Below are 288,358 nucleotides of genomic sequence, written 5' to 3'. Positions count from 1 at the left end.
GAGGAAATCCAAGATAGGATTTGGAGCAAGTTGTGCCACAGGTACAGGAAGCACACAAGCCAGTGCAGAGCAGGAAGACAGAGGGCTCAGTGGGAAGTCACGGAACCAATGGATTTGCTGAGATGCAGAGCCTTGTGGCAGCTCATACAGCACATTGGAAGACTACATGACAGGTATGTAGAAAACTAAGTGATTTTTAAAGAGATGATAATTTAACAAAAAGTTGTATTCTATGTGGCTCATGTGAATACTATGTACATGATACAAATAATAATGTAGACCCAACAACTGTGGTATAATTATACTGAGGGCATAGGGAAGGGAGAGAAAAGTACACTTGGGCTAAGTTTATATCTGTCAGAACAGATATGTGTCTGTTCAACAAATGATAATGTCTAAAATAAGTAATTAAGAAATAACAGCACATGCATATCACTTGGGAATATACAGGTAAATGACAGAAGAAATAGCTTAACAAGTCTAACATATTTTTTTTATGTCTTCTTATGACTGACTGTATAAGACCAGGGAGCAATAGGGAGGGAAGGGCAGGGGATGCTATTTTTGTTTCTATTACTATTTGGCATGAATTAAAATGATAAATATTAAAATTAGCTTTTTTAGAAAAACAAAGAACAACAGAAGCAAATGCAAAACACAACAGCAAAAGGCCCTGTTGGACACCATTATGTTGGTAGCACTATGTGAGGCCCTGTGGGGCATTCAAAAAAAGAGTATATAACCGGCAGGCTTATAGATAATGCAGCAAGTATGAAGAGCATCGCTTGAGGTCTAATTATAATGTATATAGACTCCAGTAAAGTGTACTTTTGCTTTTAGTACTTCAATTGTTTCATAATATCTGTCAGGATTTTGAGAAGAAAATAAAGATCTGTTAGGTCTTTTTTTTTTTAAATTTCGGCATATTATGGGGGTACAGATTTTAAGGTTTCAATAAATGCCCATTCCCCCCTCCCCCCACAAGTCTGAGTCTCCAGCATGACCATCCCCCAGATGGTGCACAGCTCACTCATTATGTATGTATATACCCGCCCCCCTCCCCCTCCCACCTGCCCAGTACCCTATTACTGTAGTACCTATGTGTCCACTTAGGTGCTGCTCAGTTAATACCAGTTTGCTGGAGAATATATCTGGTGCTTGTTTTTCCATTCTTGGGATACTTCACTTAGTAGTATGGGTTCCAACTCTAACCAGGAAAGTATAAGATGTGCTATATCACCGTTGTTTCTTAGAGCTGAATAGTACTCCATGGTATACATATACCACATTTTATTAATCCATTCTTGGATTGATGGGCACTTGGGCTGTTTCCACAGCCTTGCGATTATGAATTGTGCTGCTATAAACATTCGAGTGCAGGTGTCTTTTTTGTAGAGTGTCATTGGATCTTTTGGGTAGATGCCCAGCAATGGGAATGCTGGATCAAATGGTAGATTCACTTGTATCGCTTTAAGGTATCTCCATATTGCTTTCCACAGAGGTTGAACTAGTTTGCAGTCCCACCAGCAGTGTAGGAGTGTTCCTCTCTCTCTGCATCCACGCCAGCATTTGTTGTTTGGAGACTTTTTGATAAAGGCCATTCTCACTGGAGTTAAGTGATATCTCATTGTGGTTTTGTTAGGTGTTTAACATAGCAGTTTATTAGATGCATTCCTTAATAAAACTACATCTGTCAAACCACTGAGTGCCATCTGTATCCATAAAGACATCTTTGAGAGGAGTGTGCCCTGTCTAGGCCCTGGAGGCAGAGGTTGGGTTGGGCAACTGACTGATTGGCTGTGGGACTCTGGACAAGCTCATTCCTGTGTGCTTTGGATTCATCACATCCTTTTTGGTCATTTTTTCCCAAAGCTAAATTTCTTTAGTTCAATTCATCTTTCTGATTATGTGATTGTTTTGAGTCAGTTATTGTTGTATTTTTTAAAATTTTAAGGCAATAAATGTTCATTGTCAAAATTCTGTAAAATGCATAAAAATGTGATGCAGAGAATTAGCATGCTTAGCTCTACTATGTAGTGGTAACCATTGTTCACATTTTGAGATTCATACTTCAAACTATGAGTTTTAATAAATCCTAGATAGAATACTCAGTAGCCATAAAAGCCATGTTTTTGATGGGGATTACATTGAATCTGTAAATCACTTTGGGCAGTATAGGCATTTTAACAGTATCGATTCTTCCAATCCATGAGCATGGGCTGTTTTTCCATTTGTTTGTGTCATCTTTGATTTCTATCATCAGTGTTTTGTAGTTCTCCTTGTGACCTCCTTACTTAAATTTATTCATAGGTATTATATTTTCTTTGGAGCTATTGCAAATGCTATTAACTTTGGTTTGACTCTCAGCTTGATTGTTATTAGTCTATGGAAATGCTATTGATTTGTGTACATTGGTTTTGTAATCTGACACTTTACTGAATTTATTTATCAATTCTAGGAGCCTTTTGGTGGAATCCTTAGGGTTTTCTAGGTATAAGATCATATTGTCAGCAAACAGGAATAGTTTGACCCCTGCATTCCTGATTTGGATGCCCTTTCTTTTTCTTGCCTGATTGCTTTGGCTAGGACTTCCAGTACTGTGTTGAATAGGAATGGTAACAGTGGGCACCATTGTCTTGTTTCAGTTCTTATGGGGAATGATTTCAGCTTTTCTCCATTCAGTATGAATTCACTTGGCTGTAGGTTTGTCATATATAGCTTTTATAATTGTGAGGTATGTTTCTTCTATGTCTGGTTTGTTGAGGGTTTTTATCATGAGGGGATGTTGGATTTTATCGAATGCTTTTTCTGTATCTATTGAGATAATCATATAGCAAACCAAATTCAATTATCTTTTTAATATGCTGTTGAATTTGGTTTGCTAATATTTTGTTGAGGATTTCTGCAACAATCTTTATAAGGGATAATAGTCTGTGATTTTCTTTTTTTATGTCCTTTGCTGGCTTTGGCATCAGGATGATACTGGCTTCATAGAATGAGTTAGGGAGGATTCCCTCCTTCATGAACAGTTTCAATAGGTTAGGAGCCAGTTCTTCTTTGTTGGCCTGGTATAATTTGGCTATGAATCCTTCTGGTCTCTGGATTATTTTTGTTGGGAGATTTTTTATTACTTTTTAAATCTCACTATTCATTATTGATCTTTCCAGGATTTCTATTTCTCCTGATTCAAGCTTGGGAGGTTGGGTGTTTCCAAAAATGTATCTATTTCCTCTAGGTTTTCTAGTTTGTGTGTGTAGAGGTTTTCATAGTAGTCATGGATGGTATGTTGTATTTCTGTGGTATCAGTTGTAATATTTCCCTTTTCATTTCTTACTGAGCTTATTTGAGTCCTTTCTCTTATACTTCTGATTAATCTAGCTAATGATCAATTGATTTTGTTTATCTTTTCAAAGAACCAACTTTTTGTTTCATGATCTTTGTATTGTTTTATTTTGTTTGTTTGTTTCCATTTTATTTAGTTCAGCTTTGGGCCTTGTTACTTTTTTTCTATTGCTAGCTTTGGGTTTGGTTTGTTCTAAAGATGTGATATTAGGTTGTTAATGTGTGATTTCTCCTGTCTTTCTGATGTAAGCCACATCATTTTTCACAAATCTAGAAAAAAATAATCGTAGACTTCATATGGAACCAAAAAAGAGCCCAAATAGCCAAAGTAATCCTAAGCAAAAAGAAAAAATTCATAGGCATCACATTACCTGACTTTAAATTATACTACAAGGCTATAGTAACCAAAACAGCATGGTACAAAGGTAAACATATAGACCAACGGAACAGAATACAGAGCCCAGAAATAAAACAATGTAGCTACAACCAACTGGTTTTTAACAAAGCAGACAAAAACATACAGTAGAGAAAGGATACCCTATGCAATAAATGCTTCTGGGGAAACTGGACAGCCACATGCAGAAGAATGAAACTGATCCCTATCTCTCACTGTATACAAAATCAACTCAGGATGATTGAGTTGATTTTGTATAAGACCTGAAACCATAGAATATTTCTAGATGAAAATGTAGGAAAAATCCCTCTAGACATTGGCCTAGGCATAGAATTCATGAATAAGACCTGCAAAGCAAATACAGCAACAAAAAAATAAATAAATGAGACTTAATTAAACAAACAGGTTTCTGCACAGCAAAGGAAATAATCAACAGAGTAAATAGACAACCTATAGAATGGGAGAAAATATTTGCAAATCCAAAAAAGGACTAATATCCAGGATCTACAAAGAACTCAAGCAAATCAGTATGAAAAAAACAAATAACTCCATCAAAAAGTGGGCAAAAACATGAACAATTTTTTTCTCAAAAGAAGATAAACAAATGGCCAAACATGAAAAAATTCTCAACATCACTAATTATCAGGGAAATGCAAATTAAAGCCACAATGAGATACCACCTTACCCCTATCAGAATGGCCATTATTACAAAAAACAATGGATGTTGGGGCAGATGCAATGAAAAGGGAACACTTATACACTGTTGGTGGGAATGTAAACTAATACAATCAGTGTGGAAAGCAGTATAGAAATTCCTCAGAGAACTAACAGTAGACCTAACATTCAATCCAGCTATCCCACTACTGGGTATCTACCCAGAGGAAGAGAAATCATTTTATAAAAAGGACACCTGCACCTGAATGTTTATCACAGCACAATTCACAATTGGAAAGATATGGAACCAACCTAAGTGCCTATCAGCTGATGAGTGGGTGAAGAAAATATATATACATATATAACCATGGAGTACTACTCAGCCATAAAAAGGAATAAAATAATGTCTTTTGCGGCAACTTGGATGGAGTTGGATACCATTGCCCTAACTGAAGTATCTCAGGAATGGAAAAACAAATGCCACATGTTCTCACTTATAAGTGGTAACTAAATGAGAGACCATAAATATATGGTCATAAAGTGGTATAATGGACATTGAAAACTAATAAGGGGGTGGATGGGAGGAGAGTCAGGGATAAAAATCTACATATCAGGTACAACATACACTATTCTTGTGATGGTACAATGAAAGCCCTGACTTCAGCATGATACAGTTCATCCATGTAACAAAAAACATTTGTACCCATATATTTTTGAAATTAAAAAAAATGTTTTAAACAAATATTTCAGGATATGGGAAAACACTCAAGCTTTCATTTTTAGTATTGTATACCATTTGTTGTACTATGTGTTGTGGTTGCATAGTATTCTGTCCTATGAATATGCCATACCATAGCTTGTGAATGAAATTATCGTATGATTCAGTGATTCCACTTCTAGGTATATACCCAAAAGAATTGAAAGCAGGTATTCAAACATGGTATGCCAGTGTTCATTGCAGCATTATTCACAGTAACAAAAAGATGGAAAAAAGACAAATGTTCATCAACCAATGAATAGGTGAACAAAATGTGGCATATATATACAATGAGATATTATTCCACAATAAAAAGGAATGAAATTCTGATGCATGCGCTAGCTACAATATGGAGGAAACTTGAAAACATTATGGTCAGTGAAATAAGCCTGACACAAAAGGACAAATATTGTATGATTCCATTTATATAAAGTACCTAGAATTGGAAAATTCATAGAGACATCATAATAATTAAAAAATATATATTTTTTAAAAAGTAGTAAGAAGTTAACAGGGGCTACAGAAGGGGGAAAATTGGGCAGTTGTTTAATTGGTACAGAATTTCAGTTTGGAGTGATGAAAATATTCTGGAAATGGATAGTAATGATGGTAGCACAACATTGTTAATGTAATTAATGTCAATGAATTGTACAGTTAATATTGGCTAAAATGATAAGTTACTTTTTTTTTTTGAGATGGAGTTGTTGTCCCAGCTGGAATGCAGTGGCATCACCACAGCTCACTAGCAACCTCAAACTCCTGGGCTCAAGTGATCCTCCTGTCTCAGCCTCCCAGTAGTCCTAGCTAATTTTTTTCTATTTTTAGTAGAGATGGGATCTCACTTTTGCTCAGGCTGGTCTCAGACGCCTGAGCTCAAGCGATCCTCCCGCCTCAGTCTCCCAGAGTGCTAGGATTACAGGCGTGAGCCACAGTGCCCAGCTGACAAATTTTGTTATATATATCTTACCACAATAATAAAAGGAAAACATTTTTAAAATATGCCCACAGGAAGGACATTCCTTGTCTTCAACCAAAGCCACACTCCCACTTGGTCAGGGAAAGGGTATAGGGGAAACCCTCACCCACAGGGACCCAAGTCTGGGCAGCAGAACTTCCCTATACACTGTTGCCCTGGCAAAGCCTGTCTCCTCCACAAGGTTATACTTCCAGCTTGGGAACCCATAGCTGATGCAGCCCTCAAATGGCTTGTTTGTTATGTAAGCCAAAGAGGTTATATGAACTAAAGATGGCCTTTGTATATTGGCCCCTAGAGTTTTTGTTTATTTACAATAGCCTATGGTCCATTAGTCAAACTCAGATTTTTTATACATCTGTTTAAAATGTAGCTGTTTAGAGAGTGCCTCTTTGCATACCCCACGAAACTGCATCTACCACCTACTAGCCATAGGTAAGATTTCTCCGAGGCTGTGAGGACCCCAAGCCACTGCTGCCCTTGGGAGCTCTCTGAGCCAGACTCTCTCCACTGAGCTGGTGACATCACCTACATGTGTAAGTGCCTCTCCCATTCTCTCTTCCCTAGGAGCTCCCTTGCCCTCCTCCCCTCAGTGTGGTTTCCCCCTGGCCTCCAAAGCCTCTGGACAGTCTCATGCCTAAGGGACTCCCTCCATATGCAGACTTCTTAAAGCAGGTGTTCTCAAACTACAGCCGGTGGGCAGGCCACATGCGGCCCGCCAAGGACATTTTTCCGGCCCCGCTGGGTGTTTTTGCTGCCGCTGCCTGTCCTGCTTAGCAGTCGACTCATCTGGGCTCACAGTGCGCATGTGTGGAATGTGCGCAGCACTCTCCAACAGCCCTCCAACGGTCTGAGGGACAGTGAACTGGCCCCTGTTTAAAAACTTTGAGGACCCCTGTCTTAAAGCATCAACCAAATAAAGCTTGTGCATATATTGCCACCCTGTGGTCATATTTTCCTTCTTAATCAGCCCCCAAATTCCTTGAATCTCCCACACTGTCCTGACTCAGGCCTGTGTGTAGAGAAGAGTTCTGTGGGTAGCAGTGTGCTGGTGTGGGCATGGAATTAGACAAGCTGGGCTCCAGTTTTCCCATCCCGCCATTGGATGGCTGTAAGCCTAGGCTGGACACTCAATTTCCCTGAGTTCTTATCTGTAAAACAAGAATAAAGAAAATGCCGACCACAAAAGGCTGCTGTGAGGGCTAACTGAGCTGTGTACTGGAGCTTGGCCCAGATGAGCACTCCAGAAATGGTACCTGTGATCTTCTGTGTGACTAACAGGTTAGCCAGCTGCTCCAAGATTCATCTGGACAGTTTTAAAATGATCTCTGATGCTTATCAGCTAGTTCTCTACATTAATCACTTGAAAACCATTACACATACCCCCCACACACACACACAATGTACATTATTTTGTGATCTGCCTTTTCTACATAATAAAATATTGGAGCAAAATTTCATGTCAAGATTACACATCCACATCATAATTTTTAAGGTGATATACAAAGAAATATTTAATGAATTGCTTGTTTTTAAGTAGTTTTTCGTTTTTCATTCTATAAAAAATGAGGTGCACGCTGGGCGCAGTGGCTCACGCCTGTAATCCTAGCTCTCTGGGAGGCCGAGGCGGGCGGATTGCTCGAGGTCAGGAGTTGGAAACCAGCCTGAGCAAGAGCGAGACCCCGTCTCTACTATAAATAGAAAGAAATTCATTGGCCAACTAATATATATAGAAAAAAAAATTAGCTGGGCATGGTGGCGAATGCCTGTAGTCCCAGCTACTTGGGAGGCTGAGGCAGGAGGATTGCTTGAGCCAGGAGTTTGAGGTTGCTGTGAGCTAGGCTGACGCCATGGCACTCACTCTAGCCTGGGCAACAAAGTGAGACTCTGTCTCAAAAAAAAAAAAAAAAAAAAAATGAGGTGGTAAATATGTGTGTTATTCCTTTGTCTGATTTTTTAGAATACATTTCTACAAATGGAATTGGGGGATCAAAACATTTCATATTGAAAGAGTTTGAACTTTGCTAAAGGAATTTTACTGAGAAGCCAAGGTAGCAAATTTGGGAATGTGTTCTCATTTTTTAAAAAATGATAGTAAAATGCACATAACATAAAATTTACAATTGGAACCATTTTTAAGTGTGCAGTTCAGTAGCATTAAGTACATTCATATTCTTATGCTACCATCACCACTATCCATCCAAAGAACTCTTTTCATCTTATAAAACTCAGGCTTTGTTCCTATTAAAAATAACTCTCAAATGAGTTAAAAACTTATGTCAACAAATAGATCTGCACGTGGATGTTGAGAGCTTTATTCATAATTACCAAAATTTAGAAGCAACCAAGATGCACTTCAGTAGGTAAATAGGTAAATAAACTGTGGTATTTCCCATACAATAGAGTATTATTCAGCATTATAAAGTATTGAGTTATCAAGCCATGAAAACACATAGAAGTTGGGCGTGGTGGCTCACGCCTGTAATCCTAGACTCTGGGAGGCCAAGGCGGGCGGATTGCTCGAGGTCAGGAGTTCGAAACCAGCCTGAGCAAGAGTGAGACCCTGTCTCTACTATAAATAGAAAGAAATTAATTGGCCAACTAACATATATAGAAAAAATAAGCCAGGCATGGTGGTGCATGCCTGTAGTCCCAGCTACTCGGGAGACTGAGGCAGAAGGATTGCTTGAGCCCAGAAGATTGAGGTTGCTGTGAGCTAGGCTGATACCACAGCATTCACTCTAGCCTGGACAACAAAGTGAGACTCGGTCTCAAAAAAAAAAAAAAGAAAAAGACATAGAAGTACCTTTAATGCATATTACTAAGTGAAGTGAATCTGAAAAGGCTACATACTATATGATTTCAGCTATATAACATTTTGGAAAGGGGAAACTATGCAGATAGTCAAGAAAAGCAGTGGTTGCCAAGGTTGGGGGAGGGAAAGTGGGATGAATAGTTAGAGCAGATTTTTTTTTTTTATTTCGGCATATTATGGGGGTACAGATTTTAAGGTTTCAATAAATGCCCATTTCCCCCCTCCCCCCACAAGTCTGAGTCTCCAGCATGACCATCCCCCAGATGGTGCACAGCTCACTCATTATGTATGTATATACCCGCCCCCCTCCCCCTACCCAATACCCTATTACTGTAGTACCTATGTGTTCACTTAGGTGCTACTCAGTTAATACCAGTTTGCTGGAGAATATATCTGGTGCTTGTTTTTCCATTCTTGGGATACTTCACTTAGTAGTATGGGTTCCAGCTCTAACCAGGAAAGTATAAGATGTGCTATATCACCGTCGTTTCTTAGAGCTGAATAGTACTCCATGGTATACATATACCGCATTTTATTAATCCATTCTTGGATTGATGGGCACTTGGGCTGTTTCCACAGCCTTGCGATTATGAATTGTGCTGCTATAAACATTTGAGTGCAGGTGTCTTTTCTGTAGAGTGTCATTGGATCTTTTGGGTAGATGCCCAGCAATGGGAATGCTGGATCAAATGGTAGATTCACTTGTATCGCTTTAAGGTATCTCCATATTGCTTTCCACAGAGGTTGAACTAGTTTGCAGTCCCACCAGCAGTGTAGGAGTGTTCCTCTCTCTCCGCATCCACGCCAGCATTTGTTGTTTGGAGACTTTTTGATAAAGGCCATTCTCACTGGAGTTAAGTGATACCTCATTATGGTTTTGATTTGCATTTCCCTGATGATTACAGATGTTGAGCATTTTTTCATATGTTTGTTGGCCATTCTTCTGTCTTCTTTAGAAAAGTTTCTGTTCAAGTCCTTTGCCCACTTTTTAATGGGGTTATTTGATTTTTTCTTCCTGATTTTTGTGAGTTCCAAGTAGATTCTAGTTATCAGTCCCTTATGGGATGTATAGGATGCAAAAATTTTCTCCCATTCTGTAGGTTTTCTGTTTACTTTCATGACTATTTCTTTGGCTGTGCAGAAGCTTTGTAGTTTGATCATGTCCCATTTATTTATTTTTGTTGCTGCTGTGATTGCCTTTGGGGACTTCTTCATAAACTCTTTGCCCAGGCCGATGTCTAGGAGAGTGTTTCCAACTTTTTCCTCTAGAGTTCTAATAGTTTCATACCTTAGGTTTAAATCTGTTATCCAGCGTGAGTTGGTTTTTGTGAGAGGTGAAAGGTGTGGGTCCTGTTTTAGCCTTCTACAGGTGGCTATCCAGTTTTCCCAGCACCATTTATTGAAGAGGGATTCTTTTCCCCAGCGTATGTTTTTGTCTGCTTTGTCAAAGATTAGATGGCTATATGAGGATGGTTTTATATCAGGATTCTCACATCTGTTCCACTGGTCAATATTCCTGTTTTTGTGCCAATACCATATTGATTTAATTACTACAGCTTTGTAGTATAGTTTGATATCTGGCATATTAATGCCTCCCATTTTGTTTTTGTTGCCTAGAATTGCTCTTGATATTTGGGGTCTTCTTTGGTTCCATACGAAGCGTTAAATTATTTTTTCTATATCTGTGAAGAATGCTGATGGGATTTTAATAGGTATTGCATTGAATCTGTAGATCAGTTTGGGTAGTATAGACATTTTGATGATATTGAGTCTGCCGATCCATGAGCATGGTATGGATTTCCATCTGTTTACATCCTCTGCTATTTCCTTCCTCAGTGTTTCATAGTTCTCCCTGTAGAGGTCTTTTACGTCCTTGGTTAAGTATACTCCTAGGTACTTTAATTTCTTTGTTGCTATTGTGAAGGGTATTGAGTCTTTGATTTGGTTCTCAATGAGATTGTTGTTGGCGTATACGAATGCCTCTGATTTCTGTGTATTGATTTTGTATCCTGAGACTTTACTAAATTCATTGATCAGTTCCAGGAGTTTCTTGGTTGAATCTTTGGGGTTTTATAGATACAATATCATATCATCAGCAAACAGTGAAAGTTTGATCTCTTCTGCCCCTATTTGGATACCTTTGATTCCCTTCACCATTATATAATGACCCTCTTTGTCTTTTACTACTTTTGTTGGTTTAAAAACTAAATCGTCTGAAATTAGAACTGCCACACCAGCCTTCTTTTGGCTTCTATTTGCTTGGAATATTGATCTCCACCCTTTTATTTTTAGTCTATATGCATCCTTGCAGGTTAGATGTTTTTCCTGAAGACAGCATATACTTGGCTTGTATTTTCTTATCCATTCAGCCAGCCTATGTCTCTTGAGTGGAGAGTTTAAGCCATTCACATTTATTGAAGAACTGATAGGTAAGGTAGATTACTGATCATATATGAATGCCTCTGTTGGGTTGGATGTTGTTGCTATGATTTCTGTCTTGAGCCATTGTAATATCTGGCCTTTAATATCTTTGGGTTTTGGTTGTTTTTATATTCGTGGGTTATTATTATGATGTTCCGTACGTAACGCTGTTTTAAGTACTTCTTGTAGGGCTGGTCTTGTCTTGGTAAATTCTCTGAGCCTTTGCTTGTCTGAGAATGTTTTTATTTCTCCTTCATATGTGAAGCTTAGTTTGCAGGGAATAATATTCTAGGCTGGGCATTGTTTTGTTTCAAAAGAGTGAGAATGGGGCCCCAGTTTCTCCTTGCTTGTAAAGTCTCATTAGAGAAGTCTGATGTTATTCAAATTGGCTTTCCCTTGTATGCCACTTGCTTCTTTTGTCTTACAGCTCTTAGAAGGGCCTCTTTAGTTGATACTTTGGTCAGTCTGATGACTGCATGTCGTGACGTCTTCCTGTTTGCATTGAATCTCCCAGGGGTCCTCTGAGCTTCTTGAACTTGTATATCCAGATTTTGAGCAAGGCCTGGGAAATTTTCCTCTATTATATCTTCAAATAGCTTGTCCAACCCTTGGGTGTTGTCCTCTTCCCCTTCTGGTAACCCTATGACCCTCACATTACGTTTCTTGACATAATCCCACATCTCTTGTAGGCTTTGCTCTTTTCTCTTGTTTCTCTGCTCTATCTCTGTGATGGTTTTATTTAGTTGGAGGGTGTTATCTTCAATCTCTGAGATTCTTTCTTCTGTTTGATCTACCCTGTTCTTGAGACTTTCCACTGTATTTTGTAGTTCCCTGAATATATTGTTCATTTCCAGGAGTTCGGTTAAATTTTTCTTCATTGTGTCTATTTCTTTTTCCAGGTCCTAGAGGCTTTTTGTGGTTTCTTTGTGTTGGTTATTGAGTTGTTGTTGCAGCTCAGTGAGTGTTCTTATGATCCACATACGAAATTCCTCTTCTGTCATTTTGGTTGCCTGATTTTGGTTGGTGCCCGTTTCTAGGGGGCTGGGGCTCCTCTTTGGGGGTGTGTTTTCCATTTGGTTCTTCATATTTCCTGAGTTCTTTCGCTGATTTCTTCCCATGTCGATCAGTTGTTGTTTCTTTCCTTTAGGTTTTTGTTTGGGTATTCACATGCCTTGTTTAGTTTCTGAGCTGTTAGGTGGTGTCTGTGGGTGAGATTCGACACTCCCTGTATAATGAGTCAGTGGGTGCCATGAAAAGTCTGTGCAGGATGCCATCCCTGTCAGTAGGTGGCGCTTGCTTGGAGGAACAGGCTATGCTGTTGATTTTGTGTCCTTTTATCAGCTCTTGTTCTGAGCAGAGCTGGGTTGTGCAAGCCTGCCCTCAGGCACCACCAATGTCCTTAGCAGGGATCAAAGTTCTGTTCTCTGCTTCCAGGAAAAGCTGTCAGGGCAGGGCTGGAATGGTCTCGCTCAGTCAGAAAGTCTGCTTGTGGAGGTGGGGCTGTCTGAGACCCACAGTCTGGAGCGGGCCTCGCTTCTTTCCACCCTCCCCAACTCGGCAGCTACTCCTGGGCCTCTGCCAGCAGGCCAGACCACACACCACCAGAGCTCTCCAGACTGTGATGCCGGTGGGAATGTTCCCTGTGCAGGAACGCCACCTGGGCTGGGCACACGGCCTCCCTTTCGGGGGGATGGTTGCCCTCTAGGACGCTGATCTGCCCCTGGAGGCACACACACCTCAGCAGGCTGTTCACAAATATCCCTTCTGTGCCCCGGGCAATGCCAGACCTTGGTGCAGGGGATCTCTTCTGCAGGTCCGACCTCTGGGTCCCAGAGTTCAAACTGTATTCCCACCAGGGAGAGGAGTTCCGGTCCCAATTCACCCACAGGGAGCCCAAGCTGTGTCTGTGTCTCTCAGCCTCTGAATCGGCACCGTTCTCCTGGGAACACCATGCCAGCAGCACCTGGGAGGGCTGGCAGGTAGGGAGCTCACAGTCTGAGTTCCCCTTAGTCAGCTGTAGGGTCCCAAAAGGGAAGGTCCCATTCCCTGGAGGTGCCTCTGGCTGGTGGCTATATTGTCTCTCTGGGCAGCCTCGGGTAGGGTCAGTGGAGGGGAGGAGGAGGCAATATGGCGCCTGCTGTGTGGCTCGGGAATGTGCACACGGAGGTGCCCCGAGGGAGTTGGGAGTCTGGAGCCATGTCCGCTACAGGCTCACCGCTAGCTGGCGGCGGCCGTCTCTGGGCTGGTGTCCACAGGTCTGTCCACCCGCTGGGGAGCCCACCAGCAGTCCCAAATGCAGGGGAGGGGAAAGGTGATTTATCCACCTACCCTTCCTGCTGGTCTCCAGGCTGCTCCGGTGGTCTCTGCTTCCAGTTTTCTTCCGTAGCCTCCACCCATGGAGTCTCCCGGGGTCTCAGGTAACCCTCCTTCCGGCCCTCGTCTGCTGTATGCTCACCTTCTTGCTTCTTTTTTCTAATTTCTGCTAGAATCTGTCTTTTCTGCAGAGATACTCTTTGGTGGTGTTTCTCGTCCACCTTCTTGATCCTCTCTTGATACCAGCTTCTTTGATAGGCTTGCAGATAGATGGCATATTGTGGGACTTCTCAAATTCTATAATTGTATGAACCAATTCCCTTAATCCACTCTCATATATAGGGGGCTATACAGAAAGTGTTCAGCCACTGTTAATATAATGAGAACGGTTACATGGCTGGATACTTTCCAGACAGCCCATGTGTATGTGTGTGTGTGTGTGTGTGTGTGTGTGTGTGTGTGTGTGTGTGTGTTTGTGTGTATGTATGTATCCTATTGCTTTTGTCTCTCTGTAGAACCCTGATTAATACATCTGTTATAAGGCACTTGCACTACCCATGAAATGATATAGTGTTATTTGAAAGTAGACTTGGTGTCATTGTGAGTGTAGGCAAATAATAAAAAAAATTTTAAGAGTCTAATTGATATGATAAGGGAAGAGACAAAATAAAATCATACAATATGCTCAATTAAAGCCAGAGAAGGCAGTAAGAAGAGGAAAACAAAAAGAAACAAAGGATATGGCCAACTAGTAGAAAACAAATGAATATGATAGATACTAATCCACATACATCAATTACCTATTTATACATTAGTCATCCAAATACAGGAAGTAAAAAGCAGAGGCTATTTGAGTGGATAAAAAATGAGACCCTACTTTATGTGTCTACAGTAAACCCACTTTAAATATAAAGACACAGATTAAAAGTAAAGAGATAGAAAAAGGTATACCATGCTCACACTAATCCGAAGAAAGCTGGAATGTCACACAGTCCTGACTACAGAGCAAGGAAAGTTATCAGGGTTTCAGGGGAGGGAGGTGGCATGAACAAGTCAGGCTGGGGACTTTTAGGCAGTGAAATTATTTCATATGATGCCACAGTGTCTGATATATGACCTTATGCATTTGTAAAAACTCATTTGTCAAAACTATAAAACACAAAGATTGAATCCTCATGGAAACCATGGACTTTTGTGATAATAATGTCTCAATATTGGTTCATCCCTTGTAATGGAATGTACCACCCTAATCCAGGATGTCAATCATACACGTTAACTGTGAGGGGAGGCAAAGGGCTCTATGTGAACTCTCCATATGTTCCACTCAATATTTTTTCTTTTCTTTTTTTTTTTTATTTCGGCATATTATGGGGGTACAGATTTTAAGGTTTCAATAAATGCCCTTTCCCCCTCCCCCACAAGTCCGATTCAGCATGACCATCCCCTAGATGGTGCACAGCTCACTCATTATGTATGTATATACCCGCCCCCCTCCCCCCTCCCCACCTGCCCAATACCCTATTACTATAGTACCTATGTGTCCACTTAGGTGCTACTCAGTTAATACCAGTTTGCTGGAGAATATATCTGGTGCTTGTTTTTCCATTCTTGGGATACTTCACTTAGTAGTATGGGTTCCAGCTCTAACCAGGAAAATATGAGATGTGCTATATCACCATTGTTTCTTAGAGCTGAATAGTACTCCATGGTATACATATACCACATTTTATTAATCCATTCTTGGATTGATGGGCACTTGGGCTGTTTCCACAGCCTTGCAATTATGAATTGTGCTGCTATAAACATTTGAGTGCAGGTGTCTTTTTTGTAGAGTGTCATTGGATCTTTTGGGTAGATGCCATATGCTTGAAGCTCTGACTTGTGTTGGATAAAAGCAATATACGTAACCTAAACATTTGTACCTCCCTAATATGCTGAAATAAAAAAATTAAAAAATAAATAATAACGGCCAGGCGCGGTGGCTCACGCCTGTAATCCTAGCTCTCTGGGAGGCCGAGGCGGGCGGATCGCTCGAGGTCGGGAGTTCGAAACCAGCCTGAGCAAGAGCGAGACCCCGTCTCTACTATAAATAGAAAGAAACTAATTAGCCAACTAATATATATAGAAAAAATTAGCCGGGCATGGTGGCTCTTGCCTGTAGTCCCAGCTACTTGGGAGGCTGAGACAGAAGGATCGCTTGAGCCCAGGAGTTTGAGGTTGCTGTGAGCTAGGCTGACGCCACGGCACTCACTCTAGCCTAGGCAACAAAGCAAGACTCTGTCTCAAAAAAAAAAAAAATTAAAAAAATAAAAAAATAAATAATAAAAAAATAAAGAAAACATATGAAAAAATTTTCTTTATTTTTTATTATTTATTTTTAATTTTTTTTATTTCAGCATATTAGGGAGGTAAAAATGTTTAGGTTACGTATATTGCCTTTATCCAACCCAAGTCAGGGCTTCAAGCATATCCATCCCCCAGACAGAGCTCACTGCACCCATTAGGTATGTATATACCCATCCCTTGCTTCCCCTTCTGTCTGCCCGACAGCTGTTGAATGTTACTACTATATGTTTACCTATACTAGAATGCTTTAAAAATTGGAGTGAGTCCTCTCAAACCCTGCTGTTTCTTTATCAGCTAAGTTTATGTACTATTCCAATGTCTTACTTTGTGACATGAACACCAAAATGGGTGGAGAAGGAGTTGTAAGAGATCAGAATTTTGGTATTTATTGAAGTAAAGCTGGTATAAGTTCAAATTAGAGTGTTATAACTTTAGGTTGTTAGATGTAATCCCCATGGTAACCACAAATAAAGTAGTTATAGAACATACAGCAGTCCACCCTTATCTGTGGGGGGATACATTCCAAGACCCCCAATGTGTACCTAAAACCGCAAATAGTACCAAATCCTATTTATACTATTTTTTTCTATACATAAATACCTATCATAAAGTTTAATTTATAAATCAGGCACAGTAAGATTAGCAGAATGGATAAAAATGCATGGTCCATCTATATGCTGGCTACAAAACTATCATTTTAGATTCAAAAGGCACAAATAGAAAGTTAAAAGATGGATAAATTTACTCCATGCAAATAGTAACCAAATAGATGTGGGGTGGCTATCCTATAACCAGAAATAATAGATTTTAAATAAAACAGCTTACAGAAAAGCCAAGAGGGATTTTATATATTACTAAAAGTTTCAATATAGCACATGTGGCCTCCCAGATACACAAGTGAGGCCCCTCGATCAAATCAAAACTTCACCAAACAAATCCCTTTATGAAAAGGATTTGTCCTGTAAAATTTGGATTCAGTTAAGAGGCTACACTCCAGGATCCAGAAGGCCACATATGGCCCCAAGGCTGCAGGTTCCCCACCCCTAATCATATAGTAACCAGACAGAAATGAGTAACAAAAGGGAAGACTTAACACAATAAACCAACTTGATCTTACAGACACATACACAACGTGCTACCACAAAATGATAGGATATATATTCTTCTCAAATGCACATGGGACATTTTCCAGGATAGACAATAAGATAGGTCACAAATCAGTTTCAATTGACTTAAAAAAATATAGACATTCTACAAACTATCTTCTTTTACAACAATGGGATGAAATTAGAAATCAATCATAGAAGTAAAACCAGAAAATTTATAAATTTGGGGAAATTAAATAATACCATTTTAAACAAGTCATGGATCAAAGAAGAAATCAAAAGAAAAATTAGAAAATATTAACAGATGAATCTAAATGCAATCACAATATGCCAAAATGTATGGGACACAGTGAAAGCAGCTCTAAGGGGGAAATTTATAATTATAAGTGCATACATTAGAAAACAAGGAAAGATCTGGCTGGGTGTGGTGGCTCACGCGTGTAATCCCAGCACTCTGGGAGGCCGAGGCAGGTGGATTGCTTGAGGTCAGGAGTTCAAAACCAGCCTGAGCAAGAGCGAGACCCCGTCTCTACTATAAATAGAAAGAAATTAATTGTCCAACTAATATATATAGAAAAAATTAGCTGGGCATGGTGACACATGCCTGTAGTCCGAGCCACTTGGGAGGCTGAGGCAGGAGGATTGCTTGAGCCCAGGAGTTTGAGGTTGCTGTGAGCTAGACTGACGCCATGGCACTCACTCTAGCCTGGGCAACAAAGTGATCTGTCTCAAAAAAAAAAAAAAAAAAAAAAAAAAAAAGAAAGAAAGAAAAGAAAACAAGGAAAGATCTCAAATAAACAACCTAACATTACAACTTAAGAAACTAGAAAAGCAGGAATAAACTAAACCTACAGCTAGGGGAAGAACAAATATAATAATGATTAGACCAGAGATCAGTAAGAAAGAGAATAGAAAAATGATAGATAAAAGTCATGAGAGCAAAATTTGGTTCTTTGAAAAAGTCAATAGGTAATCATTTAGCTAGATGGACTAAGAGAAAACTCAAATTCCTAAAATCAGATTTTTTTTTTTTTTGATACAGAGTCTCACTGTGTTGCCCTGGCTAGAGTGCCATGGCATCAGCCTAGCTCACAGCAACCTCAAACTCCTAGGCGCAAGCAATCCTTCTGCCTCAGCCTCCGAGTAGCTGGGACTACAGGCATGTGCCTCCATGTCCAGCTAATTTTTTCTATTTTTGGTAGAGATGAGATCTGGCTCTTGTTCAGGCTGGTCTCAAACTCCTGAGTGCTAACGATTTGCCCACCTCGGCCTCCCTGAGTGTTAGGATTACAAGCATGAGCCACTGTGCCCGGACCTAAAATCAGAAATTAAAATGGAACCTTAATACTGATTCTAGAGGAATAAATAAGATTATAAGAGAATACTATGACCAATTGATGTCAAAAAATTAAATAACCTAAATGAAATGAATAAATTTCTAGAAACACAAAATCTACTAAGACTAAGCAAAGGAAAAATAAAGATTTTGTTAGATAAGCAAAAATTGAGGGAATGTGTTGCCAATAGCACTGTCTACAGGAAATGTTATAGAAGTTCTTTAAAGAGAAGAAGATTGATTTAGGTCAGCAACTTGAGTCTACATAAAGAAAGAAAGAGAATTAGAGATGGAATAAGTAGAGGTAAAATAAAAATATTTACCTTTCTATTCTTAATTGAATACATAAGAATTTGTTCAAAATAATAATAGCAGCAATGTACTTGGTAATTATAGCTTATGCATAAGTGTAGTGAATGACAGCATGATCATGGACAGGTGAAAGAATTAGGAATACTTTGTTAATATAAAGTTTTGGCACTATCTGTGAAGAACTAGAGTGGTTTTGAAAGTGGACTTGCATTAGTTAAAGTTGTATTTTGAAAATATTTAGGGCAAACACTAAAAAAGTCTAAAGAAGTATAATTGATATTCTAAGAAAAGAAAGAAAATGGAATCATATAAAATGCTCAAACCAACAAAATGCAGAAAAAGGGTAGAAGACAGAAATAGGAACAAAAAACAAGGGCAAAAGATAAAAAAGAGTAACAAATATGGTAAATATTAATCCAGCTATATCAATAAACCCTTTAAATGTCAGTGATCTAAATACATCAATTGAAATATAAAAACTATAAAGCAGATCAAAAACAAAACACAACTATATGTTGTTTATAGGAAACTTAAATACATGTTTAAATATAAAGAAACATAAATTAAAAGTAAAGGGATGAGAGGAGGATCAAGATCGCGGAAGAGAAAAACCGCCAGAAAGAGTGTCTCTGCAGAAAAGACAGATTCTAGCAGAAATTAGAAAAAAGCAAGAAGACGAGCATACAGCAGACAAGGGCCGGAAGGAGGGGTACCTGAGACCCCGGGAGACTCCACGGGAGGAGGCTGCAGAGGAGAACTGGAAGCTGAGACCGCCGGAGCAGCCCGGACACCAGCAGGAAGGGTAGGTGGATAATTCACCTTTCCCCTCCCCTGCATTTGGGACTGCTGGTGGGCTCCCCAGCGGGTGGAGAGACCTGCGGACACCAGCCCAGAGACGGCCGCCGCCAGCTAGCGGTGAGCCTGTAGCTGACGGGGCACCAGACTCCCAAATCCCTCGGGGCACCTTCATGTGCACAGACCCGAGCCCCGTGGCAGGCACCATATTGCCTCCTTCTCCCCTTCGCCGACCCTACCCGCGGCTCCCCAGAGAGACAATATAGCCACCAGCCAGAGGCACCTCCAGGGAACGGGACCTTCCTTTATGGGACCCTACAGCTGAGTAAGGGGAACTCAGACTGTGAGCTCCCTGCCCGCCAGCCCTCCCAGGTGCTGCTGGCACGGTGTTCCCAGGAGAAGGGTGCCAACTAAGAGGCTGAGAGACACAGACACAGCTTGGGCTCCCTGTGGGTGAATTGGGACCGGAACTCCTCTCCCTGGTGGGAATACAGTTTGAACTCTGGGACCCAGAGGTCAGACCTGCAGAAGAGATCCCCTGAACCAAGGTCTAGCATTGCCCGGGGCACAGAAGGGATATTTGTGAACAGCCTGCTGAGGTGTAGGTGCCTCCAGGGGCAGATTAGCGTCCTAGAGGGCAACCCTCCCTCGAAAGGGAGGCTGTGCGCCCAGCCCAGGCAGCATTCCTGCACAGGGAACCTCCCTACCGGCATCGCAATCTGGGGAGGCCTGGGGGAGTGTGGTCTGGCCTGCTGGCAGAGGCCCAGGAGTAGCAGCGGAGTTGGGGAGGGGGGAAAGAAGCCAGGCCTGCTCCAGACTGTGGGTCTCAGACAGCCCCACCCCCACAAGCAGACTATCTGGCTGAGCAGGACCATTCCAGCCCTGCCCTGACAGCTTTTCCTGGAAGCAGAGAACAGAACTTTGACCCCTGCTAACTGCCTGAGGGCAGGCTTACCCAACCCAGCTCCGCCCAGAACAAGAGCTGATAACAGGACACAAAAACAACAGCATACCCTGTTCCTCCAAGCAAGCGCCACCTACTGAGAAGGACGGCATCCTGCACAGCCTTTTCACCGCACCCACTGACTCATTATACAGGGAGTGGTTGAATCTCACACACAGACACCACCTAACGGCTCAGAAACTAAACAAGGTGTGTGAATACCCAAACAAAAACCTAAAGGAAAGAAACAACAACTGATCAACATGGGAAGAAATCAGCGAAAGAACTCAGGAAATATGAAGAACCAAACGGAAAACACACCTCCAAAGAGGAGCACCAGCCCTATAGAAACGGACACCAACCCAAATCAGGCAACCAAAATGACAGAATAGGAATTTCATATGTGGATCATAAGAACACTCACTGAGCTGCAACAACAACTCAATAACCAACACAAAGAAACCACAAAAAGCCTCCAGGACTTAGAACAAAAGTTCACTAAAGAAATAGACACAATGAAGAAAAGTTTAACTGAACTCCTGGAAATGAAGAATCAATGCAGGGAACTACAAAATACAGTGGAAAGTCTCAAGAACAGGGTAGATCAAACAGAAGAAAGAATCTCAGAGATTGAAGATAACACCCTCCAACTAAATAAAACCATCACAGAGATAGAGCAGAGAAACAAGAGAAAAGAGCAAAGCCTACAAGAGATGTGGGATTATGTCAAGAAACGTAATGTGAGGGTCATAGGGTTACCAGAAGGGGAAGAAGACAACACCCAAGAGTTGGACAAGCTTTTGAAGATATAATAGAGGAAAATTTCCCAGGCCTTGCTCAAAACCTCGATATACAAGTTCAAGAAGCTCAGAGGACCCCTGGGAGATTCAATGCAAACAGGAAGACGTCATGACATGTAGTCATCAGACTGACCAAAATATCAACTAAAGAGGCCCTTCTAAGAGCTGTAAGATGAAAGAAGCAAGTGACATACAAGGGAAAACCAATTTGAATAACACCAGACTTTTCTAATGAGACTTTACAAGCAAGGAGAGACTGGGGCCCCATTCTCACTCTTCTGAAACAAAACAATGCTCACCCTAGAATCTTACTGCCTGCAAAACTAAGCTTCATATATGAAGGAGAAATAAAGACATTCTCAGACAAGCAAAGTCTCAGAGAATTCACCAATACAAGACCAGCCCTACAAGAAGTACTCAAAACAGTGTTATGCACAGAATACCATAATAAAAACTCATGAATATAAAAACAACCAAAACTCAAAGATTAAAGGCCAGATAATACAATGGCTCAAGACAGAAATCAAAGCAACAACATCCAACCCAACAGAATGAACAGTAATCTACCTTACCTATCAGTTCTCTCAATAAATGTGAATGGCTTAAACTCTCCACTCAAGAGACATAGGCTGGCTGAATGGATAAGAAAATACAGGCCAAGTATATGTTGTCTTCAGGAAACACATCTAACCTGCAAGGATGCATATAGATTAAAAAAAAGGGTGGAGATCAGTATTCCAGGCAAGTGGAAGCCAAAACAAGGCTGGCGTGGCAGTTCTAATTTCAGACGATTTAGTTTTTAAACCAACAAAAGTAGTGAAAGACAAAGAGGGTCATTATATAATGGTGAAGGGCACAGTTCAACAAGAAGAGATAACAATTTTAAATATATATGCACCCAACTTAGGTGCACCCAGTTTCATAAAGCAAACCTTACTGGATCTAAGCAAAAGGATTAATAGCAACTCCATAATCACTGGAGATTTCAACACCCTACTGACGGCACAAGACAGATCCTCCAAACAGAAAATTAATAAAGAGATAATGGACTTAAACAAAACCTTGTAACAACTGGGTCTGACTGACATCTACAGGACATTCTACCCAAAATTTACTGAATATACGTTCTTCTCATCAGCTCACAGGACATTCTCTAAGATTGACCATATCCTAGGACACAAAGTAAATCTCAAGAAATTTAAAAAAATAGAAATCATACCATGTACCTTCTCAGATCACAGTGGAATAAAAGTAGAAATCAACCCTAACAGAAACTCACATTTCTACACAAAAACGTGGAAATTAAACAACCTCCTACTAAATGATTTCTTCATAAATGAAGAAATCAAGATGGAAATTAAAAAATTCTATACTCCTACACTGCTGGTGGGACTGCAAATTAGTTCAACCTCTGTGGAAAGCAATACGGAGATACCTAAAAGCGATACAAGTGAATCTACCATTTGATCCAGCAATCCCATTGCTGGGCATCTACCCAAAAGATCCAATGACACTCTACAAAAAAGACACCTGCACTCAAATGTTTATAGCAGTACAATTCATAATTGCAAGGCTGTGGAAACAGCCCAAGTGCCCATCAATCCAAGAATGGATTAATAAAATGTGGTATATGTATACCATGGGGTACTATTCAGCTCTAAGAAACAATGGTGATATAACACATCTTATATTTTCCTGGTTAGGGCTGGAACCCATACTACTAAGTCAAGTATCCCAAGAATGGAAAAACAAGCACCACATATACTCACCAGCAAATTGGTATTAACTGAACAGCACCAAGTGGTCACATAGGTACTGCAGTAATAGGGTACTTGGTAGGGGGGAGGGGGGTGGGTATATACATATATAATGAGTGAGATGTGCACCATCTGGGGGATGGTCATGCTGGAGAGTCAGACTTGTGTGGGGAGTGGGGAAATGGTCATTTATTGAAACCTTAAAATCTGTACCCCCATAATATGCCGAAAAAAAATACCCATGGGAAGTTCTTATCATCTATGAAATTTAGATGGTCAAATATTAAATTCTAATAAGAAATAAACTATTCTTTTATACATTAAAAAAAAGTAAAGGGATGGAGTAGGATATGCCATGCTAACATAAATATAAAGAAGTCCCAGCCATTAATATAGCAATGCCTGATTTGCTATATTAATTTCAGACACAGCAGACCTCAGAATATGGAAAATCATCAAGGATAAAGCAGGGTGTTAGGTGATGATAAAGGGTTTAATTTTCTAGGAAGATATAAGAATCTTTAATGTGTATGTGACTCATAACAAAGCAGCAAAATACATTAGGCAAAAAGTGATAGAACTGTGAGAAGAATTATATGAATCTCCTATTATATTTGGAGACTTCAAAACCCATCTGTCAGTAGTGGAAAGGTTTAGCAGGCAGTACATCACAAAGGACATAGTTGAATTCAACAGCACCATCAGGCAACTAGATATAATTGACATCTGCAGACTACTCAGTCAACAACAACAGAATACAACACTCAAATGCAATATTCACAAGATATACCACATTCTGGGTCATAAAATGAACCTTAACAAATTTAAAAGCATAGAAATCATATACTGTATGCCCTAGGACCACAATGGAGTTAATCTATAAATCAATGACAGAAAGGTAGCTAGAAAATGCCAAACTATGGAGACTAAATAATACACTTTAAATAACATGTGGGTCAAGGAAGATCTCAAGATAAATAAAAAATATTTTAAACTAAGCAAAAATGGAAATAAAACATCAAATTTTGTGGGATTCAGAGAAAGCAGTGCTCAGGAAATTTATAGCACTGGATAAATATATTACAAAATAAGAAAGATCTAAAATCAGTAACATAGCCATCCACCTTATGAAGCTAGTAGAAGAAGCAGAAATTAAATCTAATGTAAAGAAAATAAATAATAAAAATCAGAGTAGAAAGCAATGAAATTGAATAACCCCAAATCAATAGAGAAAATTATTGAAGCCAAAAGCTAGTTGTTTGGAAAGATCAATAAAGTTGATAAGCCTCTAGCCAGGCTAAGAAAAAAAAAAGAAGAAGGACACAAATTACTAGTATCAGAAATGAATGAGGGGACATTCATTACAGATCCCATAGACATTAAAAGGTTAATAAAGAATGTTTGAACAATGTGCAGACTTGATAACCTAGATAATATGGATCAATTGGCTGAGGGACACAAGAAGCCAAATCTCATACAAAAAGAAAGAGATAATCTGAATAGGCCTACATCTATTTTAAAAATTTAAACAATAATTAATAACCTTCCAAAAGAGAGAACCAGGCCCAGATAGATTCAAGGGCAAATTCTACCAGATAATTAAGAAGAAATTATACCAATACACTACAATCTCTTCCAAAAGATAGAAGCAGAGATGGCCAGGTGTGGAACCTGGCTCATGCCTGTAATCCCTGCACTCTGGGAGGCCAAGGCAGGAGGATCACTTGAGCTCAGGAGTTCAAAACCAGCCTGAGTAAGAGTGAGACCCTATCTCTATTAAAAATAGAAAAATTAACTGGATGTGGTGGGACACACCTGTATTCCCAGCTACTTGAGGCTGAGGCAGGAAGATTACTTGAGCCTAGGAGTTTGAGGTTGCTGTGAGCTAAGCTGATGCCATAGCAGTCTAGCCTGGGCAACAAAGCGAGACTCTGCCTCAAAAAAAAGAAGAAGAAGAAGAAAAAAAAAGAAGCAGAGGAAGTACTTACTCACTCACTTTTTATGCAGGCAGCATTATCCTAGTAAAGAAAACTAACAAAGACTTTATGATAAAAGAAAACTATGGACCAATATCTCTCATGAATATACATGCATAAATCCTCAACCAAATACTAGCAAATTGAATCCAATAATGTATAAAATTAATTATACACTATAATCATGTTGGATTTATTCCTGGTATGCAAGATTGGTTCAACATTAAAAAAATCAAATAAGGTAATCCATCACATCAAGAAGCTAAAGAAGAAAAAAACACATGACATTATCCACAGATGCAAAAAAAAAAAAAATCATTTGACAAAAATCCAACATCCATTCATAATGAACAAAAAAACCCAAACTCCAACAATAGACTACCATCAAACAAGAAATAGAGTAGAACTTCCTCAACTTGACAAAGAACATCTATGAAAACCTAAGGTTAACCTTGTATTTAATTGTGAAAAACAAGAAGTTTTCTCACTAAATTCAAGAACAAGGCAAGAATATTCCACCTCACTATTACTTTTCAACTTAAAACTAAAAATCTTCACTAATGCAATGAGATGGAAAGAAAGGAAAAGGTATACATGTTGTGAAGGAAGAAATAAAACTATCTTTGCAGATGATGTGATAATATATGTAGTAAATCTGAAAGAATTGACCAAAATAACCTCTTGGAACTAATAAGTAATTATAGCAAGGTTCCAGAATACAAGGGAATCACTTTCCTATATGACAGTAATGAATAATTGAAATTTAAAACACAATACAATTTACATTAGGACCCCCAAAATAAAATACTTAGGTATAAATCTAATAAAATATGTACAAGATCTATATAAGGAAAACTGTAAAACTCCGATGAAAGAAATTAAAGAACTACATAAATGGAGATAGTCCATGTTCATGGATAGGAAGACAATCTTATTAAGTGTCAGTTATTCCCAACTTGACCCAGAGATTTACTGCAATCCCAGTCAAAATCCTAGCAAGTATTTTGTGGTTATAAACCAACTGATTCCAAAGTTTATGTGTACAGTCAAAATATCCAGAAGAGCCAAGACAATATTGAATGGGAGTACAAGATCATAGAACTGACATTACTTGACTCAAAACTTTTTACAAAGCTACAGTAATCAACACAGTGTTATATTGGTGATAGAACAGAAAAATAGATCAATAGGACATAATAGAGAGCCCAGAAATAGACCTATGCAAAGGTAGTTAGCTGATCTTTAACAAGGAGCAAAGCAGTATACTAAAGATAGTCTTTTCAACAAATGGTGCTGGAACAACTGGACATTCACCTGCAAAAAGCAAAACAAAACCCAAAACAAAAATCATAGACACAGATCTTCCACCCTTCAGAAACATTAACACAAAATGGATTATAGACTAAACATAAACTATAAAGCTCCTAGAAGATAATATATTAATAGGAGGAAATCTAGATGACCTTGGATTTGGTGATGAATTTTTACATACAATACCAAAAGCACAATCCAAGAAAGAAATAATTGTTAAGCTAGATTTCATTAGAGTTAAAAATTTCTGCTCTGTAAATGACATTATCATAAGAATGAGGGGATAAGCCTGAGACTAGGAGAAAATATTTGTAAAAGAAATATCAGGTAAAGGACTTTTATTCAAATAACTCTTAAAATTCAACAATAAGAAAATTAAAAACCTGATTTAAAAATTGGCAAAACATCTGAACAGGTGAGTGGCATCAGCACGATGACAGAATGGGAAGTTCCAGACCACCTTCCCTCACCAGAAGACAGATTCAACATCAACACATGGACTGATTCCCTTTTTGAGAAATCCAGGGACTAGCTGAGAGGCTCCTGCACCCTGAGCAAGTGTGAAACCAGCCACATTGAAACAAGCGGAAATTTCTGGTACACCCTCACTTTAATCCCTTCCCCTGGGACAGAAACACATAATCAAGAGGAAACTCCAAACTTTCAGCTTTTCCATGGCAAGAGAAGAGGGATGAACCATACCTTCAATATTCTGACTTTTCAGGGTGCTGCCCAAGAGACTTATTTCTTTCTTGCCTGAATATAAGCAGTGATAGAAAAGTGTCCCAGGTTGGGAGGTGCATAAAACAAAGGCATAGTTTGCACTCGTATGCACTCAGTGGATATACCCTTTTCCAAAGCTCAGCACAGAATGAGCTCTGGTGAAACTCTCAAATCCCAGCCTTTTCCTGGAAATGGTAAAAGTTGGAGCATCCATCCAACACTGTCTTTTCAGGGTGCTGCCTGAGGGACTAGCTTTTATTTTGCCTGTCTCAGAGTGCTGATGGGACCAGGAATACTATAGATGCATGGGAGGCAGCCAGAGTCCCTCTCTCTTGCTCAGTGTGACAATATCAAGTAAACCCACAGCCCCTAGTTTCTCCCTGGGGAGGGAAAGAAAAGACAAGCATGCACACAGTGTTCAGAATTGGGGGAAGAGAGTCCTGAGGAAATGGTTTCTGTTTCACCTGTCTCAGAGTGCAGACAGGCTTGTCATGCTCACGTGGCTGAGGGCAGTACAGCAGACAGACACCAGAAGGAGGGAAAGACTATGATCCTCCTGAAAAAAGGAAACTGTAGCTGTTAGGCAGATTGGTGAAGTTCTTCCCTTCAGTGAAGAATAAAAATATTTAGAAAATATTTTTAAAAATATACATAATATTTTCAAATTGACATTTCTGATTCAAACTTAAATGTGTGGCTCTCTTTAAAAAAAAGAACTGGAGAAGTGGATGTTTTTTCTCATATGCAGACAACAGCACAAAGTATCAAAGAAAATGAAGAAACAGAAAATATGACTTGAAGAAAGGGAAGAAAAAAAATCAAACATGATCCAAAGAAATCAATCTCCAGAAACTTCTCCTAAAGAAATGGAGGCATATGAGTTACCTTACAATGAATTCAAAATAACTGTGATGAAAATACTCAAGAAGCTCAGGAAAATGATGCATGCATAAATGAGTATTTCAACAAAGAGATAGAAAATATTAACAGCAACAAAAATTTTTAGATGGAGACTATAATAACAACAGAAATATTCACTGGAGGGGTATAAAAGTGGACTTAATAAATAGGAAGAAAGTACCAGATAATTTAAAGACAGGTCACTTGAAACTATTCAATTAGAGGGACAAAAAGAAAAAAAGAAAAGAAAGCTTATGGAACTTATGGGACACCATCAAGAAAACCAATTTATGCATTATAGGAGTTCCAAAGAGAGAAGAGATAGAGAAAAGGGGCAGAATGATTGTTTAAAGAAATAATGGTGAAAACAAATCTAGGGAAGGAAATGAACATCCAAATTCAAGAAATGTAAAAGGCTCTAAATAAGATGAACTCTAAAACTCCACACTGGGATACATTATAATCAAAGTGTCAAAAAAAGTCACAAAGAGAATTTTTTTCTCATAGACAGGGTCTCACTCCATTACTCAGGCTTGAATGCAGTGGTGTGATCATACCTCGCTGCAACCTCAAAGTCCTGAGCTCAAATGATCCTGCCTCACTTTCCTGAGTAGATGGGCCTACAGGTATACACCACTGTGCCTTGTTACTTGTTTTAAATGTTTTCTTGTAAAGGCAGAGTCTCACTCTGTTGCCAGGCTGGTCTCAAACTCCTGGGCTCAAGCAATTTTCCTGCCTCAGCATCCCAAAATGCTGGGATTATAGGCATGAGCTACCACACTGGCCCAAAGAGAGAATTTTGAAAGCATCCAGGGAAAAATTACTTGTTGCATATAAGGGAATTCCATAAGGTTGATTGTTCGGCAGAAATCTTACAGGCCAGAAAGGAGTGGGATTGTGTATTTAAAGAGCTGGAAAAGCCCTGCCAATCTAATATGCTGTACCTGGAAAAACCATCCTTCAGACATGAAAGAATGGTAAAGACATTCCCAGACAAACATAAAACAAAGCTGTGGTAATTTAATCACTACTAGACCTATCTTACAAGAAATGCTAAAGGGTGTCCTTCAAGTTGAACCAAAGGACTTTAACAGCAACATGAAAGCACATGAAAATATAAAGCTGACTGGTAAAGGTAAATATATAGGCAAAGGCAGAATACTTTCATTCTGTAATAATAGTGCATAAATCACTGTTTATGCTGGTAGAAAAGTTAAAAGACAAAAGTACCAATATAAATATAAAATTATGTTATTGTATACACATTATAAAAATATGAAATTTGTGACATCAATTCATAAAATGTGTTAGAGAAATAAACTGTTGCAGTTTAAGTTAAGCTGTTATCAACATAAAATAGATTCTTGTAACTACGTTTTATGTAAACCACATGGTAATCATAAAGAAAATACTTACAGAAGGTACAAGACAGAAAAAAAGAAAGAAATGAAAACATGCCACTATGAAGAATCAATGAAGCACAAAGGAGGATAGACAGGAGAAGAGAGACAAAAAACCTACAAGACAGATGAAAAACAATGAACAAAATGACAATAGTAAGTCCATCCCTAGCAACCATAACTTTAAATATAGTAGATTAAACTCCCCAATCAAAATACATAGAGTGATTAAATGGATAGTAAAAAGACCCAACTATACACTATTTATAAGAGACTCACTTTAGTTTTAAATACACACATAGGCTGAAAGTGAAATGATGAAGTAAAATATTTCAGGCAACTGATAAGCAAAAGGGAACAGGGGTGGCCATACTTATATCAGATAAAATAGCCTTAAATAAGAAATTGACAACAGAGACAAATCAGAATGTCATATATTAAAAGAATTAATTTACCAAGAAGATATAATAATTTAAATTTATATGCACCCAATATTAGAGCATCAAGAATGAATCATGAAGAAATAGAAAATCTGAACAGAACTATAACTGGTAAGGGGATTGAATTAATAATCAAAAACCTAACAAAGAAGAGCCCAGGTCCAGATATTTACTGGTAAATTCTAGTGAACATTTATAGAAGAATTAATGTTAATCTTTCTCAAACTCTCCCAAAAATCCACAGAGCAGGGAACATTTTCAAACTCACTGTGTGAATCTAATATTAATCCTGATACCAAAACCAAAGACTCTCCAAGAAAAGTAAACTACAAGCCAGTATCCCTAATGAACATAGATCAAAAATCTTCAACAAAATATTAGCAAACCAAATGTAACAGCACATTGAAAGGATCCTACACCATTACCAAGTGGCATTTACTCCTGAGATGCAAGGATGATACAACATATACAAATTAATCAATGTCATACACCACATTAACAAAATAAAGGATAAAAATTACATGTTTATTTGAATAGATGCAGAAATGTACTTATCAAAATTCAACACTCTTTCATAAAAAATGCAACAAATTAGGAATAGAAGAAAATTACCTCAACATAATAAAGGCTATATATTAATATAAAAAGCCCACAGCTGAAGGGAATCATGAAAGCATGGCAATGGTTCTAAAGAAAGAGCCAGAAATAAAGGGAACATGAGCTTAAAAACATGAAAAAAAAAAAAAAAAGCCCACAGCTAACATTATATTCAGTGGTGAAAAACTGAAAGGTTTTCCTCTAAGAATAGGATGCCCACTCTTGCTGCTTCTATTCAACATAGCATTGGAAGTTCTAGCCAGACCTATAATGCAATAAAAAGATATAAAAAGCGTGTAAATCAGAAAGGAAGTAGTAAAATTACTTCTGCTTACAGATGACATCATATTATACATAGAAAACGCTAAAGTTTCCACATACAGAAAAGGTTAGAACTAATGAACTAATTTGGTAAAGTTGCACAATAGAAAATCAGCATACAAAAATCACTAAAAATGAATAAACTGAAAAGGAAATTAAGAAAATCCTATTTACAATAGAAACAAAAAGAATAAAATAAGAATAAATGTAATCAAAGAAGCAAAATATTTTTACACCAAAAACTTTAATCCATTGATGAAACAAATTAATAAAGACAAAAACAAGTGAAAAGACGTCCAGTACTCATGGATTGAAAGATTTAATATTGTTAATATATCCATAGTTCTAAAGCAATCTGCATATTCAATGCAATTCCTATCAAAATCCCAATGGCTTTATTTTTTACAGAAATAGGAAAAAGATATGGAGTCACATAAGAACCCAAATAGCCAAAACAAAGAATAAAGCTGGAGTTGCCACACTTCCTGATTTTAAAACATATTATAAAGGTATAATAACTTTAAAAGTATAGTATGAGCATATAGACACACATACAGGCCAATGAAACAGGTTAGAGAGCCCAGCAGTAAACCCATGCATATATGGTCAACTGATCTTTGACAAGGGTGCCAAGAATACACAATGGGGAATGAATAGTCTCTTTAGTAAATATTTTTGGGAAAACTGGATGGCCACAAGTGTTAGAATGAAATTGGACCCTTGTACACCATACACAAAAAAGGAACTCAGAATGGATTAATAACTTAAATGTAAAATTTTAAACTGTGATACTCCTAGAAGAAATCATATGGAAAAATCTTCAGGACATTTTTAGTAAAGGACAGTTTTAGTAATAGTTTCTTGGATATGATACGAAAAGCACAAGTAAAAAAAGCAAATATTGACAAGTGGTAACATATCAAACTAAAAAGTTACATAACAGCAACAAACAAAAAACAAGAGTGAAAAAGCAACCTATGGAATCAGAAAACATATTTCCAAATTACATATCTGATGAGGGGTTAATATGTAAAGAACTCATACAACTCAATAGCAGAAAACCAAATGAATAGATTTCCAAATGGGGAAAAGACTTAAATAGGCATTTCTCTAAAAAGACATATAATACAAATGGCCAACAAGTATGTGAAAAGATGCTCAACATCAGTTATCATCTGGAAAATGTAAATCAAAACCACAATAAGATATCACTTCACACCTGTTAGGATAGCAATTATAAAAAAGTTCTAAAGTTAAAAAGGCAAGGAATTGGAGAAATTAGAACTCTTGTGCACTATCGATGAGAATGTAAAATGGAACAGCCGCAACGGAAAACAATATAGAACTTCCTCAAAAAATTAAAAATAGAATTATTCATATGATCTGGTAATCCCACTTCTGGGTATTTATCCAAAGGTATAAAAATCAGTATCTCTAAGAGATATCTGCACACTCCTGTTCAATGCAACATTATTTACATTAGCCAAGATGTGCAAGCACCCAAATGTCCAGCTACAGACGAATGGATGTGGCAGGAGCTGAGGATGGCAAAATAACATGAGGGAAGGGGCCTGGATCACTGTGTCTCCCCCAGAGCTCTGTCACTCTGTCACTCCATTCACGACTCTTGGACTGAATGGCGACACATTGGAGCCACAGAAAATCCTTGGAAGTGTAAGACCCTGCCTGTTCCAGTCAATTTCTCTCCAATTCTTATGCTTGAAATTTAGGTGGTCTTGGTTAACACTTTTGGGGAGGCCCTTCACTCCTGTGGCCCTGTGTGCCAGCACTGACCAAACACAAGGAGAGAGGGACCCCAGAGGAGGCTGGTCCCTGGGCCATGAGCTCCCCCAAGACACTTTCCATCTCCCCCAAGACACTACATAAGCAATGTCACTTTCTATTTGTGGAGCAAAGTGAGGGCCACGGTTTGCTAGCTCATGGGTGGCCTCTTTCCCCCACTCCAACAGATGCCCCCCCCTGGCTGGCTGGCACTCATTTGTGTTAGTGACGGAACAATCCGTAGGGCCTCCTGAGGTCAGTTGGGACCCACAGGCCACTGGCAAGCGGAGGCAGAGGTGCGGAGCCCTTGAAGGGCCTGCTGTCTGCACCTGAAATGTCTCCGCAGCTACTCTTGACCAGCTGTGGGCTGTTCTGATGATGATGTTCAAAAGCCTGGAGCAAGAGCAGGAGCCCTGCAGTTCTCCTGGCAGGTCCTGTGTGCACTGCTCTGGTGGCCTTTCTAGTGAGGAGAGGCGTCTCAGGAAGATGAGGGGAAGAGCCGGCCAGAAGGGGTCAGCCTGCGGGAAGGTGGACCCAAAGCCCGAGCCAAGACTGGGCCAATGCCAAAGGCCGGTGCTGGTCCCCCATCAACCACGGTGGAGGACAGTCCTCTATGGCTCCAAACCCTCTGCTTGGCAGCTCTAAATGGAACAAGTGCATATTCCTTACAGAACATGGCCGACCTGCTTAATGAAGGAGAGAAAAGCCAGCTTCCTGAACTTTCCCAGGTCCTGGACACACAACACGTCTCAGTCACTTCACAGCATGACAGAGAAGGAGGACTGTGGCCGTTTGGATGACAACAGGGACCTTCAGCAAGTCCTTACAAGACAGAAGCAAAGATTATAGGACAAGGAGAAGAAAAGAAGCCTGGAGAGCGCAAAGGTAGTAATGATCCAGGCTGAGAGTGGTCAAGTGAGACAATGGTCATCCTTGGCCCACACCCTGCTCATCCCCGTGCAGCTCCCTAGCCCAGTGAGTGACCATTTGGAGGAGGGGGACATGGAGGTAGAGGGAAACAAGGAAGCAGGACAGTCCAATCACCCACTGTCTCCACTGGAAGTCCCTCTGAACAATTTCGATGATGATGGTGACTTAACTGCATGCTTGGAAAGTCCTGAAGAGGAGACTGGAGAAGTAGCCAGACAACGGTGTGAAGAAACCAGAAGGAGGGAAGAGCTGGAAGAACAAATTGAAACCCTGCAAGCCCAGGAGGCCTCTCTGCAGGAAGACAAGCAACTGGACAGGGAGCTCCAGGAGCTCAAGCTCAGGCTGCAAACACTAGCTGCTTTGGAGCAAGAACCTGTGATGGGACCTGAGAGGAATTTGGTGGAGGAGGAAGTCCACTGCTCGGAGATGGAGAAGAGACTTGCTACTGTGTCTGTAATGGCAAACTTCGCTTGGTAGACAAAACACATCTACAAGAAGATGGCTGAGGACCTGGCCCAGGAATTGGAGACAGCCACTTCCTTTTATCAGAGGGACATCCTCTTCCATGAGTGTAGGATGCAAGACAGCTGGGTGGCCGCCGTGTCCACTCAGTGTGACGTCAAGTTGCTCAGGAGAGAAATCAACTGCAACAGGCAGAAGCTGGCTGCTGGCAAGGCCACGCTCCAGCCTTTCCCGAGTGGCCCTTCTGCTGCTGGGGCTCCACCCACAGCCCACAGGGGCCCGGAGGTGCCAGGGGGGACCATGGGCTGTAAGCTACCCCAGGAGCAAGGAGGGTGACCCCCTGTGAGGACTCAGGGTCCAGGGCGACCTTCTGGTTTGACTGTGCTTCCCCTGCAGCCGGGTCCTGAAGACAACAGCTACGGCAGAACGTCAGCCGCTGCTTCTCCCTCTGAGGGAATTTTTGATTGAGCTCTTTTTAATTAAACTGTTGTTCTTTAATTCACATTGAAATTACATCATAATTGTAAGTAATATTTTTCAAATATAGATTGTTTAATAAAATTCCTATGCATACTGCAGTTCCACATGTCTACATCCTATAGAAGTACATAGTATAAGTATTGTGTTTTGAGTTAGATAAAGGGACCACTCATGTAAACATTATTGAAGATTGAAATCAATAGGGCCATTTAAAGCAAAGTCCATTTCAGGAGGAGGAAAAAAGGCGGAGTAAAGGTAACCCCCTGGATTCCTGCTCCCAGAGAAGGACACACAAATCTTGGTCTCTTATAGGTGAGTGGATTTCCCCCCTATAAGGACAGCATCGAGAATCCACAGAGGGTCATTGTGGGACTCTCAAAAAAGGAAAAAACAAGGTGATCGGGAGATAAGATCGTGTTCTCTGGAGAGCGCAAAACAAACAATAGGGCATAGAGCGTGGGAGGGCGCTGGCCCACCAGGCCAGGGGGTGAAATAGGATCAGACCCACAAGAGAACTCTTGCTTCCCCATTGACCTCCACACCCACCCAGCCAGGGACCTGTCTAAAGTTGGTGCGAAATCGCTGCAGGAGAAGAGGGTGCGGGAGAGTGCGCTCATTGGTGGAAAGCACCGTGAACTCCCCCCAGAGCCCCGCACTAGGACGGCTCCAAGAGGGGAAGAAACCAGACTAAGCTGATACGGGAGGCAGTTAGATATCTTGCCTCTGGTAATGAGCAGGGCCAGCCCTGGTCCCCTCTCTGCAGCTCCACACACTCTCTCCCCCTCCCCTCTGCTCTCCACCCAGCATCTGCCAATCACTCTACCATCCCCATGGGAGCCGCTGATTCCCATGACAGGTTTATAGTCCAGTTACACTAGCAACCAACTCTCTGGCCATGTGCACAATTTCTCCCTGTCTCTGTGTCAGGGGCCTCGAATCAGTCTCTCCCTCCCCTGCCTAGTGTCAGCCACAAATCCAGGCAGGCTCATTAAAGTGTCGCCTGTCGAGGAGCACCTTGTTAGGAGGATTCACTGGCCGCTGGGCCTCACTGCTGCCTCCACCTGCAGAGGTGGCTGACCCTGCAAAGGCACCTTTGGCCTGAGCTCCTTTAGTCTTTACCCTGAGGACACTGGGGTGGCCAGGGAGGCCTGGGCCCTGCTGGAGCTCTGAAAGCTGGAGAAAGGAGAAAAATAGGACCAGAGGAGAGTGCCCCTGCCCAGCAGGTGTCCTAGAGTCCTCTTCTCTTCTGCACCCTCCTCTGCTGGGCTTTAGCTCAATGCCAGCCCAGCTATCCAGAGATGTGCCCCCAGCCATGCCTCAAAGTTGAGAAAAAAGCTCCTTTGAATTTCAAAAGAATATTGATATGTATAGAACTAGTGCTCCCTTCTGCAGAATACACAGCACTTCCAAGAAAATTTCACTGAATCAGTGAGAAAGACTCCCTACCCTGGGACCTCGGATGTTCATAGAGGGTAGAAATGGAGTCCATGTCTGGGTGATTTCAAGTCCTTACAACCAATCGGTAAGATTAATTTCTTATGATATACCTAGCTTCTGTTTGCCTTGGTTTCCTCATTAAATAATAATAATAATAATATATATAATTTTAGCATATTATGGGGGTGCAAGTGTCAAGGTTACTTATATTGCCCATGCCCCCCTGCCCCCTCGAGTAAGAGCTTCAAGCATGTCCATCCCCCAAATGTTGCACATCTCTCTTGTTGTGGTTGTATACACCCATCCCCTCCTCCCCCCTCCCACCCTCCCAACACCCGATAAATGTTACTCATATATGTTGACTTAGGTGTTCATCTGTTAATACCAATTTGCTGGTGAGTACATGTGGTGCCGGTTTTTCCATTCTTAAGATACTTCACTTACTAGAATGGGTTCCAGCTGTATCCAGGAATATACAAGAGGTGCTATATCACCATTGTTTCTTAAAGCTGAGTAGCATTCCATGGTATACATACACCACATTTTATTAATCCACTCATGAATTGATGAGCACTTGGGTTGTTTCCATAGCTTTGAAATTGTGAATTGTGCTGCAATAAATATTTGAGTGCAGGTGTCTTTTTCATAAAGTGACTTTTGATCTTTTGGGTAGATGCCCAGTAGTGGAATTGCTGGATCAAATGGTAGATCTACTTGTATCGCTTTGAGGTATCTCCATATTGCTTTCAACAGAGGTTGAACTAGTTTGTAGTCCCACCAGCAGTGTAGGAGTGTTCCTCTCTCTCCGCATCCATGCCAGTATTTGTTGTCTGGGGACTTTTTGATAAAGGCCATTCTCACTGGAGTTAAGTGATATCTCATTATGGTTTTGATTTGCATTTCCCTGATAATTAGAGATGTTGGACATTTTTTCATATGTTTGTTGGCCATTATTCTGTCTTCTTTTGAAAAGTTTCTGTTCATGTCCTTTGCCCATTTTTTGATAGGGTTGTTTGATTTTTTTCTTGCTGATTTTCCTGAGTTCTAAATAGATTCTAGTTATCAGCCCTTTATCAGATGTGTAGCTTGCAAAAATTTTCTCCCATTCTGTGGGTTCTCTGTTTGCTCTTGTGACAGTTTCTTTGGCTGTGCAGAAGCTTTTTAATTTGATCAGGTCCCATTTGTTTATTTTTGTTGCTGCTGTGATTGCCTTTGGGGTCTTCTTCATAAATTCTTTGCCTAGGCCAATATCTAGAAGAGTATTTCCAACATTTTCCTCTAGAATTCTAATAGTTTCACACCTAAGGTTCAAGTCTGTTACCCAGCGTGAGTTGATTTTTGTGAGAGGTGAAAGGTGTGGGTCTTGTTTCAGTCTTCTACATGTGGCTATCCAGTTTTCCCAGCACCATTTACTGAATAAGGATTCTTTTCCCCAGTGTATGTTTTTGTCTGCTTTGTCAAAGATTAGTTGGCTATATGAGGATGGTTTTATATCTAGGTTCTCTGTTCTGTTCCACTGGTCAATGTCCCTGTTCTTGTGCCAGTCCCAAGCTGTTTTAATGATGATAGCCTTGTAGTATAGTTTGAAGTCTGGTAAATTGATACTTCCTATTTTGTTTTTATTGCCTAGGATTGATTTTGCTATACGGGGTCTTCTCTGGTGCCATACGAAGCATAAAATTATTTTTTCTATATCTGTGAAAAATGATGATGGTATTTTGATAGGGATTGCGTTGACTCTGTAGGTCACTTTGGGTAGTAGGGACATTTTAACAATGTTGATTCTGCCGACCCAAGAGCATGGTATATTCTTCCATCTGTTTACGTCCTCTGCTATTTCCTTCTTCAGTGTTTCATAGTTCTCCCTATAGAGGTCTTTTACCTCCTTAGTTAAATATATTCCAAGGTACTTTATTTTATTTGCTGCTATTCTGAGGGGAATTGAGTATTTGATTTGGTTCTCACTTTTACTGTAGTTGGCGTATATGAATGCCTCTGATTTCTGTGTATTGATTTTGTATCCTGAGACTTTACCAAATTCATTTATCAGATCAAGGAGTCTCTTGGTTGAATCCTTGGGGTTTTCTAGGTATAATATCATGTCATTAGCGAAGACTGAGAGTTTGATCTCTTCTGCTCCCATTTAGATGCTCTTAATTTCTCTCTCTTGGCTGATTGCTGTAGCAAGGACTTCCAGCACTATGTTGAACAGAAGTGGAGATAGTGGGCAACCTTGTCTTGTTCCAGTTCTAAATGGGAATGCTTTCAATTTTTCCCCATTCAGTATGATATTGGCTGTGGGTTTGTCCTATATGGCTTGTATCATTTTTAGGTAAGCCTCGTCTATGTCTATTTTGTTGAGCATTCTTATCATAAAAGGGTGTTGAATTTTGTCAAATGCTTTCTCTGTGTCTATTGAGAGGATCATATGGTCTTTGTTTTTGCTTCTGTTTATATGGTGAATTACATTTATAGATTTGTGTATGTTGAACCATCCCTGCATCCCTGGGATGAAGCCCACTTGGTCGTGATGAATTATTTTCTTGACAAGCACCTGGATTCGATTGGCTAGGATTTTGTTGAGAATTTTTGCATCTATATTCATAAGGGATATTGGTCTGTAGTGTTCTTTTTTGTTGCATCCTTTCCTGGTTTTGGTATCAGGGTTATGTTAGCTTCATAAAATGTGTTGGGGAGAATTCCATCCTTCTTGATGTTGTGGAATAATTTCTGCAGGATAGGCACCAGTTCTTCTTTGTAGGTGTGGTAAAATTCGGGTGTGAAACCATCTGGTCCAGGAATTTTCTCTTTAGGAAGGTTTTTTATTGCTGTTCCAATTTCAGTACTTGATATTGGTGTGTTCAGGAATTCTATTTCTTCCTGGTTGAGCCTAGGGAGGCTGTGTGTTTCTAAAAATTGTCCATTTCCTTCACATTTTGCAGTTGTGTGCACAGAGGTTTTTGTAGTATTCATAAATTATATCTTGTATCTCTGTGGCATCAGTTGTAATTTCTCCTTTATTGTTCCTGATGGAGCTTATTAGAGATTTTTCTTTTCTCATTTTCGTTAGTCTAGCCAATGGTGTCTCAATTTTGTTTATTTTTTCAAATAACCAACTTTTTGTTTTATTAATCTTCCATATAGTTTCCCTGTTGTCAGTTTCATTTAGTTATGATTTGATCTTAATGATTTCACTTCTTCTGCTGGGTTTGGAGTTGGTCTGTCCTTTTTTTTTTCCAGCTCTTTGAGGCAATTCATTAGGTTGTCTATGTGTGATCTTTTTGAATTTTGAATATAGGCATTTATGGAAATAAACTTTTCTCTCAGGACTGCTTTAGCTGTGTCCCACAGGTTTTGGTAACTTGTGTCACCTTTGTTGTTCAGTTCAAAGAATGTTTTGATTTCCATCTTGATTTCCTCATTTATGAAGTGATCATTCAGCAGAAGGTTGTTTAGTTTCCATGACTTTGTGTAGATATGAGGACTCCTGTTAGGATTGATTTCTACATTTATTCCATTGTGGTCTGAAAAGATACATGGTATAATTTCTATTTTTTTAAATTGTTTGAGACGTGATTTGTGTCCTAGGATATGGTCAATCTTAGAGAATGAGCCATCAGCTGATGAGAAGAATGTATATTCAATGGTTTTGGGGTAGAATGTCCTGTAAATGTCAGTCAGCCCCATTTGTTCTAGGGTTCTGTTTAAGTCCATTATTTCTTTGTTGATTTTCTGTTTGGAGGATCTGTCCTGTGCTGTCAGTGGGGTGTTAAAGTCTCCAACTATTATGGTGTTGTTGTTTATCCATTTGTTTAGATCAAGTAGAGTTTGCTTTATGAATCTGGGTGCACCAAGGTTGGTGCATATATATTAGAATTGTTATGTCTTCTTGTTGAGCTGTACCCTTCACCATTATATAGTGACCTTCTTTGTCTTTTATTACTTTTGTTGATTTAAAAACTAAGTTATCTATAATCAGCACCACCACACCAGCTTTCTTTTGGCTTCCATTTGCTTGAAATATCATTCTCCACCCCTTTACCTTTAGTCTAACTGCATCCTTGCAGGTTAGATGTGTTTCCTGAAGGCAGCAGATACTTGGCTTGTGTTTTTTTTTATCCATTCGGCCAGCCTATGTCTCTTGAGTGGGGAGTTCAAGCCATTCACATTTATTGAGATAATTGATAGGTGGGGAAGATTTCTGTTCATTATGTTGGGTTGAACTTTGTTTTCTCTCTTGAGCCATTGTAGTGTCTGGGCTTTGATATTTAGTTTTGAGTAGATTTACATTCATGAGTATTTATTGTCCTGATCTCTAAGTAACACTATTTTGAGTATTTCTTGAAGGGCTGGTCTTGTCTTGGTGAATTCCCTCAGTCTTTGCTTATCTGAGACTGTCTTGATTTCTCCTTCATATACAAAAGTTAGTTTTTGCAGGGAATAAGATTCTAGGGTGAGCATTGTTCTCTTTCAGAAGAGAGGGAATGGGGCCCCAGTCTCTCCTTGCTTATAAAGTTTCAGTAGAGAAGTCTGGTGTTATTCCAATTGGCTTTCCCTTGTATGTTACTTGCTTCTTTCATCTTACAGCTCTTAGAAGGGCCTCTTTAGTTGATATTTTTCTCAGTCTGATGACTGCATGTTGTCACATCTTCTTGTTTGCATTGGATCTCCCAGGGGTCCTCTGAGCTTCTTGAACTTGTATATCCAGATTTTGAGCAAGGCCTGGGAAATTTTCCTCTATTATATCTTCAAATGGCTTGTCCAACTCTTGAGTGTTGTCATTTTCCCCTTTTGGTAGCCCTATGACCCTCACATTAGGTTTCTTCACATAATCCCACATCGCTTGTAGGCTTTGCTCTTTTCTCTTGTTTCTCTGCTCTATCTCTGTTACTGATTTATTTAATTGGAAGGTGTTATCTTCAAACTCTGAGATTCTTTCTTCTGTTTGATCTACCCTGTTCTTGAGACTTTCCATTGAATTTTGTAGTTCCCTGAATTGATTCTTCATTTCCACGAGTTTGGTTAAATTTTTCTTCATTGTACCGATTTCATCAGTGAATTTTTGTTCCAGGTCCTGGATGCTTTTTGTGGTTTCTTTGTGTTGGTTTTTGAGTTGTTCTTGCAGGTCATTGAATTTTCTTATGCTCCACATTCGGAATTCCTCTTCTGTCATTTTGGTTGCCTGATTTTGGTTGGTGTCTGTTTCTAAGGGGCTGGTGCTCCTCTTTGGGGGTGTGGTTTCCGTTTGGTTCTTCATATTTCCAGAATTCCTTTGCTTATTTCTTCCCATGTTGATCAGTTGTTGCTCTTTCCTTTAGGTTTTCATTTGGTTATTCACACTCCTTGTTTAGTTTCTGAGCTGGTAGGTGGTGTCTGTGGGTGAGGTTCGACCACTCCCTGTATGATGAGTCAGTAGGTGCCGTGAAAAAGGTGTACAGAATGTCCTCCCTGTCAGCAGGTGGCACTTTCTTGGAGGAGCAGGCTATGCTGTTGTTTTTGTGTCCTGTTGTCAGCTCTTGTTCCTCTAGAGAGGCACTCCAGTGCCTCAGGTGGTGGGTGGGGCCCTGGGACTTCCAGGTGTGTCCTTTTCTTTCTCTCAGTGAGAGCTGGTCTGGGAGTGAGTCTGGGCAGAGCTGGGTTGGGTAGGCCTGCCCTCAGGCACCACCAATGCCATTAGCAGGGGTCAAAGTTCTGTTCTCTGCTTCCAGGCAAAGCTGTCAGGGCGGGGCTGGAATGGCCCTGCTTAGTCAGAGAGTCTGCGTGTGGAGGTGGGGCTGTCTGAGACCCGCAGTCTGGAGCAGGCCTGACTTCTTTCCACCCTCCCCAACTCCATGGCTAATCCTGGGCCTCTGCCAGCAGGCCAGACCTCACACCACTGGGCCTCCCCTGGCTGTGATGCCGGCCGGGAGGTTCCCTGCACAGGAACGCCACCTGGGCTGGGCACACGGCCTCCTTTTGGGAGGAGGGTTGCCCTCTAGGACACTGATCTGCCCCTGAAGGCACACACATCTCAGTAGGCTGTTTGTGTATATCCCTTCTGTGCCCTGGGCAATGCGAGACCTCGGTGCACGGGATCTGGTCTGCAGGTCTGACCTCTGGGCCCCAGAGTTCAAACTATATCCCCATCAGGGGGAGCAGTGCCAGTCCCAATTCACCCACAGGGAGCCCAAGCTGGGTTGATGTCTCTCAACCTCAGGGTCTGCCCCGTTCTCCTGGGGTCACCGTGCCAGCAGCACCTGGGAGGGCTGGCTGGTAGGGAGCTCACAGTCTGAGTTCCCCTCAGTCAGCTGTAGGGCCCAAAAGGGAAGGTCCCGTTCCCTGGAGGTGCCTCCGGCTGGTGGCTATATTGTCTTTCTTGGCAGCCGCGGGTAGGGTCGGGGGAGGGGAGAATGAGGCAATATGGCGCCTGCCACCTGGCTCGGGTCTGTGCACAGGGAAGTGCCTGCGGGAGTTGGAAGCCTGGTGCCACGTCCGCTACAGGCTTACTGCTCACTGGCGGCGGCCGTCTCTGGGCTGGTGTCTGCAGGTCTCTCCACCCGCTGGGGAGCCCCCAGCAATCCTAGATGCAAGCGGGGGAGAGTTTATCGCTTTGCCTACCCTTCCCGCTGGTCTCCAGGCTGCTCCGGAGGTCTCTGCTTCCAGTTCTCCTCCGCAACCTCCTCCTGTGGAGTCTCCTGTGGTCTCAGGTACCCCTCCTTCCGACCCTCGTCCGATGTATGGCTGTCTTCTTGCTTCTTTCTTCTAATTTCCACTAGAATCTGTCTTTTCTGCAGAGACACTCTGTCTGGCGGTGTTTCTCGTCCGCCATCTTGATCTACCCTCTCTGGTTCAATATATATATTTTTTACCTGATCCATAAACTTGTTAGTGAAATAATAGAAGCGAACGAGTCTAATAAATTCCCTAAAACCTTCGTTCTCAGCCAGGAAATATTTAGAAAGAGAAAAAGAACTAGCTTGGTTCTCAAGAAGGTTTTAGCATCACCATTCTCACATTTGCCTTGCTGCGATCCTGCAGAAGTTGGGTCAGTTAGTGCGGAGAAAAAAAAAATACCTGGCATTAGAATTGCTGACAAAAGTAACCAGTTCACCAGCAGCCTTCAAACCACGGAGGACCTGCTGGCTGGAGTAAGTCTTCGGCAAGCTTATGATCTTCCTGTTAATTGGAAAACCGCAAAAGAACCTCACAGAGGGCCCAGTGATTAATAATTATAATCAGAGTAAAAATCCCAAGTAACAGCCATCTATTGAGTACTGTGGGCCTTCCATTTTTCTAGTTCCTTACTTGCATTGTTTCAAATTATTTTCACAACAATAGGGGAAACTGGAAATTATAACTGGAAAAAAGTGAAGTTGGGGAATTGAAGCAAATTGCCTCAGGCCACATGTATAATGAAATAACAAGGGTTTGACCCCTGGAAGTCTGATTTTGACCCTTGCTAATAACCATTTCATTTTACTATATTTTACAACAGGGACATTTTGAGAAGGAAAATGAAAACTGAAAAAAAAAAATGGAAATGTGACTCTATTTTACCGGGAAAGCCAAATTTTGAAATTAAGTTCAGCTTACATTTTGGCCTGCTATTTTTCTACCCATGATCTAAGGAGGCTTCAGACTTAACAATAGTTCCCATCAACCCCATTCATCTCTTGTCCCCAAAGCAGAGCTTTTCAGCACCTGTTATTCACTTACTGCTCTCCTCTTCCCCCCTGCTCCTCCATATTTGCTGCCGTTCCCGTGTGATCCGTAACTTCATCTATCCATCATCACAATTGGGTACACCAGAGGAGGCTGGCCCGATCCTGGCTCACATTGCCACTTCCAAGTGCTGGGGCTCAGAAATCAGTACCCACAACATGGTGCTGTGACACGCTTAACTGAAACAGCAGCCTCAAGTTCTCCCCAACTGCACCCCCATCTCTCCCAAAGCATAGGACGCAGTTGTTCTCTGAAGTTCCTTTGTCTGGGGTGAGGAACCTGTGGCCTCAAAGCCACATGTGGCCCTCCAGATCCCCAGGTGCAGCCCCTCAACCAAGTCCAAACTTCACAGAACCAATCCCTTTATTAAAAGGATTTGTTCTTTAAAGTTTGGATTTAGTCTAAAGGCCACACTCAAGGATCCAGAAGTCCACATGTGAACCCAGGGCCACAGGTTCTCACCAAGGAGAACAATTGTTTCTTTTTTTTCCCCTCCCTGTATTCACATTATCTATTGCAGAAAAGAAAAACACAATATCAACACACCTGAACAGACACTTTCACACAGTAATGTCTGTCTCTTAGGATGAAATTCCAAAGAAAACTGTGTACAAGTTCATCTCTGTTCCCTGAGCCATTCATTCTCCCTGGTAATCCTTTATTGCCCCTCAACAGAATTTCTCCCCAGAGTGGTGGCCCCTGCTCCCATAGATGTGGAAGGCAATATTGGCAGGGGGAATATGTAACAAAAGAAACGGCTTGAAAAAAATGGCAAAATTTTATGTCTTTTTAAAAACATCTCGACTCCTTTTGGAGAACTAGGACCTGCATCCCTGCGTCAGGCCAGTGGTTGAGAAGGGCAGGGGAATATCTTTTTTTTTCAATAAAAAAAATTATTGTCAACAAAGATGATTTATATGACAGCAAAATAGAGGAAAGGAGAGCAGGACTGAATGGAGCACCCAAGAAAGCCGCTTCCTTTGGCCCTCTGCAGGGATGGGCAGGAAGAGGTAATCGAGGCCTCCTGGATCAGGAGCTTGAACAAGAGGGCCACGGGAAGTGTTCCCCAAGGTAGTGGGACTCAGTTCAAACCCTGTTACAACCACCTCTCCTGCAAGGCACTGTGCCAGGGGAGAATGGTGGGTGCTGAGAGGGTGGGAGGAGGTTGCGGGGACAGAGGTCTGGGTCAGGCAGGATGGTGCGGGTGTTCTCCACAAGCTCAATACCCACCGTGGCAGCCTAAGCCGCCCCTGCCAGCCTCAGCTGCCCTCAGGCCTGGCCAGGGCAGACAGTTTCCAGTGCCCCAAGGTACCAGTGGATGCTGCCCTACTCCCATCCTGCCCTGGCACCTGGTCTTACCCTCCCCACCGGGTGGCCAGGCTAGACAGCTGTGAGTTATAAGCAAAGGGCCATGCTGCCTCCTCCTCCACATCCTCTCTCCCCCCACCCCAGGAAAGCAAGAATTTACACCGGCTCCCCGCCTTTGGCTCTTCCCCTACAGTGGAGTTGGATTCTTCAGAACTGCAGGCCATCTGGGGTGTCACTTGCTTCCACACCCTTGGTGGGACCAGTCTTGCAGGCTGATTGCTGGGGGCACAGCACATGGATAACCTGGAGCCCGGAGCCGAGCTGGCTGGGGTGGGCCTGCTTCTGCAGCCTCTGCGCTCAGGGGAGTCCTTGCTGTTTGGAGCCCTGAGCTGGGTGTGGGAGCAAGCTGCGGGAGGAAGCCAGGAGGGAAGCGGCCCTCAGGGAAGCGTCCACCTCGGCTGCTGCTGCGAAAGTCTCTGTGGGTGAGGCGGGCGACGGGGTTCTGGCTCAGGGTCCAGGTTTTGGTCACAGGTCTGCCTCTTTTCTTCCTGCCTGGCTCTTCCCCAGGGAGCTCCTTCCACCTCTGACCACGGGCCTATTCCCTGGCTCTGCAGCAGGGGCAGCAGGAAGCTAGAGGGGGCCAAGTGCCCTGGAACGGCTCCTTTTAGGGAGGGATGGGTTGTGCTTTGGGTTGTTCTCGGGGTCAAGGAGAACTGACGGTCTCCACTGGCCTTCCGGCAGGGTCTGGGTTGGAGTCTGGGTCTGGCCCCACATCCAGCCTGAGCTGGGTGAGGATGGCTCTCGGCTCTGCCGTCCTGCAGAACAGCAGCCCCTCGCTCCCGGCCTCCAGGATGTTGCTCTTCTCTGAAGGGCTCAGGTCCAGGGTGCGAGGATGCTGCTCCAAGACGTGCGAGCGAGCTGTGGCCGCCCGGACGGGTCTCGGCGCCTGCCCGCCCGCTTCCCCCGCTGTTGCCCACCAGGGGCTCCTGTCCCCAAGACACCTGCTGCGGGCTCCCCACAGCCAGCGCCGCCCGCCCCCAGCAGGCTGGGGCTAGGTGGCAGGTCTTCTCCCGTCGGGTCCCTCTGAGCCTCGGCTCCGCAGCAGAATTATGCCCCCACCACGGCCTCTTCCTTGTCCTCCTACTCCTGGCCTTTGAGCGTCACCTCGAAGTAGTCGAGCGCTGCGCCCTCCCCACTGCCAGCCCGGCCTGCGACAGGCGCGACTGGGCTTGCCCAGACCTCAGAGCGTCCGCCTTGGGATCCAGCCTTGAAGGATCCCAACTCATCACGGTCAAGTTGAGGAGGAGGAGCCTACAAGAACAGGTGAGTGACAGCACATCTCTGTCTTCAGGGTTCACCTGATCTCTTCTCCCCAGACACACGGGGCTTGAGCCTCTGAAATTAGAGTGAGGCCAGGAAGAGAGCAAATGGCACCAGATGGGGGCCTGACATGGAGGAGAGGACCCTCCATGGGTTTGTGTCTTTAGGTCACTAGACCATCCTACTGACCCCGGCTGTTTTGTCTATCCAGAAAAATACACGGCACTTCTCCCTCCTTCTGCAAAATGCCCCCCCCCCTCCCTCTAGCAGGTAACAGTCATATCTTTCTGGATTTGTTTCCTTGGCCAGCCCTTGACTTAACTAGGCCAGGCAGAGGCAAGCTTTCTCCTTTGCCTAATTTTGCTAGGAAAAGCCCCAAAGGATGGGATGAGAGTTGAAGACACTTTTAAGTTTAGAAACTGGAGAATTTCTAATGCCCTGGCACCTGTAAGAAAGTCTTGCAATTGTAAAGGGGAGTCGTAGGTTAGGGAAGTTGTTGGGAGGGAGTCCCGTGCTCGGGTGGCAGGAAGATGAGGCCATGATCACACGATGAGCCCGGATTTCCTTTAATTCCTTTCCCCAGAGTTTGTTGTTCCTTGCCTGCAAGGCCAGTGGTTTGTGCTTCCCCAGCGGCCTTAGATACACTGCAGTTCTCCTGGCACGTCCTATTCATGTGGCTGCTCCCCTTGGAATTGGGATGCCAGTAATGCCTCTGTGTAGGTTTTTGTTTCATGTTAAAATTATTACTCTGTCAGAAATACTGTTATCAGTAGTAGAATAAATGTAGGAGCTGATTACTGTCTTCCAGGACATGATATCTTTTTCTTCAGTCCCCACAGGGAATGCTCATTAGAGTGTGTCCAAATCTGTCAGGACAGAGCCCCTGACCCCAGACACGCAGGGCCACACTGGCCCTCCCCACTGGATGTGCAGACTCCCAGGCCCTAGGGATGTGCTTCTTCTGCGGCCACAGGAACTCACCCAGGGGATGCAGGGGAGGCAACATCAGGACCCCATCAAGGAGGCGGCTGTCAAGATACAGGAATCTGGAAGCAAGATGTCTCATTGCAGTGAGGACTATGGCCTCAGAGTTGCTTAAAGCAAAATCAACCTTTTATCCAGTATGGTTTGAATGTTCATGTCCTCTCCAGAATTCATAGGTTGGAACCAACCCCCAGTGTGAGAGTGTTGAGAGTTGGGGCCTTTAAGAGGAAACTGAGTCACAAGGGCAGAGCTATCACGAGTGGGTGAATGCCATTTTAAAGAGGGTTTGCTGTCTTTGCCTCTCCCCTTCAGCCACATGATGACACAGCCAGAAGGCCTTCACCAGATGTCAGCGCCTTCATCCTGGACTGCCTGGCCTCCAGAACTGTGAGAAAGTAAATTTCTGTTCATTATAAATTATCCAGTCCCAGGTTACTGTGACAGCAGCACAAAACCAACTAGGACACCATCACACCTTGAGATTGTGCCAGTGCTCTCTGCCATTGCGCTTGCTAGGTGGAAAGAAATTAGGGCAAGCACTTGATACGATTCTCCAAAGCACTGCAGACATACAGGGGCCAAAATGCTCTTGAATCTTGCACTGTGAACTCTTGATAATCTTGGTTCTGTCCCCTTCGCCCTGCCCTTGCAGGCCCCACAGGCCCCAAGGCCAGCCGCCGTCCCGGAGGCGAAGGGGCGCCTCTCCACTGCTCTTTCCAGGAGCAGGATCTGCCCTTCCCTTCCAGCCCTGCAGCCCCACCTGCTCCTGGGGGCCCTCAGGCCTCTCTGCCACTTCCTATTTAGGGACCAGGAGCCACATGTGATCCTAAAGTGGAGAGAGGTGAGAGGAGCCATCAGGGGAGCCAAGGGACACTGAGCCAGGGCTGCTGTTGCTGGGTGCCAGGTCGCCGGGTTCTCACTCCTGCTCTCAGCCAAAAGGACTTCCGCCCTAGTTCCACGGAGAACTGGAGTGCTTTTGCTTATTCCAGTGTTCATTGTAAAGTCAAGGAGGGAGAAGTTTCCTAAAGTGATGTGAAGACTTTGCTTTTATTTTTAGGAAGAGTCTTTAGTTGCCAAAAGGCTTTCTCCCTACTGGCCCCACTCACTGCTGTCTTCTGACTTGGAAGCCAACTCACCTCGTCCTGTGGCTGCAGCCAGACCGATCCTGAGCCAATCCTTGCACATGTGCAAAAAGGTTCTTCATGTGGATTTGGGCCCAGCTGGAGCCAGAGGAAGACAGGGCAACCGCAGGGCTGGCAGCTCGGAGAGCCGGCTCCTGTGCTGACGGCAGCTCTGGGGAGGCCCCAGGAGCCCACAGTCTCACAGGCGCCTCCGCACGGAAGGAGAGGGTCAGTCAGCATGGCCTGAGCCACCTGTCCTCAGCACAAGTCTGTGGGGGGTGGCTAGAGTGGGGAGAACAGGGTTGATGAGGACCACCATGCCCCTTCCCGGGACACTCATGGTTCATTCATTCATTCATTCGTTTGTTTGAATGGGTTGGAGGCCAGATGTTAGGTGAGGCCCTGGGACTATAGAGCATGCTGCCTGAAACCTGGTAGAACTCAGCTTGATTCCTTACTGCTCGACTAAGTCACTGTGTGACCTTGGCTTTATCATGAAATCACTCTGAGCCTCTTTCAGTAAACTGAAAAGTATTTAATTACACTTACCCTGTACCTAAGGTTATTGGGAGGCTTAATTGAGTTGATGGCATTCAAAAAGCAGTTATCGTAGTTCCTAGAAAAGGATAAACAAATGGTAATGACCATCAGCTCCCCTGCTTTGGGGCAGTGAGCAGCTTCCTGGGACTGTATCACACAGGAAAAAAATGAGTGATAGTAACTGAGTTCTGGGGTCCTTAGGTTTCCCAGGTTCTATTTTGGGAAGTGATCTGAAACCAGGGCTCCTACTTCTCAAGCTCCTGCCTGTACCCAAGATATTTCCCAGGCTGCATCTATAGTGGAGTTGGATTCCTTGTCATCCAGGCTGCTGCTGCTTCAAGAAGTTTTGCAAAGCTTACCACAGCAATGCCATGAGGATTCCTTCAGTAGTGGGGCCTGTCTTGTGGATAATAAAGTGGGAAACATTTTGTGTTCATATTTGGAAAAATTGGCAAGTTACCAAGTGGGAGTGCAAGTGAGGTTGTGGAAGTACATTTGCAAGCACATGCACATATACACACTTCTTTTTTTTTCTTTTTTTATTTCAGCATCTTATGGGGGTACAAATTTTAAGGTTTGAAATAATGTCCTTGCCCTCCCTCCCCCCACAAGTCTGAGCTTTAAGCGTGACCATCCCCCAGACGGTGCACATCTCACTTATTATGTATGTATATACCCGCCCCCTCCTCCTCCCTTCCATCCTCCTAATACCCAATTAACATAGTTCCTATGTGTCCACTTAGTTGCCGCTCAGTTAATACCAGTTTGCTGGTGAGTATATCTGGTGCTTGTTTTTCCATTCTTGGGATACTTCACTTAGTAGTATGGGTTCCAGCTCTATCCAGGAATATAGAAGATATGCTATATCACCATTATATCTTAGAGCTGAATAGTACTCCATGGTATACATATACCACATTTTATTAATCCACTCATGAATTGATGGGCACTTGGGTTGTTTACCTAGCATTGCAATTGTGAATTGTGCTGCTATAAACATTTGAGTGCAGGTGTCTTTTTTGCAGAGTGTCATTTGATCTTTTGGGTAGATGCCCAGTAATGGGATTGCTGGATCAAATGGTAGATCCACTTGTATCCCTTTAAGGTATCTCCATATTGCTTTCCATAGAGGCTGGACTAATTTGCAATCCCACCAGCAGTGTAGGAGTGTTCCTATCTCTCTGCATCCACACCAACACCTATTGTTTTGGGATTTTTTGATAAAGACCATTCTTACTGGAAATAATTGATATCTCACTGTAGTTTTGATTTGCATTTCCCTGATGATTAGATATATTGAACATTTTTTCATATGTTTGTTAGCCATTATTCTGTCTTCTTTAGAAAAGTTTCTGTTCATGTCCTTTACCCAATTTTTCATAGGGTTGTTTGATTTTTTCTTGCTGATTTTCGTGAGTTCCAAGTAGATTCTAGTTATCAGCCTCTTCTCAGATGTGTAGGATGCAAAAATTTTCTCCCATTCTGTAGGTTGTCTGTTTACTTTCACGACTATTTCTTTGGCTGTGCAGAAGCTTTGTAGTTTGATCATGTCCCATTTATTTATTTTTGTTGCTGCTGTGATTTTCTTTGGGGTCTTCTTCATAAATTCTTTGTCTAGGCCTATGTCTAGGAGAGTGTTTCCAACATTTTTCTCTAGAGTTCTAATAGTTTCATACCTTAGGTTTAAGTCTGTTATCCAGCATGAGTTGATTTTTGTGAGAGGTGAAAGATGTGGATCCTGCTTCAGCCTTCTACAGGTGGCTATCCAGTTTTCCCAGAACCATTTATTGAAAAGGGATTCTTTTCCCCAGAATATGTTTTTGTCTGCTTTGTCAAAGATTAGATGGTTATAGGAGGATGGTTTTATATCAGGATTCTCAGATCTGTTCCACTGGTCAATATTCCTGTTTTTGTGCCAATACCAAATTGATTTAATTACTACAGCTTTGTAGTATAGTTTGATATCTGGCATATTATTAATACCTCCCATTTTGTTTTTATTGCCTAGAATTGCTTTTGATATGCGGGTCTTCTCTGGTTCCATACGAAGCATAAAATTATTTTTTCTATATCTGTGAAGAATGATGTTGGGATTTTAATAGGTATTGCATTGAATCTGTAGATCAGTTTGGGTAGTATAGACATTTTAACAATGTTGAGTCTGCCGACCCAGGAGCATGGTATGGATTTCCATCTGTTTACATCCTATGCTATTTCCTTCCTCAGTGTTTCATAGTTCTCCCTATAGAAGTCTTTTACCTCCTTGGTTAAGTATATTCCTAGGTACTTTATTTTCTTTGTTGCTATTGTGAAGGGTATTGAGTCTTTGATTTGGTTCTCAATTTAATTGTTGTTGGTGTATATGAATGCCTATTGATTTTGTATCCTGAGACTTTACTAAATTTATTTATCAACTCCAGAAGTCTCTTGGTTGAATCCTTGGGGTTTTCTAAATATAATATCATATGGTCAGCAAACAGTGAATGTTTGATCTCTTCTGCCCTGATTTGGATACCTTTAATTCTACTTTCATGTCTGATTGCTAGTTCCAGGACTTCCGGCAAGTTGTTGAATAGAAGTGGAGGTAGTGGGCAGCCTTACTTGGTTCCAGTTCTGAGTGGGAATGCTTTCAATTTTCCCCATTCAGTGTGATGTTGGCTATGGGTCTGTCGTATGTGGCTTGTATCATTTTTAGGTTTGTCCCTTCTATGCCTATTTTATTAAGTGTTCTTATGAAAGGGTGTTGAATTTTGTCAAAAGCTTTTTCTGCATCTATTGAAACAATCATATGGTCTTTATTTTTGCTTCAGTTTATGTGGTGAATTACATTTATAGATTTACACATGTTGAACCATCCCTGCATCCCTGCGATGAAGCCCACTTGATCATGATGGATTATTTTCTTGATAAGCACCTGGATTCGGTTTGCTAGGATTTTGTTGAAAATTTTTGCTTCTATATTCATAAGGGATATTGGTCTGTAGTTTTCTTTTTTGTTGTTGCATCCTTTCCTGGTTTTGGTATCAGGGTTATGTTTGTTCCATAAAATGTGTTGGGGAGGTTCCCATTCTTCTCAATGTTGTCGAATACTTTCTGCAAGATAGGCACCAGTTCTTCTTATAAATGTGGTAAAATTTGGGTGTGAAACCATCTGGGCCAGGACTTTTCTTTTTAGGAAGAGTTTTAATTGCTGTTTCTATTTATGCTCTTGAGATTGGTCTGTTCAGGAATTCTATTTCTTCCTGGTTGAGCCTAGCGTGGCTGTGTGTTTCTAGAAATTTGTCCATTTCCTCCACATTTTCCAGTTTGTGTGCATAAAGGCTTTTGTAGTATTTGTAAATTATAGCTTGTATCTCCTTGGGATCAGTTGTGATGTCTCCTTTTTTGTTCCTGATGGAGCTTATTAGTGATTTCTCTTTTCTGCTTTTCATTAGCCTAGCCAAAGGCGTGTCAATTTTCTTTATTTATTTGAAGAACCAACTTTTTGTTTTATTAATCGGCTGTATAGCTTCCCTATTGTCAATTTCGTTTAGTTCTGTTTTGGTCTAGTTAATTTCTCTTCTTCTGCTGGGTTTGGGGTTGGTCTGTTCTTCTTTTTCCAGCTCTTTGAGTTGATTCATTAGACTGTCTATTTGTGATCTTTTTGACTTTTGGTTATAGGCATTTATGAAAATAAACCTTCCTCTCACTACTGCTTTAGTTGTGTCCCAGAGGATTTGATAACTTGTCTCTCCATTGTTGTTTTGATCAATGAATTTTTTAATTTCCATCTTTATTTCTTCATTTATGAAGTAATCATTTAGTAGAAGGTTGTTTAATTTCCACATTTTTGTGTAGAAATGTGAGTTTCTGTTAGGGTTGATTTCTACTTTTAATCCACTGTGATCTAAGAAGATACATGGTATGATTTCTATTTTTTAAAATATTTTGAGACTTACTTTGTGTCCTAGGATGTGGTCAATCTTAGAGAATGTCCCATGAGCTGATGAGAAGAACATATATTCAGTGGATTTTGGTAGAATATCCTGTAAATGTCAGTCAGACCCAATTGTTCTAGAATTTTGTTTAAGTCCATTATTTCTTTATTAATTTTATGTTTGGAGGATCTGTCCTGTGCAGTCAATGGGGTGTTGAAATCTCTGGTGATTATGGAGTTGCTGTTAATCAATTTGCTTATATCCAGTAAGGTTTGCTTCTTGAATCTCGGTGCACCTATGTTGGGTGCATATATATTTAAAATTGTTATATCTTCTTGTTGAACTGTACCCTTCACCATTATATAATGACCATCTGTGTCTTTCACTACTTTTGTTGGTTTAAAATCTAAATCATCTGAGATCAGAACTGCCACGCCAGCCTTCTTTTGGCTTCCACTTGCTTGAAATACTGATCTCCATCCCTTTACTTTTAGTCTGCATGGATCCTTGAAGGTTAGATGTGTTTCCTGAAGATAGCAGATACTTGGCTTAAATTTTTTTATCCATTCGGCCAGCCTATGTCTCTTGAGTGGGGAGTTTAAGCCATTCACATTTATTGAGAGAACTGATAGGTGAGGCAGATTACTGTTCATTCTGTTGGGTTGGATGTTGTTGCTTTGTTTTCTCTCTTGAGCTATTGTAGTATCTAGCCTTTAATCTTTAGGTTTTGGATGTTTTTATGTTCATGAGTATTTATTATGCTGTTCCGTGTGTAAGACTGTTTTTGAGTACTTCTTGTAGGCCTTGTCTTGTCTTGGTGAATTCCCTCAGACTTTGCTTATCTGACAATGTCTTGATTATTTCTCCTTCACATATAAAGCTTAGTTTTGCAGGGTAGAAGATTCTAGGGTGGGCATTATTTTTTTTTCAAAAGAGTGAGAATGGGGCCCCAGTCTCTCCTTGCTTGTAATGTTTCAGTTGAGAAATCTGGCGTTATTTGAATCGGTTTTCCTTTGTATGTAACTTGCTTCTTTCACCTTACACCTTGTAGGAGGGTCTCTTTTGGTGATATTTTGGTCAGTCTAATGAGTACGTGTCATGGTGTTTTCCTGTTTGCATTGTTTCTCCCAGGAGTCCTTTGGGCCTCTTGTATTTCTGATTATAATTTTTCTTTGTGGTTTCTTGGTTTTGGTTATCCATTTTTTTCTTGCATATCATTGAGCTTTCTTACAATCCAATTTTGGAATTCTTTTTCTGTCATGTTAGTGTTTTGGGTTTGGTCAGTCTCCATTTCTTGAGAGTTGGTGTATCTCTTTGGGGGAGTGTTTTCAATTTGATACTTCATAATTCCAGAATTCTTTTGCTGAGCCCTCCCCATCTTGATCAGCTGGTGTTTTTTCATATGGTGCTCAGGGATCCTCTCTTCTATGGTTTCTTGATTTGCCACTGTGGGGAGCTCTTCCACCACACTTGGAAGGTACCCCTGATAGGAGGGGTTACTTGTGGAGCCTATTGTGGCCACTTGTGGGGGATTTGTTCCTTGACCATGGCCCTGACTGTTGGCCACTGACTGGGGAAGGAGAGCTAGCCCCAGCGTTTTGATCAACTGGGTGACCTAAACTGCTCAGGGAAGCAAACACATTTTACTGCCTGATTTCAAACTGCACACAGGCCTAGCAGATTCTCCCTAGATCGGGGAGAGTGGCTTTTCTTGTCTCACCCTGCCTCCAGGGGTGGAGCCTACCACTTTGGGCAGGAGAGATGGGCGTTAGGGGGAGGAGTTAGCTCCCCAGTCTGCCCTGCACCGGGGCACGCCAGTGGCTGTACTCAGTCTTCTCAATAGCCAGGCCTGGTCAGCCGATTGCAGATTGTGAAGAGGTAGAATTTGTCAGGAGAGTCTCTAGGGGGTGGGGAGGTGGTCTGCCCACCCCACTGTATCACACCATGGTGGCTGGGCTTTGGACCCCCTAAATGGTGACCGCTTGCCCACTCGCAAGGTACCAGCACTGGGGGCGACTGTTTAGAAGGTGGCAGGTGCTGGGTTGGGGGTCTGGGTCATCAGGATGCCCTGTTGCATCCTCTATGCCACTTTCCCACTGACTCACGCCTGTTCAGCCATAGCCCTAGGTCTTACTGACCCACCCTGTGCAGGTTTATTCGCCTGAGACAGTTCCAGCTTAGAGTCCCCGACTTAGTGAACAGCACTGTAGGTCTGGCCCCGCTCATGACCAGAGGCAAGATATCTAACTGCCTCCCCTATCTGCTCAGTCTGGTTTTTCCCCTCTTGGTGCCGTCCTAGCTTGGGGCTCCGGGGAGTTCACGGTGCTTTCCACCAATGAGCGCACTCTCCAGCACCCTCTTCTCCTGCAGCGATTTCGCACCAACTTCAGACAGGTCCCTGGCTGGGTGGGTGTGGAGGTCAATGGGGAAGCAAGGAGTTCTCCTGTGGGTCTGATCCCACTTCACCCCCTGGCCCGGCAGGCCGGCCCGCTCCCACGCTCTATGCCCTATTGTTTGTTTTGCGCTCTCCAGAAAAAGTGATCTTATCTCCCGATCACCTTGTTTTTGCCTTTTTTGTGAGTCCTGTGCTGAACCTCTGTGGATTCTGGATGCTGTCCTTATGGGGGGGGGGGAATCCACTCGTGTGTAGGAGACCAAGATCTGTGTCTCTTTCTCTGGCAGCAGAAATCTGGGGGGTTACCTTTACTCTGCCATTTTTCCTTCCCCCACACTTATTTTTATACCTCTTTTTTCTTAAGGGATTTTCAGTGCTGATTGGTTGCTGCTTAAGAAAACTTGACATCTCTGGCCCTGTAGACAGAGGACATTCTTTACTATTTATCAAGGTCTTGGTTTGCTGTAAAAAGAATAACAAGGGGGCATAAGGGTGGGCCCCAGTAATGAGGAAGCAATTGGGTGACAGATGGTGATTATCAAGAGAAATCCATTGTGGTGGGGAGGGCAGGCAGTCCATCGAAGCACGTCCTTAGCTACCATGGCCTTCGTGGTGGGCCCAGGCCTCTGTGAGCGTGAAACACACCCTGGGTGTCATATGGACCCTTCAGCCTGCTGCCCCTGGGCCCTTCATACACACACACACACACACACACACACACACACACACACACACGATGGCTCAGTCAGTGTAACTGTGTAGACCAAAGAGTTTAAACAAGGTCCAAGAATTATAACAAAAAGCTAGCGAAGGTCCCTGTGAATTTTTGGAATGCATCTCTCAGGCATATCAGAAATATACAGATGTGGATCAAGAGGCCCCTGAATATTTGTGCATGGTTAATATGACTTTTATAGGACAGAGTACTCCAGATATAAAGAGGATAACTGCAACGTGTGGAAGGGTAATTGGCGTGAATCCCTCACAGCTTCTTGATAATGCCTTTAAAGCATATGATGCTAGAGAAGAGCAGAAACTGAAACCTATGTGTGTTTTACTAGCTGCCCTGGGTCCTTTTAGGATAGTCAAAAGTAAAGGGCAGAAAAGTTCACCCTAGGTTGAAATACAATCAGTGTTTTTTTGTTGTTGTTGTTTGTTTGTTTTTTAAAGAGGAAGGGCGTTGGAAAGAACACTGCCCAAAATTACAAAGGGCTCCAAGTCAAAAGAGACCCCAAGGAGAGCAAATGGTTTCTTGCGTCCAGGACTCAGATGAAGAATGAAGCGTCCTGGGGCTCCTTGCCTCTCCAGCGACTCTGATCCAGAGATCCCAGGCACAATTAACAGTGGGGACGTGATTGGCAGACTTTTAATTGATTCAGGAGCTACCTTTCTGTTCTAAACTCTAACTTCCCTTAGCCAAGATGTGCTGGAAAACACCAAGTGGCGGGCTATGCCTGTGCAGAGGGAGGGCACGGAGGCCCCAGGGGCTTGGAATGGGAGGCCAGGTGGCGTCGGAGAGTTTCGGCAGCGGTGTTCGGGCCTGGGCCATGGCTGTGGGTGGGGCTGGGGCCAACACTACAGAGCTCCACTGTAGTCACCAGACCTTTCTCCAACCGACTACCACTTCATTTAGACTTTGGACCACTTTTTACAAGAAAAAATATTCAGTTCTCAGCAAGCTGTGGAAAACGCCCTTCACTATTTCAGTGCCACTTGCTCTGCAGGCTTCTCCCTGCTGGTGTAAGCAAGTTACCGTTAAGATGACAAACTGTGTCGATAGTTGAGACATGTGCTTTGATTAAGTATACTGCTTCTTGTTTGAGATACAATAAACTAAACTTTTGATTCAATTCAGACATTTCATATTTAATGACCTAATAGTAATAGTTCTATTGATATGTTTTAAATTTCTTTCTGAGTCAGTTTTGGTATTTTGTGTGTTTTTATGACTTTGTCCATTTTATCTAAGTTTCCTAGTTTATTGGCATATAGGAGTTCACAGATTCTCTTATAACACTGTATTCTTTGTATTTCCTCATGTCCCCACTTTCATTTCTCATTCCAGTTATTTGCATTTTCTGTCATTTTTTCTTAGTCAGTCTAGCTGAAAGTCTGTCAATTTTGTTGATATTTCTCAAGAACCAACTTTAATTTTTTTGATTCTCTCTATTGTTTTCTATTCCCTATTTTGTTTTTCTCTAATCTAACCTTTGCTGTTTGTTTCCTTCTCTTAGTTTTGGTTTTACTTTGTTCTTATTTTCCTAGATCCTTAAGGTTAAAGTTAATTATTCATTTGAGATAATTCTTCTTAAAGAAGATAGAGGTTTATAGTCATAAATTTTCCTCTGAGATCTGCTTTCACTGAATCTACAATTTTTTGTATGTTGTAGTTTTGCTTTAATTTATTGCTAAATATTTTCTAATATTTTTGTGATTTTTTTGACCCACTGCTTAAGAGTGCATTACTTAATTTTCATGTATTTGTGAAATTTTCAGTTTTTCTTGTTATTGATTATTTATTTGTTTGTTTGTTTATTTATTATTATTTGTAGAGGCAGAGTCTCACTGTGTTTCCCAGGCTGGTCTTGAACTCCTGGCCTCAACAATCCTCCCTCCTCAGCCTCCCAAAGTATTGGGATTACAGGCATGAGCTACCATGCCCAGCCATTGTTTATTTTTAGCTTAATTCCATTGTTGTAAAAGATAGTTGGAATGATTTTAATATTTTAAAATCCACTGAGACTTGTTTGGAGCCTAATATATAGTGTACTCTGAACTATGTCCCATGTGCCCTTGAGAAAAATGAGTATTCTAGTATTGTAGATTAGAATGATCTGTATCTATTTCTCTCTCTCAATCTCTCTCTCTCTCTCTCCTCTAGCTAGATAGATTTGTTACATCCAGCTGGTTTATGGTGTTTTTAGCCCTCAGTTTTCTTACTGAATTTTATATTACACTGATCCAGTCAAAATATTGATTAGTGGTTAGGGGGAAAGGCTTGGAGTGAGTTAATGAAACCACAGGGAATCTTGCTTTTGCTTACAAAAAGAAATGTAACTGTCATGCATACAGACGGCCTAATGGAGCTTGTTTCCTTTACTGCTTCTTGCAATGAAGGGGATGTTCTGAAAAGGAAAGTAGCAAGACAAAGATGGATAAGGAAACAAGACAGATTTGAAAGCTTTGCATCGGCCTTCATGTTTCCCCATCCACAAATCTCGCACGTGCAAATCTCTCCTCACCCCTGCCTGGGATTCCTGTGATGTGCAAATGCAGATAACAAAAGTTATCTAGAGACTGCAGAGTGCTGTCCAGGAAGGAGTTATTGTGGTTACCATCATTAACGTGCTATGGATTACTTGTGATTAGGCAGATGAACAAACTTAGGTTGGGAAAAAAATAATAAAAGCAAGGAGATTTGGACCCAAAGTGATCTTAAGCCCAGATGTCCTAACATTGAGAACATTCTATAGGCAGTGGAAAGATTCATTATGTTTCCCACTCAGGCTGGTAATAAAACGATTATATTGTGTTATATTCATTTGGAAATGGTGCACAAATGAAGTGATTATATTATTATGTTACTCAAATGACTTCAGGTGATTATAGGGTTAAAGGTGCATTGAGAAGATTTACTTCAGTCATTTTAAAAGTTATTTTGTGAGCTTGTCAAAGAAATATATAGTAAAATTAAAACCACCCAGAAACCTCGAATGTAGGAATAAATTTGTTTAAACTTTCTTTGTTTGTTAATAGTCTCCTATTGTTTATCTAAGACAAAATAATTCTTTCTGCATGGGACACTTGTCAATGTCTGGAAACATTTTTGGTTGTCACAACAAGGGAGTCAGGGACGTTCGCTTTTGGTGGGTGGAGCCCAGGGATGCAGCTCAACATTCTACAACACACAGTATCGCCCCACAGCTAAGGATTTCCCAGCCTCAAATGTTGACAGCACCAAGTTTGAGAGCCATGTCTAGGCATAGGTATTTTCTTGGCGAGTTTCTGTTTCCATCCATAATGACTGGGTGGAGCTGTTTTGATGAATAGCTCTATTTTATTCTAACCAAAAGTGTTTCTTGAGTGGAACAGCTTACTGTTGTGGAGAAAAATCTAACCTGCCATTCTGCTTCTGTAAATTCCGCTCGCTCAACCCTACTCCCTCCCCTTGCTGGCGCTGCTCGCTCAACCCTACTCCCTCCCCCGCCGGTGCCACTCTGTAACTCCCCAGCCTTTAGTCCTTGGAAACTACTGACCAAGATTAGAAATTAGACATGAGCTCATCTGGTACATGTTTGTGCAAGGTCGAAGCCCATGAAACTTTCCCCCCACCCTGTGACCCCTAGCCACCTGCGTGTGGTTTCTGTCTATAAAAATCCTAAGGAAAAAAGGTCGGGGCGGCAGCTTCCTTAGCTCGCTTGCCCCTGCGCGCGCTGGTAAATGAATCCTCATGCTATTGCATCAAGTCTCTGGACTCTGAGTCTTTTCGAGCGGTCGTCTCTCCCCCACACGGGCTGTACATTTCTGCGGCCCAACATTTTGGGGGCTCGTCCGGGATCGGAGAGGTGACCCCTCTTAAAAGACCGGCGGCACCAGGCTTGGAGGTAGGCAGACTCCGGAGTCATCCTTTATGTTTGTCTCTGTGTTGTATGTGATGTGTCAGTTTTGAAGTTTGAATTTGGAACGACAGGGTACTAACTCCGTGAGGAGGAAGTTCCTCTGGACCAAGATAGGGTTCTTGGCGGCCAGAAAAACTGTCGCCCTGGAGGACGCTCCAGGGATTAGGGGTGACCAGGTGGCCTTGGTCGACTCCATTTGTTTGCCTGCAAGTTGTTGCAGGATTGGGCAAAGATAACCCTAGGGTAAGGTATCGTTGTTTGTTTGTGTTTGTGTAAAAAAGAAGCAAGTGGCTTCGGTGTTTGTCTGCGGTTTGTGTTGTCGCTCTTTCCTTCTTTGTTCTCCTTTTTACTTATCCAGGAATTATGGGCCAAGGGAAGAGTACTCCTCTCTCCCTCACCCTGACACATTGGAAGAAAGTACGAGACCGGGCCCACGACCTGTCCGTCATCATCCGGAAGGGCCCCTGGCAGACGTTTTGTGCCTCTGAGTGGCCCTCCTTCGGTGTGGGGTGGCCCTCAGATGGAACTTTTAACCTCTCTGTTATTTTTGCAGTGAAGAAAAGAATCTTCGCGCCACACCCCTAAGGACACCCGAATCAGGGCCCCTACATCGTTGTGTGGCAAGATCTCGCCCAGAAACACCCCCCCCTCGGGGCAAGACTGCGGGTTTCCCCTCTGGCCCTAGTGGCCCAGACGACTTCGGATCCAGCCCGGCAGTCTCGGCCATTGACTGACCCGCAGGCTGATTCCCTCCTCCTTGATTCTCCCCCACTTTACCCCCCTCTTCCACAGGTCGCCCCTTCACGATCAGGGCGCGCCCAACCCTCGGCCCCCTTGGCTGGGGGACCAGCTCAAGGCACCAGGAGCAGGAGGGGTTTTCCTCCGTCCCCAGATTCCACTGTGGCTTGTCCCCTTCGTCCTGTGCCGATTCCCAACCATAGTTCCGGGGAGGGTGACGACGCAGCCCCCCTTCAGCCCCTCTCCAGATCCTTTTCACCACAGAGGAACGGGAACGAATCATCTTGGAAGCACGAAAGAATGTTCCCGGACCTGATGGACGCCCTACTCAGCTCCCTCCCGTCATCCCGGCGCGGGCGCCGCCCTCCTCCCCGCTCCCCGGCTGCCCCCAGGGTCCCCGCGGCCCGCCACGTAGCGCGTCCCGAGCCCGGGTGCGGGGCCCGGTTGGCGCGGTTAGCCCGTCTCGGCCGTCTCCCCCCCGCCGCCCCCGGGGTCGCGGTGCGGTCGAGGGGCGGTTCTCTCGCCGCCGCCGGCCCCGGGTCCGCGCCTCGCCGGTCCGTGCTCCCTCCCTTGATGGATGCCGCTTTTCCTATGACTCGGCCTGGCTGGGACTTCAATACGGCAGAAGGTAGGGAGCGACTGACCGTCTATCGCCAGGCTCTAGTGGCAGGCCTCAGAGGGGCGGCACGACGCCCCACCAATTTGGCTAAGGTAAGAGAAGTCCTTCAAGGACCAACTGAGCCCCCGTCCGTCTTCCTTGAAAGACTGAGGGAGGCATTCAGACGGTATACCCCCTTCGATCCAACCTCTGAAGGACAAAGGGCCTCGGTAGCCATGGCCTTCATAGGCCAGTCGGCCCTAGACATTAAAAGGAAGCTTCAGAGGTTGGAGGGGTTGCAGGATTTTACTCTACTAGAGTTAGTTAAAGAAGCAGAGAAAGTATATCATAAAAGGGAAACAGAAGAGGAGAAGGAGCAGAGGAGGGAAAGAGAGAGAGAAGGAAGGAAAGATAAGAGGGAAAAGAGACAGGAAAAAAGATTAACACGTATCTTGGCCGCAGCTGTAGGTGATAATAGGCCAGCGCCAGTGTATAAGAATAAAAAGCCGGGGAACTCGAGTACTAGGCCACCGTTGAGGCCAACTCAATGTGCTTTTTGCAAAGAAGATGGACATTGGAAAAAAGACTGCCCTAAGCTGCGGAATAAAGATAAGGTCCTGGCCCTTCAGGAGGACAGTAAATGAGATAGTCGGGACTCGGCCCCCCTCACCGAGCCCAAGAAAAAGGGGGTCACAGGTGGCTCACAGAGGCCCGCAAAAACACGGTCACTCAGATTCCGAGGCCCCGCTTCCCCCGTCAAGTACGAGAATGAGAAGAAGGGGGTTGCTCAGGGAGTATTGACTCAGACCCTGGGGCCTTGAAAAAGACCGGTAGCTTACCTGTCCAAGAAATTAGACCCAGTGGCTAGGGGATGGCCGCCTTGTTTAAGGGCCATAGCAGCCACTGCCCTGCTTGTAAAAGATGCAGACAAACTTACTCTGGGGCAAAAGCTAACAGTTATAGCCCCCCATGCGCTGGAAAGCATTATCCGGCAACCCCCCGACCGGTGGATGTCCAATGCCCGGATGACCCACTATCAAAGCTTGTTGCTGGACAGCGAACGGGTTTCTTTTGGAGCCCCGGTGGCTCTCAACCTGGCCACACTGTTGCCGGAGGAGCATCCGGAAAACAGAGAAGTCCTTCATTCCTGTCATGACATTCTGGCAGAAGAGACAGGGCCACGTAAGGGCCTCCGGGATGAGCCGCTACCCAACCCACACTGCACCTGGTTTACCGATGGGAGCAGCTGCATCCATGAAGGTAAAAGGGTCGCAGGGGCGGCGGTGGTCAGCAAAGATCAGGTCATATGGGCTGGTAGCCTACCTGAGGGAACCTCTGCCCAAAAGGCGGAGTTAGTTGCCCTGACACGAGCCCTTGAGCTGGCAGAAGGAAAAAGGGTCAACATTTACACAGACAGCCGTTATGCTTTTGCAACAGCCCACATCCATGGAGCCATATACCGCCAGAGAGGCTTGCTCACCTCCTCGGGAAAAGAAATAAAAAACAAGCAGGAGAGTTTACTGTCTCCTTGAGGCTATTCACGCCCCCCAGGAGGTGGCCATTATTCATTGCCCTGGGCACCAGAAGGGAACTTCCGAGGTGGCCCAGGGGAATAAAAAAGCTGACTTTGAAGCAAAACAAGCAGCTCTAAGGTCAAGAACTCTGATTTTTGCCGCCAGTCTCCCGGTGGCCTCACTGACATTCCCCCACTACTCCTCAGAAGAGGAGGAGAGCCTAACAAAAAAACCTGCCAAGTTCTCTAAAGATCAGCAAGGGATCTGGAAGACTCGTGAGGGAAAAATTGTCCTGCCCAAAGAAGCCGCTCAGGCATACTTAAAGCAATTGCATCGTCTTACTCATTTAGGAGCAAAGCATCTACGCTCCAATTGCCAGTCTACAAGATACCACATCCGGGGACTCAGTCGCTTAACTGAGGAAGTAGTTCACCAATGCCAAGCTTGTCAACTAGTAAACTCTCACCCCTCTCAGGCTAGCCCCCGGCGGCGCCTAAGGGGAGAGCGTCCTGGGGACAATTGGGAGATAGATTTCACAGAAGTAAAACCAACCCGGTATGAATACAAATATCTTCTAGTTTTTATAGACACCTTTTCAGGATGGGTAGAGGCTTTCCCCACAAAGAAGGAGACAGCAACAGGTGGCCAAACGAGTCCTGGAAGACATCTTCCCCAGGTTCAGAATCCCTAAGGTAATTGGATCTGATAACGGCCCAGCCTTCATTGCACAGGTAAGTCAGGGAATGGCCAAGATACTAGGGGCGGATTGAAAATTGCATTATGCCTACAGGCCCCAAAGCTCAGGTCAGGTAGAAAGAATGAATAGAACACTAAAAGAGGTCATGACTAAATCATCCTTAGAGACTGGCGTGGCAGACTGGACAGTCCTCCTCCCCTTCGCCCTCTTCCGCGTTCGCAATACGCCTGGCCCTCTAGGAATAACACCGTTTAAAGTTTTGTTTGGGGCCCCACCACCTCCTCTCATGTCTAATCCATGGTCCATGCCACCTGACACTGATGCTAATGTTCCCCATTCCCTACTCGCCAGGTTAAAAATCCTTGAAATTGTTCACAGGGAGAAACAGGACAGCTATTAAATTCTTTGACCTTGTTTTTAGCTATGGTAACCCTGCTATCGACGCCTACCCAGGCAGCCACCTATTGGACTTATATACCAGACCCCCCTCTACTCCACCCGGTGGGTTGGGGAGAGCATGTTGTTCCTGTCTATGTCAGTGATCCCAGGGCTCTGGGAGCACCCGCTAATGATCACATCCAGCATGCTAAGGTATCTGCTCATAATTACACAGGACTCATCCGTGATGTTCCTATCTGTTTCCACCGTAAGGGTTATTTTCCAGGCTGTGTTCTTGTATCTACTTATGTATATTACAATATAAAAGGTGTTAAATGGACTGTGTTTATGTCAAGTTTAGACAGGCGATTTTCTGGCTCTGCACCCTCTGATTTGCCACCACCGCCTGGAATACTTCCCTGTGAAAAGGAGCCGGTTGCTTCTATTCTGCACGTGCCCTAGAGACGTTGCCGTGAACCGACTGCGACTAAGATTCCTATTCTTGGGACGACTCAGAGCATATATGATTGGACCCCAGCAAAAACTGACAATGGGTATTTGGGAGACAAGGGTTTTGTTGAGGGGCTATGGACAACTACTTCAAAGGTATACCAGACTAGTATCTGAAAACTTGTTGCAGGAACGGGTCAATTCTCTGCAGAGAGTGTGGTAGACTCTACACCAAAAATACGCCTAAGGACTATTTCTGCCTGTGTCCCTGAACCTTTTGTGCTCATGATAGGCAAAGTGAATATTCGCACTGTCACTCATGGTTTTAAAATATCATGCCTTAATTGTCAACTAACTAATTGTATACAATCCCTTGCCTATTCTCATAGAATGGTTGTGTTATACCGCCCTGCTTTTGTGGTGGTCCCAGCTAATGTCTCTGGTCCATGGTATGATGATAAAGGATTGCAAATGTGGAAGGAGGTGAACTCTATTTTGCTAAGGCCTAAAAGATTTATTGGGCTACTCATAACTGGCATTGTAGCTCTTGTTACTGTAATAGCATCCGCTGCTGCGGCTGCAGTGGCGTTGACACAGGAGATACAAACTGCCCATTATGTCAATAATCTCTCTAAAAATGTCACTCAGGCATTGGGAACCCAAGAGCATATTGATAAAAAGATTAAAGACAGACTGGACGCTTTGTATGATGTGGTCCAGATTCTGGGAGAGGAAGTACAAGGGCTTCGGCTACGCAGCCAGCTCCGCTGCCATGACAATTATCAGTGGGTTTGTGTAACTCCCAAACCTTATAATGAGAGTAACTATAATTGGGCTAAGGTCAAAAATCACCTGGCAGGAATCTGGCACTCCGCAAATGCATCTTTAGATTTGCTCCAACTTCATCAAGAAATAACAGGCATGTTGGAGACTCCTCCCCTTGATACTAGCATTGCTACAAAAGCCCGAGATTTTCTCAATCAACTCTTAGGGCATGTTCCATCTTTTGGAAATTTTAAATCTTATTCTTTATGATTATTGGGGCTTTTGTTCTTCTCTTGCTAATTTTGTGTGTTACGCCTCTGCTACTGCGACTGATTGTTAAGAATATTTTGGCTGTTAAAGTTGCCATACACTCCACTAACTTGCAAATGAAAGCTTACCAGCGACCCTCCAATTAATTATAAAGGAAAGGGAGAGATGTTGGGAGCTGTCCCGAACACGGGAGAGTTAAAGTGTGGTTGCTGCCCGGAACACTGGGGTCCTAGAGACACAGCACCTGGCACCTTAACTCATAGCTCTGGCATTCTTGGCCTTTCTTCTAGCTCACAGAGGGTGCTGGAGATAACAGTAGCAGTTATAGAAGGTCACTAAAATAAGCTGACTAGTGACATTCATCCAAGAACAGGTCAGCACTGTCCGGTTAATGGTTTTACAACAGCAGTATCAGCCACTCGCTATAGATGATAACCTATAGTTTTAAGATTAAAACTCTCAAAAAGAAAAAGGGGGGAATGTGGAGAAAAATCTAACCTGCCATTCTGCTTCTGTAAATTCCGCTCGCTCAACCCTACTCCCTCCCCTCGCTGGCGCTGCTCGCTCAACCCTACTCCCTCCCCCGCCGGTGCCACTCTGTAACTCCCCAGCCTTTAGTCCTTGGAAACTACTGACCAAGATTAGAAATTAGACATGAGCTCATCTGGTACATGTTTGTGCAAGGTCGAAGCCCATGAAACTTTCCCCCCACCCTGTGACCCCTAGCCACCTGCGTGTGGTTTCTGTCTATAAAAATCCTAAGGAAAAAAGGGCTGGTGCGGCAGCTTCCTTAGCTCACTTGCCCCTGCGCGCGCTGGTAAATGAATCCTCATGCTATTGCATCAAGTCTCTGGACTCTGAGTTTTTTTTGAGCGGTCGTCTCTCCCCCACACGGGCTGTACATTTCTGCGGCCCAACACTGTCATCTTTCTCTTTTTCCTGCAGGCTACAATGCCATTAATGACCAATGTTCAACAAGGTGTTGTTGAGGACTGAACTCTTATTTTTTCTTTGCCGAAAATAATTCCTTTCTAAGAGGGCATGGTGAGTCACATTTACAAATGATAAAATCTCAATAAATATGTTTTTATGATGCAGTTTACTTCCTGACCTGATTCCGGTATAGCATCATAGGAAGGATAGAAGACTCTTATCTTAACTCAGGCATTTGTTTCTGCTGATTCCTGGTCTTTGGACAAATCCTAACTCAGGCAATTATCAACTAAAGAATCCCTAAATCCACCTGTGACTTGTAAGGCCCCACTTTGAGATGTCCCACCTTTTCAGGCCAAACCAATGTACACCTTCCATGTATTGATTTGATTTTACCGGTAATCCTTTTCTCCCTAAAATGTATAAAACCAAACCGTAACACAGCCACAGCAAGTCCACTTGCTCAAGGCTTCTTGGGCATGGCTCCAGGTCATGATCCTCAGATTTGGCTCAGAATAAACCTCCTTAAATTATTTTACAGAGTTTGCGTTCTTTTCTGTTGGCATTGTATTTCTCAGGTTTCAAATGCTGGGCTCATGAATCAAGCTGGTTCCTAATGTTGGATAAGCCTACACATTCTGACAGAGCATCTCGAAGGGAGGCACCATCCAAAGTTTATTTTGGGGAGCCTGAAACCCCATTGCCATGCCTTGCTTGAGAGGCGGGAATTTACAGTTATATCATGTGGATAATGATTGAATATATGCTTTTAGGATAACTGGCTTATTGCACTCTTTGAGGATCTGATCTATTTTGCCAAGTTGTCCCTTTGAAAAATTACCCACACTAAACAAACTGCCTTATGTCTAATCTTAATGACCCTCAAAGGCAGTAAATATTACCTAGCTAAATTATATTAGTTTAAAATTATAGGCAAATGGGAACATGATTAGAACTTCCAACCAGCATGTTGCAGTGTAAATGTTTTATTATTGTTTGATATAACTGATGCTCTTATTGTTCACTGTATGATGAATTTTTACTGCTAATTATCCATGTATAAGAAGCCATGGATATTTGGGGGATAATATGTTGATGGGTTATGCCCATAATTCATAAACACAATGTTTTGCTATTCTGTGAATGGTGGCAGAGTTGGTGATGAGTACTAATGCACACATGGTATTTGGGAAGCTCGATCTTTTCTGTGTTTGGACTATGGTCTGACTTCAGCCAAAATCGCCCTGAGAGTAATATGAACTTGAGACCTTAGGATGCACACCTCTGAGTTGTGATTCTGAAGGCAGAGAATTCATTTGTACGCTGCACTGTGCATGGAAGTGGTGTTTCTCCTCACAAAGATTTTGTCATATTTAAGGTGAAATATTTTTAGAGTGTTTAAACTGAACTTAAAGCATAAACACCCTTAACATTTAAGTTAAACTTTTATTATAAACTACTGAAATAGTGTAAGAGATGCTGACAGATATGATGGATTTTGTGTCTCCAAGGGTTCAGAGATGTCTAAATCACAGTGACCTGATCTTCTTAAGTTTTGCCTCTGTAAATCATCGCCAGCGCTGTGAACAGCAGAAGAGCACCTAGAGGGGAATCTCATGCCCTGCTTGGAGTCTAGTGAATGTTTATCAGGGGTAGACATTAGATGACCAAAATAAATTTTAAAAAATGGAAATAACAAATGTAGAAATTTAGGAGGTTGGGTTGTCATTCTGGAGATTTCACTGTGCTGGGGTATTTGCTCCCTGGTGGCTGGTGAGGTCTTGTCTGTCAGGATTGCCTTAAATTTGTGTTATCCTGAGTGGAGCTGGAGCCTATTCTACTAAGCGAAGTATTACAAGAATGGAAAACAAGCACCACGTGTACTCACCAGGAAATCGGTACTAACTGATCAACACTTATGTGTACATATGGAAGTAACATTCATTGGTTGTAGGTTGGGTGGGAGCGGGGAGGAGGGGATGGGTAAAATCACACCTAACGAGTGCGGTGAGCACTGTTTGGGGGATGAGCACACTCGTAGCTCTGACTCGGGTGGGGCAAAGGCAATATACATAACCTAAACATTTGTACCCCTGTAATATTCTGAAATTAAAAAAAAATTGGTAATGGAGCATTCAAGTCCCCAAGAACAACCTTCTTGCCCCAGTCAGAGCAGGCAAGAACCAACACAATGACAAAGACACGACACATCAGAGATTCCACTGTCCCATGGAGGAGCTGCGCAGACACGAACAGTTGAGTGTACCCCGGTCCACTGAGACGGGCTTCTCGAACTCTGCACACTGACATTTCTGTCTGGGCTGTGCTCTGGAGGGGCATCATGCTGTGCACTGTAGGATATTGAGGGACTTTCCTGGACTCCGAACACCAGGTGCCAAGAGATCCCCTTCCTCCAGTGGTGGGGCCCCAAATCTCTCCACACCTTGCCACGTGCAGGGAATATTTGAGCTAGAATCAAGACAAGCTGCTAGTAGAAGCTAGAGGAGCTGCTATTGAACGTGAGAGGTGTAGAGTCCTGTTAGAGCGTAGAGCAACAAAAATAAATCAGTAATACTGACGCAGTCTATTTCACAATTCTGATTGTTTTTATCATGATTTCTTCATTGTTACTATTCACATCCATTTTTATTTCTTTAAATATTGCATTAAATGTAAATTTAACTTGCATACAGAGTTTGTGTCCCCTTAAATTTTAAGCCTGAAGTCACTTCCTTCCCTGCCTGCCCCTTCATTTCTGCCCTCCTTGGCCCCTTGCTTGGGGAGAGCAGTGATGCCACAGAAAGTGCACCCAAGATGACTTGTGCAGTTCCTCTTCTTTTACCTGCGCTACTGTTTCCTCCTTTTGCTGCCCCGTACCATGGCTCTGCACACTCTCATTTCATTTCTAGGTTGGATTCTGCATCTGTGCAACCACAAAGTTGATTTGCTTTTCAGAAAAACAAATTTTGTTTTCCACAAGCACAAGAAGGCAAGGAGGAATTGTGTCAAGTTGAGAGAGGGAAGTGACAGCTCTTTTGGTTTGTTTTTGTTTATTTGTATGTTTATTTAAAAAAATAAACTTTTACCTTTTGATTTTTAATAGTGGCAAAAAATTACCATCTCAACCATTTTTCCCTCCTTTTATTTCATCATATTATGGGGGTACAAATATTGTTAGGGTTACATATGTTGCTCCTGCCACCCCTCCCCCCTGCCGTGCCAGAGCTTCAATCGTGTCCACCCCCCAGAGGTGCACCCCACACCCATCATGCACCCACACACCCTTCCCCTCCTGCCTGCCCTCCACCTCATAAAAGTTTTTTGACATTTTTGTTACATTGTATATCTTTGCCTCTCCCTAAGAAGGGTTAGAGTTATTCCCTCCCCTCCACAATGCTGGCATCCCCTCCGTTTCTAAGCGCACAGCTCAGTGGCATGCAGTGGCATGCATGCACCAGCATCTCCAGATTCGATTTTACCTTCCCAGACTGAAAGTCTTTCCCCACTAAAGAACATCTCATTCCCCCTTTCCCCAGCCGTTGCCAAGCTCCATCCTTCTGTCTCTATGGACTTGACGACTCCAGGGACCTCATATTAGTGGAATCATACTTGTCCTTCTGTGACTAGCTTATTCCACTCAGCATAATGTCCTTAGGTTCATCAAGGTTGCGGCTCGTGTCAGAACTGACTTCCTTTTTAAGGCTGAATGATAGTCCTCTTGTGTGGATGAAAGGCGTTCTGTTTATGCGTTCAGCGCAAGGGGAGCTTGGGTTGCTGTCACCTTGGAGACTGTGGTGAAAGCTGCCATGAACACTGGGCATGCAATACCTCTTCCAGACCTGCTTTCAGTTCCTCTGGGTAAACACCCAGAAGTGGGGTTACTAGATCGTGTGCTGACTTCGTTTTTAATTTTTTAAGGAATGCCCATACTGTTTTCTGTAGTGACTGCTCCATTGATGTCATCTGCAAACGCTGTGCCAGGTCGAGAGTTCTCCGCTTGCTGCCGGGCTAAGGCTCTGCACACCCCACTTCCTCGCTGGGTTGGATTCTGCAGCTGCAACTGCAAAGTTTCTTTGCTTTTCAGAAAAAAGAAACTTTGTTTTCCACAAGCAAAGGAAAGCAAAAAGGAATGATATGGCAAACATTGTGTCAGGTTCAAAGAAGAAAGTGACAGATTTTTCGGTTTGTATATTTATGTGTTTATTTAACTGAGAGTAGACATGGATTCCAATTTTTCCACAGAAGTGGCAGTTTAAAAATTTTTTCTATTGACATGTAATGATTGTACATATTCCTGGAGTACACAGTGATATTTTGGTACAAATAATGTATAGTAATTAGATTACGGTATTTAGCATATGCATCATTTCTAACTTCGTTTCTTTGCGTTGGGAGTGTTCAATATCCTCCTTCTAGCCATTTGAAACTATGGAATACATTACTGTTAACTGCAGTCATCTTGCGGTGCTGTGGAACACTAGAAAATATTCCTGGTCTCCAGCTGTAATTTTATATCCTTTAACAAATCACTCCCTCTTCCTCCCTTCCTCCCACACTTCCCAGCCCTTAGTTTCCTGTTCTACTTTTTACTTCCATGAGATCAAGAGTTTTTTTAGCTTCCACACAGGAGTGAGAGGATACAGTGTGCGGGCACCGCCGGGAGAGGGCGCCCGCGCCTCCACTGCCCCACGCGAGGGGCACCACGCGGAGGGCCTGCGGGCAGCGGGCAGGCCCCCTCACTCCCCAGCGCCAGCAGCCCCAGGGCACCAACCTCCACGAACCGCCCTCCCAAGCGCCCTACTTTAATTTTTAAAAAGTATGGTTCTATAACATGCCCTTCACACTTCATTAATTATCATCAAAAATAAAAAACAAATAATCAGAATATTAGAAATAAACAATTGTGTTTTTTTAATCACTATTGGTGTTTTTCTTCCAATATTTGCATTTGAGAAAGACAAAGCATACCAAAAAAAGTAAAAACTAACCAGGAGCTTAACCAGAATACCAATTGCTTACATGTCAGATTGCTTATCCGCAGCCCTTTTCCGTTCCCAGCTCTGCACACGGCGTGTGGTGGCACACAGGCATAGAGAACACACTGTCAGGTTTGATTCCTAGGGGTGTCTCTTCCCAGCTGCATGACTTCGGGATGTTCCTTCTCTCTGCACACTTGTCCTGTCTCCCCTGACAACAGGAGCACCCTCATGAAGATTTGAACAAGTTGAAGTTGAGGAAGGCAATACTACATGCATTCCCATCTGTGCCTAGAATATAAGATGCTCCAAATGAAAGTCAGATTTTATTGCTATAGCTGAGGTCACGGGATATGGACTGGACGAGTGAGCAGACTTCTGCTGGAGTGTACACTCCACCATCCAGTGGACATGCCTGATGCTATCTGCAACCGAACTGATCTTTCCAACTTAAGAAAGAACCTAAATCATAACAGATGTCAACTTAAAATTCACATATACTTAAACAAATATAAATTCAAATTGTATACTTATATATATTTATGTACATCTATACCTTATACATATATACATGTATATATGTATCACTTATATACATATATGCATGTATATATCACTTGTATACACATATATATGCAGAATACATAGATGTATGCATATGTATACATGTGCATGAATATATTTATGTATTCTATATGTAATCATATATATATGTACTATGTGTATGAATTATATATACAGCCATTTGTTAACATCTGGGATGCATTCTGAGAAATGGGTAGTTATCACTGTGAGTACTTACACATGTCGTAGACAAATTGATACCACTTAATTCTGTTCTCTGTGAGTGACAGAAAATGTCCCCGGTGACAGCTTTATCCCTGAATATGTATCGTTGGTGTATTTCAGATTGACTAAATTTTTTTTGTGGCATTAAGTTTTTTTCTTGGCTGTCTAGATAAATGACCATGATGTTTTTATTATGAATCCTATTCAGACTCTAAGACTTGAATTATTACACATCAGATGGAGAGGATAGTTGAGTCAGCTAGTTAGCATTTCATTGATGGTTTTGTGATTTTCTAGTAATCCATCATTATGTGGGTTTTAAATGTTTCTCGGGGGAACGCCAGCTTTCATTGTATAGGAGAGAAGGAATATCTTCATTCTGCTATGTGAAGATTCCACTTGTTTGCAAAAGATTTTCAGTTTTTCTTGGGAAACATAAATCATTTAATTTATATTGTATTTAACATGTATAGATTGATTTTAATTGTTCTGAAATTGGGAGGCATCATAATGTAAGTTCAGTTTTATTTCTTGTGTGCCCCAGAGTAATCCACATAAACTTTTGAAGTAACAATTTTTGCCATCTATACACATGATAATATAATATACCTGTTTTTAATCTAAACAAGAATTATTTTTGTAGGTAAAATCTGCTTTAAGCTGCTTTCAGCTCCCCTGAATAGTCTGGAGGTTTGTTGTTTTTTTTTTTTTGTGACAGAGTCTCAGTTTGTTGCACAGGCTAGAGTGAGTGCCATGGCGTCAGCCTAGCTCACAGCAACCTCAAACTCCTGGGCTCAAGCAATCCTCCTGCCTCAGCCTCCCAAGTAGCTGGGACTACAGGCATGTGCCACCATGCCTGGCTAATTTTATATATATATATATATATATATATATATATTAGTTGGCCAATTAATTTCTTTCTATTTATAGTAGAGACGGGGGTCTCACTCTTGCTCAGGCTGATTTCGAACTCCTGACCTCAAGCAGTCCGCCCACCTCGGCCTCCCAGAGTGCTAGGATTACAGGCATGAGCCACCGCACCTGGCCAGTAGTCTGGAGTTTGCACTTAAAATTTTAATGAAAGTATTTTCATACCTGCCAAACATTGAGATTTTAAGCTTTCAGTAAGGTGAGACACGTTTGCTCATTTCTTTGGATACCTCGAAGGCTGACTGCAACTTGATTTGTTTTGTCTTTCAAAGTGGCACAGCGTGTTCTACAGACTGCTTTCGAGGTGTGAGCACTTTCTGTGACAGCATCCGCTCCTGTGAACCACTCGGGCTAACACTTCACATTTCCATAAGACGACAACACTGCCTATTCCTCTGGAAGACGTCAACTTTCTTGCTCTCTGGACCCTTAGGCCTGTTGTGTACCTGGAATGATCATTTGACTCCTGTCCCGTCCAGAGAGACACTAATTGTCAGCTAAAGAACATATCTCCCGCATCAGGGCCAAATGGAGTCTCTCCGCCCCTGTCTGGCACGCTCAAGCAGCCCGAGCAGCAAAGACTTCAGCCCTGTGGACTGGCCCACGGGCTGGGAGCCCCAGCGCACATAGAGAATGCTATGCCTCCACTTCACACTTTCTCTTCTACAGAATCCCATTCTCTGTGCATCTCTTGTGCCCTGGGTGTTCAGCCAGAGTCCAAGACAGGTGCAAGGGAGGAAATTCAGAGGCTCCAATGACTTTATGAAAATACAAGGGATATCGTGTGTGTAATGAGCTTTTGAGCATTCTAAAGCAGTTTTTGTGATTCATCCTCTGATTCTCTTGAAATCCATGACCAGAATTAGAAGCAAGACTATTGATAACTTTTAGAATTTGCATGAGCAATTTTGATGTATTGCATCTTAAGGCCTTTTGTAAGAGATGGGCATTTTTGTCTCATTTGGGACAACATGAATGAACCTGCAGGACATTATGTTAAATGAAATAAGCCACATACAGAAGGACAAATACTGCATGATCTTACTCATATGTGGAATATCAAACAAAAATAGAACTCATAATTCTAGAGGAAAATGTTGGAAACACTCTCCTAGACATCGGCCTAGGCAAAGAGTTTATGAAGAAGTCCCCAAAGGCAATCACAGCAGCAACAAAAATAAATAAATGGGACATGATCAAACTAAAAAGCTTCTACACAGCCAAAGAAACAGTCATGAAAGTAAACAGACAACCTACAGAATGGGAGAAAATTTTTGCATCCTACACATCCAATAAGGGGCTGATAACTAGAATATACTTAGAACTCATGAAAATCAGCAAAAAAAAAAATCAAATAACCCTATTAAAAAGTGGGCAGAGGACTTGAACAGAAACTTTTCTAAAGAAGACAGAAGAATGGCCAACAAACATATGAAAAAATGCTCAACATCTCTAATCATCAGGGAAATGCAAATCAAAACCACAATGAGATATCACTTAACTCCAGTGAGAATGGCCTTTATCAAAAAGTCTCCAAACAACAAATGCTGGCGTGGATGCGGAGAGAGAGGAACACTCCTACACTGCTGGTGGGACTGCAAACTAGTTCAACCTCTGTGGAAAGCAATATGGAGATACCTTAAAGCGATACAAGTGAATCTACCATTTGATCCAGCAATCCCATTGCTGGGCATCTACCCAAAAGATCCAATGACACTCTACAAAAAAGACACCTGCACTCGAATGTTTATAGCAGCACAATTCATAATCGCAAGGCTGTGGAAACAGCCCAAGTGCCCATCAATCTAAGAATGGATTAATAAAATGTGGTATATGTATACCATGGAGTACTATTCAGCTCTAAGAAACAACGGTGATATAGCACATCTTATACTTTCCTGGTTAGAGCTGGAACCCATACTACTAAGTGAATTATCCCAAGAATGGAAAAACAAGCACCACATACACTCATCAGCAAATTGGTATTAACTGAGCAGCACCTAAGTGGACACATAGGTACTACAGTAATAGGGTATTGGGCAGGGGGGAAGGGGGAGGGGGGCGGGTATATACATACATAATGAGTGAGCTGTGCACCATCTGGGGGATGGTCATGCTGGAGACTCAGACTTGTGGGGAGAGGGGGGAATGGGCATTTATTGAAACCTTAAAATCTGTACCCCCATAATATGCCAAAATAAAAATAAATGGAAAAAAAATAGAACTCATAGAAGCAAAGAGTAGAATCATGGTTACCAGGGTGTGGGGTCAGTCGAGTGGGTGGTGGATGGGGAGATGTTGCTCAAAGGATACAAAGTTTCAGTTAGACAAGAAGGATACATTCTGGTGATCCATCATACAGCATGGTGACTATAGATAAAATAATACAGGATGATATACTTTAAAACTGCTAGTAGAGTATATTTTAATTTTTCTCATTACTAAAAAGGTAAGTATGTGAGGTTGTGGATATGTTATTTGTGATTTTTCGTTTTAGAAAACTTCAAGATATAACATACCCAATGCTTTAAGTCTATTTCATATCATGAACATTCTCAACATAACTTGTACGGGCCACATTCTAAGAACATGTTTATTGGCTCATTATGGGAAGTAAATAATTAACACACTATTTGTTTTTTGCCTTTGTGTCTGGCCCCCAGCAGACCACATGGTATTGGGATGTTGTGTTAGCACTTAAATACTCACAGACTAAAGGCATCACCTGCACCCTACAGAGAGATTTGAAGAAGGGAAAGGTATTTCAGTAGGTATACATATTTTAAAATATATTTAGAGAAGTCTTAATCAAGCAGGTGCTTCACATACCAGGCAGAATGATATGCACCCAGAGATGTCCACACTGTAAACCCCAGAGCCTGTACTTGTCCATTACACGATGCAAGGAACTTTGCAGATGTAACTGACATCATGGACCTTACAAGAAGGAAATTACCCTAATTAACCAGGCAGATCCAATCTAATCACAGGCATCCTTGAAGGCAGAGAATGTTCTCTGTCTGGAGAAAGAGAGATGAGGAGGCAGAAGGAGAAATAAGAGAGATTACAAGGATGAGAAGATCCACCATCCCCTGTTCTCAGATGGAGTAGACACCTGCAAGGCCCAGAGAGAGGACTCTAGGAGCTCAGGGTTGCACCTCCAACCCCCAAGACAACCAGCAAGGAAAAAGAGGACTTCAGTCGCACAATGGCAAGCAACAGGATTCTGCCAACAACCCGAATGAGCTTGGAAACTGACTCTTCCTCTGTCCTCCTGATAAACACAGGTGATAACTTGATTTTAGTCCAGTGAGACCCTGCACAAAGCAGCCACCTGATGCCACTGGACTTGTGACCTACTCAAACTGTGGGATAATAAATGGGTGTTTTTAGAAGCTCTTACTTTGTGGTAATTTGTTACAGAAGCCACAGGAAATTAATCTACTTTCATATGTAAGTCTATAAACTTCCTCTAAATTTACTTATGAATTCAATACCATCTCAACTGAAAATACCAACCTAAAATTTTATGGACATAGACAAGATGATTCTAAAGTTTACATTGAAATACAGGCAGGCAAGAAAGTTCAGAACATTAGTATAAAAATAAACAATGCTCATGGCAGATTAGATCTATTAGATATTAAAACATTGTGTTGCATCCATGATTAAAACTATGGTATTGGTTCTGGGGAAGACCAATAGAACAAAACAGAAATCCATAAATCAGACCTAAGACTATATAGCAAGATAATATTTGTGACTTTAGTATCACACATCAGCAGAGGCAAACAGACATTTTACTAGACTGTATTGGGACAACCGTATAGGCATTTGAGAATTATAAGAAAAGTTAAAATAGAATGCATAACAAAGCTATACTATGATAAGTAAAAATGCTGCAAAGATATACATGTGAAAATATACAACCAGTCAACATGAGGAAAGAATCCTCCGTTTGCTCAAATTTCTAAAGCCATAAATTCACCGTATATAAGTATGATGAATTTACTGCATGTAAGTATAAGAATTTTACGTCATAAATACTTCTGTAAGTAGAGTTTAAAGATAAATGGCAAACCAGGAAAAGATATTTGCAGTAAGACAAAAGTATCTCTTAATACAACCAAAATAAAAAGAATCTAAAACCTATTTCAAAATCATGTAAGAAAAATGAGATGGGCCTCAAAAGAAGATGTGGAAAAGTCCCTAAATATATAAAAATGTGCTCCATTACACTTCAAATGATATAATTGCAAATAGACATCATACATAGACACCAATTCTCACCAACCGGATTGGAAAAATGCAAAATTTTGACCATAAGGTCTATTGGGCAGGCTGTGGAAAAAATAGGCTCCATGTGTTGTAGGAGGAAATTCAAAACTGCACCACAGATATAGGAGAGAAATCTGGCAAAATACATATCCAATTACCCTTTGATCCTGCAATTCCATGTCTGGAAATGCAATCCAAACACAAATAGGTAGAAATAGTGTATCTCTTTGGTACAACATTACTCATTGCAGCATGATTTGTAATCTCAAAGATTGGAAACGCCCCTAATGTCCCTCAGTAGGAGACTGGCTCAAAAAACTATGGTACATCGATAGATGAAAGACTGCAGAGACAAAATAGGAATCAGGACATTGGTATGAGTCAACTACAGGGTACAGTATTGAGTGAAAACAAACAAAAAACCAAAAATGAAACCAACAAAACTAGCAAAACCAAAATCAAACCACCAGAAAGATGCACAACTGAATAACTGTAAATTTATGCTGTTGTAGACAAAAGACAACTATAGTTATAACCCATATACATACATGCATATGCATATTTGCTTATAATAGAAAAATTATCAGAATGGTAAATTAAATCAGTGAATGGCCTCAGAAGCACTGGTTTGGACACTTGACCTGTACCATTTTGCAGAAGTTGCAACAGCCATCAGAGAGATTCAGTGTCAGCATCTTTCATGAATTTGAAATAATAATACTTCAAATTGTATGGTATAGGTGTGTGGATGTAGATCAAGCATTGCTGTATGAACAGCACAGCTTTTGTGACTGTTAATTATTATTTAGGGAGCATATTGGATTGTCAACACACATATTTGTATAATGAATAAATCCACTGAAGAGCAACATAATCCCATCTGACCCTATAGGTTCCTTGGGAAACAACTTTGAGAAAGTCCTGCCAATTGGAAAGGGAGAAGGCACAGCTCCCCTCCACCCTCCAAAAACTGTCTTCATGTCTGACACCAATTGAAACTTGAAGGGGTCTTTAAGATTACACTCAGATTTGAAAATTTGCTGGAAGGGCCCATAGAACTCCTGGAAAACTATTATACTCAAGATTACGCTTTATTACAAAGAAAATACATAGATTTTTTCAAAAAGCAAGAGAAGTGGGCCATGGGACAGAATCCAGGAGGGGTTCAAACATGGATCTTCCATTTTTCTCTCCTCTTTGGAGTCCTGGGTGGTGTTACATTCCCCTGGAGATCGTGTGAGATAGTCTGCGTAGTGTATTGCTGACCAGGGAAGCACACGTGGGCCTCAGTGTCCACAGTCTTTATTGGGGTTCAATCACATATTTCCCATGCAGCTGAGATTTAGTCTCCACATTCTCCTGGAGGTCAGGATAATCTCTTTGGTCTTTGGTTCCTCTTGAGGTTGGAACTGGTAGGATATGGTCGATGGCTTTATCATAAATCAAATTATTAGTCTGTTGGGTAGCCAAAGACTAGAGGCAAACAAAGACCCTCACATTAGGCAAGATATTTCAGTGTCCAGGATATCACCTCTCAGGAGCTTAGGGCAAAGGCAAGACCTCTCTTTAGGAAAGATAAATTCTTCATTACAAGCACATGTAGGTACTCCATCAAAGATTCTAATTCTGGAATCTCGAAAGATGGCGGACCAATAACACCGCCAGACAGAGTGTCTCTGCAGAAAAGACAGATTCTAGCAGAAATTAGAGGAAAGAAGCAAGAAGACGAGCATACAGCGGACAAGGGCCGGAGAAGGGGTACCTGAGACTCTGGGAGACTCCAAGGGAGGAGGCTGCGGAGGAGAACTGGAGGCTGAGACCACCGGAGCAGCCCGGAGACCAGTGGCAAGGACACCACCTAACACCTCAGAAACTAAACAAGGTGTGTGAATACCCAAACAATAACCTAAGGAAAGAAACAACAACTGATCGACATGGGAAGAAATCAGCGAAAGAACTCAGGAAATATGAAGAACCAAACGGAAAACACACCCCCAAAGAGGAGCACCAGCCCCCTAGAAACGGACACCGACCAAAATCAGGCAACCAATATGACAGAAGAGGAATTTCGTATGTGGATCATAAGAACACTCACCTAGCTGCAACAACAACTCAATAACCAACACAAAGAAACCACAAAAAGTCTCTAGGATATGGGAAAAGAAATAGACACATTGAAGAAAAGTGTAACCGAACTCCTGGAAATGGAGAATCAATTCAAGGAACTACAAAATACAGTGAAAAGTCTCAAGAACAGGGTAGATTAAACAGAAGAAAGAATCTCAGAGCTTGAAGATAACACCTTCCAATTAAATAAATCAGTCACAGAAATAGAGCAGAGAAACAAGAGAAAAGAGCAAAGCCAGGCCGGGCGCTGTGGCTCACGCCTGTAATCCTAGCTCTTGGGAGGCCGAGGCGGGCGGATTGCTCAAGGTCAGGAGTTCAAAACCAGCCTGAGCAAGAGCGAGACCCCGTCTCTACTATAAATAGAAAGAAATTAATTGGCCAACTGATATATATATATAAAAAATTAGCCGGGCATGGTGGCGCATGCCTGTAGTTCCAGCTACCCGGGAGGCTGAGGCAGAAGGATCACTCGAGCCCAGGAGTTTGAGGTTGCTGTGAGCTAGGCTGACGCCACGGCACTCACTCTAGCCTGGGCAACAAAGTGAGACTCTGTCTCAAAAAAAAAAAAAAAAAAAAAAAAAAAGAGCAAAGCCTACAAGAGCTGTAGGATTATGTGAAGACCCCTAATGTGAGGGTCATAGAGTTACAAGAAGGGGAAGAAGACAACACTCAAGGGTTGGACAAGCTGTTTGAAGATATAATAGAGGAAAATTTCCCAGGCCTTGCTCAAAATCTTGATATACAAGTTCAAGAAGCTCAGAGGACCCCTGGGAGATTCAATGCAAACAGGAAGACGTCACGACATGCAGTCATCAGACTGACCAAAGTATCAACTAAAGAGGCCCTTCTAAGAGCTGTAAGACAAAAGAAGCAAGTGACATACAAGGGAAAGCCAATTCGAATAACATCAGACTTCTCTAATGAGACTTTACAAGCAAGGAGAGACTGGGGCCCCATTCTCACTCTTTTGAAACAAAACAATGCCCAGCCTAGAATATTATTCTCTGCAAAACTAAGCTTCGTATATGAAGGAGAAATAAAAACATTCTCAGACAAGCAAAGGCTCAGAGAATTCACCAAGACAAGACCAGCCCTACAAGAAGTCCTTAAAACAGCGTTATGCACGGAACATCATAATAATAACCCACGAATATAAAAACAACCAAAACCCAAAGATATTAAAGGCCAGATATTACAATGGCTCAAGACAGAAATCATAGCAACAACATCCAACCCAACAGAAAGATCAGTAATCTACCTTACCTATCAGTTCTCTCAATAAATGTGAATGGCTTAAACTCTCCACTCAAGAGACATAGGCTGGCTGAATGGATAAGAAAATACAGGCCAAGTATATGCTGTCTTCAGGAAACACATCTAACCTGCAAGGATGCATATAGACTAAAAATAAAAGGGTGGAGATCAATATTCCAAGCAAATAGAAGCCAAAAGAAGGCTGGTGTGGCAGTTCTAATTTCAGACGATTTAGTTTATAAACCAACAAAAGTAGTGAAAGACAAAGAGGGTCATTATATGATGGTGAAGGGCACAGTCCAACAAGAAGAGATAACAATTTTAAATATATATGCACCCAACTTAGGTGCACCCAGATTCATAAAGCAAACCTTACTGGAGCTAAGCAAATGGATTAATAGCAACTCCATAATCGCCGGAGATTTCAACACCCCACTGACGGCACGAGACAGATCCTCCAAACAGAAAATTAATAAAGAAATAATGGACTAAAACAAAACTCTAGAACAATTGGGTCTGACAGACATCTACAGAACATTCTACCCAAAATCCACTGAATATACGTTCTTCTCATCAGCTCACGGGACATTCTCTAAGATTGACCATATCCTAGGACACAAAGAAAATCTCAAAAAATTTAAAAAAATAGAAATCATACCATGTACCTTCTCAGATCACAGTGGAATAAAAGTAGAAATCAACCCTAACAGAAACACACATTTCTACACAAAAACGTGGAAATTAAACAACCTCCTACTAAATGATTACTTCGTAAATGAAGAATTCAAGACGGAAATAAAAAAGTTCTATGAAGAAAACGACAATGGAGAGACAAGTTATCAACTCCTCTGGGACACAGCTAAAGCAGTTCTGAGAGGAAAGTTTATCTCCATAAATGCCTATAACCAAAAGACAAGAAGATCACAAATAGACAATCTAATGAAACGACTCAAAGAGCTGGAAAAAGAAGAACAGACCAACCCCAAACCCAGCAGAAGAAGTGAAATCAACAAGATCAAATCAGAACTAAACGAAATTGAAAACAGGAAAGCTATTCAGGAGATTAATAAAACAAAAAGTTGGTTCTTTGAAAAAATAAACAAAATTGACACACCATTGGCTAAGCTAACGAAAAGCAGAAAAGAGAAATCTCTAATAAGCTCCATCAGGAATAAAAAAGGAGATATCACAACTGATCCCAAAGAGATACAAGATACAATTTATGAATACTACAAAAATCTTTATGCACACAAACTGGAAAATGTGGAGGAAATGGACAAATTTCTAGAAACACACAGCCTCCCTAGGCTCAACCAGGAAGAAATAGATTCCCTGAACAGACCAATCTCAACAGCTGAAATAGAAACAGCAATTAAAAATCTCCCTAAAAAGAAAAGTCCCGGTCCAGATGGCTTCACACCTGAATTTTACCATACTTACAAAGAAGAACTAGTACCTATCTTGCAGAAACTATTCCACAACATTGAGAAGAACAGAAACCTCCCCGACACCTTTTATGAAGCGAATATTACTCTGATACCAAAACCAGGAAAGGATGCAACAAAAAAAGAAAACTACAGACCAATATCCCTAATGAATATAGATGCAAAAATTTTCAACAAAATCTTAGCTAACCGAATCCAGACACTTATCAAAAAAATAATCTACCACGACCAAGTGGGCTTCAACCCAGGGATGCAGGGATGGTTCAACATACGTAAATCTATAAATGCAATCCACCACATAAACAGAAGCAAAAACAAAGACCACATGATTCTTTCAATAGATGCAGAAAAAGCTTTTGACAAAATTCAACACCCTTTCATGATACAAACACTTAAGAAAATAGGCATAGAAGGGACATACCTAAAAATGATACAAGCCATATATGACAGACCCATAGCCAACATCATACTGAATGGGGAAAAACTGAAAGCATTCCCACTTAGAACTGGAACCAGACAAGGCTGCCCACTATCTCCACTTCTGTTCAACATAGTGCTGGAAGTCTTGGCTACAGCAATCAGACAGGAAAATGGAATCAAAGGTATCCAAATAGGGGCAGAAGAGATCAAACTTTCACTGTTTGCTGATGATATGATATTGTATCTAGAAAACCCCAAGGATTCAACCAAGAAACTCCTTGATCTGATAAATGAATTTAGTAAAGTCTCAGGATACAAAATCAATACACAGAAATCAGAGGCATTCATATACGCCAACAACAATCTAATTGAGAACCAAATCAAAGACTCAATTCCCTTCACAATAGCAACAAAGAAATTAAAGTACCTAGGAATTTACTTAACCAAGGACGTAAAAGACCTCTACAGGGAGAACTATGAAACACTGAGGAAGGAAATAGCAGAGGATGTAAACAGATGGAAATCCATACCATGCTCATGGATCGGCAGACTCAATATCATCAAAATGTCTATACTACCCAAACTGATCTACAGATTCAATGCAATACCTATTAAAATCCCATCAGCATTCTTCACAGATATAGAAAAAATAATTTAACGCTTCGTATGGAACCAAAGAAGACCCCGAATATCAAGAGCAATTCTAGGCAACAAAAACAAAATGGGAGGCATTAATATGCCAGATATCAAACTATACTACAAAGCTGTAGTAATTAAATCAATATGGTATTGGCACAAAAACAGGAATATTGACCAGTGGAACAGATGTGAGAATCCTGATATAAAACCATCCTCATATAGCCATCTAATCTTGACAAAGCAGACAAAAACATACGCTGGGGAAAAGAATCCCTCTTCAATAAATGGTGCTGGGAAAACTGGATAGCCACCTGTAGAAGGCTAAAACAGGACCCACACCTTTCACCTCTCACAAAAAGCAACTCACGCTGGATAACAGACTTAAACCTAAGATATGAAACTATTAGAACTCTAGAGGAAAAAGTTGGAAACACTCTCCTAGACATCGGCCTGGGCAAAGAGTTTATGAAGAAGTCCCCAAAGGCAATCACAGCAGCAACAAAAATAAATAAATGGGACATGATCAAACTACAAAGCTTCTGCACAGCCAAAGAAATAGTCATGAAAGTAAACAGACAACCTACAGAATGGGAGAAAATTTTTGCATCCTATGCATCCCATAAGGGACTGATAACTAGAATATACTTAGAACTCACGAAAATCAGGAAGAAAAAATCAAATAACCCCATTAAAAAGTGGGCAAAGGACTTGAACAGAAATTTTTCTAAAGAAGACAGAAGAATGGCCAACAAACATATGAAGAAATGCTCAACATCTCTAATCATCAGGGAAATGCAAATCAAAACCACAATGAGATATCACTTAACCCCAGTGAGAATGGCCTTTATCAAAAAGTCTCCAAACAATAAATGCTGGCGTGGTTGCGGAGAGAGAGGAACACTCCTACACTGTTGGTGGGACTGCAAACTAGTTCAACCTCTGTGGAAAGCAATATGGAGATACCTTAAAGCGATACAAGTGAATCTACCATTTGATCCAGCAATCCCATTGCTGGGCATCTACCCAAATGATCCAGTGACACTCTACAAAAAAGACACCTGCACTCGAATGTTTATAGCAGCACAATTCATAATTGCAAGGCTGTGGAAACAGCCCAAGTGCCCATCAATCCAAGAATGGATTAATAAAATGTGGTATATGTATACCATGGAGTACTATTCAGCTCTAAGAAACAATGGTGATATAGCACATCTTATATTTTCCTGGTTAGAGCTGGAACCCATACTACTAAGTGAAGTATCCCAAGAATGGAAAAACAAGCACCACATATATTCTCCAGCAAACTGGTATTAACTGAGCAGCACCTAAGTGGACACATAGGTGCTACAGTAATAGGGTATTGGGCAGGTAGGAGGGGAGAGGGGGGCGGGTATATACATACATAATGAATGAGATGTGCACCATCTGGGGGATGGTCATGATGGGGACTCAGACTTTTGGGAGGAGGGGGGGAAATGGGCATTTATTGAAACCTTAAAATCTGTACCCCCATAATATGCCAAAAAAAAAAAAAAAGAATCTCCAAATAGAATGGGGATTTAAAGTATTACTACATAAAAAAAAAAAAAAGATTGTAATTCTGAAGAAGATTTTGAGATGTAGTTGGAGGGTTGTCTCTTAAAAAAAAATAAAAGAATTAAAACCATGATGGAACCCAACTTTTCAATATATAGATCTTAGCTAAATGACAGTAACACTTTTTAAAATTTTTGAATATTTAATTGAGAAATAAAAATGTATATATTCAAGGTATACAATGTATATGGATATAGATGATTTCATATATGTACATATTATGTGATGATTTCCATAATCAAATTAATTATCACATCAATCACCACTCACTCCAAGTTACCCAGTGTGTGTGTGTGTGTGTGTGTTGAAACAAAGAATCTGCCTATTTATCAAATTTTAAGTAATCAATACAGTATTGGTAACTATAATAATCATGCTTTATGTTAGATTCCCAGAACTTGTTCATCTTATAACTAAAAGTTGGTACCCTTTGACAACATCTCCAGATACTTGCACACTCATGTTCATTGCAGTGTTATGCTAATAGCCAAGATATGGAAACAACCTAAGTGTCCATCAAAAGACAATGGATAAATAAAATGTGGTACATACACAATGGAACACCATACAGTCTTAAAAAATTAGGAAATCCTGTCATTTGCAATGACATGAAAGAACCTGGAGAACATTGTGTTTAATAAAAATAAGCCAGGTACAGAAAGACCTGTACTGTATCATCTCACTTATATGTGGAATCTAAAAGAGTTGAATTCATAGAAGCAGAGAGTATTACGTTTTGCAAATGGCAAGCTGACTCTTGTTTTCTTAAGTTATTCTTAGTAGCACATTGGTTAACCTCCTTTAAATCTAAGTGCTTTGAATAACAAAGAAAGTTGTGCCATTTCTATATTATAATAAGATTGGTGTGGTGTTTGCATGAAAACCAAAATTGCATGTCATTATGAAGGATGCAACTCTTCCCTCAAAACTCATTTAAAGTCTGATTTTGCATCCACTTTCATGAATCTTCAATTATCATCAGAAAATAAATTTCCAGTCATAAAATAAAATGAGGTGGTTACCTCTTCCTGCACCCAGAATCACTCTGATGCACTTGGATTACTGGGCACATCAGTGTATAGTTCCAGAAATTTGAAGAATATCCTGTGAAGCAGGACATGCATCTAAGTTTGGATGCATTTTTTTTTCTCCTAATGAAGACATGCATGGCTGAGACTTGTAACCAAATGAAAGCAAAATTCCCAGGTGATTTGGAGCTGGCTCTTCTGTATGCAGAAATCATCTCACTCATGAATCCATCCTCTCTTTGCTGTCTGACCTTCACCATCATGCCTTGTCTTTTTCTTGGCATGATTATGTATTTTGTAGATGCAATTTTCTCTCAAATTGCACTTCAAGCAAGATCACGGATTTCTTAATTCTAAAACTTTTGACACCTCACTTGATTTTGTTGCCAGGGACCTCACTTGCCATTTCTAGAAACCTGCACTCTCATAGCGGAGAATTAACATGAGTGAGGGTTTCTGAGTCATAGGCGCCTTTTGAGAGCCTGGGTTCGATGGCAGCTTTGGTGGTGCTTTATGGTAAATGCTGAAGCTTGAGGCAGGCACACAGTGGATGAGGGAGGTTAGGAATGTGGGCCAAGCATTTTCAGAGACAAAATCAGTGACTGTGTTTTGTCTTGGATGAGTTCATTCAGTTTTGTGATGTGCTTCCTCTTTAGAGATATAGGCTTTTTTGTGTGGCACACTTAAGGGATGCTGTTATCTTTGTATGAAACTTAGAATTGGGCTAGCAACTTCCATTTTGATTCTGGACTCTGTTTTTCCACCCATGACCAGAGCTGGAGAATGAGGGAATAATGCGTGGTGACACATAAGGTGAAAAAGTAGGGGTGCATTTAATCTGGCATGAGCAGAAATGAGGAACAAGTGAGCTAACTATTTTGGACAGTGGAGGGAGCTGAGATTTAGGACACCAAGTTCCAATCTAAAGACTTGTTTGAGCCGGGCGCGGTGGCTCACGCCTGTAATCCTAGCTCTCTGGGAGGCTGAGGCGGGCGGATTGCTCGAGGTCAGGAGTTCGAAACCAGCCTGAGCAAGAGTGAGACCCCGTCTCTACTATAAATAGAAAGAAATTAATTGGCCAACTAATATATATACAAAAAATTAGCCGGGCATGGTGGCGAATGCCTGTAGTCCCAGCTACTTGGGAGGCTGAGGCAGCAGGATTGCTTGAGCCAGGAGTTTGAGGTTGCTGTGAGCTAGGCTGACGCCACGGCACTCACTCTAGCCTGGGCAACAAAGCGAGACTCTGTCTCAAAAAAAAAAAAAAAAAAAAAAAAAAAAAAAAAAAGCTTCTGCACAGCCAAAGAAACTGTTACAAGAGCAAACAGACAACCTACAGAATGGGATAAAATTTTCACAAGCTACACATCCAATAAAGGGCTGATTTAATCTTGTTGATTTCACTTCTTCTGCTGGGTTTGGGGTTGGTCTGTTCTTGTTTCCATGGTAACTTCAAGGTGTGTTGTGACACCATTCTTGGGTAATGAAATGAGTCTGTTCCTAGTCTCTGTGGGCTTCTTGATGTGGCTTTTCTTCTCCTGAATTTGGTCTCCAGCCTGATTTTGTTGTTTTTTTAAATGATTTCCAGTTAAATGAGGGAGCAAATTAGAGGAATTCAGGGAAAGAGGAATAAAGACACAACTTTGTGTGTTTGTTGAGGGAACTGATGGCTTTTGGCAGAGTTTAACAAGTGTAGTGGGTGCCCTCCAAATTGTGTGCCCTCCAAAAAAGTGATATGTTCACATCCTAACCTTCAGCTCCTGTGAATTTGACCTTATTTGAAACGAGGCTTTGAATATGTTATCAAGTTAAAATGAGGTCTTTCTGGGTTGGAGTGAGCCTCAATGCCATGAAGGTGTCCTTATAAGAAGAGGGAAAGTTGGACACAGACACAGACTGTGTGATGACTGAGGCAGAGACTGGAGGGATGTTTCCCTGCCAGCCAAGGAATGCCTGCAAACCCCAGCGGTTGGGAAAGAGGCATGGTGCAGTCTCCCCTCATAGCTTCCAGAAGGAACTAACCTTGCCAACACCTTGATTTCAGACTTCTGGTCTTCAGAACTCTGATGGAATCAATTTCTGTTGTTTTAAAACATTCAGTGTGTGGTACTTTGTTATGGAAAGCTTAAGAAAATAAAACAAAGAAGGAGCATAAAAAATTAATTTTTAAACCACCTACCTCTCAGATACCAGAGGATAAGGGAAAGTTCCTGCTATAATCAGCCTCAGGGGATATGACATCGGTACCACGTGGTGCCAGAGGAGCCTTGACAGAGCGGCGGGGAGAATGCTCAGGCTCTGAAGAATAGGGGTGTGTACTACAGGCCAGCAGAGAAAGGGCAGTGCTGGCCAGCTGGTGTGTCAGAAGCAACTCTGCTTGTTGGACATGGTGATAGTGAAATTGAGTACCAAGGCAGAAGATGCTCAGGGAGACCTGAGGGCTTGAGCAGATTCCCATTAGCATAATTGATGGAGCTAGAGGCAGAGGAATGCCAAGGTTTTAGCAGAGGGGAGAAAACACACGTCCACTTTTATATCCTTAAATGTTGTGCATGAAACACTACCCATCTCCATAAACAGTGAACACAGAAAGTGAGAAGGCTATTCCAAGATCTTTGTTAAGCTCAACATTCCGAGACCACCAGTTACATTTAAAAAACTGCAATTTCTACCTATATCTTCTTTATTCAGTTACCACTTCCAAACTCCATTGTTCTCATGCCTGCCTCTCCTTTTCTATACAGTGCCATTTGTTAAGATTCCAGGCTTTGGTCTGGTCACACGAAACGCGATTTGAATCCCTGGTTTCATACTTACCAGCTTTTTGGAGTTCCTGAAGTTACACATCTTTTTATTTTTTAATTTTTTCTATTTCAGCATATTAAGAGGGTACAAATGTATAGGTTACGTATATTGCCCTTGCCCCACCCGAGTCAGAGATACAAGCATGACCATCCCCCAGATAGTGCACACGAAACCCATTAGGTGTGTATATACCCACCCCTTCTTGCCCCTCCCGTCTGCCTGACACCTGATGAATGTTATTACTATATATGTACTTAAGTGTTGATCAGTTAATACCACTTTGATGGTGAGTCCATGTGGTGCTTGTTTTTCCATTCTTGGTATACTTCACTTAGTAGAATGGGTTCCAAATCTAACCAGGATAATACAAGAGGTGCTATATCACCATCGTTTTTTGTGGCTGAGTAGAACTCCATGATATACATATACCACATTTTATTAATCCACTCATGTGTTGATGGACACTTGGGTTGTTTCTACATCTTTGCAATTGTGAATTGTGCTGCTATAAACATTCAAGTAGAGGTGTCTTTTTTATAGAATGTCTTGTTCTTTTGGGTAGATGCCCAGTAATGGTGTTGCTAGATCAAATGGTAGATCTACTTGTATTGCTTTAAGGTATCTCCAAATTGATTCCCACACAGGTGGCACTAGTTTGCAGTGCCACCAGCAGTGTATGAGTGTTACTATATCTCTGCATCTACACCAACATTTATTGTTTGGGGACTTTTTGATAAAGGCCATTCTCACTGGAGATAAGTGATATCTCAATGTAGTTTTGATTTGCATTTCCCTGATGATTAGAGATGTTGAGCATGTTTGTTGCCCATTATTCTGTTGTCTTTTGAAAAGTTTCTCTTCATGTCCTTTGCTCACTTTTTTTTTCATGTTTTTTTTTTATTTTGGCATATTATGGGGGTACAGATTTTAAGGTTTCAATAAATGCCCATTTCCCCCCTCCCCCCACAAGTCTGATTCTCCAGCATGACCATCTCACAGATGGTGCACATCTCACTCATTATATATGTATATACCCGCCCCCCTCCCCTCTGCCCAATACCCTATTACTGTAGTACCTATGTGACCACTTAGGTGCTGTTCAGTTAATACCAATTTGCTGGTGAGTATATGTGGTGCTTGTTTTTCCATTCTTGGGAAACTTCACTTAATAGTATGGGTTCAAGCTCTAACCAGGAAAATATGAGATGTGCTATATCACCATTGTTTCTTAGAGCTGAATAGTACTCCATGGTATACATATACCACATTTTATTAATCCATTCTTGGATTGATGGGCACTTGGGCTGTTTCTACAGCCTTGCAATTATGAATTGTGCTGCTATAAACATTCGAGTGCAGGTGTCTTTTTTGTAGAGTGTCATTAGATCTATTGGGTAGATGCCCAGCAATGGGATTGCTGGATCAAATGGTAGATTCACTTGTATTGCTTTAAGGTATCTCCATATTGCTTTCCACAGAGGTTGAACTAGTTTGCAGTCCCACCAGCAGTGTAGGAGTATAGAATTTTCTTATTTCCATCTTGATTTCTTCATTTATGAAGTAATCATTTAGTAGGAGGTTGTTTAATTTCCACGTTTTTGTGTAGAAATGTGAGTTTCTGTTAGGGTTGATTTCTACTTTTATTCCACCGAGATCTGAGAAGGTACATGGTATGATTTCTATATTTTTAAATTTCTTGAGATTTACTTTGTGTAAATCTCTAGGATATGGTCAATCTTAGAGAATGTCCCGTGAGCTGATGAGAAGAATGTATATTCAGTGGATTTTGGGTAGAATGTCCTGTAGATGTCAGTCAGACCCAGTTGTTCCAGGGTTTTGTTTAAGTCCATTATTTCTTTATGAATTTTCTGTTTGGAGGATCTGTCTTGTGCCGTCAGTAGGGTGTTGAAATCTCCGGTGATTATGGAGTTGCTATTAATCCTTTTGCTTAGATCCAGTAAGGTTTGCTTTATGAAACTGGGTGCACCTAAGTTGGGTGCATATATATTTAAAATTGTTACCTCTTCTTGTTTAAGTGTGCCCTTCACCATTATATAATGACCCTCTTTGTCGTTCACTACTTTTGTTGGTTTAAAAACTAAATCGTCTGAAATTAGAACTGCCACGCCAGCCTTCTTTTGGCTTCCACTTGCCTGGAATACTGATCTCCACCCTTTTACTTTTAGTCTATATGCTTCCTTGCAGGTTAGATGTGTTTCCTGAAGACAGCATATACTTGGCCTGTATTTTCTTATCCATTCAGCCAGCCTATGTCTCTTGAGTGGAGAGTTTAAGCCATTCACATTTATTGAGAGAACTGATAGGTAAGGTAGATTACTGTTCATTCTGTTGGGTTGGATGTTGTTGCTTTGATTTCTCTCTTGAGCCATTGTATTATCTGGCCTTTAATCTTTGGGTTTTGGTTGGTTTTATATTCGTGAGTTTTTATTATGGTGTTCCGTGCGTAACACTGTTTTGAGTACTTCTTGTAGGGCTGGTCTTGTCTTGGTGAATTCTGTGAGACTTTGCTTGTCTGAGAATGTCTTTATTTCTCCTTCATATATGAAGCTTAGCTTTGCAGGGAAGAAGATTCTAGGGTAGGCATTGTTTTGTTTCAGAAGAGTGAGAATGGGGCCCCAGTCTCTCCTTGCTTGTAAAGTCTCATTAGAAAAGTCTGGTGTTATTCGAATTGGCTTTCCCTTGTATGTCACTTGCTTCTTTTGTCTTACAGCTCTTAGAAGGGCCTCTTTAGTTGATACTTTGGTCAGTCTGATGACTGCATGTCGTGACGTCTTCCTGTTTGCATTGAATCTCCCAGGGGTCCTCTGAGCTTCTTGAACTTGTATATCGAGATTTTGAGCAAGGCCTGGGAAATTTTCCTCTATTATATCTTCAAATAGCTTGTCCAACCCTTGGGTGTTGTCCTCTTCCCCTTCTGGTAACCCTATGACCCTCACATTAGGTTTCTTCACATAATCCCACAGCTCTTGTAGGCTTTGCTCTTTTCTCTTGTTTCTCTGCTCTATCTCTGTGATGGTTTTATTTAGTTGGAGGGTGTTATCTTCAAGCTCTGAGATTCTTTCTTCTGTTTGATCTACCCTGTTCTTGAGGCTTTCCACTGTATTTTCTAGTTCCTTGAATTGATTCTTCATTTCCAGGAGTTCGGTTAAACTTTTCTTCATTGTGTCCATTTCTTTTTCCAGATCCTGGAGGCTTTTTGTGGTTTCTTTGTGTTGGTTATTGAGTTGTTGTTGCATCTCGGTGAGTGTTCGTATGATCCACATACGAAATTCCTCTTCTGTCATTTTGGTTGCCTGATTTGGGTTGGTGTCCATTTCTAGGGGGCTGGTGCTCCTCTTTGGGGGTGTGTTTTCCGTTTGGTTCTTCATATTTCCTGAGTTCCTTTGCTGATTTCTTCCCATGTCAATCAGTTGTTGTTTCTTTCCTTTAGGTTTTTGTTTGGATATTCACATGCCTTGTTTAGTTTCTGAGCCGTTAGGTGGTGTCTGTGGGTGAGATTCGACCACTCCCTGTATAATGAGTCAGTGGGTGCCGTGATAAGGCTGTGTAGGATGCTGTCCGTGTCAGTAGGTGGCGCTTGCTTGGAGGAACAGGCTATGCTGTTGTTTTTGTGTCCCATTATCAGCTCTTGTTCTGGGCGGAGCTGGGTTGGGTAAGCCTGCCCTCAGGCACCACCAATGCTGTTAGCAGGGGTCAAAGTTCTGTTCTCTGCTTCCAGGAAAAGCTGTCAGGGCAGGGCTGGAATGGTCCTATTCAGCCAGAAAGTCTGGGTGTGGGGGTGGGGCTGTCTGAGACCCGCAGTCTGGAGTGGGCCTCACTTCTTTCCACCCTCCCCAACTCCGCTGCTACTCCTGGGCCTCTGCCAGCAGGCCAGACCACATGTCACCAGGCCTCCCCGGATTGTGATGCCTGCGGGGAGGTTCCCTGCGCAGAAACGCCGCCTGGGCTGGGCGCACAGCCTCCCTTTGGTGGGAAGGTTGCCCTCTAGGACGCTTATCTGCCCCTGGAGGCACACACACCTCTGCAGGCTGTTCACAAATATCCCTTCTGTGCCCCAGGCAATGCTAGACCTCGGTGCATGGGATCTGGTCTGCAGGTCCGACCTCTGGGTTCCAGAGTTCAAACTGTATCCCCACCAGGGAGAGGAGTTCTGGTCCCAATTCACCCACAGGGAGCCCAAGCTGTGTCTGTGTCTCTCAGCCTCTGAGTCAGCACTGTTCTCCTGGGAACACCGTGCCAGCAGCACCTGGGAGGGCTGGCAGGTAGGGAGCTCACAGTCTGAGATCCCCTTAGTCAGCTGTAGGGTCCCAAACGGGAAGGTCCCATTCCCTGGAGGTGCCTCTGGCTGGTGGCTGTATTGTCTCTCTGGGAAGCCGCAGGTAGGGTTGGCGGAGGGGAGAAGGAGGCAATATGGCGCCTGTCGCACGGCTCAGGTCTGTGCACACGGAGATGCACAGGGATTTGGGAGTCTGGTGCCGTGTCCGCTATAGGCTCACCGCTAGCTGGTGGCGGCTGTCTCTGGGCTGGTGTCCGCAGGTCTCTCCACCCACTGGGGAGCCCACCAGCAGTCCCAAATGCAGGGGAGGGGAAAGGTGATTTATCCACCTACCCTTCCCGCTGGTCTCTGGGCTGCTCCGGCGGTCTCAGCTTCCAGTTCTGCTCCGAAGCCTCCTCCAGTGGAGTCTCCCGGAGTCTCAGGTACCCCTCCTTCCGGCCCTCGTCTGCTGTATGTTTGCCTTCTTGCTTCTTTTTTCTAATTTCTGCTAAAATGTGTCTTTTCTGCAGAGACACTCTTTCTGGCGGTGTTTTTTGTCCGCCATCTTGATCCCCCCCTTTGGTCACTTTTTGATAGTGTTGTTTGATATTTTTTTTTCTTGCTGATTTTCCTGAGTTCTAAATAGATTCTAGTTATCAGCCCTTTATCGAATGTGTAGCATGAGAATATTTTCTCCCATTCTGTAGGTTGTCTGTTTGCTCTTGTGATAGTTACTTTGGCTGTGCAGAAGGTTTTTAATTTTATCAGGTCCCATTTATTTATTTTTGTTGTTGCTGTGATTGCCTTTGAGGTCTTCTTCATAAATTCTTTGCCTAGGCCAATGCCTAGAAGAGTATTTCCAATGTTTTCCTCTAAAATTCTTATAGTTTCACACTTTAGGTTTAAGTCTGTTATCCATCGTGAATTGATTTTTGTGAGAGGTAAAAGTTGTGGATCCTATTTCAGTCTTGTACGTGTGACTATTCAGTTTTCCTAGTACCGTTTATTGAATAAGGATTTTTTACCCCAGTGTATGTTTTTGTCTGCTTTGTCAAAGATTAGATGGCTATATGAGGCTGGTTTTATATCTGGCTTCTCAGTTCTCTTCCAGAGGTCTATGTCTCTGTTCTTGTGCCAGTACCATACTATTTTATTTACTATAGCTTTGCAGTGTAGTTTGAAGTCAAGTAAATGCCTCCCATTTTATTCTTTTTGCCTAGGATTGGTTTTCCTATACAGGGTCTTCTCTGGTTCCATACAAAGCATAAAATTATTTTTTCTATGTATGTGAAAAATGATGTTGGTATTTTAAAAGGGATTGCATTGAATCTGTAGATCACTTTGGGTAGTATAGACATTTTAGTAATGTTGATTCTGCTGACCCATGAGCATGGTATAGTTTTCCACCTATTTACGTCCTCTGCTATTTCCTTCCTCAGTGTTTCATGGTTCTCCCTATAGAGGTCTTTTACTTGCTTAGTTAAATGTATTGCTAGGTACTTTATTTTTTTGTTGTTGCTATTGTGAAGGTAATTAAATCTTTTATTTTGTTCTCAGTTTGACTATTATTGGTGTATATGAATGCCTCTGATTTGTGTATTGATTTTGTATCCTGTGACTTTACTTAATTAAATTATCAATTCCACAAGTCTGTTGGTTGAATTCTTGGGGTTTTCTAAATATAATATGATATCAACAGCAAAGAGTGAGAGTTTGATCTCTTCTGCCCCCATTTGGATGCCCTAAATTCCCCTCTCTTGCCTAATTGCTCTGGCAAGGATTTCCAACACTATGTTGAATAGAAGTGGAGATAGTGGGCAAACTTGTCTGGTTCCAGTTCAAAGTGGGAAGGGTTTCATTTTTTCCCCATTCAGTATAATGCTGACTATGAGTTTCTCATATATGGCTTATATCATTTTTAGGTAAGCCCTATCTGTGCCTATATTGTTAAGCCATCTTATCATAAAAGGGTGTTGAATTTTGTCAAATGCTTTTTCTGCATCTATTGAGAGGATCATATGGTCTCTGTTTTTGCTTCCATTTATGTGGGGAATTACATTTATAGATTTGTGTATGTTGAACCATCCCTGAATCTCTGGGATGAAGCCCACTTTGTCATGATGGATTATTTTTTTGATAAGCACCTGAATTTGGTTTGCTAGGATTTTGCTGAGAACTTTTGCATCTATATTCATAAGGGATATTGATCTGTAGTTTTCTTTTTTTGTTGCGTCCTTTCTTGGTTTTGGTATCAGGGTTCTGTTGGCTTCATAAAATGTGTTGGGGAGGATTCCATCCTTCTCTATCTTGTGGAATAACTTCTGTAGGATAGGCACCAGTTCTTTGTAGGTCTGGTAAAATTCATGTTTGAAACCGTCTGGTCTGGCACTTTTCTTTTTAAGAAAGTTTTTTTTTATTGCTGTTTCAATTTCAGTACTTGACATTGGTCTATTAAGGAATTCTATTTCTTCCTGGTTGAGCCTAGGGAGGCTATGTGTTTCTAAAAATTTGTCCATTTTCTCCACATTTTCCAGTTTAAGTGTATCAGGGTTTTTGTAGTATTCATAGATGATATCTTGTATCTCTGTCGCATCAGTCGTAAATTTCTCCTTTTTCAGTCCTGATGGAGCTTATCTGAGTTCTCTCTTTTCTGCTTTTCATTAGTCTAGCCAAAAGCATGTTGGTTTTGTTTATTTTTCAAAGAAGCAACTTTTTTGTTTCATTAATCTTCTGTATAATGTTTTTATTTTCAATTTCATTATGTTCTGATTTGATCTTATTAATTTTACTTCTTCTGCTGGGTTTGGGATAGGTCTGTTCATCTTTTTCCCACTCTTTGAGATGATTCATTAGGTTGTCTATTTGTGATCTTTCTGTCTTTTGGATATAGGCATTTATGGAAATAAACTTTCCTCTCAAGACTGTTTTAGCTGTGTCCCACAGATTTTGATAACTTGTGTCTCCTTTGTCATTTAGTTCATAGAATCTTCTGATTTCTCTCTTGATTTCCTCATTCATGAAATAATCGTTCAGCAGAAGGTTGTTTAATTTCCATGATTTTGTGTAGAGATGAGAGTTTTTGTTGGGGTTGATTTCTATTTTTATTCCATTATGATCTGAGAAGATGCATGGTATAATTTCTATTTTTAAAAATTTTTTGACACATGCTTTGTGACCTAGGATATGATCAATCTTAGAGAATGCCCTATGAGCTGATGAGAAGAATGTATATTCAGTGGTTTTTCAGTAGAATGTTCTGTAAATGTCTGTCAGGACTATTTGTTCTAGAGTTCTGTTTAAGTTCATTATTTCTTTGTTAATATTCTATTTGCAGGATCTGTCCTGTGCTGTCAGAGGGGTGTTTAAGTCTCCATCTATTATGGTGTTGCTGCTTATCATTTTGTTTAGATCAAGTAGAGTTTGCTTTATGAATCTGGGTGCACCTAAGTTGGGTGCATACATATTTAGAATTGTCATGTCTTCTTGTTGAACTATACTCTTTACTGTTATGTAGTGATCTTCTTTGTCTTTCATTACTTTTGTTGATTTAAAGACTAAGTTATCTGACATCAAAACCACCACACCAGCCTTCTTATGGCTTCTATTTGCTTGAAATCTTGTTTCCCACCCCTACACCTTGAGTCTGAATGCATTCTTGTAAGTTAGATGTTTTTCCTGAAGACAGAAGATACTTAGCTTGTATTTTTTTATCCATTCGGCCAGCCTATGTCTCTTTAGTGGACAATTCAAGCTATTCACATTTATTGAAAGAACTGATAGGTGGGGCAAATTTGTGTTCATCTTTTTGGGCTGAACTTTGTTGCTCTGTTTTCTCTTTTGAGCCATTGTGGTATCTGTCCTTTGATCTTTTTATTTTGAGTGATTTTACCTTCATGAGTGTTTATTTTGCTGATCCATGTATAACACTATTTTGAGTACTTCTTGGAGGGTTGGTCTTGTCTTGGTGAATTCCCTCAGTTTTTGTTTATCTGAGAATGTCTTTATTTCTCCTGTGTATACAAAACTTAATTTTTTAGGGTACAAAATTGTAGGCTGGGCATTATTCTGTTTCAGAAGAGTGAGAATGGGGCCACAGTCTCTTCTTGCTTATACAGTTTCAGTTGAGAAGTCTGGCGTTATTCGGGTGGGCTCTCCTTTGTATGTTACTTGTTTCTTTTGCCTTACAGCTCATAGAAGGGCCTCTTTAGTGGATATTTTGGTTAGTCTTGTGACTGAATGTCATGATGTCTTCTTGTTTGCAATGAATCTCCCAGGAGTCATTTGAGCTTCTTGTACCAGGATATCTAGATTTTTAACAAGGCCTGGGAAATTTTCTTCTGTGATATCTTCAAGGAACTTATCCAATCCTTGTGTATTTTCTTCTTCACCCTCAAGGATGTTCATAACTCTCACATTAGGCTTCTTCACATAATCCCACATTTCATGTAAATTTTGCTCTTTTCTCTTATTTCTCTGCTCTATCTCAGTGACTGACTTATTTAATTGTAAGGTTTCATATTCAATTTCTGAGATTCTTTCTTCTGTTTGATCTATCCTATTCTTGAGACTTTCCACTGTGTTGTGTAGTTCCTTGAATAAATTCTTCATTTCTAGGAGTTCGGTTTGATTTTTCTTTAATATTTCAATTTCTTTAGTGAATTTTTCTTCCAGGTCCTGGATTTTTTGTGGTTTCTTTGTGTTGGTTATCCATTTTTTTTCATGCATATCATTGAGTTATCTTACAGTCTATGTTTGAAATTCTTCTTCTATCATTTTAGTGTTATGAATTTGGTTAATGTCTGTTGCTAGAGAGATGGTGTTCCTCTTTGAGGGTGTACTTTCCATTTGATTCTTCATTCTTCCAGAGTTCTTTCGCTGAATCCTTCCCATCTGGATCAACGTTGCTTCCCACCTTTCAGTTTATGTTTGGAAAGTAAGACACCCTGTTTAGGCTCTGTTCCAGTAGATGCTGTTTAGGAGCAAGGCAAATCACAGCTGCTGCCTAACAACCTGGATGTGTGCGCTTCTATGGTTGCTTGATCTGCCACTATGGGGAGCCACTAATATGTTGTTTAGGGTTCTTCTACCACACTTGGAAGAAGTGTTCCAGATGGGAGGGGTTACTTGGGGAGCCTATTGTGGCCTCTTGACAGGATTTTTGTTCCCTGACCATGGACCCCACTGTTGGCAGCCCACTGGATGTGGAAATCCAGCCCCAGAGTAATGATCCTACTGGATGACCTAAACCAGTCTGATGAGCAAAGTCACTGGGCTGTCAACTATCAATCTGAACCAAGGCCCTGTGGATTCATACTTATGCTCATTGCAGAAGGAAAGTAGCTTTTCTTGCCTCTCCCTACCTATAGGGATAGAGCCTACCAATGTGAAAGTTACTGGCTAGGGGGAGAGAGTGGTGCTCTAGTCTGCCCAACACCTCAGCGTAAGTCCCATAAGTGTTGGCGTCCCACAAGTAGGGAAGCATTCAAAATTCACCCATCAAAATGGGCCTGGCTAGTTGTCCATAGGTCATCTAAGGGTGGATTTTGTTGCCAGAGTCCTGGGGCTGGGGGAAGGGAGCTGCCTGACCCCACAGTGCACTGCAGTACATGGGTTGTGGACCCCAAAAATGGCAACCACCTGCCCACAGAGCGCTATTCAGGAGTTGGCAAGTGCCGGACCAGGGAGCTGAGTCATCAGGTTGCCCCATTGTCTCGTTTATGTTGCACTCCTGCAGTCTCACACCTGTCTAGCAGGGACTCTCACTCTTTCTGACCCAACCTGAGAGAGCCTATTTGCCCACAGTGGTTTCCAGGTTAGAGTCTCCTACTTATTGTTCAACTCTGTTGCTCTGGTCCTGCTGATTGCCAGAGGCAAGTTACTTGTCTCCTAAATCCCTCCAGCAATAGCTCTGACCAGTCCAATCCTGCCTAGTGCAGTTCTGGCACAGAGCTCTGGGGGGTTCAAGATGTTTTCCGCTATCATTTTCTCCACAGAGCCCAATGTCTCCTGTTGCAAGTTTGCACTGACTTCAGGCAGGTCCCTGTCTGAGTGGGTGTGGTGGTCAGTGGGGAAGCAGGACGTTCTCCTGTAGGTCTGATCCCACTGCACTTCCTGGCCAGGGGGGGTGCAGCCATCCCACACTCTATTCTCTATTGTTTGTCTCACACTCTCCAGATTTCGTGATCCTATCTCCTGTTTTCCATTTTTTTTTCTGTTTTGTGTGTCCCACACTGATTCTCTGTCAATTCACAGTGCTGTTCTTGTCGGGAACGATTCACTCATGTGTAGCAGACCAAGATCTACACCTCTTTCTCTGGGAGCAGGAATCCAGGAGGTCACTTTTACTCTGCCATTTTTATACTGTCTCACTGTGGTTTTGATTTGCATTTCCCTGATGATTAGAGATATTGAGCATTTTTTCATATGTTTCTTAGCCATTCATCTATCTTCTTTTGAAAAGGTTCTATTCATGTCCTTTGCCCACTTTTTGATAAGGTTGTTTGATTTTTTTCTTGCTGATTTTCCTGAGTTCTATATAGATTCTAGTTATCAGCTCTTTATCAGAAGTGTAGCAGCCAAATATTTTCTCCCATTCTGTAGGTTGTTTTCTCTCGTGATAGTTTTCCTTGGCTGTGCAGAAGCTTTTTAATTTGATCAGGTCCCATTTATTTATTTTTGTTGTTGTTGTGATTTGCCTTTGAGGGCTTCGTCATAAATTCTTTGCCTAGGCCAATGCCCATAAGAGTTTTTCCAACATTTTCTTCTAGAGTTCTTATAGTTTCACACCTTAGGTTTAAGTGTGTTATCCACCGTGAGTTGGTTTTTGTGAGAGGTAAAAGGTATAGATTCTATTTCAGTCTTGTACATGTGACTATCCAATTTTCCCAGCACCATTTATTGAATAAGCAAACCCCCAGTGTATGTTTTTGTCTGCTTTGTGAAAGATTAGATGGCTACATGAGGACAGTGTTATATCTGGGTTTTCAGTCTGTTCCATTGATCTATGTCTCTGTTCTTGTGCCAGTGATATACTGTTTTACTTGCTATAGCCTTGTAGTATAGTTTAAAATCTGGTAAATTGATGCCTCCCAATTGGTTCTTTTTGCTTAAGATTGCTTTTGCTATACGTGGTCTTCTCTGTTTCCATATGAAGCATAGAATTATTTTTTCTATATCTGTGAAAAATGATGTTGGTATTTTAATAAGGATTGCATTGAATCTGTAGATTGCTTTGGGTAGTATAGACATTTTAACAGTGTTGATTCTCCTGAACCATGGACGTGGTATGGTTTTCCACCTGTTTACATCCTCTGCTATTTCCTTCCTCAGCGCTTCATAGTTCTCCCTGTAGAGGTCTTTTACCCCCTTAGTTAATATATTCCTAGGTATTTTATTTATTTATTTTTTGTTGCTATTGTGAAGGGTATTGAGTCTTTGATTTGATTCTCAGTTTGACTGTTGTTGGCCTATAGGAATGCTACTGATTTCTGTACATTGATCTTGTAACCTGAGACTTTGCTGAATTTGTTTGTCAATTCCAGTAGGCTCATGGCAGAATCTTTGGGGTTTTCTAGATATACAATCATATCATCAGCAGAGGGCCATAATCTGATCTCTTCTGCCTCGCATTTGGGTGCCCTTGATTTCCTTCTCTTGTCTAATTGCTCTGGCTAGCCCAAATGGATAAAAATACAGATGCTAAGTATCTTCTATCTTCAGGAAACACATCTAACTCACAAGCCCACAAGGAAGCATTCAGACTCGAGGTCAAGGGATGGAAAACAATTTATCAAACTGAAATCAAAAGAAAACTGGCATGGCAGTTCTGATTTCAGATAACTTAGTCTTCAAATCTCCAAAATTAATGAAAGACAAAGAGGGTCACTATATAGTGGTGAAGGGTACAATTAAACAAGAAGACATAACAGTTCTAAATATTTATGCACCTAACTCAGGTGCATGCAGATTCATAAAGCAGGTCCTGCTTGATCTAAGCAAAATGATAAACAGCAACACTGTAATAGCTGGAGACTTTAACACTCCTCTGATAGCACAGGACAGATCCTCCAAACAGAAAATAAACAAACAAACAATGGAGTTAAACAGAACTCTAGAACAAATGGGCCTGACTGACATTTACAGAACGTTCTACCTCAAAACCACTAAATATTTTTTCTCATCAACTCTTAGGACATTCTCTAAGATTGACCATATCCTAGCCCACAAAGCATGTCTCAACAAATTTATAAAAATAGAAATCTACCATGTATCTTCTCTGACCACAGTGGAATAAAATTAAAAATCAACTCCAATAGAAACTCTCATTTCTACAGAAAGTCATGGAAACTAAACAACCTTCTGCTAAATGATTATTGCATTAAGGAGGAAACCAAGATGGAAATAAAATGATTTTTTGACCTAAATGATAAAGGAGACACAAGTTATGAAAATCTGTGGGACACAGCAGAAGCAGTCCTGAGAGGAAAATTTATATCCATAAATGCCTACATCCAAAAGACAGAAAGATCACAAATAAAAAATCTAATGAATCATATCAAAGAACTGGAAAAGAATGAGCGAACTGCCCCCAAACCCAGCAGAAGAAAAGAAATAACAAAATCAGAGCAGAACTCAATGAAATTGATAATAAAAAACCTATAAAGAAGAATAATAAAACAAAAAGTTTTTTTCTTTGAAAAAGTAAACAAAATTAACATGCCTCTTGCTAGATTAAGAATAAGCAGAAAAGAAAGGACTCTAATAAGCTCTGTCAGGAATGAAAAAGGAGAAATTACAACTGATGCAATGGGAATACGAAATATTATCTATCAATACTATAAAAACTTCTATGCACATAAACTGGAAAATGTGGAGGAAATTGACCAATTCTGAGAAACACATAGCCTCCCTAGGCTGAATCAGGAAGATATAGAATTCCCAAAATGACCAATATTAAGTTCCAAAATTGAAGCAGCAATAAAAAAACGTTCCTAAAAAGAAAAGTCCCAGATCAGATGGTTTCACACCTGAATTTTACCAGACCTACAATGAATAACTGGTGCCTATCCTACAGAAGTTATTCCACAACATCAAAAAGAAAGGAATCCTCCCACCCACACTTTATGAAGCCCACATAACCCTGATACCAAAACCAAGAAAAGATGCAACAAAAAAGAAAACTACAGACCAATATCCCTTATGAATATAGATGCAAAAATTCTCAACAAAATCCTAGCAAACTGAATTCAGGTGCTTATCAAAAAAATAGTCAATCAAGACCAAGTGGGCTTCATCCCAGTGATGCAGGGATGGTTCAACATATGCAAATCTATATATGTAATTCACTACATAAATACAAGCAAAACCAGAGACCATATGATCCTCTCAACAGATGCAGAACAAGCATTTGACTAAATTCAACACCCTTTTATGATAAGAATGCTTCATTAAATGCCATAGATGAGACTTACCTAAAAATGATACAAGCCATATATGACAAACCCACAGCTAACATCATACTGAATGGGAAAGAATTGAAAATATTCCCACTTAGAACTGGAACCAAAGTTGCCCTCTATCACTGCTTCTATGCAACATATGGCTGGTATCAACTCTTAAAACCTCTTTGCCTATCCGTAGATCCTCTAGATTTTCTCATAATGTTATTTTCTAAAAGTTTTATATTTTACATTTAGATTCACAGTTCATTTTGAGTTAACTTTTGTATAAGGTATGACCCTGAGTCAGGGCTCATGTTTTTGCCTATAGATGTTCAATTGTCCCAGCACCATTTGCTGAAACGACTATATTTGCTCCTTTGAAGCTTTTGTTATTTTCTCAAAAATCAGTTGGTCTTCCCCATGTAGTTCTATTTCTGAGTTCTCAATTCTGTTTCACTAATTTTGTGTCTGTCACTTCTCTAGTACCACACGATTATGGTTTATGTATCTATATGATAAGTCTTGAAATTGTGTAGAATGATTTATCCCACTTTATTATTCTTATTCAAAATTGTTTCACGTATTCCAGTTCCTTTGCATTTTCATATAAATTTTAGAATGATGTTTTTCTATGTGTACAAAAAATCTTGTTGGGATTTTGATAGGAATTAGGTTAAACCAATATGTCAATTTGAGGAGAACTGGTTTCATTACTATGTTGAATCTTCCAATCAATGAAGATGGTATGTCTTTCCATTTACATAGGTCTTTGATTTTTTCATCAGTGTTGTGTAGTTTTCAGTATATAAGTCCTATATAGTCACTATGGTCTGAATGTTGGTGTTGCCCCAAATTAATATGTTGCAACCTAATTCCCAATGTGGCAGTATTAAGAGGTAGGGACTTTCAGGAAGTGCTTATTATGAGGGCTCTGGCCTCATGAATGGGATTAGTACCCTTATAAAAGTGGTTGAAGGGAGCTTGCCTGCCTCTTCCACCATGTGAAGATGTAGCAAGACGGTGCATCTTTGAAGCAGAGAGCAAGTCCTCACCAGACACTGAATCGGCTGGCATCTTGATCTTGGAATTCCCAGCCCCCAGAACTGTGAGCAATAAATTTCGGTTGTTTATGCATTTAAGGTATTTTGTTACAGTAGCCTGAATGGAGTGTGACACATCTTGTTAGAATTACAAGGAAGTATTTAATTATTTTTAAGCAGTTATAAATGGTATTGTACTTTAAATTTCTGTATCTACATGTTCATTGCTAGTGTATAGATATAGAATCGACTTTTATATATTTATGTTATATCCTGTAAGGGAGATTTAGGTTTGTTGTGATTTGGTTTTTTGTAGATCCTTGGGATCTTTTACATAAATAGTAATATCTGCAAATATAAACAGTTTTGTTCCTTCCTCTCAGATCCATATGCCTTTTAATTATTTTTCCTTCTTTATTGTAATGATTAAAACTTGGCATTGTGTTGAATAAGGGTAGTGAGCACAGACACTCTTTCCTTGTTCTGATCTTAGGTGAAAAGCATTAAGTCTTCACTATTAAGTATAATGTTAGCTGTAGATTGTTTTTAGATGCTGTTTGTCAAGTTAAGGAAATGCCTCTCAATTCCTGTCAGGTTTTTATCATGAATGAGTATTCAATTTTGTCAAATGTGTATTCTGTAGCAATTGATATGGTCATGTGATTTTTTTTTCTCTTTAGTTAATGTGGATTACATTGATTGATGATTTTGGTTTTTGGGTTTTTGTTTGTTTGTTTGTTTGTTTTTGAGACAGGGTCTCACTCTGTCACCCAGACTAGAGGCAGTGTCATGATCACAGCTCACTGCAATCTCCAACTACTGGACTCAAATGATGCTCGTGGCTCGGCCTTCAAAGTAGCTATGACTACATGCACACATCACTATGCCGGGATAATTTTTAAATGTTTTGTAGGGATGTTGCTATGTTGCCCAGGTTGTTCTCAAACTCTTGGCCTCAAGTGATCCTCCCATGGTGGCCTCCCAAATCTCTGGGATTACAGGCATAAGCCACCATGCATGGTAATTGATAATTTTGAATTATTGAACTAGGCTTACATTCCTGGAATAAAGCCCTCTTGGTCATTGTGTGTAATTCTGCAATTGCTATATTTTCTTATAGATTTTGTTATAGATTTCATGAAGAAAATTGGTCTGTAGTTTTCACTCCTTGTACTGTCTTTGGTTTTAAGTAATATTAGCTTATTTTTTTCTGGAAGAAAATATATAGAATTGGTCTTAATTATTTAAATATTTGGTGAAATTTTCCAGTGAAACCATTTGAGATATACCACAGAGGTGAGTCATTTAAATTCTTCAACTGAACTCTTAAAAGCCAAATCATTTATGAGTTAGTTTGATAGTTATAGATTATTGAATATGATTTTTCTTGCTGAAAAGTTAATGATTGTAAATGCTAGTGCTATACTGTGAAGAAATTGCCTTCAGAAGTATTAAGCTGATTTTTTTGTTCATATTTGGTTTTTCTTTTACCCCCATTACCACAGGTGAGATGTGGGCAGTGTGTCTGTTTCTTAGTCAACTTGATTTTCATCTTGTTGCTTCTGATCTACTAGAGCCTCAGGCAAGCCAGCACAGTTTATTTTGGAACATTCTGATTTTGGTACTTGAAATGTAGTGATACCAGTTTTGATTACTCACAAGCCTTAGTTTTGCAAATTTCCTGGTTCTTTCATAACTACAATAGACTAAATCCTATCCTTTAATTCTCTAACCTTCACTTACTGCAACATGCTGGCTGTCACAGAAGAATTTCTTTTGATCTGCAAGTCAGCAGAGGAAAGCTTTTGAAATGATAGAGGGACATGAACTTACCTTCTCAGTGGCAGTAATTCTGCCATTGACTTTGCCATATGCCTTGGCTTCATGTCTTTTATGAATTTATTAGACTCTGTATTCTTGGGAGGAAAGGTACTGGACAAATATTTTAAAATTGTGCACAGGCAAAAAAAAAAAACAAAGATGGGGAACTACAGGTCTGTAAAGCAAACTCTATATTCATTGGGACTCATTTGAGTTCTTAGTATTAAGTATTAGCATTAATTTTAAAAGGAGTTTTATGATCTTTTAGCCATATAATTAAATTATGATGCTTCAAGAAAATGATTTTTGGGTAGGTAGGGTTTATGGAAGTTACATGTACTTTTTACCTGCCTCTCTGTTACACTTTGAAAATACAAATGCCAGGTTGCAATGTTTGTTTGTCTGTCTGTTTTTAAAAGACAGACTCTTCCTCTGTCACTCAGGCTGGAAAGCAGTGTTATGATCATAGCTCACTGTCTCCTTGAACTCCTGGACTCAAGCGATCCTCCCACCTCAGCCTCCTGAGTAGGTGGGATGATAGACGCATGCCACAATGCCCTATATACATTTGTGTTTGGTTCAAAGCAATAGTGACTATTGTAACCATCTTGATGTACTTCAGATACTCTTAACTCTCCAACTTTCTCTAATGAAGTTCCTGTTTCTACATTAGCTTTCCTTTATTTTTATTGCTTGTAGTGGACATTTAAAAGTTTTAAAAAGATAAAAAGAAAATCCAGAAAGATGCAGAAGAAAAGACTTATGAAGAGACAGGTCAACAAAATAGATTCCTTGAACTATTTGGACAGTTCCCCCGAAAGAAGGTGAGCTGAGCAGTCCATACCTGGTGCTAAGCTCCAGCCCTTCAAGGAAATGCAAATCAAAACCACAATGAGATATGTCCTAACTCTAGTGAGAATGGGTTTTATCCCAAAGTCCCAAAACAAAAGATACAGGCAAGGATGCGGAGAGAAAGTTACACTCATACACTGTTGGAGGACTGCAAACTAGTACAACCTCTATGGAAGGTAGTATGGAGAAGCCTTAAAGAACTAAAAGTAGATTTACCATTTGATCCAGCAATCCCACTACTAGGTATTTACCCAAAGGAAAAAAAAAAGATATTTTATAAAAAAGACACTTGCACTCAAATGTTGATAGCAGCACAATTCATATCACAAAGATGTGGACTCACCCCAAATGCCTATAAATACATAAGTAGATTCATAAAATGTGGTATACGTATACCATGGAGCACTACTCAACTATTAAAAAAATAGATCTTTTGTAATAACCTGGATGGAACTGGAAGCCATTCTTCTTCATGAAGTATTGCAGGAATGGAAAACCAAACACCACATATACTAAATACTAAATCAGAGCTAATCGAGCAACACTTATGTACACATGTGGAAGTAAAGCTCAACGGAAATCAAATAGATGGGAGGGTGAGGAGTACAATGCACACTAACTGGGTGAAGGGTACACTTGTAACGTTGACTCAAATCAATCTGTACAAAAGCAAATTATTTAACCAAAATGTATGTACCCCTGTAAAATTCTGAAATAAAAAGAAAGTTGCATAAAAATGGGGAAGAAGAAGGAATGAAGTCTTCCTTTAGAGTAATGATTAGTGACCTTCTTATGATCACAGACCTGTCAGAGCCCTGGACAGCACTGGAAAACACGCGTAATTCCTAGGGCGTAATGTACCCTTGAGCACATCCGTGGCCTCCCTGGGGCTCCTCTGCCTTAGACTCTCAGTTCACCTGGCTCTGAGCAGGTAATCGAGCTCCTGCTCTTCCTTGTTTTGTTTTGCTTTTTTTTTTTTTTTTTTCTCCATACTTAGAACCTGACAGAAGGGGGTAAGTCAAATATGGAACTGAATAATCAATATTATTTTTCAAAATCAACTGCAGGTATTTTTATTAGCACTAATTTGAAAAAAGAACACATTCTTTTAAACTTTCCAAGTGAATTTTAAATTTCCTTTAAAAGTAATATTTGAGTGCAAACTGGCTTGTTATAGAATAGCTTTTAAGGAGGTGTCTCAGTGAGTGCTAGCTCTGACTTGGTCAGCCACAGTTCTTACTAAAGTGCTAGTTAGACTTATGCTTTTTAACAGTATATATTTAGTAGTTATCAAGGTTTTTTTTTCATGATACTTTTTTTTAATTTCGGCATATTATGGGGGTACAGATTTTAAGGTTTCAATAAATGCCCATTTCCCCCACTCCCCCCAAAAGTCTGAGTCTCCATCATGACCATCCCCCAGATGGTGCACATCTCACTCATTATGTATGTATATACCCACCCCCCTCCCCCCTCCCGCCTGCCCAATACCCTATTACTGTAGTACCTATGTGTCCACTTAGGTGCTGCTCAGTTAATACCAGTTTGCTGGAGAATATATGTGGTGCTTGTTTTTCCATTCTTGGGATACTTCACTTAGTAGTATGGGTTCCAGCTCTAACCAGGAAAATATGAGATGTGCTATATCACCGTTGTTTCTTAGAGCTGAATAGTACTCCATGGTATACATATACCACATTTTATTAATCCATTCTTGGATTGATGGGCACTTGGGCTGTTTCCACAGCCTTGCGATTATAAATTGTGCTGCTATAAACATTCAAGTGCAGGTGTCTTTTTTGTAGAGTGTCATTGGATCATTTGGGTAGATGCCCAGCAATGGGATTGCTGGATCAAATGGTAGATTCACTTGTATCGCTTTAAGGTATCTCCATATTGCTTTCCACAGAGGTTGAACTAGTTTGCAGTCCCACCAGCAGTGTAGGAGTGTTCCTCTCTCTCCGCAACCACGCCAGCATTTATTGTTTGGAGACTTTTTGATAAAGGCCATTCTCACTGGGGTTAAGTGATATCTCATTGTGGTTTTGATTTGCATTTCCCTGATGATTAGAGATGTTGAGCATTTTTTCATATGTTTGTTGGCCATTCTTCTGTCTTCTTTAGAAAAATTTCTGTTCAAGTCCTTTGCCCACTTTTTAATGGGGTTATTTGATTTTTTCTTCCTGATTTTCATGAGTTCTAAGTATATTCTAGTTATCAGTCCCTTATTGGATGCATAGGATGCAAAAATTTTCTCCCATTCTGTAGGTTGTCTGTTTACTTTCATGACTATTTCTTTGGCTGTGCAGAAGCTTTGTAGTTTGATCATGTCCCATTTATTTATTTTTGTTGCTGCTGTGATTGCCTTTGGGGACTTCTTCATAAACTCTTTGCCCAGGCCGATGTCTAGGAGAGTGTTTCCAACTTTTTCCTCTAGAGTTCTAATAGTTTCATATCTTAGGTTTAAGTCTGTTATCCAGCGTGAGTTGCTTTTTGTGAGAGGTGAAAGGTGTGGGTCCTGTTTTAGCCTTCTACAGGTGGCTATCCAGTTTTCCCAGCACCATTTATTGAAAAGGGATTCTTTTCCCCAGCGTATGTTTTTGTCTGCTTTGTCAAAGATTAGATGGCTATATGAGGATGGTTTTATATCAGGATTCTCACATCTGTTCCACTGGTCAATATTACTATTTTTGTGCCAATACCATATTGATTTAATTACTACAGCTTTGTAGTATAGTTTGATATCTGGCATATTAATGCCTCCCATTTTGTTTTTGTTGCCTAGAATTGCTCTTGATATTCGGGGTCTTCTTTGGTTCCATACGAAGCGTTAAATTATTTTTTCTATATCTGTGAAGAATGCTGATGGGATTTTAATAGGTATTGCATTGAATCTGTAGATCAGTTTGGGTAGTATAGACATTTTGATGATATTGAGTCTGCCGATCCACGAGCATGGTATGGATTTCCATCTGTTTACATCCTCTGTTATTTCCTTCCTCAGTGTTTCATAGTTCTCCCTGTAGAGGTCTTTTACGTCCTTGGTTAAGTAAATTCCTAGGTACTTTAATTTCTTTGTTGCTATTGTGAAGGGAATTGAGTCTTTGATTTGGTTCTCAATTAGATTGTTGTTGGCGTATATGAATGCCTCTGATTTCTGTGTATTGATTTTGTATCCTGAGACTTTACTAAATTCATTTATCAGATCAAGGAGTTTCTTGGTTGAATCCTTGGGGTTTTCTAGATACAATATCATATCATCAGCAAACAGTGAAAGTTTGATCTCTTCTGCCCCTATTTGGATACCTTTGATTCCATTTTCCTGTCTGATTGCTGTAGCCAAGACTTCCAGCACTATGTTGAACAGAAGTGGAGATAGTGGGCAGCCTTGTCTGGTTCCAGTTCTAAGTGGGAATGCTTTCAGTTTTTCCCCATTCAGTATGATGTTGGCTATGGGTCTGTCATATATGGCTTGTATCATTTTTAGGTATGTCCCTTCTATGCCTATTTTCTTAAGTGTTTGTATCATGAAAGGGTGTTGAATTTTGTCAAAAGCTTTTTCTGCATCTATTGAAAGAATCATGTGGTCTTTGTTTTTGCTTCTGTTTATGTGGTGGATTGCATTTATAGATTTACGTATGTTGAACCATCCCTGCATCCCTGGGTTGAAGCCCACTTGGTCGTGGTAGATTATTTTTTTGATAAGTGTCTGGATTCGGTTAGCTAAGATTTTGTTGAAAATTTTTGCATCTATATTCATTAGGGATATTGGTCTGTAGTTTTCTTTTTTTGTTGCATCCTTTCCTGGTTTTGGTATCAGAGTAATATTCGCTTCATAAAAGGTGTCGGGGAGGTTTCTGTTCTTCTCAATGTTGTGGAATAGTTTCTGCAAGATAGGTACTAGTTCTTCTTTGTAAGTATGGTAAAATTCAGGTGTGAAGCCATCTGGACCGGGACTTTTCTTTTTAGGGAGATTTTTAATTGCTGTTTCTATTTCAGCTGTTGAGATTGGTCTGTTCAGGGAATCTATTTCTTCCTGGTTGAGCCTAGGGAGGCTGTGTGTTTCTAGAAATTTGTCCATTTCCTCCACATTTTCCAGTTTGTGTGCATAAAGATTTTTGTAGTATTCATAAATTGTATCTTGTATCTCTTTGGGATCAGTTGTGATATCTCCTTTTTTATTCCTGATGGAGCTTATTAGAGATTTCTCTTTTCTGCTTTTCGTTAGCTTAGCCAATGGTGTGTCAATTTTGTTTATTTTTTCAAAGAACCAACTTTTTGTTTTATTAATCTCCTGAATAGCTTTCCTGTTTTCAATTTCGTTTAGTTCTGATTTGATCTTGTTGATTTCACTTCTTCTGCTGGGTTTGGGGTTGGTCTGTTCTTCTTTTTCCAGCTCTTTGAGTCGTTTCATTAGATTGTCTATTTGTGATCTTCTTGTCTTTTGGTTATAGGCATTTATGGAGATAAACTTTCCTCTCAGAACTGCTTTAGCTGTGTCCCAGAGGAGTTGATAACTTGTCTCTCCATTGTCGTTTTCTTCATAGAACTTTTTTATTTCCGTCTTGAATTCTTCATTTACGAAGTAATCATTTAGTAGGAGGTTGTTTAATTTCCACGTTTTTGTGTAGAAATGTGTGTTTCTGTTAGGGTTGATTTCTACTTTTATTCCACTGTGATCTGAGAAGGTACATGGTATGATTTCTATTTTTTTAAATTTTTTGAGATTTTCTTTGTGTCCTAGGATATGGTCAATCTTAGAGAATGTCCCGTGAGCTGATGAGAAGAACGTATATTCAGTGGATTTTGGGTAGAATGTTCTGTAGATGTCTGTCAGACCCAATTGTTCTAGAGTTTTGTTTTAGTCCATTATTTCTTTATTAATTTTCTGTTTGGAGGATCTGTCTCGTGCCGTCAGTGGGGTGTTGAAATCTCCGGCGATTATGGAGTTGCTATTAATCCATTTGCTTAGCTCCAGTAAGGTTTGCTTTATGAATCTGGGTGCACCTAAGTTGGGTGCATATATATTTAAAATTGTTATCTCTTCTTGTTGGACTGTGCCCTTCACCATCATATAATGACCCTCTTTGTCTTTCACTACTTTTGTTGGTTTATAAACTAAATCGTCTGAAATTAGAACTGCCACACCAGCCTTCTTTTGGCTTCTATTTGCTTGGAATATTGATCTCCACCCTTTTATTTTTAGTCTATATGCATCCTTGCAGGTTAGATGTGTTTCCTGAAGACAGCATATACTTGGCCTGTATTTTCTTATCCATTCAGCCAGCCTATGTCTCTTGAGTGGAGAGTTTAAGCCATTCACATTTATTGAGAGAACTGATAGGTAAGGTAGATTACTGATCTTTCTGTTGGGTTGGATGTTGTTGCTATGATTTCTGTCTTGAGCCTTTGTAATATCTGGCCTTTAATATCTTTGGGTTTTGGTTGTTTTTATATTCGTGGGTTATTATTATGATGTTCCGTGCATAACGCTGTTTTAAGGACTTCTTGTAGGGCTGGTCTTGTCTTGGTGAATTCTCTGAGCCTTTGCTTGTCTGAGAATGTCTTTATTTCTCCTTCATATATGAAGCTTATTTTTGCAGGGAATAATATTCTGGGCTGGGCATTGTTTTGTTTCAAAAGAGTGAGAATGAGGCCCCAGTCTCTCCTTGCTTGTAAAGTCTCATTAGAGAAGTCTGATGTTATTCAAATTGGCTTTCCCTTGTATGTCACTTCCTTCTTTTGTCTTACAGCTCTTAGAAGGGCCTCTTTAGTTGATACTTTGGTCAGTCTGATGACTGCATGTCGTGACGTCTTCCTGTTTGCGTTGAATCTCCCAGGGGTCCTCTGAGCTTCTTGAACTTGTATATCGAGATTTTGAGCAAGGCCTGGGAAATTTTCCTCTATTATATCTTCAAACAGCTTGTCCAACCCTTGGGTGTTGTCCTCTTCCCCTTCTGGGAACCCTATGACCCTCACATTAGGTTTCTTCACATAATCCTAGAGCTCTTGTAGGCTTTGCTCTTTTCTCTTGTTTCTCTGCTCTATTTCTGTGACTGATTTATTTATTGGAGGGTGTTATCTTCAAGCTCTGAGATTCTTTCTTCTGTTTGATCTACCCTGTTCTTGAGACTTTCCACTGTATTTTGTATTTCCTTTAATTGATTCTTCATTTCCAGGAGTTTGGTTACACTTTTCTTCATTGTGTCTATTTCTTTTTCCATATCCTGGGGCCTTTTTGTGGTTTTTTTATGTTGGTTATTGAGTTGTTGTTTCAGCTCGGTGAGTGTTCTTATGATCCACATACAAAATTCCTCTTCTGTCATATTGGTTGCCTGATTTTGGTCGGTGTCCGTTTCTAGGGGGCTGGTGCTCCTCTTTGTGGCTGTGTTTTCCGTTTGGTTCTTCATATTTCCTGAGTTCCTTTGCTGATTTCTTCCCATGTCGATCAGTTGTTATTTCTTTTCTTAAGTTATTGTTTTGGTATTCACACACCTTGTTTAGTTTCTGAGGCGTTAGGTGGTGTCTGTGGGTGAAATTGGACCACTCCCTGTATATTGAGTCAGTGGGTGTCGTGAAAAGGCTGTGCAAGATGCCGTCCCTGTCAGTAGGTAGCGTTTGCTTGGAGGAACAGGCTATGCTGTTGATTCTGTGTCCTGTTATCAGCTCTTGTTCTGGGCAAAGCTGGGTTGGGTAAGCCTGCCTTCAGGCCGTTAGCAGGGGTCAAAGTTCTGTTCTCTGCTTCTAGGGAAAGCTGTCAGGGCGGGGCTGGAATGGTTCCGCTCAGCCAGAAAGTCTGGGTGTGGGGGTGGGGCTGTCTGAGACCCGCAGTCTGGAGTGGGCCTCGCTTCTTTCCTCCCTCCCCAAGTCCGCAGCTACTCCTGGGCCTCTGCCAGCAGGCCAGACCACAAGCCACCAGGCCTCCTGGGACTGTGATGTCAGCAGGGAGGTTCCCTGCACAGGAACGCCACCTGGGTTGGTCTCACGGCCTCTTCCTGGGAGGAGCATTGCCCTCTAGGACGCCGATCCGCCCCTGGAGGCACACACACCTTAGTAGGCTGTTCACGTATAACCCTTCTGTGCCCCGGGCAATGCTAGCCCTCGGTACAGGGGATCTGGTCTGCAGGTCCAACCTCTGGGTCCCAGAGTTCAAACTGTATCCCCACCAGGGAGAGGATTACCAGTCCCAATTCACCCACAGGGAGCCCAAGCTGGGTCTATGTCTCTCAGCCTCTGAGTCAGCACCATTCTCCTGGGAACACCATGCCAGCAGCACCTGGGAGGGCTGGCGTGTAGGGAGCTCACAGTCTGAGTTCTCCTGAGTCAGCTGTAGGGTCCCAAATGGGAAGGTCCCGTTCCCTGGAGGTGCCTCCGGCTGGTGGCTATATTATCTCTCTGGGCAGCGGTGGGTAGGGTCGGCGGAGGGGAGGAGGAGGCAATATGGTGCCTGCCTCGCGGCTCGGGTCTGTGCACACGGAGGTGCCCGGAGGAAGTTGGGAACCTGGTGCCACGTCTGCTACTGGCTCACCGCTGGCTGGCGGCTGCGATCTCTGGGCTGGTGTCCGCAGGTCTCTCCACCCGCTGGGGAGCCCACCAGCAGTCCCGAATGCAGGGGAGGGGAAACAGCAAATCCACCTACCCTTGCCGCTGGTCTCCAGGCTGCTCCGGTGGTCTCAGCCTCCAGTTTTCCTCTGCAGCCTCCTCCCGTGGAGTCTCCCGGAGTCTCAGGTACCCCTCCTTCCGGCCCTTGTCCGCTGTATGCTCGCCTTCTTGCTTCTTTCCTCTAATTTCTGCTAGAATCTGTCTTTTCTGCAGAGACACTCTGTCTGGCGGTGTTATTCGTCCGCCATCTTCCCAGGCTCCTCCATGATACTTTTTTATTCCTGTCAAGGTCTAGCGTTATTAGGGATTCACTTATTAGAATATTAGTTTTTGTCTCAGCCTAAACTTCTCAATCCTATGTTTGCATCTGCCAACAGCAGATAGAACAGTTACCAAGGGGAGTTGAGCTGGCCCCGTGCTAGTTTACCTGTGGTAACCACCTTGACTTCACTTTACTAAGACATAACCTAGTCTTGTCTTTGGGTTTTTTTTTTTTTTTTTTGAGACAGAGTCTCACTTTGTTGTCCAGGCTAGAGTGAGTGCCGTGGCGTCAGCCTGGCTCACAGCAACCTCAGTCTCCAGGGCTCAGCGATCCTACTGCCTCAGCCTTCCGAGTAGCTGGGACTACAGGCATGCGCCACCATGCCCGGCTAATTTTTTGTGTATATATATTTTTAGTTGGTCAATTAATTTATTTCTATTTTTGGTAGAGACGGGGTCTCGCTCAGGCTGGTTTCGAACTCCTGACCTTGAGCAATCTGCCCGCCTCGGCCTCCCAAAGTGCTAGGATTACAGGCGTGAGCCACCACGCCCGGCTGTGTTTGGGTTTTTATTGCAGGTGAAATAACAGACTCTGAGAGTAATAGCTCCTCCTCCGGCTCAGAACGGGACTCTTACCCAGCATGCAAGAGTTCTGTAACAGCCTTGGAGAGGAGGACGTCAGTGCCTATCTGGGACCAATGGCAGAGAAGGAGGGAATGAGAATCATCCAGCCAAATAGAGAAGGGGGAGATACTGCAGAGAACATAAGTTGAGGCTGCCTGCATCTTCTATTTTCATTTCTTTTATCCCTTGTCACCTATCCTTCACTCTGACATGTAAGTAGAGATTAGTACTTGGTAATGTAATTATTATCATAATAAAGAAGTGGTGTGATGTTTATTAAATGTTTACTCAGTACCATATCCTTTGCTAAGCACTTTACATGCTTCATTTACTTTATATAATTTTTGTAACTCCTCTAAGAAATTGGTTACATCTATTTGACAGAGAAGGAAACTTATTTTTTTAAACATTTTTTTTCTGTTTTTAGAGATGGGGTCTCACTCTTGCTCAGGCTGTTCTTGAACTCTTGAGCTCAAGCAATCCTCCTGCCTTGGCCTCCCAGAGTGCTAGGATTACAGGCATGAGCCACCGTGCCCAGCCCAGAGGAGGAAACTTGTGCTTGAAGTCATTACATTGCTAGACTGTAGGCTCTGGGAAGACAAGGAGTTAGTCTGTTTTGTTTGCTGCTGGATCCCCAGGACCTAGAATAGTGCCTTCCCCATAGATGTTCCCTAAATATTTGTTGAATTAATGACAGAGGAACAAACGTGCCCATGGTCATTTACCTGGTAGTGATAGAGCTAGAATTCACTTCTGGAACTGTCCAACTCTAAATGGACTACTCTATATGACTCATGTGTTGGTCGTATCGTAAGTATTAAGATTTCTGAGATCTCATGGTTTGTCTCTCCACATCTTAACCAGAAAGGACACATGTCCATCATTCTCAGTGTTCTTCATTCTTCCCTGTCGGTCTACATTTCCATCTAAAATCATTTTCCCTCGGTCTGAAGAATGTTCTAATTGGCATTTCTTGTTATGTAGGTCTTCTGGTCACAGATTCTCTCATGTTTAATTATCTAAAAATGTCTTTATTTCACCCATTTTTAGTGGATGAAAATTTTTTTTTTTAGCATTTTAAAGCTACCATTCTAATACTGTCTGGTGTCCATTGTTTCTAATGAGGAGTCAGCATTCACTTATATTATTGTTTCCCCTATACACAATGTCTTTTTTCCCTCTACTAGTTTTTTTTTTTTGTTTTGTTTTTTTAAGGAGACATGGTCTTGCTGTGTTGCCCAGGCTGGAGCACAGTAGCTATTCACAGGCACAATCCTACTACTGATCAGCATGGGAGTTCTGACCTGCTCCTTTTCTGGCCTGGTCGGTTCACTCCTCCTTAGTCAACCTTTTGGTCCACCACTCCCAGGAGGTCACCATATTGATGAAAAACTTAGAGCAGACACCTGATCAGCATAGCTCACAATAGCCCAGAATTCCTGGGCTCACATGATCCTCCTGCCTCAACCTCCTGAGTAGCTGGTACTCCACTGTGCCCAGCTCTATTGGCTTTTAATATTTCTCTCTCTCTCTCTCTCTCTCTCTCTTTTCATATATATATATATATATATATATATATATATATATATATATATTTGTTTGTGTTTGTTTTTTGAGACAAGGTATCACTCTGTTGCCCAGACTGGAGTGCAATGGCATGACCATAGTTTACTGCTGCCTTGAACTCCTGGGTTCAAGCAGTCCACCTGCTTCAGCCTTCCATGTAGCTAGAAGTTCAGGCATGTGCCACCATGCTGGCTAATTTTTCTAGTTTTTGTAGTGCCAGGGTCTTTCTGTTGCCTGGGCTGCTCTCAAACTCCTGGGCTCAAGTGTTCCTCCCACCTTGGCCTCCCAAACTACTAGGATTATAAGCTTGAGCCACCGTGCCCAGCTCTTTATATTTAGTTTTCAGCAATTTCATTATGTTAAATAAAAATAAATCTGTACTTGGATAAGCAGAGGTTTTACTCATAAAGACTACTACAGTAAAGATAACCTGAGGATCTGTAAATGTTTCAAAATCAAACAGAAAAAGGCTTTTATAGGGAGGGGTAAGCAGAGCTAGCAGGGACTTTAGGCAAGTAGCAGGGGTGAGGCAGGTGGCAAAATCAGGGCATTTGAGCAGGAAATATTTTTCTCTGTGATTGGCTGACCCCTGGCATGACTGTTAAGGGTGGATGTTTTGTACCTAGTGCTGCTGTAGCCTGGGGATGAGCCAAGGAAGGGTTAGGGGCCTGTGGGGAGGGGAAAAGCCTGACCAAAGTTTTGTCAAATCAAGGGTAAATTGCACAATTCTGAGCACCTGGTCAGCTGTGATGTAGGTGTTATTTTTTTTTGTATTTATCCTCCTGGGGTTTGCTGAGCTGCTTGGATCTGTAGGTTAGTGATTTCCACCAAAATTGGGAAATTTTCAGCCATTATTTCTTCAGATTTCCGGACTCCCCCCCTCCAATCTCCTCTCCCTTCCTCCTCCTAGGACTCCAGTTACATGTGTATTTGACCACTTGATATTGTCCCACCAGTCACTGTGACTCAGCTTTTTTTAAAAAAATATTTCATTCCTCTGTAGTCTTCAGATTAATCATTTCCATTGCTCTCTGTTCAAGTTCACTGTTTGTTTTCTGCAATTTCAAATCTTCTGTTAAGCCCATCCAGTGAAGTTTTCATTTCAGATGTACTTTTCATTTGTTGGATTTCCATTTGTTCATTCTTTATAAGTTTCCACTTTTCTGCTTTGAGTTTAAATCTCCATTCATTATAGTCTTTTCCTGTGTCCTCGAACATATTTTAATATCAAAATAACAGTTTTGAAGCCCCTAGTCCACTCATTCCAGAATCTGGGTCATTGTGACAGCCTTTTTCCTTTAATTATGCATTATACTTTTCTGCAGGTGAAGGAAGCTGAAGCGAGCCGTCCCAGGGTCAGATCGGCTGAGACCCCAAGTCAGCAGAACGGGAGCCCATTGCTTGTTCCCATGATTAGCAGGACGGGGCTTGTTGACTGGCTGAAGAAACTGTTTCTCCAGGCAAACGGCCAAGTACCTGTGGCCTTGCATGCAAGCCAAGGTTGCCTGGTAACCGGCACGCGGTGCTAGGCACTTGCAAGACAGTCTAGGATTCAAGGTCTCGCACTCGAGCTGAGATTGTTTGTTATCTGAAGCGGTGCAAAACATCAAAGAGATCTCCTGTAGAAGGCTGTGCTTTTTGCTTTGACTGGAAAAGCAGGTGTTGTTGGCCGTGGGAAGTCACATACCAAAAAGTAGCTGGGAAAGTAGCTGGCATGAGAAAATAGCTGTGGGACACTTGCCCAATTAAACTGCATATAATAAACTGACGAGCACTTTTCCAGTGCTGCAGTCCGAAACCATCTCTAGTCTCTGTGTCCTTTTTCCTTCCGGGGCTGCAGCCAATTCTGTCTGTCTGCGTCTTAAGTATATGTTCTGTGTATGTCATCCTCCGTTCTGTAATCGGACCATGACAGCAGGTGTTTAATAATTTTTTACCTTATGCTGGATATTTTAATGATACAATCCAAGGAGTCTGAATTATGTTGTCTTCCTTAATGAATGAATGTTAAGTTTTGTTCTGGTATGCTGTTAAATGTCTGGCAGTTCCTTTTGATTTTTATCAGGTTTTGTTTTATACCTGTCTTAAGGCTTATTTCTCTTTTGGAGTTCATCCCAGAGCAACACGGCCTTTCTATAGTGTGATTCTTATTCCTGAGGCATCAACTAAATGGCCAAGGCACACAGTGAGGTCTTTCCTCTTTGAATTAGAAGTTCAACTTCTCCCAAACATGACCTCTAATACCTGAGTTTAGCTCTCAACACTGCTGCAGCCACTGTCTACTAATGTAATGCTTTGAAAGAAAGGTTGAAGGATTTTTTTTCACAGCATTTGTTTCTACAGTATCTTTGAAAATACTTGTATCTTTTGGAGTCAACATGATATACAGTGAATTATTCTAGATAAGAATGTTTGCCTTTCAGTCAGCTTCAAGCAATACACAATTTTTAACATGAATGATTCTAACAGAAAAATTTGGAGGGCACAAAATGAGGTTCTCCTGTAAGATCTGTAAGATACCACAGAAAATCAGAATAATTCAGGAGCAGTGGAGCAACTTATCTCAAACTCAGTTTGGTTTTTATTCTTCTTCATCTTGGATGGATGAGGGAATGACTTTTTCTAGTTATAGGAAATTGTTTAAGGTGATGATAGTTGATAGTTAAGACTGAGGTTAGGAGACTTACGCAGACACTCGAGGCTTTATATAATTCATTAATTTAGCTGAATACAGGAAAGGTGACAGTAGCCACTGGGAACTATATAGATTTAATGTAAGTTTATTTAAAATATCAGAAGGGCATTTGGTAAAACATGACAAGAAATGGCAAAGCAGAAAGACAAGATTGTTGAGAATTATTGTCAATAAAATAGAGGCTATTTAAATTTGTTTAGACTCACCCTGCCAGAGAAAAAAATTAAGCCACAGTAACTTCAAACTGATCTACTGTCATTGACTGTGAATACTCCCTAACCCTGGTGAACCCATCTTCCGCACCACAGCGAATGTGAGCTTGTTGAGCTTTTCAGTGACTTCCCATTGCTCTTAAGATAATGCAAAGCTCTTCAATATGTCTTACAAGACCCTGCACTGTCTGGTCCCTATCCACCTACCCACCTCTTCAGAAGGATCCCCCATTATGATTTGGATAAGCCTGGTCAAAAGAAAAAAAAAAAAAGAAAAAAAAAAAAGAAAAAAAAAAAAAAAAGAAGGATCTCCCATGAGATTACTCCTTACTTGCTCATCTGTGACCATGTGGCCTTTCTTTAACTCCTTGTTCCCATCTTGTTGCCCTCTGCCACAGGCCTTTATTCTTCGGTTATCTCTGCCTGGAAAGGTCTTCCCTCCCCATCTTCATATAGACAACTCTAATCCTTTAGATGTCAAGTACTATCTTAGGGAATCCTTCTCTGACCTTATGGTCTGGGCCACATCCTACACTTTTGGGCAAAGTGTGTGAACTCCTTTGAAGCATGTGTCCAGTTGCAGTCCACAGTCCAGGGAAGGCATTTTAAGTTTGCGGATTAATAGTCTGCCAGTCTCTTCTGGGTAAATGGTCTTTTTTGGATACCTGTCCTTAGAATAAAGTTTTGGATCTTTCAGACTTCATCCCTTTCTCTAAGTGGCATCTGGATATTAAGAGTAGCCTACCACATCCTGCCACTTAGCCTCGGGGAAATGGGAAGCAAATACCAGGGAGTTTGGGGTAGTAGGTGACAGAGGTCAAAGAAAGGAGAGGCAATCTCTATTCCTGAGGAAGGGTGAGTCTGACATCAGGAGTGACCGCATCAGGAACAGGCTTTTTTTCTTTTTAACTTCAGATCACCCTTACATTGGGCCACAGACAGTGGTGTCTCTCAGGAGCCCAGGGGCCTATCTTCACTGCCATCTCCTGCCTGCACTGGGCCCATACCAGGATCTTAGAGGCTTGAGAATGAAATGTTTCCCTAAGAAATCCATCTAGTGGTGAAACCCCTGCCACTGTTCTGTAGTAAAAATGTCAATGGGCTCCTATATGTCCTCCTCACCCTTCATATATCAAGCTATTTTCACTGACTTTTATACTTTAAATATTTTCTATAAATAAAAGCTATGTTCTAAATACGTGTATCTGGTTCGATGTTTGAAATTTTATTAAGCTGAGGAGAAATGGTGTCTGAGATTCAGGATCTCCTGAGGACTAAGTAACTCAGCTCTAAAAAGCCCTCGCTTGGAGCTCATGACACAGAAGCGGGAAGGGTTGCCGCTGGAGGGAGCTGATTGTTGTCTAGGATTGGGTGCGAATATGCAAGAGGAGGTGGAGGAAGGGGGGTAGGACTTTAAGATTGCAGCTACTAGGCGAAGAATCAGAGTGACAAGTGCCAGACTCTTCCTGGGCTCCCAAATCCTTTTTTCACAGAGAAGGAGATTTGTGAGGCAGAGAAAAGAACATCACAATTTTGGTGGATGTCTTAGACCATTTGAGCTGCTATAACAAAATAGCATATACTGCGCGCGCGCGCGTGTGTGTGTTTATTTATATATAGACAACAGAAATTTCTCTCTCAGTTCTGGAGGCTAGGAAGCCCAACATCAAGGACTAGCAGATTGAGGATCTGCTTTCTGACCTTCTAGCTGTGTCCTCATGTGACAGAAGGGGCAAGGTAGCTCTCTGGGGCCTCTTTTATTAATATTTTTGATGAGGGCTCAGCCCTCATGAGCCAGTAACCTCCCAAACACCCCACTCCCTAATACCTTGGTAATTAGGTTTCAACATATGACTTTTGGGGAATATAAGCATTCAGTCCATTGCAGTGGGTAACAGGCTGCTCTCGTCTGTGGCAGTGGTCACTTCTCCAGAGGAATCTCACTGCCCACTCACCACCTCCATTTACACCCACAGGAGTTTAGGGTGGAATACAGAGTATTTGGTACTCTCTTATAACGGAAACAAGAAGGGGGTCTTCCAGCATCTAGGGTGAAGCCCTCTATATTGTGTACCCGAGATGTGGAATCTATCAGTTAATCAGTGAATGAACAAATATGTGCCACTGAATTCGATGTAAGTATAATTTCACTAAAGAGCAGGAAAGGCAAAAGGGGGGGAGGAATACAGCCTACCAAAGCCTTGATCATGGGATTCTAAAACAGAGAAAAGGGGAGGGAAAGTGCCTAAAGAGCACTGTAAGTATCCTTGGATTCATATGGTCGCTTATTCAGGACACATTGATTGATTCATTCACTCAACTTTGCTTATATTCATCCTTGTGCACATACATTTGTACAAGCACTCAGGATTTTATGGATTCATGTATTCATTTATTCAACACTTCTTTGCCACTGAGCACTCAATCATTAAAAGATATGCAAGGGCCGGGCGCGGTGGCTCACACCTGTAATCCTAGCACTCTGGGAGGCCGAGGCGGGCGGATTGCTCGGGGTCAGGAGTTTGAAACCAGCCTGAGCAAGAGCAAGACCCCATCTCTACTATAAATAGAAATAAATTAATTGGCCAACTAATGTATATGTAAAAAATTAGCTGGGCATAGTGGTGCATGCCTGTAGTGCCAGCTACTCAGGAGGCTGAGGCAGCAGGATTGCTTGAGCCCAGGAGTTTGAGGTTGCTGTGAGCTAGGCTGACGCCACGGCACTCACTCTAGCCTGGGCAACAAAGCAAGACTCTGTCTCAAAAAAAAAAAAAAAAGATATGCAAGGATTCTTTCATATTTACTTAAATATTTCCTCAATTATTCAAATTCAATTAATTTTTATTCTAACTTCTGATAAATTTCATTCTCTTATTTCACTTAAATTATAATTTGTTCACTTTAGTTTCATTTCAATACTTTTGTTGCAAGAAGTACCAAGGAACTGTGCAATTTCTTACATTGTCAAGATGAGAAGGCGGTGGACAGGACAGGAATGGGGGACAGAGAGGTGAATCTGATGTGGCCCAGATCCTTCTGGCCAGGGCAGCATCCTGTGACCTCCACAAGCAGCCAGCAAGTGAGGGTTCCTGACAGTCTGTGCTCTGCAGAGGAGGAAACAGGACCATTTAGGTTCCTCTGAGGATATGACACTAACAATGGGCTCCCTCTTTATTCTCTACCCTTCTAAGAATACATCTCTCTGTGGCTTACCAGAGACTCAGTAGTGTTTGCTGGCCAATCACTGGCCTGGAAAATGTGCACATATGGAAGACCAGCTGGAAGGCTTCTGTCTCTGGTTGCTTCTGTGACTGCTTCCCCACTCTTGGCCTCTGATGGGCAGAGATGCTTCCTTGGGGAGATGAAAGGGTAGAATGGGAGACGCACAGCTGGGGCCCTGATGACTCTGGCCATGCATAATGATGACAATAACCACTGCTCTTGGTGGCCACAGTGCACAAAGTACCCCTGAGTATGTCAGCTTTGTGCAGAGGGGGAAATTACTCAGAGGTGAAAAGTGAAAACAGGGGCCTGTCTTCTTCAGGTTTTAACAAGCACCATAGTAGAGACACCCAGGGGAGCAAAAGCCTCTTGGGCTGATTTGAAATTAACAGACCCACCCATCTTCAGGGCATCTAGATGTCAAGGAACAAAATGGCTATATTGAAATTGGAATGGCTAAATGGCAATTGGTTGCCAAGGAGAGTTTCCCTTCAAGATCTCTGTTACACGGTTTCAAGTGTGATCTCATCCAGCTACTTTTGTTTCTTTCCTCATCTAACTGCATGTTAATTCACAGAAGACTCATTATGGGTTCCAGGTGGTGCCCAGGGTGAGAGGGGAGACAGTGAGAGAAGCAGGCACCTGTCCCTGCTGCTTTCCCCCTAAAAGACTGCAGGTATCCCCAGGGAAGAAGGGCTGATGGGCGGGAAGCTCTGTGGATGCTCCCTGACCACCCTGCTCTGACCCTCTGGGCTGGGCATGCTGAGGTTTTTGTCCACAACCCTGTCTACTGTGCTGAGGGGAATTTAAGCATTTGCTTTGGCTCTGCTTCTTAGGAAACAATTTCAGTTACATATAGCTTTTCTGGCTATGAGGATGTAGAAATGCAGAATTCTTCCTCTGGACCTCTCTAGGCATGCTGACATCCTTTCTAGCTGTGCTTCCTGCAACCCATCAGCAGCCTGAGCGGGCGACAATGTGTAGTTTCTCAAAAAAGCTATATATAAGAAAAAAAAATCATACCCAGCTGCCTAATTGTAAAATAATTTCTTTATGAAATGCAGGCATACCCTATAATGGTTCTGTAAATATGCAATTCAAAACTAAATTTAAAAAACAAATATATACTGGTCAATCTGAGGTTTTCATTAAATGCCACTAACATTGAGGAAAAGAAGTGCATTGTGACAGGTCACCAGTGGCTCCATGAAGCTTTGTGTGCAGAACCCCTAGAGACACACTTCAATGCCCCTTAACTTTCAGCATTCATCACTGAAGCTCTTCACGCATAAAATAAACGCAAGCCTATTGCTATTGTGTGTGTTGCTTTGCTTTTATCATATATGGCTCAGAGCAATTTTTTAAAGGAACATGTAGAAGAGAGGCATGACCTACACCTCTCAGATGTGTGTAGATTTGGTACCTTTGAGATCTTAGTTCTTTGAAGTTTGTACTGAGAAACTGTAAGATGATTTTGCTAATTTCTCACATGAGAAATAAAATAGTTGTTCAGCAAGGCTTTAGACCCTCATGTGGTAAATATCTCATTTATGACCAAATAAGATGTGCAAGGGAGCTTATTTGTTCTTATCATGTGAGGTCTTCACATTATGGGGTGCAGTTCAAGGGCATGGTCTAATTCAATGAACACATCATTGTACATTTTCAGAGCCCTCCTCAATTACTTCATTATAGATAGTATTTCAGAGCATCCATGGAGCAGGTTTGAATGGCAGCATTTCCCTGTGATGTCTATAGGCCAGTGAGAGCTCCAGGCTGCGCAACAGGGCAGGAGGCCAGACACTCTGTTCCACACCCCACACACATGCTCCCAGGGGCACTGTGTCACTGTTATTAAGATAATGAGTCAACATCTACTTTTTAAAAAATTATTAAATATAGTGTATGATCATGTCAGGAAATAAAAGAGTGAAATAAAACCATGTGAACTAATTATCTATCCACAGGTGACTGCTTAGTCAGCCAAAATCCTGTGGGGAAAAATGTGATGGATGGAAAAACATTCTCTCTAAGGGTGTTATTATAGCTTAATTAGTTACAATTTGTGAATGTGCTGCAAGAGCCTTGGATGAGAAGAGGCACTTATAGGTTACCTGTCGTAATAAAATATAGTATTTGTTAGGGTGAGGAGAGCTTATGACATGGGTCAAGAAAGAATTCTCACTTAAAGTTTGGAATAGTTTTAAAGGAAGAAAGTGTATTTTACTTCTCAAAGGCAGAGAAGGACATGACATTAAAAGAAAGAAAGGAGAGGTGTTGGCCTTGAGGATGAGAGGTTTGGGGTTTTTATTAATGGGTAAAGGGGAAAAAAGTAAAAAAGTGATTGATGCCAGCTGATAGCAAACAGCAGCTGTGAAGCAGCTGTGTCTCTTTCTTTCTTTCTTTCTTTCTTTCTTTCTTTCTTTCTTTCTTTCTTTCTTTCTTTCTTTCTTTCTTTCTTTCCTTCCTTCCTTCCTTCCTTCCTTCCTTCCTTCCTTCCTTCCTTCCTTCCTTCCTTCCTTCCTTCTTTCTCTCTCTTTCTTTCTTTCTTTCTTTCTTTCTTTCTTTCTTTCTTTCTTTCTTTCTTTCTTTCTTTCTTTCTTTCTTTCTTTCTTTCTTTCTTTCTTTTCTCTGTGAGGCCATATTATCAGAGTCCTTGGAATTTTGTCTGATGAGAACTGGAGTGGGAGTTCGCACTCCTACTGTATGCTTAGGGCTCTTCAAGGCTGTGACAGCAAACCTTAGAGATTATGAGTTAATCTTAAAGACAACAACCTGAGCCCCAAGTGTTTAATCAAACAAAACAAAGGGCAGTTGTACTGTGAGCTTTCTCTTACTTTCTGTTTGATAATTTATCTTTCTTTGTTAGCTAGTTTATTAGCAAGGTTGTCCTTTCAGTATTCTAATGTGAATGCAAAAGGGATGAGGTCTAAACATCATAACATGTAAATGCCACTGACAAAAGTGCATTTTTAGTGGGTGGGAGAAGACTTCAGCTACAAGGATCACAGAAAAGAGAGAATAGGGAGTCTCTGAAATTCTGTCTTCTAGTCAAACCCCTAGTCCAGGAAGTTCTCAACTAAGGCTCAAAGCAGACCGTGATTTTTTACCATCCTTTGTCCTGGGTCAGTTTCTGTCCCACAAATTAAACCTACTCTTTAGGAATCCCACATGCTTTGATTTTAATATAGGATCCATGTATCATTAGTGATCCCAGGTGCCTCATGAAAGGCTGCTAATATGACCTTACCCTTTGGCCAGGAATGAAGTTCACCTTAGTTGGCACATTTTTCACCAGTGGCCCTGAACAGGCAAAATGAAAAATATCACATCCCCAGAAGAGACAATGTATTTGTACGTGTGTGGATAGGAAACTCTAGAAAGCAGTATGAGGGAATGGACAGAATACATTCTCCATAGGATGGCAGTACATTTATAAAAATTTAAGTGAACAAAGACATCGTGGTGTGTATCTCAAGGGCACACACTATAAAATAATTTTCATGTGCCTCTTTGTGTACTACAAATGTTATAAAAAGTTCATTAGTTTGAAAAGGAAAAGGATGGAATTAGCTAGACAACCATTTCAGAGTCTGGGTGTTCCTTAGAAGGCTTACACACATTGTTTGGGAAGCTGCCAAGTAAATCACAGGTGCTGCTCACTCTTGGAAAAAAGGAAAACTGTCAAGGCAAAATTGTGGCCACTATGAGGTACTTACTGTGCAGATTATAAACACAATAATTTTGAAAAGATAAACTGCTATTTTTCATTCCCTTCCTTCAGGAAATCCTGTTAGCCAGTGATCCTGGCCCCATGGAAGCCAGGAAGGGTGAAGACCAATTCTGAAAATAATAAAAATGGGCATGTGATGATGAGGAGGTGGAACCTGGGGATTGTGTGGAAGAGGAAATGGAGGTGGACAACGTGGGGGTAGTGATCCAGACACCTGGCTGGGGAAGGAGCATCAGAGGCCTCAGGAAAGTGAGAGGAATAAGCAAAAAGCAGAGGAAAGGCTTTTGCTTAGCTTCCATTTGGAATGTAGGGCTATCACCTTGTAGGGGCTGTATAGTCATTACTTCTCTTTGCAAATTGTTCCCAGTGCTCCCCTCCCAGGCACCTGGAGAACTGCACTTCCATGTCCCCTTGTGGTTGGGTGGGGCTATGTGACTATTAATAGCTCCAGCAGATGAGCTGTGGGTGGAGGTATAGGTCAAATCTGAGCCTACATTGCCAGGCAACCCACCCCATGCGCTCCTCTTCCCTCGGTGTGGTGACCCAGAATTCCCCACAGGTCATCAAAAGAGGACATGGAAATGAGCTGCCAGTCTGACTGGATCTAAAAAGGTCAACTGGCAAGGGAAAATTCAACCTGTAACTAAGGGTGAGGGTATGGCTGCTCAGGCTGGAAACCAAATGGGACTCACAGCCAGACTTCAGAGAGGCCACACATCAGCGAAAAGTGGCGTGTGACATATTCGGCAGCATATGATGGCCTGTTTCCTGGCACATGACCTTAGCAAGGAAGCGCTAATGAGGCATGTCAACCAGAGGCTTCAGGAGCAGGTGCTGACTAAGTTTCAGAGTTAAGACCAAACTACCCCTCAGCAGACGCAGAAAACTGAGGACCAACACAAGGAGCCAACATATAGCAAAAGTTCTCTGAGCTTCCAACACCGTGAGGGCAGGAGCCTGTCCCGCATGTCCAAATACCATCTTGGAAAGAAACAGGAAAAAAGCAAAGAAATCTGAGCCTTCCTAGAAGATGCCCACTCATCCAAAAGAGGCTACTGAATCCAGTAGAGACCAGCATTTGCCTTATTCGGAGGGTAATTCTATAATTTGGCAGAGTTGGTAGATAAAAATCGCTGACAACACTGCCTGCCTGCAGGTTGTTGCCAACACTGAGAACATGTCTGTCTGATAGTGGCTTGTCTCATCTATTAATTTAGGGTCCAGAGAGGGACCTGGAAACTCCAAAGTTGGACAAGGGCTGTGGGAGAGAGAGCAGACTAAAGTTTCTGTTCCATGTGACGACTCTATGGCAGCATCTGCACAGACCTTGTGGTTAGGGGGCTTTCTCCACCATGTGCATTTCTCCTCCCATCCTGCATTTTAGACAAGCTTTGATTTAATAAAGCTAAATGGCGATCAATATTGTGCTCTTTTATTAATATATGAATGCTGTTACATTTGTCCTGCCCACAGCACTGAACACCCCCATAGTGCATCTGCAGGGTTTTTTTGTTAAAAAAAAAAAAGAAAAAGTGGTGGGTGACTTAAATTGCATGGTCTAATATCTGGGAGCACAGGCCAACTCCACCAGGCCCCAGGCTTGTGAGTAAAAGTTGGAGATACACAAGAACTATGATTTTTGAAAAAATATGAGGGAAAATTTACTATTATAAGATTTACATCAAATATTTTTGATGTATTATTCTGATTGATAGCAGGAGTTGACATATTTTTAGATATTTTAAATTATTATTCACCCCTTCAAGTGTTTTTTAAACATTTCTTTGATTAAAAAACAGTGAATTTTATGTCATACATTGTTTTGGATATTTTAGAGTTTAAATACTCAGAGGTCCTATGTTATAAAAGACCATGTAATATCTTATAGCCAGATCTTTTCCCAATCTAATTATTTTTCTTTATTTGTTTGTCTTCCTAAAACCTATAATGTAAATTTATATTGGCAACTGTACTTCCCAAAGTGAGAAATCAATATCCTAATGCTAAGAATAGTTTCTAAAATTCTGAGCCATTAACTGTATTGAAAGCATGCGATTAACTATTTCCTGGCCCACAAACAGATGAACATAGTCCATGTTTTGGGGAAGTATGCTCAATGGCTCAATACTCGAAAGGCTGAGAATTACAAGGAAAATAAAAGATTTAATCAGTTACTTTTGTCTCCGTCTACATTCTTTTGTGCAATAAATGATAGGAATTCTGAAATGTCACTTTTGATAAAGTTAAATTCAAAGCAATCTCATTTCCACTGTCTCAGATGGAGTGTCTCACCTGAGATTTGTTATCTATTAAAAAAGTCAGACATAACCACAGGCAATTCTGCCACCAAGCGAATGCTAATAAGTAATTTAATAGAAGTAACAAGGTGCAAAGGGATGATGCACGTAGGGAAACTTCCATTGTAGGGGTCTCTGAAATTCTCCTAAAGGAGGTTTTATGGAATCAGACTTTGAATCATGGTGCTATTGTCTGAATGTTTGTGTCCTTCACAAAATGTATATATTGAAATCCTAACCCCAAGGTGATGGTATTAGGAGGTGGGGCCCTTGGGCAGTGATTGGGTCATTAGGGTGGTGTCCTCATGAATGGAATTTATGACCTTATAAAAAATGCCCAAGGGAGCTCAGTTGTCCCTTCCACCGTGTGAGGACACAGCCATAAGGCACCGTCTATGAACCAGAAAGCAGCCCTCACCAGACACTGAATCTGCTGCCACGTTGATCTTGGACTTTTCAACCTCTAGAACTGAGAAATAAATTTCTGTTGTTTATAAGCCACCTTGTTTATGGTATTTTGTTATAGAAGCCCAAATGGACTAACACACATGTTTAAGACATGGCAGAACAATAAGGAAGATGCAGAGGAAAAACTCGATCAAAACATCAAAACATCAAAGCAGGGTTGAAATTCATAAAATCTTCAGAAGTGGTGAGTGCACAAAATGTTTTGGTGAAAACTGAGACACTAGGAACTTGCTAGTAAAAATCCCTCACCAAAATGCAGAGTTTTACTCATTGCTAAGAGTAATTTTCTTTTCTGGACACACTGGTGATACTCCTTTTGCTTCAGATCCCACAAATATGCATTATTTATGCCACACTTCAACTACTACTATTAAAATTGAGTATTAAAGTATTTAATGGCACTAGTATTTAATGGCACTTAGAATCATTCTTGATGCTTTACAAGTGTATAGAAGAAAATATAAAGGAAACAAAATAGCTTTTCAGTCTGCCCACCACCTTTATTGGCGTGCTTCTGCATGTTTCTTAACTTATCCCTGCATTGTTTGACGATATTTAGCAAGAGAATAGCAGACTTGAATTTCAGTTCTACCTCCAAAAAAAAAAAGGATCTTTGTTTGACTAATTAAGTATGTCACTCTTTTATCTGTAAAGAATGACATTAAATATGATTTTGGTGATCATTTAGAGAGTTAACTATGCAGTAAATTATTCTGTGATAGAAAATATGTATAAATTATAAATAAATTTACAGTGTTAGGTAACAAGAACAACTTATACAAGACCTCTGTTGGTATAACTAAGATTACCTTTTTATCAAGTACAAGATTATCTTTCTACAATCTGTGTATGTATAATTATATACTAACTATAAATTTGGTTATTTAGGCATTTATTGTACCAAAGGACTCACAGAAACAATAATTTATACCCAGTAAATGTTGTTCTTTGCTATCAGTGGATTGTTAGATTAAGTCCAAAGGAAGATGCAAGTATGGTGGGGGTTCCTTCTTGCCCAACAAATTTATACTCCCAACTCTCTCTTACCAGCCCATGTACCCCATTCACTTTTCTTACACAGAAATTAGGAAAGCATGATTCGGCAGGGGGTCCCCAAAGGCTGACAATCATGGTATCCTATGAAGTGTAACACCTCCAGGTCTCTAATGAGACAGACACACATTTACCATGACAAGGCTGTGTGGCTGAAACTGTGTATGCAACATGAGGGTTACTTACAGGAAAGTAAACTTCACAATGTGAAATATCTCTGTGGATATATCTTTGTGGGAATATTTGTTTTAAGTACTTAAGAATGGTCAAAGAATATAGGGGGAAAAGTACCAAAAAGAAATTCGCTCTCCTTTTGGGAGGATGTTTTTCTCTTTTTTCCTCTGCTTCCCAGCTGTGGAAATGTGTTGGAGCACCGGTCCCCACCTTTTTGGCACCAGGGAGTGGTTTCACGGAAGACAAGTTTTCCGTAGATCAGAGGGGCAGGGCTCAGGGAATGATGCGAGAGCAGCTGTAAATGCAGATGAAACTTCCCTGCTCGCCCACCACTTACCTCCTGCTCTGTAGTCTGGTTCCTAGCAGGCCACAGACTGGTATAAGTTCATGGCGCAGGGTGTGGGAGACTGCAGTGTTGGAAACCAAAGCTGTGACTAAAGTCCACAGCAGGGCCCAGGAGGACTCCCAAGGTCCCAGAGATGCCCAAGGACCAGAGGCTTATGAAATGCAGAAAAAGGTCTCACAGGCACTATGAGGAATAGCACGTAGCTGCAGTAAAATACGAACTGACAATAATGAGGAAACCAAAAGAGATCTGGAGTTCTTCCAAAGTGCCACATCCCACAAAAGCCCTTATGGATCTGTTCTGGGCACAGCAGTGTTGGGAAGTGTGGGAGGTAAGGGAAGTGCTGTGAAGCTCATGCCATCTGCAGCAGAGTGGAGGGCTGGCCCTGGGGAGACTCACCACCTCTGCAGGAGGCAGATAGGATGGACGGTTAGATGAACACAAGTTAAAATTCTGTCAGCAAAATCACGTCTGTGGAGGACAGGCATATGGATGAAGACACACACACAGAAGACCAGAGTCTCAGAGAACCCCGCTAGAGCCACACAGTGCTCCTGTGTATCCAGAAAGAGGACAGGAAAAGTACAAGTCTTACCTAAATGTGGGGTGAATGTTGCCAGTTCTCTCTGCTCTCCAGGTCCTGTTTCTCACTGGCAGATCTGCCTGCTGACATAGCTGTGGCCGGGTAGGGGTCCTGTTGGAAGGTAACTCCTTGCATGCCCAAGCCTGACTTTGTAGGTCAAGATGAGACCCACATCTCACTCTTACATCAACTGCAGAGGAAGTAGAACGTAGGAGTCACTGTGCTTCCCAATGATCCCAGTGGAACTCATTAAGTCTTAAGACCATGCTCCCCAGTTAACTAGTTGACTACACTGGGGACTGTCATGGCTCTCCAGTGACAATATCATAAAGGGTCAAGAGACTGTACACAGAGAAAAGCAACAGTAGCTTCAGAAGGTGTGCCCTTGAACATGTACCTTCATGACAAGACAATAAAACTCTAATGGCCATGATCCCATCAAAGCTTGTAAAACTTATGACCGACAAAGAATGTATATTATTTTCAAGGCTATGTTTCAAGTATTTTAAGTATTTTATGTAATGTAATAAAATAAATATATAATTATCTAATTTTATGTGACATAAATATTCTCTGTGTGAGGATTAAAAAGTGCAATCTCTGATCCCGAGTTCCTGCTGCCAAAGGAATGTCTAATGGTGTTAGGGGGAATTCTCTATAAAACTCAAAGCACCCTCTCTGTAAGTTACAGGACACACTTGAGGCTCCATGAGTCTGCAGGAGACAGAAGGTGAAAGGCAGGGCACACTCTGAAAAAGAGAATACATGTAGAAGACATTTGAGATATTAAGACTAGATTCAAACCCAGGCTTCAGTTTTCCAACCCTACTCTCCACCTTAAAGATCAGTACTTCAACTCACCCTAACCCCTTCCTGGTTCATGTGTGTGGCACATATGTTCCAAAACTCAGGAGAATTGGGACTGTATTTTGGGCAGAGTAAGAAAAAATGGGATCAAGACAATATTTGAAAGATTTTTATGGTTTTATGCCTTACATTTAAGTATTTTATCCATCTTGAATTAATTTTTATAAATGGTTAGGGATAGAGATTCTGTTTCATTCTCTATCCCTGACTATCTCTGACTATCCAATTTTCCCAGCACCATTTATTGAATAGGGCTTCCTTTCCCCAGTGTATGTGCTGTCTGCTTTGTTGAAGATCACTTGGTTGTAGGTAGATGGTTTTATATCTGTATTCTCTGTTCTGTCCCATTGGTCTATATCTCTACAAAAATAGTATGCTGTTTGGGTTACTATAACCTTGTAGAAAAATCTGAAGTCTGGTGATGTGATGCCTCCAGATTTGTTATTTTTGCTCAAGATTTCTTTGGCTATTTGAGCTCCATTTTGGTCCTAAACAAAGTGTAGATTTAAACAAAAGAGGGAAATGCTTAATTCTTGGATTTGAAAATAATGAATTAGTTTGTCAAATATGTGTGTGTGTGAATGTGTGTTACAGCAAGTTCCATAAGTCTTTGTGTGGCTTTTATAACTCAGAATTGCTACTTACTAAAGAAAAATCATTTGGGAGTTTATTTATATTTTTGTTAACTTAGTCTTATGGGTTTTAAGAAGCAAATCACTAGTTTGAATTTTTGTGTCAGAACATGAGTAAAGATAGCAAATGTTAATATAAACAATAACAACTAAAATAATCAAATTTCACAAAATTAAGTATTAACTAAAGTTCGTTTCTACTTCTGAATCAATGAAAATAGAAAACCTATTATGTGGGAAAATTAGGAGGAGATTTTCAGAGTACAAATCTCTAGAAAATAAGCACAATTCCTGGGAGAATTTCAGCTTTCAAAGCCTATGAAATTGTTAAGCTCAAGCCAAGATCTCAAGGGGATAAAAGGAATCAGGTAACGTCTGGGTTTTGGGGGGGAAAGAATAGAACATTGGCTGAGGTCTATCTCTGACAGGTTGAGTCTGAAAGAGGATCCAGAAGGCCCAGGGGGTGGAGGGATCAGCAGGGCAGGGTGGTGGGGGAGGGGCCGTGGTCCAGCCTCCTCCTCTCAGCATCCCCCACCCTCGGGAGCCCTTTGTGATGAGGCCACAGCTCTGTGATGCAGGCCTGGGCCCTGGTCAAGAGGCCCAAGGGAAACTCCCAGGGCTCAGTTGCTTTAGGGCAACAGTGCGATTCAGAAGATGAAGAATAATCTCCTGCCTCTGAAAAGCATTAGTCCCCCATGGGTGGGGGGTTCCTGGGTGTCCAATATCTTCCTGGTCTTTATTTGTGGACTGGCGCTCTTCCTCCTGTTTGTACTCTGCCGCCAGAGGGACCCATCCTCACCAAGGCCTGGGCAGAAAAGAAGCGTCAGGAAGGTAAGGAACCCTTGGCCCAGACCCAACAGGGAATGATCCTCTCTTTTCTTTCTATTATTATTTCTTCTTTTCCACATACACTAGAGACTCCCAAGATGGGAATCTTCTCATCTTCCTGGGCAGGGCAGGGCAGGGGTAGAGTGGCAGAGGATTTCTAACTGAAGACCTCCTGTGTGGGTACAGGAAGCATCAGGGCAAAATCAAATGCTGGGACTCAGGGGCGAGGATGGGACTATAAGTTGAGATCTCTGAGGGAGGACGGCCCTGGGCCCTCGCTCATGAGTCACCACCGTCTTCCCGTGGCTGGTGCCCGCGCGGCCCTTCCTCTGCGCGGGGTGACTGTGGGCTGTGCCGAGCCTGAGCGCCTCCCACCAGGGCTGGGGTGGCTCTGGCCTCCTCCAGCAGCAGAATCCTGAGAGCTCAGAGGTGCCTGTAGGTCTGAGTCAGTGAATTTCTCTAGTAGAGTGTTAATGGGAAAGAGCACAAACTCTGTAAAATAATCTGAAGAGGTTTACTCTGAGCTGAATGTGTGTGAGCACAGTCTGGAGCACATGGCCTCAGGGGGTTCTGAAAAAATGTGCCTAAGGTGGCCAGGTGAGAGTTTGGCTTTATACATTCATGGAGACAGGAATTACATGTAAAATCATAAACAAATACATGGAAGGCGTACATTGGTTTGGCCCCAAAAGGCAGGACATCTCAAAGTGGGGGCTCACAGGTTACAGGTGGGTTCAAAGATTCTTTGATTTGTAATTGGTTAAAGAAATGAAGCTTTGTCTAAAGGCTTGGAATGTTTCAAGTTAAGATAAGGAAGTCTGTTAATCATAGATAAGCCAGGGACATATACACGACTCAAGTGATCTGTTGAGTAAAATGGCAGCAGGTGTGGTGAGACCTTTGTCTGGCATGGCTTTAGGCCTAGTAATGATTTTGTAGCTTACCGTTGCAATGACTATCTTCAAAAGGGAGGGGCATAATGAGACATAATGAAGCCCCCTCCCTTTTGGAGTTAGTCATTGTAACAATAAACTAACAAATTGTTAGAAGCTCCCTTCTCCTCCTGGCCACCAACTCAGTTTTAAGGTTTTTCTGGGATCCCCTTGGCCAAGAGGGCATCCATTCAGTTGGCTGGGGGGCTTAAGATTTAATTATAGTTCATAAGAAGAACAGTGACAGAGGAAATCTATAGTTCTCCCATAGAAAATCCGTCTTTGCATTTTTCCACTTGAAAAATGAATAAAAGGAAAGAAAAGAAGACAGGGGTCCATTAGCCAGACACAGAAGGCCACGTCCTCCATGAGCACTGAATGTCCGCAGCCTATCTGGGGGTGACTGAGGACTGGTCCCAGCCCCTCAATCTTTCTTGTCTCTCAGCACCCAGTGGAGAGGACAGGGAGGAGGCCCAAGAGCAGGGACAACAACAGCGCTCTGAAAGGTAAGGCTCTGCCACTCTGCCTGGACCCCCTGGGGGTGCATAGCTTCACTGTCCCTGAGGGACGAGCCTCTGAGGAGGTCAGCTGCAGTGGCCTGGACTGGTGGGGAGGCTCCTGGGAAGGAAATCAGAACCCAAGGCTCTTCTCAGACCCATGCTGGGAAGGAGGCCAGGTGGGCCAGGAAGAGGTGCTGCCCAGGAGGGCATGAAGGGACAGGGGACCCATAACAACCTGGATGCGGAGGTGGGGCCTCCAGGCCCAACTGTGGATAGCTGCTTGACCTGGCTAAGGCTGGCTCTTCTCTGAGGGGACCCCTGTCTTCAGGTGTGAGGGCCCTGAGGGATGGACGCGGGAGCAGTGCATACATGGTAAAGCACTGCCCACCGTACTTCCTGCTGTCATGGCCTTGGACACTGATGTGTGCATCCAGGGCCTCAACCTACCCTAGAGGGACATTCAGCCACTTACAAGATCCCAAGGCCCTTCCCTTGCCCTGTAACCCGGCTCCTAATTTCCAGTTTGCAGAGACTGCCTGAGGGAACTGGAAGGCGCTCGGGACCTGACTTTGCTTCTGCAGAGGTGAGGGACTCTCCCCTTCTCTCCCTGTCCTCCTTCCTACTAGGCTCTGGGATGCCACCCCAGGGCCTGAAGCCAACCTGGGAGGGAGGAGAGCATGGGATGGGGACAGGGTGTGACTAGAGCCCTAGGGCCAGGGAGATGCAGAGCTTTGTGAAGTCAGCATGGGGGCGGAGGAGGGGCTGTGGGCTGCAGGTGCCCACCCCTGCCCCGCCCCTGGCCCCGCCCACCCCTGCTATAGCCTGTGCCTCCTGTCTCCTGCAGCTACCTGGAGAAGCTCCCTGACAAGAGGGGCTCTCATCAGCTCTCATGCCCAGACCCCCCGGGGGAGGAGTGCAACCCAGCACCTGCCAGCGCCCACCGGCCACGTGCGGAGCGTGTGCAAGATGCTTCTCCTGCCACCTCGTCCCCACTGGCATCCCCAGCTCCCTTGACCGAGCACCCCCCGCCTGTGGCCTCCACGCTGTCAGTACAACCTCAAGGAGACCAATCTGACTTGAAGAAATCCCCCCCAGGCACCGTCCCAGAGAGCTCACCTCCAGGTTACTCTTGTTTGGTGCCTGCTGTGTGGGCCATCTCAGCCCTTGAACGCACCATTTTGTTCCTCTCCCGGTGGTGGGCAGCTGCCAAGGCCCTGTTCTCCCCCATCTTGCCATACTGCAAGTCCCAGCAAGAGCCTCTTCGCCACCATCCACCAGGAGCTTGGTTCTGGGGAGACCCCACATATAGGCAGATAGAGGCTGGTGGCCCCACTTTCCTCAACCCTTATGTCTGGAAGCTCCTGGATATATTCATCACTAAGCGAGCAGCATTGAAGCTGGGGAAGGAGAAAGAAAAGGAAGGGTCACTTCTGAAACAAATGAGCCCAGACTACCCCCGGGGTTCTCTGGGGAACATGTTAAAGTCACTGGGTGAGGAGCAGGATAACAGAACCCCATGCCCCTTCTGGAACATGCAAGACAAACCAGAGCAGCTGTCTGGTCCTCAGGGTGAATTCCCAGGGAGGGGTTCATGTGGGGCAGAAGGCAAGCACAGGGCTTCCCTACCCTCCCAGCCTCCTGGGTCTGCAGGTGAAAGCAGCAAGGAAGAACAGAAGATGAGGTCCAGGCACTCTGGAAGATTCTCTTGGAAGGGCTCTCTAGGGGTCAGAGAAGAAGAGGACCCAACTGGGGATCTAGGGCAAGATCTGGAAAGAGTCCCAGAAGATCCATGTACAGGTTCAAGAAATACCTCAGTGAAGGTTCTGAAGGAGGAGGAGGAGGCAGATGGTGACTTGATTAGGCCCCGGGGGCATAAATCGGAAAATTACTTACCCAGGGGCCCAGGGAAGCAGCAGCTTGAAAAATCTCTGAAATCTCACTTGGAGCGGAAGCTGGGGAAGATCCACAAGGGCATGGTCCCTGTGCGTGTGCGGCGGTCCTGGCTTACGGCCAGCCATGCCGTTGCCAAGTCTGACACCCTCATAAACCCCAGAAACCTGGCACCCCAGAGCAGTCAGAAATGCTGTGTGAACACCTCACAGGAGCTTTCCTTCCTTGATCCCGGCACTCAACAGACGCTACAAGTACATATTATACGGTTTCGGGTGAGGCACAGGTGGAGTTCCAACCTCCAGTCCCGGGAGCCCATAAATCTCAAGGCTCAACCCCCATCACTTGCACTCTCCACCATTCCCTCCGTGGACATCGGTGAATTTGGGGACAACTCCATAGTCGAGGCTGCCAGTTTCCTGGGAGAATCACCCTTAGGAAGGTCCAAGAGAGAAGGCGATAACAGAAAGTCAGTTCTCACCCTGACTGGTTTTCTCCCTGTCCCCTCACCAAACTCCAACACTTAATATGCACGTGAGTGTAGGATCTCTGGGGACCAGTAAAATCTCCCAATGAGCTACAATTTCTGTTCCCCAGGATCCAGAAGAGCTATGTCTCCCATAATAAACTGGATACATGCAGAGAAAACCTGCTTTCTCATGCTAGCACATCCTCTATATGCTAATGGTTTCTATTGTTTCCCAGTAGATGTGTTTTCTGTCATCAGAGGAGGTGGCTTCTGTCCATGGGGTGCTGGGACACAGGGAAGGGGTCAGAGTCCACTCTCCCTTAGTGCAGCTTCTAGAAGGGAGGGGCATGGAGGAGGCTGACAGGGGCTTGCAGACCCACTCTCACCCTGGGGTCACTCACTGCACCTTGTTTCCATAACCCAGTCATTAAAAAGAGCTTTTTGGGACTGGTAGGACTGGCAAGCCCTATGAAGACTCCACCCTGGGAGCTGGCTCACCTGTCTTTCTCCACTTTCCCTCTGCTGCGAGCTCTGTGCGGCTTATGGAAGAAATACCCCTCAGGCTCCAGGAATGTGGGGACTCACAGGCTCTGAAGTGGGCTGGGAAGTTTGAGGACTGGGGGTGCTGGCCTTGGGTTCAGTGGAGAGATCTGGTTCCCATGGCTTTATGGTGGGGATCAGAGGACCCTTCACAGCCCCTGCCTGCCAGCAGAAATGGGCTCTGCCAGCCCCTCTGGGCTCTGCCTTGGTGACAGGAGCATGCCCCTCCTGGCCTGATCCTTCCTCCCTTTGAGAGCTGTGGCCAAGACAGGACCAGTGTGATTGGGTACAGAAGGAGGTGCTGGGGTCGTGTCCACCCTCCAAAGCCACCCACCTTCCCCTCTAGCATGACTGCATGCACAGGAGCCATCCGGTGGTGGCACATGGAGGACCAGGCTGGGGTGTGGGAGAAGAGTTGGAGAGGTGGGAGCCAGGCAGGCAGCAGAGCGCATACACACTCTAAGTGGAGCCCGCCCGCAGGTGCACCTGCAGGCTGAGGTGGTTGGGCAGCAGCCCCATGGTGAGGGGCTGGACCAGGAGGCACAAAGCTGTTGCAGGAAGGTGGCTTTGCCCACTGCATACGTGACCAGCCTATACCATCACCTCTGGAATTCCAGAGAGGACAACTGGATAACCAGCAGGAAAGCCAGTTCTTGGTGCCTTTGGGATCACGGCTTGGTGACTGTCACAGACACGTGGCCCCAGGGTTGCCGGGGGTGGGGAGTGAAAGCTGGTGGAGCAGGGCCAGCACCCAGGATGCTCCTGGAGCTGGTCCTATCTTGGCCAGGGATGGGGCAGTCTCCAGGGGGCCCAGCAGCAAGGGGGGCCAGGACCCCGGGAGGACTGGGGCTGAGCAGTGACCTCAGAAAGATACCCTCACAGAGAACCCCCCATAGAGATCTCTGACAAAAACTGCACCGAGAGACCCCACAGACACCTCTGACAGAGACCCCTTCAGTGATGTCTGAGTAAGAACCCCTCAGGGACCTCTGGCAAAGACCCAGAGACCTCTGACAGAGAACCAACTGAGAGATCCCCACAAAGACAATGACAGAGACATCTGGCAGAGACCCCCCCACCACCAAAATTCCCCCAGAGAGGTCTGAGAGAAACCCCTACAGAGACCTCTGACAGAGGCTTACAATGAGAGACCCCCCCACAGAGATATCTGGAAAAAGACACCTGCAGAGACCACTGACAGAGCCCAGAAAGAGAACTCTGACAGAGGCAGGTACAGAGCACTCTGAGACTTCCACTGAGAGACTTCTACAGAAACCTCTGACAGAGACCTCAGAGATCTCTGAAGATGACCAATATTGAGAGGCCCCCAGAGATACCCGACAGAGACCCCCATAAAGAACTCTGATAATGACACCTACAGAGACATAACAGAGATGGAGACCTACAGAGAGCTCTGACAGAGATACAGAGACTTACAGAGACCTCTGATAGAGACCCCCACACAGACCACTGACAGAGATCCCCACAGAGAATTATGGCAGAGACCCCACAGGGATCTACGACAGAGTTCCCCACAGAGTCCTCCAGAAAGCACTCACCCAGACTCCCACCGAGACCTTTGACAGAGACTACAACGGAGACCCACAGAGAATCCCACTGAGACCCACACAGAGACCTCTTCCAGAGACTCCAACAGAGAACTCCAGGGAATTCTGACAGAGATCAATACAGAGATACCTCAACAGAGAACTCTAGCTATGATCCCCATGGAGACCTCTAACAGGGACACACACTAAGAGATCCCCACATAGACCTCAGACAGAAACCCCCCAAAGAGACCTCTGATGGAGATCCCCACAGAGACATATAGAGTCCTCAGACAGAGAACCCAACAGAGGTCTCTGACTGAGGCACACATAGAGACCTCCAGAGAACTCTGACAGAGACCACACTGAGAGATTTCCAAAGAGATCTCTGACAGAGACCCCCAAAGAGACCTCTGACATTGACATTCACCAAGACCTCTGACAGAGACTGCCATAGATAACTCTAACAGAGACCCCCACAGAGACTTCTAGAAGCCTCTGACAGAGACACCCACAGAGAACTCTGACAGAGACTACCACTGAGAAACCCCCACAAAGACCTGTGACAAAGACATCCAGAGATGTCTCATAGAGACCCCCACAGAGACATGTGTTATAGAAACTCACAAATACCTCTGATAGATTCCCACAGAGACCCACACAGAGAGCTCTAGAGATCTCTGATGGAAATCCCCACATAGATCTTTTACACAGATAAACATTTAGAGAGGCCTCTGGGACAGATACCCACTGAATGTCCCCCACAGAGACCTATGACAGAGATGTCTGAGAGAAACCTATAGTGAGACAACCCCACAGAGATATCTGATAGACACATGCACAGTGAGTACTGACAGAATTTCCACAAACACCTCAGAGAGAGATCCAAACACAGAACTCTGACAGAAAACCCCACAGGGACTTCTGACAGAGACCTGCGCAAGACCTCCAGTAAGCTCTGACAGAAACCCCTACAGAGACCTGCAATGGAGACCCTCCCCATAGAGAACTTTAGAGAGTTCTGACAGAGACTAACACTGAGAGACCTCTGACAGAGACCCAGAGAGAGAGAGACTTTCACATAGACCTCTGACAGAGATCCCGACAGAGACCTCTGACACAGACCCCCACAGATACCTATGAGAGAGACACCAAATCCATGGAGACCTCTGGAGACCTCTGACAGAGACCTCCACAGAGACCTCTAGCAAAGACCCTCATAGGGATTTATGACAGAGACCCACACAGAAACCTGTGACAGAGACCTCCCCATGGGGCTTCTGACAAAGACCCCCCACAGAGACACCCATAGTGTACTCTAACAGAGACTCCTAAAGAGACTTCTGGAAAGACACCCCCCACAGAGAACTCTGTCTGAGACTCACACAGACCTATGACAGAAACCCCCACAGAGACTTCTGATAGAGAACTTCATGAATCTTCAGACACTTCTGACAGAGGCCCCCCCAGAGACCTCTAAGACAGAATCCTACTGAGAATTGTGACAGAGACCCCAACAGAGACATCTGACAGAGATGTCAACTGAGAGACAATTACAGGGATGTTTGACAGAGACTCCCACAGAGACCAATGACAGAGACCCCCAACAAAGACCTCCAATAACCTCTGAAAGAGACAATCATAAGACCTCTAGAGACCTCTGACAGAGACCCACAGTGAGACCTATGACAAACACTCACACTGAGAGACCTACATAGAGACCTCTGGTAGAAACCCCCACAAAGATCTCCAAGGACTTCTGAAAAAGACCCACACAGACACTTCTAACAGAGACCCAACTGAGAGACCTCCACAGAGACCTCGGGCAGAGACCACCACAGGGACTGCTTACTAGTCCGCTGGAAGGACCTCTGACAGATAACTCCACAGGGACCTCTGACAGAGAGAAATATTGAGAGAGCCCATTAGTGACCTCTGAGAAAGACTCCCACTGAGAATACCACAGAGATCTCTGACACAGTTGCCCCCTAAGAGATTCCCACAGGACCTCTGACAGAGAGCCCTACAGAGATCTCTAACAGAGTTCTACACTGAGATTTCTGATACAGACCCACACTGAGATACTTCCACTTAGATCTCTGACAGAGACCTTTGACTGAGACCCTCACAGAGACATCCAGATACCTCTGACACAGACCCATAGTGTGCTCTAACAGAGACCTACACAGAGACTTCTGAGACAGTCTCCCACAGAAACCCCTATCAGAGATCCATACTGAGAAATTCCCAGAGAAACCTCTGACAGAGATCTACCCTGAGACCTTCCACAGAGCTCTCTGACAGAGACACATCACAAAGACCTCCACAGCAACATCTGATAGAGACCCCACAGATACCTCTGTCAAAGACCCACAGTGAGAGACCTTCTACAGAGAGCTCTGAGAAAGACCCACACTAGGAGGCTTGACTTAGAGACCTCATATCCATTCTTTGGAGCACAAGATGGAGATCTCAGAGATTCATCCTGTGCCTCAAAAAAATACTTGTGTATTTCTGTTGCACCCGTGTAAACCTTAACTCTTTCAAAGAGCCAATATAATGTTTTGAGGAAAATCTGTAAAATTAAAGTAGTATTAAAATGTTTAACTTAATGGTACAAAGAAACTTCTATATTATTAAATATAAGTCACTTGTAAGTCAAATATGAATATCCTTGTAATTTTTGAAATTCTTGAAAGTAATATTTAGGTGTTTACAGAATACAAATTAAAAAGCAACTTTACTTCAAAATAGTCTTTCTAATATGACACAAATTTATTTAAAATCTATTACCAAAAAGATATGTGTTTAAAATAATTTACATATGCAACTTGCAACAGCTACATCTATTATGGTAAATCTGCTGTTCAAAAAAAATAAGCACCTACACCTGACCCACCTGAACATCTAATATGCTGAAAAGTCTAGAAAACCAGTTGCTTATTAACAATCATATGCAAAATAGAGTAGTGATAAATAACTGCATACATTTTCCATGTTTAAAAATTATTTCTGAATTATTCAAAATAATAAAAAATGTCCCTAAATATTACCTATTTCAAAGATGTGTAAAAGAGAAGGTAGAAAAATATGACTGCATGTTCAGTGCCTAACAACTGAACTTTAGTTACACATACATGTGTGTTCATGTATGTTTTAGCATCCTTAGATTTGTATTACCTATCCCAGTTTTTGCTAGAAAACACTGTTTTCATTATTCTACAAAGCATGGGACGTCACAATTCATAGATTTAAAGCATGAGTAACTGTCCTGTACAGCAGTTTCTGCCAGGTTTGCCTGTGTGTGGGCTGGGGAGCTCCCTTCCTGCTCACCTCCATGGGCAGGCCCCAGGGCGGGTGGATGCAGACCTGCTGTGAGGTGGGGCAGCCTGAAGCCGCCTTCTCCCTGGGTGCAGTGGAGTGAGACAGGCACACACAGAGGCTTGCTGTGTGCCCAGCACTGTGTGGCGCCCTGGCACACTACGTACGTCATTTCTAGTCCTGACAGCAAGCCTGGGAGGAGGTGCTATCATGATCCCCATTTTGGGGAGAGGAAGATGACAGCTTGTGGCGTTGAGTTCTCCCCATCACAGTCCCCCCGGGCTGTGCTGAATTGGGACAGCGAGAACTCCCCCAAAGGCCATACCACCGAGCACAGAGCTGGCAGTGGGGCCACCAGCCCCTGAGCGAGGAAGGCCCTGCACTGCCCCTCAGGCCCCTTCCGGCCACTGGGGGTGGTGCGGCTCCTGCACTCCCAGGACCACGGAGCAGCACGTGTGGCCAGGGCCTGGGCAGCATTTGCCACTTCTTTTTGCTGCTTCTTTTGAGAGAGAGGACTGTTCTCCCCTCAGTTCTCAGTCTGTGCCTGTGATGCCCTGCCCTGAGAGGCAGGTCTTACACTGTGAAGGGGCACAGAGGTCACTGGGTGTGCTGAAGGTCCCAGGAGGACAGGTGTGGGAGGGAGTGTGGGGACTGGAGGAGGCTGCAGGGCACGCGTACCTGTGAAAGCCAAGGGGTTGACACTGGGTGTCCGCCGTGCAGAGCCTGGCATCCTGGAGACTCACAACACCATCCCGCTGTGTCCTCGGGTTGCTGTGTGGCTCTCCACGGTAACCTGGCCTGTGTGAGCTCCCTTTCCCCATGGACAACGCCTGGATGACAGCTTCCCAGACGCCTCCTGGGTGTGGGGACCTGGCAGAGTGCTGGGCCTCAGCGCTCCAGGGACAGGTGCTGGAGTCTCAGGCTGGCTGAGACCAAGCCCCGATCTGAAAGAGACTGTGGGATTTGAGCAGTATTCTGAGCGTCTGCCTTTTAGGGCATCATAAACAAGGTTAAAGACAAACAGCATAGTAGGGTCATATGTGCAGCATGAACCACAGGCCAAGCAGCTGTCTACTTACTTCCTTCTGTATAAAAAGCCCTTGCAAACCAATAAGGCAGAGAGAGAGAGAGAATGAGAGAGAGCACCAACAGGAAAACATAAGCAAAGTGGAAGAGCAACTTTAAAAAGAAGCACCCATGTATTGATGGGCATTTGGGTTTTTTCCACATCTTTGCAATTGTAAATTGTGTTGCTATAAACATGCAAGTGTGCTTGTGGCCCTGGCTTGAACAAGTGCATTTCATGTAACCACAATATCTGAGGTTATCTCCATAATTATCTCCAATATTATCTCCATAATATCCTGAATAGAAAAAAATCAAGTAAAAGTTAATAAATAAATAAATACAAATAAAGAGAAGCACCATTAGCCTGCTTTGAAAATCTCCCCCTAGCCAAGGTGACCCCTCAGCCTGCCTCGGGGCCTGTTGCCAGCTCACAAGCTGGGATTCTGCCTTCACACTGTGGTGGACACTGGGGGACAGTGGATAGCTCTGGTGGCCCTGTGTGTCAGGGCTCTTCCCTGGGAAAGCCGTGGACATCAGCCCCAGCTCTCTGCTCCTGCTCTGTGGGAACCTACTGCCAAGGCTGGCTGCGGCCTGTGCACAGCGCCCCTCCCATCACCACCTCCCTGAGCGGGTACCCCCAGGATACCAAGTGTTCCCAGGACAAACCCTATTCTCAGAGGGCCTAGAAGTGGGAGAGATCCTAAAGTCAGGAGGTGGGGACTCCAAGCGAGGGGAAGCCTACCCCAGAGACAGCACCCCCCTCTGTCTGGGGACTCCCAAGAGCTCAGCTCGGGCAGGGAGGGACACACAACTGTGGGAGAATCTTCTGCTGCAGGGTGGGCTCAGGGGCTGGGCAGGCCCCAGCTGCTTCCTCCAGGGCAGGGGGACAGGGCAGGGGGACGGGGCAGGGGGACAGGGCAGGGGGACAGGGCAGGGGGACAGGGCAGGGGGACAGGCCTGCAGCCTTGCCTCTGGGCTGCCTGGCCTGTGCACAGGCTGGGACCAAATCAGACACTTTTCTGCAAGGGAAGGGAAGGGAAGGAGGGAAGATGTAGGTGGAACAGGGGATCTGAAGGGGACTATGCCTCTCTCCTTTCCCATACCCACCCCACCCCAAGACAAGGGACTCTGAGGCGGAGGTATCATCATTGTCAGCCCCAGCTTGGACTCAGCCACCTCTGCATGGGGCGGCCAGAGGCAGGCCAGGAGGGTGCCCGCCTTTCCACTGGGAAGGGGAAGTGGCATTGCACAAATGCTTCCTTGCTCTGCCACAGCCGTCTCTGCAAGCTCCTATCAATGGAGGAGCTTGGTGAGTATTTGAGGAAGTGACATGAAGCCCAGGGAAGCAGTAAGTGGCCCTGGCAAGTTGTCCAGAACAAGTCACAGAATGTGTGGTTTATTCAGCATCACACAGGGTTCCACACAGCAGGACTGAGGGGAATGGCTGCTGCCCGAAGATCCCAAATTGTGTTTTTAGCTATGATCTTTCCTTCCTTCTCTCAAAGAACTTTCATTGCCCCTTACAATGAACTGGAGCGCTGTCATCCGCAGAGCCCTCAGCTGTGTCAGCTCAGGGAACACCCCTTCCCTAGCACAGCATTCCCTTCTGGAATGAGGAGGGTCTGCAGGTGGCAGAGCTGGGATGCAAACCCAGCAGGGCTCCAGCATCCCACACTAACCTGACAGGGCAGACTCCTGCCATCTGCCCTGATGACACGGGAAAGTGACTCCCAGTGCAGGGAGCCACTCCCCTGGTCCCTGTTGCCTTTCTAGGTAAGCTATGGCTTAATTAACAAGGCGGGGAATATTTTTGGCAGGGGCAGTGTTTTCCTGGAATCAGGGTGACATCCTCTATTCCTCCACCATCTTGGCTCTAAGTGGTTGGAACTTGCCCCACCTGCATCCTGTTTGGATGGGGCAATTTGAAACTTTGAGCTTCCTGACTCAGGTGATGCTGCAGCAATGCCTGTAGCAATGCCCAAGGCGATGCTCACAGGAACGCCCAAAGCAACACCTAAAGCAGTGCCTGCCAGCTCCCTATCTCACCGCCTCCTCTCAGAGAGCACAGGCCTCGACATAGACACCATGCAATTCCAGGTGGCAGGAGGAGGTGGGCAGGGCCGGCGGCGCAGAGCCCACAGAACGCCCAGCCCTGCAGGTCTCACAGGGAAGCCTCCACGGGACTAGCGCAGCCTCCAGCTTGGGCCCCCTCCCTTCAGGCATGACAGTCCTGAGGCCAGGCCAGGGGCTCAGAGAGCAGCCCAGGTCTGTTGGCATCTGCCCTCATCATGAGGGAGGTGCACACAGAGCCCGGAGCCAGCCAGCAGTAGCGCCCCCCAACTCCGCATGTTTCCTGAATCCCTGCCGTGCCCACATGTTACAGGTGTGGAAAGAACCTTGACTTTACTGCCCACCCCCCTTTCCAGGCCAGGTCATCTCTGGTGTCAGGAATGCAACTAGGTAAAGCTGGCTGGCCCTGTGACATGTCCACCTGGCACTCTGTCCAGCTCGTGACCTGCTGCCCATCCTTTTTCCCATGGTGAGACCCTCGCTGGGCCCCTCCAGCTGATGTCACTCAGCTTCTGCCTGGGAAGGCCCAGGAGCCATTGGCCACATACTGGTAGTTGAGAGGGAATCTCCCTTCATGACATGGTCACACTCCAGCCCCACCTCCACCCCCACTCAGATGAGGGCTGGACTGCTCAAGCTCCCACCACTGGTTCCTGCTAGGGTGCTAGAGCAGGAGGTCCCAGGGACAGTGTACCCCAGGCCTGTGGGAGGAGGAAGGGTCAGCGACCCGGAGGGCAGGTGCAGGCGCAGCTCCCTGTGGGGCAGCCTCCCCTCCGGACGCCCAGCCATGGTGCCCTGCCCAGGGTGCACACACCTCTTCAGATGACCCCCGTTCCTCTGTTCTCCCCCCCCCCCCAACCAGCGAAATCTGCTATGAAGAGTCCTGACAACATTTCTCACCAGGTGGGCATCTCCCAGTCAAACATTTTAGTCTATTAAAAAGTCATTGCCACCCACTAGTGCATGTGTCTTGGGGGATCCATTCTGGGAGAGGACCATCCATCTCCTTCTCCCCTGCCCTGTCTGTCCAAAGGGAAGGTGGGGGGGCACTGCTCCTCCCTGGCAAAGCAGCTGACCTGTCCAGGCCTTCAGACCTCCAGGACCTTGACCTTCATGGTGTCCCATCCCTCTCTCCACCCAGGGCACTTTCCAAAAGGCCCCTGGGGCTGCCTGCATGGAGGAAGGTCACCTGTGCCAATCTCCAGCCTACTGTGGCAGAGCCAGCCTAGCTCAGCCCCAAGGGCTGTGGCTCCAACACCCAGTTCTGGTGAGCTCAGGCCCAGCCAGGCCTCCCAAGGGCTGTGGTCAGGGATGCCACAGCCAGAAGGCCCAGCACCTGCCCTCTGGGCCCTACCGTCTAGGGAGGGATAGAGTAGCTTCGGGAAGATGGGATGAGATTACTGCAGAGACAGGGTGGGTAGAGCTGCAGCCATTAAATGCGGCCAATGAAAATGTATTGCAACAAGTAAAGCAAGGGCCTGGCGTACAGTGTCTGGGATCCACTGGAAAAGGGACCAAATACAAATATTGCATCAGCTAGCAAAAGGTGCAGCGAGCTGACATTAAGGGCACACAAAGTAATGACATTTTTATACCAGATGCATCTACTAACCATCAAAAGTAAACACAAGTGCTGGAGCCCTCAGGAGGCATCGGTGTGGGATAGAGCCTTGCTCTCCGCTGCAGCCTGAGCCCAGGGTGCTGGACAGCTGCCTCACAATCGCAGCAAGAGCCTCGGGCGTTTTGCACTCTCTGATCCAATGATTCCACTGTGGGAAAGATTCTTAAAGGAGAAAAAGTCATTTATGAAAAAATGTTCAAAACAGCACAAATTTAAGTATTAAAACCAAAACAAGGAAACACCACAAAGGCCCAATGATAAGAAAATATCGTGCAGTGGTTCACACCTGTAAACCCAATGCTTTGGGAGGGGAAGGCAAAGGTTTACTAAAGGCCAGGAGTTGAAGACCACCCTGGGCAACAGAGAGAGACCCCATCTCTATCCAAAATTGGCCATGTCTGATGGTGCACGCCTGTTTAGCCATGTATGGTGACAAATAGCTGCAGTCCCAGCTATTTGGGAGGCTGAGCCAGGATGATCGCTTGAGCCCAGGAGATGGAGGTTGCAGTGAGCTGTGATAGAGCCACTGCTTTCCATTTGTCCGTTTTTATCCAGCTTTTTCTTCCCCTCCTTCGTGCTTTCTTTTGAATAGACTGAAATTCCCCCAGCACCACCAACTGCATTTTCCCCTTCTATTGGTTTAGAATCTACACATCCTATTACTATTCTTTCAGTAGTCCTCCTTGAAATTATGTACTACATTATGCCTAACAATTTAACAAAGCCTAAAATTAAACAAATGTTAACTCCCTCCACAACGTACTGCAAGGACTGTAGAAAGCTTCAACTCTGATCATCCCCTTTTCATATTTATTTTCAGCTGCTCACTTACATTTATCTTGTCTTCTTTTCTTCAATTATACCAACTACACACAGATGTTGTCATACACACAGCTTTATTATTGTTTCAAGTATGTGATTAGATTTTCAGGAGTATCACTGGCTCACCAGCTACTAGATTCTAAGTAATTATAATAGCCGTCTACTTTTTCTTTCTCAATAAACTTATCTATTAGCAATTTTTCAGTGAAGGTTTGTTGGTGTTAAATGCTCTTAAAGATTTTATTTTTCTGAGAATGCCTGTCTCACTTCATTCTTGAAAGATAAGTCTACAATTCTTGGTTGATAATTAATCCCTCTCAGAACTTTGAGAGTTCACAGGTCTCTGCATTTCGTTATTGTTTGTTTGTTATTTCTATCTCAAACTGCTTTTGACATCTTCTCTTTGATACTGGTGTTGTACAGTTCCACTATAGTGTTGCTGCAGATGTGAATTTCTTTTCTTTTAATTATGAGTGATTTGAATGCCTTCCTTAATCTAAAGATTGGTGACTCTTTTCAATTCTGGGCAATTCCCATAAATTATAGGCATTTTGTCTTCCCCTAGTTCTCCTTTCAGAACTCAGATCACATACATGGGCCTTGTCACTCTCTTCACCCTTTTGTCCCTTAACCTCTTTCATATTTTCCATTTCTTTTTCTCTCCATGGTTAGTGATAGTTATTTATTTCAGATCTGTCTTCTAATTAGCTGAGGCTCTCTTCACCTATGTCTAATCAGCTGTTTTAAAATACACTGAATTCTTTACATCAGTGATTCAATTTTCACTTCTAGGTACTGTTCTTTTTCAATTCTACTTGATCATTTTGATAGAAAACAACTCTTATTCTTTCCATTCTATTACCTCTTTAAATAAACTTTAGATTCTAAATATACCATCGATATCTACATTTATTTTGATCTCATTTGGTAGTTTGTTATTTCTGCTGATTCTCCTTCATGCTGGTTTGTTGTCTCATGTGTTTCATTTTTATTTTTATCATGAGCATGTTTCCTAGAAATGTGTTAGTATAGAGAAGTGGATTTGAACTATATCAATCCTTACAGTACTAGCAGAGTGTTTGGTTCTTCCAGGTGCTCCCCCAACTAAAGACTACTTAAAATATTAGCTTGTGAATTTGGTGGCCACACACTCACTATAAAGTTGACCAGTCCTAATTTATGGTTCAAAATTCACTGGGGAAGGTTTGTTTTATTTTTTTGTCCAAAATCCATACTGGAGCCACAGGTAAAACCAGAAATTTCCCTACAAATATCCTCTGTAGGACAGGTTTTGTTCTCTGCACCACGGCTAGGGACATTGTCTTCCAGAGGTCCTGGCTTTTAGAGGGCTTAGACTGTATAGCCCTAAAATTAGAAATTAAATCCCTGTCCTCAGATTATAGAGGACATAGGTTCATTTATTTGTTTAATCTATTTTAAATTTTTATTTGTTTTTTAATTGATAAATACAAATTGTGTATATTTATGGGGTATGATGTTTTAATATATGTACACAATGTGGAATCATTAAGTAAAGCTAATTAACATATTCATTACATCATATTCTTGCCATTATTTTGTGATGCAAACATTTAAAATCTACTCCCTTTGGAAATTTGAAACAAAAAATATGGACTGCTTCACAAATTTGTATGTCACCCTTGCTCAGGGTGACATGTCACAGTGCTAATCATCTCTGCAGTGTTTCCATTTTAGTGTATGTGCAGCGTAAGTGAGCACAAGGATGCAAGTTTGTCTTCTCTCTTCTGTCACACTTTCCATGTCTTTGTCTACAAGTGATACACTTTTGAGAAATCCTTGTGTCTAATCTTCCTATTTATTAATTCAATACAATAGCATCAATTCTGTTCTTTGGGCCATTTACTGAGTAAATTATACCAAAAGCAAAGTTTTTAATTTTAGGTTTTACATTGATTCCCTTTTTTAAAAAAAATATAGATGAGGTCTTGCACCATCACCTAGGCTAGAGTGCAGTGGCATAATTGCAGCTCCCTGCACCTTGAACTCCAGGGCTCAAGGGATCCCTTCCCTCAGCCTCCTAAGTAGCTGGAACTACAGGTGCTCAACACTACATCTGGAGAATTTTTTTTATTTTTTGTAGAGACCAAGTCTCCCTATGTTGCTCAAGCTGGTCTCAAATTCTTGGATTCAAGGGATCTTCCTGCCTCTGCCTCCCAAAGTACTGGAATTATAGGTGTGAGCCAGTGCACTGGGCCTTGCTGATTCTTTTTGTTGGACACAGTATTCACTTCCTCTCTTTGAGGATAGCAACCAGCTTAATGTAACAATTCCTTCTGCTTGGCTTTATTCTTTCTAATCAGTGGGTTTCAGTTTAACTGTTTCTTGAGCTTTCAGCTACTTCTTTTCCTGAACTATTTGGTGAGCCCTTTTTGTGTGCTCCCTCTTGGATCTGAGATTCCCCTTTACACATATGTGAAGGCCATCACCAGCTGCCTGCTTGGGAGCATCTGGTGGGGGCAGGAAGTGCTTCTCGCCAGTGTGCCTATAGCTTGCTTGATGTCCCAGGGCGTCTCCAGTCACCCAGGGTATTTATTGTCCGGCCTTTCTATCCCACAGGTCTACCCAGGGCTCTAGTCCGAGGACAGGCTCTTCCATGTGACTCATGGTCTGGACAACAGTGTGGGGGGCATCACAGCCCAGTCACCCTCCTCAGGATGGAGGCTCCCTTGTGGTATCCGTGGGAGAAGGAAGGAAACGGTCTAGCTGCCTCCCTAGAGAATGGAACTGTGATGAATGCTACACGTGCCTTTTTCATGTTGAAATGCATGCTAGCCTACAGGTTGTACCTTCCCACTCCTTCCTGCTTCACCTGCGATGAGATCCACAAGAAAAAGGAGTACAGGATGTGTGCAACCCCTATGTTAAAGTATTCTTTTCAAAAAGTTTAAAAACACTTAAGCAAAGATTTTGACTCCTAAGCAACTATGGAACAAAGGCACGCTAAAGATTTAGTAACATATTAATGAATGATCAGTAAAAGAGCATTTTGAGAAACCTGAAATCTACAGGCAATTATAAAAGAATGTTACACTGAGATTGTTAGGTTACAAAAAAGGTGATTAATGTCCCACAGGACAATAAAACTTTTGGAGTTATCTTTATTTTTCCTGAGTAGCTGGGACTACAAGCCTGTGCCACCAATCCCTGGTAATTTTTTTCTGTTTTTGGTAGAGACAGGGTCTCACTCTTGCTCAGGCTGGTCCCGCCGGAATGGGGTGTGAGCCCTTGCCGGATCCCTCCAGCCCGGTTTAGGCAGGTTCGCCGGCCTCCGAGGACCAGTCCGGGGCGCCCCAGGGCAGCAGCCTTCTCCCCACCCAGGGGCGGGGAGACCCACCGGGGGAGGGGAGTTTCTAGGGGCCGCCAGGCAGGGCAGGATGGGGGGTGAAGGCGCCGCGAGCTTGCAGGGAAAATCTCAAGCTGGGTGTGGAGAGGACTTGTGTATGGGATGGGGGGCTAGCGCCGGAGGGGTCCTTCTGCTCCCCTGCACCAGGGTGACGCTCCATCTGCTGTGGCTCTCAGGCGGAGGGATGCGCCAGTCTGTGGTGGGTGCAGCCCATATCAGACCTGGGCCACCACCCCAGGATGGCTCTGGCGCTCCCACTCCGCTCCCTGCACCCTCGGCTCAGCTCCCCAGGCCAGAGACCTGGCGGCCCCGGGCGCGCGGGCAGGGGCAGGGGCAGCCGGGGGTTGGAGAGTGCAGCCTGCTCCCAGGGTGGGGGCGCGGCGTGGGGAGGAGGGGGTGCTGGCGCACCGGTGGGTGTGAGTAGAGTCCTGCCCCGGGAGCCAATTTCCGTCCCAGGCAGCAGGAGGGTCCGGGAAGGGCGGGCGGCTAAGCCCAGGGCGCCCGCGGCGGAGCTCTCCTCGGCCGCGTCCCCGCGCCGCCGCCAGCCCCCAGCCGGCGGGAAAGAGAGGGGCGCCGGCGGGGGCGGCCAGGCGGGCTGGCGAGGGAACCGCCAAGGGGCAGGGCGGGCGGAGGGCGCGGGCCGAGAGGGAGAAGGGGAGGGAGAGGAGAGCCGGAGCGAGCGAGCGCTGGAGGAGCGGGGAGAGGAGCGGAAGAGGGAAAAGACGCGCAGGAAGAGGCGTTCGGTCGCTGGAATTTGTGAGCAAGGGTGCGCGGACGATTTTTTTCGATCTTGTTTTCCTTTCGGTGCTGAAGAAGCCACTTTGGTCTGTGGGCCTCTTAGCTCCGACTGGATCCTTCTGGGCACCAGCACCCTGGGGGATTTCTCTCCTATTTGCGTTTATTCTGTCCCCTCCCTCGCTGCGCCCTCCCAGCCCCTCCCAGCCCCTCGCTCTCCCACCTGCCCGCCCTCCTGGCGCAGAAGGATCCGACCCGCGGGGCTCGTCTTCCCGGACCGAGGCGCGGAGGGCGGGCTGACCTCCGACCCGGCGGGCGCCCTAGAAGCAGGTGCGCGCGCAGCGGCGAGTCTGCCCATGCGCAGGGCGGGGCGCGTCGCGGGCCCGCCCGCCTTCCGCCCCCTCCAGCCGGAGGTGAGAGTCGCGGGACTCGGGATCTTCGCCGAGTGGACCAGCCGGGATCTCCCCGTTGAATTGGGGTTCAATATCACTGCTTGGCCATTATTATTGTTGTTATTTTTAATTTTTTTTTAATGCAAGGGAGAAAGGCAAAAAACTGTGGCATTTATTTAACGTGATCTTGGCCTTCTACCTCTTTTTTTTAGGTGAGTACCTGCGGGCGGAGGGCCCGGGGCTCCCCGCCTGCGAGAAGCTGGGGGCTCCCGCGGGCGGGCGGGCCGGAGGCTGGCGGCAGGCCGGGCGCCCAGGAAGCGGCGCAGCCGCAGGGGCCGGGAAGGGGACGGGCCGCCTCCAGACAGTCCCTGCACGCACGCCCGCACGCACGCACGCACGCACGCCCGCCCGCACGCCCGCCCGCCTGCCTGCCTGCCTTCTGTCCCCGACACACCGCGATGGCACTCATTTCCCTCAACATAACTGGTTCAAATTGCGGCAACTGAAGAAAAACGTCCAACTCCTGGTCAGGGAGGGAGGAGGCGGGAGAGGCCCAGCGGCTCCACCCGGCTGCCCGGCGCGGGCGTGGGTTGCTCCGGCGTGGACTCGGCGGGGAAGCGCTGCCGGTCGCCGCTCCCGCCTGGCCGCTGCCGCTCCCGCGCCCCTCGCGGCGGCTCCGCTCCCTGGAACACTTTTCAGGTTTCTCCCGCCCTTTGCCCTGCCTCCCACCCAGACCGAGCCGGCCCGGCGGCGGGGAGGTCTGGGCAGCCGTTCCCACCTCTGGGCGGCGGCGGGGAGGAAGGGAGGCCAGAGTTTGCGTCCTCTGGTGAAGAGGGTGGGAGGCCCAGGAGGAATCGCGATCTGAACAAAGACCACTACCTGCGCGGTGACCCCCTCCAGGGCAGGGGGCTGCCCGGGGCCCCAAACCCGCAGTTTCTTTCCCACACAGAATTCCTGGCCCCGGACCCTCGTACACTACGGGAAGCCTCCGCGTCCGGGGAAGCTGGGGTCTAGAGAAAGCACCTCGGGGAAGGAGGGGGAAGGAGGGCGTCTGCCAGGCTGTGCGCTGAGCGCGGCGCCGGGCAAGGCGGCCGCCAGCAAGTAGGTGCCGCACAGGGGAGCGCGGTAAGTAGGGGGTGTGTCTGCTGGTGTCTGTGTGTGTGTTGGGGTCACACCTGCTTCAGTGCGGGTGCTGCGCCAGCCACCCTGGCTGGCTGTGTGGGGAGCCGGGCTGCCCAGTGGCGTCCCCATCACCCCCTCTGTCCTGCAGGAGGAGCTCTGGGAAGGCCGGAGTTCCAGGAGGAGCTGGTCAGGGAGCCGAGTGTGGTCTAAGTAGCGCCCTCCAGCCTGGGGCAGGAGATTTAGTCACCACGCCAGAGCAGAGAGCATTTTAACTTTGGGTAACCTTAAATTTTATTTACAACATAGAAAGCCTCCCTTCCCTTGGGCTGCCTGGCAGAAGGAAGGAGGGTGAAGTGTTGATGTGCCAGCCCTGCCACGAAGTGTGGGGCGCTGAGGACGGCAAGCGGGGGAGGCCTGGAGGAACAGGCGGCCGCTCCTCTCTCCCTGCCCCTTCACGGTGGCTTAGGAGACTGAGCGGAATGCAGAAGTGTGTTTTATAAATTTCAAAATCACATTCTTCTAATGCTGTCAGAGACTCTGAGTGTCAATGAAAATTGGGCTTTAGCTGCAGCTCTGTCACCTCTTACACCTCCCCTTTCAGGAGGAATTCCTCTGATGGCCAAGGAGGATGAGGACCCTCATTTAAATAATTTTCTGATTAGCTTATTGTCACAACTGTCAAAGTTTTTAACCTGCACTTAAGCCACATATTGCTACACAGATCAAATCATGAACACACAGACAACTAGAAATGGACTAGAACCAGACACAGACAGACACCTCAGGACACTAACCTGAGACTTGGGTCTGTAGTGAACATCTCAGCAGTTACAACTATTGAGCATTGCACTTGGTTTGGGACTCTAGTCCAAACTGGGTTCGAGACTGTAGCCCAAACCTGATCCCTCCCCTTTTAGGGCGGAATCTGAATCACTATCCTAGGGAGAAGCACTACAAGAACCCATAATCCCAGTCCAAAGAGTGGGACTCTAAGACAGCTGTAAGATGTAGATGCCTATGAATAAGTCACTCATCCATGGAGCAGTTTCTTTTCTCCAAAGAGAAGTATCACCAAAGGGCCTGAAGCACCATATTGGAGAAGCAGGGACTTCTCAGTTGAACTTCTAAACAAACTGTTCTAAAGAAGGTCACAGGGCCTTGGGCAGGCCTTTGTCCCTTCATGGTCACCAGATTGTTGCTGAGCAATCAGAAGTAGGGCTTACTGCCTAATGCACATTAGAAGCCAGTACCATGACACCCACCTTTGAGAAAAGAAAAGCTTTCTTGCAAATCCACTGGCAAGGAGACAGGAGAAAACACTCAAATTGGTCTCTCCCAGCTGGGGCTTTGTTGTGTTTTATAAGCATAGGGTAATGCGGTATGATCCAATTAAATCTTGCAATGAGATGATGCCAGGAGGCATGATCTGACTAGATCCTGCCATGGGGTGATGCCAGGGCTTGATCTGACAGGCTCCTGGATCCTGCCCTGCAGTGTCCACTTCTTAATTCTGTCCCCGCATGCTTGGTTCATCTATTGCCATAGACCCAGGTTACAACCTAGGGTCTGTGGCAATTAAAAAACAACTCACAACTTAACAAAGTTGGACCACACAGGTCTAGTGTGCTTAAAATATCATACTCAATGGTGAACGCCTGAAAGCTTTTCCTCTAAGATTAGAAATAGATAAGGATGCCCACCTTTATCATGTCTATTCAACACAGTACTGGAATTCTAGCCACAGCAAGTAGTCAAGAAAGAGAAATAAGAGACATCCAAATTAGAAAAGAAAAAATTAAATTATCTCTTTTCACAGATCATATGATGTTATATGTAGAAAACCCTACAGATTTCATAAAAAAAAAAACCTTTAGAAATAATAAATTCAGCAAAGTAGGAGGTCACAAAGCCAACATGCAAAAATCAGTTGCATTTATTTGCTAACAATGAACAATCTGAAAAAAATTATAAAGACAATTCCATTTCGATAGCATCAGCAATATTAAAATACTTAAGTCAATTATTAACCAAGAAGGTAAAAGACTTGTACAGTAAAATTCATAAAACATTGCTGAAGGAAATTAAAGTAGACAGAAATATGTGGAAATATATTCTATGTTCATGTATTGGAAGGCTTAATATTGTTAAGATGTCAATACAGACTGAAGTGATCTCCAGACACAATGCAATTCCTATCAAAATTGCAATACCATTGTTTGCAGAAATAAAAACAAATTCTAAAATACATACAGTATCAAGGGTCTTTGAGTACTTAAAACATTCTTGAGAAAGAAGAACAAAGCTGGAGGACTCACACTTCCTTACTTTAAAACTTACTACAAAGTGAGAGTAATCAAAACAGTGTAGTACTGACAAAAAGACAGACATACAGAAAGTGGAATAAAATAGAAAGCGCAGAAATAATCCTCACATATATGATCAAATGATTTTCGAGAGGGATACCAAGAACATTCATTGGGAAAAGAACAATCTTTTCAAAAAATGGTGCCAGGAAAACTGAACATCCACATGCAAAAGAATGAAGTTAGACTATTATCTAATACTACATACAAAAATTAACTTAAAATGGATGAAGGACCTAAATGGATGACCTAAAATTATAAAACTTTTAGAAGGAAACATAAGGCAAAAGCTTCACAACATTGGATTTGGCATGATTTCATGGATATGACACCAAAGGAACAGGCATGAATAATAACAAAAAAGTAGACAAATTGGACTTCATAAAAATTGAGAAATTTTGTGAATCTAAGGATAATATTAATCACAGTAAAATTAGAATAAAAAGGCAATCCACAGAATGAGGTCATAGAATAGGGTTACAATAAACATATGAAAGTGTGCTCAACATCCCTAATTGTTAGGGAAATGCAAATCAAAACTATAATGAGATGACACCTTGCATCCATTAGGATGACTACTATCAAAAAAACAGAAAATATTAATAAAAACTGCTGGAACTCCCTGGTCTCTGAATGCCTGAAAAAAAAAGAAAAACTGCTGGCAAGGATGTAGAGAAATTGGAATTTTTGTGCACTGTTGCTGGGAATGTAAAATGGTGCAACCATTATGGAAAACAGTTTGGAGTTTCCCCAAAAAAGTAAAAATAGAATTATTATAGGACCCAGCAATTCCACTTTTGGATATATACCCAAAAGAAATAAAAGCAAGGTCTTAAAAGGAGTTTTGCATACCTATATTCATCCTAGCATTATTCACAATAGCTAAAATGTGGAATAGATAAGTGACCACTGATGGATGAATGGATAAGCAAAATATGGTATACACATAAATGGAATATTATTAGGCCTTTAAAAAGGAGGAAATTTACCATCACATGGATGATGAGGCTAAAAAATCTAAAACAACACTGAAAAGGAAATTATTACCTATGCTACAACATGAACGAAACGTGAGGATATAATGCTAAGTGAAATAAGCCAGTTGCAAAAAGACAAATACTATATGATTCCACATACGTGAGGTACTTAGAGTAGTCAAAATGATAGACACAGAAAGTAGAATGGTGATTGCCATGGGCTGGGGGGATGTGGGAGTAGGGAGTCACCATTTAATGGGTATAGGCTTGCAGTTTTACAAGATAAAAAGTGTTCTGCAGATTGATGTTTGTGATGGTTTCACAACATTATAGATGTATTCAATAGCACTGAACTGTACACTTAAAAATCATTAGTATGGTATGTTTTATGTTGTGTGTATTTTGCCACAATAACACATTGGGAAACCATCAAATGAGACCATATTTGCATAATAACAAACATTAGAATTATTCATATCAGAAACATTTTATATCCTGAATTTTGACTTAGCTTATTCTATGAAGAGAAATAATTATATTTCTACATTGCTATTTATCAATATTAAGAAAATTGTGACTTTGATTTATATCTCTTGAGTCAGGCACCAAATCTAGAGAAGCAAAGATGAAGATCAAAAAGTGTATTGCTTTTAGTTTTATAAATGAACATAAAAAATTGGCCAGTGTTTAAATTCATGACAGTCTTTAAGTAAAATAAGCAACAAATTTAGTACCATTTACTCAGGTCCTCTTCCATCCATCCATCTGTCCATCCATCCATCCATCCATCCATCCATCCATCCATCCCCACTAAGTATTTACCCATCTATCCATCCTCCCCATCTACCCATCAGTCATTTATTAATTCGTATTTTCAAATGTGAGCATAAAATATGGCAATAATAACGGAAAGTGATTATATAAGCACATTGGAACACACAGTGAAGGTCAATTACTATATAGGCAAGGAGAATAGGATACGCTAAGTTCTGTAACCTTTCACACGTTATTTTAATGTCACAAGCAATGATATAGTAGATACATTAGGAAATGCACATAAGCAAAAAAGAAAATAAAAATCTTCCACAATCCTGCTACATGGATTGGAAATAAAAACTGTTAACGTTTTAGAATGTGTTTCTATAGGTCTTTTTTCCTATGTGTGCATTTTTTTTTTTTTTGGAGGAAAGAGACTTTATTCCAGAGAATATTTCACAAACCAGGGAAATGCAGCCTTTGATATAAAAGGCATATGCGTTTCTGAGAACAAAGAAATGGTTCAGGTTTTATAGCAAAATTTCCTGCCCAGTTCCCCAAACAGGTCTGTTTATGCAAATAAAAAATGAAAACTTGCTTATTTATGATTGGTTGATGCAGCTGAGGTATGATTAGTCAATACAGCTGAGCCCTGATTGGTTGATTACTGTTTTCTTTAAGAGGCAAGGTCTTTTTCTCTGTCACTCATGCTGGAGTGCAGTGGTCCAATTGTAGCTCACTATAACCTCAAACTCCTGGGCCCAAATGATCCTCCCATCTAGGAGCTAGGACTACAGGCATATGCCACCACATCTGGCTAGTTTTTAAATTTTATTTTATCTAGAAATGAGGTCTCACTATGTTGCTCAGGCTAGTCCTGAGCTCCTGGCCTCCAGTGATCCTCCTGCCTCAGCCTCCCAAAGTGCTGGGACCACAGGCATGAGCTACCAAGGCCAGCCTGAAAACCTTTTCTGTTTGAGTTTCCATTTTGCCTGATATATTGGTATAAGTTAAAATGTTGGTATTAGCTATTTCCCAGACACCATCTTGTTTTGCCATGAGAAAATCTAATGGAATTTGCTTATGCAGAGCTATGTGGGCCAGAGAGTTTAAACAGTCTGTTGAGCTGCAGTGCTCTTTGTGTATAGAACAGTAACAATGATGAGAATTCTTAAAACACTCAATGTAATAATCAAGGTATGAGGAAATGTTAGTTTGAAGACTTGTAGCCAGGACAGACTTCAGCATTCAGTCCAAATTGTATGCAAAGAATAAAAACTCAAAAATGGTGGACAAGTTTCAAATCTAATGACAGGGTGTATTATAGTCTTCTGAAACATAATTGTGTCCAATTTCCCATTTCTACCAAAGGTAAATGATAGTAGGACCAATTTATTTGCAAAATAAATATTTATTTCATTTACTTGCCTGATTATATTGCACAAAGTGTAGAAAGAACAGTGATTGGCCATATAGGCTCTTTTAAAATTGTCTTTTTGGAACTTCTTTTTATAAGGAAACTGAGATGAAACTTCCAAAATTCTCTTGAGATTATCCAAGACAAGGATCTGCCAGACCCTCTGCAACACCTGGTGAATTGTTCTGTTCTTAAGGTCCCCAAATAATGTGAGGTTGCTGGGCCTGTTGGGTAGTGACGATTTTTACTTAAAACAGGTCAAGAACCTTGTAAAGGCAGAGTTAGCCAGCCAGTCTTTCCAAGAAGCTTTTTATTGGCTCTATAAAGACAATCTCAATTCCTCAAAACAGTCTGGGCATATTTAAAAATACACCAGTCCAGTCAAAGTCTTTATAAAATAACCAGTGTCCCCAATTGTATCCTGTAGTAAAAGAAAACAGATTCTTAATGTACTTATGCAAATAACTACATTGCCATAAATTAAGAATACTCATAGTTTCCAAATTCTGCAGAAATAGGTAGAGAGAAAGATAAATACTTCAAATTTTTGTTCATGAAATTATACCCATTTTGTTGTAAGCTATAAAGAGCTCAAAAGAAAAAAATTCCTGACTCTGGAAGACAAAACATAAAAAGAATCAGCAATAAGCACTCACATCCAAAACACAGAAAGCTTAGAAATCGATAACATAATAAATAGACTCAAGGAATAGGAAAACGAAGAGCAAACCAATTCCAATCCTAGTAGAAGAAAAGAAATAACTAAGATCAAAGCAGAACTAAATGAAATTGAGAACAAAGAGAATTATATGGAAGATCAACAAAACTAAAAGCTGTTTTTTTGAAAAGATAAAATTGACAGCCTTTTTGCTAGATTGACAAGAATTCAAAGGGAAAGGACTCTAATATTAGAAATGAAAAAAGAGAGGTCACAACAGACACCACAGAAATACAAAACATTATTTTTGATTACTATAAAAAACTATATGCTCAAAAACTACACAATGAGGAGGAAATGGACAAATTCCTGGAAACATACAACCTCCCTAAGTTCACCCAGGAGGTAACAGAATTCCTGAATAGACCAATCTCAAGCTCAGAAATTGGAGCAGCAATGAAAAACCTCCCAAAACAGAAAAGTCCCAGACCAGATGACTACACTTCAGAGTTCTACCAAACATATAAAGAAGAACTCATACCTATACTACAGAAATTATTCCACAACATTGAGAAGGATGGTATCCTTCCTAATTTATTCTACGAAACCAATATCACCTTGATGCCAAAACCAGGAAAGGACACAACAAAAAAAGAAAACTACAGACCAATATCCCTCATGAATATAGATGCAAAAATCCTCAACAAAATTTTAGTAAATCAAATTCAGCAGCATCAAAAAAATAATTCACTATGACCAGTAGGCTTTATTCCAGGGATGCAAGGCTGGTTCAACGTATGCAAATCTATAAATGCAATTTGCCTCATAAATAAAAGTAAGAACAAAGACCATGTGATTCTCTCAATATATGCAGAAAAAGCATTTGACAAAATCCAACACACCTTTATGATAAAAACTCTTAACAAAATAGGCATAGATGGGTCATACCTTAAAATTATCAAGTCCATTTATGACAAACCCATGGTCAGTATCAGACTGAATGGGGAAAAATTGAAACCATTTCCACTTCAAACCAGAACTAGACAAGGTTGCCCACTATCTCCACTTCTATTCAACATAGTGCTCAAAGTCCTTGCTACAGCAATTAGACAAGAGAGGGGTATTAAGAGCATCCAAATGGGGGCAGATGAGATCAAACTCTTGCTCTTTGCCAATGATATGATCTTGTATCTAGAAAACCCCAAGGATTCATCCAAGAGGCTCCGAGAATTGATAAATGAATCCAGTAAACTCTCAGGTTACAAAATCAATACACACAAATCAGAGTCATTCATATACACCAATAACGGTCAAGCCGAAACTCAAATAAAAAATGCAATACCTTTTACAATAACCTCAAAGAAAATTAAATATATAGGAATATATGTAATGAAAGATGTGAGAGACATATACAGGGAGAATTATGAAACACTAAGAAAAGAAATTGTAGAAGATGGAAACAGATGGAAAATCTACTTTGCTCATGGATTGATAGAATCAATATCATTAAAATGTCAATACTACCTAAAGTGATCTACAGAATTAGTGCAGTCCCTATCAAAGTACCATCACTATTCTTTACAGATCTAGAAAACATAATTCTACACTTTGTATGGAACCAGAGAAGACCTCATATAGCTAAAGCAATCTTAAGTCAAAAGAACAAACTGGGAGGTATCAGTCTACCAGACTTCAAGCTGTACTACAAGGCTATAATAATTAAAACAGCATGGTATTGGCACAAGAACAGAGACATAGATCTTTGGAACAGGACTGAGAATCCAGAGATGAAACCATCTGCATATGGTAATCTAATCTTTGACAAAGCAGACAAAAATATTCAATGGGGAAAAGAATCTCTTTTCAATAAATGGTGCTGGGAAAACTGGATAGCTACATGCGAAGAATCAAACTGGATCCCCACCTCTCACCTCTCACAAAAATCAATTCAAGGTGGATAAGAGACTTAAACCTAAGGCATGAAACCTTAAGAATCCTAGAAGAAGATGTTGGGAAGACCCTTTCAGACATCAGCCTAGGCAAAGAATTTTTGAAGAAGACCCCCAAAGCAATACTTCAGCAACAAAAATAAATAAATGGGATCTGATCAAATTAAAAAGCTTTTGTACAGCCAAGGAAACTATCATTAGAATGAATAGACAGCCTACAGATGGGAGAAAATATTTGCTCTCTACACATCCTATAAAGGGCTAATAACAAGAATCTATCTAGAACTTAAAATAATCAACAAGAAAAATCAAACAACCCCGTCAATAAATGGGCAATGGAAATGAACAGAAATTTTTCAAAAGAAGACAAAATAATGGCCAGCAAACATATAAAAAAATGCTCAACATCGCTAATTATTAGAGAAATGCAAATCAAAACCACAATGAGATATCACCTAACCCCAGTGAAATTGGCCTCTATCAAGAAATTCCAAAACAATAAATGCTGGTGACGATGTGGAAAGACAGGAACACTCTTACACTGCTGGTGGGACTGCAAATTAGTGCAACCTCTGTGGAAAAGAATTTGGAGATACCTCAAAGAGCTAAAAATAGAAATACCATTCTATCCAGCAATTACACTATTAGGCATCTACCCAAAGGAGCAAATGATGCTCTATAATAAAGACATCTACACCCGAATGTTTTTGGCACCACAATTCACAATTGCAAAGCTGTGGAAACAACCCAAGTGCCCGTCAATTCATGACTGGATTATTAAAATTCGGTATATGTATACAATGAAATATTACTCAATTATAAGAAATGACAGTGATCTAGCACTGCTTATATTTTCCTGGATTGAGCTTGAGCCCATTGTCCGAAGTGAGGTGACACAAGATCTGAAGCATAGGCTGCACTTGTACTCGCCATCAAATTGGTACTGACTGATTAACATATGGTAGTAATATTCTCCAGGGATTAGGGGGTGGGGGGGGTAAACTCACAACTACAGGACACGGTGAGCATTGTGAGGGGAAGCGCATGCCTCTAACCCTCACTAGGGAAAGGAAAAGACATAAAATGTAACAAAAATATTTGTACCCGCATAATACCCTGAAATAAAAAACAACAACAAAAAAAGACATTTTAACAATGTTGATTCTGCCAACCCATGAGCATGGTATATTCTTCCTCCTAGGCAAAGACTTTATGAAGAAGACCCCAAAGGCAATCACAGCAGCAACAAAAATAAATAAATGGGACCTGATCAAATTAAAAAGCTTCTGCACAGCCAAAGAAACTGTCAAGACAGCAAACAGACAACCCACAGAATGGGAGAAAATTTTCCCAAGCTACACATCCGATAAAGGGCTGATAATTAGAATTTATTTAGAACTCAGGAAAATCAGCAAGGAAAAAAATCAAACAACCCTATCAAAAAATGGACAAAGGACATGAACAGAAAATTTTCAAAAGAAGACAGAATAATGGCCAACAAACATATGAAAAAATGCTCAACATCTCTAATCATCAGGGAAATGCAAATCAAAACTGCAATGAGATGTCACCTATCTCCAGTGAGAATGGCCTTTATCAAAAAGTCTCCAAATAACAAATGCTGTCGTGGATGCGGAGAGAGAGGAATACTCCTTCACTGCTGGTGGGACTGCAAACTAGTTCAACCTCTGTGGAAAGCAATATGGAGATACCTTAAAGAGCTACAAGTAGATCTACCATTTGATCCAGCAATTGCACTACTGGGCATTTGCCCAAAAGATCAAAAGTCACTTTATGAAAAAGATACCTGCACTCAAATGTTTATAGCAGCACAATTCACAATTGCAAAGTTGTAGAAACAACCCAAGTGCCCATCAATTCATGAGTGGATTAATAAAATGTGGTATATGTATACCATGGAATACTATTCAGCTTTAAGAAACAATGGTGATATAGCACCTATTGTATTTTCCTGGATAGAGCTGGAACCCATTCTACTAAGTGAAGTATCTCAAGAATGGAAAAACAAGCACCGCATGTACTCACCAGCAAATTGGTATTAACGGATCAACATCTAAGTGGACATATAGGAATAACATTTATTGGGTGTTGGGCAGGTAGGAGGGGGGCAGAGGGGATGGGTATATACAAACACAATGAGTGAGATGTGCAACATTTGGGGGATGGTCATGCTTGAAGCTATGACTCGAGGGGAGAGCATGGGCAATATATGTAACCTTAACATTTGTACCCCCATAATATGCTGAAATAAAAAAAAGAATTTAGAAAGCAAAAACCTTTACTCTTTGATAGAGGGTTAGACTCAGTTTCCCAAACAATCACAACACCTAATAAGTACAAAACGAGCCAAACAAAATCTGTCTCTAGTTTTCTTCCCTCTTTTTATTTATTTATTTATTTTTATTTTGGCATATTATGGGGGTACAGATTTTAAGGTTTCAATAAATGCCCTTCCCCCATCCTCCCACAAGTCTGAGTTTCCAGCATGACCATCCCCCAGATGGTGCACATCTCACTCATTACGTGTATATATATATATACCCGCCCCCTCCTCTTCCCTCTTTTTAATTATTTTTGCAATTTACTTAAAAAATAAACAAAAATATTTTACTATCACTTGTTAATATGACACAAAGATTTAAGATAAAACCAAATTTATCTTACATATTAGTGTATTATTAATACTAAAGCTAATTTTAATAAATCCTTAAACAGATCCATCTAATCGCAATCAGCTTTGATGACAAAAAATAAGATGTCCATAAAACATTTCATAACCTCTTAGAATTTTTCTCATTCTATTTCTTTCCCAACTCTCTGTATCTATTCAGTTTTATCCCTTATTGCTTTACTTTTAGTGTAACACAACCTTGAAAACATCTGAACTAAAACATCTGCATGACTTTATAAGCTCAAAAACATTTACCAGAGACAGTATAAACCTGTGAGACCAGAAGTCCTAGGCAAAAATGTCTAAATTAAATTTTGAAGATGTTTCTATTTTAATTTACCAACAATTTTAAAACTATCTTAGTTATAGAAGGTTACTAAATTCAAATCAACTTTAACAGAACTTGGCCTTATTTCCCTCAACTGTGAGTAGAGTATACAGACAGATATATACAGGTACATACAAAGATATAGACACAAAGCCTTTATAGTTTTGAATTTAGAATTTTGGACATGAGGCTGGTAAAACTTACTAGTTTTAAATCATAAGAGAATTAAACTTTCCCTCTGTGAATGGAAAGTTTCAAGTTCATCTGTCTCATGTGGTCAATGCCAAAGTATGAGAGAGAGAGAGAATGGATCTAAGATTTTTCAAAAAGGGGTTTGGGTATGTCACAAAAAGATAAAAAATGGCTTCCAAGGTAACACAACATCAGAGGATTTTATAAGGACACATAGAGATGAGCCTAGTGAAAATACAAAAATCTTTTAAAAATAACCAGCTAAATGTCAGACTGTCATATTTTGGAGATCAACCTGGCGAGATAGGTGGCTTTTTAATTCAGTCTGTTTTTCAATTTGATGACTGAGCCCAGGCTGCAGCCAACAGTGAATTCTGGGTCCACAAAAAGAGAGAAAGACCACAACACCAGGCCATGTAATGCTTTCACAGTGTACGTTGTTACAAAGAAATTTCTCTCAGTGTTTAAAAAAATGCCCTCTCTTATCTAAACACACAAAGAGTAGCCACTATAGTCACAACTTTTTAAAAAATGTATATTGCAATAGATTTAGGGGTACAAAAAGTGTTTTTTGTTTATATGGAAGAATTGTATAGTGATGATGTCTGGGTTTTTAGTGGGTACATCACACAAATAGTATACATTGCATCTGATAGGTAGTTTTCCTCCCCTCTCCCCCCTGTACTTCCTTCTGAGTCCCCAGTGTCCATTCTACCACTCTGCATGCCCCTGTGTACCCATAGCTCAGCTCCCAGCTATAAGCGAGAACATACGGTATTGGTTTTCTATTCCTGAATTGCTTCACTTAGGATAATGGCCTTCTGTTCCATCCAAGTTGCTGGAAAGATATAATTTCATCCTTTTTTATAGCTGAGTGGTATTGTATGGTGTATAAATACCACATTTTCATTATCCAGTCCTCACTTGATGGGCACTTAGGTTGATTCCATATCTTTGAAATTGTGAATTGTGCTGTGAAGAATGTATCATTGTGGGTGTTTTTTTGATATAATGACTTCTTTTCCTTTGGGTAGATACCACGTTTTGGGGTTGCTGAATCCAGTGGTAGATCTACTTTTAGTTCTTTGAGAAATCTCCATACTGTTCTCCATAAAGATTGTAGTAATTTACATTCCTACCAACAGTGTACAAGTGTTCCCTTTTCACCACATCTATGCTAACATCTGTTGCTCTCTGACTTTTTAATGATGGCCATTCTGATTTGGGTAAGGTGATATCTCATTGTGGTTTTCATTTGCACTTCCCCGGTTATTAGTGATGTTGAGCATTTTTTCATATGTTTATTGGATATTTGTATACCCTCTTTTGAAAAATGTCTGTTCATGTTATTTGCCCACTCTTTAATGGGATTTTTTTGTTAACGGGGCTATTTTAAATGGGATTATTTCTGCAGTACTGGAATTACAGAGGCCTTAGGAAGATTACCTTGTCCTCCAACACTGCACCCTTCTGGCTGCAGGTATTAGCTTGGATTGTGCATTTTGACACACAGGACCAGTAGGTGGCACTTGCATGTAAGATCCAGCTGTAGCAGAAGCTGGTGGGTAGGTGTTTGAACTTTGGTTGATGTGACAGGTTCTCTTTTGTCTCTAGTCTGTTGTAGAAAAGTGATCCACTTCCCTGTCATGTTGCTGCCCTGCAGTTCATGATTCCCAGTTCAGTTAAACCCTGTCATGTGTCACCAGGCCACACTGTCACTGAGGTCCTGCACACAATGCCTTTCTGATAGCTCTCTATTAAACGGTTTTGGAGCAGAACCTCCTTCCTTGTTCAAAACAGCTTTGCAGCTCAACTGTTCTCCCCTGCAGAGAACACTGCCACTCTGCGCAGAGAGGGAGAGGTGCCTGCTTTTAGCTCCTGCAGGTGAAGCCCCTCAGTGGTGCTGCTGGCAATTCTGGTTAACGGAACCTCAAACTCACTGGGGAGTGTTCAGTTGCCAGTGGGGGTGGACAGTCCTCAGGGCCCTGAATGGTGTGCTTGATTCCCGGGGAAGGGGGAGGAAGGACCAGGCTGAGACTGGACTGGTAACTTGTCCTCTGGCCTCCCCGGTCCAGGCGCCGGCTGTCATAGGGAGGGGGGTGATCTCCTGGGGCAGAAGAGTGCTCAGGCAGGGGAGGAGTGGGTGCACTGTGAGCCGGCCACTAGCAGGGCAGGCCTCACTAGGCAAGATTAGCAGAGCAGGCAGCCATGGGGCAAACAAGCAATGTGCACCTAATTCCCTCAGCAATGACAGTAGTCTCTGCCCTTCAGGGTCACAAAAGCACCCAGACGCACAGCACTCACCCTGGCCCTGTAGCGGCAGAGGTGGAGGAGGCAGCTGAGACTGCTGTGTGCTGGGCTCCTAGACTGTTTGCAGCTGCCGCTGAAATGCTTAGGTGGCAGACTGGCAGTTGTGCCTCAGACTCCACCCCTAGAAGGGAAGCCCCTCTCAGTGGAGGCAGGCTGCCAAGGCTGCAGACTGCTCACCCCCACGTCCCTCGGTGGCAGCTGCAGATTCTGTCTCTGCAGTGCATGAGAATCCCTGAATCTCCCCCATGCTCCCTCAGTGGCCCTGCAGCTGTGGCTGCAGTGGTGTAGGTGGTGGCCCCAGAGCAGGACAGAGACCTCTGTGTGCTGTGTTCTCTGAGTGGCCTGGGCTTAAAAGCCTGTGGGACTCTGCTGCTGCTCAGGGGTGGGAAGACTTTAGGGCTTAACCCAAGTTTCAGCAATGCTTCTGCACACCCTCTGGGGAGCTCCTCGCCACAGTGTCCAGGGCCCTGTGAAGTCTTAGGGGTTCCCCTGTAGCGAGGAGTTGAAAAGTCCCTAGCAGAAGGATGGAAACGCAGAAATCTCTCACTCAGCCTTTCCCCACGTCAGGGAGCTTTTCCCATGTTCCTGCTGATCCTGGCCACACAGGATATTGGTCCTTGCTCTTCTCCACTTTTTCAGGTTCTGTCATTTCCTTGTTGGAATTTGTATGTTCTCTTCAACTGTCTCTTGAAAGCACGAAAATCTACTCCCTAATTGTCTTTCCTCTCCATGGGAGAGGCGTGCACTAGTTGTATCTAGTCAGCCATCCCGAGCTGGAAACTCCGTAACTATTTAATGTTAACAACTGCTCTGGCCAGTGACTTCCCAGCCACACACAATTTTGTCTCTTTCACAGTGCAGCTTCAATATCAGCCTTTGATTTTGATTAAGCTGACTTCTGATTACAGAGTTCTTTCAAAAAATCATTTCAAATATCATATTATTCAGATATTTTTGCTGACACAAACAGTTGATATTTCTTTTTTCTTTACTTTCTTTTTTTTTTTTTTGAGACAGGGTCTCATGCTATTACGTGGGCTAGAGTGCAGTGTCACCAAGGCTCACTGCAACCTTAAGCTCCTGGTCTCAAGTGATCCTCCTGCCTCAGCCTCCTGAGTAGCTGGGACTACAGATATGGGCCACCATGCCTAGATACTTTTTGTATTTCTTTATAGAGATGAGTTCTCAAGCTGGTCTTATATTAGCTCCTGGATTCTAATGACTCTCTTGTGTTGGCCTCCCCAAATGCTGGGATTATAGGTATGAACAACCATGCCCAGCCGAGAGCTGATATTTCTGACTTTTAATTTTTTTCTTCTTTTTTTTAAATTTATTTTTTGTTACCAAATGTATTCTCTCAAGTGACTCACCAAAGCCAATATTTACCAAAGGTACCCTCCCAACTGAAACCAATAAGCCTTAACCACAGTTACAACTTAACCAAGGATATACATGGTGTCTCCAAAAAGGTTCAAAGCTCTGCTCATAAGATCCATTATCATCTCCACAAAAGCTCAAAGAAAGGAAAGCATTGCTAGTCACAAATGTAGTCAACTCATATCCTGTCCAGTCATATTGTCTAGGGTCTTGGCTTCTCAGTTGACCCTCTCCACACAAAGATCCCACAGATGGAAGAAAACAGGAAGCAAAACCTGTTAATGGAAGGGAAAAGGATCAATAACAAATGGGGACCCCAAAAAGTCATAAGTCACACTAATATTGAACCAAGAAGACATGGCTCCTGACTGAGACTCAAACCCAGGCCACAGCAGTGAAGAAGCACAGTGTTAACTACCAGACTACAAGATGAAGCAGCCGCCACTGGTACTCCTTCAGGGGTCTAAAGCAGGTAGTTGGAGCATATAAAGGATTTTAACCAAATTTTAGGTCAGATAATTTCCATTTAATATTGTCGAGAGCATTTTTAAGGGTAGCCATGATGCTATTATATGTGTTTTTTTTAAATTGATCTTTCCCTAAAATACAAATAAGGTACAAATAAGAGATCTCTAATATTTTTTGTTTTAACTTAGGAGTCTAACTTAAAGGATCCGTCCTCTGGCCATGGAGAAACTGCATTTCCAAGAGTGTTCTTATTCCGACAGCAATTGACTCCAGCAGTCTTTTCGGAGAAGAAGCAATCCCACAGTTCGCCCTTATACTTCTGGAAATAGGCTAAGACAGACAAACGTCCTGAGAGCTTAACCCATTTGGAGCAAAAAGAGGATCAGATTCCCAACTATTGTTAGACTGGTCTCCTGATGTGACCAAAAAACATGTTCCCTGGAAGGTGGAGACCAAGAGAGAGTGCTCCAACTTGGTCACAAGTCAAGTTCTCAAGGACATAAAACAAGATGGGAGGGAAACTCAGGTAGTGCCTGTCTTCATAACAGAACACAGAATCACAAAGGCAGAGGGAAGACTGTTTCTGGGAGGAAGGGATTGAATACTATGACGATATACACAGTACCGAGAAGTACACCAAAGTCACCGCCCCCAGGCTGGCCACAAAAATCCTTTCTTCCCATTAATCAAAACCTTGCAGAGTAGACAAACAATATTGTTTTTTGCCATTTACTCAACAACCAATTTGCACACACAGAGAGAGGTTGGGAGCCTGACTGGTAAAATAAAATTTCTTACTCAGTTGCCATCATGTCAGGTTCCTGGGTACCTTCAACTGCGGCTTCCAGAAGAGCAAAGTTTTGGTCACCTTGCTCACTGCAACAGACTTTAGGGCGAAAGCCCTTGGCCCCTGAAGTTTTACTGAAATATCACACAAGCCATATTCATTGGAGAAAGGGCATATAAATTCATCTAACATGAATACTTGGGAGAGTCACAGAGTGATTACCTCCTCAACAGGGCTCAGAAGCTTATAACCATGTTCTGGCCATTTTTCTCCATATTTTAATGGGTACTGGGTTCAGGCTGCATTACAAAAGAAAATCATTTTCTTTCTTTTTATGAGTTTGTAGGTGAAAGCTACCCAATTCTGTAAGACACAACCCAGTAGGCAGCTTTGGGGAATTGGATCAGCATTTCTCATATCAGCTAAGACAAAATTACACTACACATGGGCAAAAATGAAGACACCATTTACTCTGCGCAGCACCCCAGTTTAACCTGGCCTGACTCCGGCTTACTTCCTCTAGCGTGTGGCACCTTTGACCCACTCAAGGTGGGAGGGATGACTTCCAGCAGGCAGTCTAGCAAATGGTCACTCAGTATGATTCAAAGAGAGCAGAGAGTCACCTGAATTCAGGCTGCTGAGCTGCCACTGGCTACTGCTTGAAGGCTCACTGAATGTAACTCACAAAACGAACAGAAAACAGTTACCTGAGTAAGGCCCACTGGTCTTCCATTAGCAATGTCATTGGGGTTCCCATGCAATTGAGACAAGACAAAGACATGAAGGCTCACAATCAAAGCTTCAAAGTCAAATTCCAGAACTGAGACCCAAAGGGGCCCAAGAATACTTTTCCTGGACAATGTCCTTTATTCTCCTTCCAATTAGGCAAAGTCCTCTCAAACAAGGCCCTTCCTAAAGGGGAGGGAGGATCAACAAGATGTCCAAAGAGGCCACAAGACCTCCAGCAGGCCAACAAATCAGAAGGGAAAGGGGTGCCAGATGCTCTTGAGAGCACTCACCAAAGACACGCTCTAAATCCAGAAACTGTTTCTCTGCTGCGAGCACCCTTGTGTGCTGAAGGGCAGCAATGCCCCACCAGCTGGGAAGCCTTCAGAGACAGGCCCTGATTCAACAGAACGAGGCAGCCACTCGGGCTCCTCTCCTGGCTGGCAGAGATGGCGAGGGGACACTGAGACTTGCACAAATGCCCACGAGGCGCCCCTTGACTAGCTTACCACAAATTTTAACCATATCATGTTCACAGCCTGATGCGTGGGAAGTCAGTACACCTCAGACAGGGTTGCAGCAGACAAAGAGGTTTAATCATGAGACTGCAGAATGACGAGATAGGAGGAACCCACAAATCTACTTCACCAAGAAGTTTGGGACTAGGAATTTTAAAGGGTTAGGCTGAGTAGAGGGCCAATGTGAGGGGATCATTAATTGGTTGAAGAGTGCAGGGTGAAGTTGTGGGATCCAGAGTTGAAGAAACTGCATTCTCAGGCTGATTTGGCTCCTCTGTGGGAGTCTTCAAACTACTTGGCATAAGCCATTCCACTGGAACTCAGCATCATAAAAACATCTTAAGCAATTCTTAAACAAAAGCCTTATGATCGGCCGGGTGCAGTGGCTTACACCTGTAATCCTAGCACTCTGGGAGGCCAAGGCGGGTGGATTGCTCAAGGTCAGGAGTTCAAAACCAACCTGAGCAAGAGCGAGACCCCGTCTCTACTATAAAGAGAAAGAAATTAATTGGCCAACTAAACATACATATATATATGTATTTTAAAAAATTAGCCGAGTATGGTGGTGCATGCCTGTAGTCCCAGCTACTTGGGAGGCTGAGGCAGGAGGATCACTAGAGCCCAGGAGTTTGAGGTTGCTGTGAGCTAAGCTGATGCCACGGCATGCTAGCCCAGGCAACAAAAGTGAGACTCTGTCTCAAAAAAAAAAAAAAAAAAAAAAAAGCCTTATGATTCTAAGGTCAGAGATTATACCTATAACAAAGATAAGAATGCAGATCAATTAGTACACAAAAGCTTTATGATTTTAATGTCAGAGATCCTTTCTATAGAAACAACGTGGATGCAAATCAATTCTTAAACAAATAGAATATTTTGTGACAGCACTTAGGGTTAAGAAAGGTCTCAAAGGCAATAAAATGAAGTAAATCCAGGACATCTTTTGTTAGGACCAGTGTTTTCCTCAATATTGTTTTAAATGCCAAACGATAAGATTTTTTTAATCACCATAGATGTAACAAGAGCTATTAAGGGAGTTGCCAATCAAAATTCCCCAGGGAAAGTAAAAATTGACAGAAATAAATGAAATACAAACACATCAAAGCCATTTTGTTTTTGAAGGCATTTGTTGAGCCTAACAAACAGGAGCTTGGCTTTTGTAGTTTTGTGTAATGAGAAGAACCTAAGTCAATAACCAGGATTCAATCAAGGTATAAAATCTTAGGGAAAACTTCCCCCCACATTAAAATAAAAGTTCATAGGGCTACATCCCCAGATGTTAATCAAACAAAACCCTTTTCCCAACCCTCAAGCCCAGGGTATTAAAGACAAGGTTACTTTGGTATTGAGTTGAAGAGAAGAAAATGAGGGGAAATTAGCCTTTGATTTGTAGTGTGGGGAGGAGAGGAGCTATGTGAGAAAGGGGCATTGGGATACCAAAGGACCCCAAGGTTTGGATTTGGCTTATATGTAACAGAGGGAATGGCCTAAAAAAGAGTAAAGATGACTCTCTAAAACCTCCCCCACTCTTTTTGGAATTAAAACCTGCATCCCCGCCTCAGGCCCATGTCAGGAGGTGCAGGGGAATGTCCTTTGTACCACAGGAGATGTGTCAAACAAAGCAACTGTCAGGGCAGAGGTCACGAGATTATCTTAACCCAAGATGGAATAAATCAAAACCATCCACCATAGTTCAATAGCAATAGCTTGAAGCTGAAATGGCATCCCCCTCAAAGCTCTGTATTTCTGCTCAGAGGGAGGATGTTGGTACTTTAAGATGGGAGTCTGACAACCTACTCATTTTTGGCAAATTAATAAACATCACTGTCTTTCTCCTCAGACCACCTGTCCTCATTCTTCTGGTGCTGCCTTGGGACAAATGCCAAACTTTTGATAACAGAATTTGGTATCCCTGGGTGGGTCCATCAATACCCCAGCAGGACAGCACCCCATGACTGTGGCCATTGCTAGAAGAGGAAGGGAGCACCCGAGGTCAAACCATGGGTCTCCACTAGAAGTACTGTCTTCTCAGGGGAGAGAGAGGAACTGCTTTAGCAGCTACTGGAGTGTGTTTAACCCCAAGGGAGCTTCTTTCACTCCCTCCCCAGAATCAGATGCAGCTCCTAGCTACCTAAACTGTGTTAGCAAGATGGAAATGGATCTAGAAACATCTGCACAGCCTTGGCCATTTTTCTGAGTAAGTTCCCCAGCAAACACACCAAGCACCTTGACTCCACCCATTTGGAGAGGGTTTTGAACCTTCCAACCCCATGGCAGGGCATTCATTTGGAGCCTTGGCATTTTAGATTGTCTGGGTTGGGAATTCCCTATATTGTTTGTGTTTCATTGTGTGTGAGTTTTGTGGGAGGCTCCATTTCTGTTCCATCTAAGAGTCCCTTGGGAAGAATTTTGGCTGAATGGTCAACTTATGTACTGCACCTATGTCTGAAGAAAGAATGATGTATTATTGTAATACCACCTGGCCAACATACATATTGGGGTGTGAGAAGAAGTGGCTGGTGAATGGAATCTAAAATTATTATATTATCTTACAACTGTAATTATATTGTCAAAGATGAGGTAAATGGGGTGAAATCCCATATGTACAGTCTTTTATGCATGAAGAAGAAGGTGAAAGGCCTGGGACAAAGTTAAAGGTACAAAGGAAACTTCCACATATAGGTGGGGAGGGGAGCCAATCCCCACTAGACAAGATAGAGGAGGAATTAGCCAGGTTAAACCTCATGAACCTGATGAATCCAAACTTCCCCCAAACTCATTCCCCACCATCAGCCCCCCTATACCCTCCACCACTGGTGGAAGGGTCCTTGGTCAGGGAAGGTAGAGCTGGGAATGATTCCTCAGTCCTTTGACCCCTGGGTTATGACTAGAGAGTGGGAAAGTGTCCCCCTCCAAGACCCAGCAGGAGACTCAGTTCAGCCAGTGGGTGCCCATAGCTGGAGCAGGGCAATTTCCATGGCGGCGGCACCCTATAGGAGCCGTGAATGCACAAGGAGAGGTGACAGGGTATTATTAGACTTGCAGCCCATTTTCCACCTCGGATTTATTGAACTGAAAAACCTGAAACCCAACTTATAGAGAGGGTCCCCAGAGGATGACAGAGTTGTTTACAACCATCTTCGTGCTGGCATGTGCCACTCCAGTGGACATACAGACCTTACTGAATATATTACTTACTGCAGATGAGTGTAGACTAGTGATGGACAAGGCCAAGGAGGAGGCACAGCATCTCCATGTTGAGGATCCTCATCGAACCCCAGATCCCAATTCTGTCATCCCAATGGCAGAACCAAACTGGCATCCTAATACTGACGCAGGCGGTGTGATAATAAATTATTACCAAAAGTATATTCTGGCAGGCCCCCAGAGAGTAGTGTCTACACAGAGGAGTTCAAACAAGGTCTAAGAGCTACAGCAAAAAGCTAAGGAGCATCCCTCTGAGTTTCTAGAATGCATCTATGAGACATATTGGACATATGCAGATGTGGATACAGAAGCCCCTGAAAACATGGGTGTCATTAACATGACTTTTATAGAGTAGCATACTCCAGACACAAGGAGAAAGCTGCAGGATGTAGTAGGAGCAATTGGCTTTAATCCCTCCCAGCTGGTTGATATCACCTTCAAAGTATATACTACCAGGGAAGAATGGAAACTGAAACTTGTGCATGTTCTGTTAGCTGCGCCAACCAAGAGTCCTTTGAGATAATAAAAAACAAAGGGTGGGAAAGGCCACCCCACGATGAGGTGCAATCAGTATGCTTTTTGTAAAGAAGAAGGACATTGGAAAGAGCACTGCCCAAAGGTGCAAAGGGCTCCAGGTAACAAGAAAACTCCAGGAAAGCAAATGGCCTTGAGTCTAGGACTCAGATGATAAATGAGGGATCCAGGGCTCTGTGTCTCAGTAAAGGTTCCAACCCAACTGTCCCCACAGGAGCCCTGGGTAAACTGACAGTGGATACTCAATGAGTGGATTTTTAAATTGATACTGGAGCTAACTGTTCTGTCCTAAACTCGACATTATGTTACCTTAGTGAAGTGGTGGCAGTTGTTGGGGTGACTGGTCAGACCCAGCAATGACCCATTCTTCAACCTCTTGAGTGCCATCTGGGAGAACAGAAACTGAGACACAGTTTCTTATACATGCCAGACTGTCCATTAGCTCTCATAGGCAAAGATTTGTTATGCAAGTTCAATGCCCAAATACTCTTTTCTCAAGAGAAGTAATAGCTCCACATACAGGGTCCACCTGAAATTGCTTTCTGGTTTCAATGTCTACTCATGTCCAAAGAGAAGAAGAAGCAAATTCTGTTCCCGCCAAGGTCTATCAAAAGGCGAGTAAGGCCATATGGGCTGATGGGACCCTGGGACAGGCAATAACAGCCACACCAATTACCATTTTGTTAAAAGAAGTAGCCTCACACCCACATAGAAAACAATACTCTCTTCCAAAGGAAGCTATGCAAGAAATCCCACCTATATTGAACAGATTTCTAGAGCATGGACAAATTCCTATTGGTCCCCCTATAATATGCCAATATTACCTGTCAAGAAGCTCCACACAAAGAAGTATAGATTCATGCAGGATCTACATGCTATGAATGATACTGTATGAGACGTACACCCTATGGTACCAAACCTGTATACTCTATTGACAACACCAGGTGACTATGAATGGTATTCAGTACTTGATTTAAAAGACACTTTCTTTTGCATTCCTTTGGAAAAGAAGACTCAAACTCCTTTTTGCATTTAAATGACAGGATCTTGAGACTTGGAGGACATCACAGGACTGCTGGACTGTGTTACCTCAGGGGTTAAAAACTCTCCTACCTTGTTTAGTGAGACCTTTACAAGAGACTTATAGAACCTGCAATTGGATAAAAGGATTCTATTATAATGTGAATATGATTTACTTATAGCTAGCCCTGATTATAATCATTTTCTTGCAAGTACTGTGGCTGTGCTAAATTATCTAGCCTCAAGTGTCACCTAAAAAGGCACAGATTTGCAAACATCAAGTTACTTATTTGGTATTTCATATTAGCAAGGGAACTCACAGCTTAATGTCTGACCAAAGGGAGTCATCCTGAATCTTAAGGTACCCAGAAATAAAAGGCAACAGTGGCTTTCTAGGATTGGCAGGGTTCTGTCACAACTGGATCCCAAACATTGGACTCATAGCAAAGCCCTTATAAGAGGCCCTTAAAGGGACAGATGAGAAGCCCCTGATCTGGACACCACTGACTGTTACAATGCCTTTGAGAGACTAAAGCAGAGTCTTTTGACTGCCACCATTTTGAAGCTGCCAGACTTGCAAAAAGAATTTAAATTGTACATTTGTGAAAAAAAATAATCGGCCTTGGAGTCCTAGTGCAAAGGCTGGGAAACATCCCATCGCCAATGGCATATTTGTCAAAGCAGCTGGATAATACTGTGAGGGGATGGCCTCCTTGCTTCTAGGCAGTGGCAACTACTTGTGACCTGTTGCAAGAGTCCAAAAAATTCACTTTAGGACAACCTGTTGTAGTAAATGCACCCCACCAGCTTCTGACTGTGTTAGAACAGAAAGGGGGTTATTGGCTGATTGCAGGAAGGCTGGGAAAATATCAGGCCATTCTATTGGATAATCCTGACATTAAATTAAAGACTGTGTCTACTCTTAATCCCAGCAGCCTGTTAACCAGCTGAAGAGAATGAACCTTTGCAGCATGACTGTTTAGAAGTTCTGGAGGCCATCTATTCTAGCAGGATGGATCTGCCAGATAGGCCAATACCAGGGCCAGGTTGATACCTTTTCACCAACTGGAGCAGTTTTACAGACAGGGGACAACTAGAGGCTCGATATGTAGTGGTCACAGAACAGTACTGGAAGCAATGGCACTACCACCTGAAACTTCAGCCCTGAAAGCTGAGCTGACTGCTTTAACCAGAGCTCTTCAGTTATCCATAGGGAAAGCGTAACATTTATATGGACTCTCAATATGCTTCTGTGATTGTGCATGCTCATGCACATTCCTTACCACTGGGAAGGAAAGTGGACTCCTGATGGTAGGAAATAAGGATATTAAGTGTGCCATTGAAATAATGGCCCTGATACAGGCCATAGCTGAACCTAAGCAGGTGGCCATAATGCAGTGTCCTGGTCATTAGAAAGGGGACACTTACATTGCAGAACGAAATCAGGCTGCTGCCAGGGCCACTAAGAAGGCCACTCCTCAGAACCTTGATACCTCAGTTGGATTTATTTAGAAAAACATAAACTCCTCTACATAGATGAGGAAGAAAAAAGAGCTAAAGATTGGGGCTTTGACACTTGGGACAACTAAATACAATCCATGAACCTGAATGAGATCCTTTAGCTACAAAAGATATAGACAAGTAATAAAACTTAAAAAGAATCTAAGGATAAGTGATAGACTACCAATGTTAACTTGTGATCATGAAAACTGTATTCTAGTTATGTAGAATGTCTTGAGTTGTAGAAATATCCACTAAAGGAATCGGGGGTGATGGCATAATATCAGCAATTTACTCTCATATGATTCGGGGAAAAAGTTCTTTGTACTAGAACTTGAAATTTTTCTCTAATTTTAAGACTATTTTCAAAAGTTAATCAAAAATAAAGAAACGAATGAATGAAAAGGTGAAAAGCTTCAGGCAAACTTTATTTCTCCATGAGGAAATATCTATATAAATCATCACTTAAGATTAAAATCATATAAGTTTGATGGCATTATAGCAATTATAATACTTCCAAACATTGACAATGACCACAGAACCAGTAGACAAAAGGATATCTGTCTAAATGTACTTTTATCACTATGTATAGTGATAAAAATTATGAAATACAAATAAACCATCAATTAACTTCACTAACATATTCATGAAAATTGGTTGTTTGGCTATTTAAACAGCTGACATTTGGGAAGTCTGAGCATGTCGAACTCAATCATACTGGTTTCATTTGCAAGATCCACTTAAAAGTCTTTCAGATCACATACATTTTTTAAGAATATCAGTACACATTTTCAAAATGCTTTGCAACCTAAATTTTGACTTCGGTCTCAACAGATCCTAGAGGAGAAGCTATTTTGGAGGGGAGGATCCAGATTTCCAATTTGGCAGCCCTTGGAAAGAAAAAGAAAAAATTATATTCTTTACCTAAATGATTTGCTAAGTATAACTCAGAAAAAAATAGTTGAGAACTTTATCAGTGTTAATAAGAATGAAAAATATTTATGTATGAGTACGATACAAAATTATTATTAAATATAATTTTCCCATAGTTGCACACTGACTTAATTATCATTGTGGTTAAGTATCAGGGCTTCTGTTTTTTTAATTCTTCACTTTTTTTTGTACAACCATATGCTAAGTTATGACAAGCACTGGAATTACAAGATGAAGATGATACAATCCAGCCCTCAACAATTGTATGCTATTAATGTAAGCTGAAAAGTCAGATGCACAAGCTATTTCCACAGAGTCATAGCATGACAGGTATACGACAGGGCAGTATTGCAACACAGAGAAGGGACATCTATCCCAGTTTTGTGTCAATATTATAGACTTTTTGGTGGAGGCAATAAGTAGGTAATAACTGAAGGATAAGGGGAAAGTGTGCCCTATAGAGGGAGGAAGCAAATGCAAAGAGCGGGGCTTAGGAAGAACGCTGTGGAATTCTACGGTGCCTAGTTTGGTGAGATGTAAGAGCAAAAAGCACTCACGGCAGGGTACCATGAGTGGTAAGAACTAAGGCTCAATAACTTGATAAAAGCCAAATTGATTTGAGTGTTTTTATTCCATGCTAGTGAATCTGGAACTTTCCCTGAGGGCAAAAGTAAACCAATGACAAAGTGAATGACTGGAGATTTAAAATATCACCTGTCACTGGCCATGTATAAAATATCACCTATCAAGAGACTGCTTAGGAACTGTAGCTGCGTGGCTAAGTAAGACTCAGATGAGTCTGGGGTGCTTGGGCTTTAAATTACTACCATGAACCCGAGAAGGTGATGATGCCTTTGTGTTCTGGGAACAGCTTTCCTGTGCTGGCTGACAGTTCCAGAGGAACACAGGAGAAAAGAAAGTGTAGAGCCAGAAAAAAAAAAAAAAAGACATACACAGACATCCTGAGATTTTTTTACAGCTATGGAGCATGATGAATTCATGAGACATAAGTACACTCTTCATGGTGACTGTGTATGTTTTCACATCTTTCATTAGATGTGTGGAAAAGAAAATATTTAATATGGTATCTATTAACCAAACTATGAAGAGACATTTGCTATTTACATTTAATTCAATTGATAAAATTTGGCAACATACTTTCTACCTCATTTGTGTTTTCTATTGACTCCTGCAGCATCTGAAATGTCAAATAATATTATTTATATTGTTTAAGTTCAACAAGAGACTTAATCATGGGACTGTGTCACTTACAAAGTGTAGCCTTTAATACTTTTAGAGACTAGACCTAACTTGAGGCTTGCTTAAATAGAAAAATAATCACATACAAAAAATAAAATTTGTACGTATTTTAAGTTTAGATAACAGAATATCTATGTGTAATGCTGTTTAGATTAATCTGATGAAAAATACAATTAGTATTGGTCTATTGAATATGCATCATTTCAGAAGGGTGATGTTTTCTATTATTAGTACAAAGATTACATAATTCCAGTAGTATTTTGCAATGAATGCATTACTTTGTAATTCTTAGCAAAATTCTGCCCTTCATAAAAGTTTAACCAGTTTTTTCATTTTCCAGGACTTTTTCTTAAAATAAAATTTCCTTTCTCTACTGTTTGAAAATTAAAAATTTAAAGTATGTTCTATGCAATCAACTTTTCAGCACAAAATCTTATAAATACATGAAGTGGTACTATTATAATGTGTGAAAATCTATTGGCAAAAGCTTAAGTAAAAGTATTATGCTATCTGCATTATGATTAGCATCTCCTTATTTATATGGACACAAAGATTTCAGAATATTATTATAACAAGAAAGGATGATTATGGGGTAGAGCCAGTTTTCAAGCTTACTTTCTGTGGTTCATGATGTTCTAGGAACAGAAACAAGGAAAACAATATATAGCTCTTTAATTGTGACTTTGATTTCTTTTCAGAAATTAGTACCAAATTTTGAAACATCTAATTACAGTTCTAGTTATCGCCTTAATTTAGAAATGTGTGAGAATATTTCGAACTATATTGCAAGTGTCCCATCTAAAGGGTTCTTATTTAAATTTTTTGTATAAAAGGTATTCTCTCCCACCCACAAGGCCCAGAACAGGATCTCAAATAGTATACTGACTCTAATAAGTACTTTTTTGTGATAATGTCCAATTCCTTTACAAATTTTTGACTAACAGGTTTCCCAATCTTTTCAGAGACTATTTTCCATACTATTTCTGTGACAGTAACATTACAGGCCAGCCTTATAAAATAAGTAATGTTTCTATAGCATCACTGCTAGCCAGGTCTTGTAAAAGCAGTAACTCAACACTAAAGGGAAGAGCCTTCAATGAATGGATTTTGTATTACCACTAGCGAACGCTGCGTCAGCGTCCAGTGTAACATGACTTGAATTCCGGAACTAATGACGTAATGTTATTATCTTGTCCCCCAAAAGCGCTTCTCCTAAATATTTACTTCCTATGAGAGTCTATTACTTCCTTATACCCCAGTCACAAGTACTTTCTAAATACATAAATTTCACTTAGATAAATATGAAATACTGTTCTTGACAGGTTGCTTACTTTTATACTGAAGAAATCTTAATTGTCTACATAGAGAATACCTTTTTGTATCACAAATTTAAGTTGCGGTCATTTCTCTCCTAACTCTGAAAGAGCAAATGGCAGAAGTTGGTGCCTCTGTTCCAACTCTGGAGCGGCCGCCCCTGGCCGTTGTCTTCCGGCCTCACAGCCGCGCGGGCTGACTGCTGAGGGCGACTGCTTTGGGGAAGGAGACACCGGGTCAGACGTGAAAGCTCAGAGGGAAAAGGGACAGACCCAGAACACAGGGAGGGAGCTGCTCTGGGAGGGGTGCCCAGAAGTCGAGGACAAGGTCTGGAGTGTTGATGGGTCTAGTTTTGTCCTGGCCGGTGGGAAGCTGGTGTGGTTTTGTTGGTATTGACAAGTGAAAACTGGCTCATATTAAATGATGTTTTAAAAGTCCCCTTCACTTTATTCTTATTTTCCCATAAATCATACATTTGCCCCATGTTTCCTTTAGTAGAAATTCATAATTGTCCTCAGTTGAATGACTTTAGATAGTGAATGGGAAAAGGAGAAAAAAGTCGTGGTGATATAATCACTGTCCTAGTCAGTGGAGGAGGCGCCATGAATGGCTTTCGAGGAGCGTAGAGCAACAGCATAGGAGAACCTGACACTGCCAGAGGACATGGTCACTCTTCATAAACTGCTAAACTTCATTTTATGTATAACACTAATCAAATGCCGTATCAGCTCCTGTGGAATAAAATATATAAACTACTTTTAGTAAAAATGCTTTACCTTTCTCCATGTTCTGTCTATGTATTTGCAGGTGGAGCTTATGTTTCAGTTGGTAGAGATAGGTTGAAGTTTAATTTTAATAAAGGCAGTACATCTGCAGCTTCATTTATACTTTTCCTATGTTAAATACAAGAAGTGGGCCGGGTGCAGTGGCTCACGCCTGTAATCCTAGCTCTTTGGGAGGCTGAGGTGGGAGGATCACTCAAGGTCAGGAGTTCGAAACCAGCCTGAGCAAGAGTGAGAACCTGTCTCTACTAAAAATGGAAAGAAATTAATTGGCCAACTAAAAATATATGGAAAAAAAAATTAGCCGGGCATGGTGGCACATGCCTGTAGTCCCAGCTACTCGGGAGGCTGAGGCAGAAGGATCGCTTGAGCCCAGGAGTTTGAGGTTGCTGTGAGCTAGGCTGGCACCACAGCATTCTAGCCCAGGCAACAGAGCGAGACTCTGTCTCAAAATAAATAAATAAATACAAGAAGTGGAGGAAATCATACACAGGAGAACAATGTGCCAGTGAATTTTAGCTAATTAGAAGGATTCTCTCATAACTGGTAGTTTTCAACCTATGTCCCTAATGGACAAGGAAGTCATAGCTTCAGAGGCCCCAGCCCTCTTTTGGCCAAACATCTCCATTTTTGTCTATTTTATATAATACTGTTTTGTGCATTTTTTTAAGAAGCTCTATTCTTTGAAAAAAAATTTTTTTTAATGTATGAACATCCTTGACTTAGTTCAGTGCCTAATTTTACGTAAGAAGCAACACAGCCTCAGAGAGACTGCAGCTTGCCTGAGGTCACAAAGCCATTCCCCTGCAGACCAGGGATGGGCTCTAGGGCCTCTAACTGAGCCTGGAGTTCCATGCCAGCTACTTCCTTCATCTTCAGGAAAAAAATATAGATTTTTAGATATGCATTTTTATGTAAAACTATCATGTGGCTCAATAATGTTAAGGCACAAAATATTAAAAATTAGCTTTCTAACTAAATTATAAGCTCTAACGTTATAAATACAAATTAAGGAACAGCAACTGATATTTTAACTTCAGTTAGTAGCAGTCAATATCCCAGAACAAATTTTTTAAACCACAGACCAGGGAACTTTAAGAAGAAAATCTTTCATTGAAACCAAGCATGGTGAAATAAAATCCTTCCTTAGAAGGATGATTCATTTTCACCAAATAAAACCAAAATCAATCAACAAATGAATTATCCACGTTGTGGGTTATTTGTGGCAACATGGAAAACACAAAACAGATTTCTCTTTGCCATCTGGCATACTTCTGTCTAACTTTTCATCATTAGTTGGTATATAACAGAGACATGGGCTTAATTTCAACTATAATTTAAATCCACGCAGAAAATGAGAGGAAAACCTTCATTTTGCAGGCCTCAAGTTTCCAAGAGAGGACTTGCACTGTCTCTGCCTTCCTCCTGGGAGGAGGGAAGATTCACCTGATGGGTGAGTTTGCCCAAAGCACATTGGGTGTGCTTGCGTGAGCGCCGACTTCTTTGCACAGTGACATGAATTCAGGTCTGCTGTCATCTCTGCAGTAAGCAGCCTACTCCTAAGATGAGTGTCAAGCATTTGTTCCCTCCACTTACCACTGTGTGGGTAGTGCCTGATCTGGGATAAGGTATTCAGAAGCCTCCTGGCTGCAAATCTGAACTCCATCCTCCCATAGGTATAATGAGTCAGTGATAAGCCTGGGTGGTCGATGGCCACCTGTCTCACTCCTGTGTTCTGAGCTCAGAAGGGGAAGCGCAGTGTCATTTGCTGCCGACACCACCACAGCCCCAGTGAGAAAGATGACCATCCAGCACTTACAGACAGGTTTCCTTCCTCGACTGTATACTCTTACTGTACCTTCTTCAAGACAACCCCCACTACATAAAGAGGGGAAGAGTTGGAAGGAGGATTTTAGAAAAAGAAATATGGTGAAATCAATAACAATAGCAAATCCCAACAAATACAAATATAAAGTTCGTTCATGCAACAGTAACTTACTGCCAGACTACTGTTAAATTATATTTGACATTACAGGTTGGAAAATAATACCACACTTTATTTTTTGAGTTCAATTTGATAAATACACCCACACATTTCCATAGTTAATACTCTTTTAGTAACTACTGATGTATTTAGATTAAAATTTGATATCATTCTCTATTTTATAAGGAGAACTCAAATGTTATAAAAATAAGTATGTGCTCAAATGTAATAGGATCAAATAAGTTTGCCCATGTAAAACACTGCAATTCAACATCAAATTGTAAGCAGGTTAATGTATAAAGGAAATTACACTTGTTAGTTTATAAATATTAAATGCATGTATTTAGTTACAGAGAAAAGAATTGGGGGACAGTTTGTTGAACAAGGAGCTGAAGGATTAAGTACAGGGACAACATGTAAAGACCTTGTAAAAAAAAATGAAAAAAGGAAGAGCATTGGAAGAAGTTGAGAGATTACTTGAAATTTTCAAGGGATAAAATGACTACTTGGCATTTGGCTAAGCAGATAAAATGAAGTGGCGACAGGAGGAATTATACAGAGCCTAGAACTGATACAGTAAATAAGTCTTTGCTATAATATACTCTTTGTTTTATGAGCAATTAACATGACTATTAGGATAGTTTGATTAGAGTTAAAATTCAGAGGAGCCAGGCACTGCCTTGGTGATGCAAACAGGCCTATTTTTAGTTGGGAACACATGTAACTCAGTATTCTGCTGAGGCACAATATTCCACCATGTACAAAGTTAAAGTCTTAGGAATCTTGTTGTAGCTTTGATGCATCTGTATAACCACATTTAGAAAAAGAGTTTATAAACTTAATGAATATTTGAGAAGTAGAAAAAGTACTTAAATAAATTATTAGAAATGTGTGGAAAGTGTCAGTAATGCACCAACATGGCAAAAACAATCAATCAAGGTAAGACTTAGTCTTCCTATTTAGAGCACTAGAAAGCATGTACTGAGTGACTGTTCTGTACCATGCATTGTGTTGGTCACACACATCCTTAACCGCTCTTGAACGTAAAATAATTTCAAACCAGATAAGTTTCATCTTTTATAATACTGGAATACATGTTTAAGATTTAATTATCAGAAAAACTTCTATGTGCAAAAACATCTAACTAGTGGTATATCTATTCAGGCTAATTTCAGTTTTGGTGTTTTATAATAATATAGTTGAGTAGCAAACCAAAAAATAGCCCAGAAAATTACTTCTGATATATAAGACAAAGCATCCCAGAATTAAATCAGAATGAGAAAACTGACAGTAAACATCAGCAAAGCATCTAATCTTTTGTCACTACAATGGTGGTAAGTGGCAAGGCAAGACTTCATGTAATGGTGGGAGATGCAATGGTGCTGAATGCTATAAACACAGAGGAGACTGGCTTCAGCAACCAGTACAATTGAAATACCTACTAGAGAAATGATTTATTACTATCATTTTCCTCAAAGTTAGAAAAATAAATGCTAAGATAGAACCTCACAGTAGGAATAGTGCAAAATGTTAAAACCTCAACAATAAAGAAAATGGATACACAAATCCAGTATTAATGCCATTTTTAACATTTTGCTTTGTAAAATCATACCTAAAAATCTCTAAGCATTGTTGTTTTGTAATGCCCCATCCAAAACCCACCCTTTTCTATCCTTTTAGATAGCATGTTACCACCTCTCACAGTCTTATGCGATGTGCTCATAGTGGAAATAATTAAATTCCTAGCAACTCTAGAAGGCACCTTCTCTCTTGTAACTATTAAGAATTTTGCAAACAACAATTGTTCAAGGACTCTTTCAGGCATTCTGCAGTGATTATAGAGACATGTCTTTGTATCTTAATAAAATAGTGCTTTTTAATCTCTTTTGTTAAGTCTAACATGATTTGGCAAACCTATGCCCCAAAAGAAAACCATGTATATCTTTGTTATACATTTTAAATAAATGATTTTTCAACTTTTCTGGAAATACTAAAAATAAACACCCCTTTACCCCCCTGCCCAAATTAAGGGAAACTATTTCCTCAAAAGCCTTCTCTTGCATTGCATCTAGGTATACATATTCTTTCATCATCATCTTGTAAAATGATATATTACCTTGTTTTTCTGATAAGTACTAACAAGAACATTTTATATCATACCATTCTGAATAATTTAAAGAAGTATTTAATATACATTTTATTTTTGAACCCAGTAGTTCAACTTTATGACTCTGAAGCACTGTGACCCTGATCATCTCATTTTCTCAGAATAGTAAAACCAAAGGAAGCTAAAAAATGATGAAAAATATCACCTGGCTAGCTTCTTATAATTTAAGTGTTAAAACAATCATTTATTTTGTTCCCTTTTAAGCTATTTGGCTGCAGTGCTAAGAAACCTTAGGTTTTCTCTTATATGATTCATTAGGACATGAAGCCAGGTAAAGAAACAAGGTTGAGGCCTCATTTAACATGGGCCTATGCCAGTTTTCTCTACATTAAGGAGATCATGAAAACAGCATCAAAACTATAAGCCAATCTGTACTGATTGAAAGGGATAGTTCAGTAACAATGATACAAAAAGAACACTGCGTCCTATTTATTTTTTTTCAAACAAATGTTCTGTGGTGTTTGTGTATTTTTTTTAAAATAGACAGGGTCTTGCTATGCTGTCCAGGCTGAAGTGCAGTGGCTGGCTATTCACATGTGCAATCATGGCACACAGCAGCCTCAAACTCTTGGGCTCAAGTGATCCTCCTGCCTCAGTCTCCCAAGTAGCTAAGACTACAGGCACACACCACTGAACTCAACTTTTTAAATTTTCTCCCTTTTTGAAAAATGGCCAAACATTAGAAAAATATCCTAAACTGGGTCAAGCATAAACTATTTTTTTTCCTTATGAGCTCTAAAATTGATACAGCTTATCATGGTTGGATTCATTTTGAGATCCCCAAAATGGATTCTCACTATGAGTGAAATCACATGGTTGGATTGGAAGGCTCCTGCTATATCTCCGGGGGGATGGGGCCCATGTGTGGCTTTATACGGAATTTTGCCTAAGAAGAATATAATTCATTCTGTTTGATCATAGTTGCACTTACAGTTTCTTAATATCATTGCCATATTAGTTATTAATCATTCCAGTGATGGCAAAATAGACATAAGTGAACTTCATTTTAAAAATTCAAATATTTGCTTGATTTAACAGTTTAAAAACTGTCGTACAATTGCCCAGCAATAGACACATTTCACAAAAATTGAGATGAAAATGCCAAGAGTACAATAGCAATTAGGATGTACTCTTATATTTAAAAAATGACATATATTTTAACTTAAATACAAAAATTAATCTGTTTTAGTGTTTCAGGTTTTGTTTCATTCATAGAAAGTGTTTATCTTGGATTCCTTTTAATAATAAACATCCATCTGTGGTTGAATGTTAGGATGTCAGTCATTCACTTATGATTAGTGGTGGACAACTTAACATGGTGCAAGAAAACTTTAAAAGTGTTAGGAACCAAAGTCAAATGACAATCGATTAGAAAGTAAGCCAAAGCATCTCAAAGTACACGTGTAGTTATTAGACGATAATACTCAATTTCTAGTATTAACTTGAATGCAGCTTTTAAAGAAATTTAAAATGTGTCAGTTTAGATATGTTTAATGGCTAAAGTTAACAACAAATGGCTATCTCTTGAAAATGAGGGCTCCAGAGACTTAAAAAATTTTTTAATTTCTGTTTCCTTTCTCTATTAACACAGATATTATGACTTTTACTTAAAATGTGTAAGTCAATTAAGCAACTCAGTATGTCAAGGCATTAAAAACAAGAATTATATCAGAAATATGAAACCCAAGAAAAAGATAATGTAATTAACCTGGGTCACATAGTTCACAAGTCTTTCCACTTTAGGCAAGTATCACTACGTTTACCCTTGGAATAAATTTTCTTTTGACAATGATACTTACCTTAAGATTTCCAAGGAAAGAGGACTGTAGGAGTGACTTCAAAGTGTGAGTGGTGGACAGAGATCTGGTCTTCTCTTCCTTTACAAGAAGGTTGGCCTTGACCTCTTTTAGTGTTTCCTTAGCTCTGTGAAGATTGCAAACACAAATGATTAATATTTCATTTTTCCCTAATTCCTAAATGACGCATACTTTTAAAAAATTACCAAAAGAGTAAATAAAATTTCCCATTAAACAGTATTTTAACACTGAAAATGGTCGGAGCATGACTACTGTATGCAATTATAGTTTTTAAATTGTTATAAAGGAGTATATGTATTTCTAGGGGGATTTCAAACAAATAATTCAAACAAAATCCTGAGGGGAGAGAAATGGCTATTAATGATGCATGTCTTAATGGACAACATTTCCTGTCTTCTGTAATGGCTTTCCTTTTCAGATTCTTGAGGATGCCATTAGAAATATTTGTATTTAAAAGGCAACTACATGAGATTATGAATATGTTAATTTGTTTAATAATAACCATTTCATAAGTACAAACATATCAAAACATCATATTGTATTAAACACCCTAATACTTAACTACATATGGATATTTATTATTTAAAGAAACCAAGATAAATACTTTTTATAAATGAAATAAATCTGTAGCACTATAGATTAAGAAATTAAAACAAAAAGTTAGAAATGCTTGTATTTAGTAAATGAGTTTAGCGATTTACAAAACCATCCCTGAAAGACATTTTCAGGCATTGCTTTCACGACCCTTGCACATTTCATACACCATGGGGGGTGGAAATTTAGCATTTGGCGAAGCAACTTCTAGAGGACAATGAGGTAGCTGAGGTGGTGGTCAAAAAGAACTAATGGAGCCTCAAAGGCAATTAGCTGCTAACATGGTTACCAAGGCATCAGAGAAGGACCTGTTCTTTCTGTCTTCCACACACCCTCTTAGTCTGACCATTTGGTGAAGTGTATACTCCCTTTATCCTTATGTTAATCATTTCCTATTTCACAAGTATGTCTTTACACAGAGTGGAAAACTGTAGAGGATAGTTTGGCTCAAGGCGCCCTCTAGTGATAATACGAAAGATCACAGCCAAGGAAAGAATTTAGTGCCAGAATGTGCCCAGAGTAGTAGTAATACCTGACCCTTTTGGTTTACATTGTAACCTTCCAAAAAATATTAATAGTCGAACTTACTGATATTTTTACTCTGGAGAATGCTGAAAAGAAATTTTATGACAATATCACTGTCTAAATTAGAAAGCTTCAAAAATACTTAGCTGAAAGACTAGTAGATCAGGTCAGCTACGTAAGAATACTAATTAAGGAGGAAAAATCCCACATAAAACAAAAAAAAAAGGCAGAGAGACATAAACTGTCCGGGACTAACATTTTAAACGTAGGTTCATTTAAAAATATCATTTTTCAAAATTATATAGTTTAGTTAGCTTTCACTTCCCACTCAGGACTGAAATAAAACTCCTACCCCACTTCAACAGACTAACAGACACTCCCTTGGGCAAATGATCCCAAAGTTTTAAAGCCCTGGCCAGGCCAGGGCATAACCTGGCCACATTCCATTTGCTTCTACCCCCACCCCCTTGCTAATGTTTACCAGAAAGGCTGACTTGAGAAGAACAGAAGGCCAGAAGACTTCTTTGCTCACTCCATCCTCCCCTCTGACCCCCCTCCTGTTTTTATGGTTTGGACATGACAGCTATGCCAGATCATGAAAAGTTTCTCTTTAATAAATGGCTGCCAGCCACGGACTGGTTCTGGCCAGTCTCCTGAGGATGTGCAGTTCATGGACTTGGGCCCTACATTTCACCTTTTTCCATATAGGACCTATTTATAATGCATTTACATGTTAAGTCTCCACCCCAAAGTGATCATTGAATGTATGTTACATGAGTGTAAACCTAATACACATGCATGTGGGTCTCCTTCATAAATATTCACGAGCTCCTCCTGTACCATATTGAATACGTATACTTGGCCGATCCACCTAGAGTAAATTCTTGTCTTACCCCTCCCTCCCTCCAAGTGCCTGTCTTGCTTCCCAGCCTGCCCAGATAGCCAGCCTGCAGGTTGTAACCCTTGATAAGAATTAAAGTCTCCTTTCTAAATTTGCTGACTGTATGGATCTTTTCCAGTCAGTACCACTAATCTCATGAACCTGTCTGGCTAAAAATTATACTTTCAAGGCAAATTAAGGAGCTCAATTTATTTTCTAGGATTCTATGTTTTTACTTATTTAGTTTATTGGAATCTGCATTCTACTTCTTCTAGGTGGAGATGCTTATATCTCTCCAATTTGCTTCTCTTAAAGTCTCCTTGAGGTTTCTCTTCGGAGAGGTCAGAGCCCGGGCCTTGATTGTGCGTTCGTGCTGATTTCTTACTGAAGCAATATGATTTTGTCTTAACTCCTCTAAGAAGTTTTGTTGTGTTGCTGCTTGGGTCTAAAACAAATCAAAAGGATAAATTTAAAAACTAACTATAACATGAATAATTACTGGATATTTGTTTCCTTTAGTTTTGAGTCAATGATTCAGAGATAAATGTTAAATATGTGAAAAACCAAATGTGAAGTTTAAAATATGTATCATCAATATCACCTAAATTGATGATTAAATGAGAATTAAATCTGAATTATAAAAAATTTGAATAATTGTTATGTTAGTATCATGTAATCTGATAGTTCAAAGAACAATAGAATCAATTTAAAATTTGAAAAATTAAACTATGTAACTTAAGAACAATTCAAGAATATGGCATAACTTCTAAGACACAATCTTTTCTTTTCCTAATAGTCTTGTTTTATGCCAATTGTTCTTAATAATGAAATGACTCTCTAAGGAGAATCATTATTCTAAAAGATCAATGTAGTTATAATAATGATGGAAACAAATATTTTAAGGGAGAAAAAGATGCCATCTTCCTTCTAAAAATCAATAAGACAAATTGCTATAAGGGAAGTAGAGGGAAGACATATGGTGTGTATGTGTATGAAATATATTTTGCGGTGAAATGAATGCAATCACATTCCAGATAAATAAACTTACTTGATAAAAAAAAATCCCACTAACATGTACATTGCCTTATTTAAAATTTTTGAATGTATCCAATTTTCCTCTTTTTTCCTTCTCCTGTTTATATTGCTTTACTTCCCCATTTTCTAATATATTCCTTTTCATATGACTTATAAGTATAGCTATTTCTTGTTCCAACTTCTTTTGATTCTTCTGCAGTTCTTCATATTTGTTTTGTATTATTTTCATAGATAACTCTTTCTGAAGAACTTCATTCTTGGCATGGAGATGTAGATATTTTGAAGATGACATTTGCAGTTCTGCTCTAAGACCATCAACCTGCGTGAGTAAAATCATACCATTTGTTACTGAAGTAGAGTGAGAATATTCTAACAAATAACAAATTTTGAAATAAATTATGTTGCAATAAATGTTATCTATACTGTAATAAATTCTTCAAATGTAGATCCTTAAATTACTCAGAGAATCAAAACCATTGCCTGGCTTTGTTATCAAGGTGATATTTTCTTCATAGAAACTGGAAGAATTCCCTTCTTTATTTTTTGGAACAGTTTCAGTAGTATTGGTACCAGTTCTTCTGTGTACAGTTGATAGAATGGTAGACTTTGGCTGCGGATTCATATGAAACTAGGTTTTTGTTTGGGGGGTTGTTTTGGGGGTTTAAGAAATTTATTTTTATTCTGTAGTATTGCAGTGATACAAATGCTTTGGTTACGTACATTGCCTTTGCACTGCCCAAGCCAGTGCTAAAATATGCCCATCCCAAAGAGAGCACACATTGCATCTGTTAGGTGTGAATTTGCACATCCTGTCTTCCTCCTCCCACTAGGCTGACACTCTGTGAATGTTACTTCCCATATGTGCACAGTAGTGTTGATAGATCAGTACCATTCTTGTGATACTTCACTTAGAAGAATGGACTCCAGATCCATCCAGGATAATACAATAGGTAGTTTGCCTTTTGTTACAGTTGAGTAGTACTCCATGATATACATATACCACATTTTATTAATCCATTTGATTAAGGTGTGAGATGCCAATCCTGTTTCAGTCTTCTACATGTGGTTATCCAATTTTCCCAGAACCATTTATTGAATAAAGTTTCTCTTCTCCAGTGTATGTTTTTGTCTGCTTTGTCAAAGATTAGATGACTATATGAGGATGGTTTTATGTCTGTGTTGTCAGTCCTGTTCCATTGGTCTATGTCTCTGTTCTGGTGCTAGTTTGGTTACTATAGCCTTGTAGTATAGCTTGAAGTCTGAGAAATTGATGCCCCCCCCCCCCAATTTATTCTTTTTGCTTAAGGTTGCTTTGTCTATACAGGGTCTTGTCTGGTTCCACAAGAAGCATAGAATTATTTTTTCTAGATCTGCAAAAAATGATGTTGGTATTTTAATAGGGATTGCATTGATTCTGTGGATCACTTTGGGTAGTATGGACATTTTAATAATGTTGATTCTATGGATCCATGAGCATGGTATGTTTTTCCATAGGTTTACATTCTTTTCTATTCCCTTCCCTCAATGTTTCATAGTTCTCCCTGTAGAGGTCTTTCGCCTCCTTAGTTAAATATATCACTAGGTATTTTATTTTATTTGTTGCTATTGTGAAAGGTACTGAATCTTTGATTTGGTTCTCAGCTTGACTGTTTTGGCATATATGAATGTTACTGATTTGTGTGCATTGATTTTGTACCTTGAGACTTTGCTGAATTTATTTATTGATTACAGGCATCTCTTGGCAGAATCTTTGGGATTTTCTAGATATAAGATCATGTCATCAGCGAATAGAGATAGTTTGACCTTTTCTATCCCCATTTGGATTAGCTTGTTTTCCTTGATGATTTCTCTGGCTAGGACTTCAAACACTATGTTGAATAGAAATGGTGAGAGTGGGCAACTTTGTCTGGTCCAGGTCTAAGTGGGAATTCTTTCAGTTTTTCCCTGTTCAATATGATGCTAGCTGTGGGTTTGTTGTATATGGCTTTTACCATTCTGATGTAAAGCCTATCTATGTATATTTTGTTAAGTGTTCTTAACTTAAAAGAGTGCTGAATTTTGTTAAATGCTTTTCCTGCACCTATTAAGAGGATCATATGGTCCTTGTTTTTGCTTCTATTTATGTGGTGAATTACATGTATAGAATTGCATATGTTGACACATCCCTGCATCTTTGGTACGAAGCCTATTTGGTTGTGATAGATTTTTTTTTTTTTTGATGAGCAGCTGAATTTGATTTGCTGGGATTTTATTGAGAATTTTTGCATCTGTTATATATTCATAAAAGATATTAGTCTGTAGTTTTCTTTTCTTGTTGAGTCCTTTCCTGGCTTTGGTATCAGGGTGATGTTGGATTCATAAAACATGTTGGGGAATATTCCTTCCTTCTTGATGTTATGGAATAATTTTTGCAGGATAGGCACCAGTTCTTTGTAGGTCTGGTAAAATTCAGGTGTGAAACCATATGGTCCAGGACGTTTTTTAGGAAGTATTTTATTGCTACTTCAATTGCAGTACTTGATATTGGTTTGTTCATGAATTGTATTTCTTCCTGATTGAGCGTAGGAAGGCTGTGTGTTTCTGAGAATTTGTCCATTTCCTCCATGTTTTCATGTTTATGTGCATAGAGATTTTTATAGTATTCATAGATAATATTTTGTATTTCCATGGTATCAGTTGTAATTTCTCTTTTTCATTCCTGATTGATATTATTAGAGTCCCTTCTTTCCTGCTTCTGGTCAATATAGCAAGAGGAGTGTCAATTTTGTTTATATTTTCAAGGAGCCAACTTTTTATTTTATTAATTTCCATGTATTTCTTTTGTTTTTGATTTCATTTAGTTCTGCTCTGATCTCAGTTATTTCTTTTCTTCTGCTGGGTTTGGGATTGGTTTGCTCATCCTTTCCCAGTTCTCTGATATGAATCATTACATTGTTGATTTGTGATCTTTCTGTCTTTTGGATGGGGGCATTTACGGCTATGAATTTTTCTCTCAGGACTGTGCTAGCTGTGTCACACAGATTTTGATAACTTGTATTCCCTTTGTCATTTGTTCAAAGAATCTTTTGATTTCCATCTTAATTTATACCTTGACCTGACAATCATTTAGCAGGTTGTTTCATTTCCATGACTTTGCATGGAGATGAGTGTTTCTCTTGGAGTTGATTTCTAATTTTACTACACTGTGGTCTAAGAAGATGCATGGTATAATTTATATTTTTCTTAATTTGTTGAGACATGTTTTGTAGCCTAGGATGTGGTCAATCATAAAAAATGTCCCATAAGCTGATCAGAAGAACATACATTCAGTGATCTGGGGGTAGAATGCTTTATAAATGTCTGCTGGGCCCATTTGTTCTAGAGTTCTGTTTATGTCTATTGTTTCTTTATTTTCCATATTGAGAATCTGTCCTGTTCTGTCAGAGGGGTGTTGAAGTCCCCAGCTATCAAGGTGTTGCTGTTTATCATTTTGTTTAGATCAAGTAGGAGTTGCTTTATGAATCTGGGTGCACCTGTGTTAGGTGTATAAATATTTAGAATTGTTACGTCTTCTTGTTGAATTGTCCCCTTTACCATTATATAATGACCATCTTTGTCTTCCATTACTTTTGTTGATTTGCAGACTAAATTATCTGAATATGAGAAAGCTACATCACTTTCTTTTGGTTTCCGTTTGCATGAAATATTGTTTTCCATCCCTTCACCTTGAGTCTCAATGAGTACTTGTGGTTTAGATGTGTTTCCTGAAGACGGCAGACACTCGGCTTGTGTATATTTAACCATCCAGCCAGCCTGTGTCTCTTTAGTGGGCAGTTCAGTCCATTCACATTTATTGAAAGAATCAATAAGTGGGATGGATTTCTGTTCATCCTGTTGAGCAGAACTTTGTTGCTTAGTTTTATCTCTTGCGCCATTGTGGTATTTGGCCTTTGGTCTTTAGCTTTTGGGTGATTTTACACTGGCGAGTGTCTGTTGTGCTGGTGCATGTATATAATGCAGTTCTGAGTACTTTCTGCAGGACAGGTCTTGACAAATTCCCTCAGAGTTTGCTTGTCTGAGAAAGACTTTATTTCCCCCTCATATAGGAAACTTAGCTTTGTAGGATACAAAATTCTAGGCTGGGCACTATCCTGTTTGAGAAGACTGAGAGTGGGGAGCTAATCCCTTTTGGCTTGTAAGGTTTCAGTTGAGAAGTCTGCAGTTAGTCTGATAGGTTTTACTTTGGAAGTTAACTGCTGCTTTTTCCTTACTGCGTGTAGGAGTGCCTCTTTTATTTATGTTGGCCAGTCTGATGACTATGTGTCGTGGTGTTTGCCTCTTTGGGATGAATCTCCCAGGAGTCCTTTGAGCTTCTTGTACCATATATATAGATTTATACCAAGGCCAGGGAGATTTTCCTCAATTATTCCCTCAAATAAATCATCCAACCCTTGTGTATTTTCATCTTCATCCTCAGACATGCCTATGATTCTTATGTTAAGGCTCTTTACATAATCCCATATTTCTTGTAGGTTTCTTATTTCTCTGCTTTGTGACTGACTTGTTTGATTGAAAGGCATTGTCTTCAATCTCTGAGATTCTTTCTCCTGCCTAATCTAGCCTATTCTTAAAATATTCCACTATGTTTTTAATTACTTGAAGGAATCTTTTATTTCCACACATTCTGTTTGATTTTCTTTAATATTTCAATTACTTGAGTGAATTTTTCATTTATTTCCTGCATTGTTTTTATAGCTTCTTTGTGTTGGGTTTCCATTTTATCTTGCATTTCATTGAGCTTCTTACAATCCATATTTGAAATTCTTCATCTGTCATTTCAGTATTCTGATTTTCGTTGGTATCCATTGCTAGACAGCTGGTGCTCCCTTTTGAGGGGTGACCTTTTGCCTTAGTTCTTCATACTTCTGGAGTTCTTTTGCTGATTACTTCTATCTAGAGCAGTTGTTGCTTCTTGTGGATTTTCTTTTGTTTAGATACTGATTGATTACTGATTCAATCCCATTACTCATTATGGATCTGTTCAGGATTTCTAGTTCTTTTCCTGGTTCAATCTTTGCAGGTTGCATATTTTTAAGAATCTATCCATGTCCTTGAGGTTTTTTAGTTTGTCAGCACAGAGTTGCTCATAGTAGTCTCTGATGATCTTTTGTATTTCTGATTGTGTTCATTTGAATGTTCTCTCTCTTTTTTTCTTGTTTACTTTAGCTAGCAGTCTTTTGCAGTAACATGGATGGAACTTGAGGCCATTATCTTAACTGACATAACTGAGAAAGAGAAAGTGAAATACTGCATGTTCTCACTTCTAAGTGGGAGCTAAATCATAGTATTGCCATAGAGATGATAATAATATACACTGGAGATTTTGAAGGGTCAGAGGGTGGGAGGCGGATAAGCAATGAAAAATTAGTTAATGGGTACAATGTACACTATTTCAGTGATGGTTATATTAAATGCCCGAATTTTACCACAACATACTACATTCATGAACAAAACTGTATTTGTATCTCCTAAATATATAAAAATTAAAAAAGAGAAAAATAACAAAAAGAAATTAAAAACAACCAAAAATAAAAATAAAATCAAGAACAAAAAGCCACCAGGAGTCACAAAAATATATTCTTCATTCTCATCATCTTTGTCACACAACATTTGCACTTGATCTTACCCTTCTATTGTTCTATGATTGCTTCATGTCTTTTCTCCTTAAAATGTCTCTAAGTCATATCTTAGTAGAAAGTCTCTTACTCTTTCCCCCTACACTGTCACTCTCCATAATTTATAAAAAAGTTTAGGGACATTATAGTTATTTAGTTATTTAGGCCTGTGTCAATATGGCTCCCAGAATAAGACTTTGAAAATTAAATTCTGATTAATGAATCCTATAAAGATAGATTCAAATGCCATAAGCTTTTTTCTGAAAACTGAAATGTTTTATGCTAATTTGAATTGCATTCCAAGGAGTTATGATTCTTGGGGTTAAGACCACAGAATGGAAAACCCATAAATAAATCCATGTATTTATAGCTAGCTGATTTTCAACAAAGACACCAAGAACATGTATTGCGAAAAGGACACTATTTTCAATAAATGGGGCTGGGAAAACTAGATATCCATATGCAGAAGAATGAAACTATACTCCTATCTAACACCACATACAGAAATCAACTCAAAATGGAATAAAGACTTCAACATGAGAACGGAGGCTTTGAAATTATGTGAAGAAAACACAGAGGAATTGCTTCAGGACATTGATCTAGGCAATGATTTTATCACCGAGAGTTCCAAAGAACAGGCAAAAAGTCCAAAGTAGACAAATGTGACTATATAAACTAAAAAGCTTCTGCACAGCAAGGAAAACAATTGATAGAATAAGAGAAAGAATTTGCAAAATATTCATCAGACAAGGGACTAATAACCAGAATGTATGAGGAACTCAAACAACTCAACAGAAAAAAAATCTGATTCAAAAGTGGGCAAAGGATCTGAATACACATTTCTCAAAGAAGACATACAAAAAATGGGCAATTGACATAAGAAAAAATGTTCACTATCACTAATCATCAGGAAAATTCAAATCAAAACCATAATGAGATATCATCACACTCTAGTTAAAATGAATAGTTATTATGAAAAAGACAATAAATAACAATGGTGACAAGGATATAGAGACAAGAGCACTCTTATCTATTGTTGGGGTCAATTAGTACAGCCATTATGGAAAACAATGTGGAGTTTTCTCAAAAAAACTAAAAATAGAACTGCCAGGTGATCCATGAATCCCATATTGGGTATTTATCCAAAAGAAAGGAAATCATTATATCAAACAGCACTTGCATACCTATGTGTATTTCAGCACTATTCACAATAGCTAAGATATGCAATCAACCTAAATTTTCATCAACATACAAATGGGATAAAGAAAATATGGTACATGCACACAGTGGAACCATATTCAGTTATGAAAAAGAATGAAACCCTGTCATTTACAACAACATGGATGAGTCTGGTGGATATGGTTAAGCAAAATAGGTCAGGCACAGAAAGATAAATACCACATGTTCTTACTCATATCTGAGAGCTAAAAATAAAAAAAAATTCATGTCATGAAAGTAGAGAGTAGAACTGTGGATATTAGAGGGTGGGAAAGATAGAGGGGAGCAGAGGGGAGTAGAAGTTGGCAAATGGGTACAAAATTATAGGAGGAATGAATTCTGGTATTCTGTGGCAGTGTAGGGTGAACATAATTAACTATAATTTATTGTATATTTTCAAAAAGCTAGAAGAAAGGATTTTGAATGTTCACAACACAAAGAAATCATAAATGTTTGAGATGATGGATATGATAACTAGCCCAATTTGATCATTACAAATTGTATATACCTATATCTAAATATCACTGTGTATCCCATAAGTATGTATAATTACATGTTCAACTAAAATTATTATAAAAGGAAAAAATGATTCATCTCATAAAAAATGGAATATGGGCCAAACTTAGTGACTTGGGACCAATGAACCCAATGTGTTAAAAGTGAGAGCATGCAACTTCCAACATCAGGTTAGAAAAGTCTATCTCAGACTGCTTGCCTTTGGAACCTGGCCCCCTTCTTGTGAGGAAGCTCAGGCCAAAGTGAGAGCCTAGCAGTTCCGGTGTAGGTGTTTGGGTTGCCTGCCCCAACCAAAGCTCCAGCCAATGGCCAGACATGCTAGTGAACAAGCGTGAACAGCCCCCAGCCTTTGCGCTGTCCCCAGGGAAGCTGAGGGGAGCAGAGACAAGCTTTCCTGGCCAAGCTTTCCACAAACCACAGACGCATGAACATAATAAAAGTCGTTAATTTTAAGCTACTAAATTTTGAGTAATTTTTTAGGGAAAAATAAACAGAAAAAATGAATTTAAAAAGACACAATAAGAAACATAATAACTTACAAAGTAGAGAGAAATTGGTATTCTTTACAAAAGGATCTAATAAATGTTGAGAATAACGTATTAATGACAAATAAAGCAAATGAGAAGCAGCAGACAACTAGAAGAGAGATAATAGAACTATTGAGGAGGAAGTTTTTCTAGAATTTCCTTCCATTACATTCCATTCCCTTCCATAATTCTTATAAGTAGGCAACTATGCCTCTTCTGAATTTTCCCTCTAGTTAGAGAATAAGGAAGACTGGGAATCCAGGAGACATGGGATTTGAAATACAATAGTTGAAAAACTGCTAGAAATATTTGGTCTAATAACCAAAAGCAAACATTTTACCTGATTTCAATTGACTGAAGTTCTAAAAAACATAAGCAGCTGTGAAAACAGCTGGTAAACAATCCAGTACTTACAACTCAATCTTCATTTTCCTTTCTTTGATAAGTAAATAAAGAGAACATTATGGAAAATTTTAAATCTTCTGAGTACTAAAAAGAAGGAAGCATGCTTCAAATGTTAAGAAATGAGACATAATTTCCCTTTATGTCACTTCAAGCTTGTCTGATAGAGAAGACCATCTCATCTTTATGTTGTACCACAATCCTAATCCACATCATACAAATTGGCTCTGAAAATTTGAATTGAAATTACTAATTTGTCTATTATTTGTCTCAATAAATTGCCTGACTACTACCTGATTTTTAAGTGCTACTCTCATGAAAATGTTTCTTGGCAAGGACTGAACTATTTATTTCATGAATCATGAACTGAGCTATCAAGGATAGCTGGGGGTCTCTATTTGTTTAAGTAAAAGGAGGTAAATACAGGAAACTGTGGTTTCTAAGAATGCAGAATCTGTGCAAGAAAGGATCAGTCCCAGTGTCACACATATGAACAAAGCACCAGGTCAAAAGAGGATCTGGGCAGGGCGTGGTGGCTCATGCCTGTAATCCTAGCACTTTGGGAGGTCAAGGCAGTAGAATCACTTCAGGCCAGGAGTTGGAGACCAGAATGAGCAACATATCAGGACTCCGTTTCTACAAAAAATAGAAAAATCAGCTGGGCAATGTGACATACACTTGTAGTCCCAGCTACTCGGGAGACTGGGGCAGGAGGATAGCTTGAGCCCAGGTGAGGTTGCAGTGAACTGTGGCAATGATGTCACTGCACTGTAGTCCAGACAGCAGAGTGAGGTGAGATCCTGACTCCAAAAAAAGAAAAACAAAAAAACCAGAAGATCTCACTGTGAACCGAAAGATAATGGATTACCTTGATTCCCAATGAGAAAAGTTAACAGCCCAGACTTAATCTTTTCCTTCCTGGATGGGGATGGTAAAAATGTGTGTTTGATACTATGAATTATAATGAGTTAATAAAACATAATGTAGTAGATAATAGGCTGTGTCATCAGATCCTGTGATCAAGATTCGATAAGAATGGGACTGAGGGGGGAAGCTCTGGGTAGAGACTAAGGGTTTGAATGGAGGAAAAAATGGAATGATTCTATCTTTGTAAGCCTGACTTCCCAGCATGTCATGCAGTCAGCAAGAAGTAAGCTGCGCACAGCCTCCTTTTCAAGAAGGAAAAAATGAGTGCACAGACATTTGACTACATTGGCTTTGTATTATTACATAAAACAACTGGTAATAGGCAACATAAGTGGGAAAGAATTCTCATAAAATTTGACTTGGTACTGGGATAAGGATAGACACAGATCAATGTATTAAAATTGCAAATCCAAAAATAAACCTGCATATTTATGGTCAATTGATTTTCAATAAGTGTATCAAAATGATTAAATAGGAAAAGAATAGTCTTTTCAGCAAATGGTTCTTAGAAGAAAACATAAGCATAAATCATAAGCATAAATCTTTGTGACTGCATTTGGCAGTAGTTTCTTAGCTATAACACCAAAGAAAAAATACATTAACTGGACTTCATCAAAATTTAAAACTGCTGTGCTTGAAAAAGACACTGTCAGGGAAGTTCAAAGGCAAGTCACTGAGTGGGAGAAAATATTTGAAAAACATATATCTTATAAGGGACTTATACCTCCCGTACACAAAGAACCTTTGCAATCAGAAATAAAATGACAACCCATTCAAAAAATAGGCAAAGGGTATGAATAGACATTTCTCCAAAAAGATATATAAATGGCTAATAAGCTCATGCAAAGATGCTTAAAGTCATCAGTCATTAGTGAAATGCAAATCCACATCACAAGTACCACTTCACATCACTAGAGTGGAATCCTTTGTCAATCAAAAAGATGGAAAATAAGGGTTGGCAAAGATGTGGAGAAATTAGAGTCCTCTAACAATGCTGATAGGAATGGAAAATGGTGCAGCCACTTTGGAAAAGAGACTGGCAGCTCCTCAAAAGATTAAATGTAGAGTGACCATATGACCCAGCAATTCCACTCACAAGTATACATCCAAAAGAAAGGAAAACATATGCAAACACAAAAAGTGTACGTGAAGGTTCACAGCAGCATTATCGATAATAGCCAAAAAGTGGAAACAACCCAAAGGCCTATCAGCTGATGAATGGATAAATAAAATGTTTGGTTTATCTACACAATGAAATATTACTCAGGAATAAAAATAAATTAAGTACCAATATATGCTACAACACAGATGAACCTTGAAAACATTACCTTAAGTGAAGGCAGCCAGTGACAAAAAAAACACACGTTGTGATCAGATTAATATGAAATGTCCAGAATAGGCAAATCTACAGAAACCAAGTAGCTTGGCGGGGTCCCCCAGGGCTGAGCAAAGAAAAGGACACTGCTGGCAACAGCTAAAGGATGTGGGGTTTCTTTTTGGAGTAATGAAAATGTTTTAAAATTGATTGTGGTGAAGATCACGTAACTTGGTGAATATACTAAAAGCTACTGAATTGTAAACTTTATATGAATGAATTGCTCACAATCACAAAGATTGTGAATCCACCCAAGTGCCCCTCAAAACACAAGTGGATTAATAAAATGTGGTATATGTATAGCACAGAGTACTACTCAGCCATAAAAAATGGTGGACTAATACCTTTGTAACAACCTGGATGGAATTGGAGACCATTCTTCTAAATGAAGTATCCCAAGAATGGGAAAACAAACACCACATGTATCCCCTATTAAACTGGAACTAATTGTTCAACAGTCATGGGCACATATGGAAGTAAAACTCAATACAAACCAAGCTGGTGGGAGGGAGGAGAAGGGGATGGGTAAATTCACACCTAAGGAGTACAATGCATGCTATCTGGGTGATGGGCACACTTTTAACTTTAACTCAAACTGTACAAAAGCAATTCATGTAACTAAAATGTTTGTACTCCTGTAATATTCTGAAATAATAAATAAATAAAAAATAAATGAGTGAATTGCATGGTCTGTTAGTTACAACTCAATAAAACTGTACTAAAGAAAAAAACTGATTTGGTACTAGTGATTTGGGATCATGTGATGGTGTTCTCTTGGGTTTAGATCACTGGCCAGAGTTCAAGACAAAAGAGAATCAACAGTATGCCCTTTCTTATAGAAACATAATATATTCAAAAGCTATACTTCTTATTAGTATCAAGTCCATAAAATTAAAAGAAAAATCTTTATTTCACTGGTCAAACCATGGAGAGAGTGATTTTTTGAGTCCCAAAATTGATTAAAAATTACCTTGAATTTTAGCTTTTTGATCTCAATATCCTTCTCAAATTGACTTATTTTTACATCTTCATGAAAGACATTTCCATTTCCATGTCCATTTATTTTTTCTGTCATTTTTAAGAGGGCCTTCAGTCTACAGGAATGTATAGAAGGAGAAAGTCAAGTTTTTTAAGAGTAAATATTTAATAGCTGTTTAAACAGATATCATGTTCTAGCATAGAAAAGAAACACATCTATAAATTATGATCTTCTCTCATTTGTTTCAACCTAACAGTGTTTGAAAACATTCTAATAAAATGATAATATAATCTGAGGTAAATACTATGTAGAAAAATTTCATGACTTATGTGGCAAAAAAAGACTTAATATTGTAACCACACAAAGTTTTTACAAATAAATACTTAATATCCATTTTAGTATAGTGTGTTACTATAAAACATGAACCAATTAGTAAATATTAGCTATAGTCCAGAGATCAATGTTCCAGGAGAAGAAGAAAAGCTGACTTACTTATATACAAATGTTTGGAAAAGACACAAAATACACATTTTGATAGCTGTTGACCATAGTCGCTAAGAAGAGAAAGGACACACAAAAAACATCAAGGAGATCATTCGAAGTAGAAAAATAGGAAATAAAACATCTTTGAAGTTTGAGTTAAGGGAAAAAGGGAACACAGCCTTTTAGAAGAGAGGAAATGAGCAGAGAGAGTGTGTAAAGACTTAAAGACTGTTTTAAGAAGAGATCTAGAGACCTTTGCTAGCACAACGTTAAAAAAAAAGGAAAGGGATGCAGAAACCATGTAGAGAAAGGCAATGAGAGAAAAAATATTGAATAGACTCAAACTTCAGTGTGTAGCAAATAAGGAAAAAAGCAGCCATGGTGGTGACTTCAAAGATATTAGGAAATTCCATTTTCTGATCTGGGTGGAACAAACACAATTGCTCATTTTGCTCCTCTTAGCTCATACATATATTTTTGTATATATGAGAAACACACACACACACACACACACACACACACACACACACACACTTTTTAAACAAACATAATAACATGTATCCCTCAGGTATACATGAAAGATACCCATGGAAAATGAGTAAATTTCCATGATATATTTTACAATGGAAAAAAGAAAGAGGCAGAAAGAAAATACAAATCAAAATGATTTTGATGTTGTTAAAGAACGACACAGATAGGTTTTAGGTATCAAAGGGTTAGAATTCGGAAGGGAAGGACACTACTAAAAGAAGGGAAGGTTGCCAAAGACAGCAAAAATACCTTCAGAAATAAAAATTCAAAGGAGATGATGAAGACTACAGTTGACATTATATGCCAAAGGCATTGTTAGTATGGTTTACAAAATCATTAAATAATAAGTATAATATTTTGATATTTTCAAAAAGTTTCAGATTGTGTTGTGAGTTTCTGAAATAAATTTTAAAATAAAATAATTTAATTATGGAAATACAGATATAAAATGAATTCATATTTAAGTTTTAATAAAGGAAAGTAAAATTTTAGTGAAATCAACACATGAATGGTTGAAATGATCTGAAATAGTAAAACCTTACTGAGTTATCTCTTTTTCTAATTTATCATTTCTCTTCTTTTCTTGTGCCAAACGATACTCCAAAGACTGAGTAAATTTCTTTACAATCTTCCTTTCTATCCTCAGATTTTGAAAAAAAAAATTAAAGAAAATTATTTTTAAAAATCCAGATATGCTCTTCTTTGTCTAATTACAGAACCAAGAATAGAAATGGAGAAAATGGAGAAAAGGTTCTCCTAAAAACTATATGATTCCAAAATAATAAGTGTCCAAGAGGAAAAAAGAAATTCTGTGCTATGTGCTATACATTTTTTGAACTAAAAGGTACCAGAAAGATTCCATGATTACTGTAATAAGCAATGGCATCCATCAGATTCATTCAGATATAAGTATTATAAAAGTCATGTTATTAGGATTTAAAAGGAATAGAAATACTTTTATTTCTAGAACTAGAAATACTTTTCTAAAAAAACCTTGACTAAATTTCGTATTTTCTCTATTGTAGGAAAGCTTTTGCTAGTATAATTTTCCTGTCACTAAGTATTTTCCAGCCCATTTTTTTTCAGCCCCTACTCCCTCAAAGTACTTATCAATCCTTGACTGTCGTGGCCCGTTTACATGATGGAGGATGGACACAGAACACAAAACACAAACGCAGAGCATAAGGAAAAACGCGGACACACGTACAAATGGTTGACTAGAATAACAATACACCGGGTCTGTTTTATTTTTATACTCTAACAGATTAAAGTTATTTCCTTGTACGTAATCACCCAGGCATGGCAGCGATAGCCATAAATTCCAGAATGCATAGCTTTAGGAAAGCAGATATTCCCTGACTCAGAATTTCAAGGTGGTTGCTCTAGGTGCTAGGCATAGATCATGGACTGAGATTAGCAAGGATGGGCAAGGCAAGTCACAGGGGGCATTTCTCATTCCCAGCTTTTCTTAGGGTGATCCCCTAAGATCTTTGGCTGACCCCTGGAGGCTGTGCATGGCTTAGGTCGCCCCTCCCTTGAGGGGTCTTACCCATCATTGACTAACCAGCCATCTTATTGGGTGTACACAGCAATCACAGGAACAATGTGTTAATCGTGTGGCCTCCAGATCCCCATTGCTGTGGGGCGGGGCCGCTCTTGCTACTTGCAGCTCAGGTCCTTTGTTATGCCTCTAGGCAACACCTTTGTTTATCACAGGGAGCCTGTCTGGAACACATTACTTTCAAGCACTCTGGGCAGAACACGTACATTACTCACTAACTTTAATTCTTAAACTAGGAAAATATATGTCAGCCCCTACACTTGACCACTGATAAATTTTACAAGTAAATACTACATAAAACTAGATTCAGAACGAGAAAATTAATTTCACAGGAGACCACATTACCTCAGGATCAGGACCAATGACATCTTCATCATTTAACATGTGCTGTGATTTAATACATGGAATATCAGTTCCCAGTTTGCTGAAAATAATTTAGAGTAAATATATACAACAAAAATGAGTGAGTTCATTTCTTTAAAAAAACAAAAGTGCTGGTTCATATCCAGGTGCTCCCTCCAAACAACAAAAACAAAATCAATGAAAGGTCAGCTATCTGCATATTAAATGTTTCTTGATAGAATAAAAGTATGGCTTCTGTTTTGAAAAAAAAGTATTTTAGTTACTTATTTCTGCCTCCATCTCTCTTGACCTAGGAAAAATTCAAGGAAGACTCACTCTAGGTTCCACAACAAATAGTGACAGTGAATATATTGGCAGAGCTAGAGAATAATTTGTCTACACCAATTAATTGTCTATCCTGAAGACTGAACTGAAAATATAATTTATAGCTGACATAACATTTATTACTTGAACTGGAAACAATTAATAACCTCATAAAAAGTAAAAAGATACACCGTCCCTCCTCCATTGTCCATCTCCAGTTCAAAGACAAATCTCTGTCAGTCAAATATGGTGGTCCTGTTTCTTCAGCACAGAAACCACTTAAGAAGGTTCCATTGCCTCCCTTTACCCTAAAACAGTACAGGAAGTTCCTGAAATGTTTCAAAGTTAAAGGTACAAAAGTCAAAGCACAAATGTATGTGTTGTTACTGGGAATACTCTTCCTAGAAAGATTAAAACATTAAAAATTATAAAATCCAATTATTTTCCCTACATAGGTGCTACTATTCAGGTCCACATAAACTAAGAAGCCCCTAAAAGTCTTCCTAGGCACTGACACAACCAAGGAGAGACTGCTGGAAAACAGAGTCCTGGTAGTTGCATCTCCATTGCCCTAAGTATATCTAATATCTTCCTTTCTGTGGGCTCCCACTTTCAGATCCCCCTTTTGCAGACCTTGATGACAGTCTCCAACCTTTCAATCATCAGCCTATGAAAGCACAGATTGCTGAAAGCAACTACCCAGCTGAAGCTCCATGACTGATTTGCCAGCCAATCCTACCCAAGCCCTACACTCCATGTACAGGGGAAGGGCATCAGTGAATTGGGAAAAAAGGCAGTGGGGAGAGGACACCTGCCCTGGGCCCCAGATCTGTGTAGTTCAGCAACCTCCAGCCCCCTAGTACTTGAGGGGCTCTAAGCTACCCTCTGTACATTGGGATAGAAGTAGATGATACTGCATTCCTATCTCCTGTAGAGACTCTTCCCAGTGGCTAAAATTCTTTAAACATCTTTCAATAGAAGCCTTCATGTTTGTCAGTTCTTCCAATTAAACAAACAAAGCAGCAGCCTGTTCAGGACTCCCTTGAGCCCCTATTTTAATATCACTTTCTAGATAACTCTCAATATCCTGTGTCCTTCATTCCTATCATTTATCTTTGTCAAACTTGTCATAAACCTCAATATTCTGATCTCTTTTCTAAAACCCTTATTCCTATCCAACCTAGTGTTGTTTATCTTCAAACTTGGCCTTTGCCTGCTTGTTAAATTCTTATCTGCTGCCATTGGGTTCACCAGAAAATTCCATTCTTGTCCTATTCCATTAGGTTCACTAGACCCACTACCCATTTCTATTATTAAAACACTCACAGGATGCAAGAAGGAAGAGAACTGGGCTTTGAATTAAGGAACCTGAGTTCAAATATCATTTCTGTCATGTACTATATCCAAATACACCACTTTTAATCTCTTTGAGTTTCAGGTTTTCCATCTGAACAACCACTTGATGAGGATGTTAAACACAAGTTGAAGTCCTCGAGGGTATTTTCATTAGTCTCTAAGATGCTTTAAAATCCTGAAATTGTATGTACTTTTGACTCTATCCATAGAAAAATGGGAAATACTTACCTGATAGAAATGGAAAAAATAATAGAAAAATAGGAACACAGAAACAAAAAGCACAGAAGAAAGTTAAAAAAAATCAAGACAAGATTTTAGATAAATAATAGAAGAAGAAAAAAGACTGTAGGAAAAACAACAACAACTTCACAGAATTAGATAGGAGTACTAGCCTAAAAGGAAACTCAAACTGGGAAGTTAGTAAGTAGAGAAATAAATTAGAAATAGCCTCTAAATTGATGCTAAATATAATTAACATAAAATGATCTATACATAAATATCCTTCACTTAGAGTAAAATAATTCCCCTCTAGTCTATGCCTGGTCTCGTTTAGGTAAAACCTATGGTGCTCTGGCCAAAGCTAAGTGAGATCTGGCCTAAAACATTTGATGGTACAATGCAGGGTACTGGTGACTACTGACATTGTCAAATATATTAGCACAAATTCTTGGACTAGTCAGGCTTCTAAGGAAAACTTTCAATGAGAGCTAACATATAACTGAATTTTGACTTTCCGAAGTGACCTGATTTGGACCTCTACCTTCATCCCAGTGCTGCACAGGGTTCTATCAATCTATGCTGAGGGGCAAGAGAAGGGATTTGGGAGCCATGCAGACTGATGGTCAAATCATGGGTCAGCTACTTGTTAACTATGGGATCATGTGCCAATTAATCAACCTCTCTGAATCACAGTTGCTTATTTACTATTTATATTGCATAATATTATATTTATATTGCCTAATCACTATTTAGTAAGGAGTAGGTTATAATAGCTCAGATACCTTACAAAGCTGTTGTGATGACTATATGAGATGATGTACATAATATGGTGTCTATTCCAGAGTAGAACACTCAACAAATATTAGTTTCCTTTTCTGTATTCCATTAGTTAACATATAATTTTTAAAAATCAGTAAACTCTTACGTGAAAGAGTTTTTAAAATGCCTATCATCATGCTCTATTAAAGGAAAAATAAAATACATTTTAAATCAACACTAGAAAAAAAAAAAAAAAACAGAAGAAGACATAGTGGCATATCCCTATAACCCCAGCTGCTGGGAGGCTGAGGCAGGAAGAGTGCTTCAGAAGCTCAGGAGTTCAAGACCAACCTGGGCAACACAGCAAGACTCCACTTTCTTAAAAAAAATGCATGCACAGTTTCATGTACGCTTTAGACCTTATTTTCAAAAAACAATACTCTGATACTTTGTACAGTGCATTTCTTTAAGATCATACATGAAGACTATACTATTAATAGAAAATTAATTATACTATTGTCAGTCAATTAATCCATTAAGAACTCCTCTCCTTTGTATTTATCAAACACAAGGAAGAATAAGATATATCAAAATTTGATGCCCACAAATGGACTACTGTATACAATAATAATAATAATCATCCTCACTGAACCCCACATACTGACAAAAATGGCATCATTAGCAGAATCAGTATCGTAAGTAGACAGTGGAAAACTTCAAGAGCATGATTTCTGGACTAATGGACTGGGATCTGTCAGAACAGAGTATACAGTAGTCCCTCCACATGCTATATGTGTGGGAAAGAACACACTCAACATGTTTGTCTTCTGCTTTCACACCACAGCAACAGTTGTCAACACAGAAGACTTCCATGTCCAAATGTGTTTTCACCCACCAATAAGCAAGCAATCAATTCCGCAGCAGACACCATGCGGATTGCCTCTAATTCAATGCTGACACCTTCTGCCTGGAGATAGCGTCAGACCCCACAGGTTGAGAGCTCAGTCTCCAAGGCTCCCCGCCCACAGCAGTGGCAAGTCTGGGCCTCCAGAGCTTCTGGCTGACTGGCTTCCAGTTGGGGTTCCCATGGACCTCTCTTTTGGTTCAATTAATTTGCTAAAGCAGCTCAGAGAACTTGGGGAAACATTTACTTACATTTACCAGCCTATTCCAAAGTATATTACAAAGGATACAGAAGAAGAGATGCACAGTAGGAGGTATGGGGGCAAGCTGTGGATCTTCCATGCCCTCCCAGGCTCCACCATCCTCCAGGAACCTCCATGTGTTCAGACATCTGCAGGCTCTACAGACCCAGTCCTCTTGGGGGTTTATGAAAGCTTCCTTACTCACATAGGCATGCTTGATTAAATCACTAACCACAGGTGACCAGTTTCTCCTTCAGCCCCGGCCTCCTCCAGGAGGTTGGGGGGTAGGGCTGAGGTCCCAACCCTGTAATCCTGCCTTGGTCTTTCTGGTGACCAGCTCCCAACCTGAAGCTACGTGGGGCTGCCAGCACCAGTCAATCATCGGCACACAGACAGGCATCACTTTGGAGATTCTAAGTATTTTAGAAGTTGTATGCCAGGAAACAGGGTTGAAAAGCAAACATATGTTTCACAATATCACATACACGGTTTTTATTTCTGTGGTTTCATTTACTCATGGTCAACCATGGTCCAAAATATTAATTGGAAAATTCCCAAAATAAACAATTTGTGAGTTTTAAATTGTGTGCTGGTCTGAAGAGCATGATGAAATCTTGAGCCATACTGCTCCACTGCACTTAGGACATGAATCATCCCTTTGTGCTGTGTATCCACCCCGGACAGGCTATCCACCCACAGTCATCGGCTCGGTCTGCTCCTGACATCCAACCACCAAAGTTACCATGATTCCGTGATCCAAGATAACCTGAAGCAGATGCTCTTCTGACGTCCAGTCAGAAGGTCAACAGCATCCTAACACTACATCACAATGCCCAGGACATTCGCCTCCCATCCTCTCATTTTGCAGACACTGTATCACCTCACATCATCACAAGAAGATTGAGTACAGTACAGGAAGATAATGTCAGAGGCCATTTTCACATAAGTTTTATTACAGTATATTGTTGTAATTTTTCTATTTTATTATTAGTTATTGTTGTTAATCTCATACTTTGCCTAATTTATAAATTAGACTTTTCATAGATACGTATGTATATGAAAAAATTGTATAGACAGGGTTCAGCACTATAGGCAGTTCAGGCATTCACTGGGGTCTTGGACTGTATCCCCCACAGACAAGGAGGGACCACTGTAGTTTGCTGTGACACAGAACAGCTTCTCTAGCTCTTCATCTGAAACCGTTCAGTTTAGGATAAAACACACTATGACAGGAAGCTAGGCATATGGGCATGTACTGTGTTGGCATGGCAAGACACAGGAAGCAGAACAGAGACAAGGATCCTTGCAAAGACTTTCTGGCTGCCTGCAGAGAAAACATCAAGAGAGATCAATGTATTTACTCATGCTAATCCTCTTCTGGCGAAGATGTTGGTAAGTGTCTTTAGTTCTAGCAATTTTCTCTGTCCTATGTGTGCTGCAAAAGATGTTCAAATTCACAGTGGTTCTCCTGGAACCACTGGAATCACCACTCCCTTAACCCTTTGCACTTGCTTGCTTTTTTCTCAATTCCTTTATTCTACTCGGAATTTAATTTTTTAAATACCCCAGATTTTACAAAGCACGGCAGTAGAATAAAAAACTGGAGTTTCTTTTCATACAAACTTATTTAGTTGGATTTTTTTATATTTCAAATTATTGATACATTCAAAGAGTAATTTTAATCTCTATAATTTTTGCTAACTGTGTTGAGTCACACTCGACATCCAAGTGCAAAGGGTTAAGAGCTCTTCCCTGTGAACTCAACAAGATGGCGGATGAGAAAAACTGCCAGCCAGAGTGTCTCTGCAAAAAAGACAGATTTTAGAAAAAAGTGAAAAAAATAAAGAAGCAGACAAACATTCATCAGACAAGGGTTGGAAGGAAAGGTACCTGAGACTACAGGAGACTCCACGGGAAGAAGTTGTGGAGGAGAACTGGAATGAGAAAGGCCCCCCGAGAGGCTTGGAGACCAGAGACAAGGGTAGGTGGAGCTAACTTTCTCCTTGCTTGCATCTCGGACTGCGGATGGGCTCCTGGGCAGTTAGAGAGACTTGCTAACAACAGCCCAGAGACAGCTGTCGCCAGTGAGCGGGGAGACTCTTGTGGACAGGGCACCAGGCTCCCAGCTCCGTCAGGGCACCTCCCAGCCCACAGTCCCGAGCTGATTGGCAGCCACCATATTGCTTCACTCTCCCCTCCCCCTTCCCTATCTCCAGCTGCTGAGACAATTTAGCCATCACCTGGAGGCATGTATAAGGAAAAGGACCTTTGCTTTTGGGGACCTACAGCAGACTGAGGGGTACTCAGACTATGAGATCCCTTCCCACTAGCCCTCCCAGGTGCTGCTGGCCTGGTAACTCCAGGAGAACAGGCAGATCCTGAGGTGGAGAGACATCGATCCAGTTTCGGCACCCTGTGGGTAACTTAAGACCGGCACTCCTCTCCCTGGCAGGTCAGGGATTGAACTGCGGTGCCCAGGGCTCAGGCCTGCAGACCAGATCCTGTGCACCCAGGTCTCGCATTGCCCAGAAACACAGAAGGGATATTCATGATGGAGCCTACTAAGGTGTGTGTGCATTCAGGGAAAGATCAGCGTGCTTGAGGCCAACCCTCCTCCCAAGGCGGGGGGGGGGGCATGTGCCCAGCCCAGGCTGTGATCCTGGGCAGGGAACTTCCCAGCCCACATCACAGCCAGGGGAGACCCGGTGGCGTGAGGTCTGGCCTGCTGGAAGAGGCCCCAAAGAAGCTGCGGAGTTGGGGATGGTGGAAAGGAGTGAGGCCTGCTTCAGACTGCAGGTCTCAGACAGCCCAACCCCCACACACAGACTTTCTGGGTGAGTGGGGCCATTTGAGCCACTAGCTGACAGCTTTGCCCAGAAGCAGAGAACAGACCTTTGACCCCTGCTAACAGCATTTGTGGTGCTTGAAGGGTGGTTCACTCAACCCAGCTCTGCCCAGACTCACTCCCAGACCAGCCCCCACTGAGGTGGAGAATAAGGACACACCTGGAGGTCCCAAGGCCCCACCCACCACACGAGGCACAAGAGTGCCTCTCCAGAGGAACAAGACCTGGTTAAAGGACCCCAAAACAACACTGTAGCCTGCTCCTCCCAGCAAGTGCCACCAACTGACAGGGAGGTAATTCTGTACATACTTTTACTGCATCTACTGACTTATCATACAGAGTGTGGTCAAATCTTACCCACAAACACCACCTAGTGGCTCAGAGACTAAACAAGTATGTCATTATACAAATGAAAATCTAAAGGTAAGAAGCAACAACTGATCCAGATGGGAAGGAATCAGCAAAAGAACTCTGGAAATATGAAGAATCAAATGGATAGCATACCCCCAAAGAGGAATACCAGCTCTCTAGAAATGGACATCAATGAAAGTCAGAACACTAAAATGACAGAAGAAGAATTTCAAACATGTATTGTAAGAAAACTCAATGACATGCAAGAAAAAATGGATAACCAACACAAAGAAACCACACAAAAAATCCAGGACCTGGAAGAAAAATTCACTAAAGAAATTGAAATATTAAAAAAAAAAATCAAACCAAATCCCTGGAAATGAAGAATCAATTCAGGGAACTACAAACAAAGTGGAAAGCCTCAATAACAGAGTAGATCAAACAGAAAAAAGAATTTCAGAGATTGAAGATAACAACTTCCAATTAAATAAGTCAGTCACAGAGATAGAGCAGAGAAACAAGAGAAAAGAGCAAAGCCTACAAGAGATGTGGGATTATTTGAAGAAACCTAATGTGAGGGTAATATAGGGTTACCAGAAGGGGAAGAAGAAAACACTCAAGGGTTGGACAAGCTATTTGAAGATATAATAGAGGAAAACTTCATGGGCCTTGCTAAAAATCTAGATATCCAAGTACAAGAAACTCAAAGAACCCCTGGGAGATTCAATGCAAACAGGAAGACAACACATGACATGCAGTCATTAGACTGAGAAAAATATCAACTAAATAGGCCCTTTTATGAGCTGTAAGATGAAAGAAGCAAGTAACATACAAAGGCAAGCCAATCTGAATAATACCAGACTTTTCAACTGAAACCTTACAAGCAAGGAGAAGCTGGGTTCCCATTCTCACTCTTCTGAAACAGAATAATGCCAAGCCTAGAATTTTGTACCCTGAAAAAGTAAGTTTTGTATAACAGGAGAAATAAAGATATTCTCAGGTAAGCAAAGACTGAGGGAATTCACCAAAACAAGACCAGCCCTTAAAGAAGTACTCAAAACAGTGTTACACATAGATCAGCACAATAAACACTCATGAATGTAAAACCACCCAGAAGCTAAAGATCAAAAGCCAGATAGCAAAATGGCTCAAGAGAGAAAACAAGCAACAAAGTTCAATCCAACAGAATGAACATAAATCTTCCCCACCTATCAGTTCTCTTAATAAGTGTGAATGGCTTGAACTCCCCACTCAAGAAACATAGGCTGGCCAAATGGATAAAAAAATACATGCAAAGTATTTGCTATCTTCAGGAAACACATCTAGCCTGCAAGAGTGCATTTAGACTAAAGGTAAAAGGGTGGAAAACAATATTTCAAGCAAACAGAAGCCAAAAGAAGGCTAACGTGACAGTTTTGATATCAGATAACTTAGTTTTTAAATCAATAAAAGTAATAAAAGACAGAGAAGGTCACTATATAATGGTGAAGGGTACAGTTCAATAAGAAGACATAACAATTCGAAATATGTATGCACCCAACCTTGGTGCACCCAGATTCATAAAGCAAACTCTACTTGATATAAACAAATTGATAAACAAAGACACCATAATAGCCGGAGACTTCAACAGCCCACTGACAGCACAGGACAGATCCTCCAAACAGAAAATTAACAAAGAAATAATGAACTTAAACAGAACTCTAGAACAAATGGGCCTCACTGACATTTACAGGACATTCTAACCACAAACCACTGAATATACATTCTTCTCATCAGCTCATGGGACATTCTCTAAGCTTGACCATATCCTAAGTCACAAACCATGTCTCAAAAAATATAAAAAAATAGAAATTATACCATGTATCTGTTCAGATCACACTGGAATAAAAGTAGAAATCAACCCCAACAGAAACTTTCATTTCTACACAACATCATGGAAACTAAACAACCTTCTTCTGAATGATTACTTCATAAATGAGGAAATCAAGATGGAAATCAAAAGATTCTTTCAACTAAATGACAAGGGAGACACTACTTATCAAAATCTGTGGGGCACAACTAAAGCAGTCCTGAGAGGAAAGTTTATTTCTGTAAATGCCTATGTTCAAAAGTCCAAAAGATCACAAATAGACAACCTAATGAATCGACTCAAAGGGCTGGAAAAAGAAGACCAGACCAACCCCAAACCCAGCAGAAGAAGTGAAATCATTAAGATAAAATCAGAACTAAATGAAATTGACAACAGGGAAACTATACGGAAGATTAATAAAACAAAAAGTTGGTTCTTTGAATAAATAAATGAAATTGATACACCATTGGCTAGACTAATGAAAAGCAGAAAAGAAAAATTTCTAATAAGCTCTCTATTAAGAACAATAAAGGAGAAATTACAACAGATGCCATGAAGATACAAGATATAATTTATAAATACTACAAAAACCTGTATGCACACAAACTGGAAAATGTGGAGGAAATGGACAAATTCTTAGAAACACACAGCCTCCCTAGGCTCAACCAGGAAGAAATAGAATTCCTGAACAGATAAATATGAAGTACTGAAATTGAAACAGCAATAAAAAGAAAAGTCCCACATCAGATGGTTTCACACCCAAATTTTACCACACCTACAAAGAACTGGTACCTATTCTAAAGAAATTATTCCACAACATTGAGAAGGATGGAATCCATCCCAACACATTTTATGAAGCCAACATAACCCTGACACCAAAACCAGGAAAGGATGCAACTAAAAAAGAAAACTACAGACCAATCTCGCTTATGAACATAGATGCAAAACTTCTCAACAAAATCCTAGCTAACTGAATCCAGGTGCTTATCAAGAAAATAATCCACGATGAGCAAGTGGGCTTGATCCCTGAGATGCAGGGATGGTTCAACATGTGCAAATCTATAAATGTAATTCATCACATAAACAGAAATAAAAACAAAGACCATATGATCTCTCAATAGATGCAGAAAAAGAATTTGACAAATTCAACACCCTTTTATGATAAGAATGCTTAACAAAATATGCACAGATAGGACTTACCTAAAAATGATACAAGCCATGTATGACAAACTCACAGCCAACATCATATTGAATGGGGAAAAATTGAAAGCATTCCCTCTTAGAACTAGAACCAGACAAGTTTGCCAACCATCTATCTCCACTTCTATTCAACATACTGTTGGAAGTCCTTGCCAGAGCAATTAGGCAAGAGAGGGAAATTAATGGCATCCAAATGGGGACAGAAGAGATCAAACTCTCACTCTTTGTTGTTGATAATATATTATATCTAGAAAACCCCAAGGATTCAACCAAGAGACCTCTGGAATTGATAAATGAGTTAAGTAAAGTCACAGGATATAAAATCAATACACAAAAATCAAAGGAATTCATATACACCAATAACAGTCAAACTGAGAACCAAATCAAAGACTCAATACTCTTCACAATAGCAACAAAGAAAATGAAGCACCTAGGAATATATTTAACTAAGGAGGTAAAAGATCTCTACAGGGATAACTACAAAACACTGAGGAAGGAGATAGCAGAGGACATAAATAGGTAGAAAACCATACCATGTTCGTGGGTCAGCAGAATCAACATTGTTAAAATGTCTATACTATCCAAAGTGATCTACAGATTCAATGTAATCCCTTTTAAAATACCAACATAATTTTTCACAGATATAGAAAAAATAATTTTATGCTTCATATGGACCCAGAGAAGACTCCATATAGAAAAAACAATCTTAGGCAAAAAGAATAAAATGGGAGGCATTTGCCAGGCTTCAAACAATATTGCAAAGTTTTATAGGAACTAAAACAGTATGGTAATGGCACAAGAACAGAGACATAGACCTCTGGAACAGAACTGAGAATCCAGATATAAAACCAGCCTCATATAACCATCTAATCATCGACAAAGCAGACAAAAACATACACTGGGGAAAAGAATCCTTATGGAATAAATGGTGCTGGGAAAACTGGATAGCCACATGTAGAAGACTGACAGGATCCACACCTTTCACCTCTCACAAAAATCAACTCACACTGGGTAACAGACTTAAATCTAAAGTGTGAACCTATTAGAATTCTGGAGGAAAATGTTGGAAATACTCTTCTAGACATTGGCCCAGGCAAATAATTTATGAAGAAGACACCAGAGGCAATCACAGCAACAACAAAAATAAATAAATGGGACCTGATCAAATCAAAAAGCATCTGCACAGCCAAAGAAACTGTCACAGGAGCAAACAGACAGCCTACAGAATGGGAGAATATTTTCACAAGCTACACATTCGATAAGGGGCTGAGAACTAGAATGTATTTAGAACTCAGGAAAATCAGCAAGAAAAAAAAAATCAAACAACCCTATCAAAAAATGGGCAAAGGACATGAACAGAAACTTTTCAAAAGAAGACAGAATAAGTGCCAATAAACATATGAAAAAATGCTCAACATCCCTAATCATCAGAGAAATGCAAATCAAAGCCACAATGAGATATCACTTATCTCCAGCGAGAATGGCCTTTATCAAAAAGTCCCAAAACAATAAATGTTGGCGTGGATGCGGAGAGATAGGAACACTCCTACACTGCTGGTGGGACTGCAAACTAGTTCAACCTCTGTGGAAAGCAATATGGAAATACGTTAAAGAGCTACAAGTAGATCTATCATTTGATCCAGCAACCCCATCACTGGGCATCTACCCAAAAGAACAAAAGACATTCTATAAAAAAGACTTCTGCACTCAAATGTTTATAGCAGCACAATTCACGCTTGCATAGATGTGTAAACAACCCAAGTACCCATCAATACATGAGTGTATTAATAAAATGTGGTATATGTATACTATTCAGCTATAAGAAGCAACAGTGATATAGCACTTCTTGTATTTTCCTGGATAGAGCTGGAACCCATTCTACTAAGTGAAGTATCCCAAGAATGGAAAAACAAGCACCACATGTACTCACCAGCAAATTGGTATTAACGGATCAACACCTAAGTGGACATATAGGAGTAACATTTATTGGGCATCAGGCAGGTGGGAGGGGAGGAGGGAATGGGTATATACATACATACTGAGTGTTATGTGCACTGTCTGGGGGATGGACATGTGTGAAGCTCTGACTCTGCGGGAAAGGGGAGAAAGCAGCACATGTAACCTTAACATTTGTACCCCCATAATATGCTGAAATAAAAAAAAAGAAACACTGGGGTGGTGTGGCCACTTGTCAGGAAGTACTATCTGATATGAAAAAATATATCAATAAAACTATCAACTCATTCAAGCTCCAAAGATATGCCAACAGTTTTTCCTCTCCCTAGTGGGAGGAAAAAAAGTCTCTTCATTTTATAGAAACTAAAACAGTGTGACTTTCTTGGAATTCCTTATGACAGAAAATCCAGTTGTAGGTGAGCCATGTTATACTAATATAGACTGTTTTCTAACTCATCCCTTAAAGGAACAGGATCAGTGAGGAACATATTTATTCACCTACAGTAATCACTGTCTGGTCTTATTTCCAACTGCAAAATAAGTATAAAGACTTTTCCAATTTTATAAAGGACAACCCTTCCATTGCTAGACTCTATGAGGACCCACCTCACACAGCATGTTGGTCCAGTTAGTGCTCCGTAGTGTTGCATGATGTCATTTTTCTCGACCCTCCCCATTATACAGCAAATGTCTATAGAAATTAAGTTTTTGCAGCACGTAAAACATGTGTCATCAGATCCTAGACTGATGAACAAAATAAAAAATCAAAACAAAGGCAAGGAAAAAGAGTATCTTAAATGGCTGCATTGTATTACTTTGGATCTTTAGTTTTTTAATATTCAAAAAGATATCTACTGTATTCACTGTATTATTCCATCTATGTGTGACTACCCTGGAAAAAAGCAAACATACAGATCTAGCAGTAAAATCAGCGCTTTTCAGGGGTGAGTGGGGAGGAGGGAGGCATGAAAAGGCAGAATACAGATGATTTTTAGAGCAGTGAAACTATTCTGTGTATGATACTACAATAGTAGATACATGTCATTATACATGTGTCCAACCCCACGAATGTGCAACATCAAGAGTGAACCCTAATGTAAACTATGGACTTTGAATGATAACGATGTGTCATTGTAGGTACATCAATGTAAAAACAAAGTACCATTCTGGTGGGAGATACCACATCATGACAAGAAAGGTTATGGATGTGTGGGACACATCAGGTATGTGGGATAGCTCTGTACCTTCCTCTCAATTTTACCATGAACCTAAAAATCACACTAGAAATTAAGGTTATTAATTTGTAAAAAAGATAGTTACTGAACCTGTTATTACCATATATTATAACCAGACACAGCCACCTTGAAAACTGGAGATAATTAAAGATCAAAGTAGCAGAATATGGGCACTATCTCTCAATTGAAGTATATAAAAATACACAAAGCAAGTAATTTTAATTGCACACTTAGGCAAGAGAGTAATAGGTAAAATGAATATTTATCTTATTTCACAATTATAGAGAGGAAATGGGGATTTAACACAATATGTATCTAAACTGGACCATCCCTATAAATATAAAATATAATGTTGATTCTAATTCAAATCATAAATTATTGTGCTTATTTTATCCAACAATTTTACTGAAAGGTTTATCAAATAAGGACAAATTATAATTACCTAACATTGTCATAGTATCTTATATATAAATACCTGTTAAATATTCACCAAAAGTCAAAAAAACCCACCATTGCAACTTAATATGGATCATGCAACTGAAACCACTCCCATGTTATTATATTATTCGATATTAAAATAAAACTTTAAGGTAACACCAAAATTCAAGTTGGGACTATAATTGCTGTACAGAAAAGATTTCATCTAGTGAAGAGAATACCCTTCTTAGAAAGGCCTGCTTGCAAGGCTGGGCCTTGGCTGGCATTTGGGAACTTGGATTTGTAGAGTTCTCAATATTCCCTAACTGATAAGAGTGGCTCACTGTGCCTGAACTGTTTGTACAAACAATGTGGTTTACTCGGAACAGCTGCTTTCCTTCTGGGCATCTGCACTTTGGTACACGCAGGAGAGAGGATGTCTATGTGACTAGCCTCCGTAAAAAACTTGGGTACTGAGTCTCTAATGACAGTCTGATACTGGTAGACAACACTGCACATGTGTTGTCAAAATTTGATGCTGGGAAAGCACATCCAGGTAACTCGGTAGGAGAGGACTCTTGGACTCCTGTACCTGGTTTCATTCACATTTCACTATACGTACTGTTTTCCTTCGCCAATGTTGCTGTGTATCCCGTCACTGTAATAAATTAAAGCCCTGAGTAAGAGTATTTGCTGAGTCCTGTGAGTCCTCCTGGTGAACCACCAAATCTTGGGGTGGTCTTGGGAACCCCTGACGCAACTGCATTATATGATGTTTTTATTATTTAAGTGTATGTGTTATATGTGATTACAATCACATATTGACAAAGTGATTTCACAGTATTAATACATGTCCCTAATCTGTTTTTCTTGATATTTCCCTTGGAGATAAATTCCTCTTTCTATATCCATTTTAACAAAAGAATAAAAGGGATAGATGAAACAATGATGTTATAAAACAATATACAATAAGTAAAAATCCTATTTTAACCAGAATAAAAAATACCGAATCTTGATGACTGACAATATGTTCAATAGGATGAAAGTTTCTAGCAAGAAAATGAAAAAAATCATAGGCAATTCTTGGCAACTCAACAGGGTTTATTTTCTTTTTATAATAGTTGTGCATCAAGCTGAGCCTTAGTCCCAGCTACCCAGGGAGGCTGAGGCAGGAGGATCACTTGAGCCTAGGAGATCAAGGCTGCAGGGTATTATGATCATGCCTGTAAATAGCCACTTCAATCCAGTCTGTGAGACAGACTGAGACCCCAACTCTTAAAAAATAATAATGATAATAATAATAAATAAAGTAATTGTGCATCATCCAGGTAACTAGGATAATTGTAGAGAAATAGCCATTGGATATAGTATGATACTATGCTACTGATCACAGAGTTCCTTTAGTTTCTAATCTTTTTCTTAATTTCTTATAAAACTAAATATATTCACTTAGTAAAGGAAGTTCTTCATTAAACAAATCAAAAAGCCAAAAATGTCACATCCAAATGTAGGATGAGTTATCTACTGTTCCCCAAATAGTGGACTTGTTCATTAAAAATTAATAGGGCCTTCAACTTATTTGGGGCTAAGAAAGGAGTCATCTCATGTAGAGATTGTTAACAGTGTGGTAATCCAATTGATCACATATTTCAGCTAAATCACAGATTACCCATTTCTGAAGAAATATAATACCATAGAAGCACTACACATGAAAATTGTCAGATAAAACAATTTGTATTTGCCAATCCTGAAGACACTTAAAATCTTGGCCAATCATCAGTAGCAGCACTGTCACTGTGATACAGATATAAAGAAGTTTAGCATTACAAACTAATAGAATACCAGATATAGTCCAGGATAGGTAGCCAATTCTCTTAAAAGGAAATCATACACGTTCTTCAAACATACATATACTACAAATGGGTTCAAACAATATTTTCTTTAGGGCTGAAATTCAACAGGAAGAAGTAAAATCAGAGATGTGAGAGGAAGGCCAATGGAAAGAGAATTACACTAACAAAAAGAATCAGGTACTGACTTTCTAGCCAATGTCACCCGAGTTTCCCAAATACTGAGAATCAGTATAGTTAGCATATCACCTTATATTTTTCTCTGCGGTATTATATTAGTTTTATGCAATAAAATATTTAATAATGTCACTTTCTTGAAACTCAACTGTAAATGACTTCTGATGAAAACTCAAAGCTCTGTCAAAACATGGTTCTGGTATGATTCCATGACAGAGGGAGGGCATGTGTGTGTGACAATGGCATCCAGTGCTGCCAGATTTTTGTTTTGGAACGCATCCAAAAGAGCTTATCAAGGACTTGAGTACAAAGTAAGCATTTCCACAAGCAGCAGTTAAGAAAGACAACACTTTTCCTCACATGATCATTAGGTTTTGACAGTTCTGGAAAAATGTTGTCATGTTTCTCACCAGTCTAGACCATTTTCTCTGACCCTATGTAGGTGGCTACTGCAGTTAGAAAAAAGTTAGGTAGGATCTTGGCAGATATATTCTTACATATTTGGATTCCAGAAGTATAAATCACAAAAATAGTAGACTGATAACTTTACAATTGTTGTTTTGAATAGGCTACCACCAAAGAGCTTTAAAACGTTCAATCCAGCCTACTTTTCAGTAATCTTATTTGTCAAAATGGATACTCTGTCCTTGAAATTATCACCTTTTTTTGAATTTTTGCAAGACCACCGAAAGGTGGTCTTACTAATAACCTATCTAATAGAGGAAAACAAACTATCAAACAGAGAGTAACAGAAATAAACTCTCAACACAGCTACCCTTTGTTTAATTAAAACACATGTGGCCTAACTTGTTATCTCTGAGTTCTTTCTCAGCCTTGAAAAGTTCCTGAGTGGACAGTAGGAGCGTAAACTTCCCCTGCTACCTCAAGAAGAGACAGAATGAGGTGCCTCCCGCTATCAAGAAGAAAGAAGACACTAATTTCTACTATCAATCTGCTACGTGAGAATCAGAAAAAGCCAACACAGCAGCTTCACAGCCGCTTTTGTTATCAGTCCCCTGAAGCAGAGGGAAAAAAAGCCATTTCTACCCTTTAAAAACACCAAGCAATTTTCCTTACCACCTGACGTTTCTTTCCTCCCTCTGTTTGTCATGGCCTCTCTCTCTCTCTCTCAGTAAAATAAATAAACTTTACTTTTGTATATCCTAGTCACTGTCTGAGAATTCTTTCTTGCCCGCATATGGATTTCACACCCTGACAATCACTTCCTCTGAGTCCTCACCCAGTTTTCTCTAGCCACTACTGTCTTCTTCACTACCTCCTTTCTTCTGTGAAATACGGATATTCCCAGGTTTTCATCACCGGCCTTCTTCTCTTTCTGTATGTTCCTCATCATGAACAAGCCCATTCAGATCTATAACATCTCCTAGTTGTTTAACAATATTATTCCAACTCTGCATCTTCAACCTCACAATTTAACCCATGCCTACAAATGCCTATTAGCCAACTGCCTACTGAAACTCAACCTGTTAATGTAGAGAGAAAAGGTAGTCTTCCCTCGACTTGCTGCTCTTCTCTCTTCACCTGACAATTTCCTTCTCCTTCCTCATGTCCAGTTTAAATGTTAGTGCATGACCTGGAAACCTATGAATCATCTGAGATTTCTCTCTGCCCCCTAATGTTTTGTATTCATTAATCACTAAATCATATTAACTGTACCTCTTTTCTGCATATGCTTTATATTTTTACTGCTACTGGAAATATAAATATAAAATAAATAGGTTTTGTTTCCATTTTTATGTATATTTGCTAGTTTATATTTATTTTGCGTTTAAATTTTCTAACCATAATCTCTTAACGGATGGGTTTATTATTGTTATTAAAGTAAAAAAAAATTTAAGCAAAACCAATCAAAAATGCATAACCCCAAGAAAAAGACTGACATTTTAAAATGAATAGACAGAGCATCCTAACTTTATTTATTTCATATGGATGGGTGAAAACCTCATAACAGATTGGTGCTAGTCTTGGGATTGGTGCCAAGGAAATTATGGCTTTGACTACTGCAAAACTTCCCTTGTCTCCCAGTCTCTTTACATGGTTACTTTCCGTCTAGCCCCTTTAAGAGGGCTCAGCAAACTACAGGCCACAGGCAAAATCCAGCCTGCCCTATGGTTTGGTGAACAAAGTTTGACTGGAGCACAGTCATGCCTATTCGTTTGCATCTCATCTATGGGAGCTTTCAAACTACACTGGCAGTGTTGAGTAGATATGACACAGACCACATGGCCTGAAATGTTTAGTATCCGGTCCTTTACAAAAAAAAAAAGCTTGCCACTTGCCAATCCCTGCTTTAGACCATAACCAGAATGCCCTAGTACTCAAATCTAACCTTACGACTCCCTGCTCAAAATTCTCCAATGAATCCCTGCAGTAAACATTGCTGGTCCCCTACCCAATAGCCATTTCTTCTTTTTTCTTGCTGGAGAAACACAATTCTATTTGGATAGTTATCATCACAGTAGCCCTCCCTAGCTCCAAAAAGGGAAATAATTATTATAAGCTAATCACAGTAATTACATCTGTTTTCTCACCACTGGTTTAGGAATGAGCATGTGGCATAATCCAACCGATAAAATGTTACAGAAGTCCACTGCAGTTCTCTCCCTATTTATAAGAAACATATGAAGAAAAGCAGCCCATCCAGCCTTTAGACACTGTCTTGTGAGAACATGACGATTAAAGCTGTCGCAAATTAGCCAACTGTGCAGGGAAACATGAACAAATCACTGCCAACGGCAAGCTGAAAGAGGGACAACAAGCGGATCCGATGCTATCACTGAACCACCCAAACAACTCTGGTTCCTGTTGTTCCTGCCACTCTGCCTTACCTCATCTATTCTTTGCAGCCAAAATCCCTCTACCCAGGAAATCTCCCATGGTCTTCGGGATGAGAGCCACTCATTAACAAGTCTTCCCTGAGCTTGCCTTAGCTAGGTATTCACCTCATTCCCAACCACTCCCATATCACGCTTTTTGCACTAGCAAAATTGAACTGCTCGCAAACCCTGCGAAGTTCACTCACATCTCTTAGCTTCTGCACTTGCTGTTTTTTCTGCCAAACACGCAATCTTGACAGATGTTCCTTCTGCCTCTTTACCTGGAAAATTTCCACTTGCTCTGCATGCTTACCTTAAAACCCACCCACTTTTTAAAGCTTCAATTCCTCACCATGAACTTAAAGTGCCTGGCACATATTGAACATACTAAATATGTACTAAATGATAACTGTAAGCCCCCAGAGGGCATGTGGCACACAGTGAGCCCTAAATAAAGTAGTGAATAATAGAAATGACAATTAGAATAACAAGCTCCTGATTGTATTTTTTAAAATTATGTATTCTCTAATGTTAGAAAAATGTTTAGTGCCTAAAAGACACTTGATAGTCATTTGTTAAATGGACAAATAAATAAATAAAAATGTCCTCTGAAAATTCTGTTGAAAAAACATAGAAATTACATAGGGACAGCTCATTTCTATTAAAAACACTTTAAAGACCAAAACTATGTCTTCTGCCACTTGCAAAACCAAACTTACAGTAGCTCTTTCATGAATATAAACTAAATAATCAAAGGTGTCTTCATACAGTTCAGATTGTACAATGCATTAGGCATCACATCTAGTTAACATAGTAACAATTTTGTTAAGGCAATACATTTTTGCACTTTGGTTATAATTTGCTGACCTAGAGTTGGGATAGGGGAATATATATTGTGATAATCTTTTGGCTAATGGTAACATATTATCTTGTTATAACAAAACTACTGTTATCATGACAGTCATGCAGCAGATGGAAGAAAACATCTTGCTCTAACAAAGTAAATAGATCTCATTCTGTTTCAACTTGTGAGGAATAAAGTTGTTAATAGCGAGACCTTGCTAACATGAGAATATGGAATATAACCTGTGCTTCTCAACAAGGAACTGCATCTCTGACTTCTTTACTCAGGAGGCATTTTTTTTTTTTTTTTTTTTTTTTTTTTTGAGACAGAGTCTCGCTTTGTTGTCCAGGCTAGAGTGAGTGCCGTGGCGTCAGCCTAGCTCACAGCAACCTCAAACTCCTGGGCTCAAGCAATCCTGCTGCCTCAGCCTCCCAAGTAGCTGGGACTACAGGCATGCGCCACTATGCCCGGCTAATTTTATATATATATATCAGTTGGCCAATTAATTTCTTTCTATTTATAGTAGAGACGGGGTCTCGCTCTTGCTCAGGCTGGTTTTGAACTCCTGACCTTGAGCAATCCGCCCGCCTCGGCCTCCCAAGAGCTAGGATTACAGGCGTGAGCCACAGCGCCCGGCCAGGAGGCATCTTTAAATAATAATCTACTGGTATTGGCACACACTGGTTAAGTTTTGCAATTCTTATGGCCATTTGTTTATGGTACCAGACAGGGTATTTTTAAATTCCCAGTTTTCAAGATAGTTATGTTTTCCATGACACAAATCACTATGTAATACAGTTGACCCTTGAACAACGGTGGCTTTGAACTGCAGGGACTCAGTTATCCCCAGATTTTCTCCTGCCTCTGCCACCTGGAGAGGCAAGAGCCACCTCTCCTCCTCCTCCCCCTCCCCAGCCTACTCAATGTGGACTTGAGGGGTGAATACTTTCATGATGATCCACTTCCACTTAATAAACAGTAAATAAAGTTTTTCTTCCTTATGATTTTCTTAATAACAGTTTCTTTTCTTTAGCTTCCTTTATTGTAAAAATACAGTATATGATTCATATAACATACAAAACGTGTTAATCAGCTGCTTATGTTATTGGTAAGGCTTCTTCTGCACAATAGTAGGCTATTCGTAGTTAATTTTGGGGGAGTCAAAAGTTATACGCAGATTTTTGACTGCACTGGGGACTGGCGTCCATAATCCCTAGGTTGTTCAAGGATCAACGCTAACTAAGTTCACTTACTAATTGCAAACCATTTATTATAAAAACTAAATAGAAGATCTGTTGTTATAACAAATCCAATTTATTAAAATCTGACTATAGAGGAAACATAATAATTTTTTTAAATAATAATTTTTAAATAAAAATTTTTTTAATTAACTTTTTTTCAGACAACTGTTTGAGATTATAAACTACTTACAAATAATTTCCTAAATAATTCTGAATTCTAAACTAAAGAAATTAATTTAAACAAGGAAATTTTTAAAAAAAACATGCATAACTTGAAGATGATTTTTTTTAAACTGTTCTTTTGTGGTCAATACTTTCTTAATCTTACTTTTTATATTAGAGTAAAACCACCAAGACTAATTCAATATCAGAATTCTTACCTGAATTGCTATTTTGAGAAGGACTTTGAAGATTTTTGCAGTTCTTATTGTCATTTGGTATCTTTCCTCTTCATATTCTGAAAGTTTTTTGTAAATGCTACAGTATACAAAATGTAATAAATAAAATTACTATTACAATACTGATAGGAAAAACATTTACCAAATATATTAAATGTTTAGGCTATTTCAGAAAATACCAGAGCTAATATCAGAACTTTATTTATCCCATACACTTCAAATCTGTAGCTTCTACAAACTTACTAAGCTTCTAATTAAAGAAGAAGAAAACTGAGTTGAAGTAGTGATGAACTGCGGGCAGTACAGCTTAGTAAATTAACTAGAATTCGCTTGACATATGCAGTGTCCTAGCTCTGTAACAGCTATTTGTTCTTAGACAAGCTGCTTTTCTTAGGCTCACTGTCTTCTGAAAAATAAGGATTTTACTGCCTTATTTCACTAGGTTGTTTTGAACATTTTACGAGATTACATTTTTAAAGTGCTCAGAGATAGTAAAGCAATGGAATAGTCTGTTTTTGAACCTAATTGCTGAAACAATTTGGGAATCCCAAATAAAACCCAATGTATAGTTCTTCATAAGTTCTAATAAGTCAAATGCTGCAGTTTTTAGAAAATGTTATTAAGTACCAATTTGGGGTATTAGTTGTTCTATTTTTTGTGGCTTATAATCCAGGGTGTCTCTGCTATTTCATAATTTGCAACAAAATTTATTTAAAAAATATTATCTCATTAAATTAGATGACTTTTTTTATTGTTGTTGTTGAGATAGGGGTCTTTTTCTGTCACCCAGTGTGGAGTTCAGTGGCATGGTCATAACACACTGTGGCCTCGAACTCCTGAGTGCAAGCAATCTTCCCTCCTAAACCTGAGGAGTAGCTAAGATTACAAGCATGAGGCACTGCACCCAGCAAATTGGATAACATAACTGTCCCCTATTGCTGGGCCAATCAATCACACCAAGGGCAGAAACAAATAGATGTCAAGACCTAGCTTAGACTACTGCTATTCCTTCTCTACCTAACCAATCTCTGAATCACTAGATTTTTTTTAGAATGATGCTTAATCTCCATATTCAGCTCCAACAGACATGGAAGACAAAATCCTACTTTTCTTTTCTTCAAGTTCCATGAATGAGATGCAAATTGGCATTTTCTCATTTCCAAGATACATACTGACAACATATTTATTTGCACATGACATCTCACATGGTACTCAGCTTTGTTCTCATGTCATAGATCACCTTACATTCATATTTTTGTAATGGAAATCATAATTTCAACATTGAGTGTCACACATTTTGTTTTGACTCACGCTGTTTCCTTGGAGGTGGTAAGCAAGTACTCAAAGAACCTTCCACAAAATATGGGATGCATAACAAATTGGGGTGCCATCCTTGGGCAGGGGCCATGCTAATCTTCTCTGTAGGGTCCCAATCTTGGTATATGTGCTGTCCATGCAAGCACAAAGCCTTGGTTTTCTACATGGAGACTGATGAATCACAGATGAGGCTCAGCTCTGTTCACTCCAACTAACCTACCTTAGAGTCAGAGAGTTCTGTTGAATGGCTTCCTTAGGAGGCAGAATTTGAAAATATTTTAAAAACTTGCAGTAGAGATACAAGTAGTTTGGGAGATTTTTATGATTATGGAAACCAAAACCCTTGAGCAGTTGACCACTGCTCACTACTCTGGGGAAGGAGCATATGGGACCTTCCGCTACCTAAGAAAAGGTGCTACACAGCATAGAAGGGGCCTTAGGGTGCATATCCGGAAGCAAAGAAGAAACTCAACTCTGATCTCTTCCTGCAACATTCTTTGAAGCTCCCTGATAGTTGAGAACAATCCCACATACTATTTGCTAGAGAAAAGCCAAACAAGGGCCTCAAAGGAAAACTTACCATGAGGGTCTGGGGTGGCCTAAGATGTGGGCTCCAAATAAGGTTTTGAGTGCAGCGGGGGAGGGTCAATTTGCTCACTGTGTGTGTGGCTAAACCCAGGAAGTGCAGCTGCCAGAGCAGGGTGCTAGTGCTTTGGGAGCAATAGCTGAGCATGTAAGAATATGTAAGTGAACTAGAAAAAGTTGTAACTTGGAAGTCTAAGTGTGGATCACCATGAAGACTGGGGGATCTGTCAGTCAGGGCATCTTGGTAACAAAGGTCACTCATCTGAGACTGCAGGACCAGTCCCAATGGCAACAATGCAGCAACAGAATCAGTAGAAACAATGGAATGATTAGTATGTCTTCATTCCTCCTCTTTCTGACTTGTAAAAGAAGATTGTCTTCCTTGGACTTAGGGAACCCCTTAGATTCTTGGACTTAGGGAACCCCTTAGATTCTTGAAAACTTCAAGAAGGAGGTAAATAGGAGATAGTCCTCCGGGGGGAGAACAAAGACTTTTGGCTAAATTGCACATTCAAGACCTGACTAACTAATTAGAAAAATCAAAATGTGACACTATTCTTATCCCCTCAGAGGGGTTCTACTTGGAATAAAATGGGCAATGTTGGGATCCCTAAGGATAATCATCTTAAAAGTCCTGAGATAAAGAACCCTGCACCCCCTGCTACTTAGAAGTACTCTAGCCTTTTGCTTGATTTCTGGTGGATGAAGTGGATTGACTCACCGCCATTCCACAACTACCTGAACCTAACTATGAAATCTCACCTGATGTATAAGACACAATAGTTATAATTATTTTAAACATCAATATGGTTAACATGCCTTTTAATGTAAATATTTAAGATTTCAAACCACTACAAACAGCATAATCTTTTGTAGTCTGTCCAACCATATCTTGACAAGAGACATTAAAGAGTTGCTGAAGAAGAAGACTGGCTATATCTAGTGATTTCTTATGTAATGCAATCATGAGGGTTGTTCTAAAACAACAGACAGATGACTGTTCAGGTTCCACTGTGAGGAACTTTAATAAACTTATTTAAACAGCTCACTTCATATACTTTACCCAGGTCATATCTCGCTTGTCAGTGTAGATTTAACCATTTACATGCACTAATACACATAAACATCTTGGGTGCTCTAGTGTTCATCTTTGTAAATTACTGCCAAGGCCAAAAAGAACGGACAAAAAGGAAGTCTCTAGTCCCTCTGGGGTATTACATAGTAAAGGATGCTAATTTAAAGTCCTTTGATGGACAAGAAACTACTGATGTCAATTATCTAAAGTAGGCAAAGATTTCAGTGAAGATTTCTTCATTACTTCCCTAATCTGATATAATAGTTTGTGCGTCAGTCATCTTGGGGTCAGATAAGAAAGAGCTATCTGAAGGCTTAAAACAGCAATATTAATAATAATGGTAATAATATTAATAGTAGTCCTGGTAATTTCAGTAAACAATGCTTACAATATATGCTAGGCACTGAATTCAATGCTCTATATAATCTTACACACAACCATCCTTGAAACATACATTATTATCCTTTTCATATTGGAAAACGTATTTGGTGATAAGCAGTGCTCCCAAGGCCACCCGACCAGCAAGCAGGAAAACTAGGAATTAAATCTAGTCATGTGTGAGTCTAAAGCCTCTTTTCTCTTTATCACTCACCCATGGCTTGTCTTCATTTCACGTTTATCCAATTTAAGGTAACTTTCTTCCCTCTATGCATACTTATTTTGAAAAAATCAAAATACACTAGAAATGAAAAAGGAAAGAAAACAATGAACCCCTAGGACCTGGTAATAGCAATTAAAAGTCACTTAGGGATCACCTGACATCAATATTCTTCAAAGAAAGGAACTTAAAGCAAAGAGTCATCTAAAAGACAAAATGATTTTCAACTCTTATTTATGTTTAACACAATATTTTTAAAGGAAAAGTGTATAAGAAGCAGAGGTTAGAAAAATACTAGAATAAGGTTAAGAAGTTCAATATTGAGACATAAAGTAAACTGAAAGCTAAAGTCCACAAGTTATGAAGCTAATGAAATACAAAAGACCTTTAGGTAAGATAAGGTCACAGGACCAAAAACATTGGATTACAAATAACAAGCATCAGTCAATATAATAAGAGAAGATACATTCTACTATACACTGTTCTTTATGTTGCCCAGTCCAAATATTTGCTTTTCTACCTGATGATTTGTGTTGATAGTTTGCATTGTATTGCAATAATGATAAGTTAATTTTATTTATTTAATATTTCTGACTTGTGTGATTACCACTCTGGAGCAACACTCAGGTTTAAAGAAACATGACTAACTACTGTACCTTTTCCAACTATCAACTGCATTTACGTTTGCATTTTTCTTTATTAAAAACTCCACCATTCGCTGTCTTGTGTTACACACAGCAAGGAAAAGTGGTGTGAAGCCACCTTGTAAAACAGCAAAAAAAAATTAATAATTTAAAAAATTACATATTTCTCAACTGAACTCAAAACCTTATATAAGATACTATGAACTTATACGTATAACATAGGAAGTAAACAAAAAGTAGTCCCTGCCTGCTCTCCTCCCTGTGCTCTCCGTATGCTGGCTCCTTCCCTTGCAAGCTCCTTTCCTCCGCCTCACCACGTTAACTCCTGCCATCTCCAAAACTCACTTCAGACATTTGCCAGCTCCAGGAATCTTTGCTTCTCTCACACCATTTAGCATGGCATACTGCAATTAGTTTATTCTTTCCCTTGTAAACCAAGAGCTTCTTGAGGGCAGAGACTCTATCTTTTCTCTATATCTCCAACCCTAGGACACAGTAGTAAATCTTTTAAGTATTTATATTAAATTAATAATCTAAATTATTATCTCTAGGTGTTTCCTAAACTATATTCCAAAGAATATGTACTACAAAGACTGTCCCCCAACAGAAATATTCCATGATCATCTATGTTTAAGAAATATTACAAAACTGTGCATTCTATGTCCAATATTCAAGAAATCTCTGGGACTTTGCCTAATCCCTATTTGACAACACTTTTTGTGGAAAACATTAACATTTGAGTAATGGGAGTTTCAGGGATACAGTTCTGAGCACTTTCCAACAAAGGCACAGGTTTCCTCCAGGTGACACAAACTTGCTTGGTTCTCCTCTATCAATGGTGTCAGGATCCCAGATGCCACCTAATGCCAGGCATTCCTGCTCCAAATGGGTCACTAAAGAAATGAGCTCTGAATTAAAAGAGATGGGCTGCAAATGAATTTTGATTACTTATTATGAAATGGTGCATGGGGTTTCTGATATTACAAGGGAATGGATTTTTATCTTAGCTGTTAGAAAGCTCAGTATGAAATTTTATTCTCAATGATAATGATAATCCCAGGACTCTAGTTCATACCTACTTTTTTTAACCCATTGTCATTCTGGTTTCCATCTTAATTGCTACTTCAGGTTATACTTTATTAATATTTTAGGCACAATAGAAATCAGAAATATAAACACAATCACTTATCAATAAAATTTCTAGCACTGATCTATATGGAGTATTTTTAGCATGATGAAATCTGCTTGCATTTTTAAGGGACAATGCTAAGGAGACATATACAATGCTGTCTGCAATATGCTCAACCTATTCCACTATAACCATGACTGGCCTAAAAAAAGGTATTGGCATGCTAATGGGGGGACAATTGCTTATGGTATATATAAAGAAAAACAGTTTTTTAAAAAAAATCAACTTGTAAATTCTACAATCCAACACCAGTACTAAGGGATTAATATAAAATATAGACTATATATTATAAACACATATAAACTGTCTTAAAAACATCAAAATCTTTATCATAATATGCTATAAAACAAGAGCTGTAAACTCAAGAACTTACAGAGGCAAAGGTGACCTGAGCATGCGAAGTACCTAGGTGGGCACAGTATAAAAGTGGAGAACATACACCTCATGTAAAGGGGCCGCATCTGTACTGCACACCAAACAGTAAGATTGGCTCAAGGGACACCACATTTGATTCTTTAAGAGAAGCTTGAAATCCAGATTTCTATATGTCTCCTAAACTGTACCCATTAACTGCATTTATGGAGACAAACTAAACAGGTGTGGCCACCCATATTTAGACTATGGCCCTTGTGTTTCATGTTTGCTACACATGTGTTTCCACATGGTTGTGTATAAAGCAAGGATTTGCATGTAAAATCTTTCCTTTCTTTAGTATCACATGTTTTACTAAAAAATCAGGCCCTGACATGTAATACAAATTGCTGTTATGACTCATAATACTCACTTCATGGATTTTTCCATTTATTCATTTACAGTCTATTCATATTTAATTTAATATTTTAAAATCTACATTTCCAGGCTTTATTAGATTTACTAAATCAAAATCTTCAGGGGAGAGCCTAGAGTTGTAGATTTTTAAAAAATTTCCCCAGGTCACTGTGATGCACAATTCTAGCTAAGAGCTAGTGTAGTAGACAGCCACTCCAGTGTCATCTCCACTCATATGGCCAGTCCCCTTTACCATTTGGGGATGTGGAAAAAAGATGAAATAATGAGAGATAGTTATGTACTGAAGACTCCATTTGATTTTCCTGGGACAAACAGAGACTAGTAAACTCAAAATGCAACTTGATTTTGCTATTTATAATCTCTTCCCCTCCAGACATTCTAGACTGGAGAGCAGAGTTCAGACTCTTATGTAAGTGGCTGTTTCTGCCAGAATAGGATAATCAGTGAAGGGATTATTTGTTCTTCCCTCTTTTGAAGTGTTTCCCACTTCATCACCACCTGTTCTCAGCCAATCTGTTTCTTCAGAGTTCTCCTAAAATTGATTTCTAGGCAAGTTTACAACTCATTAGGTCTCTTTCTGAGAATAATTTTATTATCCCCAAACTGAAGAGCACCTCGTGTAAACATTTAATCTAGAAAAAACCAACCAACCAAAAAATACAGACCAAAAAACAAACAAACAAACAAACAAACAAACAAACAAACAAAAAAACCCTCTACTTGTTATTTTCTCTTAATTACCTAATTTCCAAATTGGCCTGCAGATTTCTGGTGTTCTCCTTTTTCCTTTCCATTCATCTCTCTTAACCCTTGCCACTGAGAAAGAAATCTCTTTCATAGAAATTAATTTCTAAGAAACTTGTCAACAGCACCGAAATTCCCATCTATTGTAAAATGCTTTAGTTATGTTGGACTTGTAAGATAAAGTCTATTTTGTGGGCAAAATTTGCTTTCCTGTGTTGTTTTACACTAATTAGAAAGAAAAACTTGGGTGGGAAAAAATACTTGGAAAAAAGTTTTACCTTTTACATAGTTAGGGCTTTCACAAATATTTGCCATAAGTGCATAAAAGAAAGCTGTACCTTCTAATCCTTTTTTTTTATTTCAGCATATTATGGGGGTACAGATTTTAAGGTTTCAATAAATGCCCATTTCTCCCTCTTCCCCCACAAGTCTGAGTCTCCAGCATGACCATCCCCCAGATGGTGCACATCTCACTCATTATATATGTATATACCCGCCACCCTCCCCATTCCCACCTGCCCAATACCCTATTATTGTAGTACCTATGTGACCACTTAGGTGCTGCTCAGTTAATACCAATTTGCTGGTGAGTATATGTGGTGCTTGTTTTTCCATACTTGGGAAACTTCACTTAATAGTATGGGTTCCAGCTCTAACCAGGAAAATATAAGATGTGCTATATCACCATTGTTTCTTAGAGCTGAATAGTATAAAATATACCACATTTTATTAATCCATTCTTGGATTGATGGGCACTTGGGCTGTTTCCACAGCCTTGCAATTATGAATTGTGCTGCTATAAACATTCCAGTGCAGGTGTCTTTTTTGTAGAGTGCCATTGGATCTTTTGGGTAGATGCCCAGCAATGGGATTGCTGGATCAAATGGTAGATTCACTTGTATCGCTTTAAGGTATCTCCATATTGCTTTCCACAGAGGTTGAACTAGTTTGCAGTCCCACCAGCAGTGTAGGAGTGTTCCTCTCTCTCGGCAACAACGCCAGCATTTGTTGTTTGGAGACTTTTTGATAAAGGCCATTCTGACTGGAGTTAAGTGATATCTCATTGTGGTTTTGATTTGCATTTCCCTGATGATTAGAGATGTTGAGCATTTTTTCATATGTTTGTTGGCCATTCTTCTGTCTTCTTTAGAAAAGTTTCTGTTCAAGTCCTTTACCCACTTTTTAATAGGGTTATTTGATTTTTTTCTTGTTAATATATGTAACTTTAACACTTGTACCCCCATAATATGCTAAAATAAAAATAAATAAATGAAAAGAGTTTGGCCTCTGGATGCAGTTCAATCTGGACAAGAGCTGTTTTTAAGAATGGGAGGGTCCTGAGAGATAGTAGAATATGTCTGCTACATAATAGGTATTCAGATTATGTTTGATGAATAAATGGATTGAAAGACTAGATAAATACAGCTGAGAGTTCAAGATTTTAAAAAAAACTCCTAGAAAGCAAAGCAATACTTTTGAAATTGTGGTAATCATTTATATTTGCTATTTTTCTTTTCATAAGGACATAAACTAAAATGATTAAGTTATAACTATTTATATATATCTAATAAATCTTTATGTAACCAAAACATATGTCTGTAATAAAATATATATACATAATGAAATCTACATGCACAGATAAAAAGATTCCCTTTACTCATGAAGAGGCTAAAAGTTCACAGAGGATATTAATCCAGAAAAAAAAATTAATATCCAACTCATTTTTGACAAAGATACAAAAGCTATTGAAGGAGGAAGTATTTATCTTTTCAACAAATAGTATCAGATAAAACAGACATCCATAGGCTAAAACATCTCAACCTAAACCTCACCTCTTACACATGAATTAACCCTAAACGGATCATACTTAAATATGAAATGTAATGCTATAAACCTTTCAGGAATAAAAACCCTAGAAGAGAAAAATGGTGGACTAAAGATGACCTCCTGGCTCTCTGTTCTTGGAGTGGGAGGTGAAGAAGGCGGCCTAAATCACTCGAGTGGGTAGTTTTCCCACAGGATCAGCTTCACGGAATTGCAGGGAAGCTTCGAGGGGCAGCAGTGCTGGGAAAAGGAATAAAGTGACTCAGTGGATTTACTGTGAGGTTCTGAGAATCCGAGTGGTACTGTGGGGATTGGAGTGTAAGCTGGCCATACTCAGCAGCAGCCAAATGGCTGTGTGATCCTTCCCACAGGGGGACGACTTCTCCTTCACTGACCTCCACGCCCACGCTAGCAGGGAAGTGCCTGAAGACAGCGTGAAGAGGTAACACGGACGGGCAGGCAGGTTGGACAGGAGGCAGGAGCAGAAAGTAATTTGAAACCTCCAGGGCACGGTGTAAGGGCGCCTTTGCTGGGAGATCTATAAACACAGCGGCTTATGCCTCGCTTGTGAAGGGACAGAAAAGTGAGACAGATTGCTCATTTGACTGAGTTGCCTGGTGGACTCGGGCGGCAGCCCAAGCCCTGTAAGGGAGGGAGTGGGAGAGGGGGTTGAGAGCCATCCTCCGGGGCCATCCCGGGGTCTCCAGTGGCCCAAGCCCCACCACCACCGAGGACGCGCAGATAATTTTCGCCCCTCGGCAGAACTTGTCCGCGGTTCCCAGACGCTTGAACTCTCCCGGTGAAGGGACGGAAGACGGGGTGAGAGCCAAACTCTGCAGACCCTCCCCAGGGGTCTCCGGTGTCCCATGCTCCACCACTGTGGGGAGGCACAGATAGTGTTCACCCCTCGGCAGAACTTGTCCGTGGTTCCCAGCCCCTTGAATTCTCCCGGTGAAGGGACAGAAGGTGGGGTGAGAGCCAAACTCTGCAGACCCTCCCCAGGGGTTTCCAGCGTCTCACGCCTCACCGCCACGGGGACACACAGATAGTTTTCGCCCCTCTGCGGAACTTGTCCGCGGTTCCCAGCCGCTTGAGCTCTGCCGGTGAAAGGACAGAAGGCGGGGTGAGAGCCATCCTCTGCAGACCCATCACAGGGGTCTCCAGCATCCCACGTCCCGCCACCGCGAGGACACACAAATAGTTTTCGCCCCTCCTCGGAACTTGTTCGTGGTTCCCAGCCACTTGAACTCTCCCAGTGAAGGGACAGAGGTGGGGTGAGAGCCATCCTCTGCGGACCCTCCCCAGAGGTCTCCAGCGTCCCACGCCCTGCTGAAGCGGGGAAGCACAGATAGTGTTCACCCCTCAGCAGATCTTATCTGTGGTTCCCAGCCGCTTGAACTCTCCCAGTGAAAGGACAGAAAGTGGGCTGAGAGCCATCCTCCACAGACCCTCCCCAAGGGTTTCCAGCGGCCCAAGACCCACCAACGGGGCGCAGAAAGTTTTCACCCCTCAGCGGAACCTGTCTGCGGCCCCCAGCTGCTTGAGCTCTGCCCGGGAAGGGGCATAAGAAAGGGCTAGCGCCATCCTCCGTGGATCCTCCCCAGGGGTCTGCAGCGACTAAAGCTCCACTGGTGAGAAACAGAAAAGGGATAGTCTTCATTCCTCAGTGGAGATTCTCAGTGGTCCCTGGCAGCTCAAGCACAGCTGATTTTAGCTCATAATCCATTCCCTGCATCTCTGATCCTCAATAAAGTGTCCAGATGAGAAAGAACCAGCTAAAGTTTACAGGAAACATGAAGGACCAGAGAGAAAAGTCACTTCCAAAGCAAAATACTCATTCTCCATCATCTGACAACAACTTACATGATATGAGTAAACTGACAGAGGAAGATTTCTGAATATGGATTGCTACAAAACTGAATGGAAATGAAGAGAAAATAGAATCACAACATAGAGAAACCACAAGCACAATACAAGAAATGAATGAAAGATTCTCCAAAGAAATTGAGACTATCAAGAAAAACCAAACAGAAATTCTGGCAATGAGGGAAACAATCAAGGATCTCCATGATTCAGTGGAAAGCCCAAAGAACAGGATGGACCATGCAGAAGAAAGAATCTCAGAACTTGAAGATTATGCCTATGCTCTAAACAAATCAGAGGAAGAAAGGGAACAAAGAAACAAGACCAAAGTTTATAGGAAGTGTGGGATTATGTTAAAAAAACAAATATCAGATTGATTGGGATTCCGGAAGGGGAAAAGGAACATTCTCAAGGGCTGGAAAACTGATTTCACAGAATACTGGAGGAAAATATGCCAGGCCTGGCCAGAAATCTTGATACCCAAATACAAGAAGCACACAGAACTCCTGGGAGACTCAATGTGAAAAGGCAATCACCTCACCACGTGGTTTTTAGGCTGACCAAAGTAAATGTGAAAGAAACAATTCTCCATGCAGCGAGATGAAAGCAGCAAATGACCTATAAAGGTAAGCCTATCAGACTAACAGCTGACTTTTCATCTGAAACCTTCCTTACAAGCCAGGAGGGATTGGGTGCCTATCCTTAACCTTCTAAAACAGAACAAAGCCCAACCTAGAATTCTTTATCTGGCAAAATTAAGTTTCATCTATGAGGGAGAAATAAAGTCCTTCTCAGACAAACAATCACTAAAGGAATTTGCAAAGACCAGACCATCCCTACAGGAAGTTCTTAGACCCGCATTTCTAACCAAATAGGGCAGTAGACACTCCTCAAAGTAAAATCGTCAAAGAATTAAAGTTTAGATCTCGAACTAAATGATGGCCCAAGGAGTAAGACAAAGCAACAAGATTCCACCCAACAATATGAATGGTAATCTTCCTCCAATTTCAATCCTCTCAATAAATGGCTTAAATTGTCCTCTGAAGAGACATAGACTGGCAGAGTGGATAAAAATGCACAAGCCTAGCATCTGCTGTTTACAGGAAACACATCTAACCCACAAAGATACCTGACAGCTGAAGGTCAAGGGATGGAAAACTATCATCCAGTCAAACAGAAGTCAAAAGAAAGCTGGAGTAGCTATACTATTTGCAGATAATATAAGCTTTAAAATAGCAAAAGTAAAAAAGAATAAAGATGGCCATTATATAATGGTGAAAGGGAAGATCCATCAAGAAGATTTAACAATTCTTAATATCTACGCACCCAATACAGGAGCACCCATTTACTTAAAGCAAACCTTGTCTAATATAAACACCTTGTTACATAACACTACCATAGTAGCAGGGGACTTCAACACCCCATTGAATGATCTGGATAGATCCTCCAAACAGAAAATAAGCAAAGAAATAATGGACCTGAATAGAGCCCTTGATCAAAAAGGTCTGACAGATCTCTATAGAGCATTCCATCCAAACAAACTTGAATTTACATTCTTTTCAGAAGCCTATGGATCCTACTCCAAAATTGATCACATCCTAGGCCGCAAATTAGATCTCAAAAAATTCAAGAAAATAGAAATTATACCTTGTATCTTCTCTGATCATAATGGTATAAAATTACAGTTCAATTCCTATAGAAACACTCAACCCCTCACAAAATCATGGACACTAAACAATCTATTATTGAAAAATTATTGGGTTAAGGAAGAAATTCAGAGGGAAATCGAGAATTTCTTCAAACAAAATGATAAGGGTGAGACCTCTTACCAAAACCTGTGGGATACAGCAAAGCTTACCTGAGAGGAAAACTAATAGCAATTAACGCTCACATCCAAAAAACAGAAAGCTTAGATACTGACAACCTAATGAATAAGCTCAAGGAATTGGAAAAAGAAGAGCAAACAATTTCCAATTCTAATAGAAGAAAAGAAATAGCAAAGATCAAAGCAGAACTGAATGAAATGGAGAACAAGAGAACTATACTAAAAATCAGCAAAACCAGAAGCTGGTTTTTTGAAAAGATAAACAAAATCGATGGCCCTCTTGCTAGATTGACAAGGACCCAAAGGGAAAGGACTGTAATAAACTCAATAAGAAATGGAAATGGAGAGATCACAACAGATACCAAAGAAATACAAAACATTATATTTGACTATTATGAAAAACTATATGCCCAAAAACTACAGAATGAAGATGAAATGGACAAATTCTTGGATTCATACAACTTCCCTAAGATCACGCAGGAGGCAACAGAATTCCTAAACAGACCAATCACAAGCTCAGAAATTGAAGCAGTAATTAAAAACCTGCCCAAAGGGAAAAGTCCTGGGCCAGATGGTTACACTTCAGAGTTCTACCAAACATACAAAGATGAACTCATACCTATACTACAGAAACTATTCCACACCATTGAGAAGGATGGTATCTTTCCTAACTCATTCTACAAAGCCAATATCACCTTGATACCAAAGCCAGGAAAGGACACAATGAAAAAAGAAAATTACAGACCAATATCCTTCATGAATACAGATGCAAAAATCCTAAATAAAATTTTAGCGAATGGAATTCAGCAGCACATCAAAAAAATAATTCACCATGACCAGGTGGGCTTTATTCCAGAGATACAAGGATGGTTCAACATACACAAGTCTATAAATGCAATTCACTTCATAAATAAAATCAAGAACAAAGACCATATGATTCTGTCAATAGATGCAGGAAAAGCATTTGACAAAGTCCAACACACCTTTATGATAAAAACTCTTAACAAAATAGGCATAGATGGCTCATACCTTAAACTTATTAAATCCATCTATGATAAACCCACTGCTAATATCATTCTAAATGGAGAAAAATTGAAATCTTTCCCCCCTCGATCCGGAACTAGACAAGGGTGCCCGCTATCTCCTCTCCTATTCAACATAGTACTTGAAGTCCTAGCAATAGCAATCAGGCAGGAGAGGGGTATTAAGGGTATTCAAGTGGGGGCAGATGAAATCACACTCTTGCTCTTTGCCGATGATATGATATTATACCTAGAAAACCCTATGGATTCTTCCAAGAGACTCCTAGACTTGATAACCAAATTTGGTAAAGTTTCAGGTTATAAAATCAATATACACAAGTCAGAAGCATTCATATATGCTAAGAACCATCAAGCAGAAACTCAAATCAAAAATGCAATACACTTTACTATAGCCCCAAAGAAAATTAAATATTTAGGAGTATACCTAACGAAAGATACAAAAGATTTATACAAGGAGAACTATGAAACACTAAAAAAAGAAATTGCAGAAGATTTAAACAGATGGAGAAATCTACCTTGTTCGTGGATTGGTAGAATCAATATAGTTAAAATGTCAATATTACCTAAAGTGATCTACAGAATCAATGCAATCCCCATCAAAATACCATCAGCATTCTTTACAGATCTAGAAAAAATAATTCTTCACTTCGTATGGAACCAGAAAAAGCCTCGTATAGCCAAAGCAATCTGAAATAAAAAGAAAAAACTGGGAGGTATCAGTCTTCCTGACTTCAAGCTGTGCTATGAAGCAATAATAGTTAAATCAGCCTGGTACTGGCACAAGAACAGAAGCATAGATATCTGGAATAGATCTGAGATACCATAGATAAAACCATTAGTATATGGTAATCTAATCTTTGATAAAGCTGACAAAAATATACATTGGGGAAAAGAATCTCTCTGCAATAAATGGTGCTGGGAAAACTGGCTAGCTACATGCAGAAGAGCAAATCAGGATCCCTACCTCTCACCTCTCACAAAAATTCAATTGAGATGGATAACAGACTTAAAGTTAAGGCATGAAACCTTAAGAATCCTAGAAGAAGATGTTGGGAAAACCCTATCAGACATTGGCCTAGGCAAAGAATTTTTTAGGAAGACCCCCAAGGCAATCACTGCAGCATCAAAAATAAACAAATGGGATCTGATCAAATTAAAAAGTTTCTGCACAGCCAAGGAAATCATCAGTAGAGCAAATAGACAACCCACATAGTGGGAGAAAATATTTGCTCTCTACACCTCTGATAAAGTTCTAATAACAAGAATCTATCTAGAACTTAAAAGAATTAACAAAAAAAAAGCAAACAATCACATCAAGAAATGGGCAACAGAAATGAAAAGAAACTTCTCCAAAGAAGACAGAATAATGGCATGCAAACATATAAAGAAATGCTCAACTTCTCTAATTATTAGAGAAATGCAAATCAAAACCATGATGAGATACCACCTAACCCCAGTAAGAATGGCCTATATCAAGAAATCCCAAAACAACAAATGCTGGCAAGGATGCGGAGAGACAGGAACACTCCTACACTGCTAGTGGGACTGCAAATTAGTGCAAACTTTGTGGAAAAGAATTTGGAGATACCTCAAACAGCTATAAATAGAAATACCATTCGACCCTGCAGTAGCATTGTTGGGCATCTACCCAAAAGAGCATAAGACATTCTATTATAAAGACATCTGCACCCGAATGTTTATAGCAGCACAATTCACTATTGCACGGTCATGAAAACAACCCAAGAGCCCATCAATTCATAAGTGGATAATTAAAATGTGGTATATGGTCACAATGGAATATTACTCAATCCTAAGAAATGACTGTGAGCTAGCACCGTTTATGCTATCCTGGACTAAGCTTAAGCCCCTTATCCAAAGTGAGGCGACACAAGACATGGAAAATGGGCTCCACATCTACTTGCCATCAAATTGGAACTGACTGATTAAAACTATGGTTTTCAAATGGTGGCAATGCTCACCAGGGATTCGGGGGGTGGGGGGGACCCAATCTTAGGGAGGTGGTGAGTATTTTGGAGGGGAAGGGTATAACTCTAACCCTTCTTAGGGAGAGGCAAAGATATACAATGTAACCAAAATGTCAAAAAAAAAATCAAAACAAAACTTTTTATCGGGTGGTGAGCAGGTGGTAGGGGGGAGGAGGAAAGGGGTGTATGCTTCCATAACGTGTGTGATGCACACCACCGGGGGATTGGACACATGGGGGGAAAGGGGGCAGGGGCAATATTTGTAACCCTAACAATATTTGTATCTCGATAATATGATGAAATTAAAAAAATATATGAAAAAAATAAAAAAAAAAAAATTGAAAACACACACACACACACACACACACACACACACACACATACACACAAACCATAGAAGAAAATCTTTGGGATCTTGGGCTAGACAAAAGTTCTTGGTTCTTGTTTTTTTTTTTTTTTTTTTGAGACCGAGTCTCACTTTGTTGCCCAGGCTAGAGTGAGTGCCGTGGCGTCAGCCTAGCTCACAGCAACCTCAAACTCCTGGGCTCAAGCGATCCTCCTGCCTCAGCCTCCCGAGGAGCTGGGACTACAGGCATGCACCACCATGCCCGGCTAATTTTTTCTATAAATATCAGTTGGCCAATTAATTTCTTTCTATTTATAGTAGAGACAGGGTCTCGCTCTTGCTCAGGCTGGTTTTGAACTCCATGACCTCAAGCAATCCGCCGGCCTTGGCCTCCCAGAGAGCTAGGATTACAGGTGTGAGCCACCGCGCCCGGCCTTGGTTCTTGTTTATACAAACCTTTTAATAAATTTTTATTTTCAGTAATATATTACTTATATTTATATCACACTGTGATCTTTTCCCCACTAAAGAGGAGTCCCTTTACACCTGTCTGTAATTTTTCAACTGGAATGTCAAATAGCGTGAGCCCACAGATGAAGAAAAATATAGCAAGGTTCATCACGTGGAATATTGGCCAGAGCTGAGAACATCCTTGTGTTTTGTCCACTAAGAGGAGCGACCACTTTCATTTTTGGGTCTGCATAATGACACTGAGTTTGAGCAGTCACAGCATCCTAGTGGTTTCAGCTAGCCGAACTATCAGTGAAGCAGGCCCAATGAGAGTCACCTGTACGAACCGAAGACTCTACTAAGCCAGCAGCTTTGCTTAAGGCAGCAAAGTGGGGGATACATTTCCCTTGTAAGGGATAGCTGTTACACTACTATTTCATGCTATTCCTGGCCCCAAATAGCTTCACTCTGCCATCTTGAACATACCATCTTCATTTCCCCAGTGAGGCTTGTTGAGTCCTTTCATTTTGTTAATTGTTGCATCTGAGATGACACACCCCTTAACTGAAATTTTAGGCCAGAGGCCTCTGCTCAGATCAGAGGTGTCTAGTGTATAAAAGAGCCCAAGAGTAAATTAATAGCTGCTTTTCAAAAGGAGTGAACCTGGCAACCAGGGCATCAAGTCAAGCCTCCCTTCCTCCACTACCAAGGACTGCCTCTGTTTGCCAGAAGGCTCAATCAACAAAATCACCACTCAGAGATTTGAAGCCCAAAATGATCATCAGGGCTGTGGGACATCAAAGTTATCTTCTTTACATGCAGCTCTTCCTGACTGGGAGAGTTCCCTCTATGACTTAAGGCAGATTACAGCATACGATTAATTCCTACTATACTTTCAGATGTAAAAGTAACAAAAAGGGCCTCATCTATAAGGTTATATTTGTTTCCCTTCCCTACTGTGAACCCCACAAAAACCTCATTAGCTAAATCTAGGTGTGCTTTACACTCACGTTAAATCATGGCACCTAAGGTCATCCTAGAAATCATAACCATTTTATTCTGGTAGTTTGTCAGGGAGTCTTTGATTTTACAGAACTGGATGTGGTATACATCATAGGCATCCACATTCCGGAAGCCACTCACAAAAATCCACTTAGATGAAAGGAACATTGAGATTTAGACTAATTATGTTCCCACAGGAAAAATGAAATTGTTACTGGTGAACAAATTACCAGCTCCTGTGATATGTGAGGTTATCTAATAGGGTATGACTTCATTCAGAAGGACTTTGCATAGTTCCTTGAAAGAAACAGAAACCTGTGTGAATTCTTTGATATATTCTTTGCTTTTTGGACAAAATTTTTCCCACATTCATACTCATGTGGTTTTTCTCTTTTGTGAATTCTCTGATGTACTGTGAGGGTTGATTTCTGAGACTGTCTTCTTACACTACCTTTAGCTAGTTTTACTTGTATCTCTGATATTACATGGAGTGTTCTTTTTGTCAGGATTTTCCACAGTTATTACATCAATAAGGCTCCCCCCCCCTCCCTGAATTCTCTGACATACATTTAGGGATGACTTCTTATATAATTTCCCATATTCATTGCATTCATTAGATTTCTCCCCACTGTGAGTTATCTGATGGTTATCTAAGGTTTGATTTCTGGCAAAATGTTTTCCCACATATATTACATTGAAAGGGTTTCTCCCCTGTATGAATTCTCTGATGTCCCCTAAGGGTTGACTTCTGGACAAATTTTTTCCCACATTCATTCCATTTGTAGGGTTCCTCTGCTGTGTGAATTCTCTGGTGTGTACTGAGGTGTGATTTCTGGGAGAAAGTTTTTCCGCATTCATTACATTCAAATGGTTTCTCTCCTGTGTGAGTTCTCTGATATTGAATGAGATGTCCTTTCTGACAGAAAGATTTTCCACATTCATTACATTTATAAGGTTTTACCTCTGAGTGAATTTTCTGGCGTACTTTGTGGACTGATGTTTGGTAGGATTTCTTATCATGATATTCAAAGGACTTATTCCCAGTTTCTGTTCTGTTATTACATACCAATGGATTCTCTCCTGTGACAGTTTTCTGAGGTTGAGTGAGGTGTAATTTCCCATTGAAATTATTTCCACTTGCATTACATTCATAATGCTTCACAGGCATGTTAAATGTATTGTATTCTTTCACAGTTGACATCTGAAAGGATTTCCCATTTTGGTTAAGATGAGGGTATTTCTCCCCTGTGCAAGTTCTCTTGTGGTCAAAAAGAGTTATCTAATCACAATTTTTCCTAAATTCATCACCTTTACAGGATTTTTCTCCTGTGTAAGAATTCTTGGTGTAACATAGTCGGCCTTACCATTAAAGTCTTTTCCAATTTCATTACATTCAAAAGTTTGCTCCAAAGTTTGAAATTTCTGATGCTTAGGAAGATTTTCATTATAAATGAGAGCTTTAATGTTTTTACTATATTCATAAAATTTCTCTCCAGACTGAGTTTTCTCAAACTTAATTTTGAAAGGCAAATTCTCATGTACATTAATTATGGCAACCTAGTTTCTTTGCTGAATGCTTTCTATTATTAATGATAAATTCAGAAATAGTTCACAAATTTTCTCCCCCTGAGTCACATTTGCAGGATATTTTTGTTGAAGAAACAGGAGCTATCTGCAAATTAAAAGGTTTTCCCAAAATTTCCTCTTCCTCTTCCTCTCTAGTCAATGTTTTATTTTTGGTGAGTATTACTTGCTGAAAATGTTTTTCTTTGATTTTCTTGTTTCTCTTGTTCAGATCATCATCTCTGTAATATTCTAAAACTGAGAAAAATTGTAAACATTAATCTTACATCTCTTACTGGTGGGGCTTATAGTCACATAGCCTATGTTGCACTTTGTTCTTTGGTTTATCAGGATTAAATCATTCATATATGTGTGTTTGAATATATATGCCTCCAATCTCTCTCTTTTAAAAAACAATATTAATATAGTACAAATGGGAAAGGAAACTGATAATAAATATATATCTGTATGTGGCATGTGAACAATAAGATTTTCATATCTGGGTGGATAAAGGAAAGAAAAGGAAAATAAAAATTATAGTTTTATAGGAGCAGGAAAATCAGAGAATAGGATGAATGCAACAAAGACTGTAGAATAACAAAAAAAATTAGGAAATAATAGTTTTCATGGAATAGCCCAATAAGAAAAGGGTTTAGTATAAGGGAATAAATTACCATCTAGGTCCTGACATTATCTAGATTATAATGGTTAGAATATTCAATTGTCTACATTCTTCCAATTTTATATCTCTCATCAATTCTTCAGCATCAAATTATTATAACAGCACCAACTTCCTCATGAATAAATGAAGTTTGTAGTTCAGGTGCTAACCTATCTTATAGCTGTGATTCACAGAAATACAAACAAGCATAAAACTGATGACAAGAAAATCCATTCTTGCAAATAAATGAGATTTGCTGCTCTATTCTGGCTGTCCTACCTTTGATTTATTCTATCAGAACTAAATGATAAGTGAACTTGATCATCCCATCCTAAGTTTCCACATTTCAATCTGACATGAGGAGTACAACTTTAAGTGGGGTACCATGGAAGGCCTTACTGCAAAGATGATATTTAAGAAAACCTTAATTCTTTATGCATTCTAAATGCATAAAGGTTCTTACAGGTTAAGAACCTTTATGAAGGTAAAGTAAAACTTCTTATAGGTTATACCGCAAATATTATCTGTCATTTGTAGCTTACCTCTTAACATTTTAAGTATGAAGCAACATATATCTGCATAAAACTTTCATGTGCAACTTAATAGTACTCAGTGAATACTCATGGAATCAGAAACCATGTTAAGAAACAGAACACAAATGACTCTACAAAAATTCCTATGTATCCCTGCCAGGTTATAGCTTCTTTATGCTTAGAGTTCACCACTCTCCTCATATTTATGTAATCATTTCCTTGATTTTCTTTATACTTTTACCACCAATATTCAAATTGCTAAAAATGTAATTGAATTTTGCCTGTTTCTGACTTTTACATAAATGTAACCATGTATGCATATTGTATCTTTTGTTTTCTTTTGCTAAACAGTATGTTTGTAAGCACTGTGTAAGCTTTTATGCATCTGTATAATTCTCCTTTAACAAATACAACTATTTCTCCATTCTATTGCTGATGAGCCCAATTTCTAGCAAAGATAAACAATATTGCCATTAATATTCTTTTATGCATTCTAGAGAATAAAATCTTAACTTCTTGCAGGGAATATGGCTAGAAAAGGAACTGCTTGGTTACAAGGTATGCAAAACATCACCTTTATTAGAAAACCCTCCTGACATCACAGTGGTTTTACCAGTTAGTGGTATTTTCCATGTTTCCAGCTAGTGGATAAGGGTCTCTGATATTCCACATCCTCACCAGGACTTAGCATTGCCAGATGTGTTAGTCTCACTTCACACCAGATCTCTCATTTTACTTCATACCTCACTTCCTATTTTATTTTGCATGCCATGAAAGCTAATGAGATTGAACACATTTTCAAAGATTTACTGGACATTTTGAAAGTTCTTGTTCAAGGTCTTTTACCAATTTTTCAGTTGGGTTGCCTACCTTTTCCATATTGATTTGCAAAAGTTCTTTACATTTTTAGGAAGCTTAGCCTTTCTAGGTTATACTTGCAATATCCATATATTGTGCTACTCTGTGGCTTATCTTTTCCACTCCTTTAATGGTATATCTTATGAACAAAGTGCTTACTTTTAATGGAGTCAAGTTTAATGGAGTTTAATGGAGTCAAGTTTTTTTAATGGAATCAAGTTTTCACTAGTGTTTTTTGTACTTTTGGGCTAAGAAAAGTCTAAGAAAAGTAACATAAAGTTGTTTGCTCCTAAACTGACCTTCTGAAGTCTAACTACCCTTGCAGAATTCTGTCTGTTAGTGCTAAGTGACTCACTTGGGTGACACCGGTTTGGGAATTCCTCCTCTGAGAACCAAGGCTCTTCTCCTTGCTCCAACCTGAAGATTAGTTCTGGTTTGAAAACACAGTACCCTGTAAATAGGAAACAATTGAGGACTTAGGCCAGATATATGAGCTTTATGGTCTACAAAACAGGATGAAGATACAGCAGCATCCTGAAGGTGCTCATTTGAATTTATCACTGGCAGTTGACAAAACATTCATCCTAGTCCTCAAGGGCTTGGTTACTTTAGACTTGAATGAGAAGCCTAAATAACATTAAACTTTAAATAAAGTGTTCATGTGCTTTGGTGCTTAACAAGGAAATGCTTTCTATATGGAGGTACAAGGGTAAGTTATGCTTATATGCTCACCCACTGAGACGAGGTGGCTGTGGTTCTCCAGCATCACATCTCTGTACAGATCCTCTGAGCAGGGGCCATTTGTTGCCACTCCTCCTGGGTGACTTCCACAGTCACCTCCTTGAATGACACTAATGCCTGTAACAGCACATTTCTGTTCAATCTGAACAGTTCAGAATTAGGTGACATAGAAAATACCCATGGAAAATAATTGTTATCATGTTTACTATAAAGAGCTTAAAAGTAACAAATATAAAAGGTGCCTATTTTGGATCTAATTTTACACTTTTCAGGCACTCAGTCAAAATGTTCATAGCATAATTAATATATACTTATGAGTTATACACATGTACTATCAATAGTAATTTTTTTTAATTCTTATTTTTATAGTCAACAAATGTAAAGAAACTTCCTGTGATTTTTATTCTCCACCCTAATAAACTACCCTGGACATACTGTAAGGTAGAGGTCAGCAAATTATGGCCTGTGGGCCAAATCTGGCTTGTCAGGTTTTTTTAGTAAATAAAGTTTTATTGGAACACAGCTGTACCCAATCATTTTGCATTGCCTATGGCTGCTTTAGTGCTGAAATAGCGCTGAGTTCCATCAGAGAACTTATGACTGTCAAAACTGGAAATATATACTACCTAACCTTTTACAGGAAAAATTTACCAACCTCTGGACCAAACAATCCAATTGAAGGAAAGACTGACAACATAAAAATAACAACAAAAGAAAACACATTTTATATATAGGAGTCTATGGTGATTGAAAGTAAAAAGATAGAAAAAGACATACCATGTAATCATTAACCAATGTTTAATGAAAGTTGATGTGGTTCTATTAATATCAAAAACAGTAGATTTGAAGATAAGAATTATAAAAGTTAATGAGTAACAATTTATAATGATAAAACGGTCCTTTCAACAGAAGATATAATGAATTGGCATGCACCTATAAACAGCTTCCAAATATAACCATTTCTCATTACTCGCATATTACATATCTGTGAATTCATCCATTCACTGAAGTTTATTCGTAACCTGAAATGAATACTTGCAGTTATTTTGCAGTCATTCGCAGGCCTCTACAGAAAGGCATTAATAAAAACTTTGAGTTGCCCAACAGGCATGTTCCCAGCTGCGATTGAACAAGGCAATGGTATGCCATCTTATTTCAGCTCTACTACTATAAACAAGTGTCCTTTTCTCAGTCTATTTAGGGCCACATTTGTTGCATTTTCATGCTTTTTCTTGGTCATTTCATGTTTTTAACAGCGTTCCTAACACAAGAAGGCTGTTATGCCTCATGGAGAAAATGCCTATGTTAGATAAGCCTTGCTCAGGCATTAGTTATGGTGCTGTTCACCATTAGTTCAGTGTTTATGAATCAGCAATATTAAATAAGGTGTCTCTAAACAAAAAGACACGTAACACAAGATTAAGTATTATGAAAATGTGACCAGAGGCTTGCTGGAACTTAATCCTATATTTGTCCTCTGAGCAATAGTTTCAATATGTATCAGTTCAGTGTTTGTAGTGACTTTATGCAACACTGCTACTGAGAATACTGAGAACTGACTGTATATAAACAAAAGTTGACAGAAATGAGATAGACAGATCTATAATCATAATTGGTGATTCTAATGCAACTCTCTCAGTAACTGGTAGAAAAGTAGATTAAAAAAACCAATAGGGATACAGTACAGGAGTCAGCAAACCACAGCCCGAAGGCCAAAACCAGCCCACCACTGTTTTCTAATAAATAAAAAACACCACCACTGTCAGTTTTTTTGTAATAACATTTTATTGGAACACAGCCACATTCATTGATGTATTACCCATGGCTGCTATAACACTACAACTGCAGAGTTCAGTAGCTGCAACTGAGACTGTATCTCCCACAAAGCCTAGTATCTGATATTTACAGAAAAAGTTTGCTGACCACTGACATACAAGATTTAAGTGACATAACTAACCAACTTGACTGACATATACAGGATAACCTCTACATAACGATATTCTCATGCACTTTGTACATTAAACAAAAACCAGACAATATGTCTCACTAAAGTAGAAAAAATTACAATCATGCAGCAGCATAGCTTTGGATCTTAGCTCAGAGATGTAGAGAGCTAAAAAGAGCAAGCTAATATCCATACTAGAACATAGCTGGGCAAATGAGAATTAATATCTTTTTGAACTTATCAGGAGAGAGACGGGCACCTGCAGGGAGAATCAGGACCTGCTCATTCACTACACTCCGTGTAAGATAATTAGGAAGATAAAACTGGAAAATTTTAACTTGCTAAAAGCCAAGTATGTCTTAGTATGAGTATGCAAAGTCCCTGGGGGCTGCTCATTGGGGGATTTCCACCTTGCTACAAGATCAAAGATAAAACCAAAAGAGAAATTAGAAAATACACTGAGACTACTGAAAGTGAAAACACAAAATACAAAAATATATGCAATGCCCTTAAAGCTGCGATTAGGGTAAAATTTATAGCTGTAATACAAACATTAAAAAAGATCTCAAATCAATAATCTAAACTATACCTTAAGGAACTAAGTACAGGTGGTGATATTAATACTGACTTTGCAGAAATAAAAAGGACAGTAAAAGAATACAATGAACAATTGTACACCTATAAATTAGATAAGCTAGATGAAATGACAAATTCCTGAAAACACACAAACTACCAAAACTAACTCAAAAAGAAAGAAACATCTGAATAGACCCATGTGAGGAGACTGAATAAGTAATCAAAATCCTCCCTACAAAGAAAAGCCAAGACCAGCTGGCTTCACTGGTAAATTCTACCAAACATTTAAAGAACTAACACCACTACTTCTCTAGTTCTTCCAAAAATAGAAGAGGAGGGAACATTTCCTAATTCATTCTACGAATTACTTTGAACCAAAGCCAGACAAAAAATCACTAGAAAACTGTAGTTCAATATCCTTTATAAATATAAGCACAAAAGTTCTCAAAAAAATACTAGCAAACCAAGTCCTATGGCAAATAAAAAGGACTAAACACATGACAAAGTACAATTTATTCCAGGAATGCAAGGTAGCTTACTATAAAAAAATCAATATAACACATCACATTAAAGATGAAGGAAATAAATCACATGATTATCTTGAGTGTTGTAGAAGGGCATTTCTAACCAACCAACACCCTATCATGATAAAAACAAACAAATAACATAGTAGTAATAGAAAGAAGCTTCCTCAACACAATATAAAGCCTTTCTGAAAAACTCACAGCTAACATCATATACTAGGTAAAAGACAGGAAGCTTTCCTCTAAAGATTGGGAACAAGACAAGGATGCCTGCTTTTGTCATTTCTATTCATGGTACTGGAAGTTCTAGGCAGAGTGAATAGGCAAGGGAAAAAACAGCATCAAATTGGTAAGGAAAAAGTAAAACTATCTCTATTCATAGACCACATGATTTAATGTATAGAAAATACTAAAGAATCCACAAAAAAGTATTAAGAGCTAATAAATGAATTCAGCAGTTTTAGGATACATGATGAACACACAAAAATCATTTGTATCTCTATACACTATAAAAGAATAATTGAAAAATTAAGAAAACAGTATCATTTACAATAGAGTAAAAAAATAATAAAATACTTCGGAATAAATTTAACCAAGGTGCATGACTTATATATCAACACTAGAAAACATTGCTAAACGGAATTAAAGAAGATCTAAATAAATGAAAAGACATTCTATGTTCATGGATAGGAGCATTTGATATTGTTAAGGTGGCAATACTCCTAAAAATGATCCACAGATTCAATGATACTTGCATTAAAATCCCAATGGCCTTTTTGGAGAAATCTTGATTGTACAATTCATATGAAATACATTGGACCCTGAATAGTCAAAACAATCTTATAAAAAAAGAATAAAGTTGGTGGAATCACACTTCTTGATTTCAAAACTTACTATACTATAATGCAACAGTAAGCAAGATAGTGTGGTACTGGCATAAATATAGACATAATTATATGTGGTACTGGCATAAATATAGATCTATGGAATAGCACTGGGAGCCCAGGAACAAACCCATGCATCAACCATTTATTAGGAAAGTAATTTTTCCAACAAATGATGCTGGGATAGTTGAATAGCTATATCAAAAGAATGAAGTTGGACTTCAACCTAATATCACATTAAAGAATTACCTCATAATGGATCAAAAACCTAAATAAAGAGCATAAACTACGTAACTCTTAGAAGAAATCAGGAGTAAACCTTCATGACCTTGGATTTGGTAATGGTTTCCTAGATATGACACCAAAAGCACAAGAAACCAAAGAGAAAAATAAAGTGGACTTCATTGAGATTAAAAGGTTTTATGCATCAGAGGATACTTACTATTAAGATGAAAGTTTCACTGACTTTGAGAATCATGACATCACACCCAAATTAGCATTTCAGCCTCACCTAGTTGCTATCACCAAGGCACCTAAGAACCACAGATGGAATTGACTGAGCTCTCAGTAGATGACATTTCAAAGTCATTGTTTGATGCTAAGAAAGATACAGTTGAAATATGGAAAAATGGAGTAGAATACCCATGCCTTTGCAACATGCCCGGAAAATGCTTTCTTGCTTTTCAACCACTTATTGCTGTGAAGCTACATTCTCCTACCCAACCCAAATCAGGATGCCCTTAGGGTCACAAATACTGATGCCCGTGTAGAGGATCAGCTGAAACTGCGGACCTCCACACTGCAGCCAAACATTCAACGCTTTCCAACAGAAAGCAGACACAGCGAAGTCATTAAAAGTTTAACTTTAAAGTTAGTTTTCATTTTTTGAAATTATTAAGTACATAGGAGTTAGATTTTTACAAAACTATGTACATTTTTAAGTATATCTAATTGATCTAATTGAATGTGGCCTTATTTGATTACAGCTAAGTTAACGTGGCCTTCCAACATGAAAAGGTTCCCCATCCTGTGCTAGCCACCCTGTTTGGCCACGTCCTAGGGCAGCCTGCTCATCCCCGCTGCCCCCACTGGGGGGCGCTTGCCTCCCCACTAACAGCGGGGAAATGCTTTCCCAGCGCCAGCTCGGCTCTCCGGCTGTCCGCCCGCTCCAGCCACACCTGCTGGTTCTCCGCGGCCTTCATCGGCCCGGTGCCTCCCTCTGCTTTCTGCTGTCACACGTTGAGGGTCTGGGGTTGTCCTTGGTTTGTCCCTCCCTGCTTTTATTCTGGTATTTGTGAAGATAGCTCATCACCTACTTTTGTTGTGAATGATGTTCACGGGTTTTGGGTTTTGCTTTCTAGTTTCCCTTTTTTTATGATGAGATTTCCTAAGACAAAAACTAGCCTGCTGCTGTATTCCTGGGTCTCCCTTCTAAAGATCTCTGGGAAAAGAGTTTCTCGTTTCTCTTGAGAATTAATCCCCCAAGCAAGGAATTTGTACTTATGTGTGAAACAACTAGTTTATTAGGGATCCAGCTGATTTTCTTTTAGTCACCCATCTGAGAGAACTACAGAACAACCACTTCTCATGGTCCGTAAGGTCACTACACCTGCAGCTAAGTGTACTGACTTCCCATTCCTCCCTCCTGCGCCATAAACAGCCCTTCACCCTTCCTTCAAGATTGATCTTTCAAAGTACACCGCTCTTCAGCTAGACTCCTGGCAGAGCTTGAACAGAACAAAAAATCCTGCCATTCCTCCAAAGAAGACATGAGTTTCCATTTCTTTTAGAGTTTTATTTTAGAGAAAAATCAGTTATTTTTCTTCTCTCTTACTGCCATTCAACTTGCTTCACCACAAATAACCTGGTGGATCAACCCTCTCACATCTCTGGTTTTACCTGACACATCTGTGTAAGCAAGGCACAAGACAAAATAAATGCGTTTAGACAGTTGGGAGTTAGCCCAATTGTTTTCTCTATTTCTCTCCCAGATCAGATTTTAAAGAGTTCTGTCTTTTGTATACATGAAAGTCCTACTTTTGTACCCAAAGACTGATTTTTCTACAAAGACAGTTCGACAGTCTTTAATGCCATTTTTTAACTCTAATTAACGAAAATAGTGGCAAACAAATAGAAGGAATGTGCTTGGTTCTGAGCTCAGTTTATAGACACATTGATGAACACATTGACTTGCCATGTGAGTTGTGTTTAACTCAGGGAGGTTGGGCCGTGTGAAGCAAAACCCTGCAGTTGGTTTGTGAAAATACTATTTATTGAAGTTCCTACTGTTACAATTAAATTGACAATTTAATTCTAAACATGTGGATTGTGTTGCATATAACTCACACACATGAAAACAATAAAAAAATTAGAAAGTATTGTTTTGTTTTAATAAAATATCATAGCCCCAGGGGAAAAAATTCTTTTTCTAATGTGGCAGCCAATGTATTAAAGAGATCTAGGGGAAATTTAAATAGACTTAAAAATTACTTTTTTTTCAAGCATCGTCTTGCAGTCAGCAGACATCCTATTTGCAGCCTGAAGGCAGACAGTCACTATCCATTACTCGATAAACAGTAGGTGAGAAGATGGGAGCAACATGGTAATCTAGTCTGCTTCTACACTCCGGTGTTTCTTCCTCATGTGAAAGCTAAACATCTTGAAATCCTTTCATGAGCTACTGATTCTGGTCTTGATTTGCACACGAGAAAGTGAAGTCAAATGAACACGTGGGCAGAATATGCCTGTAGATCCTGTGTGGCCAGAAGCAGAGAAGCTCCCAGAAGGGGAGAAGCTGCTGCTGCTGCTGGCGTGTGTGTGTGTGTGTGTGTGTGTGTGTGTGTGTGTGTGCATGCACATGTGTGCTCCCAACGGGAATTTGTCTGGATCGTGTGGGAAGGCTTAAATAATATATTCACAAATAATAAACCAGATCATTCCTTTAGTGCATTAATCAGCTTTCACTACATAGCACTTCCGTGAAATACACTTTCGTAAGTGCCGAGGAGGAAATGTGTCGTATCCCTGGAGCATGGAAAGACGCTCAGTGGAAACATGGGGGGACAGGGAGAAACAGGCCCACACTCCGCAGCCCGTGGATCTGAATGCCCACAGATGACACGGGCGCCATGTAATCCAGCTGCCAGAGTTTTGGCTTGCAGTGGTTAGGAAGGGCTTTGGAATTTTTTTATTAGAGTTGAGCAGTAATGGCAGAAACTTATGCAAATTTGTGCAAAATCCAGAAAGGATGGGAAGCACTAGGAAGAGAGCAGGAAAGAAGAGGCCTGCTGTGGATCACACTGTGGTGATCATTGGTGACTTCTTGAAAATCGACCCAGATTTTGCATCTTTTTCCTTGTGTTGTCTGCATGACAGGGTGTAAATGCAGCAATGGGCTGGTGACATCTCTTCATCTGACTCCCGGCACTCACCAGTCAACAGCTGCTTCATGGCCTGCTAACTCGGTTATATTTCACTTCCCGTTGCTCAGAGCCACTAGTTCAGGGCCGAATACCCGATCATTTCTAGATGCCTTTGTACAGGGAAAAGAGACATCAATGGGAAATAGGAAATCATCTAACTAAGAGGCTTTCACTTGAAGGTCTAATTTGAATCAATTCACAGTCTAATAGGGAGGTGAATTGTTAAGAATTGTCTAAGTCCAGGGCCTGTCAGCTCCCGGCCAAAACACATACTTGGCAGTTAAAGAAAGTTATTACGCATCGCCTTCTCACTTCCAGAGAAGAATGCAAACGTACCCTATGACCGCCAGGGCCGGAGTCGGAGGGGGCGGGCAGGGGCTCCCTGGTGCACACTGCCTGTTGCCCCGGATCCTAGAATCCTGTTTAACACCCTTTGGCACTTTCATGAATCGTTGTTGAAGCATATTCCACCTGGTGCCACCCAAGGAACAGCTGTTGTCCTTTCTCCACAGCCGGCTGCCCAGAATGGACTCTGGGTAGGACCGTCCCTTCCTAATTGCCCAACACTGCACCCCACATGCCGCAGTCACTAGATCCAGGCTGCCCCAGAGAGGGACAAAGGTAGGCAGAGGGCAATTCCTGGGGAGGGCCTCCGCGCTGAGCCCGACCGGGAGGCAGTGCTCTCGGAGGGCCTGTGGTGGGCCCTCCCGGAAGCTGCTGTTGTTTGAACACATTGGCTGCCATGTGAGTTGGGTTTAACTCAGGCTGGTTTTGAGCCCAGGGCTTTGTGAGACAAAACCCTGCAGTTGGTTTGTGAAGTCTTACTTGTTGATATTCTTATTGTTACAATTAACATTGACAATTTAATTCTAAAAATGTGGACTATATTGCATATAACTCGCACACAGAAAACAATAAAAAAGGTAACAAATTAGAAAGGATTGCTTTGTTTTAATAAAACACTGTGGCCCCAGGGAAAATTTATTTTTCTAGTGTGGCAGTCAGTGTGTTAATCTTGATATATTATGGTCACGTTTACCATCTCAAATCTTTTATTTATCTGTTTACTCTCCTAAACAGTAGGACTAATTAGATGCCCAATAGAAGTCAGCACCTCACTCACTGGAAGACTGTTTCTCCATAAGCTATTTCAAGTGGGACGGATATGTCCATGCAAGTAGACAAGTCGCCACCATAAAACAACACGGACCAGTCTGGCTTAGTGGGATTGCAGTGCGTCCTGTAGAGTCGGCATCATGAGCTTTCTCGGAACGCCAGGGCTCCCTCCTTCGCTTCACTCCTGGCATCACTGATGTGAGCCATGACGGAGGGGCCCCTTCTCTTGCCCTAAGTCTGATCCCACCTGTACTCTCCTTGGATTTGAGAAGCATGGACTGGACAGAGGCACTTGCAAATTCTACTTATGTAAAAGTGACTTTCCCCCTCGAAAATTGTCTTCTTCAATTTACATGTAGATATTTTGATCTTCCTATACTTTGAGGGCAGAATCATGAACTCCAATTTAAAGCCACCTTTGCATTTATTGAGGAATATATGAGTATGTATTAATTGGCTAGGGTTGCCATAACAAAATGCTGCAGACTGGGCAGCTTAAACAACAGACATTTATTTTCTCACAGTTCTGGAGGCTGGAAGTCTGCGGTTGCGGTGCCGGCAGTGTTGGCTTCTCCTGAGGCCTGTCCTTGGTGTGTAGACAGCTGTCTTCCCCTGCGTCCTCACATGGTCTTCCCTGTGTGAGTGTCCGCGCTCTTAGAAGGACACTAGTCGTATTGGATTAGAGGCCACCCATGTGACCTCATGTTAACTTGATTGCTTCTTTAGAGACGCTCTCTGCAAATACAGTCCCATTCTGCAAATACAGACCCTGAGGATGAGCACTTCAACATATGCAATGTGGGGGACACAGTTCAGCCCATCACAGTGTATCGCCCACTACACTCTTTAGTTCCTGCTCTGTCAGGACTCACACCCCCAAAGAATTGTTTTTAGACCTGTGTCCAGAATGTTTTTTCCTTAAAGGGCTGTTGTTCTTTCTCTCAGGGATAGTTTTTAATTCTGTAACTTTCTTTAGATGTCAGTTGCGTCCATAGTCATTGTGCCTAGAGCTGCACTTCCAGCCCACGTTTGGAATAGCACTGCGGCTCTCAGACCTGAGCACGCACCGGCATCACCCAGAGCTCTGGTTAAAACACAGATCTTTGGGCTCCACCCTGAGTTTCAGTCTTAGCAGGTCTGGGGTGAGGCCTGAGAATTTGCATCCCCGCAAGCTCCCAGGGGCTGCAGATGCTGCTGGTGGGGGACCAGACTTGTAGAACAGCTGGCGCAGCTCACCCTGCCACTCCAGGGGCTGTCCACTAAGGGGCGCCCTGGGAGCGCCTCTGGCCTGGGCTGTCGCTACCGTGTCAAGCTGCTCAGCATTCCCTGACTCCCGTGTGGGCACCTGTGCACAGGGACCCTGGCGCCTCCCATTGGCGTCCTTGTCCTTGTGGAAAGGCTCTCACCTTAAATTGTCACCACCCAACCTCGGCTGTGGCTTTCAGACTTCAAAATTTTAAATAAAGTGGTAATAAATAAAGCAGTCATGAACTATAAATCTTTATTTAATAAGCGACCTTTTGTTACCAAAGTGATCGGCACATGCAAAATAGAGCCTAGGAATATGAAAGGGTCTTACTTTTGCTTTCTTGTTCTTAAATTTTATCTGTCAGAGTCAATAGAAGATTCCATTTACTTGTGAAATTAATTTCCTAACCATCTGTCATCTTCCATCTTCACTCCTTATTTTTGGCACAGTGCAATGTGAGCTATTTCTATTTAAAACTAAAATATGCTTGCAATTGACAGCAAGATAAGCATAAGGTTTTGCATGACTCAGCTAGGTTAATCAAAGAAAATGGTTGCTATTTTGGGAGAAGTGAAGCTAATTAAATATGTAACTAATTATATATATATTAGAGAAAACTAATATGATTAAATTGTAATTTTGAATGGTATGAGTCAGTCTGATGATTAAAAGCGAGAGTCATGAGTAAATACAATGTATTAACTATACTGAGGACTGCATGATTGAAGTCTTGAAAAAGTTGTGATGGGCTTGGTTATGTATATACTCCACAAGTTTGTGTCCAAGAATTTTAAATGGTCAGCAAGCTTTATAATTACATTATAATTTTTAAAATGATTTCTAGCATTTTTCCAAGTGATATGTAGAAAATAATGATCAAAAACGCAACTTCGTGGAGGGAAAAGAATTCTACTAGAGGAAATAAAAGGCACAGGGAGAAATGTATTATTTTGTTACAAGCAAATTTGTAAACACTTGGCTAGCAAAGAATGTCAGAATTTTTTTTCTGTTTTCATCACACTTCAAATTAGCATTTGAAGGCAAAAAGACTATTGCCTTTTGTCAATAGCAAGATGAGAAATAAATTTTGCATGTGGCAAGGAAGAAGAAAAAAATGAATCAAAAACCCATTTTTAAGGGCGACTCTGGGCAGAACCAAGTGGTAACTCTAGGAGAGAGGGAGGTGGAGATGGGAAGACAGATCCCCTCCACTGCCCCAGGGTTCGCCCTCAGGTTCGTGCTCATTTGTGGTCTCCGTTTGGTCCAGGGCAAAGAGGAGTTGAAGGATAAAACAGTAAAATCATTGAGAGAGGCAACCTGAGATTCTCGATCACAGGTTATTTAAGAGGAAAATTGCCTGTTCTTTCAAATGGAATCCTAAATTTTAATTCTCACAGCTGGGGTATGTGTGCTACTCAGTCTCCATTGTAAAGAAAAATGTGCACTCACATAGTGTCTCAGTTTGTTCAGGCTGCTGTAACAAAATACAGCAGGTCCTAGAACAACTTGTTTTGGTATAAGGTTGATGAGAAAAAAAATTGATGCTGCGGGGAGCAGCTGACTATGGAGTCTGTGTGGGTTTCTCCTGGCTCTCTGGTTTCCTCCCCATCCCAAAGCTGTGCCCACTAGGTGAACTGGCATGTCCACATGGTCCCAGTGTGAGTGTGTGTGTGTGTCTGTGTGTGTGAGTGTGCCCTGAGCTGCTGGGATAGGCTCTGGCCACCCAAGATCCTGGACTGGAATAAGTGGGTTGGTATGAATGAATGAATGAATGACTACAAATTATTGTCAAGTAATAATTTGTCAAGTCTACCACAATCAAAGAGATGCATTACAGTAAACGATGTGGTAGGAGAGTGCTCAGACAGCCACCATGCCTGTGATGGCTGGTTTTGAACTGCCCAGTGGCACGATGTGCTCCTGACAATTTTTGCTTTGCAAACATTTATTCCCTGATTTAACCTACCACTGCTACAACCAGCATCCCTCACTGATTCACCAAAAATTGGTGAATAAGTCTCTTACCTGTTTTTATTAATCTTTCTTAAATGAATGTGTACATCATATTTATTTCAAAGTTTAATATTAGAGGTGCTTGAGTCTTTATTTAGAAATTTGATGATGTTTTTGTGACCAGAAATATGCTGTAGGAAATTAACTCTTGTTTATATCCAAGAGCCTATGAGGAAATTGGTGCTTCTGGACCAAGTATTCTAAGGAGAGCAGGCATCGATAGGGCCGTTGTCCAGTGTGGGAAAATGAGCCCTTTCGGCTGGATGTAATGAGTATTTAAGTTTAATAAGCATTAAATAAGCATGTTAATTCCCAGGAGCACATGGGGTGCTGCTAAAAATGGAGAGGTGCATGCTTTCCAGCGAAGCAGGCAGACAGGTGGCAGAGGGCACGCAGCCAGACTCACAGAGCGCCCCTCAGGGGAGCAGTCCCGGTGTGGGGCCACTGGAGACACAGCAATGGCACTACACTGGAAGGGACTCGTAGCAGTGATTTTCAAGGTGTATCCATGGACCAGCAGCATCATCATCACCTGGGAACTACTTGTCAGAAACGTAGACTCTTGGGCCCCATGCACATCTACTGAATGGAGAAGGCTGAGCTTGGGGCAGCAAGCAGTGTTAGAACAGGCCCTCTACCCAGACACAGCAAATAAAAATACAGGACACATAGTTAAATTTGAATTTTAGATAAATGACTTATTTTTCAGTATTAGCATGTCTCAATTATTGCATGGGACATGTGTAATACTAAAAAATGATTCGTTGTTTAACTGAAATTCACATTTAACTGGGGTTCTGTGTTTTATAGGGCAGTTCTGCTCATTCTGATTCATGCCAAAGTTTGGGAACCACTGGCCTGAAGGCTTTGCCTAGATCAAGAACACTGTCTGGCCATTTCCATTATGAACTCCAAATGTCCTATTTCCTTAGATTCTCCCTTACTTTTACCTCCCTAACTGGCAACTTCACTTTCCACAGCCTTCTCTTCCTGAATCTGATGCTAGCTTATCCAAACCAAACAGACACAATGTCGCTGTATTTTCATCTGGTATATACCAACAGGGTTTAAAAATATGGAGGAGGACTATTGTCCCATCAGCATTTGTGAGCTAAATAGCTCTCACATTCTCTTCATCTCTGTCCTTATGCACACACCTCAGAAACACTTTGGGTTATGATTTGTTCTGATATTTGCACTGTTGTCTGAAAGTATTACTATTTGTTCCCACCAAAGAATGACCCAAGAGCATCAGTGCACACCTAAGATCCGAGGACAGGGTTGTTGGAGACAGTCATTTCCCAGATGCATCTATATGACTGTTATCAAAATGCGCTAGAAAATTTATAGAGCAGCACATTTCTGCAATGACAGAAATTACAGCCACGCACTGCACTGGAATTTCTTTTACTATCAAAGTGACACTTACCATTTAGGAGGAGTGATGTTCTCAGAAGACGGTGTGCTGACTTGGTCCCTGGACAGCAGATGAGGATAAAGGGAATGTTCGCTGCCCCTGCCTGGGAGCTGGGCTTTGAAGGGCGGTGGCAGGGCTTGTGTGTGGAATTCTGCAAGTCAGAAACAGTATGGTTATTGATTACATGAGCTTTGTTTCCTAGATCAGTAGCGATTTGGGGCAGCTGAAGAAAAGTGTCTGTGACCCTCACATTTATTTCCCTGCTGCCTTCTCTCTTGATCCTTCTTGTCTGATTCTCTCTATTCATGCTGTCATTTACTTTTCCTGTGCCCTTTCACATTAGTGGCTTCTTAGCTTCGTCTGTGAGTTTTTAAAGATGTTCCCAAATAAAAATTGCTTGGGTCTACTATTTATTCATGTGGCTACCTCGGAAAAGGGTTACACTGTGTACAAGCTGACCAGGGCACGAGCCTGCCCAAGTTCATATGTGCATTTACAAAACCCTCAGGAATGGCCCTCCCTCGCTCTGCACCAGCTCCATGCCTGCTTATGTGCATATTGAATAGGTCCAGTCATCAAGAGCCACTAAACTAAAATTAAAGGAAAACTGCATGCTTCAAAATTATTGAAGGACATGCTCTTGCATTGGTTCCAAGTTGGGCACAGAGCTACATGGAACTGTCGATAGTTAACTACTTCGGTACGGCGCTCACGGGCCGAGAAACCTCCCACAGCCGGCGCGCACAGTCCCACCGGCAGTCTGCGCTGCGCACTGACAGCGAGTCCATTTTGCTCCTGTGTGATGAGGACAGCTTGAAAGCACTGACAGCTTGTTTCACTTTGCAGGCAGCTTACTTGTAATGTGAATCAGAATAGGTGACATATACATGTATGTTTTCATTATGTTAGTTTTAAATGTTCACAATTTTATTTTGATAAATGAAAAATTAGAAAAGTCATATCACGGCTGTCGGCTACAGTCGACGCTCGGCTGTGCGCCTTCGTATCACGGCTGTCGGCTGCAGTCGCTGTGCGCGTCCATCTGTGGCTGTCGACTATAGTTGACGCTGGTCCCGAAGTGGCTAAATAACCTTAAGTATGGGTGGCAGAGGAAATGGTGTAGTTTATGACAGATGATTACTAACCAGCCAAGGTTGGTTGAATTATTGTTTCAAGATACTCATTGGCTAAGGGCCTAGGAGGGTTATATACTATTTCACTAACATGTTCTACAGAGAAAGAGAGATAAAGTATACTTTATTCTTGTTAGTGGTACAACTGACTACAACAGAAAACCTTAGCCCCTAAAGTCTGATGAAAGCTTTTTAAATTTCCTTTTTCTTAACCAGAATCTGATCAAAGATTCAATATAGAGAGGAAACAGTGCATTTTATGCTTAAGAAGAAGAAAATGTATGTAGTACATCAAGATACAGGTTTTTAACATATTTATATTTAGCAGGTTAGAATTGAGACAAGAATGTTTGGTCTGGACAATGATCCCAAGTTGGTAATTATCCTTGTGGCCCTAAAGTTGATCAGGGTTGTACTGAAAAAAGATTATTCAAAGATCTGGACAACTAAGATTTCAACAATGTTGGCAGCACAGGGGAAACTAACTTACTGTGGTGATATACTGTCTGTGTTGGGAAACTACTTCACCTGGGCTTATAATGATCACTTTTTACCTAGTAGTAGATATAATACAATTGCTGCACATTGGTTTTCATCTTGTAGAAACAGCGCCTAGGCAAAAGCACGGAAGACCCCAATATAGACTAGAATGGAAGTAGGCTAGTCTCAGCCCTGTCAAAGTCCAAGTGCTGCTGGCCAAGGCTGGGAGGGGCAGCAGGGGCTGACATTCCCACGTAAGGCAGTGGCAAGTGAAGCTGACAAAACAAGGAATGGAGTTCGGAGGCTATTATTTAAAGGTGTAAAGATAAGAAATAAAAGAATCAAAATAAACAGAGAATTTACAGAATAGTAACAAAGAGTAAATTATAAGATTTTAAAGAAGAGTTGTTAGAGCCGGAATCCACAGTACCACAGAACAGAGAGACAGAGTCACTGGGGCCGAAATCACCACAAGGAGTTTTATTGACTAGCTCCAGCTAGGGTTGAGTCTCAGAGCACCAATGCAGTGGCCTCTATTCTGACAAGGACCCCTCCTTGGGTATCTCTTAAATACCTTTTCTTTTCTTCCCTCCTCCTGCAATTTTTCTCAGCATTTTATTGCATCCCTTTTACGGTTGGCTATGGTTGGTCCTGGGCTGTCAGTTGATTGGTTCTAGAACCAGGGCTTTTTCTCTGCATTTTATTTCAGCCTTTTGTTGCGTTATCTTGGCTCCCCCGAGACTTTCCATCCTCTTATCAGGAAATGACCTGCAGTCACCACCCTTTTGGGGCCCAGCACCTGCCAAAGCCTATATGGCTTCACTCAAACTATACATATTGCAAACAAGCTTAGGGAACAGAAGCTAGAAGAAGCTGTTAGCCTTACTTTTTCTATGGTTCCTATTTCCTACAGAGTAATAGAGTTAGCCACCAGAACAGCATTAACATAAGGGTTCCTGGTGCTGGGAAGAAAACATTTCTTCTACCAACTCAGGTCTGGGGGAGGGGCAGGGATGCAAGTTAATTGACAACAGGCAGGTTAACAGGAGAAAGGTTGCTTCAACTGTATTCAGCAGTGCACTAAAAGGAATGGCTCCAGGGTGAGGGTTTGGATACCAGCATAATATTAATAAAAGAGGAGGGGGCTTAGATCTTGAGGGAAGGTTTTGATAGGGCTTGTTTATATAAGTTTTCATCTTGGTGCTAATGATCAGTCTCTGGCTGGCTGAAGCTCCCCCAGAGAAGGATTTATGGCATCTTCATTCACACAAAGCTCTGCCTTTAATCAGATAAGGGAAGCTCAGAAAAGGCTCCCACCCGCACCTGCCGTGTCTCTGATGTCTTCTGTCCAGAGCAGTCTTTATTCCATGCTGGTGTGTTGTGGCCCTTTCCCTGGGAAGCTGTGCTCCCGGTGGGATGAGCAGGGCAAAGAGGTTTTTAAACTTTTCTCTCCATGCAATTTGATTTCCTTCTATACCCATGAATTACTCTGATAAAAGAGAAAAAGAGGGAAGATCCCCCACCCAGCCCGATCCAGTGAGCCGTGGCTCTGGCAGGGGCAGCAGGTCCTGTAGGGGACCGGCCAGGGAAGCCATGTGATGGACGACGACGCCCCAACTGAGGCAGGGGTGGCTGAAGCATCACTTCCTGCCGTCCTCACTTCCATGGACACCTCAAAGGAAGTTTCGGTGACTAATGAGTTAATGAATTATTAGCAATGAGTAACTACAGTTACTTATGGTATCTTACTATTATAATTATAATATTTAATAATTAATGAATTATTAGAGGAGTTTTAAGTTATTAATGAGATGTTTTCCAATTCTAGTTCCTGTGGCCCCCTGTTCAAGTTTCTAAAAATAATAAATTTTGAATTAACTTCCAAATATTATTATGCTTTAAAATTATATTAGTCAAACCCTAGAGTTACCTCAAAGTGTCTACTTTGTTGAAATAAGTAGAACACACACCATCCACCCATCCATTCAGCAGATGTTCTGTGCCTGGCTCAGGGGCTGTGCGGTGAGTGCCACCAAGGCCCCACAGGCGCTGGACACCAGGCAGCAAATACACATGGCAGCCCCAGGTCTGGAAGTCACTCTCTGAGCCAACACCTTTAGATGAGATGGTTAAGGAAAGCCGTGTGCTTGTATCAGTCCGGGTTCTCCAGAGAAACAGAACCAATAGGGTGCTCCATCCATCTAGCCATCTATCTATCTGTCTACCTATCTATCTATTATCCATCTCTCTATTGAGAGAAGTTTGTTTTGAGGCATTGTTCATGTGATTTTGGGGGCTGGCAAGTCTGGAATCTGCAGGGCAGGCCGGCAGGGTAAAGCCCCAGAGAAGCATCGCAGCTCTGTTCCAAGGTAGTCTGCCGCAGGGCTCCCTCCTCCTGCGGGAGACCAGTGTTTTTCTAAGGCTTTCAGCTGATTGGATTAGGCCTGCAGGGGAGGAAAAAAAATTTTTCTCTATCCATCTTAGGTTCATTGAATGGGGCCCTACAAATTAGACTGACAAAAGCAGATTAACAAGAGAGAAACAAACGGAAGTTTATTAATACATGCTTCACACTTACACTTGGGAGTTCTCAGACATGAGTGACTCAAAGAGGGTATTGGCCTAATTTCGCATCTTAACAAAGAATGATAAATTTGTAGAAAAGTGACAAGACAAAGGAAAAGGAGTTCAGGCTTTTAGGGGCAGGAAACCGAAAGGTAAACCTATGGGGAAAACAAGTAGAAGAGTTTGTTTGAGTAGACTTTTGGTGTTATCTCGTCCTCAGTGATCAGATTGTCATCCCCTTGCTGATATGGGAGGGTGGGGGACACCTTCACAAAGGGAAACTCATGTTCTATTTTAAGGTAAGGAGTGGGACAGCAGAGAGCAGCATCCCGTGTCTGCATTTCCTCAAGTGCCTTCAGCCCCAGATAACCCCCAAGCCACAGTGCTGTGTTCCATGCGGCAGCGCACCCCACACCCTTCCGGTCCCCCGCACTGTGCAGGGTCGTCTGCCTTACTCAAAGTCCAGTGATTCAACTGTTAATTTCATCTAAAGAAATACCTTCACAGAAAACATCTAGAGTAACATTTGACAAAATATCTGGGTACTGTGGCCCAGCCGACTGGACAGATAAAATTAACCGCCACGTTGACCAAGTTAAAATACTCGACATCCCAGGCAGGAGGATGACCCGCCCCAGCCTGGAGGAGGAAAGCCAGACAGGGTCTGTGTGTCCTCAGTGACACGGGCAATGAGGAGGAGGGGCCTGGAAGGCTAGTCTGGAGCCACTTTGTGTTGGGAGACTCGTGTTTACTCTAAAAGCTATGGGAATGAAATTGTTGAAGGGAAAAAATATGTATGGCGCCAGGCGCCAGGGCTTCTCCTACAGAGAGCTGCTTTCTCACTCCACGCACCCGGCGGCCCGCGCGGCGCGCCGAGGAAGCCGTTTGCCCTACTGAACAGTGACTGACGGAGTCTAGTTGCAACAAGGAAGAATGATATTAAATGTATAAGGTAGCCCTTTTCTTACACTTTTACTCCTAAAGGCTTCTTCAACTGTTGCTGATCCCTAACTACCACTTTTTAACACTTTTATACTATACGTATTTTTATATTATTTTTTACATGGAATTGGATTGTATTATAGGCCCCCATCAGTACTGAGGCTATAATAAAGACAAAGTTTCATCTAGAACACAACTGAAGGGTTGTTTTGAGTGTCCAGGAAGTCAGTTTCTCTTTTATTATGACAGTTATTGCGAACATTTCTAGGAACCTTTACGTGGTTTCTCCGGAATTTCTCTTAGAGCTCTTGCCCATGTATAAGGAACCACCACGTAGCATTTCAAAGACAGGCGGGATAATTGGCTCTTAGCTGTCACAAAAGGCGCACGGCTCAGGAATGAGAGGCCAGAGCGGAAACATTGATCAGGAGTCCCTCTAGGGACTGTAAAATGAACATGTGAGAATCCTTGAGAAAAAGAAGCCCCAGGAAGGGGCTGAGTGTGACAAGGGCGCATCCCGCTGTGTGCGGGGTGGGCTCTCGGATGGGGCCTCCTTTCTGTATCTGGAATCCTGCGGGTTTTCAAGAGGTTTCTATTCCTAGTTCCTATTAAACAGACATCTGGAGCCAGCTTGGTTAGCAGGGATGTACTTGAGAAAACAAAAGCAAACGTTAAGTGGATGAGGGCCCTGGGCGTGGGCCGCAGGCCCTGCAGCCTGGCCTTTAAACGCAGCTGCCCCAGCAGGGTTTGGGCTGCTGCACGTGCAAGTGCCAGGCGGCTGCCGTGCCAGGCGGCTGCCGCGCCCAGCCGCTCTGCGCCACCGGGAGGACCAGACGCCACGTTTCCATCGTCCTGGAAACGTCTGCCTTCACTTTCTTCTCTGGACACGGAGATGGCCGTTCAACTCCAGCAATGATGTCCAACCTCAAAAACAAAAACACACGCTGTGGGGCACAGCCCCTGCCCGCAGAACCCAGCACCTCCATGTGTCCTGGCTGCATGTCTGCCAGAAAAAACAAAATGAGGAAGATCACATCAGATCCATGCCATGCCTTCCCTGGGGGCTGTGGCCAGTTTTCCAAATCCTGCAACCGGGCATGCATGAGAAAAAGGTGACTTGGTTGCAGAGACGGGTCTGAAGTCAGGCCCCGGTCACAGCTGTGGCCTCCAAGCTTTCTACAGAAGACTGAGGATCGTTTCTCAGGACTATTCTTAAAATTCAGGAGTATTTTTCATCTATGAGCAAGAATTTTCTAGCCGAAGCTAATTGTGTAGGTGGAAAATTGAGGTACATGTCAGAATTTTCTTTTTTTCAGGACATAAGAAAAAAGATAATTGAACTAAAAAAAAAGTCGGAGAAATAAGCCCACATCCTTCACCTAAAGGTAATCTTACTAACCGAATGAAAATAAATACATGCTTTCACTTCCTGCAGATTTACTTTGTGTAGAAATTTGCTTTGGTTGAGCAGGAGAGACAAGATGGCAGGTGAGGCGAGACGGCAGGTGAGGCAGGGCTCCCTGGGGGTCAGGACGGGTCCTGAGGCCATGGCTGGGCACTGGCTTGCTGCACCCATCAGCACCTCAGGGTTGGAGGACAGGAGAGGACAGCCAGAGCCCTGCGTGGCTCCCGTGTAGGCTCCCACAGTCATTGGGAGATAAAGGTGCCATCTCTTCTCATGATTGCATTTCAAAGAAAGGGTTTTTAGGCCCTAGAGAATGATATTCTTGGGTTGTAAAGCTGGCAAGAGGGCAACGGGCTTTCTTTGCTTTCCCTCCCTCCCTCTTCCTTCCTTCCTTCCTTCCTTCCTTCCTTCCTTCCTTCCTTCCTTCCTTCCTTCCTTCCTTCCTTCCTTCCTTCCCTCCCTCCCTCCCTCCCTCCTTCCTTCCTTCCTTCCTTCCTTCCTTCCTTCCTTCCTTCCTTCCTTCCTTCCTTCCTTCCCTCCTTCCCTCCTTCCTTCCTTCCCTCCTTCCCTCCTTCCCTCCTTCCCTCCTTCCCTCCTTCCCTCCTTCCTTCCCTCCTTCCCTCCTTCCCTCCTTCCCTCCTTCCTTCCCTCCTTCCCTCCTTCCCTCCTTCCCTCCTTCCCTCCTTCCCTCCTTCCCTCCTTCCTTCCCTCCTTCCCTCCTTCCCTCCTTCCCTCCTTCCTTCCCTCCTTCCCTCCTTCCTTCCTTCCTTCCTTCCTTCCTTCCTTCCTTCCTTCCTTCCCTCCTTCCCTCCTTCCCTCCTTCCCTCCTTCCCTCCTTCCCTCCCTCCCTCCCTCCCTCCCTCCCTCCTTCCCTCCTTCCTTCCTTCCTTCCTTCCTTCCTTCCTTCCTTCCTTCCTTCCTTCCTTCCTTCCTTTTCTTTCTTCTTTTCTTCTTTTCTTTTTCTTTCTTTGAGATTTGCCATCCAGGCTGGAGTGCAGTTGTGAGATCATAGATCACTGCAGCCTCAAACTTTGGGCTCAAGCTATCCTCCTGCCTCAGCCTCCCAGAGGGCTAAGACCACAGGCATGTGCCACCATGCCTGGCTAATTTTTTTAAAAAATTTTTGTGTAAACAGGGTCTCACTATGTTTCCCAGGTTGGTCTGGAACTCCAGACTCCTGGCCTCAATCGATCCTCCTGCCTTGGCCTCCCAAAGTGCTATGATTATGAGCATGAGCCATTGCAGCCAGCAGCAAGAAGCTTTTAAAAAAGATATGCTCCCTTCCCAATCCCATAGGATGCTCCCCTCCTAGTGAGCTCCTCAGCTTCCCCAGGCCAACAGCCTCCATCAGGGCCCACCTGAGCCTTCTCTTTCCCCACAATGAAGCTTTCCCACTCCTTGGCTTGCCTTTGAGTCTCTGCCAAATGCAAGCAGTGGCTGCCTCTCTTGCTCTAGCAAGCTCTGAATAAATAGCCTTTGCTTTCTCATATGAGCGGTTGCCATTTGTTTCTACACTGTGTTAGAGGATGGGGAATGAACACATGGTAAGCCTCTGGGAGAAACAGCTCCTTCTCCTCTAACTGGGCGTCTTGCAGCGTTGACTGAGAAGAGTCCTGGTTCTACTGCATGGCAGACGCTGGCCCTGGGAAGGAGCAGAAGGAACAGTGATTGCGTGGGGGCTGGTCACATTTGACCTCAACTTCTCCTCCCCTTGGTTGATTCTGTACAACAAGGGAAGTGCCAAATGGCCACACTTGTTTGCGGAAACTGGCTGAGCTCCTGGCCTAGGCCCGTTGAGATGCACTGGAATGTGCTGCCTGCTCCTGGACACAGACATGGACTTGGCAAGGGTGAGCCTTTCCCGTGCCCAAGCTGTCTGCACCCTCTGTGGCTGGACGGGAGTCCAAGTGCTGAACAGGTGACCAAGTCCACTCGGGAGTGTCCAGCCTGCAAAAGAAGACCCCTCACGGGCCAGATCTCCTTCTCTTTTGGTTGGAATAGAATTCAACATCAGCCTTAATGTTAATGCAACACCTGTGACTGTGACGGCTCCGCAAGGACAGAGCCCGGTCCTGGTGGCTGGGTGGCACAGATGGGGCCTGTGAGTGAAGCTCAGCACTTCCGTTATACACACAGGACAAACATGAGTGTCTCGGTCCTAGGCCTTTGAGAGGCTACCCTGCCTCTCTGAGCCTCAGTCTCCCCATATTTGAAGTGGAGCTTGAGCATAGTGTGATTCAGGGAACCCCAGGAAAGACCATCCATCTGTTGATTATCACTGTGGATACCCGGAGCCAGGGGCAAACGGTGAGACTTCTGGGGGTGGCAGGAGGTCACGTGATCCTGGCACCAGGGGTGCGGAAAGGGATAGGGTGGGGAAGGGCAAGCATGCCATGCAAAGGGCTTGGCAGCACTCCCAGAGCCTAGTGCTAGGCACACACAAAATGGGGTTTCTGGGGAAATGATGTGTTCAGAGAGGTTTCAGCGGGCAGAAAGCTGCAGAAGCACCAGAAAGCATTCCCGGAGAGAGGGCCCCTGCGCCGTGATGCCAGGAACATCTGCGGGAAGATGTAGCACAGAAGCTCCTGGTCAAGGGAGGGACCTTGTCCTGGGGCTTCTGTTAAGCAAAGCCGGGCCTTCCTGGCCAGCTGCCCATGGTCTGGCTTGGCGTCTTCCCGGGGTCTCCTCAGTCTTCCCCTCCACCCGGTGTGGCGGCCATAACACAGCACCACCTGCTGGGGGCTTAAACAATGGAAATTTATTCTCTCACAGTTCTGGATGCTGGAAGTCCAAGATCAAGGTGTCAGCAGGATTGATTTCTCCTGAGGCCTCTCCTTGGCATGTAGATGGCTGTCTCTCCCTATGTCCTCACGTGGTCACCCCTCTGGGTGTGCCTGTGTCCTAATCTCCTTTCCTTATAAGGACAGTAGTCATGTTGGGTTAGGACCCAGCCGTATGTCCTCATTTTAACTTGATTACTTCTGTAATGACCCTATCTCCAAATAAGGTCACATCCTGAGGTACTGGGGTTTAGGACTTTAATGTCTGAATTTTGGAGGGACAAAATTGAGCCCACAACACCAATAGTCAAATGCATTAGGAACTCGTGTGTTGGGTGGGGCATGGGGCTCCCACATCTCCTTGTTTAGTTCTCACGATCATACATTGTAGGTGGTCTTTATGCTTTAAAATAAAGGGACTGAGGCAAGATAAAGAACCTACCTATTGCTGCATAGTTGGCCAGCAGCGACCAGCACCTGGGTTCAGTCTGAGACTTACTCTAAAGCCCAGGCTTTTCCACTGGGCTTCACAAAGAAGGAGCAGAACGGGCGTCAGTCAGCTCTTGGCTCCCAGATGAGGAGTCATCAGTGCTCAAAACACATTGTCAGGGATGTGTGGTGAAGTTCCAACCCTCGAGGCTTCAGAATGTCCCTAAAACATCTGCCATTGGTAGTGGTCAATGACGCAGATGGATTTGTCTGTTAGGCTGGAAAGAATGTTAGCTTCAGTTGTAAGCAGGGACTCTTTGATTAGAAATGACAGGTAATTGTGATGTGAACCAAAGTCCTTTAACAACCTGGTTCCTTGTGACTGTTTCAGAAACAGCTCAAGATAAGAGGCTGGCCCCTGAAACACCAATGCCACAGTCTGGCTTTGATACCTGAGCCTACTCAGAGCCCCCCCAGGATGTGTCTGTGGACAAGCCTGGTAGGGAGGAGGAATTCATGATGCTTGGGCAGGGAACGTGTGACATTGCGACCGTCCGCAGGGCAGGGACAGTGGCCTTGCTGTCAAAACACCCTTACAGGGGCTAATGGAAAGGATTTGGACAGCATATATTTGGAAAAGGTTGCAGTATTTATCAGTAAAACATTTATGATCTAGATAAGTATTTGTCTAGGCAAGTCAAATATCAAAGGCCTACAATAAAAGGTTTTCAAAGATCTCTTTGTTTGTTGAGGTGTTTTGTCTTTTTAAAAAACTTTTATTTTTTTCTTTCTTTTTCTTTTAAAATTATTACAGATTCTCAGGAAGTTGCAAAAATAATCCATGGAGGTCTCGTATACAGTTCACTCAGTCTTCTCCAATGTTCATATCTTACATAACTAGAGCACAGTATCAAACCGGCAAAACGACATTGGCAGATTTGTGTGTATAGTTCTATGTCATTTTATCACACACATAGATCCACATAACCACCGGTGTAATCAGGATGCAGAACAATTCCATCACTACAAAGGTCTCTATGGTCGTCCTCCCTCCAGTCCTTAACTTTTAAAAAAATGAATTTTTTTCTCCATCTCTAAAATATTATCATTTTGAGAATGTTATATATAGTAGTTCCTCATCACCCTCAGAGGATGCATTCCGAGACCCCCAGTGGATGGCTGAAACCACGAACAGTACTGAACCCTATACTGTATATACTGTTTTTTCTTATACATACATACCTAGTTTAATTTATAAATTAGCCACAGCAAGAGATTAAAAACAATCACTACATAACTTATAATATTAATAAAAGAGACAATTTATAATTAATAAAATTAACAATTGTTTATTAACAATTAATGAAAGAGAATAATAATGCCAACATCATTATTCTTGTATTTTGCCGCAATTATTGAGTAAAATTAGGATTCCTTCAACACAAGCACTACAATACCACCACAGTCAATCTGATAATTGAGACAGCTACTGAGTATAGGGCAGGTAGTTTATATAACATGGACACACATGAAAAAGGGATGACTTACATCCCAGGTAGGGCAGAGCGAGACACGTGAGATTTTATCATGCTACTCAGAACACTGTGCAATTTAAAACTTATAAATTATTCATTTCTGGAATTTTCCATTTATGGATAGACCATGGATAACTGGGAACTGAAACTGCAGAAAGCAGAACTACAGATAAAAGGGGGACTATTATAATGGAATCAGATCATAGCTGACAAAATATTGCTTTTGTTGGGGATGGTGCTGTGGAGAATCATCCATGCTATTGCATGTGTTCACTGTTCACCCTTCTTATTGCTAAGTAGTGGTCCATGATGTACCACGTGCACCTGTATTTTTAACAATTCACCTATAGAAGAATATTTTGTTTGTCCCCATTTTGGGAATATTACAAATCTGCTATGAACAATTGTGGGGATAAATGCCCAGGACTGTAGTTGCTGGGTCATGTCTCATTTAGGTTGTCTTTTATTTCTTTCATCATCATTTTATAGTTTTTAGCATGCAAGTCCTATACATGTTTTGTTTTATTTACATCTGGGAGAAGCATGAAATGTAATCCTCTAAGGTGCACGCTCATCATGGGCCGCCAAGATCCTTTCCATTTTATGTTTTCCCTCCATCCATTATCACCACTCCTTATTAGGCAGGCACTCAGTCTGATGTCATACATACACACGAGTGCACGCACACACACAAATGTCCACCATTGCTTTGTGGTGGCACCTTGGTCTGAGCTCTGGGTTCTATTCCAATGGCCTTTTCTACTACCATACTATTATTATTACTGTGGTTTGGCAAGCTTAATATCTGGTGGGGTACTGTTCTTCTTTTCATTTTGTTCTATTATTTTTCTTTTTCAAAACTCACTCAGCTATGTGTGGGCTTTTATTTCACCACATAATTTTTAGAATTAGTTTATTGAAATTGAAAAAACCCACAAAAACCTTAAGAGTTTATTGAGATTCTATAAAATGTCAAGATGGATTATTTTGGGGTGAATTGACATCTTTATGATGTTGTTATCCATCCATGAACATGGTCTATCTCTCCATTTAGTAGATCTTTTATGACATTTCTAGACTTTTAAAATTGACTCCATGAATATTATGTGCTTTTTTGGATAGGTTAATTCCCACCTGCTTTATAATTTTATACTGTTGTATATTTGTGAAGAGAAACACTAGTGATTTTTTGTGAGATAATATTATTCCTGGAAACCTTTATAAACTTTTCTATTAGTTTTAATAGTTGACATGTTGCTCTATTGAGATTTATATGTAAACTATCATATCATCTGCAAATAATGAACCTTATATTTTTGAATTCTAATCCTCATTTGGATTGCAATTTTAATTTATTTTTAATAACACTCCCATACCATGTTTAAAAATAGTGTTAATGACATGGAAAATGTCGGGTACCGGGACGTGGCCACTTGCTGCCTCCCCATTGTTCCAGGGCATGCCGCAGGGCCCTCTTGCTGCCACCTGTTCCAGCCACGCTGCTTGTGTGATCCTGATTGGGTAATTTTTGAATCCCACTGTTTTTGATTGGATGTTAAAGTTTGATGTTGATTGGATGTTAAAGCTTGTAGTTGATTGGACACTTTTTGAGCCCTACCAAGGGTATAAAAGCAGGAGAAGAACAAGGAAGGAGGGTCAGAAGATCAGAAGACGGGAAGAGAGCTGTAACATTTGCTGTGCGGAGCCTGCTGTGTAGGAATAAAAGCTGTTCTCTGACTCTTCATGTGACACTCGGTTCTTTCCCAGGTCAAGAGATGTAACACTAGCTGTACACATTGCCACAACATTAACAATAGGCATAATGTTTTATTTCCTATCTGAAGGAAATTAACCTAAATATGTAGTGATTATTATGTTAAGGACATCTCTTTGTATTATTTTCTGAGAGGTTTTTATTTTTAATCATAAATGAGTCTTGAGTAAATACACCAAGAAGAGAAAGTTGCTGGAACCCAGGAACCAGGGACTCTGACTCAGGAAGGGGATTCCCAGGATGATGGTGAGGGAGGGGCTAGAGAGCAGCAGAGTAGACAGGGCAGCAGTGTGGTGCTGGGTGTGGCACCACTGATTATCCGGGTTGGTGACATTTTCGTGGCATGACCTTGGCTGCATTTCCTCTGCCTCCCCCACTTTCATTCTCAACTACTTGCAGAGCTCTATTTCTCTGGTCTTCCTGTTGGCTTTGGTGAGTCACCAACAGCCTTGCAATAGATTTATTGTGAGCCAGGGGCATTTTCTACTGATTGCACCAAAAATTTAGCTAATATAGGGAGTGGATTATAGAAAACAAAGAAATGTAAAGAATGAGAGATTAGCTATCTGACTTAATGGGTACAAAAGGCAATCAAAATTCACTTAGTATTTAGGAACACAGCACTGATAAGGCTGTGGAAAACTTAAAGAAAGAGAATAAAAAACCTAAAAATCTCAAATTCTAAGATTAAAGCAAAAAGTGTAACCCAGGGTCCTTTTGAAAACATGTTAAAGTTGAATCCTGCAGGTTGGTGAGTTATGAAGTCAGTTGAGTTTACAGCATCATAATATCACTTATGTGAAAGTTAGAGCATTGCTTGAAACTCCAAGGATTAGAGCAGGGATCTAGAAAAGAATTTGAATTATCCAGACCACTTTGAGCCTCACCTCCCCCTGCCCTCTGGGTTTTCCTTACTAGCCCAAGTCTGTCATTCACAATATGAGCAGGCTGACCTTCGTGGCAAAAAGATCCTGAAAATCTCTTGCCCAAGCAAGTTCTATAGCAAAGGGGAAACTGCTCCTCACACCCTAGTCCTTGTATGTCATTCTATCTGAATTATCTTTAATTAGATGCAGATCTCCACATCTCCAGGGGATCAACTGCAAGGTCAAACCCTGGAATAGAAAACAAACTATTTTTTATCAGCAAGATCATCAGAACGTGTGGGAATAGAGTCTGATGGTCTAAGATGAAAGAGAAAAAGAGTATACAGTAGTCCCCTCTACCCAGTTTTGCTTTCTCCAGTTTCAGTTACCCAAGGTCACAACAGCCTGAAAATAGGATGAGTAAGTACAATAAATTTTTAGATGGATCACACTCACATAAATTTTATTACAGTATATTATAATTGTTATATTTTATTAGTTATTGCTTTAATCTGTTATGTGCCTAATTTAAAAATTAAACATTATCATAGGTATGCAGTATATACAGGGTTCAGTACTATCTGTGGCATCCACTGGGGTCTCGGAGTACATCACCTGTAGATAAGGGGGGGCTGCCATAATTTTTAGATTGGGCTGAATCTACCTATTTGAGTGAACTACTTAGACCTTTGATTCAGTGCACTGCCTCAAGTGGCTCTACGATTTGCTCAGTTTCAGGCTGAGCATGGGACAGGCATACATTCTGGTTTGCGCAGACTCCTTAACTCTAGTGTCGCTTCTGGAGAGGCAGGAGGCACACAGGCCGCGGAACCTAGGCGGGTCGCCACAACAGGCAGCAGGCTCATTTTGGTAAACAGCCTGATCTCACCCACGAGGGCCCAGGAATGAAGTAGACAGGCAGTTCACTAAGGCTTCACTTGATTTTAATTTATTTATTTTTTAGATTTAACAGTTTATTTGAGCAAAGAGAAATTCATAAATTGGACAGCACTCAGAACCAGAAGAGCTCCAGAAAGCTCACCTTTCCTGATTTTAAAGTGGAAAACTTTCCAGTCTGGGGAACAGAGGCTTGGATTACACCATCATCATTGGAAGGCAAAATATCTCAATGTCTAGGTTTGAATAAAGATAAGGTTCTCTTGAGGAAGACTATACAATGGCCTCACCATATGTGCCAAGTCTGCTTCCTTGCTTTCTCAAAAATGAATAAATAGATAAATAAATAGACTATGGCCACTCACCAAAATACTCTGCATGGGAAAATACGCAGAACGTGGGCTCTGAGATAAGGCTAATTCACGTAGACCAGCAACTCCACTGAGGTCTGCTGGTCAGCGTGGGGTGTATGCAGGGCTTGTTACATAACACATGCAATAAGGACCCAAGTGTACTTCATGGGACTCCTGCCATCCAGTAGTCATTTCTGGTATGGGTCCGTTCTGTGTTTATTTCTCCGGTTCCTGAGGGCAGTATTGGTTAGATGGCCTCAGCAACTGGTACAGTCCCCACTGGGCCTCTAGTCCACAGAGTAAAGGTTGTTATGGTAGACAGTTCTTGGCAGCCTCCCTCACCAATGACAAAAAAGCCACAGGCAATATCAAGCACGTGTGGGAAGGTCAGAGATGTCGGCTGTGTGAGTGAGCAGACGCAGTGACGCTGACTCCTGTCTTAGTCTCACTTAACACTCCAGCTTGACCAGCGTGACAAGGGGATGGACGTGGGGTGAGAGCAGTGGATGAAGACCCTCTCATAATTGCAGTTGCTTTTCCGGATGTGAACATCATAGTGGAGGAACTCAAAACTCCTCCAGTCATCTGGAACACAGCTAAAGATAAGGAGATTTTTTATCTTAATCCCAAATAACAGAAAACATCAGAGAAGGATTTTTTGACCATGAAGCACATTTTCTATGTCTTGCCTTGAGGGCTTTGATGCTCTGGCTCTCTCCCACACTATTCCCATTCAGCACCCTACAGGACACCATCTGAGTCACTGCAGGGATGACATCATGCCGACAGGACACAGGACTGGGAGGTGTAGCATCTGTGTATTTTGGTAGGGCACATAGATGTGGAAGGCTGGGAGATGATCACATCCTTCCAAAATTACCAAGGCCTCCTTGGTGGAATTGCTGGCGTGCAGTGTTCTGGGACATCTGGGGCACCTGTTTCCAGCGTGAAGGAAATGCTGCTGTGCAGCGCGTTCTCTGCTGCCTAGAAAGGTACACAGTGCGTGGTGGGCCTCCCTGGATTTCGGAACAAACCTGTAACAGGTTTGAATGGGCTGCCCGGAGTGACCTGAAAGGCTGCCAGTTTTGCATGGGCCCAAAGCATGAGAAGGCAGTGGAGCTTGTGCTGCCCTTTGCCTGCAAGGAGAGAGGGCCTGGGTAAAGGTCTGTGCTGGTTTGTGGGCAGTGGCTAAGTGTCAGGACTAGAAAGGCTGGGTGTCCAGGAAGAAGCGTCATCAACAGGTGGGCAGCTGAGAGAATGCCACAGCGGGGAAGAGTGTGTTGTCACTGATGTTGTTTAGAACACCCAGGCCATGGTGATAATAAAAGCAGACTTTAGCTTTATTATCATTTTAAAATTCTCTACTGAGAATGTGTCCTCTTGTCATTCCCAACACCCCACCCGTGGTATATCCCTGTGGGTGAGTTTGTGCAAGATAATGTGAATGGTCCCACACTCTGAGAACAGTTTGGGTTTGGCTCACCCAAAAGAGAAAGTCTCTGGTGTGCCCCACTGGGAAGAGCCTGTGCAGACCCTGGCAGGCCAGGAGCCAAGGCAGCCGCACCGTGCCCAGCGAGCCAGCGCCCCCGCCAGGCTCTCAGCAGGCGGCAGGGGGCGCCGTCCGTCTGGGCTGTCACCTGTGCTCCACTCCACAGCCCACCTTTGGCTCACAGAAGCTGAGGCAGAATTGTGACAAGATTAGAGGACGAGAAAGGACTTTAACCAGAGGTCTGGGTGGTGCGGTAATTGTTGAGACATTGGCCTTTCTTCTGGGCCAGTCGGGGTGAGAGTGTCTTCACCTGAATATGGTAGCTTGTATGTTATTGTATTTTGTTTTATTTCATTTGATTTTGGGTTGACAGATGTGAAAGGGAGTATTGGAAGAATATACGTGGGTGCTGGGCAGGGGCAGTTACCATAGGGCACATTTCAGGGCTCCCTAGTAGAAATGTCCGTCCTGTGCTGGGTCCTCCCCGACTTGGTGAGCAGCAGCCAGTGGGCCAGCTTCTCCACCCGGGCCTTGGCCGTCCCCCGGGGCTGGAATCTCAGGGAGCGGTGAGAAGATGGGGGCAGCGGTGCTGTTCATTTGTGGTGGCGGCTGTTGGGTCTGTGTGTCCACTGTCCCCTGTGGTGTAGCTGTGACTGCCTGGCCCTCCTTCCTCCCTGCCACTTTCTAAGCCTTGTCCTCCAACCTGTCCACATTCTGCGAGCTGCCATGTCTCTTTTAAAAAATATTTCTCTCTTCCTGATCAAGCCAGTTAGTTGTCTTCTGAGATTTGCACAAAAGAACCTTGCCTAATGCATGCTCCAACACAATAATATGTATTTTTCTATCTTCAGAGTGATCTTTTAGAAATTAATTTCTCTTATGAAGAAAATTTTGTTTGACCTACAGCAATTCCTTAAATTTAAGGAATTGTTTCATTTTCCACAATTTGATTTAAATATTGCATGCATAATAATATATTGATTCTTGTAAATTTTTTTCTGTTCTTTTATCTGTGTTTATGGACACACAGATTGTTGTTAGCTGAGTGCTGCCTAGTGTTGTTTTTGGCTGATGGGAGTCGGGATGATAGGTTATGTTCTTTTTTGTGATTTTCTCTGTATCACCTGTATTTCCTAAAAATAACAATCATCTATCACTTGGAAAAAATTATGTTTTAAAAGCATATTCTCAAAAATGTAATGTGAAAAAAGTAGATTACAAAACTGCATATTATGATATTGTACAATTATATAAAGAAAAAAGATTGGGAGGACATGTATTTAAATATTTCTAGTTATTTCTGAGAATTGAGATAATAGGTGATTTTTCCCACAGATTTTTTTATATTCTAAGTTTTAAAAATTAATATAGGAATGAATTACACATCTTGAGGCTTCTGTCTTAGAAAAGGGCCTTCCCCATTTCAAAAAAGGACTACCTGATAACTTCTTCCAGGGCAGGTGGAGAACAGCCACTGTGGCGGCAAAGGCGGTCTTTGGCAAAATTCACATTTTCGCATTTTCTAAATATAAATCATCTATTAGATCTTGCAACACTACTGCTTTTTTTCATATGGGGACTCAGGGATTTCCTATATTCAGAATTAAATTAAAACAATCTATTCCATCTCATCAGATGTTTTGCTGTTATGTCTGGTCTCAGTAAAATTGCAGGAAGTATAGAAGTTTATGCTGAATGCCAACACATTTTAAACACTGCAGTAAAATAGGCTCTAATTTACCCCAAGGGTAGGCTTTTTTTTTATTCAGCCAGGTAAGTTTTTAGACTTGTAGACTAATGCAAAGTCAATAATTTTTCAATAATTTTACCACTGGCTACATTAATATGATTTTAAGCATATTTTAATGTGTGGCTGGTAGGATACTCTTCCAGTCCACACACTTGGGGCTTTAGCAGTTGCACATCTAATTCTATAACGATTTACCTTCTGGACAGAGCCTCATCGTCACCCCCAAGGTGAGACTTGCTAATGACAAATTATTTATGACATTGAATACCATTGTTTATGGTACTCAAAATTCATAGTTTTGAGAGTTAAAAGTCTTTTCTTCCAAACTATTATTTCTGCTGGGACCTTCAAAGTCCATTTTCAAACTCAGTGCTGCTAACTCTGCAGTCTGCACTGGGCCCCTTCTCCAGGGCAGGAAGTGAGGCCGTGTCAGCTAGAAAAAAAGGAATGAATAGAACTGAAAACTATAGTGGCCAATGTCAAATTGGACAAAGCATTCTTTAAAGTTTGTCAATTGCAACGACATTCTCTTCATAATTTCAGTAATAGCCAAAGACTCAAGGTACCAGAAGTGAAACAACTGGGCATACTATAGGAAATATAAATGGAAGGTTCTTTGGTTGATTATCAAAGCAGGAATTATTGTAACGTTTATGGATATTTAATTTTATTTGATGCACTTGAATACAATCCAACTAGTGAAAGTTTGAAAAGTTAATTTTACCAAGATCGTTAGCAGCAGATTCAGCAACAAAAGTCATTGAGATTTAGAGAAATATTTGAAATATAGAAAGGTACTATATATGTATTAACCAGCTTTGTAAATATAAAACATTCCAAATAATCAAATTTTAATATTTATTTAAAAAAATAAAAGAATATTTCATGTCATTGATCAGTGTAAACATATGTGTGAATTAGCTGTAATTTTACCTTGAGGCTAGTTTTCTTTTAGATTTTATGTCCCATGAAACATCAGAACACTGACACACACACACCTGTGTACAGACAAGCACACACATATACACACACTTGTAAACATGCATGCAATTTCACATTCATGTGCACACACGGACATATATGGACAGGACAGTATGAATGTGATATATCATTTCAGTAACTCTTCTATCGAGACAATACCAACTATTGTGCCAATCCAGGGATACATAAGCTCTTTCCTAAAGGCAAAAATTTAACCATTACTATTTTTAGTTTTTTGTCTGTGTTCTTTCCAAAATTCTGAATAATAAATAATATACTTACTGAGGTTCTTTATCAACCTTGATTCCTTTTCCAGTGACTTTACATTATGAAAGATAAAGGGTTAGCAGAAAATACTCCTTTTCCTCTTCCTCCTAATTTGTTGTACTTATATTATTATAATCAGTGTTCCTAAAGGTTAACCACTTAGCTTTAAACGGTATTCTTGAACTTGTTCTGTCAACTTTAGACTGCAGTAATTGCAATACAACAATGCTAATGAGAGTCTTGGCACCCTCTCCCTCTTTCCCCCACACCTTCTGTATCCTACATTCTTCTAGCTACACATGTATTTATTTATTTTGTTTAGTGTTAGATACTGTTTTCCATTTTTAACAGCTGGTATCCTTTACATATCATAAAATTCACCCACTGTGTACAATTCAATGATTCAGTAAATCTATGGAGTTGTGTAACCATCACTGCAATCCATTCTAGAACATTACCATCACCCAGTATATTTATTGCCAAAGTATCATTTAATCCAATCTTCTAACCATATTTGAGTTCTCTGGGTTTTATCTGTAAGTTGATTCCATACATAGCGTAACACCATAGTCCTATTAATACATTCCCCTAGAACGTGTCCAGAAGAAAACTAAAGGCAGAGAATTAATCAGAGAGCATTCTTTTTAAATTACTGATCAATAGGAGAAATTATACCTCGTCAGCGGCAGCCTGTTACCCCCTAACGATGGCTGTGTGATGATTCATGGGGTCCTACTGTTGGCGTCGGGAAGAGGCGTTTGGCTAAATCCCAGGATGGACGCGCAAGGCGCAGCACGCAGCCTCCAGGGCCGCGCGCGCCTCGGAGATGGAGCTGAGGGTCGGTCCTTCGCTCCTGCCCTGCCTGCCCGCTCTCGCTCCTGACGCCGCCAGTCGCTGTTTCATCCCGGGTCGCGTGGCGTCAAAGCAGACGTCTGTCCGCTCGGCGCCGACGTGGATTCGTGTTTGCGAGCGGGCACGCCGGTGCCCTGCCTCCTCGCAGCGCGTCCGCGCTCACGCGTGGAACCTCCGAGAAGCCTCCGCCTCCACCCAGAGTGCCGCGCGCCCGGAACAGAACGCGGCGTCTGCGTCTCTGCGCAAACGCTGGGCGCGCAGGAGGCGCCGCGGGGGTGCGGTGCGCGGGCGGGCGTGCCGGGGCGCCAGGGTGCCGGTGCACGGGCGGGGTGCCGGGGCTCAGGGGTGCGGTGCGCGGGCGGGGTGCAGTGCGCGGGCGGGGGTGCGGGGCGCGGGCGGGGGTGCCGGGCGCGGGTGCGCGGGCGGGCGTGCCGGGGCGCCAGGGTGCCGGTGCACAGGGGTGCGGTGCGCGGGCGGGGGTGCCGTACGCGGGTGCGCGGGCGGGCGTGCCGGGGCGCCAGGGTGCCGGTGCACGGGCGGGGTGCCGGGGCGCAGGGGTGCGGTGCGCGGGCGGGCGTGCCGGGGCGCCAGGGTGCCCGTGCACGGGCGGGGTGCCGGGGCGCAGGGGTGCGGTGCGCGGGCAGGGGTGCGGTGCGCGGCCGGGGTGCTGGTGCGCAGTGGCGGGACTGGTGCGCGTTGCAGCTGGCGCGTGTGGAGCCTAGAGAAGGCCCTTCCAGTTTCTGCCTCAGAATTTCCAGCCCTGCAGCTCTTCCGGGACCCTGTGGCCTCACGGTCGGTCCCGGCAAGCCCAGTGGGCCTCCCTCGGCTCTCCTCTCACTCCCTTGTCCTCCTGGCCACCGTGGGCACTTCCACACCAGCACCCCTTCGTTCCCCCTGCCAGGCGGGCCTCGCCTCTCACTCCCCTGTGCTAAGACCGGCCCAAGTCCCTTTCTGCCATCCCTGCAGTCTGGGCAGAAGTAGCCCTGCTCTCGGAGCCCTGCCCTCCTGCCCGCCCCCGCTTCCCTTTCTGGAGCTTCCAGGAAGGAGCCTGTGGTGGGCTCCTGTGCCTCCCACCTGGCTATCCACGTCTTCTGCCTCCCAGCTCCGCCTCAGGCCCCACCAGGCCATTGAAACTGCTCTCGCCAAGTCTCCAAAGATCTCCACCTGGCGAAACTCAACAGCCGGCCAAGCCTGCCTGGGGCCTGACTCTGGGCACTACCTCCGCCCAGCTCCTTCTCGTCTTGCTTTCCAGGGTCCCTGCACCACCTTTGCTGGTACAGCCTCATGGCCAGACCCCAGCCTCAATCCCAGGATCTAGCCCTGCAGATGCGCTCCTGCGCGGGGTCCTGTGTCAGTTCCTGGCACCTCCATCCCAGCAGTGCAGGAAACCTGTAGTCACCTCCCAGGACTCTCCTTCCCTCACTCCCACCTACCAGCAGCTTCCTCTCTCAACACGGAGCTAGACTACAGCTCTCTCTCATCACCTCTGCTGCTACCTGCCAGTTCTGGCTGCCTCTTGGGTCTGGCTGCTTCCCCTGGAGGGCCAGGAATCCTTGTAAACGTGAATGGTGCTGCTCTCCTCACCTCCTCCCAGCAGCGTCCATCTAGGGAAAGGCCAACATCTGGAAGCAGCCTGCAAGGCCTCTCTGGCGAGGCCAGCCCACGACCTTTCTGACCTATCTCTGCCTGCCACCTACTCCCACCTTCCACCTGGTGCTCAGGCCACCTGGCCTCCCTGCCAACCCTCCAACCTGCTGCAGGCTTCCCCTCGGGGCCTTTGCACTAATTGGAACCTGCCTCAGTCAGCTCTGGCTGCCATAACAGAATATCATAGACTGGGTGGCTTCAACAACAGAAATGTGTTTCTCAGTTCTGGAGGCTGGAAGCCCAAGTTCAAGGAGCGAGTAGATTGTGTGGCTGGTGAGGCCTCTCCCCTTGGCTTGCAGACAGTTACCTTCCCGATGTGTCCTCACACGGCAGAGAGAGATCTCTGGTGTTTCTTCCTCTTTCTATGTCAGATGATAGCACCACTCCCTTATGGCTTCACTTAACCTTTATTACCTCCCTATAGGTGCCATCTCCACATACAGTCACATGAGGGGTTAAAGCATCCACATAAGAATTTTGGGGGTGCACACAGTTCAGTCCATAACAGACGCTCTGCCCAGATGGCTCTGCCCTGAGTATCCACAAGGCTGAGCCTTCGCCCCTTGGACTGGGCTGTGTGTCGCTGGAGGCCTCTTTACTAGAGCCACCTGGATTGAGTTGGGGAAATACCTATCACTGAAGAAAAATTAGGCTGCTGTTGTCACAGGAATAGTCAGTGGGTGATGGGTGGTAGAAAACAGAACCACCACCAACAGAACTGAAAGCCCAGATGTCACACGTACAGTCGCCATTTGCGGCAGCAAGCGAACATTGATGCGTCTCCGCCATGCCCAGCCTCCAAGGGTGCTGCATTCCCAAGCGAGTTGCCACACCCAAGCACAGCAGTTACAAACTATGGAAGCGCCGCGATGAGGAAAAGGCGGAATAAGGTTCAGGAGTTCGAGAAAGATTTCTTGGGGAAATGTGTGCTGGGAGCCCTGCCCCGCCTCGTCCAGGGCTTGGGCAGGCGGCGCTGGCGTCCTCGCCTCCGCCCAGTCAGTGGCTCAGCCGAACCTCGAACCTCGGGAGTTGGCGGCTCAGTGGCCTGGGGCGTAACTCCTGCGCTGGAAACGCTGGGCGACGGGCTGGCGACCTGCTGCTGGGGCGTTTCTAGGCACCGGCAGGGGCCAGGTTGCTTCCGGGCTGGGGTGAGTGAGGTCTCCCCCTGCCCTCGCTCGTCCCCCCGCGCGCTGCAGAGCGGAGGACCACGGAGCGCCACTCGGGGCGAGCAGAGAACGAGCCGGGAAAGAGAGAGGGCTGCGCATGGCCCCCGGAAACCATTGTTCTGGAGAATAATTTGTGTACAACGAACTGCACCTATTTTATTTTATTAAAGCACAAGAGGGAAAGACCTATTTTAAGTGTGCGTTTGCTAAGTTTTGACAAATATGCACACTCATGTAATCACCACCTCAGTGGAGATTCAGAATATTTTCATCACCCCAGGAAGCTACCTGGTCCTCCGCTGGCATACCGAACCCCGAAGGTGCACGCTGTTACATGAACAATGCCAGTGCCTGCCTCTGATTTCAGTGCGCTCACTTCATTTCACTCCGAAGGGTGAAAAGGGCTTGGGGTTGGGAAGAGCAGCTTTCAACGAGACCTCGGTTCTCCAGCCTATTTTCCTCCCGTGAGCCTCTGTGGACAGTCCTGGGACTTACGTGCTCTCTGCAGGAAGGGGCCACGTCTGGGTTATTTAGCACAGGGTTCCACAGCCGGTCTGGTTGTGAGCTTGGTGCTTAAGGTTCACACTATGATAGAGACAAAATACCTGGAGAGGCAGAGGAGGAAGTGATGTCAGAATTGTCAGGGAGAGGCTGGGGTTGGTTTGTAAAGGAATATGCCACACTTTAGAAAGTGACCCTAGAAAAATCTCAGCTTGGTAGAAAAGTGTGAGAAAAACATTGTAGGCTCACTGTTTTACCTGAGAGCCAAGTTTATCTCCACAGTGGAGACTAATGACCTAGTTACTTAATTCACTACCCAAGAAACAATTATGGTGAATCTGCTTTGTGCTGGGCACTGTTTTAAACATTGGTGATGGAGTGGTAAGCAGCTACACCTGGTGCCTGTCTCTGCAGAGCTTGGCCTGGTGAGGCTAATGATAGTAATAAAATATCTATGCAGATCCGTACGTCCCCATCAGCCCCCCACCTGTAGTGGCTTAAAACCACACCCATTTCATTACCGCACATGTCACGTTAATGTGTGTCATCTGGGCTGGCATTCCAGGCGGGGCCAGCTTGGGTGGTCTCTGCGCCAGTCTCTCCTCTGTCCCCGGTGGGGGAGCTGGAACAGGCTTCGGCTGGCGACCGAGGATGGCCTCACGCATGTCTCCTGCGTAGCAGACCTTCCACCAGGGGCCTTAGCTCTTCTGCACGTGGTCTCCCAGCATCCAGCAAGCAGGCTGATTTGGACTTGGTGGTCTTGCGGTTCCAGTCACAGCAAGGGCTCCAAGGCACAAGCACATTTCAGAACTTTTCTCAAATTATGTTTGTTCATGACCCATTGAGCAAAGCCATCTCCCAGGCATAGACCCCACCTCTTGACGAGATGAGCTACAAGGTCATGTCACAGGCAGCTCTTACTCTGGGGCATAGAGAAGCCTCCCATGTGAATAAGTAGGAGGTCTGGGTGAAAGCAAGTGGGGCCTGCAAGGAAGAGCATTCGAGGCAGAGGGGCAGTATGTGCAAAGGCCCTGAGGAAGTAGAGAGTATGTTGTACTCAGGAAGATAACGAAACTCAGGGTTGGGGAACTAGATATGTTATAGGGGCCTAAACCACTGGGGTCTAGACTAAGCTAAGGACTCTGCATCTTGACTTGGCTGGTGATAAGCAGATTTGGGTTTGTGCAATCACCTTGCTTGGAGGGCAGAAAACAGATTGTGGCTGAGCAGTGCATAAGAGCATGTGCAGGGTGAGTAGTGAGAAGGCTATCAAGGTGTCCAGGTGATAGAGGATGGTTTGGAGCAGGGCGGTGATGGAGAAGGAAAGAACTAGGCCCATAGATGTTTAGGAGGTCAAATCAAGGGCATGTATGAGACATGTGGCAGTTTTATTAAAAGGTCACAAATTCTCTGCAGCCCCTCCTATCAACTGGTGGGGTCTATGTTCCACCCTTTTAATCTGGGCAGGACTGTAGCTGCTCTGACCAACAGAGTATGGCAGGGGTGACCCTATGTGACTTCTGATCGTGGGCCATAGAAGGCCATCTAGCATCTGCCTTCATCGTCAGCCACTCTGGGCCCCCGTGTGACAACCCTCTTCCACCTGAAGTGGCCATGCTGGAAGGAAGCCCAAGCGTCACAGAGAAGCCACATGTCAGAGCTTAGTCCTAGATGAGTTCAGTCTTCGAGTCATCCCAGATAAGGGATTAAAGAAGCCTCCTCGGCTGTTGGAGTCCTCCTTGGTGTGATCCCAAACCCCATGGCGCGGACAAGCTTTGCTCTCAAGGCTCGTCCAATTTCCTGACCCCAGAATCCAAACAGCATAATAAAATGGATGTTGTTTTACAGCCGATGCCATCGACAGCCGTCCGTGGAGCACTGGGTGGAGTGTGGTCTGCAGTGGGGAGTATGATAGCATAGCTGGAGCTTAACGTCTTGGAGTTCAGGACAAGGAAAGAGGTCCTTATGAGAGACTGTAGGATTTAGTTCTTTGTGTAGACTGTTTACCCTTCATTTGTCTTTCCACATAAATAAAGACAAATTCCAAAGAATATTCATTGGTTTTAATAATTTTTCTAGTGGAAATCCAGCATTTAGTTTCTAGAGGAATGAAATGTACATGCCTGAAAGGGCTTTTCTCTCCTTAAAAAGTGCAATTGGGGGCTTACCCAGAACGCTGTGCGTTGCATTTCCCTGTGGCTTTCATTACAGCTGCTCCTTCCTCAGCAGGTTCCATAATTATACAAATGTCGAAGCCTTTCAAGTGTTTCATTATTCATTTGTTACTCACCGAGAGCACCTAAGACCTATTCAGCTGCAGAGAGGGTTCGCTCAGTTCCCTGGCTGTAGGTTTAATTTTTGATTTGGGTCTTTCAGCTCCATAGGAAAGATGAAAATGGAAGATAGCATTTTATGTTTGCAGACCTGGCTTTTATTTTTTATAGTCTTTGTGGGGCGCGGTGGCAACGCCATTCCTAGATGGCGCCCGCTTCCTGGTCACACCCTACTGTGCGTCTGACAAACAGATGTTCAGCGCATGTGCAAAGCCTTGCCTCCTCTCCTGTTCTGTGTTGACCAATCAGGTTATGCCCCGTGTACTTACTGTCTATATAAGCAGCCGCCGAGAACGCCTCGGCGTCTTCCGCATGTAACCAGTTAAGCAATCCCCATTAAAGCGCTGTCAGAAGAACTCCAGTTGCCGCGTCTTCCTTGCTGGCGAGGCGGGCGCGACAAGTCGTTATATGTGATCCTACAGGCTGTTCGATGCTTGATTGTAGTTGTATATTATTTGCGTGCAAACTGTGGGCCCCATCACTATGAGCGATCTTGCCTGCTTACAGCATTTCACTTGCTGTCATTGCCTCACTTGGGCAATGGTCTCTTTCCCTTTCTCTCGGTCTCATGGCCATGGTGCCATCTACTTCTTCTACTTAGTTGTTCTATAATAAAATGTTCAGTGAAAACCATTTCAGAATCCCAATTTTGACCAAATGTTGCTTATATATAAATTTTTAAAAAGTTATACAGTACATATCACTGTCTGTCTTTGGTGATATGTTTACAGAGGAGTGATTCCATCATGTGGAATGTATAAAAAAGATAAAATATTTTGACCATCAACAAGAAGTTAACATCTTTTAAATGGTATTATTTGCTCATTTCATTGCCATTTATAGAAATGTTCCAAAATTCCAGGGCCTGTGGGGGCAAGCAAGTAAGATAAATGCACCCGGGGCTTGTTAGGGACAGAAAAACAAGACATAATGGAATGGAGAGGAGCAGAAAAACAAGAATGAGAAAACAATTAAAGAAAAACAATAAGGAGGAAATAGTTACAGAAAAATAACCAAGGGAAACAGTTATTTCAGTCTTAAAGAATGGGGTGATTAGACCATGGAACAGTGACCACCAATCAGAAAATAGAAAACACCATACACAGTGACTTTCCCCATCACACGTGTAGGAGAAAGGAATGACTGAAACAACCTTTAAATTATGTCCATACCTGGAAAATCCAGACCCCAAAACCCATGACATAGAGTCATAAGTAATTATAACTGACCTTTACATCAACATATAAAAGGACAAATTTTAGAGTTAATTATTGTCTTCTCCACTCTTGGAGACAGACCTATTTACCCTTAAGAAATGTCTTTCGCTTTGCACCCTTAAATTTTCTTTACAACAAATTCTTCACACATACTTGCTGAGTGTCATCTCTTTCTGTCGCACGGGCCAAGGCTTATGAATCTTCCAAGCCCAGAGCCCAAGAACTGGGGCAACACTTCAAAGTTCAGCCATGAACTGAACCCTGAC

At 41.6% G+C, this 288,358-nt stretch overlaps 3 long non-coding RNA genes, 1 other non-coding gene and 2 pseudogenes across 6 annotated transcripts; 2 read left to right on the top strand and 4 right to left on the bottom strand.

Annotated features, from left to right (window-relative positions):
- The first annotated feature begins 132,863 nt into the window (after positions 1-132,863).
- On the top strand, positions 132,864-135,312 carry LOC105856663 (uncharacterized). Its single transcript, XR_012922166.1, has 4 exons — positions 132,864-132,953; positions 134,328-134,388; positions 134,905-134,965; positions 135,227-135,312. It is a non-coding gene; the product is annotated as an uncharacterized LOC105856663 (long non-coding RNA).
- A 14,042-nt stretch (positions 135,313-149,354) lies between these two features.
- LOC142874674 (uncharacterized) lies at positions 149,355-149,470 on the bottom strand (annotated as a pseudogene).
- A 2,305-nt stretch (positions 149,471-151,775) lies between these two features.
- LOC105856665 (uncharacterized) lies at positions 151,776-224,623 on the top strand. Of its 3 annotated transcripts, none has more exons than XR_012922057.1 (3): positions 151,776-152,454; positions 190,663-218,173; positions 220,548-224,623. It is a non-coding gene; the product is annotated as an uncharacterized LOC105856665 (long non-coding RNA). The 3 variants fall into 3 exon arrangements; XR_012922058.1 differs by having other exon boundaries at positions 190,663-220,632; positions 221,462-224,623; XR_001147249.3 differs by having other exon boundaries at positions 151,791-152,454; positions 190,663-190,754; positions 218,088-224,623.
- Positions 224,624-225,798: 1,175 nt separating this feature from the next.
- LOC105856667 (uncharacterized) lies at positions 225,799-230,284 on the bottom strand. The gene is made up of 3 exons (XR_001147254.3): positions 230,181-230,284; positions 229,519-229,605; positions 225,799-226,028 (listed from the first exon to the last, which is right to left on the bottom strand). It is a non-coding gene; the product is annotated as an uncharacterized LOC105856667 (long non-coding RNA).
- On the bottom strand, positions 227,306-227,412 carry LOC142874658 (U6 spliceosomal RNA). The gene has a single exon (XR_012922314.1). It is a non-coding gene; the product is annotated as a U6 spliceosomal RNA (small nuclear RNA).
- A 12,890-nt stretch (positions 230,285-243,174) lies between the features above and the next one.
- Positions 243,175-252,715, bottom strand: LOC105856678 (zinc finger protein 510-like; annotated as a pseudogene).
- Positions 252,716-288,358: the final 35,643 nt, after the last annotated feature.

The sequence above is a fragment of the Microcebus murinus genome, chromosome 12, assembly GCF_040939455.1.
Source record: "Microcebus murinus isolate Inina chromosome 12, M.murinus_Inina_mat1.0, whole genome shotgun sequence".
Lineage (NCBI taxonomy): Eukaryota > Metazoa > Chordata > Mammalia > Primates > Cheirogaleidae > Microcebus > Microcebus murinus.
Note: the sequence above shows the minus strand (reverse complement) of the source record. Positions and strands in the feature narration are given on the sequence as shown.